Genomic DNA, 288,358 nt, shown 5'->3' with positions numbered 1-288,358 from the left:
TTCAGTAATATCAGCTCTATTAAAGGAGCGTCTCTGTGCTCTACTGAGCATTAACATGAGCTTCATGGAGGAAAATATAAGGAGTCGTTGTCTAGAAGTTCTGTAAAGCTGCAGAAAGTCAAACTTCAGAGGCGTGTGATCAATAAGCTTTATTGGAATGTAAATGTGGGGCTCAGTCGGGACGTTTCACTGCAGGTCTCTTGAGTCTCTGCCACGGACACAGTCTTCATACTAGACTACAGACACAGTCTGCTGTGAGCTCGCTGGAGAGGGACGGGACGTGTGCAGATGTGATGGATCACTTACAAACCAATAGGGAGTCAGAATGGTGTCTGTTTATACTTCTCATCCAATCACGATCAGACTCTCACTTTCCGGATGGAGAGATTTATCCGGAGAGGGGTTTTATTGATGACGAGCCGGAATGAAAACAAAGGGGAATGAAATAGGAGGAACGAGGCTGTTTTCTGAAAGTTGAGAAAATTGGGTGAAAATGTGAGAAGTAGAAGTAAAAAGTCGTCTGAAAAATAAATAATTACTCCAGTTTAGATTTTCTACATAAGTAAGATAACAAAGTATTTGTGCTACACCTCTGCTAAAAGGATCTGTACTAAATATAGTTGGGCCGTCGTACATCTGCAGGAATTACTGCCACAGCCTAACGTACTTCACCTAAACCTCATTCTGACATTAACCTTAACCTAAACTTAAGCTCCTACACCTCAACCTAACCCTAATTCCAACCTTAACCCAACAGCTGCATTTATTTGCCGCGCCCTCCAGCATGGTCCAGTATGGGCAGATCGTGACAGCTCGGCTGATTAGTTTGTTGGAGGGAATCGGCGGAACCGCATAATCAAAGCCTGTTTCCCCTGCACGCTTCTCTGTCAGCAGACCCCCTCATTACTGGCGAACAGCACCACCAGTGGTGTCACTATTCCCTCATCTTCTCGGCCTGCTCCCTTTGACTGCTTCTCAGCAAAGGAGGGCCGAAGGATCCATGTGGTGACGAGTACTTGTGAGCGCTTGCTCATTGCTCCTTGCACCATTCGGCTGTAGTGGAAAATCTCCCATCCTGCCTCCCCACCGGTTCTGTCCTACCCTGTCTGTAATTGCATGGTTACACTAAGCTATTATTAGGCGTCCTCTTTGTTTACTTCGTCACTGTCTTTGTGTAGTTGTGTGTTTTTTGTTGTTTTGTTTTTTTTGCCTTTTTCAGTGCTTCATGGTTGGTTGCCCCATGAGCTGTAACATAACGCCACCATCGCAGGGCCGTAGGTCTCCCTGACAGTAATAGTAGGGTCAGTTCTCACAAAGCCTGCAGGGAGAATTATTAAGATATCTAGAAAAGTGCATTTCCTGAAGGAAACACAGAATGGTTGCGCAGCTTGAGGGGTTCCCACATCCTAGCGGTTGCTAGGCTGTTGCTACACTATATGACCAAATGTTTGTGGACACCTCTTCTAATGAATGCATTCAGCAGCTTTAAGTTTGTCAGCACCCATTGCTGACACATATGAGCAAATTTGCACACAGAGCTTGTAATGGCAAGAGAATAGGACTCTCTGGAGCAGATAAACATGAGCACTGTGCCTAATGCCAGGTGTGGGCTAGAGGAGTATAAAACCCCCCAACATTGAGCTGTGGAGCAGTGGAGGAACTGTGTTCTCTGGAAAGGATGGATGGTGGAGCTCCATCCAATACTTTTGGGATAAGTTAGGGATCAGTTGAGGAGTTGGAGATGAGGTAGTGGTGGTGGTGATCATCCAACATCCTAACCTCACTAACTGTCGTATCGCTGAATGCAATCTAGTAGAAAGCCTTGTTCTTCCCTGGACAGTAGAGACAGTTACTTGATCAAAAGCCGGATCAACTCTACTCTACCTTTGATTTCGTAGGAAACAATGAATGAATAGGTGTCCAAATACTTTTGTCCATAAAGTGTATGTGGTTGATATGGTTTAGTTAAGTGATGGCTAGGTGGTTACTATGGTGTTGCAAGGTGGTTGCTGTTGTATCGTTAGGTGGTTGTGATGGTGTTGCTAAGTGGTTGTTAGAGCATTGCAGGTGGTTGCTATTATATTAATAAAGCATTGCTAGGTGGCGGCTATGGTGTTGCAAAGTGGTTGCTGTGGTATCCCAGGTGGTCGCTATGATGTTGCTATGATGAAGTCTTTGCTAGATGGCTGCAAGGTGATTGCTATGGTAAATCAGCCAGTTGTTGCTATGCAACTCGTCCCAGATAGTTGCTATGGTGTCTCAGGTGATTGCTCAAGTGTTGTCAAGAGGTTGCTGTGGTACCCCATGTAGTTGAAGAAAACGCAGAATTGGGCAGCTTGAGGAGTTCCCACATCCAGGCAGTTGCTAGGTTGTTGCTACACTATATGACCAAATGTTTGTGGACACCTTACAATGAATGCATTCAGCTACTTTAAGTTGCACCCATTGCTGATACAGATGTGCAAATGCACACAGACACACACAGCTTGTCTAGTCCCTGTAAAGAAGCACTGCCACTATAAACATGTAAAATAATGGCATCATGCATTATGACAGGTGTGGGCTATAGGGGTATAAAGCCCCCAGTTCTTTGCTATGATGTTGTGTAATGATTGCTAGGGTGTTGCTAGGTGGATGCTAGGCTTTTGCTAGGTGTCCCAGATGATTTCTCAGGTGTTGTCAAGTGGTTGCTGTGGTACCCCATGTGGTTTGTTGAAGGAAACGCAAATCCCCCCTGTATAATGTGTAGTGATTGTTAGGGTGTTGCTAGGTGGCTGCTAGGCAGTTGCTATGGTGTCCCAGATGGTTTCTATGGTGTCTCAGGTGATGTTGCTGTGGTACCCCATGTGGTTGGTTGGGTGTTACTAGTGTGTTTGTATTGTCGTGACATAAGAAGGATGCACTGTTAAGTATAAGGTCCGAACATTTTGAGGTTCTGCGGTTTGAAACTGTTTGAGGAACCTTCAAGGAACCTTTTTCTTCTTCTCGAAGGTTTCTCAAAGTACCTTAGGAAGTTCCTCCACAGTTTCAAACTGACGAACCATGCGTCTGATCAAAGAGCTGTATACAAGTCTGAATACAAGCTGAGGATAAAATGCTTTGCAACTATAATTAAAACATATTACCTGGTCTTCAAAGGAAAAAAATGCCAAATTCACACTCAGTTATGATCCCCAAAATGAAAAGAAAGCTGATTAACTTGTGACAGCAGCTGTCGTTGTGCCTGATGATCAAATGCGTACGTCTGCTGCATTCAATCCAAATGATTCTTTCAATGCTTTTATTTGTGCGCTGAAATATCATTAAACATTCAGCAGGATTGACACTCAGGCCCAAAAGTAACCTGTCACGGCTCTATTCTATTATTGATTGATTATACAGTGAATTAATCAGGGGCTTTAATTATTTACATGCCGAATGGACAGATTCATCATCAGAGAGACAGTAAGTAAGTGCAGCAGTTACGTTATGATTGTGGTCGCGGCCCTGCGCTAATTAAAAAGAGTAGCCAAGAGGAGGAAAGGTATATCCATCTTTATTGACCGAGCAATATATGGGATGTATGTGTTTGCAGTGACCGCTCTAAACAAGGATCGTGTTCCACTTACAGGTGGACGCCCTCACTTATTACTGCCACAGCCACCCATCATGAAATGGTCCCAGCTGAATAAGAATATCGATAAAATTGGTCATGCGTGAGGGAAAATATTTGGGACCACTGGGTGAGCTTAATAACCACATCTCCAGTGCAATTTAATAATCGTGTACCTCCATTAGATTCCTGCACTCGGTCACCCTGAACCTCTGGATAAGCTCAGCAGTGTGTATTTATGTAAATGAGCCAGATATCCGTCCTTAAAGTTATTCAAGATCTTACCCAAGTAAGACGTTTGGGATTATTTGCATACTTACAATAATTTATGATGCAATGTGCATAAATTGAAAAATAAATAAGGCATGTACTGCCCCCTAGCCACCTGTCTGGAATTACACTTTACTTGATATTAATCATAGACTAATTAGATTAGATCTTGTGAGCTAGTCGGTCATTTCTCACATCAGAACAGATGCAAAAAGGAGAAACAAGAGCTCCTCATTCTGAGAAGAAAGAAAGTAGTGAGATCTTGTCGGTGAGCTAGTCTGAAGAACAGAGCTTGGTTCCTCCAGGTTTCTCCTGGACACCCCCCAGTCCAGCCAGCACAGAGTGGAGGATGTGTTCAACTCCATCATCATCATCATCAGCAGCAGCAGCAGCTCACCTGATTTACCACCAAACCAGGTGTTGATCTGAGGAGAACTCTAAATAATACTAGACTCCATGAGAGAGGAGAACTTTGGAGATGTTCTAATGATGAACACAGTGATGGAGAACCACCACCACCACTTTCTGTAGGAGTGTTATTATTAGTGTTTATTCTAATATCAGTGTTTTACTGACTAACTAAACACTTACTGCCCAAATAAGTAAATATTTTACCAATATCTAATATTTTACCACTATTTTACAACTATCACCAAAACCTATCACCATTATCTTGTGATCACAACTTTTCTTGTAAGAAGTTGATTTGTCAGGTTAAAAAATGTTGCTTTATCAAGAACACAGACATTGTTTTCTCAAAATCTCAATTTATTTTTGTTTTCTTAAGAAAAATATGTTACAGAGTAGGATTGTAGCAGTATACCATGGTATGAAAATTTATGATTATCATACAGTGTAATAATGCAAACAAAAGGAGAATTTTACTCATTTCTTTTCAGAATTTTAAAAATAAATTAATTAGAGCAAATAAATCAGCAGATTAATTCATAATAAAAATCATCATGGTCACAAAATAGATGAAAAAAGCTCCACCTAATTGGCAGCTTTCTTATTTATTAATTTGTTTACTTATTATTTCATATTTTCAAAAAGAAGATTTTACATTTTTCAAGTTTTAACTATAGTAAAGCTCTGATTCAACCAAAATAATGGTCATATTAACTGATGATAATAATAATAATAATAATAATAATAATAAGAAGAAGAAGAATTGTGAAATACTGTTATCATAATATATATATATTATATACATTATATATTATATTCTTTAATGTGGTCATACTGTGAAAATCTCATACCGATGCAATCCTATTACAGAGATGACTGAACTTGTGGCCTTCTAGACTTCCCTATCATCTCCACACTTTGCGACAAAAAATAAATAAAGCAAATAAATAAAGCAAGGTTTTCCAGTAAATTCCATTTTTTTGTCATACAAACATGAAGATGAGCAGAAATCTGCACTTCATGAACAGCTGTGGTTTATGCTTTTTTTTTTACGCTGCTGGCATAATGTTCATTAGCACCCCTATTTGGATTTCTTTGTGTTATGAAAGCATGAAGCGAACACTGCTGTTCATACTCATTCGCAAAGGGTTCAATGCTTCTCATAGCAGCTATAGATGTTGAAGCTTGTATGAGAATGTCTTACATCTTTAGTCAGTACTTACTCAAAAGGCGTACTCTGAAAATCAAGAACTTTACCTAAGCTTAGCTTAAAATGAGCTTTTAAGAAAAAAGCTCTTCATGCTGCTTGCCATCAGCAGCCGAGGCCCAGAGAGAGCACAATGGCCGTCAGAGGCGTCTGCAGACTGGTGCGTGGGAGCTGGGTATGCAGCACTTCCCTCCAGGTGCGTTGGTTGCCCAGCTATGTTGCTTCAACGGCACTTCGAAATATGAGGGGCTTTACTGCACACATGGAGGGGGTGTGTGCTAGTCTGCCTTCACAGCGCAGTGGTCTAAATTAGGGAGGATTTTTTTTTTTTTATAACATTTTCTTTCACGTTACGACAGCCTCACACTTGTCTTGGGCTGTAAGAGGTCAGAAGGTCAGCCTCTAAAATGATCAGTTTCAATGATTTTAATTCTGATTAAATTGGATTAACAGTTGAAATTGTTATAAAAGCACTGTTAGTGTTTACATCAGGAAACTTCACTTCTAGCTCTAGTTTACTGAAACTGTTTGGACACTTAGCTTGATCCTGTTTGGTCTTTGATGCACAAATTTAACCAAATACTGGAAAATTTAAAAAATGTATTTCTGATTGTTTATGATAAGCTGTAAAATTACAGCATTAATGGCTGTACAAATGACCTAAATAAGAACAAGAAATTTTTTTTTAAGAGAATATTTGAGAGCTTCTTAAGATTTGTGTAGAACTGCATTTAAGGCCATTCTCATGAACTTTATAGTGTTTATGTATTTATCTTAAGTTCCTCTGTGCGTTTTTTCTTAGGATAGTGTTTGTGAGTCCGGCCCCTTCTGCGCTTGTAAAGCAAAATAACATTCTTACATAGGCTTTGCTTTGTATGGTTTAAAGCCTTTCAATTAACCAAGCTCAGTCTGTGCTGGTGTTCTCCTCAGACTCGTACATGTAAAATTCAGGTTAGTTTGATGTTCAGAAGTCTGCTGGGGTTCACAAACACATAGTGTAATTACAGCGGGCTGACAAGGAAAAAAGAAAGCATAAACCCCCATTTTAATGTCATTAATGTCAAAGAAATTGCTGAAATATTTTGACAAATGAAAAAGCAGCTGAACTGAGTCTTTAAAGAACAATGCCCATGTTACAACCCTTTTCTCCAAGGACATTAAAAACGCATTTACTCATTCATCCCAAACAAGGAGGATTATAAGCTTTAAATCCTTTTGACCAGAATGAGTGACCAGAAAAGGCGCCTTGATGTTTTCCAAACTATGAGAACTTGTGTTGGCACTAACTAGCTTTAGTTTCAAGGTCCAGTGCTGTGAAAAAGTACAATTTCTTTTATTTTTGCATATTTATTACATTTAAATGTGTCAGATCATTCTGATTTTAAGATAAACTCAACATTGGTAAAACCAAAATGCAGCCTTTTAAATGGGTTTTAAATTAGTCCATAAGTCCAAAGTCCATTTACTGAAGATAAAGATTTATTTAAAATCTACATCAGTAATTGCCCCCAAATGTAATAGCTGGTAGTGGCACCCTTTGCAGTAACAACTGCAATCAAATGTTTGCAATGACATGTACAAAGTAGTTTTGATGAGATTAAAGTCAGGACTTTAACTTGGACACACTTGGAAACCTTATTTTTGTTTCTTTTGGGCAATTGTTAGGTGGGTTTTGGATCATTGTCCTGCTGCACAACCCAACTGCGCTTGAGCTTTAGGTCACAAATTGATGGGTGGACAATTATTAGTTCTAGCCATTGACTGTAAAAAGCATGGATAGTGCAACATCTCTCAAAAGTAAAGCAACCACAGGTCTAAATATCCCTGCTGTTTTAGGTTTTCTCCTTTTGTGCATAATTGACTGGTAAACTGGTAGATTTCAATGACTTTGCTTAGCATTTTTTAATCTCTTCAGAACGTGGCATCAAGTGCTGCTTTTTGAGACCTTCAAGCCTAGACCTTCATTTTGCCAGACAAGTTCTATTTAAGTAAAGATTAGATTCAACAGGTCTGGCAGTAATCATGCCTGGGTGGTGCTAGATAAACTGAACCCAACAGTCAATTTAATTTGATTAATTTAACTGTTACAAGTGATCAGAACGGATTTGCATATCCGCATATCACAAACATATCTGCATGGGTTGCTGTGGTAAAGGTGTAGGTGTCAGTAATTACCTGTGGTGCTGTTCCTGGATCCCCGCACTTCTGTCACTCAGTATCTGACGTGGTTTTTGTTTGCCACGTTATAAGTGATGCCATATGACATGCTGAAATCCAATATGAACCAAATCCAATGGCTCTGATTGCTCACCTCTAAATGTGGTTTGGATTCGATTTAATCCAATTTTGGATCTGGATTTCATGTGGCTTTTTGCTGTCCAGACTACCAAAAATCAACCTGGTTACAATCTAGATATGCCAAAAATCGGATTTGGGCTTTCAGTCCGAACATAGCCTTAGTAGCTGGGGGGCAATTGCCTTTTCACATGGGCAATATAGATTTTAAATAGATTTAAATATATACATCTTTATCTTTCCAGTATAAATCTTTATCTTGAATAAACTGAATGGTCATTAAAAACAGGGTTGGTGAACCTTTTTTCCCCCACTATGGGCAAGATTAGTATTTACATATTTGGTCATGGACCAGACATTACAATCGCCAACTAATATGAGCATAGTAAATATATGGTGATAGTACAAAAAGCAGTTAAAGGTGACCTCAGACCTTTTAATCGGGGGGAATCGGATAATATTTATAACAAAAAACAAACAAACAAACGTTTCACGTTATGACAGCCTCACAAGAGGTCAGAAGGTCAGCACCTAAAAAGATCAGTTTCAATGATTTTAATTCTAATTAGATTGGATTAACAGTGGTGTTGCTTTTTTAGTGTTTATATCAGGAAACTTCACTTCTAGCTCTAGTTTACTAAAACAGTTTGAACACTTGATCCTATTTGGTCTTTGCTGCACAAATTTAACTGAATACTGAAGTCACAATTTCAGAATAACTGTCAGCTAAAGGCCAGGCACAGCAACAAGGACCTGCTGGGATTTTAAAAACAAGACACGAGTGTCCATGAAATTCCACATTTGAGGAAAAATGACAAATTTTATTTCTCATTGTTTATGATAAGCTGGGAAATTACAGCATTAATGACTGTACAAATGACCTAAATAAGAATGAGAATATAATTAATATTTGAGAGCTTCTTTTATCTTTTCAATCACAATGTTAACATTGAGAATCTTTGGTCTTCACCAACTGTGGATGTTGTGTCAATAGCCAACTGGTTCTCCAGGTCGATGTCTGTTAGTCTTGAGCAAAGTTGGTTTTGTGCAAGCGACAGCTTTGAGAAGAACTGTTCACAGCAGTATGTAGTTTCAAACAGTGATGCCACCTTCAGTGCATTTTTCCTCAAATAAAATAAAATCCCAGAAGGTCCTTGTTGCTGTGCTTGGCCTTTAGCTGACAGTTATTCTGAAGTTGTGACTTCTAGCTGCAATGAAGTCTGGTACATTTATTGCATTGACATTGAAAAGTGTCTGTTCTTTTGCTTTTGCACTTGGAACTCAGGTGAAGGTGAAGAATAGGGAAATGCCCAGCGTTGCCTCTATTTTTGGCCTTAAATGACTTTACATGAGAAAGGAGTGAGACCAGAAGCTGGCTAGGCCCTTGCAGTTTAACACAGAGATCTGACAGCTAGCTTGTTATGTCCACCATGAAGCCAAATCACAGAGCCGCTTGACATCTTGAGTTCTTCCACACATTTCCCTTTATTTCCAAAAAACATTTCACAGCATCTCACAGAGTTCAGAAAATCGCTTCAGCATGTTTGCCCTGCTTAGCCATCACCAAATCTCCATAGTCTGTTCCCAGCCTTTTCAGAAATTATTTAAATAGTTTGTTAGTCCTCTGCTTTTAATGGAGTTCATGCAGGAAACAGTCGCCATCACATCGATCATATGCAGTGACTGACAGCAGAGACTTTCTTAATGAATGATACAGTAACAGGTAACTAAACTGCCCGTATTCAGACCAACGCATGTTATTTTCTTTTTCAGAAGTGCCACCAACCCTTTAATGTGTCCCCACCATAGCAGGTGCATCTTGTTGATTGATAAACCATAGGACTGCATTGCTATTATTAGCTTCTCAAAACCGTCCTCACCTCTTATTGTGTTATATTGTGCATGTCCACCAATGGATGCAAGTCTTCTCATCTCAAAATTCCCAACTACTATTTGAGCGTCAGCAACCATGCACTCCTTCGCAAACTCACCTTCAGAATAAGGCCTCAGTCGCTGTGCGATCAGTACACTCGCCACATAACTCGCCTCGGTCACACTGTCCAGCTCCTTTTTAGGTCGCGTGAAAGAAGCTTGCTATGCAGTCAAATTATTCATGAGCACCTTCATTTTCCCCCTCCGGACCGTCCTTTCAGAGTGGTATAATTTGCGTGTTTGGTGGTGGAATGTCTTTCAATACTGCTTTTCCGTAGATTGGCGAGGGCTTCTCCAAAAATTTAGCATACCGGCTCCCCTTTCACTTTAAAAGACATCTGTTTTCCTGTGTGTCACAATTTTTGAAAACTTAAACAGACCTACTTGATGCCAGAAGGACACAGCTAAATGTCATGAACCCACAATCACGGTTTTCGCAGCTTGGTGCGATTGGGAGGGTTGAGGCAGGATGCAAGCGCGAGTGTGTTACTGTTAGCAATTCTTTTAATATCGTCCCAGACAAAGTCACAGAGTCCAGAAAAACAGAAATAAATATATATAATATATTATACAAAATGAAGACAAAATAAGAAGAAGCCCAAAATGTTGTGGAGTGAACATACAACATCAACAGTGCCAGACAAGGAACAGTGCAAACACAGGGAGTATAAGAGCAAACATCTGGGGAGGATAAGGAGGAGAAGCCAAGGCTACGAAGGAAACACAGGTGGGAACACTAATGACTAGGCGGGGCCATGTGCTGAAGATTACATGGGGGAACCAAAACACAGCACGGACGCACCAGAGACCAGGAAGAGAAAACACAGGACAGAGACATATTACAGCAGGCAGTTGGCTCATTTCAAATACGCTTGATAAGGAGTGGCAAGGTACAAACAGCGATCACAAACGGCTTCAACATATAGGCAAGGAAATATTTATCGGGCCAAATATGGTTCAGTGAGGGGGCCATGTACAGCCTGTGGGCCGGAGTTTCCCCACCCCTGATTTAAAAGCTGCCATGTACGTTTACATGTATGTATGGCCTATAAAATGATCTGTCCCATGCAAGCATATTTACATTGTGTTGCTTCTTGAACGATCACACTGTTTAGAGATAGTTTAGAGCCAATACTGAAGAAAGTCCATGCTTGTCCAAGCTGATTACTTTTTTGTTATTGCTGCACATTTTCAGAAGTTATTTATTTCTTATTTCTTCAGGATTGGCTCTAAACTATCTTTAGACATGTCAGTTAAATCAGAAAAGTCTTCTTTGACTTCGGTAGGTATCAGACTCTCATCCTGATCTTATCATATGAGTCATCATATCTCTAGAACTGCAGAAACTCTGTCCTTTATTCACACCCGTTAAGGCTCCGACACATTTCTAGTGAAATAAACAACTGCAAAAGCACAGCGCTGCATGAATGTCTTCATGATTGTGAATTTCTGCAGCATTTCATAAGCAACGCCTTTGCCTGTTTTACCATTACAAAGTGAAACAGAGCCTTCTGGTCAATAAACATTTCTCTGTTAAGACACAGAAGGCTAAATGGGCCTTGACACATCAGCGAAATGTGCTCACCATGCGTCTGCAATGAATGTTGGTGTGCAGGAGTACCTACTAACTGTGAGTGGGGTTTAAAAGAGGCAGTGAAGGAGTGGAGCTGTCAACAGGCTCGAGATTCAACAAAAAAATGTAATGAAAGTGATGAATCGATACCGATACGAAATGTTGAGAAACGAAGTTACTTCCCACAAAGCATTGGTGTAATTCCAAATCATTGATTGTGACTGGCTTTAATTCCTGTTGGTTTACCTCATTATCTCAATCAGTCATCTCTACATTAAAATGGTAACACTTTATTCTGAGTGGTTCTTTATAGATGTTTAATAAGCTCTTAACAAAGGATCAGTAACACATCAACAGCAGACCAGTGCAGTAGCAGCAGTGAAGTATCTGGATACACTGAATGTTTTACTGACATTCAGTAGATTTACTGTTCATCTGTTACATCAAGTAGACTTAATATCCTAACCCAGCCTTACCCAAAAGCTAACTCTAAGCCTGGTCTTAATCCGGACCTTAACTTCAACCCAAAACCTGATCCTAACCCTCATCCTGGCTCTAATTCTAACCTTAACTTCAACCCAAAACCTAATTCAGGCCCAAACCTTAACATAAACCCAAACCCTAATCCTAACCTCCACCCTGACCATAACCCTAACCTTAATCTCAACCCAAAATCCAATCCTAACCCTCATCCTGGGCCCTTATTCTCAGTCTAATCCAGTAATCCAAGGTTCCAGTACCAGACTGGTGTTAACAGCAGGTCTATAGCAGCTGGTTGAGCTGGTTTGTATTCGAGCTGTTAGATGATCAGTGGTGAACATCTAATGATCTGAACTCTCCAAACAAAGTGAAGAACAGCTGAACTCTTCAGTAAAAGTCTCCTGATCATCTACTGAATGTTCAGATGCTGCTCCATCACCGAGATGGATGTTGAGGTGCTACTCTGATAAGTGAATATTTGATTCTTTAGACATGTAGATGTTTGATACTTTGGCATACCATTAAAACCATCACACACATTGCTAGTTCCTGTAATAGCAGCAATAATATGACTTATTGATTGATGAAACTATAATACCCGGAACATCCTGGTGATTTCTCTGGTTGTAATAACGTCCTCTGTCTTCCTTTGCAGCCTTCCTTGATTGTCAAGCCTAGCGAAACTGAATTAAGCTAAAAAGAAAGGTAACCTCCAAAAAGCTGAGGATCAGGTCTGTTAATGGTGCCTTGAGGGTGCCAGATGGCGCTAAGCAAACCTAAGGATCAGACCTTAAAAGCCAAATCCTTTAAAAATGCCTGGATTGGCTTCCAACCTTGAGACACTGGATCGGATCTGGAAATCGGTACTTCCATGTCAAACAAACCGAAAGAATTAAGTATGAAGATCATGCTTAGCCCGTAGTCAATTTCTTTATTAATTATTTTTGATTTGAGCACAAAATAAAAAGTATGTTAATTCAGTTTTAGGTATTAGATTCATAAACAATGCATAAAATAACCTTATTAACCTTATAATCTAATAAAATAATACAATTTTGGATTCTAAATCAAATATGAAAAGCAAGAATGACACATGGATTGTAAGGAAAAGTCATCTATACACTCGAAACTTTGAACTTGTGGTAATGAATGCTTTGCTTTAAGCACTCTGGAATTTATCCAACTGTATCCTTTATCCTCCAACAGTCTCACAGTCCCTTCGTTTCCTCAGGTGACCTGCCCATATATTACTCCATTCCTTATTAAATATATAATGACATTTAGTCATTTACCACACACTCTCTCCCAGAGCAACTTAAGAAAGCAAGCACAGGACTGTGGATTCCAAATCAATACAAAGTACCACAGCAGTCCATAGTTCAAGAGACAAGATCCCAACCACAGCTTGATCAAGTTAAAATATTGAATCCCTCAGATTGTACTGTAAAACACTACGATTTGAAACCAGTATTCCACAGAGAAGTTAGGAAGAACATAAGAAGACATGAAAACCAGACATGAAGACCCCCAGAGAGCAGACAAAGTTTCAAGTTTCAGATTTATTTGTCATTTGCACAACATGTCAGGACATTTATGCATTGAAATGCTTGTGGTGAGGCTCAGGTTGATGCTCTACAGGAGGACAAAACTATATACATACTAAACATGTTAAAATAAAGTTATATAAAAGTTATATATATAGTATTAATAATAAAGTGTCCGAGTGCAGTGGTGTTGGTGAAAGGTTCACAGCTTGTTCAGGAACCTGATGGCTTGTGGGTAGAAACTGTTCATTAGCCGGCTTGTTCTGGCCTGGATGCTGCGGTACCTCCTGCCTGATGGCAGTAAGGTGAACAGGCCATGTGCTGGGTGGCTACAGTCCAACCGGACAAAGACGACAGTGGCAAGGAGAAACTCCCTCAGAGCTGGAGGAAGAAACCTTGGGAGGAACAAAGACTCACAAGGGGGACCCGACCCGTCCTCCTCTGATCAGAACTATTTATAGATTATTAAAAAAAGTCACAAAACCACCAAAACTGTTGTACTGCTCAAGGTCATTAGGAGGGTGTGCAGCTGGTCTGGCATGGGTGGTGGGGGGAGCCTGGTGGTCGGACTGTTTGGTGGCAGCTGGTCTGACGCAGGTAGAGGGGACCTCAGCGGTCTTCCAGCAGATTGGGCTGGGTGACCATTTACTCAGAGAAGATAAAGAGACAGAATTAGTTCTGAATGGATTTATAGAGAACAGAGAATGTTGAGCAGTATCAGAGAGTGTCTGACGACTCTGGCAGGTCTGACTAGAACAGTCTAATTAAAAGGAGAGAGCCAGAAAAGGTACCAGGTTCCCATCTGATTTAACTCAGCTCCAGATTACCAGGCACACAGCAAATTTGCCAGTGTGAAATCAACAGTGTATGCTAAATTAACCCCTTAACACTCCAAGGCTCCAATCACTCACTAAGGTGTATTACTATTCTCTGGTAATATATTATTATATTATAAGAGTTACATTTACAGCATTTAGCTGACACTCTTATCCAGAGCAACTTACAAGGTTCCTCGTATTACAGAGGTGGGCCAATGTAGTGTTAGGAGTCTGGCCCAAGGACTCTTATTAGTGTAGCACAGCACAGTCACCCAGACCGGGAATCGAACCCCAGTTTCCCACATGGTGTGGTAGCTCACTGGCAGGTATTGGTGCTATCTGTTGCACCACACCAACCTGGCCCATCTGCGGTCCATTGGCTTTTTAAGGAGTGTTAAAATCTAATACTATCTGGCAAACTTGCTGTATAGATGTGTTTAAGCAGGGAGATCATCACGCCATGCAGGACAGGAGGCCCTCCAGGACCAGGGTTCGACACTCTAGACTTACTCTTACATTGGTGCTCTAGTTAGCATCAGATTTAAAGCTTGGGTTTAGGCCGACTTACACCCCCACGTTAGCGTGTATTGTGTTTGTGTTTGTCAGGAAATGTTTATTTTCTCAAGGAGAGCAGCTTCATTGGTGTCACAGGGAGTGTTAAAACTCAAGGCGAAGATGGTAAAACTCAGGATGAAGTGTATCTCGCTGTTCAGCACTCTCAAGGTGGCTACATTTTTAATGACTTTTGGTTTTTAATTGAATATGTTGAGACGTTCAGCAAGTCCCAGAGAAGCCAGGGCTTGAGGGGAATCCAAATACAGTGTGCCGCATAATCACTTTTATTCTCTCCGTTCACCAGAAATGAAAACAGACCCCCTAATTCCAATGAAGTTGTCACACACTTCCTTTGTCCCACCAAAATAAATCCACAAAAAACAAACCCCAAAATCCTGAAAATAAGGCTGAATATTTCACATGGCTTTTTATATTTCATGCCATATAGGAGATCAAAACAGACGTGAACAGAACATCCATATTTCAGAGGGCTCAGAGCTCAGTTATCCAAAGTCAGATACTGCTATTAAGTGGAATTCTGAATCTGATTACATTCCATGAAGAATGCATCTCATCAAGGCGCTGTTAGAGGGGCTGCAGCGCACACTTTAAGATTTGAATGCCGGAGAGGAAGCCGAAGCCGACACATGCGCCGGCCTAAATCAATCAATGAATAAAACAACACTGCTGCTTTCTTCTCTGGATGGACGCTTTTAATTCTCTCCCCCAATCCAGCCTCCGTGCTCTCTTCAATTTTTCAGCAGTCCCTCAAAATTCGCTGCTTAGCAGGAGCATCTCCTGAGAACGCCCGCTGTCTGTCTCACCCATCCCGGCGACCACTGGGAAGTGGCTGGAGGAGCTCTTCCAGAAGACGCCTGTGGAAAAAGAAGGGGCCTCTATTAATTACCGATGTGGTCTCAGAGCAGGGACATGACAGCAGGTAAATGAGATTCAAGAGGAACAGCTGCAGCTCCTCATCTCCTGCGTCTGCTATTCTTAGAAGACAAAGCGCGGGCTGGACGGCGGGCGGCCTCGGCGAATGGGACGGAGAAATTAGCAGTTTCGGAACGTGTATCCTTGATTAATGGATTTTTTCGCTCTGTGAAGTGGCTTTATCTCTGATCTTGTGTGTCATGGAGGGCTTAAATGAGAGGACTAGGTATAGAAGGACTTGATATTCCAGGATTCCTGGGAAAATCGACAATTCCAGAATACAGTCGTCCAATACAGTCGTACCACCTGAGAGCTCATTTGAAGATTTTCAAGTTTGCAGGTCTTTAGCAGTGGTTCCATCAATTATTCATAAACTTTCTCTGGTTCCCACTGGTTCCAGAAGTGGATTTGTGGCATATGCTGATTTATCAGATTGAGAGTAAAAAAATGTCAACAAAGAAAGAAATGTGGAAGCATAACCCTGAAACTAAGATCTCAGATCAGAGTCAACATCAACAGAATAACTGGACTAAAGTATTGGGACAGTGGGTTATTTATTGTTAAGGAGTTTCTCCTGCTATTGTTGGAGTAACTGTCTCTACTGTCCAGGTGAGAAGGCTTTCTACAATTTTTTTGGAGGAATGATGCTGTGAGGATTTGATTGCATTCAGCGATAAGAGTGTTTATGAGGGCAGGATGCTGGATGATGATCACCATCCCACCTCATCATCCCCAACTCTCCATCTCACTTCAAAAAAGTATTTGATGGAACAAGGTTCCACAGCTCCAAAGCTCTACGCTGGGGGGGGGGGGGGGGGGGGGGCTTCATACCCCTCTAGTCCACAGCTGACATTACATTACATTACATTACATTTATGGCATTTAGCAGACGCTCTTATCCAGAGCGACTTACAAAGTGCTTTGCTATTTACCCAAGAAAACCTCAGCTAGTTAGAATAGACTAATACAAAAGATACCTCCAAGCTTAGACATTACTAAACACAATACAATAAGGCAACCATAGAACTATTCGTCCAAGTACTCTCTGAAGAGGTGGGTCTTCAGTCTGCGTTTGAAGACAGCGAGCGACTCGGCCGTTCGGACATCCAGGGGCAGCTCGTTCCACCACTTTGGTGCCAGGACAGAAAAAAGCCTGGACGCTTGACTTCCGCGGATTTTGAGGGATGGTGGGTCGAGCCGAGCCGTACTTGAAGCTCGAAGGGCTCTTGGTGCGGATCGGCTTTTGACCATTGCCATCAGATACGGAGGGGCTGGTCCGTTCTTGGCTTTGTAGGCCAGCGTCAGGGTTTTAAATCTGATGCGGGCAGCTACAGGAAGCCAGTGGAGAGAACGCAGCAGTGGAGTGACATGGCTGAATTTAGGGACATTGAAGACGACCCGTGCCGCTGCATTCTGGATGAGTTGCAGGGGCCTGATGGTGCGCAGAGGGAGACCAGCCAGAAGAGAGTTGCAGTAGTCAAGTCTGGAAGTGACGAGAGACTGAACAAGCACCTGGGTGGCCTCTCTAGAGAGGAAGGGTCGAATTCTCCGGATGTTGTACAGAAGAAATCTGCAGGACCGAGTTACGTTTGCAACATGACTTGAGAACGATAACTGATCATCCATCACTACACCAAGGCTTCGGGCTTCAGTAGAGGGAGTGACCAGTGAGTTCTCGAAGGTGATGGCAAGATCGTTTCTTGGTCCAGCAGTTCCCGGGATGTACAGCAACTCCGTCTTGCTGACATTAGGTAGCATGGTGTCAATAGGTTCATGTTTATGGGTGCAACTTAAGGGTTGTCCACAAACATTTGGACACACAGTGTTTACTTCTGCTCATATTTGTGTGAAAGTAGAAGTAAACACTGTGTCCAAATGTTTCATGTATGCAAAATTATTATTATATATATATTTCACATAATTTCTTGAAATATGGCATTCTGGTCTTATAGGAGGTCATGTTGACAGAGGGCACTGCAATGCCAGATTTGCTCATTAAGCAGTCCTCCATCCATCAGCTGCACCTGATGAATCCAGTGGAATATCTTTCTTTTTGGTTTTCGAGGGGAGGAGGGGGATAATGGGCTTATTTGTGGCACCAGGTGATGTTTTTGTGGGCGGACTGAGCCGAATTTAGACATCAATCTCCCCCTCCCCTGCTGACGATTGGGTGATGCGGGCCGGCGCCGAACACAGGTAAACTGACAGGTCCTAGATTCTGCCGAGGCATTATTTACTGTGCCAGGAGACACACACATACATTACACACATCTGGGAAAAGGTCATAGAGAAAGATGGAGAGCTGCAGCAAATTGCCTCTCCATCACATTATTGGGCTTTCATGTAGCCAAGTCACTCATAGCGGTGCACCAAGGGCTGAGACCCTGACTGAGTATTCATCAGACTGTCTTTATTAATCTCCAGAGCTGGTGGATCTAATTGCTGGCAGATGTGTTGAATTAGACATCTTTTGGTGCATGCTGTGGATGATGTCACTGGGTGCAATTAATTTTACAGTATCAGTAGTCTGCTGTGAATGTTCAACCTATTACTGAACTTTAAAATTCAGGTAAATCATGAAGGACTTAGCTACTACTTAGTTCCCTAGATACGCAGATAGTGCAGCTGAAAATGCTGTGGTTGAAAGCGAACAGATGTTGGTGAGAAAGATTCGACATGTCCTCATTTCATATTGCTAATATTGGGCTGCATTGGAAACTTTAATTGGTTGCTTTTCCAGCTTTTCACAATTTCCGTCCAACTAGACTAAATGGCCAAATGTTTGTGGACACCCTTTCAAATGAATGCACTCAGCTACCTTCAGTTGCACTGATGTGCAAATGCACACACACAGCTTATCTGGTCTCAGTGGAGAAGTACTGCCAATAAAGTTAGACTCTCTGGAGCAGATAGACATGAACCTATTGGCACCATGCTGCCTAATGCCAGGCGTGGGCTTGAGGGGTATAATGCCCCCTAGCATTGAGGTGCTGTGGAGCAGTGGAAGAACAGTGTTCTCTGAAATGATGGATGGTTGATCTCCATCCAATACTTTTGAGTTGGGGTGTTAGGGATGATGAAGTGGGGTGGTGATCATCATAATCCAACATCCTGATCTCACTAATGCTCTCGTTGCAGAATGCAATCAAATCCTCACAGCAATGCTTCTCCAAAATCTAGTAGAAAGCCTTCTTTCCTGGATGGTAGAGACAGTTACTCCAACAAAAGCATTTTTAAAAAATATGTGAATAACCTTGATTTTGGACAGGTGTCCCAATACTTTTGTCAGTGATGTATTTCCCATTTGTGTCCTTTTTGCTGAAGGTTTTACAAACCCAATGACTCTTGCTGTAACATTTCCTAAAGGAACAGAAATTAAGATATTCCATGAAGCATTAGATTTCCAATAACTATATATATATATATATTGTTTTGTTCTGATGGTTTTATTCCAGCCTCAAACTCAAGAAACTTTAGGACAAGATGTGCAAAGAACATGTTATCAGGTTTTTGAGTCTCCATGGGAACAACTTAACTAGCTGCTGACTCTCAGTGGTACTCTGGTCCCAAGAAGCCTCCAATTGCTAAGGTGATGATTACTCTAATGCTCTCATACGAGCTCCTCTTGGTACTTAAGAAAAGGTAGGTGGTGAAAATACATCATCATGGATACTGAACCAGTTTTTTAAGGTTGCCGAAGTGGATAAGCTTGAAGATCTTGATATTATGACCTGACTACAACATTGCAGATTATTATCACACTTCTGAGCATTATACGGCTTCTGAATGTGTTGTAATCAATGGCTGAGGCTACCGGCCTTTCCTAAATACACCCATAATTCAACCGAACACACTTACCAGAGTTTCCATCTGGCGACCAATAAAACGAGAGTTAAACTGAAGAGGTGTGAACGCAGGGCTGAACAGTGGGACAGGTTTACTCATGCCTGTGATTTTAAATGCTAAACTTGAAGATCAACATTAATCGATTCAACCTTCAGAAAGTAGTTTAATGTAGAAATACGAGGCTGTGTCTCTTAGCTAGTTGTGGAGTTCAGTTGCTAATGTCACTAATGTTTACATGGACTGAGTGGGAGGAGTTGATTGGAGGATTGATTGATTGTTCCTCCTCCAGGATGAAGCTCAGTAAGCGCTGGTCTTTAGTCGGTCCAGTCAGAGATGAGGTGATGTGGGGTTAGCATAAAGAGACGCTCTGCTCCTTCTCTGCTTGGCTAAACTCCTCACAGGCTGATTCCTAGAGGATCCCGCTGTAAACGGAGCGCTGTGGCAGGCATGCAAGATCACACAGATGTTTTTGACTTTTGTACGCTGCACTTTGACAAAGACAACCTAGCGTTTCGTCCATGTTGAAGATCCGTCCAGACATGTTAACTGCCTTCCTGTTGGCTGTGCTGAAGCCCAATGAAGATTGTTGAGGGAGACTAAAAACGGGTGAGCTCTCTGTTGAACGGTGCAGCCGGAAGTTTGATAATGGTTTGTTACAAATGATACGGCATTGGCTGTTTGCTTACAGAGCCAAAACAGCCATGAAACACTGGTAGTAAATTCTGGCAAATATCTTGGGCCCTCTCTTACACCCTGCACAAGGTACGGGGCAATGCGATGCTATCTTACACCCCGCCAACAGTCTACTTTCACGCCTTCCGTCTGCGCCCATGGGCGCGGTGGTGTCAAAATGAGAGGTGTTCAGGTACATTATGGCATATTATAAGGGGCAGTGGTGGCTCAGCGGTTAGAGCGCCAGATTATTGATAACAGGGTTGTGGGTTTGATACATGGGCTCGGCAAGCTGCCACTGTTGGGCCCTTGAGCAAGGCCCTTTACCCTCTCTGCTCCCCGGGCACTGGAGTTGGCTGCCAACCACTCTGAGTGTGTGTGTGTGCTCACTGACCCTAGTTCACTAATGTGTGTGTGTGTGTGTGTGTGTTTACTACAACAGATGGGTTAAATGTTGAGGACACATTTCACTGTACATAGTACAGTGACAAATACATGCACCTTTACTGCTGTCTTGGTTCACAGGTGAACGCTGACTGAAAACAACCTAGTCAGACGTTCGTTGCAGTGAATCTTAGCAGTGAATTATCAACACGTTCACACAGACCGCACCTGGCTCTTAAAAGGAATGGTGAGTGACATGCTAATTAGTTACGCCCAAAACACAAGCATGATTAATTAAGAGACTTCGTACATGACCTTTGCTCGTTTCGGGCTGCGCAATGCAAACGTTTCCCGTCGTTACCATAACAAAGACACTCCAACACGCCCCCTAAATCAAGCTGCTCGGTGCACGGTTGACGGCTCGCCTAAAGATCGCTTAAATAAGACCCCTCGTCTCTCAGCATATATTCAGTCTCCTAATGGTATGCTGGTCATGCTTGGTTTCTCAACAACTTCCTTGAACTTTAAATTTTTACAACCTCAAGAAACTTTAGGCCAAGATGTGCTAAGAACATGTTCTCAGGTCTCGGAGTCTCCATGGAAACAACCTAACTAGCTGTTGACTTTCAGTGGTACTCTGGTCCCAAGAAGCCTCCGAAGATTGCTCTAATGCTCCGATGCTATCTCCTCCTGGTACTTGAGAAAAAGTAGGAGGTGAAAACACATCCTCCCTTGGTGTTGAACCAGTTTTTAAAGGCTGCTCCAAGTGGACAGGCGTTGTTATCTTATGGCCTGTCGGCATTGGTCTGCTTGCTTACAGACCCAAAACAGCCAGAAAAAACTGGTAACAAAATTCTGGGAAATATTGTGTCTCCCACTGTAAGCTGACTCTCTCAGGTGTGCTGGTCATGCTTGGTTTTCTTGACAGCTTTCTTCAACTCCACTCCTGCTCTCTGTTGTGAGTGAAGTAAATCCAGATGCATTCTTTGCTGTGACCCAGAAGAAGCTGTCAGGACAACCACTGTGGCATGTGGACAGAACAGACAGACGTTTCATTTCAATCAGTGTTTCAGTCCACACCTGCGGTGCTAGATGCCTGTCTTGCGTCCATCAGAATGTGAGCCTTTCTGACCTGCTGGGGTTTTTTTTGTGTGTGTATCTGACTTGCATGTGAGCAAAGTGCAGACTTGATACCATCTTCCAAAACCACATGCTGTCCCTTTGTATAGTGGTCTAAACTATCATTTAAATGGGAAGTTTCTTTTATTATGACCACGTTGGCAGTAATAGATGAAGAAGAGGTCATGGGTAATAGGTGCATGGAGGTTACTCTTTTACTCTGTTACCAACAGTGGTCATAATTTGGTTGTTAAAAAAAAAGTAATACTTATGCCTACTTTTAACTTGCATTTATCTAAATACCTGACTTTCATCATAACTTTTTAACAGTAACACTAAAAAAATACATTTGCGAAAAATATTTATTGGTAAATTTGTGTTCCTGGGTCCTCATTTAGCAACTTTTTAGGATTTTGATTTTCAGATGATGCATTTGGGAAGTGGATACACAAATCAACCGGCCGGTTGACTTGCCCAGTTAGGGTAATTCTAAGCATGAACTAACATTAGGTATTACAGAACTGTCACTGTAATATTCAAGAGTTTATTGCCATGTACACAGCAGAAACAAGCAGTTACACTGTACAATGAAATTCTTACTTTGCAGTTTCCTTCACTTACCGACATAATCTTATAAATATCAATATAAAAAGAGAGAAACAGAATATATATGTATACACTAAAGTACACTAATGTAAAGCTAAGTAAAACAAAAACATCAAGTCAACAAAGTTAAAGAATACAGGACAGTATGATCACACATGCAAGTTGTGTGAGTAGAGTTGCATGTACATGTGTAAAGTGTGTTGTGCAAGTACAAAATAAACAGTTTTGTAAACAGTAGCAGTGATATTTGTAGTGGGCTCATATTAATGGGTGCATGTCAAAGTTCAGCCAGTTCAGAGTGGAAGTGGGAGGAGGTGTTTAGAAGCTTGACGTCTTGTGGATAAAAACTGTTTGTCAGTCTGGCTGTCCTGGACTTCACACTCCTGTAGCGTCGACCCGATGGTAGGAGCGTGAAGAGGTGAAGAGATATGATATAACTAGAACAAAAGTAGAATATAAGGCTTGCAACAATATCCATATAACAATTTATTGTAAAAGATAAGGTCATTCTATTATAATATTATATTATTATATTTTTTTATGAACTAAGAAAACAAGAGATATGCCCATCTCTTCAATTATTAAAGCTTCACATAAATATTATATTTGTCAGAGTAAAATAAAGTGTTTATAGTCACTACCTATCCAGATAGCTATAACTTTAGCTATTTAATGCACAGTGTTCTTCAGTGAGGCCTAGGTGGGGTGGTTTTAGCAGACATACTGAGTTATGATTACTAGCTCATATCTAATCATTATCTAAACAGTAAATGGCTGTCTGAAGGTAAAACACATACATAAAACACATCTAGCAAGGAAACTGCTAAGATAAGCTAGTGCAGTGTTAATGATTGCATCCAATTTACCCTAACTGGGCAACTCAACCCAGCGGTCACACACGCTTTTTTCAGGGTAACATGGAGATACATTTTGTCACTTTTCTGCCATTTAAAAATATCAAAAATATAATTGTTAGCATTTTTCCTCCCTCAGCTTTCTGTGTAGATTGACGTTAACATCAGAAAAGAGCTGTGTAACACCAGTACAATTCCACCATACAGTACTGAAAGGTCTACCATGCGGTTACTACGCCTGTTAAAGGGTTAACATTCCTTAACCCTCACCCTAACCTTACCATTAATCTCAACCCAAAAACCTAACCTTTTACTCCTAGACGTAATTTTAACCCTAATACTGATCAGTCAACTGAGTTTTAAGGGATGTTTGTTGACAATGTGCACATGTGAAGATAATCTACAGGACACTATAATATCCACATAAAGTGACCCCCAATAAACAGGTCCTCTATTTGTACTGTCAAGTTTTTAATCTGCCATTAAACTGTTTAAACCCTTAATGCAGTAAGGTGTATTACTCAGTAACTACAGGTACTTCTGTGCAAACTGCTGGGGCTATTCTTTGGTAATAGAAGTTTGCAATAACACATTCGGGCCACCGGCGGGTCAGTAAGCTTTTCACAGAGTTAATTAGAAAAGAAAAGGAGAATATAGAGCTCAATCAGAGGCCGTGTGGATTGGGTACATGGTCACTGTGCTTATATGATGGGAACGTGCCACATTTGGTGAGAATCTGGGACTTTGTAATTGCAACACAGTAGATTGCATTCATTTCCTGCAAGCCCTCCTTTGTTGTTTGCACTGCCTAGCCAAGCTAACGCCGAAGCTAAGTTTGGCCTGAGTCATGTACAATAATTCAGCAGCCCTGAAGAGAAAGAACTCAAAGAAGTTCAGTTCTGTCACATTCTTTGGCTGTCATGCTTCCCCTCACAGCCTGGACCTGTTCCTCCACTGGGTGAAGGCATCAGCATTAATCTTGTAGCCCAAAGTGGACAACCTCACATGCTTGAAAAACACATTTGTCTTTCTCGAGACACATTCCCGCCTCTAAGAGTCTGAGCACTTCATCTGAATTCTTTGTGTTCTCCTTCATTTTAATGGCGAGCCGAGCTGAAATATGTGCAGGTAGCTGCCGTTGCTCGGGTCAATATTTGTGAAGGGCTCGCTCTCTGAAAGAGTACCGCACAAGCTTTGATCTTTTAATGGAATAGACACTATAGCTGCTACTCACTGTTCACTTTGCCTTCCGCAGCATAAGCAGAAATATAACATATTGACAGGATCGACTGCTTTAGCAGTTATTCTACTCAACTTACACCGCGGAACAGGTCACTGGGTTTGTCCAAAAATGTGCAGTGTATGATGGGAGTCGAACCTGGCATGTAGGAGCTCTGGCCAATTCCATTTCCATTTACGGCATTTAGCAGACGCTCTTATCCAGAGCGACTTACAAAAAGTGCTTTGCTATTTACCCAAGAAAAACCTCAACTAGTTAGAAGAGACTAATAGTTCAAAGATGCCTCTAAGCTTTAGACATTACTAAGCAGAAGTCAATGACCATAGTACTCTATTCACTATTCGTCCAAGTACTCTCAGAAGAGGTGGGTCTTCAGTCTGCATTTGAAGACAGCGAGCGACTCGGCCGTTCGGACACCCAGGGGAAGCTCGTTCCACTGTGCCAGGACAGAAAAGAGCCTGGGCGCTCGTTTTCCGGGGATTTTGAGGGATTGCGGGTCGAGCCGAGCCGTACTTGAAGCTCGAAGGGCTCTTGGTGCGGATCGGCATTTGACCATTGCCATCAAGTATGGAGGGGCTGGCTGGTCCGTTCTTGGCTTTGTAGGCCAACGTCAGGGTTCTGAATCTGATGCAGGCAGCAGCTACAGGAAGCCAGTGGAGAGAACGCAGCAGTGGAGTAACATGGCTGAATTTAGGGACATTGAAGACGACCTGTGCCGCTGCATTCTGGATGAGTTGCAGGGGCCTGATGGTGCACAGAGGGAGACCAGTGTTGACAGTGGGGCTGTTGTTTTTCCTCATGGTAACGGAAGCTTTTCCTGTTAGCTTTAGCATGTTAGTATGGAGAGAGCATTGTAGGTATTGTCAGACAGATCTAGTTAGGCCAGACACAGAGGGATGAACACTCGCAGAGATGGACTCTATGCAAGTAATTTAATAAACAAAATAAGACAAACAAAAGGGGGCAAACAGACCTAAGACCGGGGGTTTAGCTGGGGAACCAGCTACTTGGAGAGAGAGGCTAGGCCGACCCAACCTGGAACTGCTGCGTGGCAGAGGGTCGCCTAGCTGGAGCGAGAGTCGTGGGTATCGCTGAATACTCAAGCCTCCGGGTGGCTTGCTAGTAAACAACGGAGTCGAGCCGAAGCTGCCTTAAACACTACGTGGACACAGACGGGAACCTCTCGGGCTACCTCAAGGTTCCTTAACCATTTACATCCATATAACCATTTAATTCTCGGCGTGGAACAGAGCGTCGAAGCCCCACTGAAGATCCACTGGTGATTCTGAGGAGTTTAAGATCCTCTTCTTTGGAAGGTGGTGGATAGAAGTTATAAGGTGCCCCATAACACTGCTGTTGTTCAAGCGAAACTCTGTTCTTCCTCCAGTTGTTGTGACCTAGTGTGATCTTGTAATCCTGCCACAGATCACTGGCTTAGTAACACAAGACAAGACACCAAGACAACCGTATTCACCATTATTGTTGGACACAGACAGAATCTGGTGTCACACCTGTGCCTCTGTTTGGCCTGTGCCTCTATTCACACCTGTGTTACAGTGTGGTGTTTGGACTTTGGGGGTATTATTTTATGGTGAATGTCTTAAGTCAACACAAGATTGGTGCTTGGTGAGACTGCGGCAGGGCTCCAACTTCCAACTTCCAACCCTGGTACTGGGAGCCCAGTGCGTTTCCACTGCACCACCACAGCTGTGAGAGGTGGCAGTATATAAACTGTTTGAAAGCTATATAGAAAAAAGGGCGGGGAAACAAACAAAGGAGCGCCCTCTCATGGACACCTGTACACATGCATTTCTTGATGAGCTGAGAGATCCAGAAGCAGCATCTGAAGGTAGGTGGTAGAGTAATACTACAGGATTTACACTAATATGTCTCCATGGGTTATGCAGTGTTACACAGCAGTTCTATAGAGAGGTCTCTCTCGTGCAGCCAGTAAATTTCCACATAATGTTGCTTTAAAGCAAAATTGCTACATAATGTTGCTTTAAAGTGTGAATTTGTCATTCCTTTCTGAAGTAGTTCTTTGGAAAGTGCATGTTGATGACCAGTTGAGGGCCTGATTGCTCTGTGGAATAAATGATAAAAAGTGTTTGCTATCAGAATCCTCGTTAGACTTTAACAAGGCACTCTACATCATGACAGGCCTGCAGATGGCTGCTAAAAATTCAGCAGACACTCACTTCAAGTGGATTAAAAGAGCAAGATGCTGTTCATGCTGTATCAACAGCGCTAGCAAAATCCACAAATAACACACAAACACACACACACCTGTGTAAATGGCTCTGTTTTAAGGGTGGAGGTAAACACAGTGTCGAAAACGGTGAGGTCAAAGATGCAGCTTGGTTTTTGTGCATTAAGCAAGGGCATTCAGCCACACTGGTCATTGCAAGGCGGGACGACAAATGAACAGACACGAGAGGATGCATATGGCAGAGGAAGATAAGGAGGCGGAGACCATGTTTAACATGAGTGGCAAGCCTCAGGGAGCAAAAACAATTATAGTGGAACTCCTTGTCCAGAGAAAAAGGTAAACATTGAAGTTGATACAGGGGCTACATTATCATTAATCAATGAATCAGACTACAAGAAAACATTACCCCAAGGGCAGCCATCCTGATCTTATTGCATCAGATGTAGTAATGAGTACACACTAGAGCCGTAATGCAAAGCCAATCTCTCCTGAAACCTGCAACTCCTTTGGATGGGTTTCATTGTGCCCGTATGATTTAGGAATGATGTAAAACATGCGTGAGGAAGTTAAGTCAAGTCAATCTATATTTTAAACGTATTTATTTATTTATTGGAGACCCCGGGAGGGATCTGCTGCCTTGTGCACAGCCTATGGTCTGTGTGGGCTTTAGAAGCAGCAACATAGCTGAGAAGTGACAGGAGAACATTTTAAAAAAGTAAATATTCGACTGAAATCTCATTTCAGCTAGTAAATCTGTGAATACTAGCAAATTTCTAACATATCTTGTGCATTCAGGCTAGTTTGTTTACCCTCTGGAGTCTGGAAGGGCATTTTCTAACCTTAGTCTTCTTTACCCCCTAATTCAAGAAAGGCTTATAACACTAAGATGTGTTACTCAGTAACTACAGGGATGTCTGTACAAACCAGTGGAGCTGATCTCTGGTAATAGAAGTTTAGAGTAGCACCCTTGGCCTGCTAGCAGGCCATAAGCTTTTTAAGGGGTTAAATTTGCTTTTAAGACACTTGCATGTAAAATAATTCCCACATGTTTTATATCAAACTATTCAGAACAGTCTATTCAGAGCTCGCTCTGTAATGAAACCCCATGTGACCTAGAGCACAATGATCTTGCCATGTCCTTTGAGAACTCACTGGTCACTCCATCTACAGAAGCTTGAAGCCTTGGTGGAGTCATGGGTGATCAGTTATCATTCTCAAGTCATGTTGCGGTTCTAACTCGGTCATGCAGATTTTTCCTTTTCAGCATCCAGAGAATTCAACCCTTCCTCTCTCTCGAGAGTCGCCCAGGACTTCAGGACTTGACTACTGCAGCTCTCTTCTGGCTGGTTGCCCTTTGCGCACCATCAGGCCCCAACCAGAATGCAGCGGCACGGGTCGTCTTCAACGTTTCTAAATTCAGCCATGTTCAACTTCTCCTCTGCTGCGTTCGCTCTTCACTGGCTTCCTTTAGCTGCTGCCCACATCAGATTCAAACCCCTGACGCTGGCCTACAAAGCCAAGAACGGACCAGCCAGCCCCTCCGTACTTGATGGCGATGGTCAAAAGCTGATCTGTAGCAAGAGCCCTTCCAGCTTCAAGTACGGCTCAGCTCGACCCGCCATCCTTTAAGATCCACGGAAGACGAGCGTCCAGACTTTTTTCTGTCCTGGGACCGAAGTGGTGGAACGAACTTCCCCTGGGTGTCCAAACAGCAGAGTCCAACGCTCGCTGTCTTCAAACCCAGACTGAAGACCCACCTCTTCTGAGAGTACTTGGGTGAAGAGAAGAGTACCATGGTCTCCATATTGACTTGTGTTTAGTCTAAGAGTCTAAGGTATTTTCTGATCTATTCAAACTAGCTGAGGTTATTCTTGAGTAAACAGCGAAGCACTTTTGTAAGTCACTCTAGATAGCGTCTGCTAAATGCCATGAATGTAAATGTAAAATCTGATGAATATTCCGGTACATTGTAATATACAGAAGTCCCTGTTGATACTGAGTAATACGCCTTAGTGTATGATAAGCCTTGGAGTGTTAAGCTACCTAGACTACCACAGAGCTGTGCATAGGCCAAAACCTGAATAATACCCTAGAGACATGTAAAAAATCAGGACCTTTGACCTTTTGAGCATATTTAAAATCTGGAAATCTGATCTTCATATGATCAGTACTGAGAGACCGAGGTGATCTAACTAAACTCACACAACTGAAGAAATATCTTTAACACAAAGATGTATAGTAAGGAAGTAGAACAACTCCACTACTGTACTTAAGTACTAAAATACTGTATCTGTATCCGTATAATTCTTTCTCTTACTTCCACTTACTTTACTACATCTGAATGAGTTTAATACTTTTACTCGTTACATTGTTTGTTTATGTGCTGCATCGTTACTCGCTACAATTATAAAAACAGTACGAATCATTTCAGACCCACATTATCACCTCCAGAGCGCTAGATGGCGCTGTCACCAGGTTCGATAAAGCTGCCTTAACATTGATCAGAACAGGCGATCAAGCCGTGAGCGAGCATGCTGCCGTTCTTCCTCTCTCTCACTCCGCTGCTGCAGTGAGGACACTAACGCTAGAGCTCTGTTAGTTTATCTCCAGATGGAAGAAGAAGAACCACCAGAAGAAACATCTCCATCTTCACCTCCTGCAAATACTCGTATGTGTCCGAACGGCCTGAGCTCTTTCAGCTGTAGTTGAGTTACAGAGAGTGAAGCTCAGGGGTTTGAACTGCTCTCCTCACTGGTTTTACAGATGAAGCTCTTGTATGTGACGGGTCGAGTCAGGTCTGCTCAGCTCTCTCTCTCTCTTCTGGGCGAGTTTGTTTAGAGAGTGAACTGAAGACTCGTGAAGGTTCATGAACTCTGTCTTCTACAGTCCTGTCCTTCTACTACAGCCAGAGGAACTGAGACAGGCCTTAAGTCTGAGCATCTGAACTAATAGAAACACTGATACCCAAACTTTTGACTGCTTTCTGTAAGAACTACAGAACACAGTACTGTACTTTTACTTTCAGTACTTAAGTAGTACAGTTTAGAATGAACTACTTGCAGTACTTAAGTACAAAAATATTGAATACTTCAGTACTTCCACTTAAGAATGGAGCTTAAAGACACTTCTACTTCTACTCAAGTCATTTTTTTGATAGAGCATCTGTATGTTTACTGAGGTCTGGGTCTCTAGTACTTTATACATGTCTGCTTTAACATCATTTATTAAATGGAATTAATAGAACTGTAATTTTCCACATTTATTACTACTTCAAATGTGTAGAATCAGACTCAGGTGCAGAACATCAGCTGCAGATGATCCGAACATTGTTGGAGAGGATTATTCTGGAGGAGTCGGAGGTCTTATTTAAACCTCAGATGTTTAGTCTGGTCTGCTATTGATTGAGTTGAAGGGAGTGGTGAAGAAGATCACCATCATGACCAGATCCAAAGAGCTCTCTGAGGCCTTCAGAAAGAAGGTTGGAGATGCAGACGAGTCTGGGAAGGAGTTTCGAACAATCAGAAATCAGACATTCCACTGTCCACTAAATCATTTACCAGCGGAACAACTGCCAGCATGGCCAGATCAGACCGTCCAAGCAAGTCCAGCACAAGAGAAAGGTTTAATGGCGGTGTCCTGATTCTTTCACATGACTGTATGAGCAGCAGTAGTGAAGAATGCAAAAACGTTTTAATAAGCGATAGAAGAGTCACACTGAGCTCAGAGATAGTCCAGCGTCTTTATATCTAGTCTAATCTAAGTGCTAACCTCATTCAAACACACTACATGTCCGAATGTTTGTGGACACCCCTTCTAATGAATGTACTCAGCTACTTTAAGCTGCACCTATGGCTGATACAGATGTGCAAATGCGCACACACACACAACTTCTCTAGTCCCTGTAGATACATTTTGCCAATAGAATAGGACTCCCTGGAGCAGGTAAATAAACGTGAACCTAGACAGTTACTCCAACAAAAGCAGGATCAACTCTTTTTAAGACCCTTGATTTTGGAAAAGATAATGAATGATGTCCCAGATGTCCCAATACTTTTGTCAATATATCTAACCTCTCAGTCTTTGTTCGTATGTTGTTCAATTGTGACTTTTTTCTCAAGTCCAGCTCCAGCTCTGAGTAGAGGCCTGCTTCCCAGATATATTAACCAACAGCATTACCTTGTATATCAGTATGTAAACCCAACAGCCTGAGTTACGTAACACCTGATACATCCGGTGTTTGGCATATTCTGGATACATGTGTGCCGAATGTTGATGACAGCATTAATTGAAACTTTGATGGAGTAAGTGCCTTAACTGGGCAGGGGGCGGGGTGTATTTATGGGGGGGGGGGGGGGGGGGGTATGTAACATAGCCAAATGGACGATTTTTCAGCCGTCGCTTTTATGATGTATTGTTTACAGCGGTTGAGTTCTGTTTGAAATAAAGTGCTGAGAATGTTTTTCCAAGACATGTAATTTCAGAGACGAATGACTCTGTCCTCATTTGCAGCCACAGGTTAGTGATCTATAGCACACCTAAAGGCATGTAGCAAACTGTGCATAACTTTATATGAGCTGCTATTAGACATGAATGTTTATTAGCAACTCTCTGTTCCAACAAGTAGGACTGTTAATGTTGCGTTGAACTTTTAGTCGGGTGCACGATACATGGGCGATAATCACCACTGAAAAATGACTGTCCTATTTTCTATAGGCTGGATTTGTGTCTGATAACTTGCAGGGTTTTTGTCTCTATTTTGGATCGCCAGTTACCCAACACATACATATTCGGGAGGGTTAAAGCCAACACTGCCGACGCTGTGGTGAGAAAGTACCATCAACCCACCCTTAAGCTCTCTCTGGGACCCAGTGGCTGATGGCTAGCAGCATGACCAAGATTTGAACTAGCGATCCTCTGGTCATGGTGACAGCACCTTATTCCACTGGAGCACTCCGGGTCTCTAATGTGCAGTTTTTAAGATACTGAGATTTTGAGAAATGAATGGGGTGCAATGGTTTGTGGACCCTTCTAATATCACCCCACCAACCACCTGGGGAAGAAGAGCTACCCCTTGGCAACACCATGAGATACAACATCTTGAGATACCACAGTAACCACCATTGCAACCATCTGGAACACCCTAGCAGACACCTGAAATACAATTGCAACCACCCTAGCAATCATAGCAATTGCATTGCAACAAACTAGTAACTGCATAGCAACCATAGCATAGCAACTGCATAGCTACAACCTAGCAACCAATTTTGACACTATTGCAAGCACTTATCAAAAACCGTTTCCCCTATTGGCAACCGCTCTAATAACCATAGCAACTGCATAGCAACTACCTAGCAACCAATTCAGATGCCCTAGCAACCACTTTGCAAACACAGTTTCCCCCTAGTGACCACGTATCAACCATCTGGATCACTTTAGCAACCACCTAAAATACCATAGCAACCACTCTAGTAACCATAGCAACTGCATAGCAACAACCTAGCAACCAATTTAGATGCCCTAGCAACCACTTTGCAAACACAGTTTCCCCCTAGTGACCACGTATCAACTATCTGGATCACTTTAGCAACCACCTGAAGTACCATAGCAACCACCCTAGCAACTGCACAGCAACCATGGCATAGCAACTGCATTGCAACAACCTAGAAGCACAATTCAGATACCATGGCAACCACTTAGCCAAAATAGTTTTATCCTACTGACCACATATCAACAGGTTGGCAACTCCCTGGAAGTGTTAACCCAGTGTGTGCGTTTTTCAGGAAAAGCACTGTCCCAGTTTTAATCTTTTCCCCTACAGTTAATGCTCTTATTCTTGACCCTCTCCCAAATCAGTCATCTGTCATTTGATGAGGACATATATCTTGTGTTGTTGTTTTTTTTTTTGCCCTCCACAAATGTTAACCCAACTGTAATTCATAAGGCTTACGGTTAAGGCTTAATTTCAAAGCCATTTCACAGATGTAGATGTTTAGAGCACAAATCCATGTGCGGAGATGAGTTATGAGCCCTGGCAAATGATGTAAGGTTGGTTGAAATTCCTGGAGGGATTGCAGTGACTGTTACACTGACATCCATGGAATCTTTAGATTAAATCTGAGTAAAGTTATTTGTGTGCCATTTTGCATTACAACCCTCAGATTTAACCCAAATATAATTTCCTCTAACAGCATCTTTCCCATCACTTTAACGGCAAAGGAATTCACACATCCACTCCCAGTCAGCGTTTATCTACAGAGATGGCGTCACGTTGCTGAATGACCCTCTGGATTTGCTTGGCCCCTCTTTATCTAATGGTGAATTATTTACACTCAAGTGCACTGAAATCCCACATTCCAGATATAGCTGGGCAGCTTTTCCATACACGGGCTCCTTGAATGAGCTCTATCTTCCCCACTGGGATGTTATGGATTTGTGTTACTCAGCAAATCGACCTCCTCGCAAGCCTGATTTTAATTTTCCTGTGGCGCTCCGGAAAATTAGCAACAGCAGTTTGGAATGGGAGTCACAAAGGCATCAGGCCATCAGTGGTTCCAAGTGTGTGTGTGTGTGTGTGTGTGTGTTTGTGTGTGTGTGTGTGTGTGTGAGTGATGTACTGTTGCTCTGGGATCTCTGCGGCAGTCCATTTGCCGTGTTTGCTTTAGTCCCGGGTCTGTTTTGAAAAGATTCTCTGCTAAGCTAAACACGGAAAGTTGTGATTTTCTCAAGTGTACTTAGTGTCCAGGCCATGTCTGACAGAAGGAGGAGAAATCTGCCGGTTTAATGTGCTCACTGAACAGGAACATCATGTTTGATTTCACCTGTTTGTAGCAGCACTAAAGGGCCATTATGATTGTCCATGCTGTAATTGATACTCTCCTAAAATTCCTCCAACCTAGCAACTGCAGGCGTTTTTCTGTCCTGGGACCGAAGTGTGGGAACGAATTTCCCCTGGGTGTCCGAACGGCAGAGTATAACGCTTACTGTCTTCAAACCCAGACTGAAGACCCTCTTCTGAGAGTACTCAGGTAAAGAGAAGAGTACTATGGTCTCCTTATTGACTTGTGTTTAGTAGAGTCTAAGATTAGAGGATCTTTGAATTCTAGTCTATTTAAACTAGCTGAGGTTTTTCTTGAGTAAATAGTGAAGCACTTTTGTAAGTCGCTCTGGAGAAGAGCGTCTGCTAAATGTCTTAAATGTAAATGTATAAAATTCCAGTATATATCACACACATACATATATACATACATACATACACACACATATATATATATATATATATATATATATATATATATATATATATATATATATATATATATATATATGTGTGTGTGTATGTATGTATATGCCTAACCATGCCTAAACAAAGCCTAAACAGTGTAGATGTGTAGATGTATATAAGTGTAGTGCTGAGTATTGTGGCCTCCTTACTGACTTTTGTTAGTTTTTTTAAACCATAACAACAACTTGAATTTTTCCCATAGAAATTAATGGGATGTACTAGTTTGTAAACCCTTTTTTAGTCACTATGATACAAATACACTAGACACCCAACCAACAACCTGTGGTACCACAGCAACCACTCGAGATACCACAGTAACCGCCACCTTAGCAGCCACCTGAAGTACGATAGCAACCATATCAACAGCCTAGTAACTTAGCAACCATAGCATAGCAACAACCTAGCAACCAATTCAGATACCATAGCAACCACTTAACAAAAACTGTTTCACCTTAGTAGTATCTAAGCTTAGATGTTTCTTTGGATCCTAGAGTAAACAACAAAGAGCTTTTGTCACTCTGGATAAGAGTGTCTACTAAATACCTTAAATGTAAATTCATAGCAACCATAGCATAGCAACTGTACAGCATCAATGGGACAGCCGATTCAGATACCATAGGAACCACATCTTTTTCCCATAGAAATGAATGGGGTGCAGTAGTCTGTGCACCCTTCTTATGTCACTATGATACAAATACACTAGCCAACCACAGCGGTGGTACCACAGCAATCACTTGTCAACACCAGAGCAACCACATGAGATACCCCAGTAACCACCAACCTCCTAAAATGACACTAGCTTCATTAAATTACCAAAGTGAACCAAACTACAGAAGACTGGTACTAAATATTGATATAAAAGATTAAAGTTTACTCTTGGACTAGAGACTTTTTGGGCATTTGTGAAATGTAACGACTCTTTTAGAGCAAGAATATTTTGTATCAAAATTTTATGATGAATGGACCAATAGAAATGCTCCAAAATTACTTATTATCCATTCAAGTCCATTGAAGGTTAACCCTTGTGTAGTCCTAATATTCTGCATACTCATCTTGTCCTACTGGCCCTACAAGAATGACCCAAAGACAATCTATGTACCCTGGTAGTGAACAGCTTTTATGGACATGTAAACACCGTCTTTAATGTTGGGGGTCACTCAAAGCCATGTTTACAGACAGCCTGAGTTCCCCTGAACTGAATACCCCTGAGTATAAATACACAGAGACTATCAAGACACATCTGAGACGAGTTAACAAGTGGGCAGGGCTAAGCTAGAGAACACCTGTGAGATAAATGACAAGGCGGGGCAAAGGCGGAGACTAGGAGCAAACACAAACAGAGCCATGTGCTTAGGAGAAAAAACTGTGACAGCCAGCAGTTCAGTAGCCCCACCTGTGCTGGTAAAAGTATTAGATCTTTGAGAAGGTTTTGAACTTTCAGAGGTTCTTCTGTTTGGAACTGTGGAGGAATCTTTAAAGGAACCTTCAAGGAACCTTTTTCTTTTGAAAACCTTTTCTTGGAGGTCCTTAAGAGGTGAAGAACATCTAAAAGTATCAAGGATCTAATTCTTATTTATACTGAAACTGAAAAGGCTGTGTTTCATGTCTGGGAGTGACTTGATGATGAATTCTGAATTCTTCGGAAAAGCACAAGAGCAGGGCTGCAGTAGAGTCAGAATGGTTTTAATAAAAATATCCCAAAGTCAGCAAAACATTAAGGCAGAAAAAAAGAACAAAGCAGATCCAAAAACAAGGGAAGGTCAAGATCTGACCAATAATTCAAGTCTGAGCCAAGCTTTTAAAGTCCTGGCCAAAGCGCCCCAAGTCCAAAGTCAGAGCGATTGGCTGGGAGGACCCTTTCACAGGCCCTGAGTAGTTGCTCCCTCTGGTGGAGGTGCAGGGAGTGGCAGATAAGACTGTAGTCATGTCTGTAGGCCTTGAATTTATGTGGTTGCAAGCTAGCAAACAAATGGCCTTGACTTTGATTTATCATTAGTGACCTCAGTGGCTGCTCTGAGCAAACAACAAACGATCCCACTGGCTCAATTTTTCTAAGTATACAGATGATGTTCCCACATGCTGTTAGCAGTGCGTATACATTTAAACAAAGATCTCCAGACGAACACGGAGAGTTCGCAGAGGCCCCATGCTCGTATTTGCCGGTGATAAATTAGGAGATGGCATAGTGCAGACTTGCATCTCTCATGTGCTGTTCATCAGGGCTCTTATGAGCCAGCAAGCTCAGGGGCTGTACCTAATTTGTCATAACTACTGCAGCAGGATTTAGTCAGTGCTGTTTCATCCCAACATGGAAAACATCTCAAGCATTTCACATAGGCTACAGATATAGATTTCAGTGCTGTGTGTGCTCGATGCTTTAATGGGACACTAAGAAAATAAGGAAAAACTTCAATAGCTTTGGGGTGGATCTTTGAGAGCAGATTATTTGAAATAATAAAGCTGGCTTGGTTGTATATATTACCCTATAGATCAGTTGGCTAGGCTAGCAGTCGGGAGGTTGCTGCGCTAGGCCAACATTCTCTTAAAACGTCCATAAAACTGTGGTCAGACAGCAAATCTGTTACCATTTCATGCAGTTTTTAGTGGCAATAAATTCTTCTTATTATTTGTGAAGTGAAGAACTAAACACCACTCTGCTGCTGGGAGGCAGTATTGTCCATTATGCTACACCAACGTTATCATTTAAAGCATTAAAGTTAAAAATGGATATAATCTGCCTTTAGGTTTATTGAACTTGATGTAAGAAATTAATACAATATTGTTAATTTATACAGATTATACAGATCAATTAATACAGATTATTAATCTAATACTTTATTATTTGTTAAACCCCTTGGTTTGTCTTACCAGACAGGGATTACGCCTAGTCCTGGACTACACAGAATGCTAAGAGAGGATTCCCCATTGACAGGACAAGGTACAGTAAATTACTCAGCACCCACTATGAATTGATCAGTATCTAATATGAATTATTTTGGATCTACTATTAATATTCAGTATATTTTATGAATTAGTCAGTGCCCACTATGAATTAAGATAGTCCTTTATTAGTCCCACAGTGGGGAAATTCTTATCCTTATTTGGCACTGAATGACCACTGTGGACAATGAATACTTTACTACAGATTATTCAGTAACCATTATGAATTATTCAGTGTCCACTATGGATTAGTCAGTATGCACTACCACTTATTCAGTAACCACTATGAATTAATCCTTGTTTGGCACCAAATGGACATGGTTGGCAATGAATAATTCATAGTGGTGACTGAATACTATGGATTAAGGAGTATCCACTAAAAAGTATTTAGTATCTACAATGGATTATACAGTAACCACTATGAAATAATCCTTGTTGACACTGTATACACTGAATAATGCATAGCGGTTACTAAATACTATGGATTATGGAGTATCCACTATGAAATATTAATGATCTACTATAGATTATGGAGTATCCACTATGATTTATTCAGTAATCACTATGAATTAATCCTTGTTGACACTGAAGGAACATTATAGACTCTGAATAATTCATAGTGGTGACTAAATACCATGGATTAAGGAGTTATCCACTATAATTAATATATATTTATTCAGTATCCACAATGGATTATGCAGCGTCCACTATGAATTATTTTGTAATCGCTATTAATTAATCCTTATTTGACACTAAAGGAACTATAGAAACTAAATAATTCATAGTGGTTATTGAATACTATGGATTAGTCAATAACTACTGTGAATTATTCAGAATCCACTGCAAACTAGTATATCAGTATATACTATGAACTATCCTAAAGTTACCATAAAGCCCATATGTAATTTATGACATATGAAGAGTTAAAACCATGGAACCACACACAGGCAATTAGGGTTTAAAGGGTTAATGAAAGCAGCCCGGTCACTTACCTTTTAGTTAAAGGCACCTATTTTTGCAGTGCACCTGTGTGTAATTAAGCATGCGGTTTGATTCTGCTGCTGACTGGCCTGTGCATAAAGCTCCAACCTAACTTTTAATGACAGAGTCAACATGATCAAGCTATTGTCATTAATAATTCCCTCACAGCAACCTTCTCATCTGCATGGGAAGAGACAGCATGGCTGAGTGGAGAACATCAGTAATGTTTATTATATTTAGCAGTCTCCCTGTATCACCTTACAGCTCCCCTGCCCTGGAAAAAACCTGTCTATTGGTAATGAAAGACTACCCTGCCTGGAAGGCTCAGGAGACTAATGCATTAGCATGAAGTGACTTGTCAGTACAAATCAAGTGGACAGGTTGAAACTTGTGTACTGAGTGGATTTTCTTTTTTCCAATCATGCACCCCACTTCACTTCATACACTCGTATACTCACCCAACCCCAAACGTACAGCCATGCACGACTGTCTTTAGAACACCGGGACTCATTCAGCAACCGTTCTTAAGAGGAACGACTTGTTAAAATCCACTTACACCGATTCTGATCTTTTAAAGTCACAGAAGATTAATACCCAGATTTAAACCCATAAATTACCCAGGAGTTTTAGTGTCTTTACAGAGCTCTCTTTTGCTCACTAAATGACTAGTGATCAGACACAACACAACTTCAACCTGTTGATAAACCGAACCAAAAACACCCCCAAAACACCCATGCCCTGCGTTACCTAGGAAATGCAAATTTGTGCCTCTAAATGACCTAAAACGAAAGAAACGTGAAATCGGCTATAGGTGAGGTCATGAGTGGAAGAATGGAGTCAGCATGTTCTGTACACACCGCAGAGGGAGTTGGAGGTGGGTAGCACAAGTCAAGTCAAGTCAGATTTATTTGTATAGCTTTTTCCAACTGTCGTTACAAAGCAGCTTTACATAATTAGCAATTAATTAAAAACAGAGACAAAAAAGAAAAAACGTAAGACATGATGGATCAAAACCCTCCAGTGAGCAGCCAACGGCGACAGTGGCAAGGAAAAAACTCCCTCAGAGCTGGAGGAAGAAACCTTGGGAGGAACCAAGACTCACAAGGGGGACCGACCCGTCCTCCTCTGATCAGAAATATTTATAAATTATTGATAAAAATGACCAAACCAGGTATAACAGATAGTTAATAGTGGTGATATTAATAGTGCAGATAGTTACGACTCCATTTAGGTTTTAACATGGTCATTGAACAGGTAGCAGTGGTAGGCGGGTGTGCCGCTGGTCTGCTATGGGTGGTGGTGGGTGGGATGATGGTGGGTCTGATGGTCGGACCGGTAGGTGGCAGCTGGTCTGACGCAGGTAGAGGGGACCTCAGCGGGCAGTTTTCCAGCATGTCGGGCTGGGTGGCCATTTACTCTGAGAAGGTAAAAAGAGTTAGTACTGAGAGGATTTTATGGAGAGCAGAGAACAACACATATTGGAGGCTACCCTACGTACAAGGCAGATGTTGGCCATTCCACCTTAAATGGTGCTGCACCAGACAAATATTACTGCCAGAATGTAGCTGGTGGAACATAAATTGGAAACTGCACTTTTCATCCTCGGTTTTCATTGGCTGTGGACAGGACCTGTTTAGATTGAGTCACTGACCAGTATACACAACTACATTACGCTCAGAGTTGGGTCCCACTGTTCTGAAATGGTCTGAAATGCAAAAATTGGAGTCTACGCCTCTCACACACTACTCGATTCTCTCTCCAACTGTAGAGTCTGACTGAGGATAAACTCTGCAGACTAGAGCCAACCAGTGCAGACATGGCTAGACTGACAATCAGGGCTAAAATCAGGGTAAACATCACATATGGTGTGGTTGGTGTGTCACAACAGATAACACCACTGCCTGCCAGTGAGCTACTATGCCCAGTCTGGGTGACAATGCTGCGCTACACCAATAAGAGTCCTTGGGCAAGACTCCTAACACTACATTGGCCCACCTCTGTAATATGAGTAACCTTTTAAGTCACTCTGGATAAGAGTGTCAGCTAAATGTAATGAGGACAGTGGGGCCTATAGTTATAAGAGCTGAGCTGTGAATAATTCTGCTCTTTAAAAACACTCTGAGAATCTGATTTTTACTTCAGACTTTTCTGAAGAACAAATTCATGAAAATTCTTAGGCTGTGATTATGAATGAGGCCCATTGACCGGAGCGATGTTCCTTTTGAGAAAGAACTGCTTAATAGACCTCTCAGGATGGTGAGCTGATTCTGTAAATCAACAGCAAATGAGATACTTGCCTCTGCAGAGTGGGACCGCTGTGTTGAAAGCCATAATATGGCCATAATAAGGCTAATTAATTGCTTGTAATGAATTGCATGTATTTAGGACTTCACTTGTTAAACAGTTTGTATTTAGCCACGGCCTGGTAATGCACATTGTCAGCACTGAGTTATTTCCATTAGGCAAATGCATCGCGCTAAATACCTAAGCATGTAAATATCGCTGGCCAGCTCAAACGAGTCCAATTAGTCCGGGCGATTCTTGTCATGGTCCTCTTTATTAAACAGAAAGCAGGCTCTTCATATGTAGCCTCTTAAAAGAAATAAGGCATCTGTCAACAAAGATGATGGCAAGTTCCACCGGTACGCCTGGGCTTTTTAATATCTGCTTTTTTTCCAAAGACCTGACCTCTGTCTAATAGATACCTGTGGCTGGGATTCAGTAATTGTCTTTGTCATCAGCGGATCGTGTGGCTAACAAAGCTGGACGCTGACAGCTCCACTTCCTCTGGTGATACAAAGCCTGTATGCAATATTCATCAAACCCCTCAATATTCAGTTTTTGTATTTGCATAAAGCCGAGGTTACCTTGATACCTTATTTATTAAGTGATTCATTTGCTTGCCAAAAAGAACTATGACAATGAGAAGTATGACAAATACATAATTAAATATGCATTTATTATTGAAAAAAATATAAAATATAAAAAAGAAAGTCACTCTCATCTGCTAAATAGGGGTATCTTGGCTTGCATCAAGCAGGGCTTCCAAAAGATGCTCAGGCATTGATCGACATTGACTGACTGATTCTGCTTTCAGACAGTAAACAATCCCAGAGAGGCTGAAGAAGTACTGGAAGACACCTAGATCTAAAATAAAGACCAATTCAAAGACCAGTTTATTCAAATTCTACCTCCTGATATGATGTAAATGCATCCATCCATCGTCCCGGTCAGGGTTAGAGTGGACCCAGAGCCTACCCGGAATGACAGGGCACCAGTCCATTGTAGGGTACCACACACACACATTCACTCACTCACTCACTACACTCATAAAATGATGGTTCGTAGAGAGGGTTCCTCCTTTAAGAACCATGCTTTTAGTAGAGGTGTGTACACTGAAGAACCTTTACATTATGGGCCATAGGCTGCTTAAGGGGTTAAAAGGTTCTCCACACTCACACATACATCTCTATTACAAACATGGTTCCTAAAAGCCCCTGGAAACACATTCTGATATATGGAATTTTTTGGTATAACACTACATTACCATGACAACACACAAAAAAGCCGTAAGACAAAGAAATTGTGGTCCTTTAGCTCTTTGCTTTGAACTTGCCGTTGTGATGTCATAGATCATTTACTGAGGTTCTGATATCTGGAACCAAATTAAGAGGCCTTTTCCTGTAAGGCAGGGTAAGAGTGTGCGGTGGGCGGTGGTTCTCCCCGGCTACGGTGCTGTGTCAGGACCACCTGTCTGCCTCAGCACTCAGCTGCTAAATTGCGCGGTAAAGCGGACAGGCGACGGGCGCCACAGGTGAGAGACGACTTGAAGAGAGGGCGGAGCTAAGTTAGCAATTGTGATTGGTCAGGGGTATGCTGACGTAAACCACATTGGGAAGAGAGCAATACTGGTGAAATACAGCAGACATTTATTAGATTTATTTGGGAAGATGTTCATAAGCCATACATTTACAGTGAGGGCCCTGAGGAGACATTAATTTTAGTAGAAAAAACGGTCTCAGGGGCTTTAAGGAACCAAAAGTGGTTCTCCAATGGCATCACTCAAAGCATCCTTTGATGCACCTTTATTTTTAAGAGCATAGGGGGCAATTTAGCATAGCCAGTCCACCTACCATGTGTGTTTTGGGGATGTGGGTGAAAAGCAGTCCCCAGAGAAAACCCACACAGACACTGGGACACCCAAAACTCCTCACAGTGAGAACTGAACCCGCAACCCCGGGCTCCTGGAGCTGTGGGGCACATACACTACCTGCTGCACCACTGCGCCACCTGATATGAACGCCATGGATGTATTTAGCAGGAATGCTCTACAGTGCACTGCAGCGCACACTAAAATGCATTTGCATTCTTTAAGAGGGTGAAGAAAGCATTAATCACCCACTTAAATCCACCATAAATGTCTGCTTCTCAAGGCGCAAGTGCTTTGAGCAAAAACAGCGACGGCAGCAGCAGCAGCAGGCAGGCAGGCTGCAGCATAACAACACCTCCACTCGGGCGAAGTGTACGTCCCTCAACAACAGGCATATGGTGCAAGGTTTCATTAAAGCAGTGGATACATTTCCCTGGAAAGGAGCCACGCTTTTGTTGGCCAGACACCTGTTAAAGTGCTTTTTCATGATTTATTCTGTACTGGAGTTTGTAAATAACAGCCGCATATTTATTTGCAAACAATGCGGGTGCACTCTCAAATGAGTTGCAAACTGAGCTTTTAGACGAGGAGAAAGGCTGAAGGAGACGCTCTAAATCCATTTACAGACGAGATGCTCTGTGATGCCGAACATTTTTCCCTCTGGCAAATGTTTTTCTTTCAAGGTAAGGCCTGTGATCTGGGCTAAAAGCTAGCCAGCTGTTCCTTCAGTGATTATTACAAACTTCACCATCGCCACATATGAACGTCAGTAACCTGAAGCCTGATTTAGGAATGGGCCTCTAGGGAACCGTCAAGAGGGGCATCCTGCAAGGGGGTGGAATGGCAGCTCAGCGGTCAAAGCACTGGGCTGTTGATTACAGGATTGGGGGTTCAATACCTGGGCTCGCTCGGCAAGCTGCCACTGTCGGGTCCTTCAGCAAGGCCCTTCACCCTGCTTCCTGTGTGCCGCAGCAATGGCTGCCCACTGCTCTGGGCATGTGTGCTCACTGTCACTGTGTGTGCTTGATCACTAGTGTGCATGTATGGATGGGTTAAAGACGTAGGGCGAATTCCATTCCAGTTTAATTGATAACAGGGTTGTGGGTTTGATACCCAGGTTTGGGCAAGGTTCTTAACCCTATCTTCTTCAGGTTGTGCTGTAGCATTGCTGACTCTGGCTTTTTTTAGCTAGGATATGTGGAAATGTTTGAGGGCAGCTGTGGCCTGAAGGTTAGAGCAGCAGCCTTGTGACTGGAAGGTTCTCGGTTTGATCCCCTGAACCGACAGGTTCTGACTGAAGTGCCCCTGACCAGGCTGACCAAGGCATTCAAGCTCCAATTGTTCACCTAAAAACTGCAGCTAGGACTGCAGCCCACCATTCCAGGCACGTGGGTACCCAGTAGAGTGTTTGTGTATGGATGGGTTAAAGACAGAAGCCGAGTACATGTTGCACTCACAACCAGACTCCCCACCAATCCATGATAGCTCTGGTGGAGAGCCCCCGCTGAATATGGGGTTCGCCCACGGCACCAAACAAGCCAGAACTGCCACTGTATCTCTAAATTTACTCACTGACTATAAGGTTACCTTCCAGCTCTATAGGCCGTGGACTCCTGTTGTTTGCGCTATTTGTGAGATGGATGTCGTCCATGTAAATCTAGCAACACTCAAAATGATTAGCTGTTGCATAACTTTAGTGATGCTAAATGTCTGAAGCGGAAGGAACCTAGCTCATGCATTAATGGGCTTCCGAGGGTTTTTTTTGGGCCCTAATCCAACAGAACAATTTAAGAGAATTATTGGAAGCACATTAAGTTGTCAACATTTTCATTCCCTGGCTGAAAGGCTGAAGTAACATGTTATTAAAATGAGGAGAAGATCAGCGCTTTGAGAGAGGGGTAGACGAGGGCAGCGTTTCAGCCGGCCTCTTTTTGCTCTAAATAGATTCATGGACGCCTCATTGTGGTTCCCCATTTGACAGCCACTCATCTGCAGAACCTGGCCATCTCCTCTTTATTCCACTGGAACGGTTTGTAAATGCTGTCAATGTGTAAGTTAATGATATGGAGAACACACATCACAGAGTAGCCAATGATGCACGCTCCTACCTGATGGAATCATCTAGAAAGCACACGAGGGAACGCTTGGATAAAAACGGCTCACTGGTTCAGATGCGGTCTGATCAAAGTGGTTGTTGGTCTGAATCAAAGTGGAGAATGTTTGGAATGCGCTTTTATGGCTTGTGAAATTCCAAAAAAACAGGAAAAATAAAACATGAAAGCCCTGCAGTTAGAGTTAGAGTATCCTCTATTAATGACGAGCAGCGATCTAAGAAATGGTGCAATTAATATGCTTTGACTAATGAACAACACAAATCCCACCGAGACGTGTTAGCGCAGTACAAATGTCAGTGCCAAAGGTTCAAAACCACGTTCCGTTCATGATTTGAATGGGTAATATAGCATTAAGCAGGCTTATGGAAAAATCTAGAAGAGTGCTTTGCCCACCAACTGTGTCTGGTCATGTGACCCACTTCTACGAACATCACTTCAGATGTCAGATGGTCAAGCATCTCAGCAACAACTGTCTAACCCCTTAAACCCGAAAGGCTAATGTGTATGTAGGCACACGCTTTAGTTGCTCACTCTCATAACTAGACTCCAAAATGAACAAAGTTCCTAACTGGTTCTGGGCTCGGATGTACGATTCTTGGAAAATCTTTCAACTGTTAAAAAAATTGGTGTAAAAAAATGTAAAAAAGAGGTAATTACAAGGAAGTTGCTGATTTTTTACAGATATTAGTCAAAAAAATACTGTTAGATTAAGAAGTCCATATTTAAATTATATAACAGAAAATAAAAACTATATGAATAAATTGTCTCCACATGAAGCTTAACTGTTCGTTAAAAAAGGAAATGGCAAAAACAGACCATCCATTTTAAATTAGGTTGCCAACATAATTCTATAATCTCATAAAGACCTTTGCTCAATCACAAACGATCATAACAGTGACAAATTTCCTTGCATCTATAGACTGTATTTAGCAAGCCATTGCCCATCTTTTTTTAGTTTTGGGAGGATGTAGCCCCCCTTATTTAGTCTTATTTAGGCTTTTTAAAATAATTACGATGCTTCATTGGTGTTGCCTTTAGCTTAGAAAATTACAGCCACCAGTAAAAATCACTGCATAAAATACATACAACTTTTTTCTGTCATTATAAAGGCTTTATGCTGACTGTCCTGCACTTGACGTAAGGTAATCGATGCTGGTGTGCAAAAACCTCTTATCTCCAGTTTTTCAGTTTTGTTGAAAAAATGAAAATCTGACTGTTTTTCTTTACATTATTTTGACATTTATGATGACTGGACCAAAATGGAATATGGAAAAAATGGAATTTCTGGAATAGAAATGCTCCATAAGAATTCTCCATTTGAGAAATTTCCCCACTGTGGGACTAATAAAGGATTATCTTATCTCATCTTATCTTATAATTACTTGGAATCAAATAGTTTTACATCGACTTCCATTGAAAGTTGTTTTTTTTTGCTCAACAGCAACAATATACTGTTTTTTTTATTATTGAAAGGTAATGCTCTAGCAAGTTTCAATTTATATTAATAGCAAATGGCATTAATCTAACCTGGGGTTATTTCTACAGTTCAGAATCAGAATCAGAATCAGAATCTCTTTATTTCACCAAGTATGTTACCCATACAAGGAATTTGTCTTGGTGAGAGCAACACGTATGACAAGTAACAAAGAAACACAGAACACAGTCTTAAACTAAAGGAAAATTACACTAAACAATAAATAGGGTAGGGGATAAATTAAAAAAAGTAGAAAGTACTAAAGGTAATAAAGGTAATAAAGAGCTGAAAGATGTATTTACAGAAAAGAAAAGAACATCTGTACAGGTGTGCAAATAGTCATAGTGCAAAATAGGCAGAGTGCAAATAACTGTTCAGTCCGGTTTGGTACAGTTCAGTTGTAAGTTTAGAGGTTTACAGTGGGAGGTGACCACTGTGATTGAGGAGCGCTACAGCTCTGGGGAAGAAGCTGTTAGCATGACGTGTTGTGCTGGTTTTGATGGACCGCAGTCTTCTACCCGAGGGGAGTGCCTGGAAGAGGAGGTGTCCAGGATGTGAGGGGTCAGATGTAATCTTGCCAGCCCGCTTCCTCATCCTGCTGGAGTAGATCTGCTGAAGTGATGGCAGGTTACATCCTATGATCCTCTCTGCTGTCCTGATGATGCGCTGGAGTTTGGTTCTTTCTTGTGAGGTGGAGGAACCAAACCAGATAGTTATGGAGGCTGTGATAATGGACTCGATGATCGCTGTGTAGAACTGGATCATCAGGGTCTGTGGCAGGTTGAATTTCTTGAGCTGTCTCAAGAAGTACATTCTTTGTTGAGCTTTCTTGATGATGGAGATGGTGTTTTTCTCCCATTTCAAGTCTCTGGAAATGGTGGTGCCCAGGAACTTGAGTGACTCCACCATTGATACTGCAGTGTTGTTGATGTGGAGGGGGGGAAGGGTGGGTGGATTGCGTCGGAAGTCCACCACCATCTCTACAGTCTTTCCTGTGTTTAGCAGCAGGTGGTTGTTGCTGCACCAGGACACCAGCTGCTCAATTTCCTTTCTGTAAGCAGACTCATCACCGTTGGCTATGAGGCCCACCAGAGTGGAGTCATCTGCAAATTTCAGGATCTTTACAGCTGGATCTTTGGAGTTTGTTTAATAGATACAAGTAAAATTACTTTTTTTCTCACAGTACGTAAAATTACTGAGATGCTCTAACAACAACAGTAATAGTAGCGGTTGGTGAAGTGTAGTGGGTATGAAACCACTTTCCCTGTGATAGATTAAGGTTTGATTCCAAGGCCAGACATATTAGCACATTACAGTACATTTACATTTAAGGTATTTTGCAGATGCTCTTACCCAGAGCAACTTGCAGAAGTGCTTCACTGTTTACTCAGAAGATATCCTTAGCTAGTTTGTATTGGCGAGAGTCCAAACGATCCGTCTAAGCTTCGATTCTACTAAACAGAAAAGTCAGTCTGGAGACCTGGATACACAATACTCAGCATACACTGCACTTCACCTGAACATCAAACAAGTCAAGTAAGACGTGAGTACAATCGAAAGCCTAAGTGTAAGATAAGTGCTGATGTAAGTGCTTTTGAAAGTGGTGGGTCTTCAGTTGCCGTTTGAAGACAGAGAGCGACTCTGCTGTTCCCAGGGGAAGTTCGTTCCACCACTTTGGTGCAGGACAGAAAAAAGTGTGGACGCTCGTCTTCCGTGGATCTTAAAGGATGGCGGGTCGAGCCGAGCCGTACTTGAAGCTCAAAGAACTCTTAGTACAGACCGGCTTTTGACCATCAGCATCAAGTACGGAGGGGCTGGTCCTCTCTTGGTTTTGTAGGCCAGCGTCAGGGTTTCGTGATGTGATGCAGGCAGCAGTTACAGGAAGCCGGCGAAGAGAACGCAGCAGAGGAGTAGGAGTTCATGGCTGAACTTAGAAGCACTGAAGACAAGTCCTGCTGCTGTCTTCTGGATCTGTTGCAAGGGCCTGATGGTACACATAGAAATACCAGCCAGAAGGGAGTTGCAGTGGTCAAGTCTTGAAATCACGAGAGACAGAACAAGCATCTGGGTGGCCTCTCTAGAAAGGAAAGGTCGACTTCTCTGGATATTGTAAAGTAGAAATCTGCAAGACTGATGAACACAACTTAGCTAAAAGATGTGTAACAATACCTGTGTACGAACTTGTCTGCAAACTTTTACGATTAGCCATCCTATTAACGATGTGAACAGATGATGCTCTGGAAGCAATGCCAGTTGCAGTTTCGTTGGCAATTCATTGTGATTCTTTGTTTATTGCCAGGCATGGAAGAGCTACACTGTATCCCTTCAAAGCCTCCTCCATCAAAACTCTGGCTGAAAAGTTGAAGACTCGCATAGTTGAAAGGAGCAGTGTGGTGGGTGTTTCCTTTAATAGATTTTTTCCCCCCGTTGCTCCCACGCACCTGCTATAATCGCCACATGTATGCAAATGCAGTCTGCATTCTCCCCAACAAATCAGCGATAGATGGAGGCATCTGTGCCTTTGAAGTGAGTGTGGAGGAGCTGTGCAACTCCCCTGGAGATGCTCTCGCTGGTGGAGAGGGACAGCGCTAGAAAATTGTCCTTGCAGGGCAAACTGATCTAAACGAAAAGTGTCACTGAGCGCGGCTCTTTGGTTTACGGAGAGAATTGGATAGCATGAGCCATCTACTGATGAGGGAGGACGCTAGGTACAATGGCTACTTAAAAAACATGAAAGTGTCCCCCCCGATGGAGCCAGGCGCGTCACTGCTGCTTCAGTCAAGGACCCTGCATATAGCCTTGGTATTGCCCCTTCCATATCTGGTTGTGGATGAATGGTGCGGGTTAGTTAGGAGGACTGTTATGGTCTGATCTGCGCTGGTCCTGCATGGCTATATTGCAGTGATCATCGCCTGTAGAATTAGAGGATGCGATGCTGCTTTGACGTCCGAAATAAAACTTCTGCTGGAAAATGAAACCATCACGAACCCCTTCTCAACAGCCAGTGAGCTCAATGGCACATTTGCTATTTGCCACTTTTTGACCCAAGTCTCGATACCATTAAGATGCTAAATGAAGCACTCGATGGATGTTAAAAATGTAACAGTAAAAAAAAGCCATTATTTTCATTTTATCCTCTGCCTGCACACACATACACACTTACACACACACCAGGCCTGTGCTGGGCCATTTTAAAGGGAAAGGGCTCAAGGGAAAGAAAAGGCCAACAGCATGTGAATGAATGTGAATTAAACCTAATTTAATCCACAGCATATTGCAACCACTCGTATCAAGAGAGACAGTGTAATCACAGAGGAAACCAAACAACGTGTTAAGCCTTTTTTTTCTTTAAGGCAGCTAAAATGACCCCTCCAGGCATTTGAAGCCCAGTCTGTATCATACAAGGTTATATCTTTACCATCTAACCCTGTTAAATTACAAACAAGTGAGTTATAACTGTATAAGGGCTCCAAGTAACTACACATAATCTCTTCATACTGCTGCCATCGTTTGGTTATTGTATAAAATAATCCCATCATTCAATAAAAATTAAGAAAAACAACATGGTGGAATTTTAAAGCAGCATTATGCGAGAATTAGTATATTTTGCTCCCGGGCTCCCCCTGCAGGTGGGAAGTGTTAATCACTATAATTCACAGTAAAACAGCAATACATGTTTTGCTGCACACATGCATTTCTGGACAAGCTGAGAGCTCCAGAAGCAGGTAAATGTAGAGAAGCATGTGGACTGAGGTGGTAGAGTAATACTACAGGACTACACTAGTATGACTCGATGGGTTATGCTGTGTTACACAGCAGTTCTGGAGAGAGGTTCTCCTCCTGCAGCTCCACCACCAAAGCTCCACAGTGCAGTAGCAGCAGCGTTCCGGTCAGTCTGTGTTAGAGGACGCCATATGGGAGGGGTTGGGACGATTCTAAGGGCCTGTGACTGACAGGAGCCCTAGCAAATGTGTTAATGAAGTATTTTGGTCAGTCATTGTTAGAGTTAGAGCAGGGCTCAGCGTAATATCTTTTCATGGGGCCCAGAATCCCTGGCAGTTCCCCTAGTTGTATCTACAAGATGTCAAGTGACTTGGTGATGCATCCCAGCTACCATGTTGATGCGACCCAATCCCGGGTTGCATCCGGCCCAAATTCAATTGCAGAAAGTAAAGAAATTCCTCTACATGTTTTTGTTCAGACAAGCTGGGCAAAGATATCCAAGCAGTATCCACATCTGGCCCCCATACAGCAATGAGTGACTGCCCAGAAGAGGACAAGATATTGTTGCCAGGATCTTGTTTTTGCATGTCTGCCTATTTTAATATTTAATAATATTTGATGGTTAATATTACACATAATAATAAAAAATCTGCTGTAGCACCTTTCTTTTTATGAGTGCACTAGTTTCGACACTGCCCCAGCCAACATTCTCATGTGGGGCTCACATAAGTGGAACGTGGGCTAGGTGGGTTCCAAGTGTGCAGGGGCTCTGAGTGGGTTTGTATATGTGTTGTTACTGGGACCCAGTTGGGCTTCCCAAATGGGCTACATTATTAGAGCCCACCCTAGTCTCACATGGGCCCCATCTAGGCCCCATGTGCAGTGTACAACTCAGATGGGGCCAATGTTTAATCCCTCCTGGTCCTATCACTGACCATGGTGGGCACCAATATGTGGGGACAACAAGGAATCCACAGACAAACAATTCTGTTTCTCAGTTGGGCTACCCATGGAGACCCCCATTTATTCTGGAAAATCTATTTACAAATAAGGCACACCCAAATTTGGCCCACATCTGGGCAGTCATGTTTCGGATGTGCCAGATGTGGCCTGCAACTGGGCTGAATCACTGTTGCTAGTTGGGATGCATCCATGACCAGCACCCAGGTTGGAGTTGGAGGTGAACTCACTACAGACAGTGGTACAGCTTCGATGGGAGTGCTGGGACGTAACTCGAGGAACCTGACGTGACCCACTGGCTCCATTCCTAGAGCCAAACAACAGCACACTTGAATAGTCTAAGGGGCTAAAGTACAAGGGTCAAGCCCACCCCTGGGGTCTATCTGTACATGTGCCAGACATGCAAATACTGATCACATTGTCCACCTGTTGTCCACTGCTTTGTCAGATTGCTAGGAATATTGAGCCGTTTCACAGCATTATCATCCTCATCTGGACTCCTTGATTTGCATAAAGAAGTGGTCTTGATTGTAAGTGCTTAAAACATGTCTTTCATGTATGCATGAAAGCGCTGTTTCCAGTTCTTCAGTCATCAAACAGCAAGCAAATAAAATGTTCAGGTCATGAGTTGCATTGCGCTCAGTGTTTCTGACCCACTCTGCTTATGGTGGTAGATCCTAAGCTCAGGCATTCCCACTAATTAGCCTCGAGTGGAAAAAATACTTTAATTACACTTTCAAACAAACCCTCCATTCATTACAAGTCGGTAAATATTGACAAGCGCGATGTCATCTCACCACTCTCAGGAGTGGAGAAACGAGTCTAACGAAGCTCAGGACCAGTGGAGGAGCCCCCCGTCATGGTTGAGGAGGCGGTTGATGCATCTGTGTGGCATCAGGGCGTTTTGATCACGCTCATCGAGCGAACGCCGGGTAGGGACGGCTCACGCCATGCTGTGTTGCTCTGTCACTCGTTAATTGGGATTGATGCTGCACCAAACCGAGGAGGATGTTATAGATCCGTCTGCAAAGTAGAGATGACAAGATTTACGGAGGGCCAATCTTGCATTTCCTCACAAGATTTCTTTTGTGACGGATGATCGGCTGGACGAAATTGGCCGCAGGGGAGATGTAAAGAGTGAGTGGGTGTTGATGTGTAGCATGGTAAACTAACCCTGAAAAAGAAGCTGGTATTATTGTTTTGGCTGATCTGCTTATAGAGAAGGTGGTTGGTTTATTTTCCTCCAAAAATTACCAAAATTTTAACATTTCACTTTAGAGGAGATGTGGGAGTGTGAAGAACCTTTGGAACCCTTGAAGAAGGGGTGTGGAACTTCAGGCCTGGAGGGTCAGATTTCTACAGTGTCAACAGATTTAGTTGGTGTGCTACACTCCTAAAAATAAAGGCGCTACAAGGGCTTTGGTGACACTTTATTTAGTATTTATTTAGAGTGGTTCTTTTTAAGATGAAATAAACACTCCTCAGACTCTCAGTAACAACTCAACACCATCTCAGTGGTGGAGCAGCATCTGAACATTCAGTAGATCATCAAAAGACTTTTACTGAAGACGTCTACTGAATTCAGCTGTTCTTCACTTCATTTGGAGAGTAGAAGAACCAAATTTGATTCCATATAGGAAAAGAGATTTATAGTGTTTAAGGTTGAAAAGGTGAAGGTTTAAAATAGTGAAGAACCTTTTGATCAAGTGAAGGTTCTTTAAACATTTAAAAGGTTCCTCGCATCTCTTTTACAAATGGTCCTAAAATTAGTTCTTTCTCACAAATAGAGTGACATCACTTAAAGAACCTTATGTAGCTCCTTGTCAGAGTGCACTCTTAAAAACAAAGGTGCTGCAAAGGGTTCTTTAAGTGATACCACACAAGAACCAATTTTGTTTTAATAAAAAAAAAAAAAATTTTGGTTCCATGAAGAACCACGTTTGAAAAGGAAAAGGAGACGTGGTTGTGTAAATCTTTGAATTACAGAAGAACCTTTGAACTAAGTAAAGTTTCTTAAAACCTTTACAAGGTTCTTCACAATCACTTGCTCTTATCCAAGCATGGGCCTTTAAGGAACCAATAATTGGTTCTTCTGTTCTTCATCACTCAAAGAACTGTATGTAGCACCTTTATTTTTCAGAGTGCACTCTTAGAAAGGGTTCTTTGAGTGAAGCCACAGAAGAACCAATTTTGTTTTCATGAAGAACCATGTTTGTAAAGGAGATGTGGTTTTTGTGGCCTTTGAACCAAGTGAAGTTTCTTAAAACCTTAACAAGGTTCTTCACAATCATACACTCTTATCCAAGCATGGGCCTTTAAGGAACCAATAATTGGTTCTTCTGTGGCACGTTATAAGTACCTTATGTAGCACCTTTATTTTTTTAGAGTGCTCATAGAAATGGTTCTTGAGTGAAGCCACAGAAGAACCAATTTTGTTTTCATGAAAAAGCAAGTATGGAAAAAAGAACCAATTATGGTTCCACGAAGAACCATGTTTGAAAAGGCAAAGGAGATGTGGTTGTGTGAATCTTTGAATTACAGAAGAACCTTTGAACTAAGTAAAGTTTCTTAAAACCTTTACAAGGTTCTTCATAATCACACACTCTTATCCAAGCATGGGTCTTTAAGGAACCAATATTTCGTTCTTCTGTAGCATCACTCAAAGAACCGTATGTAGCACCTTTATTTGTCAGAGTGCACTCTTAGAAAGGGTTCTTTGAGTGAAGCCACAGAAGAACCAATTTTGTTTTCATGAAGAAACATGTTTGAAAAGGAAAAGGAGATGTGGTTGTGTAATTCTTTGAAATACTGAAGAACCTTTAAATTAAGTGAAGTTTCTTAAAACCTTTACATGGGTCTGTATGGAACCAATAATTTGGACCCTTTGTATTTGTAGAGTGCTCTTTAAAGGGTTCTTTCAGCATGAATCCTTTCATGTCATAGAAGAACCATGCTTGGTAAAATTATGTGGTTGTGTGAAGAATATTTAAATTAGTGAAGAACCTTTTTTTTACTTTCTGAACCTAAATTTTTTATCTCCATAAACAACCTTTTGAAGCTTCTTTTTTACTCTACAGGGTAGGCCATTTATATGGATACACCTAAATAAAATGGGAATGGTTGGTGATATTAACTTCCTGTTTGTGGCACATTAGTATATGGGAGAGGGAAAACTTTTCAAGATGAAGTTGGCCATTTTGGATCCAATTTTAGTTTTTTCAATGGGAAGAGGGTCATGTGACACGTCAAATAATTGAGAATTTAATAGCAGGGAAATCCGCAACCAGCTGCTCTCGGTTCCTCACCCCTAAACTAAGGATTTTATCTAGAACTGCCTACAGTAACTGTTGAGGTGTTCTTTGACTTCTTCTTGAAAGGAGACCCGTGACCACTGTCTTTCAGTTGCAATAATGAAACATTTTATTCCAATCAAAAGTACAGTGTGGAGAGAGAGAGCCCGCCAATTCTCAGGCCCTTCTGCTCTCTCTCTAGACAGAGGAACACCTCACATGTTATACCCTTCTGCAGGTCATGTGTTGTTGCACTGTTTCCATATATAGGATGTCACTGTCTAACTCCACGAGGGGTGTTAATCAACCGTCACATACTATATTTGTTCAGTTCATGTATGGCTTTACCAAGTTAGACCTGGGAATGGATCACACTCTTCTTTTTTCAAGTCTAACCCGTGGACCATATTATTCCTCAACTCCATACCATTTCTTCAGATCTATGAACACCCGCAGAGCCAGTGTATATACACACTACACTGTCCATAGCAAAAACCAGTCAGTTTTGAGAGTGTTGTCCAAACCCACCTCCAGCCCCATTTGTTGAAGACACATTTTAAGCATGCTGTCTCAGTGCTCCATGAAGTTTCTGCGTTGGCGTTATCAACCCTTGACTTTTTGATGCTCACTGCCAACAGCCCTGTGTCCTCAGTGGTCTGTGGATGACATCAAGCGTGAATCACATCCACTGGCAAGCATGCCCCCAAAATCCCTTGCAACTGAAACCAAATCAAATTTTAAGGCTGGTTACAGTAGGCTCTAAACCAGCTTAGCTCTTCACTTGACGGTCATTGAACATAATCAGAGGCAAAAGTACACAGCTTTTTTTGTTTTCACGATAGTCGCTTGCTCAAGAAGTGGAAAAAAAGGAAAAAACAGTGAAAATAAGGTCCCCTAATCTCAAAGCAGCATGTGGTTCAAAGTGAGGATTTAATGCTTACAGGTAGAAATTAAATTAACTGAAGTGGAAGCCTGAATCAAAGCTGCCAAAATGTCTGTTCTTACATGTTTTCAGTTTTCTGATTTGTGCTCTTCTGTCTCTGATGTTCTGGGTATGTGTGTGTGTGTGTGTGATTTTCTGAATGGTGTGGGTTTATGGGTTGGCAGAGAGAGAGGGAGAGACAGAGAAAGAGGGAGAAAAGACTACTAAAGTTGTCCAGCTCAATTTGGACTTATGGAAAATGGACTCATAACACAATACTGTGTCTCCAAAATTCTAACTTCATAGTAAAAAATAACCAACAAAAAAAATCTGGACCGATATTTATCACATATGGCCGGCACTCTTGTCCAGGTCAGCGTGGAACAAAATCCCAGTTGGCCAATTGGAAGCTTGGAAGTGATATATCCTGCTATGCTGTAGTTGGGGAGTTGATAATGGGGGGGATGAAAAGGTGGGGTGTCGATTATCCAACATCCTGGCCTTTCTAATGCTCTTATTGCTGAATTCAATCAAATTCTCACAGAAATGCTTCTCCAAAATCTAGTAGAAAGCACTGCCTGGACAGTTGAGATAGAGATAGTTACTCCAACATTTCTTCTTAATATGTTTGATTTTTTAATAAAGGATGAATGAGCCGGTGTCCCAATACTTTTGTCCTTGTAGCGTATATAGCATTCTACCTAGATCCTTACCCAGAAAACGTGTCCACTCAGAAGAGAACATCATGTCAGTTCCATTAGGAATTCATGCTGAGTATGTCACTAAAGTCACCCAGTCCTTATATTAACCTACGCATCTTATCGGGCAGTAGATCTAAACTTAGCCAGAGAAGCAGATGCATGAGATATGAATCCTATCATACAGTCGGCCGTTCGCTTGCGCCTGTGCCGCAGACTCCTGGAATGTTCATCAAGGGCAGATGTGATTATTTGCGACCCCTGAGGACATTGTGAGATTTGATTCAGTCTGCATTTTCCATGCTTGTGTTCTGCCTGTTCCGCCTGCTGGAATATTGTAAGTGCAAATAGGGAACATCGTTGCCGGGTGTGTAGGATATTGATGTGTCTATCTGCCTCATCATCAGGTTAGATGCGCTACGGCATAACAGATTTCAGACTCAATAAACACGAGGATTATCTAAGAAGAAAAATGGCTGTCAACACGATTTCTCCACTCATCTGATTGTCAGGGAGAGTAGTAGAAGTTGAGATGTTCAAAAGACCTTAAAACTTTTTAACTGAATGACTTTCTATGAATACAAGACAAGATGTGTCCCCTGGCCTTTCTGTGGTCTGCCGCAGTGACTCAGAAGGAGATAAGCTACATGAAAACACTTTGCTATCTTCTAATGTGCTTCTCCCGCTTTGTGGGCCTCAATTATTGTAATGTTCCGAGTGCTAGACAGCTGCTTAGAGGAGCCCATGGCTGCTGATTGATGGGACACTGGTTTAAAATTGACTTACTAATGATACCTGTAAACAGCAGAGTCACAGCACTAGCCACATGTTCTTCGTTACGGACATTCTACACAAACTACTATGGCTATGTTTAGGCTTAGAGTTTGGTAAAATTTAGGTTAGGATATGTTCAGGTTTGGGTTGAGGGTAGAATTAGATTTAGGTGTAGTAGGTTAAGTTTAGGTTGAGGTTTTGGTGTAGTAGGTTAAGTTTAGGTTAAGTTTAGGTTTAGGTTAAAATTAGGTTTAGGTGTAGTAGGTTAAGTTTTGGTAGAGGTTTTGGTGTAGTAGGTTAGGGTTATGGTTAGAATTAGATTTAGGTGTAGTAGGTTATGTTTAGGTTGAGGTTTTGGTGTAGTAGGTTAAGTTTAGGTTAAGTTTAGGTTTAGGTTAAAATTAGGTTTAGGTGTAGTAGGTTAAGTTTTGGTAGAGGTTTTGGTGTAGTAGGTTAGGGCTATGGTTAGAATTAGGTTTAGGTGTAGTAGGTTAAGTTTTGGTAGAGGTTTTGGTGTAGTAGGTTAGGGCTATGGTTAGAATTAGGTTTAGGTGTAGTAGGTTAAGTTTTGGTAGAAGTTTTTTTTGTGTAGTAGGTTAGGGCTATGGTTAGAATTAGATTTAGGTGTAGTAGGTTACGTTTAGGTTGAGGTAATAAAGTGATTGAGTTGCTTCAGTAATTCATGCAGATGTACGACGGTATATTTAGTGCAGATTAAACAAATCCAAACTGTCTTTTAGTCACATATGTATGAATTCCTCTTTACACTAAGCTTCCCCCCTTTTTTCCAAAGTAAAAGTAATTTTATGCCTTTTGGAGATCCGTTCATCTTTCACTCTTAACAATTTCTCCACCCAGAATAAAAGAGGCTCATTTTAAGTTTTAGTTGACTTTTAACTGTCTGACTGACTTTTCATTAATACGGAACAAGATGAAAAATGCCATATGTAATTTAAAGTGTCCTCTGGTCTTCCTGCGGTCTGCCACAGCAACCCAAAGTAAATGCTATCAGGACAAGCTTATCGTGTCCATAAATTTAAATGACAAAATCAGTATTTTTCTCATAAAATTATCATTTGAAATGCCTTGCTATTCACTGGAAGCTAACCTCTGTGACCTTCTCAACAGGGTATAAATGTCCATGGAATTTTAAAGCGGCAATAATTAGATCTTTTCTGTGAAAAGGTTACAAGGTCTTAATCTTCATTTGGCCATTAGAGCAGCCAACAGCGAGCGCAGATTGCCATCATCAAAAGCAACAGAACTTCATGCCATCACGTGTCTATTATTGTGTGTGATAGCAATCGGGCCAGTGTTTGCACGTTGGAGCCTAGATTCATGCTGTCAGTGCGCTGACGTATAAATACACACTTATCCATCTTCGCATGACGTGATTTTTTTTCCTTTTCAGGAGTAAATGAAAAATGTCTTACAGTTGATAACACTGTTCCTATACAATGCTGATGAAATCAAGAGAGAAATGGCCTTCTGACACTGAAGTGACAACAATAAAATCCAGAAGTTAATTTCAAATGAGTTTTCTATCTTTGTGCTTGCTGCAAAGTGTTTTCTTTGTCTGGGAACAACAGACTGTGCCAAGAAGCCCTGTTCCATTTTAATGCACTACAACATGGCTTTCATCTGAACAGGCTGCTTAGTGTTCCCTCTCGCAGAAAGAATGGAAAACAGCAAAGAAACAACAATGGCATTTCTGATATATGCAGTATTTTTGGGCATCGATCACCTCAGTTCTAAAAAAGAATTACAGGATGGATAAAACCGCTGAACTTTCCATTCAAATAGTAATGAGTTAAACCCTTAAATCACTCAAATGTTCAACATTCCTTGTGTGATGCCATAGAAGAATCACTTTTGGTTGCATAAGTAACCAGTTTCATTAAAAAAAAAAAGTATTCGGACACCTGCTTATTCATTGTTTCTTTCAAAAATCTGAGGTGTTTAAATGGAGCTTTTCCTGCTTTTGTTGGAGCAACTGTCTCTACCGTCCAGGGAGGAAGGCTTTCTACTAGATTTTGGAGGAGCATTGCTGTGAGGATTTGATTGTAGTCAGTGCCAAAAGTTATATTAGTGAGGTCAGAATGTTGGATGATTCCCACCCCACTTCATACACTACTCCATAACCCATTCCAAAAGTATTAGATGGAGCCAGAGACTGCTCCACAGCTCTTCCACTCTCCACAGCTCAATGCTGGGGGGCTTTATACCCGTCTAGCCCACGCCTGGCATTGGGCATGGGGCCAAGGGGTACATGTTTATCTGCTCTGGTGAGTCCTATTCTATTGGGACTTCTTCTCTACAGGGACTAGACAAGCTGAGTTGTGGGTGCAACTCAAAGTAGCTGAATGCATTCATTAGAAAGGGGTGTCCACAAACATTTGGACATTAAGTGTATGTACCTTTAAAAGGCTTAAAGGAATCAATGTAAAGGGTGGCATTACTCAAGGAACCCTCCGTAGCTACCCATTTTAAAGAGTATGGGTAGCATTTAGACGTATCATTGTGCAAAGAAGCACACTTAGGAGATTTTGATGATGGACATACTGGAGGCCGTCCTAAGTTTGCAGTTTGCGTTTCGTCTGTGTGCATTATTTACTATGTAGACACATGTATTCAGTGGTAGTGCTAATATGCAGAGAACTGTTGCTTTAGCAGCATGGCAGGGAGCAGCCAAGCTCCAAATGGATGTGCCTGATTATTTAGGTATCCTCGGAGGAACGGCGTCTGTTGCGGAGGAACCATTCGGCGGGAGAGGAAGAGCATGTTCCAGGATGCTGGTTGTGTCGCCTCTCATTAAGGCAGAGCTGTGTGAACACTGCGCCTCTCTGCCCAGTTTACTCATCACAGCTAATGAGGAGGAAGGAGCGGGGCTTTTCCTGAATATGGAACGAGAGGATGTGTATGAACCAATGATGCAACCCAAGAGCACTTCTGTAATCGTGGGCACACGTCACGTCCGTTTAGCATACACTGAAGACAGTGATGCGTTGAATTAGCTGCATTCAAATGTGAGCAGCATGCCAACACAATGTCAACAACATGGTCCTTCACTTCACTTCACTTACTTTGGCCAGGCATTGTTGTGTAGTTGAATTCTTTCATGGAGAAATTATGGAGGTATATTTAAATTAACTTCATTTATAAATATATATGGATTTGCTTATATTGATTCATGATTATATTTGAACAGTTTACATAACTAAATAACAAATACCCTCTAAATAGGCCAAAAAGAGAGGAGGTACCTTCCACTACACTCTTAATAATGAAGGTGCTGCAAAAGGTACTTTGACAGCCTGGCCTCAGGAAAACATCGTACACATATGACTAAAAGTCCAGTTCAGGATTCATAAGATCTGTACTAAATATATAGTTGGACCGTCGTACATCTGCACAAATTACTGAAGCAACTCAAACACACAAAAACCAAACAGAGAACTACAAAGCAGCCAGCAGAATTTTATTACCTAAACCTAATTCTAACCTAAACCTAACCTACTACACCTAAACCTAATTCTAACCTTAACCTATTACACCTAAACCTAATTCTAACCTTAACCTACTACACCTAAACCTAATTCTAACCTTAACCTAACCTAAACTTAACCTACTACACCTAAACCTAATTCTAACCTTAACCTAACCTAAACTTAACCTACTACACCTAAACCTAATTCTAACCTTGATCTAACCTAAACTTAACCTACTACACCTAAACCTAATTCTATTCTTAACCTAAATTTAACCTACTACACCTAAACCTAATTCTAACCTTAACCTACTACACCTAAACCTAATTCTAACCTTAATCTAACCTAAACTTAACCTACTACACCTAAACCTAATTCTAACCTTGATCTAACCTAAACTTAACCTACTACACCTAAACCTAATTCTAACCTTGATCTAACCTAAACTTAACCTACTACACCTAAACCTAAACTTAACCTACTACACCTAAACCTAATTTTAACCCAAACCTAAACCTAACCTACTACACCTAGTAGGGCAGTGGTGGCTCAGCGGTTAAAGCGCCGGGATATCGATAACAGGGTTGTGGGTTCAATTCCCGGGCTTGAGCAAGGCCCTTTACCCTCTCTGCTCCCCGGGTGCTGGAGTTGGCTGCCCACTGCTCTGGGTGTGTGTGTGTACTCACTGCCCCTAACACATGTGTGCGTGTGAGTGTGTGTTCACTACCAACCTTTTATTTATACATTATTTTTTTGGATGTTCTTATACTAAGAATCCAGATTACATCATGCCAGGGCAGCCACGGTTCAACTGTGGTCGAAGGCTATAAACTTTGTTAGGGATTTGTCTAATCAGACATGAAGCTTTGTGTGGTGTAAACTTGTATTATGTATTTATATATTTATTTATTACTTTATAGTTTCTATTATAAACATTTTTAAATAAGTTTAAATAAGTGTAAACGTGTTTATTAAAAACAATAAAAAAGATTCTTGTTTTTTTTAGGAAGAAAAAAGGTTCCAAGGTTGAAGGTTCCTCAAAGCACCTTAAGAGGTTTTAACCTGAAGAACCTCCAAAGGTTCCTCAATGATCTTACCCTTTTATCAGTGTAGGTGAGGCTGGGGCTCTATTTTCTTCAGCACAAATTTCCTACACTTTTATTTTCATGGTTGGACAGATTATTTACGCTGCACTGCTCACATTCCCAACCAGAAAGGCACAGAACAACAAGACTCTACCATTAGAATTAAGGAAGAGCAATTAAGGAAAGTCAGTAACTGGAGTTTGGTTACACTTATTTACTCTTATTTTTAAAAGGTAAAAGTAGCTTTGAGTATCGTACACTGTGTTAATGTGAACTTGGTGGGGATTCTTTGGCAGTTACATTTTGGACCTATTCTCCACTTGGAAGCCTAGAAGTGACTAGCACCTGATCTCTGGAATTGCATTTCCATAAATGTTACATTATGTTTTATTCAGCAACCTTTATTGCTGATTAAATCAGCAATACTGGAGTAATCTGCTGACCATTAAATAATAATACACTCTTGACATTGACCCGTCCTTTTAACAAATATTATATACAATTTTGTGATTCTGTACTGCTAAGACACCACTAGCATGCTAAACTCGAAGATCAACCTTTAAACCATTCAATCTTCATTCAAACTGTTTCAGCAAGGTTTGGTTAAAACCCTTCAGATACAGACCCCTCAGTACAGGGTCAGACCCCTCAGCGCCCGTCTTGAATGTGGAGTTTAATGTAGAAATACGACGCTGTGTCTATTTGCTGGTTGTGGCATCAGGGAGCTTTTAAAATTTCTATTTTGTATTTCTATGTGTTAATGCCATCAACAAACTCAACAAATCCTAACTAAGAAAACACTGATGAACGCCAGACTCTTTGTGAATACTGCACCAATTACAGTGGCAAAAATGTCTTTAGCAAAGAACCCTTGAAGAACTTCCTTTTAAAAGGATGTAGATGGACTGTTTTTCTCATTATTTACTGGGTCAATTAATCTCCACGACCCATTACTTTACTTCTAAATCTAAAACTAAATAAATAAATAAAAATAAATTAAAAAAGTATTTTTGAGGCTTTTCTTTATTTAGACAGAAATAGCTAATCACAGTCAACATCCTTTAAAAGGCTTTTCACTCTCCCTGAATTTACTCCAACACACAACCAGTCAATTTCACTGATGAACATCTGCTGTTGCTGAACAACCCTAGAAACTAGCCAGTAAAAACCGCAGCTTTGAAACAAACGCTTTATGGATCAAATGTAAAGTGTACTGAGATGTTCCTTAGTTCAGGTATCTGTTTACACTGTTAATACAAGAATAAGATCCTTATGGCTGCTAGTGCTACTCCCACATCAGGGAGCTTTTAAAATTTCTATTTTTGCCAATGTGTTAATGCCTTCCTGTAGATGACTAGCTTATCTAAAAACTTGCCAACCTATGCTTTTATTACATATTTTAAGTAACATATAGAGATATAAAGATTAAGATATACACACATACCGTACATATATATATATATATACACACACACACACACACACACACACATATATATATATATATATATATATATATATATATATATATATATACACATATATATAATGTTTTAGATATTATATTGTGAGTATATATATATATTTTAAGAAAACCTATGATATATGTTAAGAAAGCTGCTAAACTATGCTTTTATTCCATATTTTAAGTTAACTACGATATATTTTTATATGTATATAAGTTAACTTAAAATATGGAATAAAAACATAGTTTGGCAGCTTTCTTAACATATATCATAGGTTTTGGAAAAATATAGCATAGGTTGTCTTCAAATGTAGTTGTTTAAATAAATCCTGTACATATGTCTTTATATATCTCTATGTATAACTTTAAATACGAAATAAAAGCATACTTGCCAGCTTTTAAGACAAGCTAATCATCTACAGGGGGGCATCAAAACATTGGCAAAAATAAAAAAATCCTTAAAATATATACTTCTATTTTAGCCAATGTTTTGATGCCCCCTTTTAGATGATTAGCTTGTCTTAAAAGCTGCCAAACTATGCTTTTATTCTGTATTTTAAGTTACATATAGAGATATAAAGATTAAGATATATATACTGGATTATATCTATATCTAGATATCTAGATATATGTACTAGATTTTTATTTTATTTTATTTTATTTTAAGACAACCCATGCTATATTTTCACAAAACATTGGAAAAACAGTAAATTTAAAAGAGTTTATTTTTAAGGAATTCTCAGTTTTTGCCACTGTTTTAATGCCCCCTGTAGATTATTATATATTCTATGTTTTATTTATATATATATATATATATATATATATATATATATATATATATATATACTTAACTATATATATATAAACTTTCAATATGGAATAAAAGCATAGCTTGGTCGCTTTCAAGGCAAGCTAATCATCTACGGGGGTCTTTAAAACATGGGCAGAAAATCAAATTTTCAGTAAATAGCAGGACTTCACAACATCAGACAGCTCTAAAGGCTTTAAATGATATTCACCTAATTTTATTCAGAACCGCTGCTTATTTTAAGATGTCATTTTGGTAAAATCCTGCGTGTCCTCATGTATTAAGATCCTCAGAACTAAAGCTACCTCCTACATCTGTGGAATGAATCCTGAACAGAGACACTGATATGTCCTACAGCCTCAGTGTGACGTATTGAACCGACACTGACGTTTAACAACTAGGTTAACACATTTGAGTAGCATTCCTGTCTTTAGCTCTTAAATAACTTGACATGAGGCCGAACAGAGCCGTATTATTTTATTTTTTCAGTCTGTTAGCTTTAGAGTCAGTTCTAAAACGCCACATCTATTCCACGGTTCAAAGCAAACGTGGTTCCACCTTTCCAGTTCTGTTTGCGAAGATCTTCTCATAGTAGTGACTCAGTGCCCCTGTGTGTTCAAGGAATGTGCTGTAGATTCAATAAGCTGTGGAGGTGCAGTGAAGGGCAGCCTTAAACGAGAGTACCCCCACCCCCACCTCCCCATTCTCTTGATTAGGACATATGGCTGACTCCAGCGAGAAGGGGAGGATATGAATGGAGCGCAGTGTGTGGCGAGCACATCTCTTGCTGAGTGGCAAAAAGACGATGCGCCGTTAGAGCTTGTACACCAGCCAGCAGCAGATCTCAATTACTAATAATGTAAATTCTCCGCCTAATTGGCGGCACACCATCTGTTTCCAGCTAAAATAATGAGTACGATTGTACTGGCTGTTCAAAGGAGGATATTTCTAGGACGACTTGATATTTGCTTATCATACATGTATTGCTCAGTGACACTCCAGGGAACCTGAGAAAGAGATGGTTTCCAATCATCTCCTCATTTTATAGCTGTGGTTGAGATTTATATATAATTAAAATAAATACAAATGAACATAAACACAGTGGAAAGTAAGATGAATTTCATGATATCTTGCTAAGAAGAATACAGCCAGAGAAAAAGGTTTATTTGTACTAGCTGTACTATTTCTTATGACAAATAAACACTTCTATGACCAGATAGATGGTTTTAAAAACACTATATGTCCAAATGTTTGTGGACACCCCTTCTAATGAATGCATTCGGCTACTTTAAGTTGCAAACTTACACAACCTGTCCAGTCCCTCTAGAGAAATATCACCAATTGCATAGGCCTCACTGGAGCAGAGAAACATGAACCTAAAGGCACCATGCCTACTAATGCTAGCGTGGCCTAGAGGGGTATAAAGCCCCCCAGCATTGAGCTATGGAGCAGTGGAACTAACTGTGTTCTCTGGAATATTTTTGGGATGAGGTGGGGAATTGTAGTCGAGGTGGGGTGGCGATCATCATCCAACATCCTGACCCCACTAACGCTCTTGTCACTGAATGCAATCAAATCCTCACAGCAATGCTCCTTCAAAATCTAGTAGAAAGCTTTCCTCCCTGGGCAGTAGAGACAGTTACTCCAACAAAAGCAGGAGACACTCTTTTGTTAATACCCTTGATTTTGGCAGAAACACTGCATGAGCAAGTGTCCCAATACTTTTGTCAATAATGTGTATCATTGAGACAGGGGAGAAGGGACCAAAGCACGAATGAGGAAGCTGCCTTAAAGATGCAATGAGCTGCTACAGGATGAGCTGGTGAAGGAGCATGAAGAGATTGGAGTAGAAGGCAGAGAAGAAGGTGCAGAAGGTTAGACAAGCTCCTCTCCAAAAATCTGGATGTAAATAGCAAGTACAAGGACATGATAAAGCAGAAGATGGAGGAGGTGGAGGGGGTAAGGGAGATGCTGCGAGAACTACTAGAGAGAGACACTATAGGATACTACAGTCTGTCCAGATAAACGACTCATACATAGCATTTTCAGTTCTTACACAGATCTGCCTATTATTATTATATATATCTTATTCTGAAGTAAGGGTGCACATATCTGTCACTGTACAGCAAAATGTGTCCTCCACTAGTGAACTAGGGGCAGTGAGCACACACATCACCCAGAGCGGTGGGAAGCCAACTCCAGCGCCCGGGGAGCAGACAGGGTGGAGGGCCTTGCTCAATGGCCCAACAGTGGCAGCTTGCCGAGCCCAGGTATCGAACCCACAACCCTGTCATCAATAGCCCGGAGCTCTAACAGCTGAGGCACCGCTGCCCCCAACTATACAATCACCTCAACGCTTTATCTTCAAAAATAGGCCATAAATGGAATGACCCCATATGACGAGGGGGGTGTTAGGCCAAAGAGGGAGAGATGGTGGCTCAATAACATAAATAATTTCAGACATCCAGTGCCCTAGAGGACACACCAAGCATAAGCCTGTCACCATAACCATTTCTTTTGGCCGATATATTGCCCCACAAATAATTGCAATAAACAATGTTATTGTCATTTCAAGACTCTTTTATGACTTTGATATATTGATAATTTAATAGCATTATAATGCAAATTCATCCTTTTAAGAAACAACAAACGTTTAATTAATAATTATTTGGGCTATTAGCCTCGAGTAAAGCGTCCTCACCTGTTGCAGCCCACCCTGTGTGCATTGGTCACGATGTGCACTGTGTGCACTAGTTTATTACCTTTACATTAAAGGCAATTAGCAGACGATCTTCTCCAGACTGACTTACAAAAGTGCTTCACAGTTTCTTTAGAAAATACCCTTTAGTAGTTTGTATTGGCTAGAATCCAGAAGATCCCTCTAAGCTTAGATACTACTAAATACAGAAGTCAGTCTGGAGACGCATTACTCCACACACTCTACACTCTGCCTTCTAAATGCTCCTGGAAGAGGAGGGTCTTCAGTCTGCGTTTTGGACATTCAGTGGAAGTTCATTCCTCCATTTGGTGCCAAGACAGAAAAAAGCCTGGATGCTTGAATTTCCAAGGATCTTAAAGGATGGTGGGTCAAGCCGAGGGGCCCGCCACTTGAAGCTCGAAGGGCTCTTGGTACAGATCTGCTTTTGATAGCGTAATTATCGTGACAGGCCTACGTGAAACCATATAAAGACCACCATGCATACAGTCATCTTTCTCGATCCCTGCATTGCTAATGCAAAGTAATGCCTTAAGATTCACAGTGTCTCCTTAAAATTCCATTTCACCCTTGACTACATTATGAATAGCACAAAGAGGACACACCTTTACTGGGTTACACAGTCGACAGAAAGCCTAGTCTTGATTCTAGAGGAGCTTTGGAGTCTGCTTTTGCTGTTGGTTAATATGAGACAAAAAAATGGACAAAAATGGAGATACATGTTTTTCATTGGACAAGAGAGATATACTGCCCAACTCTACTGATTTCTGTACATCTGTAGAATTGAATATGATCGTTCTGATGTGGGATTTTGAGGATGACTGGTGTGATCTCTGCCTGTTCACACCAGTGTGTTGACATTATGTATATCAGCACTGCTGGAGCCGAGAGCCGAGCAGATTTCTGTACGTTTCCTCAGTCGCCCGGCAGTGGCAAGTGGACAGCGGTGTGGTTCTTTCTGCTTTGCTGACTGACTGATTAATTTCTCGCCGTCAGTTCTGCGGCTCATCCTGCCCCCTCCACCCCCCCTCCCTCCATGTCTTAATGGCTGGCTGCACAGTTTGATTGTATGCAGATGAGGGGACCTGATGAAGTCATTACGTGCACACACATAACTGCAGGCTTTCTGAGCTGCCACTCGACTTCCACTTATTAATGATGTGCGGGGGAGAGGAGTCCTTACCTAACGCACAGAGAGATAGCAAGCCTAATAGAAAGCCCTGAAAGGGAAAAAATAAAGATGTGTTGGACGATGGATCAGCACTGAGATTCCTTCTTACTTGCTTGTTTCGGCTCTGCCAACTTTATAAAAAAAAAAAATCCTGGGAATAAATTAGTCGTAATTAAATATAATTATTTATGTGCCGCTAATCAAAAGTGCGGATATCCAGGCTCACATTAAACCTGTGCTTATACTTAATAATATGCAATCATAATATTATGAGCGAAACTTAATGAAGAGACGGTTCACAGACTCTTGGATGTCTCTCAGATGCCGTGCATCTCCGTAGAAATTTCACCAGAAAAATAGGGCCGCATTGGAATTCAGATTCTGTCCTTTATGCATATTAATCAGCATATCTGATAAAAATGAAATAAGAATTCCTCAGTATAGCTTAAGGGCTATGGACATAAAGAAAAAGAATGTATCCCAGGGCTTCCTAAATCCTGATTTGGCCTTTAAATCTGCAAATAAAGGAAGCCTGAGTTTCCCCTTATGTTAAAGCAAGCGCATTCATGGCACGACACAAGAGTGCTCATTGTTTTAAGCATGTAAAAACAATAAGTCTGAAGTTTTATGTGAATCGAGGGAGATCTTCATCACTGTTCAACACAGCAGAACATCAGCTGCAGCACCAGAGGCGAACAGCTCCAGCCATGAGGCGCCCTGGCTGGTACACATGCAAGCTTGCTGTGGTAAAGGATTTCAGGTCTGTGCTAATGAAGGCTTATGCTTTATGGCATTATGCGCCGTGTTTTAGGCATCGTACATCTTTGAAATAGATAGCGCCTGTGCGTTTGCAGCCCCGCCATATGGCCTTTAATCACAGAGAATGGCTTTTGCAGTGACCGGGGTGTAAAAATAATGAAAGGCAGAATCCCCGTGCATAACGATGCCTTAATTCATTTGAACTTATTGTCTCAGATTGTTCCTGCTGCTGGTGAGCTCAGATCGTGGCACGCTGACTTATTATTATGGTCTATGCATAAAATAAATGCATGGCAAATGTATAGACATTCACACACAATAACAGCTATAGGGCCTTTTTTAATGCCTTCCATCTCCCACATGCTCACTCCAACATATGAAGCATCTGGCTTGAACGGAACTGAGGTTGAAATAATTAAGGTTATTTTCAGACTTGCTGGAGGAAGCAGGACATATTTATTCCCTCCTAAAAGTAACAAAAGTACTCAGTTTACAAATGACTAATATCTACCCACCAGGACCCCAGCCCTTTCAAGCACTGAACGCAAAAAAGGCCAAACAGTGGCTGAGAGGAAGGCGTAATTATTCCTAACTGTTCCAGAACAGAGCAGAGTTTTGAGGTATATATTCAACTACCTTAAGGTATACACTATATACACTAAAAAAAAGTTTGTGGACACCTGCTCCTCCAGAGCTGCTTTTGAAATCGAGGGTAATCAAGGGTTTTCCCTTTACTGCAGTAACAGCCTCTACTCTTCTGGAAAAGACCTTACATTAGAGTGTGGAACATTGCTGTGAGGATTTGATGGCATTCAGTAATCAGAGCTTCAGGTGAGGTGAGGTACGGATGATGAACTGCCACTCAAACTTATCCCAGAGGAATTGTCTGGAGCTCCAGCACTCTAGAGAAGTCAGTTTCACTGCTCCACAGCCCAGTGCTCCCAGTGCTACGGAGCTTTATACCCCTCTATATACTGGATGACACTGGGCATGGTGACTTTAGACTCATGCCTGGCTGCTCCGTGTATGTATAGTGTAGCATGCAGGATTACACAAGTGTTTTAGAGTCATATTTGCGTTATTGTGTGGTTGAAGAGATTGTACTTGAGTTTCTTTATTTTATTTACATATATCCCAGCAGCCTTTTGCACTAAAATCTATGATATATTTACATTTAAGGCATTTAGCAGACGCTCTTCTCCAGAGTGACTTACACAAGTGCTTTGCTATTTACCCAAGAAAAACCTCAGCTAGTTTGAAAAGTCAAAAATTTCCGAGATACCTCTAAGTTTAGACTCTACTAAACACAAGTCAGTAAGGAGACCACTCTGCTATTCGCCCAAGAGGTGGGTTTTCAGTCTGGGTTTGAAGACAGCGAGCGCTGGACTCTGCTGTTCGGACACCCAGGGGAAGTTCGTTCCACCACTTTGGTGCAGGACAGAAAAAAGCCTGGACGCTCGTCTTGTGTTGATTTTGAGGGATGGCGGGTCGAGCCGAGCCGTACTTGAAGCAGGAAGGGCTCTAGGTGCGGATCGGCTTTTGACCATCGCCATCAAGTACGGAGGGGCTGGTCTGTTCTTGGCTTTGTAGGCCAGTGTCAGGGTTTTGAATCTGATACAGGCAGCAGCTACAGCCAGTGAAGAGAAGCCAGTGAAGAGAGAACGCAGCAGAGGATGGACATGGCTGAATTTAGGAACGTTGAAGATGCCCCATGCCGCTGTGTTCTGGATAAGTTGCACGGGTCTGATGGTGCGCAGAGGGAGACCAGCCAGAAGAGAGTTGCAGTATAATCTCTACAAGTGGATGTAGTTTATTGTGTCTATTTTTTGACTTCAATATCAGCCACTTTGATGAGGGTCAGACTGTGATGTTCTAGACGATTGGGTCGAAACATCAGGCTTGTGAGGTTTTTTTTGGTATGCAGTGGTCTGTCCCTTCCAAAAGTGGTTGAAGAAAGGAACCACTAGTGAACCGGTGACAGGGTCGTGGGCACCTGATGCTCAACTCAAGGTTTTCATTGGAGTCAATGACCTCAAATGGTCAGATTAGTTATCTATAAGTAATCAGATTAGGCACAAGGAGACCTACACAATATTAGACAGGTAGTAGGAAGGACCACATCTTAACCCCTCCTTTGGACTTTCTTCAGACAACCACTTTCTAAAGAGCTTGATGAATTCCAGCTGGCTTGTTGTTGCGCCTTGCACGCTGGAATTCAGCAAGCTCTTTAGAAGGTGGTGGTCCAAAGAAGAAGGAGGTGGGCATGAAGTCTGTTCGAACAGGGATAGACTGTGAGTGGTATTATTATTATTGGACAGTGGAAGCGTTTAGGAGGAACCACAGAGAGCAGCTGAGCCACTGAGTGTCAGATCACGTAAAGTTACAGAGCGGGGTCAGGGCCGAGTGCTGAGCTCAGAGCATAGTGCAGTAAAGCAGTAAACACTCTGCTGACTCAATAATCTGCTGTTAGAGCTACAAAGAGGGACCAGCTCCATATTTGAGCTCCATTGAGTTTAAAATGGAATGTCACAACTGCTCCTGTAAGTGTAATGAGTAGGTGTCCAATTACTTTTGTCTATATGGTCCACAAACATGCATTAATAGACTAGTTAATTACATTAGTCCTATTTACAACTATATATATCTTTTATTTGTTCTAAATATATTAATGTGCAATAATAAAGATGCTACAGTATTGGTTCTGCTCAAAGGGACAAAAATATTTGTTTTCCATTCTGTTTTTCTTATTGAGCCTTTATACCAGCCAACATTTAATTAGGTGTGGAACAACCTGCAGACTGCAGAAGAAACCTAAAACGCACAGAGGAACATCGGCGGCTTGCCCTCGAACTCATGCAGTATTCAGTGGGAGGGTGAACACATGCCTAGCTGGCAGGCCTTATTGGGGAGAGCATGCAGGTCGAACCGTAACGAGGAGCCTTAGACATTATACATGCTCATCTCTTAAGATGAGGGCAAAGGGTCAGTACTGTTTTGCTCTGACCTCCTTCTAACTGTGGGCAGAACTAAACAGGCGTCGATGACCCTCTGGCTTTGGGCCTCCATCAGAGAAAGCATCTTGTGTGTTGCAGTGATACTGGATGTCTTATTGGGTCTGATTCACCAACAGAAATTACATTCATGCCACTGCAGGCCAGTTACATTGTAGGACCTAAAAGAAAAAAAGAAGACCTCCTGGTGAATCTGTGCCAAATAGAGCAACTGTTGTGGATGGACCAGGGCAGAAATTCCCTCAGTTAAAAAAACACATAATCAATAAATACTTAATAGTGTCTCAGAGTCTGATGGAGTCTGACAAACATTAACCTTTGCATGTGCAGCGATAACAAAAGTACGATGATAAGGAGTCAGAAATGGGCCATCTCTGCTGATAGGGACTGCCTCCTTTCTGCTCGCCTTCAATCTCAGCTTGTATGAAACCTTCCTTCTACACTGCCGTGCAGCTTGAGGGATTAGCGCAGCCGGAAGCGGCCTGCATCCGTACTGACTTTTCAAGATCTTTCCTGGCTGACTGCTTCTCATCCTCTCTATTATCACTTGACGAGATAGGTGCAGAGCGCTTCTCTGCAAACTGGATACAGCAGGCCGACGGGATGCTTCCCTCAGGTGGTTCCAGTCTGTTCGGATAGCAGCCTCAACACTGAGCAGATATCCTGCACTGCTGACTGTAACTGAAGTGGTGCCAGATTACAATTACCAGACAAATTCAACAAAGAAGAAGACAATGAGTCGGCCATTACCATGTCATACTATTTCTTTTTTAATTATATGAACAATTTGGGTAACTTACAAGTAGAATTCTACCAATTCTACCAGTGGACAGGTGGTAGTGATATTACAACTGTGAGTTATGTAGACAGAAACAGCAGTACAGCTCTACACAGGTCCGGACCTGCTAGGCTATCTTGTGGTGAAGTTAACAGTGCTACTATGGTGTCAACAACAAAATGATAGTAGAGCTGCCACTATCGATTATATATGCAGTCCACTGAGCCATGCTGAGCCCTTTAATAACTCCCAAATACTGTCATAGATAAAATAAATAAATAAACCTGGAAGTCTGTAAAAATACTCAGCAACTCAGCAAAAACAGCAACTTTAAAGGAGGAGGAAAAACCTTCTTAACTTTCAATGGAAGTAAATGTAAAAATATTATTTTATATTCTATTTTGGAGCATTACTAATAATTCTGTTGGGTTGTGACACCATATAAAGATTCAAATGATGAATAAATGATGCATTATCTACTATAAATGATTTAATGTTTAGTATAATTGATTCAGTATAAACTATAAATGATGCATTATCAACTGTAAATGATTCACTATTTAAACAATTCAGTATCTACTATACTTGATTTGGTGTCTACTATAAATTATTAATTATTTACTATAAATGGTTCAGTATCTACTATACTTGATTTGGTATCTACCATAAATGATTAATTATCTACTGTTACTGATTCACTTCTTAAAATAAATGATTGAGTATTTACTATACTTGATTTGGTATCTACAATAAATGATACAGTATCTACCATAAATGGTTCAGTATCTATTATAATTCATTCAGTATCTATTATAATTAATTCAGTATTCACTATAAATGTTTTTTTTTGTACTATAAATGATGCTTTATCTACTTTAAATGATTCACTATTTAAAATAAACGATTCAGTATCTACTATACCTGATTTGGTGTCTCCTATAAATTTTGAATACATTTTTACAATAAATGATTCACTATTTAATAAATGATTCACTATTTAATAAATTATTTAATCTAATACTCTAATAAGTGATTCATTTACTGCCATGAGACTAAAATGTAATTTATGGAGTTTGGGGTGAGGAATTGAAGTATGGGCCCACATACAGACCTTAAGAGTTTAAAAAGCTAAAAACCCATCAGGCTGCTCCGACCCTCTCAGCACCTTTAGTCCATGATGGGAACCAAAGAAGATGACAGCAACTATTTTTATAAAATAATCTTTGCTTGGTTGCCTTTCATCCATTAAATGTGTTGAAAATAACTTCAGCACGTCATTTCTGTTATGCTTTCCTATTAATATCTATACGGACGGAGGAGAATGACGCAAGCCAAGGCAGAATCAGTCCAGACAGCCATCAAAGAAAGATGAGGAGCGCTGGAGTAGCATGTTAGCAAAACACAAAACACAGTTGTGCTCGATATGTCCCCTCCGCTCAGGCCGCCAGTCGCCTTTTCAGTCCACTGCCTCCATACGCTGCGTTCTTCACACATGAGAGCTGCACAGCCACAGACAGGACAGGAGCCGCTCTCCTGAGGACCCGTCCCCACGCTGCCTCTGTCTCTCCGGGCTGCTTTTGGCACATGTAGGGGGCTGCCATCCCTCTCTTCAGCTCCAAATGCCACACGGTTTGACTCCTCAGCGTGTACAGTACACAGGAATGTAGTGTGTGAAGCAGAAGTGTGAAATTGTAGACAGGGTACATGATGAAAGCTGTATTTTACAGTAGATGCTGGAGACTGCAGCACAGCGTGAGTCAATGGGCGCAGTCATGCATGAGAGGCAGCCTCGGTCGATGGTGCGGTGAGAGAATGTGGGGGCTTATTGTTTCCCTCGATGTGGTGTTTAAGAAATAAATCCTGCAGAAATCAAATCAGAGAGAGAAAGAAGGACGGAAGGAAGACAATACAGTACATACACAAAATCGACAAAAGTATTGGGACACCTGTTCATTCATTATTTTTTCTCAAATCAAGGGTATTAAATAAGAGTGAATCCTGCTTTTGTTGGAAATACTGTCTCTACAGTCCAGGGAAGAAGACTTTCTATTAGATTTTGGAAGAGCATTGCTGTGAGAATTTGATTGCATTCAGCACAAAGAAGGTTAGTGAGGTCACTATATTGGATGATCTCCACCTCACCTCATCCCAAAAGTATTGGATGGAGCTCCACCATCCATCAATCCAGAGAACACAGTTCTACCACTGCTCCACAGCTCAATGCTGGGGGGCTTTATACTCCTGTAGCCCATGCCGGCATTAGACAGCATGGTGCCAGTAGGTTCATATCCATCTGCTCCAGAGAGTCCTATTCTATTGGCCCTAATTCTCTAAAGAGACTTTTAAAATGTTTTATTAATGGTATGCAGACAGAACAAGGAACGAGAGCACCAGGGCCTTTTTTTAAACATGGGCCTAAAAACATTCACTAGTCAATCCCTGTAAAAATCCATATTTGGTCTTGACTTGAAAACAATAGGCAGAGTTGCTTAACATACCTATAAGTCTACTGGGGTAAACAAAGGCTCTGTGTTCAACAACTATTTGTAGAAGGGTATAAAGCCCCCCAGCATTGAGCTGTGCAGCAGTGGAAGAACTGTGAGGCATATCTTCGCTTGCAAAACATGCAAACTCAATGCTACTCCCACAGCCGGGAGTAAGGAGGTCGAGTTAGCAGGTAAGGGCAGCAACACCACCACCCCAAACTCAGCAGTAGGTGCACCTGGCTCTGCTTTTTAAAAACACGAGGAAGAAATGGGTAGTAACGTTGTCAGCTCTTAGTAGTCGGTTATATTGTGAGGCTTGTATACCCTCCTCTGATAGCCTTAGCTAAGCCGGGTAGCTTTGGATAATAGTGACTAACAGCTGGGCTTATTGTATTGTGCAGTAGCAAGTACCCTGCACATCTCAGAAGATGTCCTCCATCCTCGTGTTCTTGCATGTTGGTACTGCGTGTTATTGGTATTAAGAAACTGTTTGGGTTGTGTGTATTTGGTAAAACAGCACCGCCAGTGGACGGGAGTTGGCCGAATTTCTTGGGCCACACTTTCAGTCGTATATGTACATATTTTATGAGATCTTGTTGTCATGAGCACTTATTTTTAGGAGTCTTAGATGCCTATGCATATATTCATTTTTCTCTGTAGCTACTAAACCTTTTTGCTGCATTGGTCATTTCCCATCCATTAGAGGTTTTGTTTGAGCTTTTAAATGAATAGTAAGTGGTGGAAAGGGACAGTTTGAACCTGCGCCCCTGACAGATTCTTGACACTGTTGCATCCCCGGCCCACTTCATTTTGTGCTTCACTATCACTGCAAGGCAATTTGTGCAATATCTTCTCGCAGCCTGAGACACATGCTGTTTTTTCTGTCAACAGGAATATTCATCCATAGCAAAGTCATTTTAAACAGTGTGGGGGGGGGGGGGGGATGCAAGTGCATTATGTGGCTGGTTTGTAATAGAACCCATTACAAATCAACTCTATGGTAGCGGTCGGCCTGTAACCCTATCTGCCTCTTGTGTTGCAAAATACGTTTTCCCCAGTAAAAAAAAAACATCTCCCCCCTTCACGTTAATCATTGGCATTGTCTGATGATGCAAATGTTTGCTGAAGGCCAGAACATTTCTCCAGCAGCCCACTGAAGGTGATTCGTGTCAAAGCGCAAGGCTCCATTACTGTGCAAATGAAATGCAGAGAAATCAAAGATACAATCATGTTCCCAGGCCTGAAAAAAAGCCACTGCCTCGACTTGGCGTGACATTAGACAGTCAAGCCTGGCAGTAGAGTTTGTCCTGAACAATTAAAACCAAAGCATCTCCAAGCAGGCGTATGTTTGCTAGCTGCTCTTGCAAAAGGCCAGATCAGTCGGTGAAATGACATGAAACCCGACTGATACACATCTAATTAGCGCATGGCTGTGGTTCTGCTGGTTGAACATCTGCCCCTGGGCACCGCGACCCGTGCCGCAGGGAGAATCACATGGACATCATGCTTGATCATGTGCACAGCTTTGAAAGTTTAGGAAGTAAATACCAAAGATAAGGGCACCATGCACTGACCAGAACCAGCAGTCCCACAGCCTGGAGCATTAAAAAAATCCTCCCATAGTTTTTGCATGCAGTGTTGTCTCCTTATGCAATTGGGCCGCCAGAAAAGTTAACCTTTCAAAGACAAGTGCATCACAATTTATTATCTCATTTTTCAGTCTAATTCCAACAGTTCATTTTTACTGTGCTAATATTGACACATATTTAATTTTTCACCAGAAATCAGTTTTTAAACCCATATTCTGCTAAATTGGAGGACAGGAATGTGGGGTTAATTTTTTTTTTAATTTGTTGGTCAAATTCGTACTTTTTTCTCTTAATTTGATACTGCCAATTAACCCCTAGCATTAGCAATGTCCTTGCCGTCCTAGTGTCGGGACCATTAGCGATGTACAAAAGTGCCTCGTCCCCCAGCTCCACCACACCAGCTAAGTAATGAGGGGAGAGAGCGCCATCTACCCACCCGGAGAGTGCACAGGCAATTCTGCTCTTTCTGATTCAGGCCGGAGATGGCAAAGCGGCATTGGCTCGAACTTGAGAAAGCAGGATTACACTTAGGAATGAAGAGATTAACAGCCTTGGCTTGGTTGTAGTCAAGCTATCTGGCAACTAGCTAGTTATGACTAATCATGTCATGTCGTGTTGTGCTGGTAGTTGCAGTAACAGAAATTCAGTACGTGATCTAATTAGACAGCTAACATTAGCAGTTGTTAAACATGCTGTACTGGGTAGTATTTGTACTTGGTCTCTACCAGGACATTTATTTTCTCACCTATTTTTTAAAAATTGGATAAATTCCTCATGAATCTAATATATGATAAAAGTAATTTTTTAAAATAAAAGTCCATTTGTAAAGTGTTATTTAACCCCTTAACACTACAAGGCTTATTACACACTATGACATATTACTCAGTGGTGGGCTGTTCTCTGGTAATAGAGGTTTGTAATAACACTTTCGGACCACAGGGCTTCTAAGGGGTTAATTTCGTAAAATAGGTCAAATAAACACTGTGGTAAAGAATTAGACATTTCTGGCAATTATCTGATGGTTCAAGCTTTAAACAGCCAACTTTGCTGTAATCCACTCCAGGCACAATTACTGGAGCATTTGCATCATTTGAATGCTTGAAGATACAGCGATTGTTATACAGCTGAGGAGAAAAGGGTAAAAGCAGAGGTAACTAGACCATGCTAATGATTTAAATCTGAGGCAGATTTGCTGTTGATAAGAAACACCTATGGCTTCATGCTACGTGAGCAAGAACTAGACTGCATGTCTAAAAAAGAAGAAGCTGAAATGGTACTACATCATTTTCTTAGGCTGCACTAGAGCGAAACTCCATTTGAAAATACCAGCTGCTCTTTACATTGTGTGAACATTTCATGACCTATAAAAATAGTCCAACATGACTTGGGATAAAATCCTATTAAATACAGTATGGTGTTTTCCATCCTTCGTATATTTAACTCTGCCACTCTGTCACTTTTTTATTACAGTTGCACTCCAAATTATTTAACTCCCAAATTGAGTGCAAACAAGACCAATTTAAATATCTCAACATAACTTATAGAGCAAGTGTTTTCTTCAAATACAGCACAAAATACCACTTTTAATGCCGACTGCAGTCTCAGAATTATTCAACCCCTTCATGACAAGCGTCTTTAGTACTTAGTAAAGCTCCGTTCTGCTGTTCTGACCTGCTGTAAATGTGTAGCATTGCCAGACACCAGCTTCTGGCAGTATTCCTGAGAAATCTTAGTCCATTCCTCATAGGCAGTGGCCTCCAATTTGCTAATATTCAACCAGCTTCTTCAAATCCCACCAAAGATATTTTATGGGTTCCAGTCAGGCAACTGTGATGGCCACTTCAGAATCATCTAGGACTTCTTCTGAAACCAAGCCTTGGTGGACTTTGACGCATGCTTGGGATCTTTGACCTGTTGGAAGGTCCAATGAAGCTCAGTCTTTAGCTTCCATACTTGACTGAATCCATCATGCTGCTGGTGTCCAGTGCCAGAGAAATGTTATTGCCTTACAGAAGTTTTGGGATTCTATTCTGTGGCACGATGAAACAAAAATATTTGGGTCTTATGGATCAGTGGTAGCTCTGGAGAAGGATGAATGAAGGATGAATGAAGCATGAACGAATGAACGAACAAACGTGGAAACGAACACCCTGCCTACAGTTAAGCATGGTAGTGGCTATATATATGTTTTCCTTCAGATTGTTTTAATTTTTTTATTTGTTTCATTTGTATTTATTTAAATATTACACTTATTTCTTAAAGAAGGTTTCCTGAACTATTTTAATCATAGTAGAGATGTTTAGAATGATAAAAAGATAATGATGATGATTAATGATGGTAATAGTGATAATAGTAGCGAATAGTTCAAGTCCATGTTAACATGAGTTATAGTTTACATATAGCCGGTAATAGAGGTACCGTAATGTGGGTAACTGGCAGTCAGTCTCCCATTGATGTCAGGATAGGCAGACTGTCATTAATTGAAAAAAGGTACAGAAATAGAATTAGTTCTGTTTGAATTTGTGGAGAACAGAGAATGTGAACTGTATCAGAGTGTGGCTGACGACTCCAGCAGATCTGATGGTAACAGCCTAATTAAAAGAGAGCCAGAAGGTAACACAGACATGGGAGCAACCTGAAACACTGTAATTGATTTGCTCCACCATCCACAAGTGTTCATGTGTAAGTGGCAGGATAACTGCTCCAGTATATCAGTTTACTACAATTCCCTCTGTCCATGAAGCCCTGGATCTGCAATCTTTTTCTAAAGGAAAACATGAATTACTAAAGTCTAAACTAAATCATGCACCTGAAAAGATTCCTACGCAGTTAGAGAATCTCCAGTTGAAAAATCTCTAAAAGCTCCTGAAGGAATGTGTCCTTATTTGTTATCTTTTTTATATAGTCAGCATTATTATGTATGTTTTGCATATTTCATTTAATTATTTGTGTATGTTAGTGCTATCCTGCTGTAGAGTATTTATCTGAGCATTACCACAAGCATTTTAATATATGTCCAGATTTGTTGTGCAAATGATAAATAAACCCTGAATTGAATTCAAATGAGGTTTTAATCTGACAGATGCAGTAATGTCTACACTATATACCAAATAAAATCCACTAAATCTTCTGTTATAATAAAAACAAGTTCTGCATATGTCCCATGTCCAAATCATTTGCCCTCTATGTACTCACCTCTCTGTGCAGACAATCTGTTTTCCTAACCTGTATACCATATCTTTCTATAAAGGTGCTGAGCTCAGAAAAAGGTGAAATTTTGAAGGTACATAGAGACTACTTCACTTCATCTCCTCAGGCCGTTGAGAACTTATTAAGAGTCAATGGAAGTACATCTATCCTTGAATTTATCTCCTAGCAGAGACTGAATCTTGTGTTATGGAATATAAATGGCCAAAGTCGCTCTAAGCTGTAAAACCTGGCTATCAAAACACCACAGCAATATTTTGAACACAATGTTGCTTTTGTAGCACAGTGGTTCTACAGACTTCATCTGGTACTGTTTATGTTCATGAAACATGTGGTATAATAAGTTTGCTATATTTAGTATCCATAAGAACATATTAAATAATAATATTGCTGAGGATTTTTACATTTATGGCATTTAGCTGACACTCTTATCCAGAACAACTTACAGGGTTACTCATATTACAGAGATGGGCCAATGTAGTGTTAGGAGTCTTGCCCAAGGACTCTTATTGGTGTAGCGCAGCATAGTCACAGGCAGGTAGAGGTGTTACCTGTTGCGCCACACCAAACACACTGCATTTTAACAATGATAACATCTATAGAATGATGAATCACTCTTTAGATAAATATAGCTTTAAACAGTAAACTGTAAACGCATCATTTATTTCATTCATTTTAATTTTAACAGTGCATTACCACACTCTACACTGTGCCCACGTTTACTGGCCATTATTGGGGACATATGGGTGCACTTTGTAGTAAAAGATAGTCAATGACTGTAGTCCATCTGTTATTGCATAATTCAGCAGCTCTCTACCACATCCCTCATCCTTCAGTGGAAAGGGACCACAATAGGCCCAAACACCCATGATATTATTATTGTCTACCCATAATATTATCTGGTCACCAGTGGTCCTGTGGTGGTCCCATTGTACTGATGGAATGCGTAGTGGGAAAGCTGATATACTGTGTCTCATGCAACACTAAACAACGCAAGAGAATGAATGGACAGTATTGGAAACACCACATTATATACAAGTAGACCATTTTATGAGCTACATCCACCACATACATTCACATAAAAAAATAGAATCAGCTGCAGATGATCAGAACATGGTTAGAGAGGATTATTCTGGAGGAGTCTGTCTTATTTAAACCCCTTAGACATTTAGTCTGGTCTGCTATTGATGGTTGAAGTGAGTGGTGAATAAGATCACTATGGCCAGATCCACAGAGCTCTCTGAGGCCTTCAGAAAGAAGGTTGTAGATGCAGAAGAGTCTGGGAAGGGATTTAAAAAGAGCCATTCCACTGTCCGCTAAATCATTTACTGCCAACATGGCCAGGTCAGGCCGTTCTAGCATGTTCAAGTCTAAAGCAGACCATAAATGTCTTCATGGGACCGACAGGGGGCTCTTACCACAGTTTATGTCAAAGTACAGCATCTACCATTAGAAAGAGATTCTCATTCTCATTGGAGGTGTGCAAAGAGGAAACCCTTTTGCGCAAGACCAGGACTTCTGGAACAATGTGCTTTAGACAGAATAAGGACCACCACAGGACCACCACTGACCAGATTCCAATTGGGTGGTGGACCATTGAAAGCACAGCAGTGACACCAACATGGAAGTGGTGCTGATGGGGTATATGAGGTTGTCAGACACAGTGAAGATACCCTGCCAACAGTGGTGTTGTGGTCATAAACTGACCAGTGATGAAGGGTTAGATAATGACCAACACTAAAAAACACTAAATTCTCTTTCCACAGCCATGCTGGAATCCCTCCTGTGCTGAGAAAGGCCTAACAGTCAAACAGTGTCTGGTCAGTGGTGCTTCTGTGGTAGTCCCTTTCCATTGATTGGTGGGGTAGCAGGGGGCTGATAAACTCTGCAGTAACAGATGGGCTATAGTCAGTAATCCTAAATCTACAAAGTGCAGCTTTAGGGTAGTCATAGCTGATAAAATGGCCTGTGGGCACAAAGCTTTTTTATGTGGCGATTGTTATTTTGCAATAACTTTAACCTTCTGGGGTCTACAAACTCGCTGGCGCGTCACATTTGATGCTTCTCTATGTTTCTATTAATATCTTTGTGATAATACAGGGCAGAAATATGGTTGAAATGTTTGCTGAATCTTTAGAGTCTGCCCTTTCCATTGCATCTCATTCTCAATTCCATCGCAAGATCGTATGTGACTCCCATCCAGAGTTACGAAGCTATGAAGAAGAGTTGAGAAACCAACGTTCTACCTCTCGCTGTGTCTAACTGGTGGATTTGTACATTCGTCTGTGTTTTGTGTGAACCTGAGACCAATGGACACTCAGGTAAACCGTGAGGACTTCAGTTCTTCAGGTTTAGGACCAGATTATCTTTTCGCACAGTGCTCTAGACCACATGGAGTCTCATTATAAAGAAAGCTGAGATTGTTCTGAACATTTTGATATATAACATCTTATACACAATAAGTGCAAACATCAAGAAAATGCCATTAGACCCCAGAGTGTCAAAGTAATCCAGCTCACTACAAATAAAGCTAAAGTTATTATTAGTAGTGGTATTATTATTATTATTGGGTTATTTTCTAAAGTAAATGAACAAATCACCATAGAAATGATTTGTAATTATTTGTAAAAGTTCAAGATCAAAATGTACATTGTAAAATCACTAAACTTACATCTATTTTTTATATATAAATATATATTGTAAAAGTTCAGTAATGTAAAAGTAATGTAAATTATATTACATGTACATTACATTATTGTAAAAGTCATTTGTAAAAGTTCAGGATCAAAATGTACATTGTACAATTACTAAACCTATTTATATATATATATATGTATATATATATATATATATATATATATATATATATATATATATATATATATGTATATATATATATATATATATATAACTGTCCAGTGTTGGTGTGCCTGTGCTGCAGCCTCAGCTTTCTGTTCTTAGCTGACAAAGGTGAAACCCAGCACAAGCATTTGCTCAAGGTTGGAAGTGTTGTGCACTCTGAGTGACTGTAGCCTTTCTGTCAGCTCCAACCAGTCTAGCTATTCCTTGCTGACCTCTCTGATCAACTCTCGTCTGCAGAACTGCCACTCACTGGATGTGGTTTCTTTATTACACCATTCTGAGCAACTCTAGCGACTGTTGTGCTGAAAATCCCAGGAGATCAGCGGTTTTAGAAATGCTCAAACCAGCCCTTCTGACACCAACAATCATGCCATGCTTAAAATTCTGCATGGTTTTATGCATTACACTGCTGCCACATTATTGGTACAGGTGTTCCTAATGAATTGCTTGATGAGTGTAATTTCATTCATAAATGTCAAATTGACTTAGAAATGGTATTTAATGGTTTAATAAAGTTCTGGAACTGGACAGCTCACCAGCTCCGCCCCTTTCTATAATTGGATTTTACTGTAGAGAGTCAGGATTTATCAGCTGCAAAGGAGGAATCAAGTCTTGTTAGGCAGTGACTGACAAGGTGATTTCAGCGAGTGAGTCACTGTATTCCTGTGTGGTCAGGCTCTTCAAAGCAGAGAAGCTTGAAAAGCCCGAGCTGAGGAGGAAAAAGGAAAAAAAAAATACACACTGGCCGTGACGCAGGCATGTAATCATTTCTGCCTTGGAGACGACGGCGAGGAAAACAATGGAGCTGAAACATGACGGCCGTACACAGCTAGCATATCTCCAGAAAGCGGCCTTATCCGTAGCTTGATAAGGCATGCGACCGTGTTACGCAGCAGAGCTGCTGAAGTCTCTATCAGCCTCTATGTAACCATGTGGCTGTCTAAGAACACTGGCCTCCGTTAACGTATAATGAAGACTGTGGCTAATGAGAGAAGAACAGTGAAGCTTCACCGTCAATACGTTTATATACAGTATTGTCTCAGGAGGAGTGAAATTTTACAGGGAACAGGAGAAAAGGAAACCCACGAGGCACAGACGTCTGTCTGTCTGTCTGTCTGTCTGTCTGCCACAGCACACTCTGGAAAAGCGCATTTTATAATGCCACAAAGAATTCACCGCAGTTCAATCACTCAGCTCTTTGAAAGCCACGTTGTAAATATTGCATTTACATCCGAGTAATATTTTAAGTACGGTTGAGGAGCAAAGGTTTTTTCTTTTTTTCTGGGTCATGATGCAGTGAAATATTTTATAGGGTTGAGGAGTAGACCTGCGCTCCAAGAATTTCCAGCTTTAACCGATCTTTACCGTAATCTTTACTACATGACCTCAGACATTCCTGCAGTAAGCGATTAATACATTAATGTGTTTATGCATCTTTGTAAGAGCTCGGAGTAAACAGTATGGAGCGGTGCTCGTGAGGTCGCCTACAGCTGCTATTTCCATGATCATGAGATTGTAAGAGTCTTCATGCTTCTGGCTTCTTTAAAGCTGTTGCCTATTTTTAGCCCTTTAAAAGGAGCGGCGAGTTTCTCTTCTCTCCAAGTCGGAAGGTTAACTCTATGCTGTAGCTGGAGGGTTCATTTTAAACATTTATTATATTTATTACATGTTGTAGGTCATGTCCAGCGATGTACTACACTCCTTCAAGGGTTCTTTAGTAAACATGGAGGTTCTCTATAGAACTATGGCAGCTCAAAAATGTAAGAAATGGATACGTAAAGCATTCTTTGTAGTGATAGAAAGCCTTTTGTAGATAGTTCTGTGTGACCCCATCTACAATAGACAAGACCCCTGGGGTTGCTTTTATGGAACAGAGACTTTCTAATAAATTCCAAGAGGTTGGCCTTGGCATTGGTAAGCAGCTCCTGTAGTATCCCAGTTTGCTAGATGGTTTATATGATATTGCAGGTGGTTGCTAGAGTATGGCTCGGAGGTTTCTGTGAGATCCCACATGGTTGTAAGGGAGTTGCTTGTGTACTAACAACTAAGGAGTTGGTCCACAAAGTCCTATAAGAGAAAATTACACATGAAAACAAACAAACAAACAAATATATAAATAAAAGAATAATCTGGGTTCTGGAGGGTGGTCTCTGGCTGGGAACCCCTGCTATGTATCACCCCAAAAAAGGTTCTACTATTGAATAAAAAAAGTCTGGAAATAAATGGAAAATAATGGGCAGCGATGATTCACATAAATAATTCTCAATTCTTAATTCTGTTTTGTTATTATTAATGTCACTATTTACCAAAAACGTAAAATAAATAAATAAATTGCACCATATGATCGTGTGACGAAGTCAAGAGTGCAGTCTTTGCAGCACATTGTGCAGTGGCACATGATCCCCTTAGGCAGTGGCATGAACAGCTGTTATGCTAAATATATCATTTGATTTCACAGCAGGTACATCCTCAACAACATCTTCCTCTGTGTCACACCAGCGACTATTTTCCCCAGATATGTCGTGGTGGGTGCTGTAAGTACTCAGGATTCAGAGTCAGAGTATTGTTACTCCCACAACAAAAAAAAAGAAGAGAAAAACACTGAGTTTTGCAGGGGAATTAGTTCCCTTTACAGACAAACATCTGGTAGTGCATGCACAGAAACAGCAATCCTGAAATGCTTGTATAGAAGAAAACGCTCTGAGACAAACGCAGTCTGCTGAATGTCTCAGATTATTATTTTAAGAGATGAGTACACATGAAAAAACAGCGTTACCCAAAGATAGCCCACTACTACACCGAAAAAAGACAACTGCGCTAAATTTATAAGACTAAAATGTGTCTTATACAGAAATACAGTAAATCAGGGCCAACTGTCATAGAAAGTTATTACACCGATCAGCCATAACATTAGCACCACTCACAGGTGAAGAGGAAAAATCCTCATCAGAATGTGTAAGTGTACTTAATATGAAGCAGGCAGTATTAATGTTATGGCTGATCTCAGTTTGAGTGAAAAAAGTGATGTTTTTTATGGTTTTATGAGCCTATTAAATTAAATATTAAATAAAATTGGTTGGTTTGGCACCACGACGGTCCAAAGATACATAGCATAGCTCAGCCTAGCCAAGCCTAGCATTGCTTTTAGTGCTATACCAATATTTTAATAATTGTTTGATATTATAGTGTTGCTGTCCTCTCAGTATCCTCTCAGCACAGTGTGAGGTTAGCTAACTGAAAAAATCAATATAGCTAGTCAGCTGGGTTAGCTTTTAGCCTAGCTCCCAGCTAGCACCTGCTCGCTTCACTGAGCCCTCACGGCTCTCTAGCTGCAGACAGCTGCCGCGGCGCCTCCTGTGGTTGTCTCTTCTCCACCTCTTGTGCTTTATTTGGTTCACTAGCATTAGCTTTTCGTCTTTCTAGCCCTGCGTACATTTACTCCCGAGGTAGCCCTTGCTAAAAAAGGCCTTGGCTTCGCTATATTTTTGCAGATATTATTATTAGTATATTTCACGATACAAAATTCCATTCAGGCATGGAAATTCAAGTAGGTTCTATATAAAGATACATGAAAAAGAAGAAATTTTTAAGAGCAAATCTCTGCCTGTCTTAACCAATCTACCTTCCATCCCTTCTCACAGTATCTACAAATAATTTCCAACTACAGATGGCTCAAATTCCAGGTGGGTAAACATCGAAATGTCAACCCATGCAGGAAACACTTGCGAGGCCAGTTCATCCGTACACAGCGAGGCTCTCTTTGCCCCTGACCGGAGCCTACTCTCAGAGGGATGTCAGAGTGTATCATGGGGGTTAAAATAACCCTTAAGCTCGGCACGCTTCCCAGTCATAAGAGCTAGCCATAAGGAACATGAAGGGCCTGACAAGCCTGCTATGGACAAGAATACAAAAGCCTCCCAGCGAGCACTCCCCTCCTCGAAGCCTGACGTATGGGATGTGTAGGGTTGGGGAACGCCGTGAGACGTGAAAGAGACACGGCAGTGGAATTAGCTCATGCATCTCTGAGTGGACTTGGCTGTGACTACTGAGGCGCTAGTGCCACTTCACATCTCTCTTAGACATCCGTCCTGGACCGGGGCCTGGGCATTACGACTCAGGAATTCCAATTTTCGAAGGCGGGAAGGATTTGCCTAGGCACTCTTCAGCTCTCCCTTCGTGGTGGGGGTTGAAATTCCGCCACCTCGTCTTGAGGTGAGGTTGCTCGACAGAGAGGCCACTTACTGACTCATAGAGAGAGAGAGAGTGTGTATGAGAGTGGGAGGGTGAGAGAGGGGTTGTGGGGGCAGGTGAAGATGACCATGAGCCGCCTGAACTGCTCAGCATTCTGACAGGCCAGATGTGATGAGAGAAGGCCTGTCATGAAACGCCCTCCAGCCCTTTCCAGACAGCGCCAGTCATCTCTCGCTGCATCACTTGGGAGACTATCAAAAATCACCGCCTTTGTAAGACTCTTCCTCCTTTTGCAAAGACTGCTAATAAGACCCAGCCTCTACAGCCATTCCTGGGGCGATCCGAGATGAAACGGTCTCTTCCCACTTACAGTACAGCCTCGCATGTACTTCCCCTCTGTAATGTCCCTGACATCCCTGCTTAAGAGAAGCCAGTAGATGTTCTGCATTAAGGAAGAGTCATTAATGGGTGCGGGCTGCGGTTTATGCATGCATATTATTTGTAAAACAATGTGATTTTGCGCCCTTATTATGTAAAAGAGGGACCGTTCCATTAATTCTAATTCATGCAGTCATTGCCAGCCTTTTGGCACCAAACAAATCTACAGAGAGGGAATTCACAAAAGAGAGTTTTAATTTCAGCACATACATAATGGCTCCGACTTATTAGCATTCTCACCATTTCCAAATGAGTGCAAACAATTATTGTTATTATTATTATTTCTTTTCTTTTTTTTTTTTAAACCCAGTGCCCAACAGGCTCCTGTGAATCAATTTGTTCTTTAATGAAGCGCGGTTAGCGTGTCAGGCTAATCTGCTTAGGAGGAATTCGCAGATCAAGGTTAATGGACACGTCCCATCTTGATTAAACTCTTAGCTCAGTTCAGAGGCAGGAGCCCTGCTATAATCGCCTGCCCCCTCAACAAAAGCCTCGCTCCATTCCGGGGTTTCCACCATGACGCTTGCTTGTGTACAGGCACTTGTGTGTTTAGCGCGTAGGCGTGTGTACGGCCTGGCTAATGGCAGTGCTGGAAATGGCTCGGGATGAGGGAAAGGGGGGGTTGCTGCAGGTAGCTGGACAGGGGAGCTGTAATTATGCGGCTAGCGCTCAGGCATTCACCTCCGTAGGTGTAGTCGAGAGTGAGCGGCAGTCTGGCCAATTTGAGTACATAAGCCGGCCGCTCGGCGTGAACCTGGACCATGAACTCGCAACCTGCCATTTCAGCCTCTGCAGAAGTGCCAAAGTTACTCAGAGGTGAGCCGTTCACACTGGCTGCACAATCCTGTTATTTAAAACGGGGGGAGGTGTTCAAGGTCCGTGGAATGCAATTAGGTATCATCAAGCCAGCACGAATCGTCCCGAGCACCCAGCCTTCCACCCAAAACAATTATTGCGCTGCAAGAGCCGGGAATTATTTTTAGGAGGTTCATCATTGGCGGGGGGACTAAACAGCTCTCATAAAACCCACCTTCTGCAACGGCATGCAAAACTGCTTCGGATGAACTGGCCAAACTCCAAAAGTAGTATGCTGGGTGTCCTTCTTGGGCTCTATCTCTCGCTGTGAGGCATGTCTAATTGGAAGAGGAGAAAAAGCAGCAGAGGAGAGAATGAGTCAGGTATTTTTTAATCTTTTTTTTCCCCCTCCTTTATGCTCCTCCCCCTCCCCCCTCTTCTTCCACACGCATGCAGTTTTCAATCTGTTTTTCGCCTCTGCGCCGCGAGCCGCGAAGCACTTTGACGCCGGGGCTGTGGGCGGTTTTGTGGCTGTGCCTGCGCCATGTCATGGAAGGTTCCGGAACCTGCCTTGTCGCTGGGGGGATGAGGAAGAGAATCAGGGGGCGGTGGTGTAAAGAATGGAGAGTGTTGGTGGGTTTCGGGTGGGGTGGTGGAGGGGGGTACTGGCAGGCTGTATACAGACAGCTGCGGGCTAGTGTGTGTCCTGATGGGAAGGGGCGTAAAACCATGCCAGCGCACACGGCACAGGCCCGCTGGAGATGAAGTGGAAGAGATTTGGAAACCGTTCCTCCATCCTCTCGATCTCTCTTTCTCTAGCTCTCTCGATCTCTCTTTCTCTAGCTCTCTCGCTCTCTTTCTCTAGCTCTCTCGCCCTCTCTTTCTCTAGCTCTCTCGATCTCTCTTTATCTAGCTCTCTCGCTCTCTTTCTCTAGCTCTCTCGCTCTCTCTTTTTATAACTCTCTCGATCTCTCTTTCTCTAGCTCTCTCGCTCTCTCATTTTATAACTCTCTCAATCTCTCTTTCTCTAGCTCTCTCGCTTTCTCTTTTTATAACTCTCTCAATCTCTCTTTCTTTAGCTCTCTCGATCTCTCTTTCTCTAGCTCTCTCGCTCTCTCTTTTTATAACTCTCTCGATCTCTCTTTCTCTAGCTCTCTCGCTCTCTCTTTCTCTAGCTCTCTCGCTCTCTCTTTTTATAACTCTCTCGATCTCTCTTTCTGTAGCTCTCTTGCTCTCTCTTTTTATAACTCTCTCGCTCTCTCTTTTTATAACTCTCTCGATCTCTCTTTTTATAACTCTCTCGATCTCTCTTTCTGTAGCTCTCTCGCTCTCTCTTTTTATAACTCTCTCGCTCTCTCTTTCTCTAGCTCTCTCGCTCTCTTTCTCTAGCTCTCTCGCTCTCTCTTTTTATAACTCTCTCGATCTCTCGCTCTCTCTTTTTATAACTCTCTCAATCTCTCTTTCTCTAGCTCTCTCGCTCTCTTTCTCTAGCTCTCTCGCTCTCTCTTTTTATAACTCTCTCAATCTCTCTTTCTCTAGCTCTCTCGCTCTCTCTTTTTATAACTCTCTCAATCTCTCTTTCTCTAGCTCTCTCGATCTCTCTTTTTATAACTCTCTCGATCTCTCTTTCTCTAGCTCTCGCTCTCTCTTTCTCTAGCTCTCTCGCTCTCTCTTTTTATAACTCTCTCGATCTCTCTTTCTCTAGCTCTCTCGCTCTCTCTTTCTCTAGCTCTCTCGCTCTCTTTTTATAACTCTCTCGCTCTCTCTTTTTATAACTCTCTCGATCTCTCTTTAGCTCTCTCGATCTCTCTTTCTTTAGCTCTCTCAATCTCTCTTTCTCTAGCTCTCTCGCTCTCTCTTTTTATAACTCTCTCGCTCTCTCTTTCTCTAGCTCTCTCCCACATGTCTTCTAATAGTCCGCTGCTCTGGAGGGCATTAAAGAATAACATGCGATGTGAAAGTGCACATGAATGTTTCATATCTGTGCTCATTTGAATGGCGATGTACATCACTCTCGTGCTCTTCGGCCTCCCTACACCTTCGCCCATGTAAACACGCACACACACATATACAATATATACAGACACTCCCCCCACCATAGCCCTCTGTCTTTGGCTGAGTGGAACACAGCAAATACCTAATGAACAGTGAAATCAGTTCATTAAGGCTCTGTCTCTGGACATGACTGTGATATAGAGGGTTCCTTATCAGCATTAGCTCCACAGTTTGCCCTAATCGCAGGCAGTTACTACACTTTTGCCATTTGCTAACACAGAAACGAGCAGAAAAAAGGTGGAAGTTCAAAGAGAGAGAGAGTGTAAATCTAAGGTAAATTTTATTCCTTATATAACTGGTTGATTCTCTTCAATTAGGGGAACTTGCATGCCCTCAGGTTATAAATTCATGTTAGAAATACTTCACTACAAAATTAAATATATTATTTATTGCACCAGCAAAACTGGGCCTTAACCTTTGGCCTTGTCTCCAACCCAGACTTTCAAATGTCTCTGTTCCCAAACATAAATAAATACATAAATAGGTAAATAAATGTATACATAAATAAATAAATGAATAAATAAATAAATATATTCCTCTAAAATAATCTAAATGTGTGTTCTTATAATAAGTAAAAACATAAAAATACTGGATGTATAATAATAGATATATTATTTACGTTCATATTAAAGGTTTGCTCTTTAATATTACATTAAGAATTAAATACATTGAGACATCATTAACACAACAGCCTGTAATTTCTGTACAAGATTTTTTTTACGGTAGCACTTCTTTATGTCGTAGCCATGGAGACAAAGACTGACAGAGGAACACACGACTGCCATGAGAGAAGAGAGAGATTTTGTTGTCTGGAAAAAGTAAACTGTGAATTGTATATTCATCCTGATCATGGACTAAATTTATTGAACACCATTCATACTGTTACAGCAATATTTCATAAAAGAAAATTTCTTTACATTAACTGTAAATATTTAAAGTGCATCACATACTCACTGTTGAGTTGTGTTAGAAAATACATGACCTAGAGTCTTTTGTTCCTGAAGAAAATGATAGTAGTCATTACCGCAACACCAACCAGTAATGACACCTGGTGATGGTAATGATATATTTTCAGTTTCACCATCAGAATATTTTAACTTCTTAGAAATGAAAGTTAAATAAAGGAAAAATTAAAGGAAGAAAACCTTTAGGAATTAGGATTACTGTGTTATATGAAAATTATATATATATATAGACACACACACATTTATGTATGTGTATATACAGCTCTGTAAAAAAAAATAAGAGACCATTTCTTAAATTTGCATCTCTACGTGTACAGCTGCCATTTAATTCCAGGCATTTCATCAAACAAAGCTGAGTTAGCTGAATTTGCAGACTATGACTGGCATAAAGTCCCAACAGCAATGTGAAGGACTAGTGGAGAGCCTGCCAAGACGTGAGAGCTGTGATTGGCAGTCAAGGTTATTTCACCACAGTGATTTCTGAATACTCTCAGAGTTCAGATATTAGTACTGTGTTTAAATCTGAATAATAACTTCTTACATTATAATTATTATCATAATTTCTTTGCATTATTTGATCAGATGTTCTTGAGTAGTTAGTTTTGCAGAGTCATTTCTGCAAATAAATAAATGCTCTAAATAATAATATTTTATTCTGAATTTGGGGGGAATCTTGACCATGGTTTATGAAATACAACGCAAATGTTAATTTCCCTAAACACACTACCTATAAATAATAAAACCAGAGAAACTGATCATGTAGGGTGGTCTCTTCATTTTTTCCGGAGCTGTATGTAACATGGGAGGGGGTGCGCAATTGCAAAATATCAGCACAGCTGTGATGAAGCAGATTCAAGCTGAAGGCAACCTCCAGTGTTCTCTTGCTTTAATACAGCAGTTCTGAAAATGAATAAAGTAAGAAATAAATCAATAAAGGTGTGAATAAACCATTTAATATGTGTTAATGTTAGCCTAGTTTCCTAACGCCAAATTATAGTTCCTCGACAAGCAGCCTGTTGCTATGTCACATAAACAAACTTCACTCACTCACTGAACAGCCTGCAGTTCCTTCTCCAGCTCCTTACACAGACCAACTAATTACATTTAGTTATTGTGTATTATTGTCTTCATCCGTTTTTGATGAAATGCCTGGAATAAGGGGTATCTTGTTTTCCAGAGCTGTATATACACACATACATATGTGTATATTGTCATGACTGGTTAGGCCAGACACAGGGGGATGGACTCAAAGCAAGTAATGTATTAAACAAAACAAGGCAAAGAAAAGGGGGCACAAGTGAGACAAAAGGCCTGCTGCATAAAGGGCATAAACATGAACACAGTGATCAACACAACCAGAACATGGCAAACAAGAGGGTGAAAACAAACAGACCTGAGACCGGGGGTTTAGCTGGGGAACCAGCTACTTGGCAAGAGCGGCTAGGGCAACCCAACCTGGAACTGCCGTGTGGCAGAGGGTCGCCTAGCTGGAGTGAGAGTCGTGGGTATAACGTAGCAGATAGCGAGCAAACCTCGCTGAGTACTTGAACCGCCGGGTGGCTTGCTCGAACACGAGGAAGTCGAGCCGAAGCTGGCCTAAACACACCGTGGTCAGAGACGGGAACCTCTCAAGCTACTTCAAGGTTCCAAACCATTTAACCAATTCTCGGCAAGGACCTCTGTAGCCGAGCTCCTTAAGTACCCCCCAACTCAGTTGAAACACATCAACTAAACAAGACATGATAAACCTGAACCAAAACATGAACCAAACACTCAACTGATACATTGAATTAATTATGATATATATATTTATTTTAGAGAGCTTTACTCACATCTTGCCGAGCTCTACTGATGTCTATAAAAGAACGGTCAGCACCCTTCTCAACCAATCAACTGTTGGCCATCATTGAGTCTTTTGCTTTGAAGCATGTAAACATTGTTTTGACATAATTCAAACTAAATTATTGCTAATGTTATTTTTCAAACCTTAAGCTGGTAAAAAGAGCCCTGATTAAAGGTCCACCCATATGTACTAATGTACTAATTCTGAATTTGCACAACAGCAATTAAACTGTGTGGGAAAACAGCAACAATAGCTTCTTTACTGGTTAACATTCCTCACTAATGCAACTGACTTAGTGTAGCAGCCGTAATGAATGAACTCTTCAGCTGTGGCATGCTCATGGTCTCTATTCTCGGTCTCCTGCAGGTAAGTAGTGTGCCAGCAGACAGGTGAGCGGATTGTTGACTGTATAAACGAGGACTCTGGCAGTGTGTCAGGAGCTCCCATGGTTTAGCAGGCCTTCTGCCAGTCTGGCAAATGAATGTCTCCCCCCTCCCCCCGCCACCCTCCACCTCCCCCAAGCATTCAAATGCATCCTGCCCTCACACACACCTGATCACAATCCAAGCCTTCTACTCTTGCCCACTTCACGGACTGTCCCTTGACAGACCCTCTGATTTGCCATTGTGAAGGGCAGAATGACGCCAAACCCTGACCAAATAGTGGGAGTGAGCCCAAGCACGCCATCAGGATGCAACGCCATCATAAGCTGCTTGAGTGGAAAGGAGCCAGCCTGCAGATCATTGATGAGGCTAACCGTGGGCTCACAAGCATCGCTGGAGTGGCTATTATGGTGCAGAATTGAAAATGATGTACCTTTCTGTGGTTTTCTGCCTTGAAGAAAGATTATGGCAGCAATAACACGGTGCTGAGAGCAAAACAGATAACCATGTTGTGATTTGCAAGTCCTAGTACCCTCTGAAGATAAAGATTCCTAAGTGGTTGCTGATGGCTAATCTCTCAAAAATAAAAGTATAAAAAGAGCCACCTAAAGACTCTTTTAAAAAAGAAGTAATTCTCATAATTGGGTTAGGTTATAGGTTAGGTGAAGTTAGACCTAGGTTCAATTAGTGCTAGGGCTGGGATTAGGTTAAGGTTTAGGGCTAGGTTAGGGTTAGATTAGGGTCTGGGTTATGTGAGATTGGGTTAGAATAGGGTTAGGTTATTTTAGGTTAGTTTAGGGTTAGGTTAGGCAAGCTAGGTTAGGTTGGATTAAGGTTAGGGTTAGATTAAATTGGGTTATATTAGGGCTAGGTTAGGTTGGATTAGGGTTAGATTAAATTGGGTTATATTAGGGCTAGGTTAGGTTGGATTAGGGTTAGATTAAATTGGGTTATATTAGGGCTAGGTTAGGTTGGATTAGGGTTAGATTAAATTGGGTTATATTAAGGTTAGGTTAGGTTGGATTAGGGTTAGATTAAATTGGGTTATATTAGGGCTAGGTTAGGTTGGATTAAGGTTAGGGTTAGATTAAATTGGATTATATTAGGACTAGGTTAGGTTGGATTAGGGTTAGATTAAATTGGGTTATATTAGGGCTAGGTTAGGTTGGATTAAGGTTAGATTAAATTGGGTTATATTAGGGTTAGGTTAGGTTGGATTAAGGTTAGATTAAATTGGGTTATATTAGGGTTAGGTTAGATTAGGATTAGATTAAATTATGTTAGGTTGTATTAGAGTTATGTAAGGTTGGATGAGGGCTTAGTTAGGTTAGATTGGTTTAGGTTTAGGTTAAATTGGATTAGAACTAAGATTTTACTAAGCTTTTATTCATTATAAAAAGATGTATTAATCCCTGAATGCAGAAAGGTTTATTACACTCTATTCTTTAGTAATACAAGTTTGTTTAGTTATTTTTTAAACATTACAGTGGTAAAAAGAGCCTCCATTTTAAGGGTTAAGTCATTTTGGAGCATTTCTATTGGCCTATTTATTACGTAAATGGGCCAATGGGCCCCAGTCAGTTATTTCCTAGTCACAGAAAACCAGGCTCTGATCTCTCCCAAAATACATGATGATTGGTTAGGATTAGGGTTAGGGTCAGGGCTTGAGCAGATAATAGATGGTGAAGGGCAGGACTTTATCTGTAACAACCACCATGTTGAGCATTACAAGAACTCCCGGTCATACTGTAACCAGTGGCCGCTCTCGTCATTTATAACATCTCTGTTTTGACTCCCAGATGGGGATGAGGCAAGCGCTCAGTAAGAAGCCGAACAGGTCTGGTTCTCAGCAACTTTGCCAATTTTAATTGAGTCTGCCCAGCACCTGCTGTCAAAATAACCTCTCCTGTGCCTGCCACTGGTCAGGGTACCAATCTGAGGTGAACACTAATCCTGCCTGCCTGGGACCGCCCACTCCATGTCTAGCCAGTGGAGAACTACAGCGGGAAGAAAAGCACATCAGACTCCTTTCAGTCACCCTCAGAAGGAGCGGGCACAAAGGGCTTTCATGAAGTAGCCCAGGGGAAGCCGGCCCATGTCACTCTTTTGTAGAGCTGTAGCGGAGCTGCTGTGTTTATCCCGACGGCCAGGCATGTTGCACCTGCACCCTTGACTGAGGCTGTCATCTTCCTTCCCTGCTGAGTTACGGCTCTCCCAGCTACTTCTCCAAAGTGAGGGAGTGAAAATCATTTACTCTCAATAATGGCGAGAACATCACCCACACACGCCCACTCAAGGCGGTACTCACAGGGATTCCAGATGTGTGAAAAGCATGGATTTGTGCGGTGTGATTGTACACGGGTGCCGTGACTAATGTGCGGTGAAAATGCCAGCAACATGACATTAAACACAGGCGTTATTAACCATACCATGTGTATATGCCAGCTTTTTTAATAACTTTGATGGATGGCTTGGAAGTCTGTAGGCCCATTAGTTCCCTTCAATGTACTTATCCATGCTCCACCATCAAACCCATTCCTTTACAGTTCTACAGGTCTCTACTGTTGCAGTTAGACAGCTGTGCCACTCTAGAGCTGTGAAGCTATGTGCATTTTTGTGTCCATAAAAAATGGAAAAGGCAAATTTATGTCGTTTTCCTGCTCTGGAGTGGCACAACTGTATGACTGCCTACTTGACAAAGCCTCTGTTTTTTTTTTTAAACCCAGTCATAAAGTCACAACCAAGTCTCAAAGGATGTGTTACTGAGAGACGTCCTTTAATACGTAAGCAGACACAGTGGCTAGACTGAGGCACAAGCTTCTCTTACAGTGTTATATTCAGCTGACTGAGAAACTGTAGCAATCTTTGTTTAGAGAGGCTACCATACATAACAGAGGGCCAGATGTTCGAATGAGTACAGGCACAGCGCAAAATGTACCCTGATGCAACTTTAATATGCACGTCTGTCAAGAGGTGGAAACATTAGGCAGCAAGTGACCAGGCAGTTCTTGATGGTGATGATGGTGTAAAGCATAAGAATCAGATTTTTTTTTGACAAAGAACCAAACTGTGATGGCTAGACAACTGGGGACCAGCTACTGAACAAAAACTGCTTGGCCGACCAAACCTGGAACCGCATGCGAGACTTCTTAAATACCCCCAGTCTCCGGTGAAACACATGAACCCAATCAACATGAATCATGAACCGATACCCATGAAAAGAACCAAACACATGAACCAAACAAGGTGGAAGTCCTTATTTGGGCCTGTGGGCAGTGGCTCAGAATCGTCCCGGGGAGGGCACGATACCGAGGGGCTGACACTGGTATGCAGTGAATTATTAATAATAATAACAAAATAATACAATTATAATTATTTGCACTAATAACTTTACTACCTCACTGGACTCTATTTATTGCACATTGCTCAACTTGCACACTACCGTCATTATTTATTATCCTCTGTCTGTACTGTGTTGTGTTGTCTGTCCGCACTTGTTTGTTTGTGTTGCACTTGTGTCTTGTATGCACTGTCTATGTTGCACCATGGTCCTGGAGGAACGTTGTTTCGTTTCACTGTGTACTCTGTATGTAGTTGAAATGACAATAAACCCACTTGACTTGACTTGACTTGACTAAAATAGTTAATATTCATGGTATTCAGTACATACCAAAAGAACCACCTATAAACTGGCGACAGGGTCATGGGCACCTAGACCATTGATGTGATCCATGGAGGCCCCACCTCACAACTTACAGGACTTAAAGGATCTGCTGCTAACGTTAGTCTTGGTGCCCGATACCACAGGATGCATTCAGAGGTCTTGTGGAGTCCATGCCTTGGATGCTCAGGCAACATTTCTGCCACTGCTGGTAGACCCGTATGACCGTATGCTTCCATACACCTGCAGATTCGGCTACTTCCTTCACACTACAATGCAATCAATCCTTTTGGCCAATCATTAACTGTATCTGCTTTGCAACCCATTTTCTACACATCCAATTACACACTCACAGCTTTGTACCATCTCCTCTCAATCTATGAATCCCGTCGCACACACACCCCACAGGTATTTATAGCCTCATCATCCTTGTCCAGCACTATATTGCAGGAGCCTGACGTTTTTCGTCTGGGGAGCTTACATGGCTGATTCATCCTTAAAGGTTGACCTTTTACATAGACATAAAAAATATCAATAAATATTAAGAATGCTTCCATAATTGACTGTTTTTGAGCTGAGCTGAGCAGCAGATTCTCATTAGGTTTGAATGGGATTTCTGGAAAGGTTTAGAAAAGCTTGCCCAATCAGGCAACATTCGCTGTGAAGGAACACATTGACACATGGATGTGACAATCAATTAGAAAAAGATCAGATCACAGTTTTAGGTACAAAGAAGAGGCATATTGCAATCAGACGTCATTAAAATGGCAGAAATATCAGACATAGTGAGAATATTCTGCACGCTCAAATAAGTACGCCATTCATGTTCATGCTCGGCCTCAGCGATTCATTAAAGAGATGTATGTGATTCAGCCTGCCAGCGGAAGTAATGCCGGCCAACCTCAGACAGCGGTCCTACATATTCAAAACTATGCAAACGAGCCTCCTACGTAATGAACTGCTGCCTCTCAGATGGTGAACCCGGTCTGGCGCTGCTCACAACCAAACATGTGTTTATGTAAATTATTGAATCTCTCATACCTCAAAAGACCACTTTGGAAAGTTTGCTTCACCCGTGTTCGCTGAGGAGAGGGAAAAAAGAGAAAACGCTCTTGTTTAAAGTGCAAACTCTTTGTCTGTTCTGCCGTTTGCTGGAGGCAAATCTCAGGCTTCAGCTATTTTTTTTTTAGCATTGCATTGCATCGCATTGCATCCACAGTGGTGGTAGCCCAGTCCAGCCTTTCTCAGCAGAGATGATCTACATGAGGCTTTTAGTAAAAGCCTTAACCCTTTCAGCTACACCCTCCTCTCTCTCTGAGGCTGTCTGATTGTCAGGCAATAGCGTGGCGCTTAAATGCCTGCGGAGAATTAGTCGTGCTCACCCTCAACACTTACGCAAGCTGTCCTGAGGTGACCTATTTTTTATAAATCCAGGGAAGAAGATGTTATAAAACATTTATCTCTGACAATACATCTATTCTGACATGCTTACTTACCAAGAAATGGCTGTTGTGTGATTTGACGGTAACATACGAGAAGCAGCCAGTCACACACTCACACACTCACACATAAATATGTATATAAATATATATATATATAAGCACACACACACACACACACACACACACACACACAGGCATTCAAAAATGCTTCAGGATTTGGTGGCAGGATTCTGTTTTTCAGACCATGAAACCAATCCAATGAACTTTCCATTCCTGGAATGTAATTTTGGGTCCCAGGGCTTAAGCACTGCAATCCTCTAAACATGGATTTGCATAATCCAATTTTGACCATAATACCATGAAAATAGTAATAAATAATAATAATAATAATGATAATAATTACAGCCGCCGTCGTGCTTTCACATTAAAGGCCACAAGTAATTTTTTTTTATTGCCGACACGACTTTGAGTCATAGTGAGAGGGAATGTCGCCTCATGTAGAGAAGAGAGAGAGAGAGAGAGAGAGAGAGAGAGCATCAGGATGTGTACCTCCCCCCCTCCTCCCCCTTGTCCATGACACACGCAAAACAAGGAAAGCTCTGTAAATACTGTGGAGTGTTATCAAAGACAAAGCCACCTGTTGTGCCGAATAAATGCTGAGGTACCCAACAGCCGGGCTCCTGATGGAATGGGACCATCTCCTCCTGACGCGGGCCCGTCGGCAGGATGCAGGCCGTAGGCGTCTAACCCACAGCCCAGATGTTAAGATGGATCTGCCGCTCTCAGAGGTGGCAGATGCTCCATTATATCAACTGTCACTTAGTGTGTCCTTTGGAATTATAACCAGCCTCCACTACCACCACCTCCTCCTCCTCCTCTTCTTCTCCACCTAATAGGCTTACACAAATAATAAATGGAGGTATTAAATAAATCACAATCAGCGTTTCACCTCAGGGCCTGTTTTTGCCTTTCTCCCCAAACCCCCCATTCACAGACATAAGAGCTCATTTCTTCCAGCTATCGACAACTGCTTAAATTATTTAACTCAGGCTTAGACAGCTTAGGGCAAATATTGTCAAATCCCATATTCCCTCCTGGCTCCGAGACACTGAATAGAGGCAAACGGACAGTGTGCTGAGTGCTGGGGCTAATATTCATACAGGCTTTATACATATAATTTATGCAGCGATGGTAAATAACACAGAGCCTTCCTGCCTAAAGCAACACTGAAAGAAAATTACACACCTCATGTACCTTGGAGATGCAGCATGCCGCTTAATTTATGTCTAGTGTCTCCCTTCTAAATAACCCCATTTGCCAGTATCAGAAAACCATCCCATAGCGTTCTGCAACAGGGCCAATGGAAAATAGAAAATCAATGAGGGCACTATTTTAATTTGCCAAATGCTGCTGTTTTTGAAGTAGACCCATATTTCAGGCAAAGACAAAAACTAAAATTACAACACATGGCTTAATCCAACAGCAGTGGACACATCCTCTCCTGCTGAACTGGCAGGAGTATATCAACATAAACATTCATCACTCGATTCTGTTGCTCTTCATAATTCTAACAGTAAGTCACAAGACCATAAAGAACTCCTTAAACATTAAGGGTATTATTAATAAAGGTTTGGAGATGTTCTGACCCAGTCATCCAGCCATCACAGTTGGGTTCCTGTCAAAGTAGCTCAGATTCTTAGGCTTGCCCATTTTTCCACCTTTTAACCCAATCACCTTCAAGAACTGTCTGTTCACTTGCTGCCTAGTATGTAGATCCAACCTCTTGACAGGAGCCACTGTATGATGTTTTAATGTCTATGATGAGATAAGCAGTGGTTCACCTGTCAGTGGTTTTAATGTTCAGTGTGGATATTGTGGTACTGTAGGCCATTTCTAGACAGCGTTTATAAAATAAATGTATGTAGCATAAATAAATATGTATGACCTCAAACATACATAAATATACAATTTATTTGTATATCACTTTTTACAACTAGCATCACAAAGCAGCTTTACAGGAACCAGTAACAGGACAGGAGATCAACTAAACATAAAACATAATGTCACTGTCCGGTGCAAAACTATAGATAAATAAGAGTTAGATAAATAAGAGTTTATTCCAAGTAATTTAAGGCATTTTATTGGCCCATTCACCCAAAAGTATTTACACAGTGTACAGAGCAGCTACAGGGTTCAAGCGATGGAGACAGCCAGGAGGTAACACAGACATGGAGCACCTTGTTACACCGGCATCCATCCAGTCCACCGTCCACAAACAACAACTCCCACATCTCAGGGTACCACAGTTCCCTGCATCCATGAACCCCCTGGATCTGCAACCTTCACCTAAAGGGAAACATTAACTCCCAAAAGCTAAGCTAAAACTTCTTCAGAAAGAAATGACCACAAAATCTACACAAGCTGGTTTAAAAGATACTTATAAAGAAGTATAAAGAAGAGTGAAGAGTTTCTTATATAATTAGGGTTTCATAACTGAAGGGCACACAAAAAAGATTAAAATCTCCCCTTTAGCACCTTTATTTATAATAGTGTTTGGCATAAAAAAGACTAAAAACTTCTGCTGTGTGCTATATGACTTTGTATACATACGAGTAAACAGCCACAAGACACAGATTAAAAATATCAAATGTGCTCAATAAAGACATGAACAGTGCAAGATTTTGTTATTAGTTTAGTTAGATTGTGTTTGTCCATATTTATGACTTGGATATGTCACGGTTTGTGGAGTCTGGAGGCGGAGGTGGATGAACAAAATGAACAAAAACAAAAATGAACAACAGAAAAACAGACAAGAACCAAACAAGCTAAGCTAACCGAAGAAACAAGCCATGACCTGCCATGAAAACAAAATCACCACAAAAAAACAAAACACTGGAGGAAAAAAGGGACTACTTATACACAGACCAACAAGAAACACCTGAGACTAACGAGAAGGCAGGGCTACAAAGGAGGCACAGGTGGGAGCACTAATGACAAGGCGGGGCTAAAGAAACAAACATAAACAGAGCCATTAGCTGACGTGCACATGGTAGGGCAAAACAGAGACACAGACCAGGAAGGGAAAAACACCTGTTACATTATAACGGTCAATAACATATAATTAATAATCAGTTCAGAAATCCAGGGAATTCCAAAGGGTTGTTCTTACAGCTGTATCAGAGCAGTTAAAGGTTAGATTAAAAAGGCTGATGTTTCTCTTTTAGAGGATCCATATTGTGGATAGCCATGTTATCAGCTACTTTTTTAATGAGGCTTAATGCTGGGCAGCCAAGAAGCTAAAAGATACAAGCTGCGTCAGAAACTGTGCCCTATTCACGATTCACTAGTGCTCTACTTTGGGGTTCCACCATTGTGTGGTGTTGAATTTTCAGTGCATTGTAACAATCCCACAATGCACTGTGATATATATTGTACAAGCGATGGACACAAAACACTATGGAATACCCATAATCCACCTTGGGTTGTTTGGCTTGAATATTCATGTGCAGCTTCTCTGAGGAAGGCCGACGTTCAGACTGTTTATGGATCAGTGCCAGATTGGGCGGCTTCCCAACAAATTGGGCGGCTTCTCAAAAAACACTGACATCAGGGCCCTTTACCAGGACTTGAAAGATCACTGTGCAGCAAGCAAACACAAGTATCGCTGCTTAAGTATCAGGACTTTGATGTGTCTAAAGTTGCAGGAGAGATTTGACTCCTACGTTGGCAGAGAGTACACAGTTCTGCTGCTGGAAAGGAGAAGGAGCAGTGGTGTTGCATTGCTTATAAAGGTAAACTAGTATCTTTATGTATTTCTTTTATTGCTTGCAGCCGTTTCTGATTGCTTTTGGTCATGTGACCTATCATAAAAAGTACATTAAAAACATACGTTGAAAATACAAAATCTATTAATGATTTAATTCATATTCACATGCAAATAAAATAAGTCCTTATTAAATAAATGTCCTTCTTAACTTATAACTGATTTGTACAATTTTAAGATATCAGCAGTTTATCATCAGGCCATGCTGGTTTGGTTTACAGGTTATTGAAATGCCGAACATCAGCTGCTTTTGATATTTACGTTTGGGTGGTTTTTCATGCATTTTGATGGATTTTGAAACCACCATAGCAATATGGCAACCCTCTATATGCAGCACAGTAAGCTGCCACACAGCAGGGAGCTCACACTCTGTTGAATATAATAGTGCTCTATACAATGATCTGGATTTCCACCTGTAGGGGTAGTGTTTCATGCTCCTGGGCTCCCCCTACAGTTCAGAAGTGTAATTTGAGCTTCAAGCCACCCTTATAGGATACATGCATTTCTGGACAAGTTGAGCGTATGGTCCCTTTAAAGAACTATCCATTCACAGGTTCCTTAGGGAACCAAAGTTAGTTCTTCCAGGCTGTCGCCCCAAAGAACCCTCTGCTTTTAATGGGGTATGTCAAATGAGCTTTTCCACACTAAGAAAAGAGTGAGCAGTAGCCTGTCCACTCAAGCTCTGTGGACCACCGCAGGCCCCAGCACGCCTCCTGCTATCTTTCAAAGGGAAGCACAGCCTGTGGTTAATGCAGCAGAGCTCTGATGTCCAGCTCCAGACCACTGCCCACTCTGCTTGCCTGCCCACAGTGAGCCAGAACTCCGCAGCATGACTCCATGTCAGATGCAGCTGCTGCTGCTGCTGCTTCCGCCATTGCTTCTGCTGCTGCTGGCTCTCGGCCGCCTGGTTGGCATCGTAGGGGAAAGTGAGCGGTCATAAATCAGCCCTGGAGAAGGACCGGGCAGTTCTGGGTATGAGGAGAGCCAGCACACAAGACACCCCACAACAACGCCTACACAGATTACCAACCTGAAATGTGACCTGTTGCTTTGAGCTGCTCTTTAAAAAGTGCATTTGGACAAAAGTATTTGGACAGCTATTCATACATTGGATATTAAAAAATAGTTTATTCGGTTTTCGTTGGAGATTTTGGAGGATTGCAATGAGGATTTGATTGCATTCAGCAACATGAGCGTTACTGTGGTCACAATGTTGGATGATCACCACCCCCAACTCCATCCAAAAGTATTGGATGGAGCATCATGCATCATTTCAAAGAACACAGTTCCACTGCTCTACAGCTCAATGCATATTAGCTCATGTGTATCAGCTCTAGACAAGCTGTGTGTGTGTGCATTTGCACATCTGTGTCAGCAATGGGTGCAACTTAAAGTAGCTGAATGCATTTATTAGAAGGGGTGTCCACAAACATTTGGACATACAGTGTAGGTGTGTAAGCGTAGTGTAGAAATGTATGTAGAACCTTCCTTGACTGAAATGAGGTATGAGGAGAACAAAAGAATAGCTGCCAGGACACCCACCCAACAACTCCTACACAGTTTATCAACCTGAAACGGTGATAGATGCAGAGGGTGGGGTGGGTTGTCCTGTTGCTTTGAGCTGTACATAATAAACATAGAGATTCTCTGATGGTTCTTAGACACACATGGTTGTAGGAAACCTCTTTAACTTGTGTAGAACATTAGCATTTTTAAGTGCTACAACAGTTCTTCACACCTGCACGGCTCTTTCACAAAAAATGTTATTTAAAGAGCCAAATACTGAAAGATTCTTGGGTAAATTTGGGGTTGAGGAGAGCATAAGGATGACTGCCAGCACACAGGCAACTGCAACATTCAGTTTACCCATCTGAGATCGAGCAGAGGTGGAGGATGGGCTTGGGTGGGGGATGGGTGGGGTTTGGGGATTATCCTGTTGCATTGAGCTGCACTATAAAAATAAAGATAGTTGTTTGAGACATGGTGTAGGAAACCTTTGTAGAAAAGTATGTCAAATCTTCTGTTATTGTTTATCATCTTAAAAAACATGCATAGCTCTTTCACAAAAATGTTTCTTGAAGAACCAAGCACTAGAAGGTTCTTTAGGGAATAAAAAGTGTCTCTTTTGAGAAGCACTGGGTAGATTTGGTTGGGGGTTGGGTGGGTTTGTGGGTTTTGTCCTGTTGCTTTAAGCTGCTAAGATGTTTTTTTGACACATGTTGTAGGACATCGCTGTAGAAACGTATGTAGAACCTTCATTTATTTACATTTTACATTTGTGGCATTTAGCTGTCTCTCTTATCCAGAGCGACTTACAAAGTTACCTGTATTACAGAGGTGGGTCAGTGTAGTGTTAGGAGTCTTGCCCAAGGACTCTTATTGGTGTAGCACAGCACCCAGTCACCCAGACCGGGAATTGAACCCCAGTCTCCCACATGATGTGGTAGCTCAGTGGCAGGTAGTGGTGTTATCTATTGCACCACACCAACCATTTATCATTTATAATACTTGAACACTTGCACAGCTCTTTCACAAGAATGGTTCCTTAAAGAACCACCCATTAAAAGATTCTCTGTGGAACAAAAAGTGGGTCTTTTGAGAAGGACAGCACAGTATTGGGTATGAGGAGGGCAAAGGGACAGTGCCAACAACCCCTACATAACAACTTCTACACAATTTACCAGCCTGAATCTTGGTGATAGAGTAAGGGTGGGGTTGGGTGAGTTGGTGGGCTTGCCTAATGCTATCAGTGCCAATTATTAAAATGAAGATGAAGATAGTTCTTAGACACTTCCTACAGTTCTGTAGGAAACTAAATTTTAACATTTTCAAAAACACTTACAACACTTTTACACTTTTTTTTAAAGAAAACATCCACTTAAAGATTTTGTAGGGAACAAAAGGTGATTTCTGAGGAGGTCTGGGTAGTTTTATGTATGATGAGAGCAGTAGAATTGCAGAATTGCTGCCAACACCCCCAGCAACTCCTACACAGTGAACCAACCTGAAACTATGATGGAGTGAAGACAGTGTGGAGTGTGGGGTTAGGTTGGGGTGAGGAGGTTTTCCTGTTGCTTCGAGCTACACTTTTAAAAATAAAGATGCTCAAATGGTACACAGAATTGTAGGAAACTTATATAGAAAATGATGTACTATGTTGGTTGACACAACTGGACAGAAAGAGTGAGATAATGAAGAGCTATTGCGAATGTGAGAGCAAGTCGTGAGTTGTGAGAATGTGAGTGAGTGTAGGAGACATGCTCAGTGATAATCCTCCTCCGGTCAACACCAGAGAGAAACTGGTGAAACAGTCATATGCACAACTATGTAGTGTCTAGAGTGCTGTGAATGAATCAATGCCAGAATCCAGCAGGGTGGTGAAGAGCTGGGTTGGGCAGCACCGGGACAAAACAACTCGGAACAAGGCATCTCAAAATTTGGGGAAAGAGATAAAAAGAAAAGAGAAAGGATGGGAAAGTAAAGGAGTTAGGAGGGTTGTTACAAATATTGGTGAGTAAACACAGCAGGAGAGCCTGAACCAGGGGGTAGGCAGGCACCAGCACTCAACTACGAGCAGACGAGTACCAGCATCAAACAGACAGCAGGGGGCAGCTCAGGAAACTGAAACCATTCACCGAAAGTTTTTATAGGGGATCAAAAGTGTCTCCTTTGAGAAAGACTGGGTAGTTTTAGACATTTTAGTACTTATGTAGAACCTTCTTTTATTATTTTTCTTCATAATTGAACCAGGACAGGACAGAATTAGTCCTTCCTTAGCCCCTTGAAACCTAGGCATATTATTCAGCATTATTTGTTTGCATTATTAAGTAAGTACTATGGCATCAATACAATGGTTATGCAAGTTATGAGAATGAGGAACTGAAGGCTGAACTCACAAAAGGAACCTTAGAGTTTAAAGGGTTAAAGAACCTTATACTGAACGGTTCTTTAGGGAATAAAAAGAGGCTCTTTTGTGGCATTGTTGCAAAGTATTCAGCTGCAAAGTGATTCCAAAGACCACCCATATGAAACAGACAGTCTCATTCTGGTCGTTGCGCTCTCAGTTGGACGTCTGACCAAATGTGTTTTTGAAAGCTCTGGAAATTGCCAAATCCTTCATATGCAGCAGAAACAAGATCATCAGATGACATGTGCCCAGTGGCTAGCAAAAGTACTGTCTATATATCTATGGATGCTTCATGCACCAGTGGCTTGGAAGCATTATCACCTTTTACAATTCAAGTCAACGTTTGTCAGAAGATCCATTGTGATTTCCTAATTTTGGTAGACTTTATAAGACCTTTTTCTGTCAATGTCTTCCACCTGTGCACTGTAAAAAACAATAACGGTAGAATTTACAGTAAATTACTGGCAATAAATTAGCCAACGGTCCACCGTAAAGCCTGTTGTTAATTACTGCACATTTAGAGTACTGTATCCCACGCTACATTTCCTCTTTCCCCAATAACTACTCATTATACATCCAGCATTTTATTATAATACACTATATGGACAAAAGTATTGGGACACTGGCACTTCAATGTTTTTTTTTTTTTTCTAAAATCAAGGGTATTCAAAATAGTTTGTGCTGCTTTTGTTGGAGTAACTGTCTCTACTGTCCATGGAAGAGGGCTTTCAACTAGATTTTGGAAGAGCACAGCTGTGAGGATTTGATTGAATTCAGCAACAAGGATGTTCAATGATGATCACCACCCCGTATCACCACCCCGTGGTGGTGACCACTCTCCAACTCATGCAGAAGTACCTATTATATTATACAACAGTGTGTCTATATAGGGACTAGACAAGCTGTGTGTATAACTGAATGCATTCATTATATATATATATATATATATATATATATATATATATATATATATATAGTTATTTATTTATTTATTTATTTATTTATTTATTACTGGCAACTATATTAGCCAGTGAAACATTATTATTATTATTATTATTATTATTATTATTGTTATTACCATGGACAACCAGTCATTTACACTTCCTAGCAATATCCTGTTAATCACTGCTTACCAACAAATCAGTGTCCAAACACAACTCGTTAGAATATCCCCACAAATCTAGAGCCAAAGTCAGCCTGCTGCTCTAAACACTCGTGTGCATGGAGGAAGTGTTAAATGCGTTTTACAAGGTAAAGAGTGCACACGTGCCACACTGTAACAGAGGGATTTGCAATTACCCTCTAGCCCTCTGTGTTGAACCCACACCATTTATAGCCTTGCGGTGACAAACAATCTTATTATGAGATTTAACTTCGCCCCAAGTGGACTTCTGGATCAGTGTGCTTTCTCAGAGCAGTCCTCCAGCCCGCGCCGTTTCTCCAAAGTAACCAACCTTTGAAAGAGAGGGAAATAACTGCTATGCCAGCCCAAACTGCCCTGTAGAGGCGTAATGGCAAACCCAGGCTCGTGCTCTGCTCGGAATACATAAAGGACGAGGAGGGAACGCGCTTCCAATAAGAGCTCTCTCTCTCTCTGCCTTGAATTAATCACTCACTGTTTAATGGATCTTTGAGGTTCGCGCTTGACGCAGTAAGGAACTGCAGCTCTTTGTGCCTTTCTGAGGCCAAGAGAGAGAGAGAGAGAGAGAGAGAGCGCGAGAGAGACAGACACACACTGAGAGAGAGAGAGAGAGAGGGAGAGAGAGAGCAAGAGAGAGAGAGAACCCAGGATTTTGAGCTCGCTGTCTTCTGCATCCTTGAAAACGTCTTGGGGTTCATGGTGACATAGGGACCCCAGTTTCGGTTCCGGTGAGAGACTCCGAGGGCTCTCCTGCCGCTCCGCTCAGCTTGGTGTGGAAGGTGAGTGGAGATGTTGAGGAATGCAGCGGGGAATGAGCTACAGCTGACGCAATAGGAAAGCATTTTATTGGGCTTTTGGTAATGTTGCAGGAGGACCGGGTGCTTTGGTGGAGAGGTCCAGGCTGTGTGAGTTGTCCTGGTGGGCTTTTGCAGGCTGTGCAGTGTGTGTGTGTGAGCTACTCGCAGTACCAGCAACTGTTCTGACTGTCTTGCCTGTTTGATATGTGTGGATGTTAAGTGGTCCTCAAACTGCTATCCCCCTATGATACTACAGGCTGTGCTTGGGAGATGCGCGAGGAGCAGGCAGGCAGGCTGACGCGTAAAACTGTAGAATCGCTGTGGACTTTTGCCCCAGCATAGCCTGCATTTACTAAACCTCCACTTGTAGGGGAAGGCTGTGCTGTGAGCAGGGGTCGTCACAGCCTTAAACGCCCCCCTCTTCCTCCTCCTCCTCCTCCTCCTCCTCCTCTGAGTGAGGTGTGTATGTGTGTATACGTGTGTGTGTGTGTGTGTGTATGTGTTAAAGGCTTGTCTGTTCACTTCGTGCTCGTTGTTTTCCCCCGTATTCATCACGAAAGACCAGCGCGAACATGTAGACAACGCGTCCAGAAGGTTTCAGCACCCTGGACAGCAGCCCGCTCCGCTAACCGCTAGAGTTCGCCTTCAACCATTACAAGCAAACTGTGACAGCGCGTAGACCGCCTCGCGTTGTGCTCCATCTCCGGGATCTTGCTGAGCAGCTGCGTGAGTGCCGTGAGTACCGTGTTTCTCATTTATGCATGGCAAATCATCTCGGCGACCGTGCGTCTGAAGTTTTCCAGTTCTCCGTGCGCCCTGTGCGTTCTCCTGCGCCAGCACTTCAAACGCGATCGCTGTTAGGGGTGCTGCTCTACACGCTGCCGGTGGACCTGCGGTGTGATTGCTTATCGTGCCTAGATCAGTTGGCTTTAGGTTCGAATCAGGCTGGCCACCCTTCGCCAAATGCGTGAAGCAGTCTGGCACGACGTGTAACGCAGACCGTCAGAGCTGTGCCCAAAAACTGTGGCATCTCGCTCGTCTAATTCTCAGCCAAGTAGACTCAGGGCTGGATGAACGTACTCTGGATGCTCTTCTCTTGGTTCACTTTAAAGCTGAGAGTTCACTCAACTGCATATTTTATTGCGCATTAAAGAGGGCAGAATCTGCCCTTATGTAAACTTTGGTATCAAGGAAATGAAATCAGCTGGACGCAGATGGATTTAGGCTACCACAATCTAAGCCATATTGATGGGATTAGGAAAGGTGAACATGGTCGATGTGTATGTGGATAAAGACCGTAAAGGATGAACTTTCCCATCGGATTCTTTCATGACTTTGCCCAAGGTTCACATACGTAGAGAGCTTGGAGTGGGTGGATGCATGGCACTGGTCAGAGAAGTCCAGGGTTTCAATTGCTGTACCATTATTGAATTGGGCCGTATATTGTCAGTCATCTGCGTTTTTGACGTTTCTGACTTTTTCACATAATATTAATCTGGCAGTTGGTCATTACACGGTGTCCAAATTTCATGATGATTGGACCCACAGAAATGCTCTGAAATGACTTGGAATAAAATCATTTTACATCGACTTGCATTGAAAGTTAAGAAGGTTTTTTCCTTCTCCTGTAAAGTTGATATTTTGGTGACAAGCGCACATATATATATACAGTTTATGGAAACGCAACACTTGAACTGTACCATCACTGTATCACTGCTGCTGCTGCTTCGTCTGTGCTTTATTCGAGGCTCTATGCACCCTTATGTAATAAGCAGTAAGCGAATGGCACCTCTTAGCTCGTGTGTTAACTGCTCCCTTTCTAAACCCTCAGAATAAAGCAGCTATTCATCCTTGGGCAACGAGACTAAATGGTGTTGGAGCTCAGGCGCTTCTGCTTGCCCCCTCGCATTGGGATTCAGACTGTGGCTACTGGCTATCTAAGCACTGCCTCGTATAGTCTATAAGGAGAGTTGTGTTGTTTTTTGAAACACTCCCATCATTTGTTAGCCGCTTGTGCACGAAGCCACTCGCCTTTTTAGTGCGTGCCTCTTTCTGTCTCTTATCTTGATTATGCAGCTTGAAGATTGAGTCAGCTGTTTTGTATGCAAGTTGCCTGAGCCAGGCTCTTTGTGGAGGGAAGTGCAATCGTGCCGCGTATACTGAGAGCGAGAGAGAGAGCGAGAGAGAGAGAGAAAGAGAGAGAGAGAAAGAGTGTTCCAGGCTCACAAGATGGGCGAGAGCAGAAGATGTGAAGTTATTCTGATTTCCAGTGCCTACTTGGACCTGATAGATCGTAACAGCAGAGCAGTGCGATGTTCACATTAACATTTACTCCCTTAATGGAAAAAAAGAGAAAAGACAGGAACAAAATCTGTAAGCCTGGATACTTTTCAGCGTCTGCTTAATACAGAAATCCTCTGTACATAAAAGTACAAGCAGTCGTCAGGGTGAGGTTGAGGCTGCAGACTGGCTGGTGGAGATTGTGACGCCCACGCTGTCGAGAGCAAGACACCCAGCTCCACACAGAACCATGAGGAAAGTGTTAGAAGAAGCAGATGACTGCCTCGCCGTCCTTAAACTGTGAGACTGAGAAAGAGTGATGACGGTGATGACTACAGCCTCTTTAAAATGAAGGCTTGTGAAGGGCTCTTGATTTGGCCTTTAATTTGTATAGGAGCAATTAAAAAAGCCTCAATCAAAATTATGAGAATGTTTTTTGAATGAAGAGTCATTCATCGACAGGTTCTTCAGGGTGTCAAAAGTGGTGTAGTTCATTTTGAAGAGGGTAGTATCACTCTTTAAAACTGTGGTTGCGTCCCAATTGCATATTACGTACTAATGCTACCTAGTTTTTGAGTATGAAATATGTCATTTTGAGTGTTACAATTTTGTATAAATATAAATGTATAAAATTTATACTCCAAACCGAACCAAACTATCAAATCAAATCAAATCAAATTTAATTGTTTACTGCTTTTTTTTTTTACTGGTGTCGTCACAAAGCAGCTTTACACAATCAGTAATCAGTAAAAAAGCAAGAAATCAACAACATAAGACCTAAGACATGAAAATCTAAGACCCCCAGTGAGCAGCCAAAGACCACAGTGGCAAGCAAAAACTCCCTCAGAGCTGGAGGAAGAAACCTTGGGAGGAACCAAAACTCACAAGGGGGACCCGACCCGTCCTCCTCTGATCAGAACTATTTATAAATTATTGATTTATAAAAGTCACCGAACCATCAAGACTGTTGTTCTGCTCAGGTGTGCAATATAATCACACCTATGGGGTCACACACACACTATTATCCCACAATGCAGTGCAAAACAGAAAGGGAGGAGCTACTCGAAAAAATTAAGGATTGCGATGCAGCTGGAGAACTTGCAGTGACATATGTTGGCATAGCAACGCTTCATCACTTCCTGCTAGTAGAAAATGGGTTTGTATGTTAGTATGTTGTGTACTAACCTGCCTAACCTACCTTACAGTTTTAGTGTGTAGTGTGCAATTGGGACGCAGCCTGTCTCTTGAATACAGAGGGTTATCACACAATTTACAAAGAGGGTTGTTCAAGGTTTGCTGTATTTACACAGCACTGTGTGAAAGACAACAGTAATGATGTCACTGTATCAGTGGTCTGTGCATTCATGAGAATTTAGCATTATCCAGTTAGCTTTACAGGCCTAGCGCACACTGCAAGACAAAACCACGTAGTTGATCTACAGTGAGGTCGAAAGGTGTGATAAAGATGCCCTGTGGTCCACGATACAGCCAAATGTTTGTGGACACCCCTTCTAATGAATGCATTCAGCTGCTTCGAGTTGCACCCAGTGCTGACACAGATGTGCAAATGCACACACACAGCTTGTCCAGTCCCTGTTTAGAAGTATTGGCAATAGAATAAACTGGACTCTGGAGTAGGTTATCATTAACATTCATTTATTGGCACCATGCTGCCTAATCCCAGGTGTGGGCTAGAGGGGTATAAAGCCCCCCATCATTGCGCTGGTATGATGAATGGGGATGATGAGGTGGGGTGGTGATTGTCCAACATCCTGACCTCACAAAGGCTGTTGTCACTGAATGCAATCAAATCCTCACAGCAATGCTCCTCTAAAATCTAGTAGAAAGCCTTCTTCCCTGGACAGTAGAGATAGTAACTCCAACATAAAGCAGGATAAACCGTGTTTTAGTACCCTTGATTTCAGGAGAAACAGGGAATGAACAGGTGTCCCAGTACTTATGTCCATATAGTGTATCTGGCACCAAAGCCTGTCAGTTGTGAGGTTGATTCGCTGCAGATCTGATGTGGACCCAACGCATCTCACACATAAATGGTGCACTCCCACTTGGCTATCCAAGTGATGTAATCGAAAAACAGGACTCACCAAACCTGGTGACCATCTGTGTGTTCCTATTGGAAGCACTTGTGATGGTGGACAGGGGTTAGCATGGGCGCTCTGACTGGTCTGCAGCTATGTAGGCTGCAGAGTGAGGCCTGACTGTGTATAGTGAGGAATTCCTCTCATTATCACTTGTACCATAGTAGCCCTTCTGTCGGTTCTGTCAGGCCCAGATAAGATAGCCTCCATTGCCCTTACACATTGATGAGCCTTGGGAGGATCCAATACCCTGTTGACAGTTTTTGATTTGTCCATCCAAGGACCACTGTCGGTAGTGACCCACCACAGCTGATCAGTAGCACTCCACATTGGAGGATTGAAGATTTGGAGATGCTTTGACCCAGTCATCTGGCCATGACAGTCTGGCCATTATCAGAGTGGCTCAGGGTGGTCACACCTGACCATTTCTCCTGCATCCCTCCGTTTAGTTACCATCTAGCTCACATCCCAGACCTTGACATGTGCTGCTGCTATGGGGCAATTAGTGTTATTCACTCCCATTTTATGGGTGGTCTTAATGTTTTGGCTCATCACTGTGTACACAGTTTCTCTTGTGGATAGTATTAGTTTAAGACAGCCAAGTGTAACATGATCAGACCATTCCACTTGTGCATGAATTGAATTATCTGAGTATAAATGGCTTTTCAGCTGAGAAGGCCAGGCTTCGATTTATGGACATTAGACAATATTATGCCATGATTAGAGTGGATGAAGATATGCCAGTAGTGTGTTTAGTAAGGACAGAGAATGCTTAGTAGAATTAAGAATAAGGGTATGTGTGTGTATGTGTGTGTGTGGAGAGGTTGGGGGGGGGGGCTGTCCATAGTGCTGAAAAGCCTTGAAGCATCTATTGTGTTGAAGTGGCATATGGGCTTTGATTCCTCTGGCTCCTTGGGGATAGGAAGCATGTGCTTTTGATAGATGCCTCTTGTTTACACACTCAGAGGGCTGTCTTTTAAAACGGAATTAATGGAGAATGTAGCAGGCCACTGATTTGCATTGTCTTAATGTCCCAAATATTGCAACACACTGCTGTAATCAGAGCATTAGTCCCCTATCAACTTACAAGGGTCTTTACTAAAACGGAGCTCAGAAAGCCTTGAATATGGACTCTCGGCGCAAGCCTTTGATGTTTCCAAAGCACAGTTCTTCACAGGGGAAAGTGCGCCGCCGTCCTCAGAATATACATCTACCCCCGCAGATGGAGGGCACCATCATCATTCATCCTACAGCGAGTGCTGTGCCTCAGGACTGTGTGCAAATGGGCAGACGAGCCATTGACAGTCCCCAGAATGCGTTTGGAGAGGAAGGGGGAAAATAAGGCTCTGGCGTGCATTGCGACGGCCCTCGTTCTGCATTTAAAAAGGTGCTGGCACTTGTAGATAAGTTTGAAATTACAAAGCTGACACCCTTGAAGCCTTTGCCTTTCAAAGTTGTTTTATTTCAATTTAGCAAAGTAAAGATGCCACAATTGCTGAGATGGTATCTCCTCAAAAGCATACAGATGGCATTAGCAGCATTCCCCCTTGAACCAACAGCTCATGTGAGTCATTTAAGTGTGCAGACTGAGATTACTTGACTGTGGACTGCTCTGGCCAGGTGAATGGTGAGGTCACGTTTACTTTGGAGCAAATTCAACTGATGAATCTGTCAATCCAAGGAGCTTTTAAAGAAATCCTACAAGCCCTTCACCTAAGCTTGGGCATCCGGTGTTCAAAAATCCTTTATTGGTGTAGAACGTCTCATTTATGCACCTTGTCAAAGATTCTTTAGGCTCATTTCTCATTTACAAACTGAGATATTTAAGGAACTATTCACTGTAATGGCTTTTCCCTGGCCTCTCTCTCTATAAAGAACCTTGTTGGCACTTTGTGGTCCTCACAGAACCTGGAGGTGGGGTCTATAGAAGTGTATATGTGTAAAATACAGTGACAACAACAGTCTTATCTTTTATAAAGCACATCCCAGCCAACATGCTCATGTGGGGCTCACATGGGTGGAACGTGGGCTAGACAGGTTCAATTTTACTGGGACCCAGTTGGGCTTCCCAAATGGGCGCCATTGTTAAAGCCCACCTAATCTCACATGGGTCCCATCTAGGCCTCATGTGCAGCATACAACCCAGATGATGCTCATGTTTAACCATCCCCTCTTGGAGGGCCCTGGTGGGCATCCATGTGTGGAGCCAACATGGAGCTTTAGGACAAAACTTTCTGGTTCCCAGTCGGGCTACCCATACAGGCACCACATGGGCATGTTATCTGGGACTGTTTCTGTTGTCTGTACTCATTAAATGTAAAGGTGTCTAAAAAATCTTTGGAGTGACATCATATAAAACCTTCTCTCTTTTAAAGGACAGTTCTTTTAGAGCCAGATTCTGAAAAAGGGATGCAGGGGTGCATGTAAGGTTTTTGAAGTAAAAAACCTACATATAAGTTTTGTACATTGCCAGAACAAAAGGATACTGAACAGGTACATTTTTGTTCCCTAAGGTACAAATAATGTAAATGCACCAGCAAAGGTAAAACAGGGCCATTAAGGTCCAATAGTGCACCTTCACTTTACCTGGAAGAAGGGCCATGTTTTTACGTTTTCATTACTGTTTTTAAATGGAAAAATAACTGGGTGTGTGGGGGACAATGCAGCTACGACAACAGGAAAATGGTACAATTATGTTCTCCAACTAAAGACACTGAAGATACACCCTTGAGGGGTCCTCCCCAAATGACTGTTTGGCAGCATTCTCGTCGAGTGTATAAATGAAAGTTTTCTAAACTCTATATTCACTCCAAGACTCATTTAAGAACCTTCCTTTTTTTAGGAAAGTATACTGCCTGAAGTAAGAACTAGCTGATTCTTGAATTTCAGCACTGGCCACTTGTCCTGCGATCACTTGTTTGGGTGGGAAATTACTCCATGTAGGCCAGGGAGCTGCTGGCGGGTCTTTTATGGATTAAACCCCCTGTAAACAGGTGGACAACATGTGAAAGAACATATTAAACCCTCCCTACCTCTAGCCAATACCTGAGTAAAGTAATTAGAGACTTGGTGACTAGGTTACAGAACAGCATGGCTTTGTACCTGCAGGCCTGATGCCTGGCTTGATGAATACGCTGTGCATGAGAACCCATTAAAGCTGGTGACACATAACGGGTTTGTCAATGCTCACTTCAGAGCCTCTTTCATTGATTGGGTTTTTGAGTGAGTGCATGAGCAGAAGGGCCAACTCCCCCAAAGCAAAATGGCACATGCTCTTTCTCGCTCTCGCTCTCTCTCTCTCTCTCGCTCTCTCTCTCTTGCTCCCTCTCTGATTCTGTGAATATGGATGCTACACAGAGGCTGCAGCACTTTCGAGTTTAGAAGGTCAGCAGCAGTGTACAGTGTAATAAGCCACCGTACACACAGCACACACTCCGGCATACAATTCTTTGTTTCACAGCCATGATGAAGAAGAGCCACTTTTGGCTCCCCACAGAACTTTTCAGTAGAGGATACTTTAAAAGAGTATGTGCATATGAAGAACCATCCTAAAATTTTAAAGAACCTCCAAATAATAATTTTAGGTCTTTCACCAATTACCATCTTTTGTGGGACCAACATGCTCAAGCCAAGATGCATTTGGGAACCTTCGTTTCTACCTTCAGCAGTGTCTTTGGCATAGGCAGTGTTATGATTTTAAGCATTTTTAATGCATTAAAAAACTGATGGTATGTTAAACAGTCAGATCCATAAGTATTCGGACAGTGAACATGTAATAATTTGTAATTTGCCTCTGCACACCACTTCATTGGATTTGAAATTAAGCAGGTGTTGAATTTCAGCTTTAATTCCAAGCATTTATAAAAATACTACTTTACATAGTCCCTTTACTTTCACAGGCTCAAAAATAATTGGACATAATGAACGACAAATGAAAATATATTTTTGCCATATTTTCCCTTTTTGTCAAAGTTGGTGGCAGTTAACTCACAAGTTTGTAGCTCCCCCTAGCACTAGCAATGCTCCTGACACTAGGAGGTGTAAGGACTAAACCCATGTCTCCTGCTATACATGCAAAGCCAGCCACCGCCTCTTTTCAAACTGCCACAGATGCAGCATTGCCAAGTAGCCACCACACTGAGAGGAATGCACTGGATCCCCAGCTCCATTGCACCGACTAACAGATGCCTGTGCCAGCCAACACTGCTTAAGAGTAAAGAGAGCAATGAGCACCATCTACCCACCCAGAGATAGCGCTGCCAGTTGTGCTCCCTCAGATTCCGGCCATTGATGGCAAAGGGACACAGCTGAGGATTCTGTGGACCCTATATATGGGCATCCTATCTATCTGTCAGCAAATGCTGAGTTTCTGAGTTTCCTCCTTTGTGAGCTTTACTGTAGCCGCCTCCTGCTTATTTACTTGAAAGTGAAAAGCTGCTCAGCCGGGTTGAGGTCAGGAGACTAACGCAGTTTTTTAGGAACATTTGATTTCTTTGCTTTAAGAAGCTCTTTGGTTGCTTTTATGTTTTTATGTTTTTTTGATACACTTCAGAGTTAATATCACTACTTCTATCAGCAGTCACATCATCAATAAACACCAGTGTCCCAGGTTCCATTGGCAGCCATACATGCCCATGCTTTAACAGTGCATCCGCCATGTTTGACAGATGATGTGGTATTCTTTGGATGATGAACTCTTTCTTTTGTCTTTATTCCATCTGTTAAGAGAAACAACCCTTCTGACCAGGACAGACTTATTTTTTTATGCTTTCCATCAGGCTAATCTGGCTTTTCTATTCTTCAGTGTTACCACAGGTTGCCATCATAAAGACCCCCTCTGTATTTACACTGTTGAAGGCTACAATCTTGATTGTATGCTTTGATAATCATACACCTACCTCCTCAACTTGATGTTGTGAAGCATTGTTTCTTCACCAGGGAAAAAAACCCTACTACTTTAGTTGATTCCATGCTTTTCCAGGCCTTTTGGAGGTGTTCAGTTTGCCATTGCATTTCTTCCTTAAACAAAATAACAGATTTGGCACACAGTGTTTTTTTGTCAGTCTAGTGATGGCCTCCTTCACTTGCATCAACACCTCTTGGACCTCATGTTGAGAGTCTCCATGAACAGCTACCAACTTTGAATTCAACACTTGGAATCGCATCCAGGCTCTTTATGTCCCTAATTTGTCATGAAATAACGAGGCAACAGATCACACCTGCCCATGAAACTGCTTATCAGTTAATTGTACAATTACTTTCTAGCCTGTGAAAATGGAGGGATATGTAATAGATGGCTGTAATTTCTAGACGGTGAATTGCAGGAGTTTTGTTAAACCCCTGAATCAGAGACCAAATTACAGACAACGTTACTGAAAATGTCACTGCACAACTACACACTGACCTAGCTGTATATCTACCATGATAATGTGCCATAAGACTGAGAGACAGATGTTATAATGGGCTGGAAACACTCTGATAAAGTGAGCATACTTCTGAATAGCCAGGTGCTTGCATGGGATTTGCCACAATGAAAGTGCAGTAGGCTACTTTTTCAATTTGACTCAACAGAGAAGCCCTTTTCAAATCTAGATCACTACCAGGTGCCTGTTTGAGTGCCCATAATAATAGGAGCAGGGACGTGCTGGACTTTCTGGCACTGTGCTTTTTTCCCATAAAGGCAGCAATGTTTGGAAGGTAATGAGATTTGTGCTCACTGCTCATATTAAAATTTGTTTTTAGCGGTTATGCCCATGATTAACATCTTCAGACTAGAGTACACAGCTAGGGCAGCGTCAAATATTGGCTTCCATAAAATAGCACACTGGGGAAAAACAGAATAGACTGGCAGAAGCCAGTGAGATCATTGCATGCCTCTATTCGCTGTATGTTGAAAATTGCCTTTTATTTCTGGTTCCTCCTGTACACATATTTACTTCTATTAATTTACATTGCTATTTTTATCTGGATTTTCTTATATTAATAGCACATTTGTCTTAATTTTAGGGATAATTAAAGTGATTATCCGGATGTACCTGAAAAAACATGATTGAACATCTTTGTCATTTTAACTTTTTATTAATTTTAAGTGACAAAGTCGAGCCTTGGATTGAGTTAGATTGTTCATAGTTGGTTTTCATTTGTGTTTATTTCCCAATGCGAAAATAGTCCTTGGCTGTGCTAAATCTCTGGCTTTCCACCTGCATGCCTCAGTAAATGTATAATAAATAATAAATTGATGTAAATGCATTCATAAATTGATGGTTGTTGATTTGCATCTTCCAAACATCTCCCAGTAGAGATGGAATCCCATTTCACGTTTCCGAATTGTTACTTCTGTTGATCTCTGAAAGCACGGCATAACGGCATTTCTGGTTCAGTCAAAACTAATGGCGCAGTCAGACTCAAAAGCTTTTTGTTTTGTCCTTCAGAGTCATACCTCTAAACCAAAACTACCACATATGGGGCTTCATCACTCTTGGTGGAGCACTTAATGCCCAAACTGGAGTCAGCGATTTGAAAAGCAGAGGGTTAATCTTACTTAAAATAATAAAGATTATGGGCCTTTTTTTCTTTAACACCAAGTAAAATTCTTTCGGACAATTTGTAACGTAGTGGAACCTTCGCTCCAAGTCTAATGCATTTTTGCTAGAAGCTCCATAGACTCCATAGATCATAAATTATAAATTTCCACTCCTTCTTTTTCTCTGTTGTCTGTCCGCTTACTTTGTGGACATGAACAGACTAGGGCATGTTCATCTGTTGACAAGCTGAGAGGTTGGTCTACAGCATTTTACACAAATATGACTCGGGGAACACAGCGCTACACAGTTCTGGTGTGAGTGGTCTCATGGAGCTTCATACTCCATAGTGGTGTAGCGGCGTTCCTGCCTGCAGATCTTCTCCCAATTTGGTACTGCTGATTAACCCACCTGTTCCCCCCCTCCCCCGACACTAAGAAAGTAAGGACTTAACACATGTCTACTCCAATACATGGGAAGCCACCCACCACCTCTTTTCGAACTGCCGCCGATGTAACATCGCATCAGCTAACAGATGCCGACTCAGGGTTAGAGCTCAGGGCTATTGATGACAGGGTTGCGGGTTCGATACCCGGGCTTTAGCAAGGCCCCTTACCCTCTCTGCTCCCTGGGTGCCACAAAAATGTCATAAATGGTGAATATGGTTGTCTTTAAAAGTGCCATCTACACTGTTAAAATGATTGAGATCCTTGAGAAACTTCTGAAGGTCTGGCAGTTTAAAAACTGTGGAGGAACCTGTAATGGTTCACAGCTTCAAACTGAAGAACCTCCAAAAGTTCCTCAAGGCCAACTGTGCTCTCCTAGACTCCAGATGCTGATGGCAAAGCGGCATGGCTCAGGATTTGAACTTGCCAGCCCCAGGCTATAGTGGTAGCGCATTACACAGCTGAGCCACTCAGAGCCCCTCTGAAGCTGCTATTTTAAGGTCAAATTGCCACATAATGTTGTTTTAAGTCATATGTTAAGGGTGACTCATCCTCCACACCAGATCTTTTCTCCTCAGTTAACTCAGCGCTAGCATGTTGGCTTATTGAGATATCATTGAGGGCCATTAATTTTTATCTCTGCAAATATTAAATTTGCCGCACTCTACAGCCCCACTGACTGCGGCCTTTGTTATGCCTAGACCGGAAACGTAATTACCGGCTTCATAGCGCGGATAAAACCGATAGTGGCAGGGTGGCCATGTGAACAGGGCCCATAAAACACTAAAGCAGCTTCAATCGTGGGGCTGAATATTGCCAGTCATGATGACATTACATTTGATGCAGTCTTAAAAATAATGGTGCTTCCAAAGGTTCTTTGAGCAGTGCCATAGTAGGAGCACTTTTGGTTCTTCTATGGTATCCCTCAAAGAACCATTTGAAGCACCCTTATTTTTAAGAGTGTGTTATTTTATCTAAACCAATACAGTTACCAGACATACACACACACACACATATACAGACACACACAATAAATGTATGCTGCTCAATCAAACATGCATGTACCAATCGCTGTAATTAGTCCCAATGGGAAATACAAAACCTAAGGAGTGAAGATGCAATTGCAAACAAATTCCACTCCTTTCTGCAGTTCAGATTTCATGAATGCATTCATATTAATTCTGCCAGTGCTGGTAATATATTTTAGAAATTATAATATCTCTCATAAATACAAATTTAGTTTTGTTGCTAAAACTTGTGCGTTAAGCTCTGCATGCATGTTCTAATATGATTACACTCAAATAATGAACATATTTGATCCTCTAATGAGAGCCTGGTGAGTTGAAGCCCAAAAATTACCCAGCATAATATTAATATTACATAAGCAGCCCTTTTTAGGAAGTCAGTCATGATTATTATTTTCTGTAGAGGTTATTTTCTTCTATAAAAATCCCCAAAACATTGCAACCTAACATCTCTAACTAAAGTCCACTTTCAATTCAGCCCGCTTGATGACCCCCCAAACTGCCCTTTAAGCACCTCTGGCCAGCTCGTACGCATGTTTGTCCTATTCCAGCTCCTGACCACAGCCTATGCCAAATGGGATTAGGCTGGGGGTGCTTGAAGCCCATGCAGGAGGCCTCTGCAGAGAGATACCAAGGTTGACTATGGGATTTAGAATGCATTAGATTTGTGGATGAAGAGGGAGGCTTTTCGCCCAAAGTTGGGCTCAAACTGGGAGAGTAAGTATTCAGACGCTAATCCCCCCTAACCATGATCAATACTTTATCTTAATCTGCATGTCAAGTGACTGACCACAGTCCCTCTACCACCACCCACTCCTGCCCACACACGCACACACACTGTATGGTAATTCGATGCCCCTAGGGTGTGCTCAGTCATAATTCCTATTTAGAAAAGCCTATGAAAAGACATTCATGATTTTATGGATCTATGCCTGAATTTATGTTTTAATACAAGCATACAAGTCATAAAAACAGAACAATCAAGCATTCAAGAGTGATTTAAAAATAGAAGAATCACAATTGGTTCTGGAAAGAACCTTTAAATACATTTTTCTGTTGTTTTTTTTAAGAACCATCAGTCAAATGAACAACCACACAATGCAAATGTTCTATATGAAATATTTTATTTCTTAGAACCATAAAATCCATGCAGGAAGACAAAAAACATGCAGGAATCTTTATTTTTAGGTGTAGTAGCAGTGAATTTAGGGCACTTACATACAATATACTGCACATTATGTATCTGTACTGTACTGGTTCTGTTCCATGTTGCACCATGATGGTCCTGGAGGAACGTCATTTCGCTCCACTGTGTACTTGGACTTGGACACCCTAGTTTTAGCAACGCTCCCAACACTAGGATGGAAAAACTATGAGGGTGAGGACTTAACACACGTCTCATCTGATACATGTGAAGCCAGCCACTGCCTCTTTTCAACCTGCTGCCAATGCGACAAAGCAATGGGCCCCACCTCCGCCCGACCAGCTAATAGTGCCGACCAACATTGCTTGAGAGTAATGAGGGGAGAGAGCACCATATACCATCTACCCACCATAAGAAAGCACGGCCAATTGTGCTCTCTTGTACTCCAGCCACTGATGGCAAAGTGACATGGCTTGGGAGTTGAACTGAGTTTTTTTCCCCTCTCTTTTTCGTGTTGGATATACAGTTTTTTTTTTTTTTTGGCTAAAAGTGATCATGTAATGTTAATGTTAAAGCTGGAGTAGGTGATTTTGAAGAAACCAGTACATGTGAGCTAGTTTTTTGTCATTTTAATAAATCACATCCCTTACTTTCAGTCTTCTTCCAAAGCCAATCCCCAAAACACAGAATGATCACAGGCTGATCATCATCTTAAAAAAACATATTGCCATGGTCCTACTTAGGCCTACTTGAAATGGCATCCTAACTATGGTGGTTTTTTTTAATACAATATGGTCATCCTCGCATTTGGATCAGATGATATATATATATATTATAAATATAACAAATTACATCCCCACCCAGCTTTAACACACTTAAATACCACCAGTCTTAGAAGAAGAAAACTAAACTAACAGAGAAGGACATTTACTGTAAGATGCTTTACTGTTTACTGTTAGAAGCATAATGACAATAAAAGCCCATAAACAAAAGGACACATCATTGCAGTGATATCTCTCTTAAACTGTGCACATTTTAGCATTCCCCTCATGCTGTCTGCAAGAGGGAAAGAGCTTCTGGTTTAGAAACCATAATTCTCAGAGAAATTTGGAGCGTGCCGGCCGCTGGAGCCAAAGCGCTGAGAGGCTGTGTGAGGAGAAACGTGCCCAACTGAAGTGTGAGGAACAGGTGCGGTTTGATGAAGGCAGCCAAACAGCCATCTGCTGTAGAATGCTTCTAGCCCCTGGAAAGAAGCTGTCTCATACTTGCAGATCTGATTAATGTCTTTGTCTGCTCACCAAAAGACGAATCTGACAGATGCGAGTTAGGGAGATTCTGCAGCGTCGATGCAAATCATACAATTCCACTGGAAGAAATGAAGTCAATATTAAAGGAGCAGAATCGTTTGCCAGCCTTTGTTGTATGTATGACTCCACATCAGCGAAAAAGCTTGGAGGAAAATAAGTGCATATTGTCAGTCTTTGTATCAAAGGCTTTAAAAATACAGGTTTCTGAATGTTTCTAGGATTGGAAACATGGTTCTAGGAAAATGTCTTTGACTGGGTAGAACTTCAAAAACTTCAAAAGCCTCTCCACACTCAAATATATTTTAGTTTGAATTCAATTTATTATAATTTACACAAAAACTATAGCAAACACATGCAAGTGAGAAGAGAAAGAAAATGAAAGAATGTGCAGGGAAAGTGAAATAGCCCAAAAAATGTTCTTAAAGAAAGAAAAAAATAATAAATTAAATCATTAACAGACAATATCACAGAAACCAAAATTCAAACCAGTCACATCTTTTGAGTTTTAATGGGTTTGATTGAGAGTAGATGAGTTTTAGTCTGTTTTTGAAGCTGATAAGACTAGCACAGTTTTTTTTAGATGAGGTGGAGATTTGAAGGACCTCGATGAGAAAGCGTAAACTGTCCAATTGACATCCTAAGGAGAGCAGCATGGAGGTTATTAGACAATCTTGTGGAGTAGTGGTGAGTCAGGAAGAAGATTATGAGTAAAAGGGGAAATAAACTGTAGTTCACTCAAGACACCTTGAGTATCTGAAGGTTTTGGACAAGTGGACGGGAGGTTGTGCGATAATTAGCTGAAGTAACTATTAGAGTTGGGCGGTTTCCACTTTTTTATACTGTTATACCATCTCTTTTAGACTGGTATACCACAGTATACAGTATTGTCATGGGTGATCTTACGTTTCCTGACGTCCATACAATCTCATTCTTCCTTATTTTAAAACCAAAATTTGACCAAATACAACGTTCAGTATGCTCCCAGGGCGACAAAGTGACCACTGCACAGTTTTAAATCCCTCATTTAACAAATGTTAAAGCGTCAATCTGACCATTACAAATGTTACCCCAAATGAAACCCCACCTATAAACGTATAAAAGCCTAGTTCAGCTGCTGTTGACTAACTGCTGAGCCCCCGACATAACTAAGTGTTAACGATGAAAACTCATGTCTGAGAGAGTGAAGTCCAGCAACTGGTGTTGGGAGAAACAGCAAGGCGAAATGAAAGGCCGGTTCTGCTGTGTTTGGACTCGTAGCCGACTATCTAGGCTTAGATAAGTTAGCTGGCCATAACGTGCTAAACACCAGAGCACAGGCTGTGTTGCAGCTAACTGAGGTTCGAATCACACCTGTTTAGAGGACATTCCAGTGAATGGTCTTAGGAGTTTTTTTAGGCACATTTAGTAGACTGGCTCATCCAGGTTTGCTTGCTATGTATTTCAGTTAAACTCAGTGTTGTTAAACTCCCAACTATGGTGGTTTTTGTTTTACCTCCTGTTCTCAAATTGGACATCACCAATCAGTGAGCACCAACAGAACCAATGTGGCTCTCCTAAATGTAGCTGGAGGGGAATAATAAGCTTATTTGGCCGAGGACTAAACAGACCCAGAACCCAAATCTGGCATATCGGACACGCCAAGATACCGTCAACGTTTTTAAATGCTGCTGTATTTGGTATTACGGTTATACCGCCCGAGCCTAGTAATCATTCGAAGAAAGCACTTCTGAAGAGTATGTAAACATCTGTACAGCTCAATTCTATGTTACTCGTTACTAAGAAGCAGTTTTATAGGGAACCAAAATCAAATCAAATGCACATGTGTAGTGCTTTTTATAACTGCCGTTGTCACAAAGCAGCTTTACTGGAGTCCAGTAACAGGACAAAAGAACATAAAGACCCCCAGAGAGCAGGACAAAGGCAACAGTGGCAAGGAAAAACTCCCTTAGAGCTGGGGGAAGAAACCTTGGGAGGAACCAAGACTCCAAGACACGGAGGGATCCATTCTCCTCTGGTCAGACTACTTATAAAGGATTGATACAAGTCACCATACCACCAAATAGGACTGTTCTACTGCTCAGATGTGCTGATCTAATCGTAATGTCATATAACTACATTTACAGCATTTAGCAGACGCTCTTATCCAGAGCAACTTACAAAGGTGCTTTGCTATTTACCCAAGAAAAACCTCAGCTAGTTTGAATAGACTAATAATTCAAAGATACCTTTAAGCTTTAGACATTACTAAACACAAGTCAATAAGGTGACCATAGCACTCTGCTAATCGTCCAAGTATTCTCTAAAGAGGTGGCTTCCTGTAGCTGCCCGCATCAGATTTAAAACCCTGACGCTGGCCTACAAAGCCAAGAACGGACCTGCCCCTCCGTATCTGATGGCAATGGTCAAAAGCCGATCCGCACCAAGAGCCCTTCGAGCTTCAAGTACAGCTCGGCTCGACCCGCCATCCCTCAAAATCCGCGGAAGACAAGCGTCCAGGCTTTTTTCTGTCCTGGCACCAAAGTGGTGGAACGAGCTTCCCCTGGGTGTCCGAACAGCCGAGTCGCTCGCTGTCTTCAAACGCAGACTGAAGACCCACCTCTTCAGAGAGTACTTGGACGAATAGTTCTATGGTCGCCTTATTGTATTGTGTTTAGCAATGTCTAAGCTTAGAGGTATCTTTTGAATTATTAGTCTATTTAAACTAGCTAAGGCTTTTCTTGGGTAAATAGCAAAGCACTTTGTAAGTCGCTCTGGATAAGAGCATCTGCTAAATGCCGTAAATGTAAATGTAAATGTCTTCAGTCTGCGTTTGAAGACAGCGAGCGTTGGACTCAGCCGTTCGGACACCCAGGGGAAGCTCGTACCTTCACTTTGGTGCCAGAACAGAAAAGAGCCTGGACGCTTGTCTTCCGCGGATTTTGAGGGATGGCGGGTTGAGCCGAGCCGTACTTGAAGCTCGAAGGGCTCTAGGTGCGGATCGGCTTTTGACCATTGCCATCAAGTATGGAGGGGCTGGTCCGTTCTTGGCTTTGTAGGCCAGAACGGTAGTAGTGATGGTCAGAATAATGAGGGTGTACTGATGATGGTTAATGATGGTAACAATAGTAGCAAAAGAGCTTCTCTCTATGGCACCTTTCATTTTGAACAGTGCAGCCGTAGAGCTGTATTCCCACAGTTTGAGATAAGCTTCAAGCTTCATTTACAATATCAACACCCCTCGGTCAGGTTGCTGCAGTGTGTGATGCATGACAAATCACAGTCAAGTCTTTCAGTTTGCCTCTGTGCTTTCCCTACAGAGTCTGCAGACATCTTGGTCAGGTAATCTTGTGATTTAACACGGGGACTGAATGCTCCCTCTTTTGATTCCTTGATAGATTTATCTTGTCCACGACTGCAGGTATAAAAGCGAATGTTTTGTTCAGACAGGACCGCAGTGTAAAGATTAGGTCAGCTCACTTGCCCTTTCATTCAACTACACAAGTGTGTCTCTCGAAAAAAGGTCGGTTAATAGTAGATATCAAATATTTCCTGACCCTTTGAGACAGCCCACACACTCAATCACTTTTTTATCTATAGACGTCACACAGATCTTACATTTAAGATTGATATCCTACGATTTTGTGGCATTTGACTTTTTTCTTTAAGATCCACTCCCGACATACAGAACAGAAGGTTTTAGTTTTAGTCCCTGTCAAAATTAGAATGAAGAGCTGCTTATCTGGGCAGTAAGTGTTGATTTCCTCAGTAAAACTCTAATATTAGAATAAATACATTAATAAACATTCCTACAGAAAGTGGTGGTGGTTCTCCATCACTATGTTCATTAGAACATCTCCAAAGTTCTCCTCATGGAGTCTAGTATTATTTAGAGTAGTATTTAGAGTTCTCCTCAGATCAACACCTGGTTTGGTGGTAAATCAGGGCTTAATGATGGTGAATGAGTTCCTGCTGCTGCTGCTGCTTATGGAGGTGAACACATCCTCCATGCTGTGCTGGCTGGACTGGGGGGAGTCCAGGAGAAACCTGGAGGAACCGAGCGAGCTCTGTTCTTCAGACTAGCTCACCGACAAGATCTCACTACTTTCTTCAGAATGAGAAGTTCTTGTTTCTCCTCTTTACTGGATTTATGTTCACCTGCATCTGTTCTGATAAGATCTGGAGCATCTACAGTAAAAACTCTCTTATTGCTGAAATTAATGATTTTAAATGATGTGCTTAGGTTCTTAAACCCCAGTGCTGTACATCCCCAACTACAGATTTTCACTAATTTTTTGTTTCATTTTAACTTGAAGTTTGAGACTCAGCATCTCAAACCAACAACACTCAATGACTTGGAGAAATCCACACTTGACTTACATTGATGTCTAAATACACAAACACAGTAAAACCAACCAGCAAAACATCTCTGATACCCCAGGTCTTTTACTGTCTTCCCATCAGCATAGAGGAAGTTACACCAATTAGTCAAGCAATAGGCAGTTTACACATCTAAAATGAATAACTTTGGTTCTTTTATATTATTTATAAGGATATTTATAAGAAAGTAAGAGTTATATAAGACCACCTATGAGAGAAGTCTATAAAAAAGGGTCTCTTCAGTGTTTTTGGTCTATGTCCTTGGTTTGTTTATGTCCCTTTTAGTATTATTTTATTTGTTTTTCTTATTTTAATATTTGTAAGTTGGAAGATAAAGTAAAGGCATGGGTGCTGCAGCCATTTCATTGGTTGTTTTCAAAATGAACTTCCTGTTCTGTGTGTATTTAAACAATGCAATCAGTATTACGTTCGACCTTGATCAGGGCTCCTGATTTGCTCTTTTCTACAGTTTTTGGTTTAAGCAATCAACTTATAGGACAGATCATCCTCTCTGTCAAGGGACATTGTCACAAAGCTTTATAGACATCCAAGTTTGAGCCCAAATGAACAAAGACAGCAACAAGAATATATATAGTATACATGTTGATGAGTTTGAACGGAAGTCAAAGGAAAATAAGAGTTATTTATGTAGTTATTTAGAGCATTTCTATTGGTCTATTTGTCCAGAATTATTTACACAGTGTACCGAACAGCAACAGGATTCAAACCATAGAGAAAACTAAAAACAGATAAAAATGGAGTTACATGTTTTTCATTGGACATCAGCGATGTATGTATATAAATATATATATATATATATATATATATATATATATATATATATATATATATATATATATATATATATATATATATGCGCCTGTTTCATTTTCTGTTATATGGGCTTTTTAAACTCCAACACATCTGCCCGCCTGTAGGAGGTTAACTCATAACATCAGATGAATGTAATATTCGTAGCTGTTGGGAGTCAAACATTAATGGCAGAAGAAGAGAGTGGATAATGGAGCGCTCTGCTCTACAGGTGTAAGCACTTGTGCAAGCTGGGTTATTCCCTGTAATGGAGAACTACTAAATCTGTTACTGGGCCGCAGTGGGGCTCTTAAAATGACAGACAGTAGTACGGCCTCACAGGTTAAACTACTGGTACCTGCTTTATGAGGAGAAGCTATAGGGTTAACTGCAGCATCTGCCGAGACCACGGGGGTCCAGCATTTGTCAGCTGTTTGATCTTCTCACGTACAGTATTTCCAGAAGAGCAGTCTTTCAGGTTCTGGCTGAAGGTAGAGGAGGTAATCATACACTGAAAAGGATACAGTATTTATTCTTTATATTTTTGCACTTGCTTGTTTTATTATATTGTTTTATTACTTTGCTTTGATTTAATTAAAAATACATTTGGAATATAATTTTTATTCTCCTATAAAGTTACTGAGTCATTCTCAGGAGTGGGTGCCCTACGGGAAGGCCCCTATACCTTTAACTAGCACTATACCTTCAACCCCTTCACGTTCAACCCCGTAACAATTTTGAACACAACAGGGTTGAAGGTATAGTGCTAAAAATGGCTAATGCCCTTCTGTGTTCCCACATCAGATATTTCTGGACTTGGCACTAAGCCAAATATTTTATTAAGCTGTAACAAGGTTCAAGCATTGAGCTCGACAAGCTTGATCTGAAAATAAACATTAATATTTAGAGAAGAGGGACGATAACCTTACTTCTGTTTGAACCAGGCGGTCAGAGAGACTTTGATGATGTCACATCCTGAAAATGATGTCAGAAAGATCAAATCACTACATTTGCAGGGGAGGGGTAATGTGTAATACAGTGTAATGGAGTTAAATAAGGGTCAAATATTTCCAGACAATTTTAGAGTTAAGGAAATGTCATAAATATAGTGAATTTAAAAATTGTTGCACTTTTATTAGTCAATTTATATGTGATGTCAATCAATGACAACATGCCCAAATGCTGATATTTGTCAGGAAACATGAGCGTTAAATGGTAATTTTATTTAAATGATTTTTTTCTTTAGCATGTAACATTAATTTGTTATATAATATGAGTAAGTTACATTTTAGTTGATCATTTAATTTAATTAAATTTCTTTCTTAGGGACCTAAAGGGCCCCAAAACTCCTAAAAATCGCCTTACTGTACTATTATGTTCTGATCGAACGTCTTGTCTTCAATTAAAAAGAAGCCTTCTATAAGCCTTCTATATTAAAATAAGATCAATGAACTATAATTTGATGGAACACAAACTGAAAACTTTAGAACTTTAGAGCATCAAGCCTATGGATTGGCATTGTCAAGAGACCAGAGCTTCTATGAGCAATATCTTTGTTCTGGACCGCTAATGTGCAACATTGATCCTTGTTTCCGGGGTACCATTAAGGACCCCAAGCATTCTTAAAGTTCAGCAGATAATTAAGCAAAATGTCTTTTAAATTCTATTGACTGCAGATTGCACCAGCTGCCAAGATGGCTTTAATGCATCTTAAGATTTTAAAGGCCTCTAAGCATTTCTGTCATGATGGGGCATAAATTTTCGTTTTGGCAGGCAGAGGCGTTGTACTTACCTAAGTGAACGCATCAGACCATAATTAAAGGCTGGGGATTGTTTTAAATAATTCATCCAGTGTCTGTTTAAGAGGTCCTATGATTAAAAAGCATTGCATGTATTAGCAGTCCTGGGGAAATCAACTGATACTCAGTGACAGAGTGCAGAGAAAGCATTGTTACCATAGAAACTGCCTCCAAACTTGGAGAAAATATACTAGCATCTATTTATCAAAAATGTGCCAATATTCACACAGTTTGTTGGCCACTATGTGTGCTATCCGTCTAATTAGACAATTTCCAGGCATGCTGATTGGGTTCGTTCTTGCATTACAGAATGGATGAAAGAGAATATTAACATTATTTTTTTTTCTTGCATTAATTTCAGATAACAATGTGCTATGCCATACATTACTTAGATGTAGCCTATATTGAACATACTTATATTTAAAAGCATAAAGTGAATTACAGTTCCTTTTGAAAGAAAGTGAGCATGACTGCATAATATAGTAGCCTGTAACTAGCATATATAAACCCCGAACATGAAAAAATGCATAATTATGAATGCACACAAAGCCCTTAAGAAAACTGTACAAATATGTTGAGCTCCAGAAAGGCAAGAAAATTATTACTGATCAAAGCAATTTCAGAGCAAATGAGAAAAAAACATATGGGACATAGTCAGCTGTGTGAAAAAGAGCAGAGATGCAGCAGATATACTTTTTATATAATGTAATACACGTTTTACAGCTGCCCAAATGCAGTGTTTAAAGAGAAAAATAGGACATAGGACTCCCTGTGTGAAATTGTGTGCCAGTGCCTCACTACAGGATAATACAGGCCAATTTTGGGGCAAATTCACCCCTCCCCACAATTGCTGGTCTTGGTTACCTTCCTATATTATCCTGTGACATTTTGTTCATTTTGCTGAAGTGTAAATAAGTCAAATCTTAAATTTCTATACATTTTAAATACAATTTTTATTTTACAAATGTAAGATATTTTAAAAATATTATTTTCCATATTTAATGTGCCATTACTTTTCATACAGCATATTTTAAAAGATTAGAATCCTTTCGCAATATGTTAAAATGAGCAAATAAACAGTACTTAATAAGAGACCTGGGGTGCTCAAACCTTTGCACTGACTGTATAATCCAATTTTTACCTCCCTGATGCACTCACAGCCTTGTCGTATCTGTGAACCAGGGTAAATGTAACACGTTTAAACTTACCTAGTGATCAAGCTGCTTAATGAAACAGCCTAGCTAATTATCTAATAGCCTGTTAGTTAACCTAGCATTTATTTATTATATTTATTTTACATTTTATTTATATTTATATATACATTTTGATCAAATTTTCAACCATTTCTCCCCCTTAATTTTGACTGCCAATTACCCAATCCATACTTAATCTCCCCCCATTGCACGCAAAGCCCCGACACCAGTAAGGGTGCTGCTAATTTTTAAAAATGCTGCCAGGCAACCAACACATCTGGATGGAAGTGCCGCACACCCGGCTCCAACGCACCAGTCTGCAGACGCCAGAGATAGCCAGCTGCGCAGCAAAGCGATGTAGAGGTAAAGCGTCATCTACCCACCCTGGAGAGAGCAAGGCCAACTGTGCTCTCTCTGGGCCTCGGCTGCCGATGGCTAGCAGCATGACCATGCCTCAGTCCGCTGGACCACCCGGGGCCCCACTTCAATCCTAAATACTTAATACCAGATTTTGAATAATCACAGCCCCTAAACTCTTGCTTAACACGTTTGAAGCTTGTAAGACATCTGAGTAATGTTTGTATTTTCTATATCACAGTTTCTCTGTGAATCCTTTAGTTAATACCTTATTTTCACCACTGTGTTTTTCATTGAACAACAGTGGGGGGGGGGGGGGGGGGGGTCTTTATTTATCTTGCAGCTCCAATGATATAGATCACAACCACAGTGATGATAAACAGTAATATGCTCAGTTAGAGTGTCACAGTAACAGTAGGAGAATTTTGCTTGAACAACAGCAGAGTTACAAACACAACACAAAAAGATCAGAGTGTTGAAGAGCACCATCTACCTTAGATCCACCACCTTCCCAAGATGAAAAGGGCCTACGTCTGTGGCGGAAGGTGCTCAATTTAAACATCCACCCAGTCCAAGTCCAGACGTCAGGTCTTTCCATTTTGTGGAGGGGAAACCAACACCAGAACATCCTTACCCATCCTTAAAGGCTCGGTTATGAGGCTCTGGGGAAGAGGGCGCTTCGGGACCCGACACGTCCACTTCACTGAAGTCTCATAAGGATAGGATGGCCTTTAAGGTCACAAAATGGTAAAAGCAGACATCTGGACGGTTGGGTGGAGGTTTTAAATTTAGCACTTTAACCACAGACGCAGAACCTCTTTATTTCTTTTTAGCTCTGAATAACGTTAACTAGCCTGTTGGAATGTCGTGTTAGCATAGCTAGCTACATAATGAGCCTACTTCAGACTGCACTCACTTTTAACACGATACAACCATAAACCATTAGAGTCAAGTCAAGTCAAGTCAAGTGGGTTTTGTCATTTCAACTACATACAGAGTACACAGTGAAACGAAACAACGTTCCTCCAGGACCATGGTGCAACATAGACACAGTGCAGACAGAACACAAGTGCAACACAATACAGTACAGACAGAGAATAATAAATAATTGGCAGTAGTGTGTAAATTATGCAGTGTGTAATAAATATTGAGTCCAGTGAGGTAGTAAGGTTATTACTGCAAATGCTTTGTGCAAAAAATGCTTCCCATTTTATCTGGGGTAAATGGTTGGAGAGAGAGAGAGAGAGAGAGAGAGAGAGAGAGTGCATGTAGCAGAAAAGACATCAGTTCAGAAGATGAGTTGGGTTGAGAAGTCTGATGGCTTGGGGGAAGAAGCTATTGCAGAGTCTGGTCATGTTGGGCCGCATGCTGCAGTACCTTCTTCCTGATGGCAGGAGGGAGAACAGTCTGTGTGAAGGGTGGGTGGGATACAAATGACTGGAAATTCTTGATAAAGTTGAAGAAACAAACTTTTCAAAGTTTGCCGTGGTGGAATAAGATACGGGATAGTACGTTTAATGTAAACAATATAAAAGGAGCTTAGCCCATTATTAGTTATTTCAAAGTTAGCTTGCTAGTTACCGTATTAAAGTTAGCACATTAGCCTTTTTACAGCTAATATGCTAACAGATATTTTAGAATAAATGGTTGTATTTTTAATAGCTGAAATTAATTATATTTTGCTTTAATAAACAAAAACTATGACATGTATTTTATGTACTTTTGCCTCTTTAAAATTGAATGTGCATTTAAAATCAATAATCACAAAACGATGCTGCTTATATTGGCTTACAAACTTACAAAAATACAATTTTAGACTATTACACAGCATTTTCTAAAATACAGTACATGTCATTACGCTAAACCAACATGACCGCATACGTGCTGTAAATATTCATCACAGAAAATGAGTGATGTACCTGGCAACTCCAGAAATTTGGGCTTGGTTCTGGGGGGCTTCGAGCTGCTGGGACCCAAAGCCATACCCTCTTGCCGGGCAGAGGATGGCCAAAATTGGACCCTCGGGAGGAGCAGGGGCGGTGGAGGGGTGCGAATTTTCATCACAAGAAGGAGAGGGGAGAGGAGCAACCATATAGCATGTAGTAATGAAGAGGAAGAGTTAGGGCGTGGTCCTTCTCCCAAACTTTTAGTTATTACATTACTCCATTACATACAGTACTCTTTCACAATGTGGGCAAATCTGGAGGCTTTGATGACTGAAGGACAGCTAGGAACAAAAAAAAAATAAATCAATGAAATCTGTCACAAATTGTAAACAACGGTTGGGATTTCTGAAATGTTGTAGTGTGAGACGGGCGTTAGGTGAATGATTAAAGAGCATAATAAATGAATAAATTCATGTGTACTGATAGATAAAGTGTTGTTTTCTGGCCTCTGCTGCTGCTCTGCCAAAGATGTCGGATCAGAGGCTTTGAAGATTTGATAATTGGATAAAAAAGGAATAGAAATTGGTGCAAAGAACCAGTGGGTGCATCTTCTGCGTCGACAGCAGATTTCACTTTGTTCCCTTTGCAGCGTTTATATGAGTGTATATTCCAAAAGTGTTTGGATATGGCCACAGTCATGTAAAGCAGAGCCCAGTCATTTCCAGCGAAAGGGCCTCTCCGATCATGATCGATTGCAGCGTTATGAAGGTAGACGTCGTGTTGGGGCTTGCAGGGGCAACAACTTCACAGAGCAGCACTGACTGAATTAAATCAATTTAACTCACTATATTTGTGTGCCCTTAGGAATAAAGCCCATCTCGCTCAGCGCCAAGTTTGGAGATAGCTTTTCACGGAGCACATCACAATACAGATTACATTCCAGCCCTCCTTCACTCACTTTTCCCTCTCTGCTGGTTTTATTCTCAAACGGCAGAAGCACATTTTGGATCTTTATCTGTGCCAAGTGTAATCCTACTAAAGTCGGAAATCCTGAAATCCAGAGAAAAGAAAAAAAAACAATTTCTTCCTTTATGGTTCCTGGAGAAATGAAGTGGATGGGTGTTGGTGGAAGAGTACTCTCGGTACAAGACATCCTGCGTGTCAGAAGAATGTCTAGTAAAGATAAATTTGGATGTAGGAAAGGAATAGAGTGGTATGTGACTGGGCATGGTGGCCTAAACCTCAGCCGAGAGAGCCTGCTACTCAATCAAGGCCTGTACCAGGTGACATTAGCTTTATTATTATTATTATTATTATTATTATTATAGTTGTAGTAATTGTTGTTGCCATCAAGTTGGTTATGACTCCTGGTAGCTATGGATACTGATCTCCAGTGTCTGATCTTCTTCTGTTTGGGTCTATCAGGCTTCTGAATGTCTAGTTCATATCTCTCAGGGGCGTGACTAGGTCCAGGCTATCTTTTTTAATAGCCCCAGATCTTTCTGGGGGATATAAACATATTTAGGACACCTTACATTCCTAAAAATAAAGGAGCTACAAAGATCTATTTGAGTGATGGCATAGAAGAACCACTTTTGGTCCCATAAAGAACCATTTTTAGAGAGATATGAGTGTGAAGAACCTTTAGATTGGTAAAGACTCCGTACATCTACTTATTTAAAGCTTTAAAATGTTCTTCACACCAATAATGGTTCTTCTATTGCATTGCTTAAATAATCCACTGTAGCCTCTTAATTTTTAAAAGTGTATATATGTATGTATATATGTATGTATGTATATATACACACGATCAGCCATACTAGTAATACCACCTGCCTAATACTGAGTAGGTCCCCCTTATACCGCCACAACAGATCTGACCAATCGAGGCATGGACTCCACAAGACCTCTGAAGGTGTCCTGTGGTATCTGCACCAGAACTTTGGCAGCAGATTACTGAAGTCCTGTGAGATGTGAGTAAGGCCAACATGGATTGCAATCATGTCCCTGTTGCCGGTTCATCTGTGGTTCCCCACAACATCTGGTTGGTGTCGTCTTGCCATCATATTTTGGTCCTTGTCAAAGTGGCACATGATTTCCCATTTTATCTGCGTTTACCTTCAAAAATGAACTGTTCACTTGCAGGTGCCACTGTAGAGTGTAAAATTCAAAGGAGAAGAAGTATAGGAATGTCTGCTTCTTTTTAGGCTTGAAGTGGGATAGCTAGTTTACTTACTACGGTGTATCCTTTAATTATAGGTGGCGGTGCTTTGGCTGTCCATTGTTATCAGTAGAAAGGCTGTCTGTTGCCAGAAACTGTATTTATCTCAGCCTGATGCACATGTGACTAAAATACCAGTTCAGGATTCGTACAATCGGCACTAAATATAGTTGGGCCGTCGTACATCTGCAACATTTCTGAAGCAAACCAAACACACAGAAATCAATTGCTCTGAACAGAGAACGGTCCAAAGCAACCAGTGAAATGTTATTACCTAAACCAAAACCTAAACCTAAACCTAAACTATTACACCTAATTCTAACCCAAACCTAACCTAAACTTAACACACTACATCTAAACCTAAGCCTAACCTAAACTTAACACACTACATCTAAACCTAAGCCTAACCTAAACCTATTACACCTAAACCTAAACCTACTACACCTAAAATGGAACCTACCCTAAACTTAACCTACTACACCTAAACCTAATTCTAATCCAAACCTAACCTAAACTTAACACACTACACCTAAACCTAACCTAAACTTAACTTAACCTACTACACCTAAACCTAACGTAACCTAAACGTAACTTACTACACTTAGAACTAAAGTTAATCCACTACACCTAAACTTACCCTTAACCTAACTTAAACTTAACCTTAACCTTAACCTAACCTAAAATTAATGTAATACACCTAAACCTAACTCTAACCTTAACCTTACCTAAACATAACCTACTAACCCAAACTTAACCTACTACACCTAAAGCTAAACTTAACCTACTACACCTAAACTTAACATAACCTAAACGTAACTTACTACACCTAGAACTAAACTTAACCCACTACAGCTAAAGCTAATTCTAACCCTAACCTAAATTTAAATGTAACCTACTAGACCCAAACCTGAAGTTTTTAACGCTTCTGCAGGAATTTCCATCCATCAAACCCTTGTTTAGAAGCTCCACAATGGAGAAAAGCAGAAAGCTGTGGCGATTTTCTCAATTCCTGTTTGAGTAAACGACCGGCTGGGTTGTGTGTATTTGGCAGAACAGTGCCACCAGTGGACAGGAGCTCCTTGTGAATCGAAATATATATACAAAATATGCTTATGAAAATGTTGCGATTATCTCAGGGTGTACTTTAGTGGTGTCTGTACGAACAGGAAAATGTCTTGTTGTTTATCGAGTCGCAGCGTTCTGATTACGAGCCACTGGCAGCACATGGGAGACTGGGCTGTTTTCATAGAGCCCCTGAAGCACATGGGAGAAAAAATGACACAGGTTTTTCTATAATGGGTCAGAAAAACCTCCTGCCTGTGAAATGACCTACGAATGAGATCTAGGCTGTTGAGGCTGCAGTTGGCTTCGTATTCACGTTTCTCATTTGAACTTCCACCTAAAATGGTGGAGCAGTTACATTCTGGCAGGAGAGGCTAACCACAGCACTTTTTAAGGTGGAATATAAAAATTCAAAGGATGAATAAGAACTTCATACAGCTTCATACCAGGCTTGAGGTGAGTCAGCCCTCACTCAGAGTGTATCTTTTGGTTATAGGCAGCGGAGCCTCTGCTGTACATTATTATCGTCAGAGGCGGCCTGTTACCAGTAGCGGTATTTATCCAGTCCTAATGTTCTGATTCAGAGCCACTGACGGCACATCGGAGACTGCGGAAAGACACGTTCAGCTCACTGTTTTGCACACAAAGCACCTTAGGTTTTCTGTCCTTGGCTTGGCCCCCGTTTCACCCTTCTCTGAGTTTTTAGCAGATGAATCTGAAGGCAGGGCTTTAGGTTCCGTTTGTAAACATGGCTGAGAGAGTAGCTTCAGGCTGTTTGATTCAGAGCATCAAATTGACCATGATATATCCACCTGACAGTTACCTAGCTATAACGGACAACACTGATCAGCGGTGTTTGCAGTATCCTCAACGAGAGTAAAGCCTGCAGAATTCCATTCAAATTTCACTCCTGTTCCATTCATTTCTATTTTATTTACAGATCACACCACATGCTGGACGAATTCAGCCAAGCCCCTTATACACTATATGTCCAAATGTTTGTGGACACCCCTTGTAATGAATGCATTTAGGTACTTTAAGTGACAGTTACTACAAAAAAGCGGGATACAAATTGCAGATGTGTCTATTTTTTGCAGATGTGTCTATTGCAGATGTGTCTATGATATATGTAATTTTAATGTAATGGGATGGATAAAAATGATGCTTGAGATAAAAGTTAAGATAAATAAAAAAAAAAAAATTCTTAACGTTTAACTTTTCACTTTCAATTCTAAGAACAATTAGTATTCTCCTGTACACAAAATGTCAAAGTATTTTCTTAACCGTGCGATAACCTCACCCTACAGTAGCCTCACTCTATGATAGCCTCACCCTACAGTAACCTCACTCTATGATAGCCTCACTCTATGATAGCCTCACCCTACGATAACCTCACCCTACAGTAGCCTCACTCTACAATAGTCTCATCCTACGATAGCCTCACTCTACAATAGCCTCATCCTATGATAGCCTTATCCTATGATAGTCTCACCCTACGATAGCCTCACCCTACAGTAGCCTCATCCTACGATAGCCTCATCCTACGATAGCCTCACTCTACAATAGCCTCATCCTATGATAGCCTTACCCAATGATACCCTCACCCTACGATAGCCTCACCCTACAGTAGCCTCACTCTATAATAGCCTCACCGTACAATAGCCTCACCCTACGATAGCCTCACCCTACAGTAGCCTCACTCTATAATAGCCTCACCCTACGATAGCCTTATCCTATGATAGCGTCACCCTATGATAGCTTTACACTACGATAGCCTCACCCTATGATAGCCTCACTTTACGATAGCCTCACTCTACGATAGCCTCACCCTGCAGTAGCCTCACTCTATAATAGCCTCACCGTACAATAGCCTCAGCCTACGATAGCCTTACCCCACGATAGCCTTACCCCACGATAGCCTCACCCTACGATAGCCTCACCCTACAATACCACAGCAGCTCATACAGATAGGTTTGTGAAGATCACTTGAGAAAAAGGGTGTGAATTTGTGTCTCAAATCAAATCTGGTGAGATGATGGTCCACACCCTTTTTCTCAAGTGATCTTCACAAACCTATCTGTATGGGCTGTTGTGGTAACGACATAGGCGCTAATGAGCTGCTTTCATACGTAGAAGCAGGAGAGATCGAGGTCGCTCTGGATTTGAAGTCGTCGCTGTCTCCTGTTGTGTTGTGAGCGATGCAAAAGAAATCTTGAAATCTCATTGGAGCGTCCAGAGCGTCCAGACTGGGATGCATCTGTACCAATCTGATCATGATCGCATTTCAAACCACCTCAAAAAAAGTGGTTTGGGTCTGATTAGCAGAGATTGGATTTCACAAGGCTTTTGGCTGTCCAGACTATCAAAAATCAATCTGGATGAGCCACAAGATACCATGGATTTGGGCAGGTCTGAACATAGCCTAAGAGTTTACTGAAAATGTTTGAACGCTTAGTTTGATTCTGTTTTTCCTCCATTTCGCCTCCACTGCACGGATTTAACTGAATACTGGAACTTTTAAAATGCTGTTTCTCATTGTTTATGATAAGCTGTGAAAAACAGCATAAACATAAATCATGTTACAAACGGCCCAAATAAGAAAACAACAAAGAGTGTCTTAAGAAGATCTTAAGACTTTTTAAAGAGAATATTTGAGAAGATTTTTTTTGGAGAATTGCATTAATTCTTATGAGCTTCATAGTGTTTATCTTAAGTAGTTTTTTCTTAGGAAGGCTTTTGTGAAGCTAGCCCCTGGTCCTCATTCAAAATGTATGAAGGTATAGACACAGAGGACATACTCAAACAAAAACACTACTTTTTTTTCATTCATTTCAACCTCGTTTCGTATTTGCTGAGTTTACCTTTGACAAATATGCAAAAATGAAAGACATCAGAAGGGTGAAAATACTTTTTATTCATTGGTACTTGTCTTTAACCATGAATTGGGTCTTAGAATATGTCCATAATACCAAGCGTCAGCTTAGTTAGTGATTCAGTGATTTGGTCAAGTATCTTTTTGTTAATCCTTTTCTGTCCAGTCTTCATCTTCATCTTCATCCAAAGTTTAAATGCATCACTGTTTCTGCTGTCCTGTTTTTTGATCGTCCAACATTTGTACCTAGAACCACATGAGAATCTATATTCTGGACGTTTCTGGTGTGTGTTTATGGCTTATTACATTCAAACACCTTTTCAAGACCCTTCATTCTTGCCAATCTGGGCCGTATTCCTTGACAAATATCTGATCTAAGTGCCCTCCAAAGCTGTCCATCACATCTTCAGCACACAGCATCAATGATGTAAGTGGTACATTAGCTTTAGCTAAGACTTATACTTCACTGGCTTGCTCAGTTTCTTGGATATACAATGGGATCTTACAGGAAACAGGAAACTCGTTAGCAAATGGCAGGAATATCCAATGTCCATTCCCACCTTTTTTCCCCCTGTATATGGAATTCGTAGCTAGACGGGAAGTGATTTGCAGGGTGAGGTGTTTTAATGACTATTAGACAGTCCTGACAGCTGGCAGGAACAGAGGTCCTTCCCCAGCTGTGGTGCATCAGTATCGTCGCTCCACCTGTTGTCTCCTTGTTCGCACGCTCTCTGCTGCTCGTTACACAGGCCCGCCTTTCAGGACCAATCAGAGTGGCCTGCTGATCACACAAGGCGAGAGACCACATAGCAGGAGAGAAAAGAGGGATTGGAAGGATAGAAGGACAGACATAGAGAGAGAGAGAGAGAGCGAGACAGAGAAAGCGCTCGCTCACTGCGGGGTGGCAGATTGCAAGCAGTGTAAGGTGTTATCCTTCAGACAAATATGGATATCCATGTAAACCCTGTGTGTCAATTACAGCATCTCACCTTAATGCTGGACCACTGAGCTCCTGAGCGCGCTTGTCTCTTAAAGAGCATTTTCACTCCTCTCCTGTCTGCAGGGAAAAGCCCACTGTTTGATCAGGCTGCACTCCGGCTGCTCACCTCCACGGCTTTACTGTACTCTCCCGAAGCTTCAGTAGGGTTTAACCCGTCATCGGAAGGACTTAAACATGAGGGGAGAGGGCCACTCTAATGATGTGGGGCTTTATGAGGTTGTAGACCGAAGTGAAACTGACAGCCTAGTCCCAGCAGACCTCACGCCATTAATTTGCTAAGAGTGCATTCGTAAGCATTCTGTGCCATAGTGTTCCACAAGGGAACTCCAGACACCTGATGCCATTTACCACCACCGTGAACCGCTCTGGCTTGGTAAGGCCCTCTGTATAAAACCACTCCCAATGACTTTGTTTACAATTATGGAAAAAAATATGGAATTCCCATTTCGCTAAATACCTTCCTAGCAATCTGAACCTTTGTAGATGTTCTACTAATAGAACCATCCCAACAACGCCTTCCTGACCTAAGTGCTTTAGGCCACAATTGGTTAATAATTTGGAAGTTAATCGTTCCAGAGGACCATAGTAAGCACGCCCCAGCACTGTATGATCGATAGGGCTGCTAGAGTAACATTAAATCAGCCTCAAGAGGGTGATCGGCAGTGCTTTCGCAGAGCTACTGCAGCTGGCGCATGAACTTAATCACTCGTCCTTATAGCCCCGTGGGTGGTTGAGGAATTACTGAAAGAAGTAGCCCTAAAGACACAAAGGTATTTATTGATTTCGGAGGCTTTCAATATATATCCGAGGAAGTGAAGAGGCCAGGGAAACATGAATGACACAAAATGACCAGCTTTCTGCTCTCTCTTTGAGGGTGATCAGTGGGTTCACATGGCAGGGCCAGAGCGCCAATGGAGCTTTCAGTGTAATAGGTTTTTGAGCAAGCTGATTGGTCTCAAGGCCGCCGTGCTGGATGAGCAGGGTTTGCGCAAGGTTGTGATAGCACTCCTCATCCTGGCTTTCGATGTGGGCCTGTAGATGTTGGTCAACATCCTTTGGATTGGATCCAGATCAGATTAAAGTGATCTGATTGGTCCTTATTCAGCTCTGTTGTATGAAGGTGGCTCAGAAGGAGAGCATAGTGAGGCTGTTATACTGTATGCAGTGTATGCTCCATGTATATATATTTATGTGTGTGTACGTACGTATCTATGTGGGCGTGTGTATCTATGTAAATGATATTGCTGTTCCTAAGGTGATAGATGTACAATTTAGGTGTGGTTACTACTATCATTATTGTGTTAAAGTAACCCTTATACACAGATGAGCTAGTTGATGTTGTTAACCCTTAAAGGCTGGACAAAAAAACTATGCTACAATCCAGCACAATCAAATTTCACAATGAGCATGTGACAGTTCTCTCTCAGATTAGTTGTAACTTCTGACCTTTGCTTTAATCAACCCTCTTGTTTTTCATAGCTGATTTGAGAATGGCTTTCATTGCTGGACTTTTGCTGCAAGACCAAATTGCAGCGCACTGGTGGACAGAGTACAGTGGAGAACATGAGCCTTTAAAACAGCTGCATGAAAAGATGAGGCTGGACACATTAATCACGCCATAAAAAAGGCAGAAAATCCAATTAATTCTCTTTGATATTCCAATAAGATCTGGGACTGATTAAAAACTCTAATCCCTTCTGACCACCATGTAAATCGACATTACCCAGATTCTAAACAGCGAGACCTGACACAGCCATGAAAGCGAGAGAGGCTTATTTGTATGTGCCTCCTTATTTTTACTAAGTCCAGCCAAATAAGTGTATCCTTCGCTGTCTGGTTGGATTTTCACGCTTAAGTGCTTATTTCTGGTGGTTCGTGTGCTTTTAATTAGAGCAGTTTGGTCTTTCGCCTCTCATTACTCACTGCTTGAGGAACCTTCTGCATCTTGAGCTGGAGGCCGAGCAAATGCTGAATAACCGTGCAAAGACGTTAAGAAACAGGCTGGTTTGACCTGGATTGCTTTTAGTATATCAGCGCTGGCACAAAAAACACCTTGTAATTCCAAAATTTCAACTTTACTACAAACATTTTTCACTCTTAATTAAAGTAATTAAAAAAATTATGAATCTGGTGATTTTGGAGCATTTCTACTGGTCCATTGATCACGAAATTCTGACACAGTTTAAGATTCATGTGCCACATTCGCATTATGTCAAAAAAGGCACAATTTGAGAAGGTATTTGAAGGAGAGTGACGATATACTATAATATACATATCAATTAAAAAAAAAAAAACACCAGCAACTGAATAAACCCTTCAGGCACGTAAAGAGACCCTAGACTCTTAACATCACACAGATTTTGGTTTCTAAGCTGACAACAAAAATCAGGCTGACAGCAAAACCCAACGTTTTCCATGAATAATCAGTGCTAGTCATCCTCAAGCTCTTCATCAGCCGTCAGGTTCTGATCACAGCTCCACTGTTGGCTAGACATTTTTGGTTGGTGGAGTTTTGCAGTGAAATTGAAGTGCCTGTTTACACCTAGCATTAGCATGTGTTTTGTATCCTGATATTTTCTGGATTCTGTTTACACTTGTCATTAAAATGCGCCTCCAGTGTCACCTGATGGTATACCACTTTACCTCCCCATGTTAAAATCCATGCTAACACGTCCATTATTCAGTTTTGCCATGTAAACAACTGTCCTGCTCCGAGAAAGCAATGGTGGGGGTTCTTCTACAACTCAGTGGAACAATAGATGGTTCTCGCAGTCTCACAACGGATCTATTTAAACTGCAAGAGAACGAACTCTGTACTGCTCCTCTCTTATCTACCGGGAAATAAGTGCAAGCAAGGATGAACACACACCCACACACAATGCAAGAGAGTGAGGGAAATGGAGATAGCAAGCGGGAGAGAGAAGCCAAGATCCACAGTAATTATTACTCGTATTAACGTTATTTTTGACTGCTGTATTTCCGCTTGCCTGACAGAATCCGAATCATGGAAAATGCATTCCGTTAACACTAGTATTAAATGTGGACCACCTCCTTATGTGGCTTGAGTGATCCAATCACAATCCAATCACAATGCAGAATTAAGATGAAACCCAAACGTTATCCGATTACGAAAATCACTGTTAATGGCAGGTGTAAGCAGGCTCTGAGGTGCCTGGTACAACCATACCAGCGCTACTGCCAGGAAGGTATCACGGCCAGCAGGCATTGGACATCAATTTGACACTGGAAAGATATTGGACTAATGTTTTTAATTGAAAATAGAGTTGACGGAAAATCCAACATTGTATGGATGTTAACGTTCGGTTGGAAATGGAAGCCACATATGCGTCAAAAACCAGCATTGGGTTCCAGTCAAGAATCAGGTGTATGTGTGAACGCTAACATTACGAAATTAGAAAGTTTAGCTATTAGATATTTGCTAATATAATAATGCTAATATGGTTAAGTTAGTATGACGTTACATTGTGACGTGTGTTTGGAAGACATTGGATTTTGGTTAATTAACATTACTTAATTAATTTAAAAGCAACAAAATATCAGCATTACGTCATCAATTAAACGGCAGCATTAGACGTTAGCTGTCCTGACACTGAAGTTTAGTCATTTTTGGTCACAACCTATGAGGATAACACCGTCTATCGAGGTCGGGGGCCAGCTGGGAAGATCTTGCTAGCAGTTTTTTTTTTTTTTTTTTTTTTTTTTTCTTGTCTTGTGACGGTCTCCTTTAGGAGATATCCTTTAGGAGAAGGTACATACAAGGCTTTATCACTACATTAGTGACGTCTTGCTCAGAATAACATAGTTACAAATACTGAATATAGATTTATTGAGAGCCAAGAAGAGTGTATGCCTACTCTACTGGGGATGGTAAAGGCATGGGCTATTTTGCCAGTGGAGCACACTCCTGGTTAAATATGTAAGAGGCTCTGCTTCAAGAAATTCCCCAGAGTACGCAGACCTCTGATTCCTTATGCAGCCCCCTCCTTTCTTCCCCTCTGTCTCCCTTTCTCCTGCTCTCCCTCTGCGAGATAGAGCCAGCTCCAAACACACCCAGCTTAGTGCCAGTCCTCTCTCGTCATGGGTCATGCCACCTGTGTTTACAGGAAGAAACCGACGGACACAAATTAGAAGCCATGTAATGTGACACATGAAAGTTTTATCACATCTCTTGCTGCGTGAGGCACTCAAGCAATCTCTCTCTCTCTCTTTCTCACTGTCTGTATGTCTCTCTCCCTCCCATCAGACTGTCATCATTCCAGCGGATAATAATAAATTCATCTAAAGCAGATTATTCCTTCTGTTATTACTCTCTCTGACACATGCTTCTTTTCCAACCAGTAAAAAGTCCTAAGGAATTTAGGACAAAAGAAACCAGGCTGTTCTTGCTTTGGATATGGATTGAGTGATTTAGCCAGAAAGGTTTATAAAACAATGTCTTGTCGATCAAGCGTCTATGATACTTTTACAAAGCGCATTGAAGCTCCACACTTTTGCAATATGTCAATATCTCAACTACGCAGGAAATGGCGATCAATACTGTCATTTAGGGCCTGGATGCACTAAGCCAGTTTTAACAAGACAACCATTTTAGAGCCATCTCTGATGCATTTAATGAGGGGTGGTCTGCTCATACAATGAGTCGTGACAGTGGTTCTCGGTCCCAGTTCAATATGCCCTGAATATTTTTGGTGCATGTTTTCCCTGCTGAGACACACCTGACTGAACTCTGGATAACGATCAAGTTCAGAATTAGTCGCGTTGGGAGAGGCAAACAAAAAGACGGGGAGTGGATTTGGGGCCTTTCATTAAACACTTCTATCTTTTAAACTTTTATACTCTCAGGATTAAAGGTTCCTGAACGGTTCTTGGTTCTTCTAAGAAAACCTTTAATTGGTGTAGAAGGGTGTGGGAGGTGTGTGAAAGTTCACACATGCACATCTCAATGACAAAAACTGAAGGATCAGCCTCTGAAGCCTTTTCTAAAGATCGAAAAGTCACAATCAGGGCTCAGAGGGGCTCAGTGATCTAATGCACTGCCGCTATGGCCCAGGGGGGCGCTTTGCCATCAGCAGCCGGGAGTCAGAGAGAGCACATTCGGCCGTGCTTTCTCCAGGTGGGTAGATATAAATATGTATGTTTACGTATAGACATAAACATACATATTTCAGACTATAACTGTCTCGTAAATGTACATATCAAGGAATTTCTACAAATCCCTCCTGTCTTTGTATATTCTGTATTTTTTGTGTATTTTGTATTTATTTAAATACTGTAGAGCATCAACCTGAGCCTCACCACAAGCATTTCAATGCATAAATGTCCAGACAAATAAACTTGAAACCTGAAACTTGAAACTTGAGATGGCGCTCTGGCCCCCAGCCTGGCCCGGTGCTTTCCTCAGAGCATGCTGGCTGCCTGGCAGTGCCACATCGGCTTTGCTAGCAATCGGCGGAGTTCACATGAACTGGGATTGGGTAATTGGGTAATTAAGTACAATTAGAAATAAATTCTAGAAATGTCAGGCTGTGTGTGTAACTCAGTTGTTGATGAAATAGAGAGGATTTTCTGTTTCTCTATTGCATAGCGGTGGGCAGCGACCATCCGGATAACGACTCTCCCACTGGTAGCTTCTAATTGGCTGCTTTTTACCTTGCATGCTCCTTACTAAGCCCAGCCTCTGCATGCATGTGCTGAGCCAAAACATATTTAGGAAAATTAGACAAAATAAAAATAACATTTTGTTTAAAGAGTTAACTATAGTATTAAAGAAATAAGAACTTTAATAATTTTAATAAGATGTTTTTCATCTTTTTTGTGCTTTTAACAGTCTACCCAAATGTGATGTCAATCAGTGACACATGACACATTGCTGATATTTGTCAGGAAACAAAAGCTTTTAATGTTTATTTATTTATTTATTTATTATTATTTGTTATTATATAGGACTCACATGGTATCAATCCCTGGAAACTGCTCTTCTTTTATATCTAATAGCATGTTTAATGTACTTATCAGTGGTGTGATGCACAGACAAAGGGGATATGAGGGCCAGGTTTGATGGGGAGGGAGAGAGAGGACTGTTCAGGTGTGCTTTTGGTTTGTAATACAGTGATAATTGCTGTTTTAGAAACTTTTTGATGATTCAGTAAAATCTTTAAAAAAGGAATCAAAAGTAGGTCTTCTAAGCAGCACTCCAAAGAACCCTTCAGTAGCTTGATTTCAGACGCCATACTAAAGGCCCTCTTTGCAATTAAATTGCTTGTGCCATCTCTCAAAAAGCAGTGTATCCGGGTCTTGACTGTCTCTAGTCTCTGAGCTATGAAGCTTTTGAAAATCTCACTCTGAGTGTTAATTCATACATACAGTCCTGGCATTGACAAGGTGATGAACAGGCCTGATTCTGTGCAAAAGATGGTAAAACAGCTTCAGCAAAGTTGAATGCCAGACGTATCACCCTGTTACTGTGCTGTTTGTTGTTGAAAGCACTATTGTGGTGGTGCTACATGGCCTGTTTGTGTTTGTGTGTGAGTTTGTGTGTGTGTGTGTGTGTGTGTGTGTGTGTGTGTGGAGAAAGCATGTCTTGGCAGCAGTTCTGACCGTGGTGAGGAGCTCTGGCTGTGGTCCCTCATGCTGCGGCGCTCTTGTCTGAGCTAGGCTGCATCTGCTTCTCTGTTCATTTTCTCCAGTTGTAGTTCTAGTCCAGGGTTGCCAGGTCCAGAAAAATATTCAGCCCAAAGAGGTAAAACACCACCCACAAGATTATGAGATAGGTATGCAATATTGTACACATCTATACAGGCCTCTAATTTTGAGACGTTCTTCTGACAAGCACAGCTTGTCACAAGTCTATTCAGACCTGTTCTATGATACATGTGTTAGAGGACTGTGAAGGCTGTTCTCCTAATGGACGGCAGTGGTAGATTTGGAGTAATATTTTAGGTGTTTATTCTGTTGTAGAAGCTTTTTAACAGATGGTTTCACATCAGAGGTTGCTGATATATTGTACAATCCATTCTACCATGCAATATTGCCAGTGTCACTGGCTGCAACACAACCTCAAAGCATGATAGAGCCATCCCCCATGCTTCTCAGTTGGCAAGGTGTTCTTTTCATGAAATTAGGTGACTCTTTTCCTCATTCCAGGGTTGGGTTTTGTGACACGGTCTCAGGGAAGGTTTCCTTCTGAAACTTCTTAAACTCCTACTATGTTTGTGCAAGCCGTGCTGCACAGTAGAGTAGTGCACCACTGTCAGTGCAGTGGTGCCCTACCCATCAAACTACACCATTCACACCATCCACACCATCCACGCTCATTACCTTTAACCTGAAACTGTCCCTTCCAGCTGTTGTCTACCGTATCTGTCCGTATCAATGCTAAGCTACTGGATTCCAGATAAATAAATACACACCCACAATGCAGTCTGTTTGTAGTCTACTTTGGTGTTAACGGTTTATCTAACAGATCTGGCTCGTGACTGCCTTTTGAAACTAGCCCAATTTTGTGGAAACACTCAAACCTGGTGACTCAGGTTACCTTCCCTTCTCCTTTTGATTGGTCAGTGCTAACCTCAACCTCAGTCCTCTGCATGTTGAATCGCTACGTGCTTTGCTACGCTGCGCAGACTAGTTCCTTTTATTTAGCCCATGCGGACCATGAAAGGAAACCATCCGTGAGATCTGAATGAAAGCAATCTGTTTGGACACAGTGGCTGGGGGCCAGGCTGTCTTCCTGCAGAAGTGAAATATGAAAGAACAGAAATATGAAAGTGGAGTTGAGGCACATGAAGAAAACTCAGAGCTAGAAATGTTGCTGCGAGATTTCCACTTGATGGGGGGGGGGTGGTTGGGAGAGGGAGGGACGGGCTGGATTGAGACCATTACGCCAGTGGACCACAATGGCATTGTGACCCTTGATTAGAAGTCACTCTGAGAATTGGTTTTGGGGCTGTACTATTCCTGCAGGCCATGCCTACAGCCATCAATATGTTACCGTCCCTCAGTTCATGTAGCTTTGTTGAGCTTGGAAAGAATCGCAAGCTGTGACTTGCATCCGTAAAACAGAACTCTGTCTTAGATCTCGGAATTCTGTTGCGTTTGTAGACGCTTATAAATTTATTTATCTATTTTTTTTTGTTGCCCGTGAGATTTAAACTTAGCAGAAAGTGCCTTTTTGAAAGCCGTTTAAGAATTCATGATATTGAATTGCCTGCTATGTTCCATGAGAGGCGAGTGGGTGTTCCCCAGCTATGCTCGCTATGTGGCAACGTGTGTTGTGGCATATTCTGACCTGCCTCCGCTTCACTTCGACTAAGAAAGCTTGAACACCCTTGCGTAAAAAGAAGAGTTTGCGAGGAAGCTTTTTTTTTATTTGTATTTTTTATTTTTTCCTTATCCAGGGAACATTCTGGTATGCACATCGCAATGACTGACCAAGACAGTGAGAGGGCGAGAGTGGAATTACATAAGAGGGTGTCTCAGAGGAGGTTGGAGGCGAGCCAGCAGCAGGCGTGAAAGCCTGGGCCAGACGGGGGCCTAGTGTATCGCGGAACGCCCGGAATGCTCTGCAGCTACCATCAGCCAGCCACTCGCCTCACTGCTGATGGCCCTAATTGTACACGGGTGACTCAGCCAATAACATTACAGGCTGCCGGCTCTCAATACCCAGAGCCAAAAAGAGGCCGTCTCATTTTGAGGAGGGAACTCGGTTATGATCCTTTTTCGGGAAACCTTCTGGGTTCCCTATTCTCGGGAGTCGCTCCGAGACCTCTCGCTGACACGCTGAGGTAATGCGCTGCTGGCTGAGGGGATTCTTCGGCAGCGACTGCTGGGGTGGATTGATTTGAGAGTAAATATGGGGCATTTAAATGGGGTCTGGCTCATCACTACATATTATTAGTAATCTCAGCATTGCCTCTTGTGGGTCATTATCCGTTACATAATACCTGTTGTTATTGCCTGCTCAGAGTGCCTTTGATTAAATTGCTGCAGGCGTAGTTGAGCAGAATGTGTGTGTGAGTGTGTCATGGTTGCCATGATGGAGTTCAGGGCTGCAGGCGGTAAGCTCTCCCCGGCTCTCGTCTGAATTACCTGTCCACATCGATTAGAAGCAGTCTGTGTGGATGGGATCTCAGATTTCCTTGCCTTCAGAATTAAGATAAGCTCCCGTCCGGCTGTGTGCTCTACCCCCTGTTGACCTTCCTAGCGTGTGCATAACGAAGGAAGGAGGCGGGCGCTTGCCGTGGGGGCCACTCCTCATGCCTTCACCCCTTTGTTAACTCTTGGCCCACTTTTCTGATCCCCCCCTCTCTCCCTGCAGTTGTGAAAAACTTCCAGCACTTCCAGTTTGAGAACTGCTTTGAGAAAAAAGTAGCCCAATAATTGACTAAGGAAATTGGTCACCGGGTAAAAAAAAAAAAAAAAGGTCAAATAGAATTGAAAATGGTCAATTAGCATTTAAGTGCATAATCTAATTTGCCACTGAGTCAAAAAAGTAATCCAGTTTTACAGTTCCTTTCGATTCTAGGCCTGAGAGCCAGCATTAAATGCATCGTTAATGCGAGCTGACACTTCCCCTGCCCATTGTGCAGGTTCCTCCACAGCTTCCTTAATCAGGGTAATCCGCATTCAAACGGGCCACTATTGGAGTGTCAAATTTGCATTGTGATACAAAGCCAGCTAGCGTCAGATGAGCCGGAGAGTCCGTGTGTGTGAGCACGGCCACTCGGCGTAGGCCGCAGGAAGCTCCGTGTCATTTTAATTCACTGCCAGGCAGGAGACGGGCAGACAGAAGTGCTATTGTCCTTCCCCTTCCTCTCTCCCCCCGCTAATCAGCCGCCCGCAGTGGTCACTCACGGCGCCATTATTCTCTGCCTGCCAGCGGCTCGTTCCCAGGGGCTTGCTCAGACCGCCTTCACCGGCCCGCTTTGAAGAACGGTGCGTTGTCGAAATTAAAGTGGCCTCGTCCAGTGATTTCGTTACCTCTCTTATCATTTCCTAATCCCAGAGTAATCCTGCCAATCCCGCAGGCTCAGACGTTCTCCGACGGACATGGCTGGCAAGGACCGCTCTGTCTGACAACCACCTATCCCACGCTGTCGTTCCACTTCCCTAGAATGTGTATCTCGCTTCTGAGGACACGCAGGTCCACTACTCTCTGGGAGGGCCGGTCAACAAGTCTCCTTGCTTCCCTGAGAAAGCAACCCAGAGGAATACCCGAGGTCGGAGAGAAAAACAGCACCCTAATTGGATTCATTTGGCGACGAACATTGTCTTCATTAGCATCATTTGTGCGCAGCGATGTAGACTCATTCTTTTATTTGCCTTTCATTGCCTCCGCGCATGACTTCGCAAATGCACAATTGTCTTTCGGAAATGAATTCCAGTGGAGGCGGCTGGCCAATCGAGGGAAAAGGGCCGCCCTCAAAAAATATAAATAAAACAGAAAAAGAAATACAGATGGAATTAATAGACAGATTTAAAAACACTCATAAACACATTTTATACACTCGCTCTACCTTGTAAACAGAAAATCTCCATTGCTAATGTGAAACTGTGGTTAATGTGGGCATTGTCTAAGCCAGCTGTGCTGCTTGTAGTTCAGCGGAGCAGTGGAGCTCCATTTATTCTCATTATATTCCAAATCTTTGCTCCTTCAGTGCTAAGACATGGCAAAAATGATGTTTTATCAAGGATCTTTGTCCTCTACTGATCACCTGTCCTGAAAAAAATATGTTGTCCTGTACATCCAGTAATGAAGCACAGTTCTGTAATTGACACACTATTGAGTATACCATCAACAGCCCCATTTAAATTCCTATTTCAGTTGATTCCTATTTCACTGTGATACTAGCAGGTGTTCAATTGGAATTTCACAGATGGGGGGAGCCCTATTTTTACCATAGGTGACAACAATGTGGAAACGATGTTCAGTGTATGTGATTTTCCACGGCATTCTCAGCAGAGACATCATGAAATTTGATTAAACCTAATAGCCTGTTTCTGTCAGAATTGCTTAATTAAGTCAGTTATTCATTTATTTGACTGTTGTAGTGATACTTTTTGTGAGATCTGGTATAAATATATGGACAAAAGTATTGGGACACCTGTTCGTTCATTGTTTCTTCCAAAATCAAGGGTATTAGTTTACCCTGCCTTTGTTGAAGTAACTGTCTCTACTGTCCAGGGAAGATTCTGGAGGAGCATTGAGCTGTGATGATTTGATTGCATTCAGCAACAACAGTGAGGTCATGGATGTTGAATGATCACCACCTCACCTCATCCCCAACTCATCCATCCATCCATCCAGCCATCCATCATTCCAGAGAACACAGTTCTACTGCTCAATTCACAGCTCATGGGCTTTATACCCCTCTAGGCAATCTCCATCGAGATATAACTTATATAGAAAAATTATTAATCTAGACAAAATCTATGAAATGATTCACCAGGCTTGCAACACTGCACTGCCAAGTATGCAATGCTACTGAAAACCACTGCAAAACCCAGGCCTTGTACTCAAAGAACCAATTATTGAACTAGCTGGGTGCAAATGTGTTCCCTGGAGCATCATTAGCAGCAGTCAGTTGACCAAACAGTAGGCTAAACTTCATAGTTAAGCTCAACTGTATTTAGTTAAATGCAATTTACGGAACAGGCCTCAGTTGTGACTGTCTGTTTCTGGTTATGCTAACTCGGTTAGCTACCTCTGCTACAGAATCCTCATACGTCAGAATTCATAATCAGAATCAGAATCAGAATCTCTTTATTTCACCAAGTATGTTACACATACAAGGAATCTGTCTTGGTGAGAGCGACACGTATGACAAGTAACAAAAACACAGAACACAGATTATTTACAGTATTAAACTAAAGGAAAATTACACTAAACAATAAATAGGGTAGGGTATAAATTAAAAAAAGTAAAAAGTACTACAGGTAATAAAGAGCTGAAGAAGCTGAGAGATGTGAAACAGATTTGGTTGAAAAATATATATAGAAGGTTACAGATGACCTGAATATTTACAGAAAGAGAACATCTGTACAGGTGTGCAAATAGTCATAGTGCAAATAGGCAGAGTGCAAAATAACTGTTCAGTCCGGTTTGGTACAGTTCAGTTGTATGTTTTGAGGTTTACAATGGGAGGTGTCCACTGTGGTTGAGGAGCGCTACAGCTCTGGGGAAGAAGCTGTTAGCATTAGCATCTCATAATTAGCCTCTGAAATGTGCATGTTCGTGCACTTCTAGCTAACTGGTTAGGTTGGCTAGCTTGCTACCTACCTGGCTGGCAGCTATTGCAGAAGGAAGCTGTCAGGAAGGAAATGCAGTCTTTTGAGTGTACTGAGGGGAGTCACTTAATTCTGAACTTATGAAACTGTTCTGTAATTTACTTTGACATTTGTGCTTTTCCTGATCACAAAAAAAAATCTAAAAGAAAAAAATGAGCACTTTGGATCCAGCCTGCGAAGCGAAATGTACTTTTTGTAATTCAGCTGTTATTTACTATAATTTACCTCCCGTCCCTTCCACATTTCCGAGTCACCAGCTGCCCCTGAATTCCAAGCACATGCCCAATCCCAGATGCATGCATGCACATGGAGCCAGGTGACACACCGTCCCTCTCCCTTACTGCACACCCGTGCATGTGCGTGCCCCTTTATCTCCCCTTTGCATGCGCATACATCTAGGTCAGGAGGAGGTTGAAACATATGGCTCTTTTCATGTTTGCCTGCCTCTAATCCCCATAATCCATTATTTGTCATGCTCAGAGTGCAGCGTAAGTATTTGAAGTTTAGAAGGAAAAGAGGATCAGGCCAGGACTGAGAGCAGGACCAGGGCCTTCTGCAGCTGACATTATTGGATTGCAGGAGTTGCGACTATTGCCGTAAGGCTTCTATTGATCTGCTGTCCTGTCCATGCCTGGCATGTGTTCAGCTGGACCTGACACTCCATCAGATACGGCTGTGCACGCCAGGCTGTGGTCTGTATGATGTTATGAGGTGGTCAGGCGCATTGGCCCTGTTTCAGTGCTTAATGTCACTCCTCGGCTGCCTTTTCTTGGGGGGTGCAGATCGTAAAGCATCCCTCAGAGGTGAACAGACAGGAAATTAGTCAAGTGCCCGCACCAGTCTTTTTAAATTAGATATTGATTCGGGCATTTAAAATACACTGCTGAAAAGGTTCAGAGTATGTTATAAATGATTGTCTGAGGGCATGCCCTGAACCCTGCCTGAGCTTTGATAGATGTACATGATAGATTTACATGACGAAAGGGTGAAATGGCTACAGACCTGTACGGTTCCCCAAGTCCGAGGGCTCTGTGTGTTGCCTGGCGCACATCGTCTCTTGTCCCCTAAGGCACTTTTAGCAGTGGTTGGTCTAAGTGTCTTAGGTGCGGTTGTCACAACAGAAATTTCCTAGAGTGCTTGTATGGGACAGGGGTTTTTGAACCAAACTGGACAGATAACACCGTTACTCACGCACCTCCCGGCCTACACGCCTTCCCTGACTTCCCTTGCTTCCCTCGCTTCCCTCAGGAGTCCACACAGGCTTTCTTTCTGAGCAAGAGCTTTAGTCAATCATAATTCAGCTCTAGGCACCCGATCTCTCCACTTCTCTTTGAGCCTATTGCACTGACGGACACGTGTCAGGACGCGCCCATCAGCGGCGTGACATACGAAGCTAATTTACTGTCTTACATCTTGGCTGCTTGATAGGTTCAACAGACAGGAGGCGCCCAAAGTCTCCCAGCCTAGACTACCTTCCAGGCACAGTCCTTATCCTTAAGCACTGTGCAGGAGCGCATTACCTTACCCTGTTCCATCGTCAACCTTCTACCTACAGTGCAGAGTTAGGGAATCGCTTGCATGCTGAGTGTTTACAAAATTGTCTGTCAATACTTGCAGGGTCGATGGGGAAGTGTGTTAAAAAAGAAGCTGCAGCCGTTGACTTTGCAGAGTTTCCGTGACTTTGTTTTGGGGGGGAAAAAAGGAAAAGGCTGAGGCGGCAAATCTTTACTTCATTCAAAGTGTGATGTCGCCTCAGGACTTATCAGTTGAAAAGAGAGATGTCCTTTGTTGTTCCTGAAAGACTCCCCCTGCGTTACAGCATCCCTCACAAACAGGTGTACTAAAGGCAAGTTGTTCCTCCTCTATGGAGGCCAGCGCGAGAAAGGAAAACATACGCATTAACCCGCCCTGCAGGAAATGGGCTTGGGTTTATTCTTTTCCTGCAAGAAAACCGGGACACAATTTGCTATTTGTTTGAAATGACATCATTCAGCAACCGAAGGACAACCACTGCTGAGGAAGGTTTGAGTTCTTATGTTGTCTCACGTCCCTCATGCAATGTCTGAGAAGGTAACGCAACACTGTATGATATGGCCATGTGCTCTGCTATTAAGGTTGCAGCGGTATACCAGTGTTATTGTAATTATTGCCCAATTATATCATCCTATTTTAAATTTAATCTAATTTCTTCATTTTTCATTGTAATGGTTTACAATTCCATGTTTATTTGTATCCTGATTACGTAACACTGTAACATGTATACGTTACTTACTATATATATATATATATATATTTGTATTTGTATATTTGTATAAATATATATATTTGTGTGTGTATACACACTATACACTACAGGAATATATACTGTATGGTGAGTAGAGCATGGCATTGGACAGAGCATTCTCTTTTCTAGCCCAGTGGTTTTAACTGATCAAAAGCTTGACAGTTCAATTCAGATTTCTAAATAATTAAATGGCTAAGAGTGGTTTGACATGGAAAGCAACCAAGTCTGAATAGTTCATAGTGGTGGTGAATGGAACCAGACATCTGAAGCTTTTAATGGCTCTAAGCTGCGTCCCAGAAATGCATTGCAAGAAAATATTACAAATACAGCTTAATGTATTAAGCCTCATACATCACTTTTACAAGGCTCTTTAAAAAGGGTTCTTCAAGGTTTCTGCAGTAAAGTCAATGGTTCTATACAGAACACCTCAAAGAATAATTTGGACGGTTCTTTGCCTGGTTAAAAGGTTCTTCCAGTTGGTGGAAATCATTTTGTAGATTGTCCTATAAAGCACAGATTAAAAAGGTTCTATATAGCACCAGACAAGAAATATTATAATGAGTCAATGAACCCCCTTTTCAGTGCTGTGTAGAACCATATTTGTTGTAGTTTTGGTCTAAAAGGTACTGGTGGAAAGGCAAGAGTAGGGTCTTTTGTCAGATTTATTACAAATTTACTAATATCAACATTTAAAACTCAGGAGACAGGTGTATGGTCACTGGTCATATTGGACAGTATATTAAATAACTGTATCTACATTACATCATTTTCATTCATGGCATTTGTTCTTATCATTACGGCTCATTTTAGCTGATGCTCTTATACAGAGCCACTTACATGTGAATCATCTTACACAGGAACATAGTGGTAGGAGTGGTAGGAATGCCCCAATACCACTGAAATTCTATGGTTCCCAATATTAATTTAGATACCATGACAAATAACAAACCAATGAACCCCTTAACACTACAAGGCTTATTAGACACTAAGGTGTATTACTCTGTAACCTCAGGGTCGTCCGTACAAACTGGTGGGGCTTAATATAATAAGTGTTCTTGTCTTCAAGTAATAAAAAATACATTACTGTAATTTTAAACACAACAATATTGTGGCAAAACATTGTGTTCAAACTAATCAACTTTATGGTGTCTGTTGTATAGCATTCCTATTGTAGTGCCCAGTGACCTGGGATAGAAAATACCAATTGGCCTGGAAGTAATAAGTAACAAGAAAGAAAATATTATTATTACAAAAACAGGCATTTAGCCTTAAATTGTTTAAAATGAACAGTACTGTGTTCTGAAAGGCACAACATGTTAAGAGTGGCGTCCAGCCTGGCCATTAAAATCAAACAGGTAAACTTGTTGACTTTGTGGAACAGGTAGAGCCCTGACCCGGTTCCTAGTATCAAGCTCAGCATTGCCATATAACTATAAAACACCATCTAATGATCGTTATGTCAGTAACAGTTTCCTTGTATAAACACTCTAGCAGGAAGTCACAGCAGTCAGATGACCGGAGCTCAGGCGTTTCTAGGTATAAGTAGGTCAGAGTAATGTAGAACTTTTTTTTTTTTAGAAAACCTCAATGGGTGCTAATATCACTGGTTAAAATGTTAAAAAGCTGCACACACTTTTTTTTTTAACGCAATTCACAAGCAGTGACTCAGCTCCTGACACCATTTCATTAGTTGTTGTTAGGGTTTCCTTTCTAATTCGTACACATACAGGCATATTATGCTGCCCCCTTCAGTTCTGGAGAAATCTTGTGTAGTTTCGGGTTCCTTTTATAACCCTATAAAACAAGTAGGGGTCTTTCCGAAGGACTCTCATTGGGTGTAGCATTGGTGGAACTTCATTGGCAGGCCCAGGGCATTGGACCTTAGTCTACCACAGGGAAGGTGGTATTGTGACCCACTACGCTACCCCAATTTTCATGGTAAATGTTTGACACTGACAGGGGAACACCTGCTTGCTGTCACCACTACTGTACAGAAAGCTGAGAATAAGCTTCTTTACAATGAACATTTCACATCAGATCCCTCTGAAAAACTCAGCTACTGAATTATGCATTTTGATGGGATTCCCCTTTAAACAGAGCATCAGTTGCAGTCTTCCAAAGCTAGAATTGCTCATCCTCGCCCAATCTGCTAAAAGCTGGTCTCGGTTTGACCTGTAAGATTTGGAGAAAGGAAAAAAAAAGACTAAGTGGAAGGAAACATCAGTTTTTGCACGCTGAAAGGTCAGAAGAAGTCATTAGAAGAGCATTGGATTGCTGACAACCAAGTAGAGAAATATCTTCAAAGGGATAATTTGAGCTTCATTAGTTGGGTGGGTACATTTCAGGCTTACTTACTGATTGCAGGCATGGGGGAAATAATTAAATAAAATGTACCAAACGGGCATTCATTAAGCGATCCAGGCATTTGTGTGTCTGTGAGAGAGAGAGTGAGAGTGAGAGAGCATCCTGCTGGCTCCTACAGGAATAGCACGCTTGTGGATTCATTGTTCTAATGAAGTTGGCACAGGCCTTTCGGTGTCAGTGTAGTGACAAATCACTGTCAAGCTTTCACTTAGTGAAGCATTTTTTAGGCAAACAATAAAAATCGAGGCAAATTCATTACCAAGCAGATCTACTAGACATGAGCGCTCCTTCCAGTTCGCTCTAAAAGAAGAGGGCAAGAGTCCAGTACTACTGGGCAAATCATTTCCAGGTCTCATCTACTGAGGAGAAAGCATGCACAATAGCCTTTTACGCTGTGTGCAACCTACAGAAGCATAATCCTTCCAATGGGCACTGCTGCAGTGATTAACGACAGTGGAACCCAATTATTGGGATTAAAACCATGTGACCTGGTGACATTTGAAGTGGATAGAAAGGGTGGAACCTGATATTAGAAGTTCCTTCAGTTCTGTATTACATGAGTCAGTGTTTCCTAAGTGTACCACTACCTACGAGTGAGCTACCACACTATGTGTGAGACTGGGGTTCGATCCCAGTCTGGGTGCTGCGCTACACCAATAAGAGTCCTTGGGCAAGACTCCTAACACTACATTGGCCCCCTCTGTAATAACCTTGTAAGTCACCCTGGATAAGAGTGTCAGCTAAATACTGTAAATGTAAATGAAAATGTTTGTGGACACCCCTTCTAATGAATGCTACTTTAAGTTGCACCCATTGCTGTTAGGCCCCATCATCATAGGCTACCACTATGGCCCTTTGGTCACATGTTTGAATCCTGAGCCATGCTCTCTGGGTAAGTACATGGCTCTCACCTTCAACATCACTGTGATGTGCAGTGGAGCTGGGGACCTGGTGCTTTCCTCCTAGTGTGTCGGCTGACTGGCGGCAGTTTGCAAAGAGGTGGTGGCTGCTTACACTCCAAGTGCTGGGTGCATTGATAGCGCCAATAGAATAGGACTCTCCGGAGCAGATAAACATGACCATGCTGCCTAATGCCGGCGTGGGCTGGAGGGGTTTAAAGCCCCCCAGCATTGAAGTGTGGAGCAGTGGAAGAACTGTGTTCTCTGGAATGATGGTGATGGTGGTCCATCCAGTTCTTCTGGGATGAGTTTGTGTTGATCATCATTCCAGCATCCTAACTGCACTAGCACTCTTGTAGCTGAATGCATTTAAATCCTCACAGCAATGCTCCTCCAAAATCTAGTAGGAAGCCTTTTACCCTTGACAGCAGAGACAGTTACTCCAACAAAAGCAGGATAAGCTCTTTTTTTCTTTTAATTTCCTTGGCTCAGGAAGAAATAATGAATGAGCAGTTGTCCCAATACTTTTGTCCGTCATATGTCATATCTATACACCATTGAAAGCTTCCAGGTACTCAAAAGCACATCTTTCACTCAGAGACACAGATTCCATGTCACTTCTGGGTCCTAAAGATGAGCTGTACTGGTTGACCCGTCGCTGCAAATGAGCAGAAAAGCCCCCTTTCTTCCACCTTCGTCTACATTATTAATATGTTTAGCTTTTAGGGTTTAGCTCCTGTATTATGCAGACAGGTTCTGCAATGTGTTTTTCCAACTGAATATAATTTCACAAGGATTGCTTCCCCTTCACTTCACCACGTTCAGAAGAGCTCCAACCAACATCTCTGACTTTACATGTACTGATGCCATTTGGACGCCTCTCTTTTCCAAAGGGAGAAATCAATAGGAGGATTAAATTTTGGACCGTGGTTGTTGAAGGAGAAGAACGACGGAGCGAGACTAGCTCCACTTTCACATTCCTGCGCCTGGAGAAACCTGGCAGATCTTCTCAGGCTTTATCTAAATCCACGGTGCAGCAGATGTGTCCTCCTCATCACGTTTCTCCAAGCGGCTCTTACTAGCAACGGTGGGTCTGAAATGAGTCCAGCCGCATGGAAATGTTGTGGAGTGGCGGAGCGATGAGAAATCTCTCAGCCGAGGTATTGAGGTGCGATGTTGGCACTGCGGCCTTGGTGCTCTGGGAGCAGGGTGAATGTGAATGCTCTGAATCACACGCAGGTGGACACAATCTCTGCCACGACTTTCAAAGGTTCCATGAATAATACAATTGTTGCAAAGGCAAACATTTGGGCTACCCAAGAGCAAAGACAAATACCTTTTAAGTTCCATTTCATATTACTTACTTTGTTCAATTATTCATTGTCTGAAGAGCAGCTTTCGTGACAATAGTGGCAACTGTTAGACTGCACTTTCATGCCTGGTATTACCTCGAGGATATCTGCTCTCTAAAAAAAAATTGTTTTCAATAAATCCTGAAAAAAATACGCCAGGTACCCAGAATACTACAAACTAATCAAGCACAGTGTTTCCAAATCGCAATTAATAAACTCATGCAGAGGACTTTCCATTACAAACAACAGATAAAGCGGCGGGCAGCCAACTCCAGCGCCCAGAGAGGGTGAAGGGCCTTGCTCAAGGGCCCAACAGTGGCAGCTTGCCGAGCCCGGGTATCGAACCCACAACCCTGAGCTGCTGAAACTGCTGAGCCACCACTGCCCTGGTACTTTTTCTTTGCGTAATGCTCCCGTCACTTTTTGAGTGAAAACAGTGGCTCTAATTTGATGGGCGGTAAATACAGATTTCCAGGTCTTTGGGAATTTAGTGGCATAAATAAGAATTCCCTGCTGATTTCCAGCAATTAGGAGACCAAAACCTCGCTCTACAGCCAGCCAGGCAAACCATTATTCATGTTGTTTCTGGTCAACGATTGGCGTCGTTCTATAGAAATAATTAAAGAAATAGGTCCTGATAAGTGTCCTTTCAGTAATATGCCTCTGTCAAAGTGGACGAACGACCCTACCCAGTGTGCTGTACTGAACATTTACATTTATTGATTAATTCAATCAATGACGATTCCGTTCCCTATAGTTTTATTTTCATGGCATTAATGCAGCATTTAGACCCAGTCTGAATTTGGATTATTATGAAGATAATCATGACATAAAATCCATACAGACAAATCCAGATGGCTGCCTTAAACCTTTAGTTACAGGCTGTGGCTTTGCACTAGGCTCCATGTTTAGCATCAACATTCAGTCCTCTGACTTTTATACATTAGAACGGTTGACTTTAGCATCATTAACCTGTGATTGACCCGTGATGAAGCGTTTGCCACAGATGTACACGTATTGACAGGCCGGGTCCCACTGTTCATCATTGTCATTCTCGTTATGGATGGCCTGAAGCCACATATCTCTCTTTTTGCAGTTTTTCGCTCTTAGGGGAAGTAAAAAAAACTCGTAAACTATTGTCTTTTTAACTGTTGGACGAGCAAAATGCCACGCAGCAGCTTTTAAGCATGGTGACGCTATTATTTCTAGCTTGGCAGCAGCCATACGACTGGATTTCTTGTCACTCAAAACAGGGCAGGGTCGTCATGATGACATGGAAGTGACACGTGATTGCTCTCATCCATCTCTATGCACCCGACAAGAGGGAGTGAGAGGTGAAGAGGTAGATTAAACTATCTAATGTTAAGTTAGAGAGGTTTCACAGTTGGAAAGAACATTTATTCGCAATGTAATCTAAAGCCCGTCACACACCGGACGAGCTTCATGATTCCGAGCCACATCGAGGCCACAGAAAGCCACGATAGATCACATGTGACTTGAAATTTACACAGAGAAAGGCAGCCGGTGTTTAGGTAAAGAAGCAAATGCTAAGGCCAGGTTACCTCAGCTAGCGTTACTATCCTTGCCCTGTACAGCTTGTATCTTTCAGCCAGTTAACAGTGTAGGAAAGACATCATATGTGTGAATGAATCCATATAAATCATTTATTGTGCATTCTAGTTTCACTGTATGTCAACTTTTGTGTCATATTTTGTGCGGATGGTGTCGGCCTGATGCCGCTGCTGAAAAAAATCCTTGAGAAAACACTGATGATGATGTCTGAAAAGGAGCAGCAAGCATGTACATGACTATATACACCTTTCTGAGTCGCACCAATGGTGGCGTGAGATGTAGCAGGGAGGTACAAAATGGCATGGTGTGTGTACGCATACAAGAGAGAGTGAGAGAGAGAGGGAGAGCGAAAGCAAATGAGAAGAAGACAGGGAGGGAGAATGAAACCGAGAGAGTGCGAGAGAGATGTGTAGAAACACCTCAGCTCTTGATGCCTGTGTAACTGCCAATGGATGACAAATGGCAGCGAGGAGATAAGAATGGCTAATGAGATGTAAATGGGCAAATGCCTTTTTGATAAGTAGGGAATGGGGGAGGGGTGCTCTGGAAGAGTATTACACATATGTCTCTGTATAACAGTTGTCTGACCAGCTTTGGAAGGAAGTACAATTTGCTGGAGAATCTGGTCTTAATCATAAAGGCGTCAAAAAGGGACGGTTTGGAGAAGTTCCATACAACAGTGCTGCGCAGTCAGGGCTGGTCTAGTCAAGTCAAGTCAGATTTATTTGTATAGCTTTTTACAACTGGTGTCGTCACAAAGCAGCTTTACATAATTAGTAATTAGTAAAAGACAGAAAAAAGAAATACCGTAAGACCCACAGTGAGCAGCCAACGGCGACAATGGCAAGGAGAAACTCCCTCAGAGCTGGAGGAAGAAACCTTGGGAGGAACCAAGACTCACAAGGGGGACCCGACCCATCCTCCTCTGATCAGAACTATTTATAGATTATTGATAAAAATGACCAAATAGTCTACCTAACGCTAACCGCACAAAAGACGGCTTGAAATGATGCTAGAATACTTTAAAAGACCAAAGTCTGACACTCACTGAGGATTTTGCAAAAAAGAAAGCATTTGGCCTAAGGTCCGCGAAATTTAGCTCTATGTAATTTGCACGCATCAAAAGTAGCAACAGCTCTAGCGCTTAGCATTGCGTTGCTACCGACAGGTTAGGTTAGCACACAGACGCTCCTATGGGAGTCCTGTTAGGAGTCCTAAAGAAGATCTTGGGGAGAGGTCGTCAACCAGCGGATTGACAACCTCTCTGATTAACCTTTCTCTCTCTCTCTGTCCACACACACTCACACATACTTGTAGGGGGCCAAGCACTTTCTGAACACGCTACAGTAATGTTGAGAAATTAAAGGCTTTTTGAGGTAAAACTAAATTCCCAACACGTTTGTTTACTTTTTGATGTTCAGTTCATAAACTTTCCTAAATATTACAGGTTTCTCTGTCTATCTATTATTTAGTTCTGTTTTGTACACTGAAAAATATCTGATCCACAAAAATGTGCATTAGTAGTTGAGTAAGCCACTGTTAACCTATATAGACAGGCCTTCTTTTGGTGGTTGGTGTGGCGCAACAGATAACACCACTACCTTCCAGTGAGCTACCACACCATGAGGGAGACTGGGGTTTGATTCCAGGTCTGGGTGACTGTGCTGAGCTACACCAATAAGAGTCCTTGGGCAAGACTCCGTAACACTACATTGGACCACCTCTGTAATATGTGTAACCTTGTAAGTCGCTCTGGATAAGAGCGTCAGCTTAAAGCCATAAATGTCTTTTTTTCTAATATGATTGTAGTTTAAAAAGAAGGCTTTCATTATTTGATTAGTCCATTTTCAGTCAATTTTAAAAGGAGTAGAACCGACAGCAGCTAAAGCCGAAAGAGGCTTCAAAATGTGGACATGACCCTGGTTAAATGAATGGAGACAGCAAGGTCTGTCCATTTTGCTGCTCCCCATGTTTGGTGCTGGAGAGTTAAGGCAGATATCCTGATCACCTTACACCAAAGGGTCAAGATGACAGGAGCACGCTGCAACTCTTTCAACAACTTTAGCACAGGATTTAATTCCAACATTGGAAATCAGCTCAAAACGTGCATTGGTGCAAGACTGGCATCAGAGTCTAGTTCCAGTCCTAATCATTTGACCACATTTGACCCTAATTAACCTGGTCAATGAGGTCAGGAACCTGTGAACATCAGAATGTCAGATCTTTTAAGTTAGGGTTAGAGAGGGTTGATCCACAGGAGTGAGCTGTAGAAGAACCAGGCATGGTTCCCTAAAATCCCTTCAATGGATGGTTGTTTATTAAAGAATCGTTTTTCTAATTGAGATGAGTATGAAGATCCCTTGAAGACTCCTCACATGGTAATTCTTCAATGATTAATTAATGATCCTCCATATGTATATATCTGTATGTATGGTTCTGGGAGTAGCCTTTATAGAACCAGAATTATTCATCAGGTTCTGATCCAGGAGGATTGCTGTGCTGTCCAGCATAGTTTGATGGTTCCTTTGTTTCTAACTCATCTATTGAACTTTATTAGCTAATGAATTCAATCAGGCATGAGTGAGAATGAGTGAACCACCAAACTCTGCTTGGTTCTGGCCAACCAGGACTAGAACTGATGAACCATTCATTACATTATGTAGGTTGTACACAATTGTGTACACCATCATGTACACAATGTAGATTGTTATAAGGATTTTCACACTCACACATTTTATGGATAATAATTCTTAATTAACCCCTTTAATTCCTGGGTTTACTCCTAATACTCCTAATGCTAAAACTATTGTGAATTATTAGGAAACGTATAGGAAGTGTATCTTGTGGAGTGCCACAGGGTTCAATTTTAGGGCCTTTGAAACTGATGTTTAATTAAATTCTGACAGTGGCAGTGAAGTGTGGGCATACATACAATGGCTTAAAGAACCATCCACTGTAAGGTTCTTTAGGGAGCCGAAAGTAGGTTTCACACCTTAGACACCATTTAGTAACCTTCGTTTTTAAGAGCGTTTGCTGTAGTTATTGGGGCCACACCTTCACACTCCTCTTATCATCATATCAGAGCTCTGAAGTGATTTCAACAGATGACCGCTCCTTCAGGTCAGGCAGGGCCATTCTCAAAAAACAGGGGCGGGCCCACAGTGACTTGGCAGTGTGTGCACCTCATTTAGTGAATGCATCTGGATTCCTCCCTCCCCACTACATCTAGCCATTCAACTTGCAACCACCCCAGGCCTTAAAGACATTGCTAGCGGGGAGACCAGCTCATCAATCTCTGGCAGGTCATTGATTGGCATTTCATTGGGCTAAGGCAGTGGAGCACCAGCTCTGATTGACACGGCGGGAGTCCCTGTCTGGGCACCGCCTCCACCGGCACAGTGGCCGCTCGGCTAATGAGGAGGGCCCCGTGCACTCACACGCAGACAATCCAACGGGTGGAGAGAGACGGAGCAGGGGGGTCGGGGAGCTGTGTTGTCAACAAGCAAACAAAGAATTGTGTGATTTGTAGGGTGACATGCCATGCTGCTTTGTGGCATCTTTGAAACAAGTATGGTAGATTCACATCAATAGCGAGGCTGCTGTCTCTAGTGTCATCTTGTGCCTCGTTCCCAAGAGAATACTTCAGTTTTTTTAACCAAAGGTATTGAGACTGTTTTAGCATTTTAGTCTCCTGCGCTGTGTACAGGGGAACTTTTGGAGCTGTTGATTGCACAGTAGTCGCTTTTATAGCCAAACGCACAAAATATGCTCCAATCTTCCACTCAGGAAAATTTAATTGATCTAGCCTAACGATGTCAGGTTATTACTGCAGTGTATTACTTCAAAGGGCGCACTTTCATATCATTCCAGTATGCCTTGATATGCATTCAGCGAGGCACGGGCTTAATTGACGGCTGCTAATTGCATATCCTCCTTTTGAATGGCTGAAAAATCATATTCATTGTGAGATAATCCATTTCAAGTGATTTGAACGATTTGAAAGAGCGGAAGTAGCATAATGGACTGACTGACTGCTGCCAGCAATCATGGTTTATTAAGTGAGCTGATGAAAAACGCACTGATAAGGACGACTGCGCCAGGAATACATAAGGTACAGTATCTGTGAATCCTCTCCATTATATTTGGACTATCTATACCCCATTAATCTCGATCATTTTAGTGATTGCCCCTAAAATCTATCTCAAAATGGACAGTATAATAACAATATTTCAGTGTGTAGTTGACAAACACACTTCAGAGATGGTCTACACACACACACACACACAAAATATTTGTGTGTGTGTGTGACATTTTTAAGTGAAACACAGTCTTGAATAAACCTTTTGTCCGGGCTAATAGAAAATGCATCAGCTTTTTGTTGGCTTCTATTACCAGTTGTCTGTGTCGCTTCTGTTACCAGTTGGCAGGTCTCTGTGATGTCAGGTGTGGTGCGCTACCCTCTCTGGAGCTGGAGGTTTGGCCTCCCGTCAACACTGTGGCTCTATCTGAGCCACAAGTGCATTACTAGTTCCTCTAGGTCTTCTTAATGAATCAACTGTGGCACGACCCATCAATACAAAGACGTTGACTAATGCGACGAGTGCAAACAAGCAGCTAGTGAATCTTTCCATTATTGAGTGTTCCCCCTAAGTAAACAAGCGAAACCGACGGCATGAGAGCCGCATGCAATTACTCCCTCATTGATTCAGGAATTCCATCGCGCTCTGGTGTTTTTCTGCATTTTAAGAGAAATACCATTGTTTAGTGCAGGGACATGATTTCACGTTACGGCTCACTTGCTAGTGAGAGCTAAGACAGCAACCTAAAGCAACCGCTTTTCCTGTGACATGCTACACTAATGATAGAATTGCCCAGCAGCAGATTTAGATATAGGTGACATGGGCAGTTGCCCAGTTCCAAAAATGTTGGATCAGCAATATTCATTATTCATGTCAATCATGTTGTTGAAGTGAGCGATTGGAGACAAAGGCTGCATGAGACCCCAAAACACTCAACCAACCACACCAGGAATGTTCTTAGGATGTACAGGAACACATTGGAAACAATGGCTGCATCCCAACTGTGTACCACATACCATATCCTACACTACATGTCCAAATGTTTGTAGACACCCCTTCTAATGAATGCATTCAGCTACTTTAAGTTGCACCCACTGCTGACACATGTCTAGTCCCTGTAGTGAAGTACTGCCAATAGAGTAGGACTCTCTGGAGCAGATAAACATATTGGAACCATGACTAATGCCATGCATAGGCTAGAGGGCTATTAAGCTCCCCCAGCATTGAGCTGTGGAGCAGTGGAAGATCTATGTCCTCTGGAATGATGGATGGTGGAGCTCCATCCAATACCTTTGGAATGAGTTGCGGAGTTGGGGTGGTGATCATCATCATCCAACATTCTGACCTTACTAACGGTCTTGTTGCTGGATGCAGCAATCAAATCCTCACCTCAATGTGCCTCCAAAATCTAATAAGAAACAAGTGAGCGAGTGAATGAGCAGGTGTCCCAATACTTTTGTCCATATAGCATATTCAGACTACATTTACAAGGATTTCACCTGCTAAGATGTCCTTTTTTGTGCAGTGTGTTGTTTCCAATCAGACCGTCGACCACACCTCAGCCTGTCGCAGACTTGGCTTTTTGCCATGTAAAATTCGAAAGCCCTTCGTTCTGAAACATTTTGTCGAATGACCCTGACACTAGTGTGCGATTATCATTTCAAAAGCACCTTTCAGACTGGCCTCTGACTCCTAGGAGCACGCCTCATGAATGCGAATGCTTTTGGTAGCACGTCTTGCTGAATAACATGCCCGGGAGGAATACAAAGACAGAGAGAGCGAGAAGTGCTAAAGGAAGCAGAACTGAATGACTTCTCCTCGCGAGCTGCGGGTGTGTGGCCGTGTGCGATTACCGGAGCTCCAGTCAGCCGTTTAGCCGCCTGGGCCCAGCGCGCTCTGACTGCTTCACACTCGTGGAGGAGGGAGGTGGCTTAATGAGCGCACGCCGGATGAGAATCAGCACCGGCAAATTGATTTTCCACCTTTATTAACGAGGGAATATTTAAACGTCTGAGAGTCAAGCCATGCTGCTCCTCGCTCTCATGGTGGAACGCAAAGAGCAAGCATGCGGTTGCGTTTAGCTTGCAGGCCAGGCGCAGTTTCCTGTGTGTTACTGGCGTCGGAGTGAGAGGAGGCTTGTTAGGAACACCAGGCAACACTCCTGAACACCTTGCTCTGCAGTTTTGTGGAGCGTCATGCCTCCTGCAGTGCAGAGTAAAGCACTCTGCTTGAACATAAGTCTGATCACAGGTTTCAGAAACGATTCTTTAGAGTGATGCCATGCTCTATAAGCAAAAAAGGGTCTGTATAGGACAGAAAAAAGGGTTCTTTGACTTGGGATTGTTGCAGAACCCTGCTATATAGGGCCATATTTTTAGATCGAACCACATTCGAGAGGTTTTACATCATTAAAGACTCAAAGAACTTCTATTTATGCATTTAAATGTTTCTTTGAGTTTCTGTGGGGGCCATGTCCACTCTCTACAGACAAGCCTCATCCTTATTTAGTCAATTTAACATGACAACATGTGTATTTACATTTAATAAACTATATTATATAAATAAGTTATATTTGCTCTTCAACATAGACACCACAGCTGACATCCTCTTCCTCCTTACACTGCTCCTGGCAGGCCTCTTTTCCATGGAAACAGGCAATGCATTTGAAGAGCCTATAACCATATGCCAGCTGATGCCAAGATAATGGTGATATGGATAGGTAGCATTTAATAAACAGATAGAAGGAGAGTAACCCGAGTCATATTAGTGTAAAATCCTGTAGTTTTGTATCCTGCAGTTTGTATTTATGGCAGTGGGGTAAAAGCGAAATACTCTCTGCACCTGTAGGGGGATCCCAGGAGGGACTGCTCATAGCAGAATGAGCGAGCAGGTGCTTAGCAGGGTGCGCTAACCCAGTCACATCTGTTGGTTAGCTGGGAGCAAGAAACCTAGACAAAAATCAGGTGAATGCAATATTGAGAAAATTAGCTAGCTAACCGAGCACAACGCTCCACAACCTGCATTATTATTATTATTATTGCATAATAGCTCAGCTACCTTTCACTGGTGTCCTTAAAACACCCTAAGAGGTTCCTTCAGTTTCGAAGAACTTAAGGTTATTTAACAGTGTATGCTTTCTGGGAAGGCTTTGCACTAGATACATGCTACCACATGAGGTAAACCGCATTAAGGTAAAGTCAGACACTGATATTAGATGCTAAGTTCTGGATCAGAACACATCCCAAAGGGTATTCGATAGTGCTCCACGATGCCAGAGAACATAATTCTACAGCAGTTCTAATGAACACCATACTGTGGGGATTTCACACTTTCCTTCAAGACATCTGGCGTTGAGCACGGTGTTCTTAAGCTCATGTGCGACTTCTCCAGAGTGTCGCATTTTATTTACCAGCGCTTTTGTATGGAGATTATACAAGATGTGTGTACAACTGCATGCTGGTGTTAACACTGTGTGTGTGTAGCTGAAATAACTGATTAGTTGAAGTGATACTTCTTTCGTACACATATTGTATTATTCTTTCTGAAAGAACAGTAAAACACCAATCAGCTCTTTAAAGAGAAAAATACTGTTGTCTTCCTTTAATGTTTACATCGACTCTTTGTTTGACTGAAGACAGTGGGGTGAGTGCCGGCTAAACGTATCGGCTCATTTCGCTCGGCTTCGGATCAATCGCGCTGATAATCTCAAGCTGGGAATGACATGAAGGCCTGCAGTGTGCGTTATGAGCCAACGAGCCGGGCCAGGAATAGATAGGGATAAGTGTTGTCATCATGGCCATTAGTGGAGCTGGACTCTAATTCAGCTGAGGTAATTCAGCAGACAATCAGCCTTGACCACTGGAGCTCTGCTGAATAACACCGCACTGCTGAGTCCTGCAATTCATTCGATAAGATCTTAACACTTCTACATATGCTGTTCAACTGCAGAGAACCAGAAAGTGGCTTCCTATAGCCAGGAAGGAATATCGCTGACTACTCATATTATATGCTTCAGACTAAAATGATTGGTTGTTGGGAGGTCAAACCGAGGTCAAATATATGACATAAATCTACAGTACTTTTTTAAATTGTTTAAAGCAGCATTATGCAAGAACTTGTATTTCTTGCTCCTGGGCTGCCCCTACAGCAAGGAAGTGGAATTTATGCTTTAAAGCATCCATTAAAAAGGACACATTTACATGCCTTTCTGGACAAGCTGAGGGATACAGAACTGTCACTGAAAGTGAAAGCCGTATGTGGACTAAGGTGGTAGGGTGGTATTCTTGCTAGGGTTGTGAGGGGTATTTCTGCTTCACCCGAATTCCATAGTGCAGTTAGCAGCGAGTCGAGCCCAGAATAGCAATGATATAGATTATTTTGAGATAAAACCTCTACATAATGTTGTTTTAAGACAGGACACTAAAACACAAATAATAAAGTGTGTGTGGCCGGCTTCTAACAAGCTCTCCGACCGCTAAATGTGATGCATCCATTAGGGCCAGCTGCACATCGCGCATAGAGGCCATGGTCCTGAAAGGGGCAAAGCTCATGTCTCTGAGCCCCAGTTTGCATGCTGATGCCCTCTGAATGTTTTCCACGGCTGTCAGACATTCAGAGAGCCGGCAGGACGCTTTCCAAATCTGTAAACAAAACAAATGCTGAGCGCAAATTAAGTGCATTAATCGGGCGGCCTGCAGCATGACGGCAAGCTTTCTCAGCTCGGAATAACCTCTCACAGTCACCGAGAGTGCTTTAAAAAGAGCCATTTTTAAAACAATACCAAAGTCATCTTCACAAGCCTAACAGTCTCGTGGTTAGTGATAGTCTGTAGGATACTGTAAACTCTAAATGTCTCTAATACAATGAAACCGTTCCTGTTCCAAACCTGGCTGGTGCGCCCTCAAGAGGTTGAGAATTCAGTTCTGCTGCGTCTGTAACCCTGCCTCAATTAATGATTACCTAGAGAGAAGTTTTCCTTTATAATGCAGCAGTTTGTGATGACCTTTCCAAATGTTGATGACCTGGTCACCGTTGTGACGTATGATGCAGAAAAGCCTCCCATTGGCTACTTTTCTAACCTGCCAGTTCCCCACTAAGCCCTGCCTTGTTGCCGACCCCCAAATGTGTATTTTTCAAATGGGCAGAGAGGGCGGGAAACCCACTAAAATTGGTGTGGATATATTCTTTAAAAATTCCTAAGTGGTTCATGGCTTGGACCAGAGGCAGGATATGCATTTTTAAGGAACCTTCGATTGAAGGTTATTAGAGGACCCATTCTTAAGGACGAAAGCCTTGAGAGCCAAAGAGCCAAAGTTCATTCCAGTGAAATAAATTCATAGTTAGATCCTAATATAGTAGCCTAAAGATCCTCTAGGAACCAACGCAAATGGGTTCTGTGAGGAACCACATTTCAGGTTCTCACAGTTTGACTTCTTGGAAGAGTCCCTAGGTTCAAGGAACTGCACATTTTTTACCACTTCAACAAGGAGTGGGGGGGGGGGGGGGTACTTTGGACTACTTTATTTTATTGTACAAGCTGATAATTATGCGACTGTAAAAATGTAACGCTAGCTATCATAACATTAACAATGTTGATTTTTATGCTAACGTTAATGCTATATAATTAATTCAATGAAAAATATGTTAATAATCACTTACATTACAGTTACTCTGTGATGCTTACACATTTTTGTGCATGCGGTTCTACAACCATCTTTGTAGCCAAGTGAAGCAATGCTAAAGCTCTATTGCTTTTGTCCAGCCTTTCAAACCTCAGCAACAAAGACAAAGAAGTCCTCAGCGGAGATGCAAGACACACCAGCAGTGCTAGCTATTCCTCCAAGCTACACACACTCAAGACCAGTGTGGAGAAATCTTGTACTAGCTCACATCCACTGCATCAACGGCGTGAACTGCGAAGAGGCCCGGCAGTAATTGATATTAATAGCGGAAGCATCATTATCCCCGCATTCACACACGTGTGTCTAGTTAGGGGGCTGCTTCTGTTGCACGCGTGGTCGCAGGCTATTTGAGCTAGAAGGAATCTAAACTCTCGGAGCAGGCCGAGCCCCCGTGAGGAGAGGGGATAATTAGCTTCACTTTTGTTTTCTGTTTCCTGATTAGACTCCAAAGTGCTGCTCTTCTCACTTTTGGAACTGTAGGGGGACTTGGGAGGAAATTAATCTTCCACATCGCAGGGTAAATACAGAACGATCATCTGAACCCGTGTTTAATTAATAGCAAAGCGAACATCAAGGGTAGTTAGGGACTAAAAATAGATGTTACGTTGTGTGCTCGCCTTGGAATTAAACATTAAATAGAAACTGTTGATCTTTTGATCACAATTTGTTATTATGATTTTCTTGCTGTTGCTGTTTCAAAAAAGGTGATATAGCCATATCATTACAACCACAGGGGTTTTTAGTTTAAGGGGGAAAGGCATATTGGGCCTTTGATGTCTTTGAGCTCAAAGGTTAATCGATTTACCAGTGAATGCTTTCTATTTATGTGCTGTTGCCAATGGCCTTATTGCTTATCATGTTGCATAAAAGCACAACACCGTCATGGCCTCTGTATGAAGCACATCATGTCAACAAGTCATGTCTCTTACTTTGCCACTCCTTGGACCTCCTCCACGCCTGGCAGCGTGCTCCGCCACGATTTGCTGAAAGTGCACACGGGCATGCTGACCTAATCCTCTCCGCTCCTAAAAGAAGTCCATTAGCTGCAGCGAGGCGGCTTCTCTTTTCAGATCTCCAAGAAAAACAATGATTACCTATTTGCCAGTGAATCCAGTGCCCCCTTTTTGCAGTTCTGCAGGGCCTGGAGTGTTCCTGGGAGCAGTAACTGCAGCCATGTTGAAGACAGTGCCCCTCCTACCGTATATGAGCCCATCTTTCCACCCTACATGTTCAGTACAATAACTAATTACTGTCTGTGTCACTCAAGAAATCCTACACTGATTAAGGACAAAAGTCATTACAAGCCTTCAGAAAGCTCCGTAAGAGCCCTGTTGTGACAACGATCCTTGAGAGAGAGATGGGACAGAATGGTGGTGCATTAATCTCATTGTCATGTCGAGGGATTGGAGGGGCATTCTTTGGAATACATTACCATTCAAACACGGAACTCGCCCACAAAGCGACAGAGAGCAACTGATAAATGAATGATTTCCCCCAAGCAAAGTGCGCCACAAAACCCAGAGAGTCGCATAATAGCTTTTTCCTGCGTTCCACAACACCGTGCTCACTCTTTTCCTAAGCCACCCGTGGTCGCCGCCCGCCTCGTGCTCCATTAAAGAGTCTGTAACAAAAGATTGTGCGAAAGACGGCCGGCTGCAGAACAGCAGTGCGTGCTTTTATGGGTTAAAAGTTAAGTGTGCTGCTTTTAGACGCGGTAACGCTCATGGTGACATTTGTAACAGTGACGTGAAAGAAGGCATTAAGTCCACATAATGAAGTGTGGTATTAGAACCGCCTCGTATTAGAGCCTTGCGAAAGCTAAAATATAGGTAAAAAAGATGTTAGTAGGCACCGCATGCACGTTAATGCCATTTCAGTGGCGTGTTGCAATGGCAACATAACGTGGGCGATTGCATACACATTCAAAGCTGGGTGGAAAAGGCTTCTGGCAGGCTGGATTTCTGCTGCACACCAGCCGTTTCACATGCATTGTGGTGAATTTCCAATTCCAATCAAATTCAAAAAACAGCTATTCTTAATCCACACTTCTCTTTTAATAATGTAATGTCTTAGTGGGATGTACCGTTTACATTTCTATATGTATATAACATAATCTAACAGTGCTGTAGATTTATATATCTTTATTTGGCCTGTGTGACAAGCTGTTTTTTAACTCCTTAAAAAGCCTCAGTGGCTCGTCGGTGGGCCAAAAGTGTTACTACAAACTTCTATTACCAGAGAATAGCTCCACCAGTTCGTACAGACGTCCCTGTAGTTACTGAGTAATATTTACTGTGTAATAAGCCTTGGAGTGTAAAGGGGTTAAACAAACTAGAACTAGACACTAGACAAGATTACTAGATTTTCACACTGTAGTTTACAAAAAAGCTCCAATTCCACTAGCTGATACATTGAACTTGGCCAGTGAAGCATCTGTCAGTGAAGCTAGTGGAATCTGAACAAGTTTAAGGGGACTTGAGCTCTGTTTGGGTTGGGTTAGATTATCAGGGGGGTGTAAAGACTCAGAACAGGATGAGTTAAAGATTGTCATTTAGTGATTAAAAATATATAGTTATATTAAGGTAATATATAATTTATACATTATATTAAGGTTCTCTTATAACTATGTGATTATTATATATTATTATTATTATTATTATTGTCATATACATTAGCTACTGGTGTGTATATACTGTTACAGATGGGTTTCAGCAAACCAGCACGTGTAGCAACTTCAGTTTGGACTCTTGTAATTGTAAAGTCTATCTCAGTAGCTAATCAACAGCCAATCCTTTCTTACGTGGGTATACGTGTGTAATGAGGGTAATTGTGTTTCTATGGCCTGCTCCTGATTTTCCTGTTACAGCTGTTGAGATACACTTGTGTAATTAATTACAGGAGTCAAAACTGAAGCTAAACACACGTGTAATTACACAAGCTGTACTACTGTAATCCACCTGTAACAGCGAGGACAGTGAGTAGGTACACTGTTGTTACATGGGTTGTAATTTTTTTGTAAGTAAATTACAGAGAAGCTCTTGTTAAGAGAGAGTTATGCTAGGGCCTCATATACATTCAGTCTCATCCGAACATGATTCTGAATCAGAATCAGAATCAGATTTATTGGCTAAGTATGTTTACACACGAGGGATTGCTGAAAAGCTGTTAGTGTCTCTCTAGTGTTAACAATATACAGCTACTATACATGGAATTTACAGACAATACACAATATACAGAGAACAGTAGTACACACAGTATATATAGACTACACCAGGACATTTCTATACAGTGTGCTTTACAGTGTTATTCACAGAACAGCAGTATGCAACACTATACAAATTAAATATTGTGTGCAGTAACTGTAGGGTATGAGTGATAAGAGTGTATCAGTAATATCTGTGGCCTGTAGCTGATGGTGGTGATCAGCTGTTGAGGAAGGTGATGGTCTGAGGGTAAAAACTGTTCTTGTGTCTTAGTGAACAGTCTTAGTGGAAATAGTTCTGTAAAGCTAAAAGCTTTCAAGTTCAAGGATGTCAAACCAAGGATAACGTTAAAAGACTTCTCTCTTGAACATTTGGAGATGAGTCTCTATATCCAATAGTAAACAACCTACTATTGTATTTAAACATAGAAGTATCTGCAAGTATAAGCTTATATATAGATTATAGCTTGGTTTTCTATGAATACTCTGTTACTATAGGTCATAATGGATTATAATAGCTGTATTTGGAAAACAGAGGGTCTGCAGGCTGGTATTGCCAGTTTTCAGTCGGATTCAACAGAGTAATCAATCAGTGCTTTCAATCTGTCAGCAACTGTGCTGGCAATTCAGTCACAAACATAAACAGAATATAATTGCAGAAATATATATATATATATATATATATATATATATATATATATATATATATACAAGGACGAAAGTATGGGGACACCTGCTCATTAATTAAGTAAATGTCTCTACTGTCCAGGGATGAAGGCAAGAGTGTTACTGAGGCTCAGGACATTGGAGAATCACCACCCTACTTCATTCCTAACTCCCCAACTTATCCAATTGAAAAGAGCACTCTCATTCCAGAGAACACAGTTCCTCCACTGCTCCACACACAGCTCAATGCTTGGCTTTATACCCCTCTAGCCAACACCTAGCATTAGGCATGGTGCCATTTTATGTCTATCTGCTCCACAGAGTCCTATTCTTTTGGTAGCACTTCTCCCACTAAAGAGACTACACAAGCCGTGTGTATGCATGCATTCATTAGACATTAAATGTATATATGTGGCATCAATAGGAATTGCATTGAAAATGCATTAAATAGCAGAATGTTTAATAATTCCCTGTGGTTTATTATTGTAATTAGCAGCAATAATATCAGCAATAATTAAAACCATCCCAGTGATGCCAGAGATATGTGACTTGAGCATTAACCAAAGATTTTTGGCATTTGTTGGCTAATTTAGACTGGCTCATAAATAATGCAGAAAGAACTTAATTTACTTGCCCACTCTGCCCCGCAGAATCCGACATCCAGTGACAGTAATGGGAGAGACGGAACAGCTCTATCAACAAGCTGCTTCCCAAAGCCCAGTCTCCACAGCTCAGTGCTGTGGAAGACACATTATTATTAAAGGGGCTGTCAGCTTCATTTGTTAAGCTGTTCATGATTTTTAGCTTTAGCTACAGACAGTGTCTTTACGAAAGTAGTGCTTTTTCTACTGAAATACGTCTGTGTTTGTATTTGAGATCGGCGGGACCTCACTGGAAGACGCTAATGCCAACCCCGCCAGAATGAGGCCTGATTTACCTACCCCCTCACGTACCAACCTCTGTTTAGTTGCGGCTGGCTGAAAATGTGTACTTTGTGTACTCACGAAAGGTCAGTTCCACAATTTCACACTAGCGAAACTGGGATTTGGTAACAGTTTGTTGATCAAGCTGTTCCTTCTGTCTCTCTCTCTCTCGCTCTGCTGGGATTGGACGTCTGAGGATGCCGGATGGGATGTGCAAAGTAAATACGGTTCTTTCTGCATAATTATTTGACTAGTCCGACTGAACCACACAACGCTGAGTTTGCTTTAAGGATTTGGTATCCACTTAGCTACAGCGCTATAGCAGATGCTGCAGATAACAGTGGACACCTACACTCACCAAAATGGTTAGTGTGGTAGCCTGCTGTTGTGGGGTTGTTTCTGTTGCCATGGCTACAACACTGCCAATCACTGTGTGGAGAGAGACAACCGATTAGCCATAGCATTAATACTACTGACAGGTGAAGTGAAAAACAATGATTATCTTCATCTTCAGTGGTGTCATCTGTCAAGGGGTGGATATAATAGGCAGCAAGTGAACAGTCAGATGATGTTGGTGTTAAAAGCAGGGCAAATGGGCAAGCATAAGGATCTGAGACACTTTGACAAGAACCAAACTAGACGACTGGGTCAGAACATCTCCAAAACATCAGATATGTCTTGTGGGGTTGTTTATGTAGTGGTCAGTACCTTCTAAAAGTGCTCCAAGGAAGGACAACTGTTCAAAATGCAACAGGGTCATGGGTGCCTGAGGCTAATTGATGCAGCATGAAGGCCCCACTTCTCAACTTATAGATCTTAAAGGATCTGCTGCTAACTTCTTGGTGCCAGATACCACAGCAGGACACCTTTAGAGGTCTTTAGAGTCCATACCCCTGGTCAGCTCTGTTATTGCAGCACAAGAGGAACCTACTTAATAGTGGCTGATTGTGTCATGTGTTGCTGTGTTTCCTGAGGTTAAGAAGTGCTATTAGGTATAACTCTGAACAGTTGTGGGTCAGGTACTAGATGACCCAACTGGGCGCTTTTTTAAATCCGAAGACGAGGACACATCTAGGGAAAAATAGGCTTAATGATTTCCTATGGAAAATCTAATGTGTGGGACAACCTAATTGTCTGTTATCCAACAGAGGAACCACCGAAGTGCAACATCTCCAACACTGTTGTTTCCTTCACAGTTCTGGAACCTCTTAACGCTTAAAGCATAAACAGATTAAACGAAATAAGTCTGCGGCTCCTTTAAACATGGGGACACAAAACCAATGCATGACTGAATCAAAGTCATTAGGGAATGCGGTCAGGCCAACACTGGAGGTTACATGCTGCTTCTGTGTCATGACGAGCCATGTGGTCAACCATCTGACGAGCTGCAAGAGTGTGTTACACTTAGCATAGCTGCGACTGGACTATTGGATGATATTCCTCTGCACCTTCAGATTGATAGGAAATTACAGGAAGGCCAGAGGCGGGTTTACTGTTAATATTGAGTGTGGTGTGTGGCAAAGGAAGCATGCAGTCACTGCAGGTGCTGGCAAGGCTGCTCTTTTTAGTCACATTTATTCTCATGTGAACTGAAGGCTGTTTTAATCTCTTATAACAACAATAAACCTCAATACAAATTTCCTAGCTCTCTCCCTCTCCCTCCCCACCCTCTCTCTCCCTTTTTCTCTAATTGTAATCAAATGAAAGCAATTAAGAAAAGCACTGGAAACCATTTTCTAAATGTTTTCTTCAGGTCAGTCATGCGTTTATACATCGCTGAACACCAAATGGCTTCGCAGCAGTGGCAATATTGACCCAAAAGTCATTGGAACTGTTCAAGGTTTCACACACCATCCATACACCAATAAATACTGAACACTAGGATGACCGTATTTAGTTTTTTAGAAAAGAGGATGTGGAGAACACTCTGTCATCTAACGGGGTTGGGATGGTCTAGCCATAGGGCCATGGCAACGCGTAGGACCACGGCAACGTGTGTGTGTGTGTGAGGGTGGGATGAAGTTAAATAGATCTAAAATAATGCAATGAATAAATAAATACACAGTACGGACAAAAGTATTGGGACACCTGCTCATTTTTAAAGAGCTTATCCTGCTTTTGTTGGAGTAACTGTTTCTTCTGTCCTGGAAAAGGCTTTCTCTTGTAGCATTGCTGAGATGATTTGATTGCAGTCAGTGTCTAGAACGCTACTGAGGTTAGGGTGTTTGATGAGGATCAGCTCCCACCTCATCCCCAACTCTCCAAACCTAAAAGTACTGGATGGAGCTCCACCATCCATCATTCCAGAGAACACAGCTCTTCCACTGCTCCACAGCTCAATGCTAGGGGGCTTTATACCCCTCTAGCCCATGATTGGCATTAGGCATGGTGCCAGTAGGTTCATGTCTAATTATCTACAATGGAGAGCCCTATTCTATTGGCATTATGTCTCTACAGGGACTAGACAAGCTGTGTGTGTGTAAATTTGCACATCTGTGCCAGTAATGGGTGCAACTTTAGTAGCTTCATTAGAAGGAGAGTCCACATACATTTGGACGTATAGTGTAGCCTTAGTAGCCTACATGATTATGTAGACATCTTATTGAGACAGAGACAGAGTTTTGGAAAGGGATAACTTAAAAGGTTAAAACTTAAAGGGCCTTTTAATCTTGATTTGATCTATGTTTGTTTACATTTCCTGTTTTCATAGTTTATGGTCATATAGGAAATTAATATGAAATCCTGGATGTTTGGGGACATTTTAGAAATCCCAGCCAGACCCAATTTTTCAGATCCTAAAAAAGGTTGTTGCTGTCCTGCAAAAAACATGTTAATATATCCGTTTGCTATTTTCAATTTATGACATAATGTGAATGTGACAGTTGTTCTTTACATTTTGTCAGAAATTCATGATGAATGGACCAATAGAAATGCTCTAAAATGACCCACTAACCTCCATTTGAAGTTAAGAAAGTTTTTTCTTTCTTCTGTAAATTTGGAGATACAAGGTTTTTTGTCTGACAGCGATGATATGATCACCCTATTGAGCACCTAGGGAGTAAACGTGGAAATGTGCTTTCCATTAGACAATGTTATTTTTCCTCAATATGAAGTGGATGCACGTCTAATGAAACAGAACATGCCGCTCGAGGTTTCGGAGGTGGCGAACTGCAAAAAGCCAAGTGAAGCAATCAATTTTAACATATGGTGATATATCCTCTATAATGCATCACCATTACGCTGATGCGACAACCCCCCGAAGACCAATTAGGCCACACAGAGCCTGGTGCCAAACCTTATCGGTATTTGTGAAGCCGATTACCCTCCCATGAAACATTGCTCATCTTACTTACTGGAGCCGGCTATTAGAACGTACAACTATCATGCAGAAACAATGTCAGCTCTCATTTCCAATAATAATCCCTCACCTCTAACAGATGGACGTAAACGACTGTGAGCCAGGGCGCAGGGCTTAATGAACTGAGCTATGTGTCCATAATGTAGCATTTCATATTGATCATACTCGCTGCATTTTCACTAATAACTGACAGCTAATAACTGATGTTGTTGTCCAATTATAACAGGAGCCTCAAACCTTATGTTTCAAATCAAATACTGATTGACTGGACGTGGGGGATGTCATAGTGGCATATTGTGAGTGTTATGTCAGGCCATAATCCTATTAGATATCCCTCTTCTTGCAAATACCCGACGCTAGTGCACACATTGCTTGTTATATAAAACTGACACTGTATATAACAAACCACAAACATGGACTCTTCCCAGTCCCCTGTTCTGTAATCAGCAGATTTGCATATCATTACTACAAAATTTGAATCTGGCTGTTGTTCAGTTTCTTGATAAATGGACCAATGGAAATGTTCCAGAAGGACAAGATTTTTACAATAACAGTAACAATATACAGTATATGTAATAAGCTTCCCAGACAAAATATATTAGCCACCTTGCATGTTTAAGATGGTAGCAATTTCAGACTCCTGCAGATGGTGCTGCACAAGGATAATCGGGCTATAAATATCTGCGGGGGGTGAGTGACGGGACTCATAGATTGAGAAGAGGTGGTACAGTGCAGTGAGTGTCTCAATGGAGGTGTGGAAAATGGGTTGTAAGCAGATGTTAATGATTGGTTAAAAGAAGTGATTGCATTTGGGTGTGTCCAAAGGCCACAGTGTGAAGGAAGTAGCTGAATCTGCAGGTGTATGGAAGCTTACGGTCATACGGGTCTACCAGCAGTGGCAGAAATCCCACCAGTCTACAGTCTACTTCTCATAATTCTCGTCATTCTTTAGCAGAAGTGAGCAAAGGCCTCCTGTGTGCCGCTTTGCTCCATGTGCTGATGATCTGCAGTTCCCTGAGGAGTGTTTTTTTTTCAGAACTTGGTGGTGAAGAACCTGAGCTGACTTCTAGAAGCACTTCTTGCCTGGAAGCGATGCGATTTCTATATACAAGCTGTGAAATGCCGGTTGTTCTTGTCTGTCAGTTAGACTAGATTTCTGCCACTGCTGGTAGACCCGTATGACCATACACTTCCATGCACCTGCAAATTCAGCTACTTCCTTCACACTATGGACGCCCAAATACAATCACTCCTTTTAGCCAATCATTTAGCCAACATATGCTTTGTGACCCATTTCCCACACATCCAACGAGACACTCACTGCACTGTACTGTACCTTCTGTACCACTGTATCTTCTCAATCTAGGAATCCTTTCACACATCCCACAGGTATTTATAGCCCCATCATCCTGATGTAGCGCCATTTGCAGGAGCTTGAAGTTAATATCACCTTAAATTGAGCTTATATTTATTTAGAATAATTTGATATAATGTAACATGTACACAATACACTGGCAGTCATATACTGATGTCTGGGTGCGTTTGAAGGGCTCCTGGTAGATAACTACCAAAATGACTTAATATGACAACAAGAAAATTCAGAATGCCACACCGCTCATCATTCAGGTGATGCCATGGTCAATATAATCACTAGCAGAAAAATCCAACCACTATCGGAGGACTCTGGACAGCTGTGAAGAATGTGTGGGATGTGCTTTTCTTTTTTTCAGCCATGTTAATGCCATTGTTTAAAAAGGTCAGATGTTTTTTGAATCTTATCTCTTCCAGTGAAGCTCGTGTTCAGACAAATCTTGAGTGGATTTGATGTAGCCATCTGAGGCTTGTACAAAAGCTCATGGAGTCTGTGCTGCTCATATGCGAGCTGTCGTTAAGGCAAAGGGGAGGGCGAAAAGAATCTACTGTTTATCATTTTTAATGAAAAGCTTTGAATGCTCTCAGACTGCTGAAGCTCACTGTATTCATACAGAGCTTTCACGTCAATACAGGGGAGCTGTGCATAATACCCATGGCACATCTTTAATATTAGATATAAGCTCTGATTGACCAGTTTAGCTTTTGACCAGCATAACATGTGTTTTGGTTTTAATCCTGATGCTTTAGGTGGTCTACCAGCATGATTAATTTCACTAAGATCACCATGCTGGTTAAACAGCATGACCAGCTCGATAACCAGCTTGGTCATTTTGGTCATGCTGATGGACCTGCTAATCTATCAAACCTAAGCAAAAACATATGCAATTCTGGCCAAGAGCTATGCTGGTCAGCCATCTTAACCAGCTTGCATTGGTCGATTAGCATGGCTAGCTAGTCAACCATATGCCAAGCTAGACCAGCTGGTCGAGAGCTGGTTGACAAGCTGAATTGCTTACCAGCAAAGGGTGCATTTTCACATGGATAACAAGCTTCTTAACCACCCTGACCATCTGAAACCAGCTAGAAACCTGCAATAGCTGGCCTTGAGCTGGAATTTTCTTAGTAGGGCTGTGTAGTTGGTATGCGGTAAGGGCCAGAAATCGTAGGCTCCTGGGAAAATGATTAAATTATTGAATTTAAAAGGCAGTTTAATTAGGCAGTAAGGGTTAGTTTCCCAGACAGGGATTAAGGCTAGTCCTGGACTACACAGCATGGTGAATGAAGATTCCCCATTGAAAGGGCAAGGTAGTCCAGGAGTAGGCTTAATCCCTGTCTGGGAAACTGACCATATGTGTTCATTTGCTCATACAAACACTAATATTAGAATCTATGCAAAGAATACTCATAGAATGATTAATGAAAATGTTCCAATCTCTACTTAGGGAAGCCATTATTAACTCTAGTTATTATTTTATACCTGGTTTGGTTAATCAGCGCTTTATTAAGTTAACCCCTTAATGCAGAAAGGCTTATTACACACTAAGGTGTATTACTCAGTACCTACAAGGATTTCTGTATAACCTGGTGGGGCTATTCTTTGATAATAGAAGTTTCTAATAACACTTTCGGCCCACCAGCGAACCATAGGTGTTTTAAGGAGTGGAATTCAGAAGTCTGGAATCAAACCTGAGTTCTTCTAACCAGCTCAAAACATATCAAATACATTTTATTGAAATGTGACCTTTTACTGTATTCATGCCTGTATTTTCTAATTGTATTCTTATTGTCAAAAACACACTTTGGCTACATTCCCATTCCCAGACTCAAAGCTGATTTTTAGCCTCATTGTGATGCAGATCCAATTTTTTAAGGCTGTGTGGACATGTCAAATCCGATCCTTTCAGATAAGATTTGGGTCACTTTCATACGTGGTTTTGATACGCATGCATCACATACATCAATGTGAATGGTCAGATTAGATTTCATGCATCTTATGGCCTGTATGCATGCGCTTAGTGCTGTCGTCGTCAGCCAGCACCAGCAGGACTGTAAAACAGAGTAGTTATAAATGAGAAGAGCAGCAACTGGTTAGAATATGAATAGGAGTTCTCGTAGTCCTGAACACAGCGTCTGTTTACAGATAAAGTTCCGCCCTACAGCAAAATGCTGTGAATGAAGGCGGGTCAACGTGCTAGTAGGGAACAAACCCAGTAGCCAAATCATTAAAGTATATTATATTCCCGTTTATCTCAAAGCAGGAATCTGACCCTTAGTTTCCAGTGTTTTGGTCTCTCCCCACTCATAGAAACAGGAGCCTGGAAACAACTGCACAGCAGCCTGGCAAAGATGGCCACAGAGTGAACAGACTTGCCTATAAGGAGAGGAACAGCAACGTGCATGCGTGTTGTTTCAGGGACAGATTCGTTCACATTCCAGAAAGATACAGCTCACTTACATTTACCAACGTCAACCACCAAATCTGATCTGAGCAAAAAATGAGGCTTGCCTTGTGAATGAAACGTGTATAAGTGTTTTTAAAAGTGAATTTAACATGAAAAGTAGATACTTTTGGCATTAAAATGTGTGGCAACTTATATATATATATATATATATATATATATATATATATATATATATATATATATATTTGCATTGTAATTATGCAAAATATGTTTAAATACAAGTTAAATGCATTAAGTTGTGTGTTGATATGCTTTTTTAGACAACTTAAGCAAACATAATAAGATTTAATTATGGATTTTTGAAAAAATATTGTTAGTACATTATAATAATATAAAAAAAGTATATTATAAACATACATATTGCATACACTTCCATGACACTTTATTTAAGCTATCTTCCAACTAAACTACTACTAAACTAAATGTGCTTTAAATTGTATTTTATCTCCTCTAGCACCCTTTTTAATAACTGACATAAATAATTACTATCTCCATTAAAGCTGATGGCATTACTGTGCATTAGTGCATAAGCAGTAATTGCAGAATTCAGGTCCTTAAAACTGCTCTCAGCAGCAGAGAAAGTGGTAACTTGCTCTTATAGCCTTTGACATTGAGGCCAGACAGCTACAAATCATTACTTATTTTACTTTAAACTTTCAGAAATGAAAATTATTATAAATGAAAATAACACTTTTTAAAGAATACACTTCAGTTGACATTGGCAATATTTTAGCGTGTTTAGTGGTGCATGTATTCTTGCTGAACTGAACTAAGCATAATTGAAACTGTAGTATTTTTTAATAGAAATTTTATAGAAATATTTTGAATTTTTAATTGTATTTTAAGATTTGAGAATAAGGTTTGAGTCACTTTCATATGTGGTTCTGATACGTGTGCATCACATACATCAATGTGAATGGTCAGATTGGATTACTTATGGCTTTATGGAAATTTTATGGAAATATTTTGAATTTTTTATTGTATTTTAATAAAGTATATAAATATATAATGTACTTTTTTTCCTAGTTTGAATATATTTTTGTTTACAGAGGGGTTGGAATGTAAATGAAGACTTTCTGCTGGGATAAATGGTTTAAACTATTTATACAGAGCTCTATACCAAGACGTAAATTGCTTGTACATCATGAAGGCAACAATAATTAATATATATAATAATAACAATAAAAACAACAATAAAAAAATATATATATATATTCAGATTTTCTGATTTTAATAATAAAAACAAAGACCGTTTATGTAAAATGAAAATGCATCATGCCTAAATTGGTTCAATTCAGGGTTTTTTTTTTTTGTACGGAACAAATCTGAGCCGCTCCGTCAGCCCTTGCCGACAAAATCAGGCATGGGGCGCAGAGCTTCTCACGGCTGATGGTAGATTTCATGCTTTGCTATTTTTAGACTAAGCGTTGTTTGGGGGTTGTTGTGTTTTTCTCAGGTTTGTCTGTTTTGCAGGACCGGCAGTGTGAGCTCTCTCTCTCTGTCTCTCTCTGTGCCTGTGTCTCTCTCTGGGGGGAAACTAGCAGTGTGGCTCCTTGCTTCTGTACCTTCAGGTCAAACAGAGAGACTGACTCACTCAGTTGTGAAATCAAGTTTACGGAGATCTCCTCAGTTTTAGCCCTCCGCCTCCTATCTCAGCCAGGCCGCCACGTTGGAAAAAATAAATAAAGGAAAAGTGACGGCGCTGAAGTCGACCCTGGCTTCCGCCGTAATCTCCGAACCATCTTCCGCTGAGCTGATCCCCACAGCGCCGGGGCTACATTATCTTACCCGAGCGACAGCACTGTGTCACTCTCGCTGTTCCTGCACCTCCTCTCTTGTTAAAGTCAGGTTAATTATGTCATCTAAATATTTTCTGAGGTACTTTGTGCGCTGAGCCATGTACAAACTGTCTCCTTTAGCCCCTGTCACTGTGAGTGGTGTGGGTGGGCTGTGCAGAACCCTCCCCGCGGTGCTGTCTGAAAGGGGTCATATCCTGAGGTGAGTTCGCACGTCTGAGTGCGCCTACCTACAGCATTATAGAGCTCTTCATAAATGTGCAGGAGTGGAGCAGCCAGAGGCAGCCACTGGAGACAAGACTGTCAGTTCTCTCAGAAGCCAGATTTTATCCTTCAGGGCCCACAATAACTCACACACTTGTGGCATTCAGTGCTCTGACCCCTTTTGTTTGACTCCCACGGCAAGGAATTCAAGGTTCTTGCTGTTTGACGTGCAAAACTTATGTTCCTGGTAGACGTGTGCCGATATTCAATGATGCGGACCATGATATGAATACCGTGGACGCCTCCGAAGACTGTATTTTAGTCGAACTTTGCTTTATGAGATGTTTGTACAGCTGTTTTAGTGTGCTGTTGCTCTGAACACCTTTACAGCTCCCGGTAAAGGTCGCAGTGCTGTCCTTTCACACTCTGTGTGCTCTCTAGAGTAGTGAGGGTCTAACACCTGGCCAGAAAACAAACTAACAAACAAAAAATTGAGGGGAAACCAAAGTCATGATGGCCATTAAGTACCCTCCTGGTGCTGTTGTATATAAAGAGCCATCAGGAAAAAAAAATCAACACATATTGCTGCTAAAAATTCACACCATCTTTATATTATAATGTAAGAGGAGACTGGAGGAGAGGAGGAGAACTGTACGATGGGCTTTGGGTGGCTTCTGCTTTGAGCTAGATCAGAAGACCCCCTCTAAAAACTGGAGCTAGAACTAAAAGATATGGCAGAGCTCACTGGATGAACAATGCAGAGATGGAATTCATGCTCACATGGGTGGAACATGGGTTAGGCAGGTTCCAGGTGGGCATGTACATGTGTTGTTCCTGGGGCCCAGTTGGTCTTCTTAAGTGTGCTCCACCATTACAGCCCATCCTAACCCCACATGGGTTGCACCTAGGCCCAATGTGCAGTGTGCAACCCAAATGGGGCCCATGTTTAACCCCTCCTGGTCAAATCACTGACCATGGTGGGTATCCACATATGGGGCCAACATGGTACTTGTTGACATAACTTTCTGGCTCCCAGTTGTGCTACCCATACAGGCCCCACGTGGGCATTTAATCTGGGTGAGAAGAGGAGGGGCTAGAGAGCAGATAAACATGATAAACATGAACCTATTGGCACCATGCCTAATGCCAGGCGTTGGCTAGAGGGTTATTAAGCCCATCAGCATTGAGCTGTGGAGCAGAGGAAGAACTGTGTTCTCTGGAATGATGGACGGTGGAGCTCCGTCCAGTACTTTTGGGATGAGTTGGAGAGTTAGGGATGATGTGGTGATAGAGCAGGATAAACTCTTTTTTAATGCCCTTGATTTTAGAAGAGACAATGAATGAGCAGGTGTCCCAATACTTTTGTCCACATAGTGAGACTAGACACATGCCTAGTTTAAGATCATGCATCTAAGATAATGTTTTTTTCTTCAGAAGCCATACATTTATACAAAATGGGCATGTTTCTCCACATTCACTAATAGTTTTTGTTAAGCTGCATATTTCGAAAGATCCTCACATTACCAAATGAATAAATGGTGTCTATACATTTATCTGTTTTCTGAGCTTCCAGCATTGCATGACGCAGGAAACTATTGTCTTGGTAGCAATTGCTCAGCAACGATGTAAAATAATTAGTATCCTCCCTTTGTTGTCTACGGCTTTGATGTTTCTCATATAAAAAGGCCCATATTGTACATTGTATAATAGCGGCATGCTGGATTTCCATGTCAGCAGATGAGTAGCTCACTGGAGAAGTCAGTAGAGCTTCATTGGCGTTGTTTTTGCTCTCCATTGTTGGGTCTTGTCAAGACTTCCTGGTGTACAAATAGATGGGCGCAGAGTAACAGTAACAGACAGTGGAAACTGATTGTCGGTTAACTCTGAGCAAACAGTCTCTTTCAAGTCCTCCTCGTCTGGAACGAGGCTTTATTTATTCAGTGGAAATGAGCGGAATTGTTGAAATGCAAATGCCTGACCAGAGCAATTAGATGCCTAAGATACAGCGTGTTGGCAGCACAGATGCTGAAAATGATGGAGATGGTGAACCAGTTTAGATTCAGTGTTAGATTCAGCAAATCTTTGGAATTACAGCTGATATTTAGCATTTTTGGGTGGTTTGCCTGGACACTGCTCCTGAAGCTGTGTTGTTCTAACCAGCTCAAAAATAATATTATGCACTGGTCAGCAGATAAAGTGAAAAACATTTATTATCTCCATCTACAGTGGCTTCATCTGTCAAGGGGTAAGTACATTAGGCAGCAAGTGAACAGTCAGTTTTTGAAGGTTTGAAAGGAGCAAGAAAAATGATCAAGCTGGTCAATCTGAGACACTTTGACAAGAGTCAATGGATGATGCTCAAGGCCACTGGGTCAGAACATCTCCAAAACATCAGGTAGGTCTTGTGGGGTTTTCGCCGGTATGCAGTGGTCAGTACCTACAAAACAAGTCCAAGAAAGGACAACCAGTGAACCAGCGACAGGGTCAAGGACACATAAAGCTCATTGATGTAGTCCATGTAGGCCCCACCTCACAACTTACAGGACTTGTGGAGTCCATGCCTTGAATCTGTCTTGTCAGATCTGTTGTGGTTTCACAAAGGGGTCCTATTCAATTTCAGATAGGTGGTATTAATGTTATGGCTGATTGGTGTATCTTGGTGTTCTTATTCTGCTTTTTATGAATGTAAAAATAAGTTGGCAGGTGATAAATAATGATAGTGGCAGTGGGTGCTGTGGGAAACTGCTTGTCGGTTAACTCTGCTTGTCTATTAACTGTTAATGGTCTCTTTCAAGTCCTCCTCGTCTGGAACGAGGCTTTATTTATTCAGTGGAAATGAGCAGAATTGTTGAAATGCAAATGCCTGACCAGAGCAATTAGAAGCCTAAGATACAGCGTGTGGACAGCACAGATGCTGAAAATGATGGAGATGGTGAACCATTGGAGGAGGAGGATTTCAGTAAATCTTTGGAATTACAGTTATTTATCACATCACAGTGGTTTGCCTGGACCTGCTTGTTCCACAGAAGCAAGCTGATTTCATCAGCAGTGATCAGTGGTAAGCTACAGATGGCTTGGTGGCAAGAGAGGACCTCCCACAACCCATATCTCATTTCTAAACATTTTCTTTTTGCTTTTTTATAAACAAAAATATTTCTAAGAGGCTCTGAATGGTCCATAGGTGATACCATAATGAGCTGAGAATCGGAGGTCATGCTGCTTGCCATCAGCAGCCGGAGTCAGAGAGAGCACAATTGGCTTTGCTCTCTTATGGGTGATGGGTTGATGGCACTTCTTTCCCATATCCCTCATAGTAATATGTTGGTCAGCATAGGTGTCAGTTAGCTGTTGTATCTGAGCTGGGGAGCCGTGCTGCCTGCATCAGCGGCAGTTGGAAAAGAGGCGATGGCTGGCTTTGCATGTGTCAGAGGAGATATGTGCTAGCCCTCACCCTTCTTGTTTTGGGGCACTGCTAGTGATAGTGAACTCTCACATGTTGGTTGGGTAATCGGCCTTCCAATTTGGGTAGAAAATGTGGTAAAAAAAGAACGTAGACATCTAGGCTTTTCTTATCTGTTGGAGCAAACTGTAAACACATCAAAGTTGTATGATACATAATGCATGAACTCCATCGATAGAGCAAGATGTGAAAGGCTGTAGGGATGCAGAGCTCTATGCTCTTCTATACAATCTTAAATTCTGACGTAGGAACCGAGTCAAGTGCATGGAAGTTTGCGGTATATATAACCAGCTACACATGGGTGTTGACCTGCTTCGTACTGCAAAACAGTTGAAGCAGCATTCCTAACTTTGCTGTAATTAATCATTGAGGTCTATATCATTCTTAGGGGAGGTCTGTTGTTAACAGACTGTTGTTTATATGTAGGACAAGCCACACTGCCAATTAACATTTTCCTTATCAATATTGATGAATGGGGATCGATGCGAGCTGTCTGTGCAGCACACATCCCAGTAAATCCCCCCTATACACCCACCACCCCCTATTGAAGGAGCAAGGCAAGACTCAGATTGGAGATAAGAGAACTCTGGATATACTCAGAGCTTCAATAGAGACATGTCTCTGAAGACATGCGCTGGCAAGCAAAGTCTCTTTTTTGTCCTTTTTGGGGAATTTTTTTTTTTAGTAGTCATGTCAAAAGCAAAGTGGACCACAGCAGAGCTATTTTGGTCCCTGGTTGCCACGTGGGCCCCTGTGCACTTGTCAGCAGCTGAGCGGACGCCGTCAAAGAGCGGAGTAGAGGCAGGGAGGAAGGCAGGGAGAGGCAGGAGGAGGCAGTGTTCGTGGTCAGTGCGCTGGTGAGTGAAGCGCTCCTCAGGACCATATGGGGCCTGCAGCTTCTCATGGGCCTGCTCACCCTCCTCCTGACAGGCTTACATCACATGTAGGTCAGAGGCTTGAGATGAGTGTCTGAGTGAGAGAGAGATATAGAGATAGAGAGAGAATGAGAGACAGATAAGGCTTGGGCAAGATGCTTTATTTATGAGCCTTATTTGACACTATCTATATTTTCACTGTACTGATCGGAACCTAAGATTATTATTTAAAGCCATGTCTCTCAGCAAGAAGAGAGTTTTTACTGCAGAAGCTCCAGATCCCATTAGAACAGATGCAGGTTAACATAAATACAGTAAAAAAAAGAGCAAGAGCTTCTCATTTTGAGGAAAGTAGTTGAGATCTTGTGAGCTAGTCTGAAGAACAATGCTTTCAGGGTCCAGGTTTCACCTGGACGCCCACAGCCAGAGCATGGATGTGTTCAATTCCATCACCAGCTCACCTGATTTACCACCAAACCAGGTGTTGGATGATCCTTTGAATGTTGGATTTACCAGCAGGTATGGTCCAAATGACATATGAGGCTCATTATGACTGATATATATATATCACTATATTATATAGCCTATCCCATGCTTTCATTACCCGTGTCTTTAAAGCAGCTCACTAGGGCTTAATTGTTTTTATTTGCTACCCGCAGGGGCTGGTTCCTTAATTAATTAAACTCTGATCCGCAACATGCTTTACTCCCTACGAAGGAAAGCGATATGAAAGCTAGCCATGTGCTTCGGATACCCATTTAGCGTCGGTCTTGTGTTTACAGGACACAGTCGGAGGCCTCCTCGCTCCCCTCAAGGCCTGGTGGTGCAGGAGAGGGGGGCCAGAGGTAGCGTAGGCCAGGGCAGCTGCGAGATCGACCCTGCCAAGGACGCTGCGCTTCCCAGGCCTGCTCGGTGCCATTAAATGGGTCATTGAACAGCTAAATGGAATCATTATAACGAGTAATTAAAAGAATAGCGCCCAAGAACTGCGAAAGCGCTCCTCTGGCCGCCTCTGGGTTCCGCCGCCTTTGGGGCCTCGTAGGCTCTCTCTGGTCGCATGACAGCTGCTGTAGGCACTTTCACTATCACTTCTTTCACTGGCATGCAAATCGCATCTTTACCAGCTAATTAACCAGCATTATTGAGGCTGTTCGCGTTAGTTGAAATTCTGATGGAGCTTCAGATTTGCCTTGGGGAAACTAATTTGTTGTGCAAGTCGAACTTCTGAAGGCACTTGTTGGTTTTTCTTCTCGGATGTGGCTCTCGGAAGAACTGGGGATGAGTGGAGCTGAACAGTAGCTTTCAGAGAGGTGACACTCATGCTGGATGAGAAGATTAGAGGTCTTTTGCAGAATAATCTAGAATCTCAGGTTCTACTTGGACGCCGTACAGGCTCTTCTAATCTGAAGTAGATCATATTCATAGACCTGCAAAGATCTGCCTGCAAGAAGTTGTTTTCTTCATAAAAATCACCTCTCTAGTGGAGCAATGCAAGCATGTAGAGTTTGTTTGACACACGCTGCTGACCTAATAATCTTTTAGGAACAGTTCCTATCCTCCAAATCCCTTTCTTATCTTCCAGAACTGATCTTAGCACAGCTTATAAGAGCAACTTCCACATACAACCAACAAGATATCCATCAACGTGAAAGGCATTAAGATGATAGATGATAAGTGGGTGACAACACTGAGATTCTCTGATCTGCATACTGATAGCTTCATATTTCCACAAGGGCATATTTGTGTGTGTTTGTGTACTCTGTTTTGATTGGATGTTCCATTCCTCAGGACGCCTTTATGGACCATTTCACACAGACCTAGTCACTCCAAATGTGATTTAACATATTTACTGCATGTGAAATAAGGTGACATTTACCGTAATAACAGAGCTGTCTTTATGATCTGGGAGAGAATGGATGTGTGTTCATTTTAGGACTGTTCTGAATGCTCTGAAGGCCTTTTATTGTTTTCATAGTGGATCGTTTAAATGTATTGCATACTGTCGCTGTCATAAAGATATGTATCTCCATTTTTGACGTTGGGAAAATTGTTTCATTATTGTATTTCATTGCTGTCATACAAAAACCTTATTGTTGTTCGTTATTGTGTTAAAAGTTCATGATGATTGGACCAATAGAAATGCTTCGAAATGTCTTGCAATATTTGTATTAATTTTCAATAATAATCATATTATAAACAATCATCTTTTTACATTGACTTCCATTGAAAGTGAAGAAGTGACTCCAAGTGGCTTTGCAGTCTAATGAGCTACCACTATTACCTGGGGTTCAGATCTTGAGCCATGTCGCTTTGCCATCAACAGCCGGAGTCTGAGATAGCACAATTGGCCGTGCTCTCTCTGGGTGGGTAGATAGCGCTCTCTCACCATCATCACTCTTAAGCAATGTTGGCCGGCACAGGTTGTGGTTAGCTCCTGCCTCCTAGTGCTAGGGGTAGGAGCTGATGAGTTAATAAGCCATAAAAAAATAGAGAAACAGTTGACAAAAATTTAATTTTCCTGTTAAGACTTAATATTGGAGATTTTTGAGGTTTTTGTATGTCAGTGATAACAGCATATGCTCAACCAAGAGTTTAACCTTTATCATAACCCGAAGAGTCAGTGGTTAGCATCAGACTTCATTGCCTCGTCTCTACGGTGCAATCAGGGGGGGAAATATTTTAGGCGAGGGCTGATAATATGTGCAATGTGAGATTCTAGCAGTCGTTTAAATTGGGCGGCGCAGAAAGTTATGTAGGGCTTAATTAGTTGGCCTGGCTTGCTGATCACAAGCACTGCCTACTCTTGCTAATTGAAGTACGGTCTAAATTTGCATTTGGATCAATGGCCAGAGGGAAAAGAAAGCCTCATGCGTCAGAGTGGCCAGGCCCTGACAGCAGAAGCTTGCAGGGCCACCCATCTCCGAACGGGCCGTATCGATCTCCTGTCACACGGTGAGCTAAAGATACAGGATCAGCATGCAGACAGGCATAATTACCCTACGGTGTGTGGGATGAAAGGAAGAAAAAGAGGGAGAGGGAGAGGGAGAGCTTTGCTTGGAGTGTTTTCAACCTTTTATCCATGTACAGTAGGAACCACTTAGAGGCCTTGGCTCTTCATTAGGACCTGTGTGGTGGAGCTGTGCATGTAAGGGGTGCAGACAGGAGTGTCCTCTTGTAAAACTGCGACAGGCTTGAAGTGTTTTGCTCAAGGACACAACAGCACTGGATGGAGGGTTACACAGATATGGCAGTCATTCTCTCAATAATTAGGGGTTTTGGTGATTGTTCTCGCACTTCCCGAGAACAAACGAGGCTTTTTCTTTCGTTATCAGTGCTGGAAAAATGGGCATGGAGTTTGCGCAGAAACTTCCACACAATGAATAGAGTGTTAATAATTAGCTTGTTAGTGTTGACTCATTTCCACAGGCTATAATTACATCTTTAGAGCAATGAATATTCATTTTTAGTGACACCAGGACCTGCAAGATATTAATAGGATAGCTATTCATGGACTATTTATGGACGGTTCATCAATACTATACAAGCCTTTGTTTTCAAACTAGATCCTCTACTCAATATGGACGTGTCTACCATGGTAATTCGTGAAGAATTCAGCAGGTTCTCTATGAAAGCCCTTTTAGTTTCTAGTCAAATAACGAGAGACTTCCTTTTGTTGTCTTTTGGATTACTCTTGAAATTAAAATGAAAAAAAAAAAAGAAAACACCAACTGGGTCGAAGGCAGATTGCACTAATGAATAGTGGTAATGAATAGCCATTTGTCTTCTCTTTTCAAAGCCTTAAATCTAACCCACTGGGTCTTTGTGTTTCTCCAGAGAGGGAGAGGAGCCAGCTGCTGATGAAGGAGCTCAGAGATGCGTGTTCTCACTGGAGAGTTTAACCTGAGCAGCCGGGGTAAGTCCTGCCTGGCGCCGCTCCATGACCCTAGCTGTGGCACACTGGGACACTGCCCCAAAACCTCTCTTGGTCACACACTCAGGATTTTGTTGTGCATGGAAGTCCATCAGCTTGCAAGTGCAGTTTTCAGACAAACGGGCTTGAAATGGGTGAAGGGTTGAATTTATGTTATGTTACGGTTCTTCTTCATCACACTCGCACCTCATTGAGCACTAAACGTCCAGAATATTGGATTTCTAATCATGGGGTTTGTGCACAAATATTCAACCTATTTCTAGGTCTTTTACTTGTGTTGATTAGTGCTGTTCTTAGACCGTTAGACCTAAGATCGAGTCAAGAGTGAGTCCGGAGTACATTGAGGCCGAATCAAGTAGAAGTCAAGTTCAGACCAAGATCAGACTGGTTTAAAGGGATAGTAGTGCTGAATAATACAGGAGCAACGGTACATGGAAGAAGGAATGGAAATAAAGGAGCTCTTCAGACAAGATTAAATAATATAGAGACTGAGGCAAGGTCAAGACCATTCATTTACACTCTTGAGGCCTAGATCAGACTGGACTACTACAATAACACTACCACTGATAATTTAGCTTCTTTCAGGAAATAATGCAGATAATATTGCTTGTTGCAGATCATTGGGGCTCATTCAGCAGAATCTTCCTAATTCTTTTCTAAATCTGTTCTTGAGAAAAGTCCTAACAGAAAGTCTAGGTCAGATTCATGGCCTGCTTTTAAAGTGTAGAATTGGACACAGAGCTGCTCTTATATGATGGAATCCACTGCCCTCCTAAACTCAACAATATCCCAAATATGATAACGCTGATGAACGTCAGAATCTTCGTAAAAAAAACTTATATTATATAATATATATATATATTTTTTAATAAGACATTTCTTCTTAAGAACATTTGATGATTAAGGCCCAGTGTCTTTATAATATCCTCACAACTGTGTCTTAATAAGAAATGAAGTATGTATTGATTAGATACAGTATATTACCTACTGACTATATTATTGCACTGAAGGTACAGGTCTGTTATCACAGGTACAGGTATCACATGACATTGTGCTGCTATTCTGACCAAACGGCTCTCAGCGGCCTTTCTTTCTTCAATGTTTTTAAATAATATATTACATAGATAGACAGGCATGGACTTGGGTTAAATAATGGGGAGATGACAACAACAAAAATTGTGCTAAAAATGACAGACTTGATTTTGGTAAAAGAGATGTTAACATAAAAGAGCAGGAATAATGCGGGAAAATATAATATAAATTTAATAATAATGAATTTTGTTTGGTGTTGGCGTCCAAGCCAGGCCTGTGTAACTTCAGATTCAGCTTCTAAACAGTCTAAACAGTGACATTTTAAGTTTACTTCCCCTAAATAAAGCTCATAAACCATCAGAAAAGTAAAGAGATCAAGGAAGCCTGATCACTCTGCACTGCTGTCGTCTCTGTAATATTATGAGCAGAAAATGCAGAAGAAAAATAGGGAAGGTGATTAAATTAGCAGTGTGTCTTTAGAAATACAATATTTTATTGTATTTAAAATGCTTCCTGCTTAAGTAAGAAGACCGACATGACCGAATGGTCTAGTGACTGAATGGGCACGATTGAGTGGCTGCCTTACGTTAGCAGAAACTAGTCCAAAATGCCCAAACTTGAACATTTAAAAGAGAGTTTAAAAACCTACTTAATATTTTAAAATAATCTCACTACATAATAAATTGAATCGAGCTTCTCAATCTAAGCTCATATCACTCATAAATACTTATATTAATCTTGTGAAAACAGTATTTTAAGACCATTCAGGACCACATTTCGAGTAGTCAGAATATGACCTAATGCTGGCTATCAGCTATATCTCATCAAGCCTGCCATCCTGTCCTTCTCTCACTGCTCAGTGCTTAGTTTGCCAAATATCCAATGCCAGAAGCAATATTCTCCCAGACCAAGACCATTCATTTTATTTTTCTGTCTGAAATCAAAGTGGCAAATCTTTTTTTCGCTGCCATAGCACATTTAGACCGTACCTCACCCAAATCGCACCCCATAAATTCATCATCATCATCATCATTCCCACCAGCCGCTGCGATTCGAAAAGACCTCAATTTGGAAGGAAAGTTGTGAATCTGGCAACCCTGCAAGAGAAAGAACCACTACGTGTTCCTGGTTGCCGTGGCGACCCTGCGGCCTATTTCCCAACAATTTCATACAAATCTCAAAACCATGACTGTTTACAATCCTACCTTTTGTCATGCCTGGTGCTCAGCTATTGTCTTTATTTATTTATTTATTTATTTATTTATTTATTTGGTGGGGGGGGGGTGCAAATGATCCAACGCCCCCCCCCCCCCCCAACCACACAGAGCCAAAGCTTCAGGTTTTCCCTAAGCTAGAAGAGACGAGGTGCAGCACTGCCTTCCCTCATCAGCTTCTGAGAACTATACAGCCTAAGAGGAGCATGTAGGCGTGTAAGCAGCCAGTCAGCTCTGATTTCCTTTTTCACAAATCCACTACCTATCTGATCCGCTCTTTTGTGTCTTAGCGCATGAAATTTTACCGACCCTGATTCGGAGCACATCTTGTGCTTTTCAGCAAGGGAAGATCATGTAATCACAAGCAAGGCTCTTGTATAAGCACACAAATTTTCACCAGGTTGGAAAAAACAGACCTTGGAAAAGAAAAGGAGCATCACAGGAGTGCTGCCTGGATGTGTCCACTGTGGTATTGACCTGTAACAGGAAAAGAAAGAAATACCAGAAGCAGCTAATTATTCAATATAATAGATTATTTATTTATTTGTATGTATATATAGTTTTTTTTTTGTGGCTCCAAAATGGCAACTTTACAAGAAGAGGCAGAAGAAGAGGTATTTCCAATAAAGTCATTTTGGAGCATTTCTATTGGTCCATTCATCCTAAAACCTGAACAGAATATAAGCAAACAATTGCCAGATTGACAGTATGTCAAAAAATGTAAAGCGGCAAAAATGGTGGGTATCACTTTACTTGGAAGGTCCATTGCAGAGGCTTTGTAGATCCTCACCTGACATTTAACTAACCTTCAACTGAACTTTCAGTTGAATGCATATGACTATTGTCTACTGTCTATTGAATGCAACCCTACATCTAACCCTAACCTTAACCTTAACCTTAGATTTAAGGTTTACGTAAGGGTTAGTCTTTAGTCTTTAGCCCAAAATGCCCAAACTTGAACATTTAAAAGAGAGTTTTCAAAACCTACTTAATATTTTAAAATAATCTCACTAAATAATACATCAAATCAAGCTCCTATCAGCTCTATGAAACTTAATCTAAGCTCATATCACTCATAAATACTTATATTAACCTTGTGAAAACAGTATTTTAAGACCATTCAAAACCACGTTTAGAGCAGTCAGAATATGACCTTATGCTGGCTATCAGCTATGTCTCATCAAACCTGCCATCCTGTCCTTCTCTCACTGTTCAGTCCTTAGTTTGGCAAATTTTTCAATGCCAGAAACATTGAATATTAAAGGTTGATTCAAGGGACTGTCAATGGACTGTCAACCTCAGCTTACAGTTCAGTTGCATTTAATACCAGTTCAGTCGAAGGTTAGTTGAATGTCAGGTGAGAGTCTACAAGGCATCTTCAATGGACCAAGTGATACCAAGTGAGCATACAAGGTTTTTGCATGGACTGTTCTTTTTCTGGGGCAGAATAAGTTACAACATGTGATATTATGAAGTAACAAATATTTGGGAGGACAAAACATGCCTGAAGCTTCTCCCCACAAGCGTACGTCCTATAAATACCATCTCTACCTTGTTCACCTGTCATTCACAAGTCTTCGCAACCCTCCTCCACCCCGTCTCCCCCCTAAGTTCTAAGTTCCCCCCTAAGTTCTTGGCTCCAATAAGGGGTCAGAGACTGGCTTCCTACCACAAGCAGACGCCCCCTGAACTCCAAAGTTCTCCTTTCCTTCTCTTTAATCTCCTCCCAGATCATCATATGCTGATGGCATACTATGATCCGTCAATTTCTGTGTTTCCTGGCTTGGTTTCATCAGATTTTTAAGCACAGTCCATGTATTTTCAATATGGTTAAGGTCAGTACTTTGGGAAGGCTACTCCATAAACTTATTGTAAGCCTGCTTCTGCCATGTACCTGTGCCTTGGGGGTTCCTGGGTTGATCCTGACCATCCAAAACCAAAACCTCATATAAAAAACCTCCCAATAACATAATAACTCTCAAGAGATGTTCTAAACCTGTGGAAATCTACCATCATCCTTCTCAGATTTTGCGCGGTGCTCCTTGGACTTTCCAATTGCAGCTCCTGTGTGTTGGTCAATCTGCTGTCAAACTAACCCTTTTTGTGTGGGCACAGAGATGCCAATTGGCTACACCAGCTGTAGCCAATTATGATCACTCACAGCAAGTTATAAGCAGGCCTTCGCAACATTTTGAAACGTTCAGCACCACTGAATTAATAATCTAAATGGATGCATGTATATTTTTTAATGGTGTGTATAATATTGAGCCTTTGTTGATTTCAGAAACCCCCCTGCTGCACCAAATTCTCATTGTTTTCTATTAAAAATGCATGTTGTAACTTAGTCTGGCCCAGAAAATGAGCAGTTTAAAGAAATCAAAGAGAGCCCAATATTGCCATTGCCATGTGTATGTACACTTGACCACAATTGTATGCTATTATCTCTGCTATTAATGATCATATTCACATGGCCATACATAGAGATGTGGGGTTCGGCCTGCTTAATACCAGCTAGAACTAGAAGCAGGCACTTCACAGAGCTTAGATGTTCCAGTAATTGACTTGGAGTCCAGATGAAATATTGGAGATGCTGGTGACCCAAATAGAAGACAGGACGAGCACTCTTAGATCTACTTACTTTCATGTTTTAATCACCTCCATACGTCACACTTTAATTAGAGCTTCAAATTTGAGCCAAAACCTGACATTTGTTGGTCCCTTGATGTCCAGAACTGGACAATGTTTATGTCTATGGAAGCCATTATGGTTGCTTAATTTAAGCAAGAGCCCAACTGGTGCTTTGATGTGTGCTGATAAATCATGTGTAAGTGGCATATAGGGGAGCGCTTTAATATTTGATGATGCTGAATAGCCTGGGCAGTTTGATTTGCTTAGTTATTATAGATATGCCAGACACTACGCGCTGGCAGTCTTTTGCCTTTGAGCCCACTTGTGGGTCGACTGCTTGCCCACATCTGTCTTTAAGTCTCAGTGCCTTCATTCTATCTCCCACTAGCTGATGCAACTTCGCCTATCTGTGGGGCAACTGCACAAAGATTAGATGCAGCTTCAGTTTACTGATTTTCACAGAGAGAGAACTTACAGGGGTGCAACTCTCAAAAGATGCAATTACTTTCAGTGATGGAAGCATAATAATAATAATTATAAGCAATGTAAAAGGTGAATTTATTTATTTATTTAGTAGAAATTAGAAATTAACAATTTCAGATTTTATCTAAAAAAAAGGTGGCCATATCATTAAAACCACCTTTCAAATATTGTGTAGGCCCTCCTTATGCCACTAAAACAATGCTGACCTACCAAGGCATGGACTCAAGACACAAGAGCTCTGAAGGTGTCTTGTGGGATCTTGCACAAGCAACCAAGACGTTAGCAGCAGATCCTTTACGTCCTGTCGTTGTGAAGTTGAGGTAGGGCCTCATTGGTACCCATGACTCACTGGTTCACTGATTGTCTAGTCTTGGACCACTTTTGGCCAGTGGCCACGGTAAGTGGTTTTAATGTTAGTTACAAAACATGTAAATAAATGTATTTACAGTGTGTCCAAACTGAAAATGTTAGCTGTTATATTAGGGTTCATATTGCAGCAATGAATGTTGAATAGGCTGGAAATTAATGTGCATTGAGCATTCAAATATCTGCATATTTCACATTCAAATATCTGCATATTTCACATTCAAATATCTGCATATTTCACAACCAAACCTCAACCTCTGAATAAAACAAGTGCCACTGTACAGCTGCGTACCGTGTCTGTGGTGTCAAATTAGAATATCATATTCTTTATTAATAAAAGGCAAACTTTGAGGTCCGTGATACCAAGCATTCTAGTCATACAAACTGGAGTATTGACACGATTTAGTTTTTTTTTATTCTGCAAATACACATGGAAATTAAATGATCGGACATGAATCTGACATGGAAATGAATGAATGGACCTCACTAAAATGGAATTTTCTCAGGCAGCCAGTCTTGGAAGCTACAAGTGAGGCTCTGTATAACCAAGAAAAAGCACACATTCCTCATAAAACATGAACAGATAAACTAATAGTTGCAAATAAGACAGATTGATGACTTTTGACATTAATTTTCAAATGGTTTGATAAGAGAATATTGGATCCTAAGATCCGAATCCATCAAAATGTTCATTAGATGCATTCTGATTGCAATGCTAGTAAAGAAAATAATGGGTTTTCTCTGCCAACATGTCTATAAACAGCTCATGAGCATATGGCTTTATTGGCAACTATAGCTATAAAGCCCTAAAGCTGAGCCTATCCATGGGGAGAGGAAGGCTTAAGACATAAAGCAATTAATAAACACAAATTTGATGAACAGTTGCCCTCGTGCAAAGCTTTCGATATCCATGTCTGGTCTTGTTGTGGAGAACCGAAAACCCAGGCAACCATCTGGGATCTTGTTTGGTCTATGCATTTGACCTTGCCTTGTGCCTGAAGGAATAGAAGTTCCAGATTTAGTACAGTCACAACGTATCTGCGTCCAGCCCTTTATAGGTGAGAAGAACATTCTTCCAATAGAACAACAGTATTGCAACAGTGGTCAGATTAGTCTTGTGACAAGCGTGCTTAGAGCTTGGCAACAGGCAACTAGGTTACTAGGCTAATTAATATAAGCCTAGTCACATACTTGACAAGGATTGGAGAAGGCGATCAGAAACACTGACTCATAACTCTTAATCCTCACTGGTTTCAGGCTGTTCGGAACTTCGCTTTCACAGTAGAAGAGCAGCATCCTTCCAACAATGTCTGGGCCTGTGCTTTGAGGAAAACACGCTGAGTTACAGTTTGTCCAGAAGGAATTTATGACCAAGAAGTAATAAAACAATATACTAGCATCTTTAAACCCATGGCAGATTGACATCCTAGCAGGGAATCTGTTGTTGCTCTGTCATCAAAGCCTCAAAGTGCTTCTACACACTGTGTAGTAGCTCACGACCAAGCTGCGAGACACACCTTTAAACATGATGCACCCTAGTCACTTTAACAGGCTTTCTCTCTTACTCAAAGCCTGTTAGACACCACTGAATTCATCGCAGCAGGGGCTGCCTTCATTGCAAAGCACCCAAAGTGAAACCTAGGACCTTGCGGTGACAGACAAGAAGTTGAGGTTGCAATTCAAGCAGGAACCACTTGGTGCCGTGCTGCGATTCTGCCCACACTTCACGTCACAGCTTTTTCTTTTCAGTCGTTAGGAATACACTGAACACAGTAGTATTCCTGAGCGGGGAGGAGGCCAGAAATTGTAATGAATGGTATCAGTGTGCTTGTGTGAACATCTCTGCAACGTCTGGGTGGTCTGGTACGTTTTCATGGGTGTTTTTCTGGCCATGTCACATGTCTTTACATACTTGTGTCACAGGCACAACCTCTGAAAGAGGATCCGTCACAGTTGGTGGTTAGCTACGCAACAGCAGCACTGCTAATGCCATCGATACAAGGGCTATTGCGAACATGGAGATATCAGAACGGCGTACTCAGTCAGCTCGTTCACCCATTGTCAAACCAAAGAAACGCAGAATTAGAACTAAAGAGAGCTGACGAGCTGAAATAAAGCCTGGCAGAGACCTTGCTAAAACTAGGATAAACACTGGCTCTACTTTTGGAAGGAGGCGAGAGCTCAGAGCTCTCTGGGCTGAAGGGATCAAAGGTGATGCTGAGTTGGCCTTTTTCTTGCTGAACAGGTAGAATATTTAGTGACTAGCTACTAAAACAGGCTGCCGGGCAAGCATTGCTGTAGATTTTGACGGACCTACATTACAGTTTAGTACAGTACTGTCGTATTAGCTAGCTACCTGTGTAGCAACTTAGCCGGTTAGCTTGCTAAAGCTGTTTTTTGCCTCTGTTGTTTGAAAAATCTGGCAATTTCAGGTGCTATCCTTGCTGGTGTTTTGTAAAACATAGCTTAAACGATTGTCTAAATCGAGACCTGACTGAGTGGAGCTTTATAAAGCTAACCTGCTGTATGTTTATAGCCAGGGTTTTATCTGTATCAATAAATGCAATAGACTTTATTTCAACTCAATTTTTATTATTTCATTATTTTTTTAGTTTTCTATGGTTATTGGACATAATTGCTCTCTACATTAAAATGAGTCCTTCATATGCTCAGTGCAATTACACATTCTCACCAGAGGGGTCTCCAAATCTTCAAATCACCAAAACATTTACTGACTATCTAAACATAGTATTGCATTAATTTGGTTAGGACAGAAATAGCGCAGGGTTTGTGTCTCTAAATGTCTTTGAGGGTGGCCCAGACTTTGTGCCTTGAGTATGCTAAGAGAAATCTTATCTGTCTGTCAAACAAAAGACCCTGTCATCGGCAGTCTGGTGTGGAATTCAAGAGCCGTCTCACGACACGAGTGGAATCCAGACAGGCTTACCTTTATATTCTGCATGGAGTTCTGAATATTTTTATCCTCCAGGGTCTGAGTTATTCTTTCTTAGCGAGCTACGTGCTTCTTTTCTGGACTAGATCATTCAAAAGGTACCTGTTGAGACGAGTGGACATCTTCTTTCTCTCTCAGTCCTATAGTACAGATTTTGTGAGCATCCCTCAACCTTTGGAAGTCCCTGATGCCCAGGTTTCCTCAGGGAACCTGTCTTTCTTCAGTTGGTATATGAATCTGGGGCTTTAATATAACATGTAATTGAAGTCTCATCTGATCTCTCATCACTCTTTTTCCTCCCAAGGGATTCAGAAAAGCTCAGAGCAGCATTCATCAGTGTTCTCTCACCCAGGTGTCTCTTATACTCTCTCTCTCTCTCTCTCTCTCTCTCTCTCTTGAATGCTTGTACCAGCTGCAGCAGCCCTCATATGCTAAAGGGGGGGGGGGGGGTCCTGTATTATTTGCTGCACATTATTGCTTCTTTTACGTGCTCAACAGTTTTTGGTATGAAGCTCTGCAGAGCATAAGAGATCATCAGGGCCCACGCAGTGGGCGATTTTTTTTTCCCCAAGGTTCCCGAAGCCGTGCGTTTCCTCCTGAATAGGTAAATATATTTCCGCCGCGGAGCTAATGTTTTTCTCTCCCTCTGCAAATCAGCCCGCCACATTAGCTAAATGCCATCATTTCTATTTCCAGCTGAGGAGCGGCATCCCTCCCACCGCCATGGCCATTAGCTCTCCTGTACAATCATCTTATCTATATGGGGCATGAAAAAGAGGTACAACATGCTGTATCAGCTTAAAGCGATTGTTCATCTCTAATGACTTACATTTAGAAAGTGAGCTGCCGCACTCACTGAAAGCGGAGGGGATTAATAAAAGCCAATTGCATCTCCAAAATTGGTGGAAGCTGCGATAGCTTATCAGCCCACATGTAATTTCAACTTTCCTTAGCGCGGGGGAACGTATCAGACACAGGTTCGCTGATTAAGCATGACGATACCGGCCTGGACCATGCACAACACTGATAAGACTAATAGTTCGTAGATCAAATTGCTGTTTTTTTCCCCCGTCGCCTGTTAGAATCACCTCGCTCTTCTTTCCTCGTCTTTCCACGTTCACGTTGAAGTGCACGTAATTCATGCAGGCGTGCGTCATCATTTTCTCGAAGGCAGCAGGACTGTTCTATTAGTGGGGAGGAATTGTATATTTACAGGGGGTCACTCAGGCACTTCGATGACCTTGTGATTTATTTGAAGTGCCTTTATCACTTGCAGTAGAGCAAATATCGCTACCCTTTACTTAGCGGAGTCCTTTTCACCTGGTGCCGGCTGCAAAGAGAGCAGAAGAGAGAGCGAGAGTGAAAGAGAGAGAGAGACTGGGGAGGTGGATGAGGTGGGGGGGGGGGTTGTTGGGTTCCAGGTTAATCAACAAACAGCACCGTGGAGATTCAATCAATTCAGTTCATTTCAAAAAGCCAGGCTTTTTATATCCCACTCGGATTCCAAGAAAAGCACCTTTTTTAATATTCATATGAAAAACATCCACGAATGCCACTGGCCAAGGTCTGGTGTTTAATTAAAAGGATTGATTCTGCTCCTTTATAAACTGTAGGCTATTAGACTCTGACACTAAAATCTCCCCAAAAACTTGTATCCTGCATTTAATTAACGCGGCGGTGCCGAGCCTGCTGCAGACAGGGCAGAACTTCTGCGCTCCCGCAGTGCCTTTTTTTAAAGAAACCAGCATTCTTTCCCTCTGGACTCCTAATTAATTGAATCTAAGAGTTATTTGAATGGATTTGCTTAAGCATGCAACTCGGATTAGCCCGTAACCCACAGCTTGGTAAACTGCATTATACATTTCTCCAGCCACAGGTACCTTTACATCTCAAACTACCATTTAGCCTTCATTCATCCACACTCAGGATTCAATAACACACTTTAGCTGAGGTGGGAGAAGCTCACTGTAGATCCCCCTCCCCAGCAGTCATGTGGCCCCCCGTTCCCCAGCAACAGCCATTTCCAAATAACATGCACAACACGCTGCGGAGAGTGCTGGAGGCATGGCTGAGCACACACTCCTGTGCGCCGCGACCAGCGCTAATGATAATGTTGGCGAACTACCACTGTGCTAATGGTCAGAACGCACTGCAACATCATTTACCCAGAGCTGCTTATTGTTGTTCTCTTTATTCTGCCTGACAAGATGGATGAAGGTCTCTTTTGTAGCCGCGTGTGAGGGACCAGCACAAAAAAAGGCCACATGCCTGGAGTCCTCTATATGATTAATAATGGGGAGAGATTAGTGTTATGGTGGCAAGCTTGCTTGTTAAGATGCAGACAGGCTTGGAAGCACAGCATTACACAAGAGAAACATGAGAAATACACTATATGTCCAAATATTTGTGGACTCCTGACAAACAAATGCTTCAGCTACTTTAAGTTGTAACCATTGATGATGGTGCTCCATCCAATACTATTGGAATGAGTTGGGGAGTTGGGATGAGGAGTGGTCATCCACTGCAAAATCTAGTAGAAAGCTATCAGAGAGATAGTTACACCAACAAGAGCAGGATCAACTCTTTTTTAATACCTTTGATTTCAGAAGAAACAATGAATGAGCAGGTGTCCCAATACTTTTGTCCGTTTAGTGTATGTACCGTGTATGTGTAATGATAAGAAATGTGTACCGAGAAAGACTATTCCACTACAGGGTAGGGCCTCCCTTTGCTCTGAACAGCCTCAGATCTTCATGACATGGATTCCACAATATGTTGGAAACAGGTCTTTGAAATTCTGGTCCATGTTGATACGATTGCATCATGCAATTCTTGCAGATTTTCCAGAAACCCTCTTTGCTGCAATTTGTCTGTTCTACCACATACCAAAGATCTTCTACTGGATTGAGACAAAACTTAAACAAGCTAAGTGGACTGTCAGTGAATTCAAGCTGTTGGTGCCAAACTCTGACCCTACCATCTGACCCTACGTGAGCCTTTGCTGAGCCACTGCAGCCTCAGCTTTCTGTTCCTGGCTGACAGAAGTGGAACCCGACGTGGTCTTCTGCTGTTGTAGCCCATCCTCCTCAAGGTTGGACGTGCTGTTGTTCATTCTGAGAGGCTTTTCTGAGTGGTTATCAGAGTTACTATAGCCTTTCTGTCACCTCTCTCATCAACAAGGTGTTTTTCCATCTGCAGAACTGCAAGCTACCGCTCACTGGATGTGGTTTCTTTATTACACCATTGTGAGAATCTCTACAGATGGTTGTGCTGAAAATCCCAGGAGATTCACAATTCTAGAAACAGTCAAACCAGACCTTCTGACACCAACGATCAAACTACACTAATACGATCACTGAGATCACATTTATCCATCGTTCTGATGGTTGATGTGAGCATTACCTGAAGCTGCTTCCCTGTATCTGTATGAGTGTATGCACTGCACTGCTGATAACTGCATGAATACATAGGCGTATCTGAATATGTAGTTGTATATAATTTCTGGGCATCCTTGGTGAAATGACATTTATTTGCATGTGACAATACGTTTGAAAAAAAAATCATAATTATACATTATTATCAATATACACATTTTAGACACCATTTATATATATATATATATATATATATATATATATATATATATATATATATATATATATATATATATATAACATAATGAAACACCATGACCCATTTATTATTTAAAATAATAATTTCTATTTTATTTTCATATTTTTTTCATTTTTGAAAGATATGTTTTTATATGTGCATTTTTTATTGTATTGAGCATTACTGTAATTGTAATGTGTGTAAAGTCTTATGCAAACTAAATGTATTATTATTATTAGTAGTAGTAACAGTATTATTATTATTATTATTATTATTACTATTATGGTTATTATTTATTTGAAATGAAATGTAATTAGTTAGTTAGTTAGTTAGTTAGTTAGTTGTTATTACAGTCAGAGACAGCTGTCAAAGTGAGCGCAGTGTTGACCCCTGTCATTGGCTGTTATGAACAGTAGGACCCTCCCATTAACCATGAACCCTTTCATTGAATCTTTCAGCCTTTCTTTCCTGGGTCCACTCTCTCACTCCAGCTTCAGCTTCTAAAAAAAAGCAACTCAGCTATTGACTGTTTTTTTTTTGTTAAAGATTAATTCTTTCAAAAATGCTAATGTGCCCAATAGTGAGCGAAGTGAGCAGAAACTATTCGGTATGGCTTCATTTGCATATTGCTAACTGTGCATGTAAGCAACGGCAGCGATTTCCGTCAGCATCAACATGCGAAGAAGAATCCAATATGCAAATACATAGTAAATATGTTCTTGAAGACAGTGGGTCAAAGGCTGCCGGTGAACACCCTGTCTTTAGTTTCATAAGCTGACAAGGACTACAGCACAACAAAGGCTTAGACTTGAGGGCATTCACCTCTAAAGAGGGATGTCTCGCCATCTGCTATCGCGCTGCTCTAGATTTCAAACGCCCACGTTAGTTTCGGACGTTCTCGTCGACTCTGCTGACGAGACAAGGCCGACCCGGGCTCGCTGTATTTTAGGAATCGATATCTACGCTCCCTGTCGCAATGACCAAACTAGAATACGCCTCTGCACTCTGGGACTTGAGTACAAACAGTACGAGGCAAATTAGACAGACTTAAACCGTTCACACCATAATCTCCTGTAATCCATAAAGTGGCAGGTAACTCCTCTGGCACACGTACATAGAATTTACCCTGTTGTCTAAAACCCATGCTAGCCAATGTAAGAAGGAAATAGGAAGTATGGCTGTAGTATGTGGACTAAACAACTAAAAGGTAATGCCCAGCTGAGTAAACATGCAAAGAGCGTATCCCGGATTAGAAGCGTGAAGGTTTAAGTGTGGAAGTTTCACTTCTGCAATCGGATTCGTGTTATATAATGATGTAACAGTCTCGGCCAATCTTTTATTTATTCATGTACCGCGCTTTTTCTTCTTTTTTTTGTGCTCTCTTGAAAGAGTGTGGAGCTCAGACACAGATTGGAGCTGACTGCTTCTGTAATAGCCTCCGTGTGCTATTTTCTGTTCAGTTGCATGGGTATTGATCAGAGTGCAGAATGTATTACAGCTTTTCTGTCTCGGGAGCACTCTCTTCCAGACAGAAGCAGGGGTGGTAATAGCGGCATGATGCGTCCAGTGATCTCAGAGATAAAATGAAGGAGAAAGGTGTGAGAGAGGTAGCGTGTGAAGTGAGGAAAGTGCCATCTAGTGGCATTGTGGGATTGCTCTTCCAGCAACTTCCAGCAGTCCTGCTTGGGCTCTCCTACTTTGAGAGAACTTGAGAGAACTGCGATTCTCTCACGCTTTCGTTCCAAGTGCCTTCTGGCTTACGGCATTACGGGTTTCTTGGCTGGTCTTGTGGCAGAAAAAAGGGTGGTATCTACTGGAGGTGCACATTATTTCATTTGCTAATCACTGAATGATTGAAATTAGAAAATTTACTAATACTGATATATGTGATATATATATGCGCTTCTCTGGGAGGTGCAGGTGAGCATCTAATCAATCGCTGAAGACTTCTTCGCTTGCTGTGAGCTTCTTGATTAGTCACAGATGGCCTAAAACCACCTCAGTTCCAAAGCCAATCAGTACCAGACGTCTCCTGGTGGTCTAGCAATTATTTCTATGCCTATAAGGAAGCTCCAGGTTTGGGTTTTTTTTTGTGGGTTTCGGTTTTTCCTCCCCTCCAGAGCAAGGGTGAGAGACTGAATTTACTCTACCTTCGGTGATCCCAATAAGAGCAAAGCAAAGTCCATTTATTGGGTCTAATTGAAGACTTAATTGATTTGGGAGCATGCCACATCTGCTTGGACAGTTTAAAGAAAGACAAAGCCGATAGCCCGTGGTAGGGCTAATGTACTGTGTTGCTTTAGAGGTGGAAACAGTGCCAAGTGTGATTAGATGATGCCTTTTGATATATGAGTTCCTTACTATTCCCCAAGAGGCTTTGACTTTGTTTCATAGAGGAGTGATTTGCAGGGTTCCTCACTTCACTGGGACTCAGACGAGTCACTGAGACAAAGCGAATCACTCAGAGACACTTTACACATCATCTCACAAGCTTCACAGAGCAGTCTCGATATAGTGTCAATATAAACTGCACCCACGGGATTTAAAGCTCAGCTATTTTTAAAAAGAACTCCAAATATAAAAGTCACGATCCCCCCCCCACCCCCAAAGGTTAAAAATCTGACATTTAAAAAGCTTAAAAAGTCATCCATCACGTATGTAGACTCAAACCACTTTCCTGTGGGTATCAAACAAAGCCTCTTGGCTAAAACACCAAGCCAGACCTTTTCTCCGTCATCTCTACCGAACAGTTCTTGTTCAATGCTTTTAGTGTTACATCATTCACTGTTAAATTCTGAGATAAACATATACAATAATCTGCACACATTGCTAATATGCATATCTATCTATGTATCGCTATAGACAAATGTATTGGGACACCTGCTCATTCATAGTTTCTTCTACAATCAAGGGCTTTAAAAGAGTTTATCCTTTTTTTATAGGAGTAACTGTCTCCACTGTCCAGGAAAGATTTTCTACTAGATTCCCAAAGCATGCCTGTGAGGATTTGATTGCAACAAGAGCAACAAGAGCAAGGTCTTGTTAGTGAGCTTGGGATTTTGGATGATCGCCACCCCATCTCATCCTCAACTGACAGGAATAACACAGCCTCTGTAGATGACCAAGCATAAAAAACTGTACTTACAGCAAATCTGAATGCACAGCTAGTCTGGACTAGAGTCTGGACAATCAATACTACTTAATAATTGTGATTGCGAAAGCAACACTGCACACCACACTTGACTCAGTTCAGATTTAATGCAGGTTCATGAACGTCATTAGGGCTTTTTTCTGTCTTCTCAACATATGAGCAGCTCTTACTAAGGGTCAATTCTACCAGTCTTCCAGATCTGAACTGGGCCTCCACACTTCCCCTGAGCTGCCATTTCTTTAGAACGTTCCTTTAGAACGTTCTTCCCTGCAGAAACCACAGATTTAAATATTTGGCCTTTTCCTGTTGTATCTTCTTACGGTCTCCCTTGGGGCTTACTCTTCTTTTCAGATCTTCAGGTACTCGCTTAGCCTTCAGAACCTAAAGCCCACATTTTGCAGCTTGTCCTGGCACCGTAACGAACTTTCCCTGGGTGTCCCAATGGCACAGTCGCTCGCTGTCTTCAAACGCAGACTGAAAACCCAGCTCTTCCAAGAGTACTTGTGGTCTCCATATTGACTTTTGGATTTATCACTATCTAAGCTTAGAGGGATCTTTTGGATTCTAGCTGATACAAAATAGCTGAGGGTAAACAGTGAAGCTCTTTTGTAGGTTCCTCTGGAGAAGAGCGTCTGCTAAACAGCTTCAATTTAAATGTCAATTAATTTCAGAAACCATAACTCATATCTCCATACCTGACACAAACCACAACAAACAGCAGGACCTTGGGTACTACCTGATGACAGGTCAGTGCTACTATAGTTAGAGAGGGTTCTCTAACTATAGTAGCACTGACCTGTCATCAGGTAGTACCCAACGTTTCGTAAGGTTAAATCAGGTGTTCTGCAGGTGGATCTGAACAAATCCAGGTCATGGCTGTTGGCACTGAGGAGAAATATGAAACTGAATCTGTGTTGCACCTCCAAGAAGATCAATAACATGACATTTATTTTACTTTTGAAGGCTTTTTCATGTCATTCCAACAGGATATCATTATTTTCTACACATTTAAAAGTTAAAAGTTATGTTTTTCCTTCCCATATTTCAGAGCTTGAATAGCTTTGCGGTGACAGTGAAGATTTCTAAAGATCTAAATGCATTTAGCATAGTCTAGCAGTGTTGTTCACCCCTACCTTTCCTCTCTCAAGAGGTATGGTAAATAGCGAGGGCTTCGTGCAGTGGTTTGTTACTTTGTGTGAGCATACGTAGCGCCTGTGGACGTAATAGTGTGAGCTTGGCTGGGCAGGAATGTGGGCTGAGGTCTCCTGGGGAAGCATGGAGGCAGTGGAACAGCTGCAGTCTTTGGAGGGGGTGTGTTGGCTGACTCATGCCTCTGCTGGAGGATGGAACCTGGGGATGGCTGTAGGGGGGTGAAGTGGGTCCAGGGCACAGATGAAGTGGATCCTGTCAGTAGAAACTAACAAGAGTGATGTTGGCAGGTATTCCAACACAGGGGAAAAAAAAGAACGAGAACAACATAATGGCAGCTGTAATGTTAGAGGACTGCATTGTGCTGAGTGAATAGATGGGCCGTTACATGTTTTAGATTGAGCACTTTGTTGATTTTCAAGATCCTGTCAGAGATGCTTTGTGTGTCGTCTGATCTTTAGAAGCATTTTCTTTTAAGGTGGCGTCTCTCTTTCAGGGGAAGCTTGCGACCTAAAAAATGGCAATAAAAATGCTAATGCTTAAGTTTTCTGGACAATCGGGAGATGTATAGCCTGCTAGCGTTTTCTTCTCCTTGTGGTTAGTATTCCATAGGGGCTGAACAGCCTCTGAAGTTCTACTGCCTGACCAGTATACACAATCTGTCCAAATGTTTGTGGACACCCCTTTAAATGAAGGCACTTGTCTACGTTAGGTTGGAGCCATTGCTGACATAGATGTGCAAATGTAGACACGTGGTTGTCTAGTCCTGATGGAGACATACTGCCAATAGAATAGGACTCTCTGGAGCAGATAAACATGAACCTATTGGCATCATGCTGTCTAATGCCAGGCGTGGGCTAGAGGGTATATAGCCCATATTGTTTATTTCAACATAATTAAGCTCCCGGTGGAGACATACTGCCAATAGAATAAGACTCTCTGGAGCAGATAAACATGAACCTATTGGCACCATGCTGCCTAATGCCAGGTGTGGGCTAGAGGGATATATAGCCATATTGTTTATTTCAACATAATTAAACTTTACATTACATAAGTTAAAAGTTAAAGAGGCCCTAGAACGTCAAACTGTAAGTTCAAAATAATCTTGGCATGGAAGGAGCAAGGATCTGTGACCCTCAAACACTGCTGTTCCTCCTTCAAATGAAAATCTGTTAGAATTAAACAGAGCCGATTGAAAACCCCCAAAACTGTTTCCTAACAACCTTGATTAAAATATTAAAATATTGTATTTACACCCCCCATAATTTACACACACACCCAGCCCACTAGCGAAAGTCCTAGTCAATATGGTGATGTTACTACTGGAGAGCAGTTCATCACTCCCTGACTCTGCTAGTTATGGGAATACTGGTTACTACTTGAACCAGGCCTCGTGATCATGCCTTTTCCTGTGCCAGTGTCCGCAGAAGTGGAATTTCTCGAAAGCTGAGGGGAGCAAACAGACATCTGTGTTAAGCCAAATACTAATGCTATTATGTCTAATATTGCATCTCCTCTCTCCTTCGTCCACTCCCTCGAACACAAAACTGGACTACCTCATCTGAACCACTCATCAGAAAGGAAAGCACTGGCTTAGTGTTTTTTACCAGTACGATTAGAGAAAATCAAACCCGGGCGAACCCGGTGAGGGCAAGGCTAAAAGCTAACCGGCTACTTCAGCTTGCTAACAGCACATTGCACTGAGAGGACACAATAAATGTTTTTTTTACAGTGTTAAAACTATGCTATTATATGTGCGATCTGTGAGCTGTCACCGGTGCCATAAGCCTGCCAATAAAACAGAGCTTGGCCCTCTGTAAAAGGAAAAACAGCATATTGCAGTCAGAGGAAATATAACAGGGTTGTAAATAGGCTTGTAACCAACCCCAACCAAAGTCACACACTTACTATTTAAACATCTTAACAACTTAATAACAACTTAAAATCCTCTGAAAATTCGTTTTATGAAACCTTTACAGATTATTTTGCAACAGCTTCATTTTCCAAAGATCTAAACTGGCTACATTTAGCATTGTCCTGCACCACAGTCTACTCCTACCTTACCTTACCTTACCTTATCATCTCAAATTGAAGCACCGCACTTGGGATGAGCATCTACGAGTAGGCTATCATGTACAAACTACTCAAACACTCTTACTACCCCACAGGAAGAAATAGACAGCTAACAGCATGACATCAGCCAGCGTGAGTGTGCGCTATTTCAGGCTTGATTTGTTACAGGACTGGATCAAATGTGTTCTTTTTTCCCCCTCTGGTATTCCATCCAGCGTTTTCTGCTGATATCGACATGGTACTGACATCCACCAATGTGCTGTCTCAAATAAACTAGAACTAAACTTGAACTAAAACTGAACTCGAAAACAAAATAAAACCATTGAAATTCACAATATAGATTTATAGCAGTGCTATAAAATGTGGCCAATGCGTCTAACCCATAGTCCTCAATACATGTTAGTGACTATAAGGGCAGTGAGCACACATCATTCCAGAGAACACAGTTCTTCCACTGATCCACAGCTCCTCAATGCTGGGGGGCTTTAAACCCCTCTAGCCTATGGCTGGTATTAGGCAGCATGGTGCCAATAGGTTCATGTTCATCCACTCCAGAGAGTAAGTCCTATTCTACGGACAGTCCTTCTCCTCTACAGGGGCTAGACATCTGTGTCAGCAATGGGTGCAACTTAAAGTAGCTGATGCATTCAAGTAGAAAGGGTGTCCACATACGTACATTTGGACATATAGTATAGTTTGTCTCCTGAAGAGGTCCTGATTGGTTCACCTGTTTTGACCTTAAACGTCATGAGGGATGTCCAAACTGTAGCGGAGATCATCAGTTATTGGAAAGTCTTAAAGATAAAGGTCCTACTAAAGGTTGCCACTGAAGAAAAACGGTTGGTTCCAGAAGGAACCATAGGCCTCATTCAACAGCATCTTCAGTGCTCAGTGTTCCTGTAATGCTCTTATAATGATGGATCCCATTTTTCTCATAAACAGAAGAAATCCCAAATAAGAAAACAGTGGTGAATGGGGCAGTGGTGGCTAAGCGGGAAGAGCTCCAGGCAATTGATGACAGGGTTGCGGGTTTGATACCTGGGCTCGGCAAACTGCCACTGTTGGACCCTTGAGCAAGGCCCTTTACCCTCTCTGCTCCCCGGGTGCTGGAGTTACATTTACATTTACATTTATGGCATTTAGCTGACGCTCTTATCCAGAGCGACTTACAAGGTTACTGGTATTACAGAGGTGGGCCAATGTAGTGTTAGGAGTCTTGCCCAAGGACTTTTATTGGTGTAGCGCAGCATAGTCACCCAGACCGGGAATCGAACCCTGGTCTCCCACATGGTGTGGTAGCTCACTGGCAGGTAGTGGTGTTAACTGTTGCACCACCACCAACCACAGTTGACTGGCCACCACCAACCACCCAGAGTTGGCTGGCCACCGCTCTGGGTGGGGTTGTGCTCACTGCCCCTAGTTCACTAGTGTGTGTGTGTGTGTGTGTGTGTGTTCACTACCACAGATGGACACATTTCGCTGTACATAGTATAATGACAAATACGTGCACCTTTACCATAGAAACTTCGAAAATACTATGGAAGTGGGAGGGGAAGTCTTCTCGAGAATGGTTGGTGAATAAGGCCCCATGTTTATAGAGTGTAAAAAATCTTTTAAAGGCTTGGTTTGATGCAAAGGTTGAAATGTACTTCTCACACGTTCTTCCATGGCCTTTTGTAGCACCTTTATTTTTGTGCAGTGCAGCTTCATAAAATCTGTATCTGTGGCAACACTTTCATGAGGGTCGAGCCCTAACCTTCACAGCTACAGCAGAAAGACAGGCAGGTCTAACCTGTCTTTAGCCCGGGCCTCTTCATCTACGCCGTTCATTACAATAAACAAAGGCACTCGCTGTGCTGTTCTCTTTTCCATCTGGACCTTCTGTATATAACTCATAACCTTCAGTCCCTGCGCATTCTCTCCTCCATTCCGTGCCCTCAGGAATATGCCATGTCAAATGATTTCATCTCGGAAAAGGGAAGAAAAAACAATCTTATTTCCCAAACCGGCCGTCTGGCAGGACAGCTCTCAACGTTTCCATTCGCCCTCCGTCCAATTCGCCGCCTGCGTCCGCACTCCGCAGCCGCCGTCGCCGCGGATAGATCACGCGGTGGGGGGAGGACGGAAGATTCTGACAGGCCCAATGTCCTCGCTGCCACGGCTTTCTCTGCGTGATTGATTCCATTTCTCCCTCCAACATCCACTCCCCAAGCCTCCACCTCCTTCCTTTTCCTCACAGCCATCATTTGCTATTCATACAGTATTCCACCGTGCTTTGGGGGAAATGGTCCCTCACCCCTCCACACACGAATATTTAAGTGAAACAGATCACACGTGGTGGTAGTGTTCAGTGCGGGGAGAGGAAATACGGCCCCCCAAAAAAGAGAGAAATTCAATAGAACAATGAACAGGAGAGCTTTTTCGTTGCGTCTTTTGGCTGCCGTCTCAAAGCCTCCAGCGTACAGTGAATTATTTTCCGCCTTGATGGAAGAAGCACGCTTGCCAAGAACAGGCTCAGAGAGCACAAGCTCAAAGAATCGTTTAAGAGCGGATTGAATGTAAACACTGCGAGAAGAAGAAGAAGACGAAGAAGATGCTGCAGAATTCCAAACGAAAGCCAAGATTCAGTTTACCTTGAGGGCTCCATGTTAATGCGAACACAACTTCTCAACGTCTGAGCTTTCTGATCATCATCTCTCTTTATCCTTGACATGGCTTGCTGGGGGGAAGAGGGCAAGGGAACGGTGCTCTGACGCCACGTTCAAAACAAGGCGGCACGCTTCCAGCCAGTCATCACACTGCATTACTTCGAGGGAGATTAAAGAGGGTTGCTTAAAAGTGATCCAGGCAGCCCGGCTAAACTTCCCTCTATCGCATGCTGCTCAAAACTCAGAACATCTGTTGCGCTTATATTCGGAGCCTAATAACCGAATGCTGAGAATTTATCCTGCTTCTAATATGAGTGACCCCCCCCAGATCATTTTCGTTGAAGAACATTTCTCACCCCATTATTCCATTTCATAATGAATGTCACGGCCACGTAATTGTAAATGGAGGGCCAGGCGCATACGTCTCTCCAAAAAGGAGCGATCAAACAGTTTGTATAATGAAGTGCCTGTTCTTCGTAACAAGGTTATGAGCTAGACGACGGAACAGGATGGAACCTTCATAACGCTGCCACTTTCAGTGACAGAAATCTGAACCCCATTACTGAATGTCAGCTCGTCCTCTCCCGCCGCCTTTTTTTGGTCCCGAAAAGTTCTAATTTCACATTTTATATAGAACACCCTCAGAGCTTGATCTGTCTTGAATTATTCATTTTACAGAAAATTGTTTATTCGTATTCAGTGAAACAAAATTAACCAAGCCCAGAAGGGAACTTGATTATACTTCTTCTTTTTAATGTGACATTTTCTTCTAGCCGTGCCTTTACACTCCAAATAGCCTCGGCCATGGAGCATATCATTAAACACGGCAAATTTGTTTGGGGGGAAAAAAAAGAGGGGGAAATATCCAAAATATTAGACCCACAGTAGCGCATCACGCAATTCTCAAATCCTTCTAGGCTTGCCGAAGTGTGTATACAGCCATGATTTATGGAACCTAACTGATTTTGACTTTTAACTAATCTGCCTTGTGCTCAAGAGACTGGTAACTATATAATGCGGGGCCCCTGAATACAGGCTTTGTGCCCAGAGCCTATTTAAAGATCACTAGCGGATACACTGAGCTACACTGAGGCCTGTAAGTAGTGCTGGGCGATATGACCTTAAATTTAGACCTAGATTACAATTAATGAGTGATTATGGAAGCTGTTCGAGTTGCTCAGCTGGATCTGTGTTGGGGTTTTCCTCCATGTTGCTTCCATGGTGCAGATTGGATGGGGCGTAGTTGCGTAAAAACACACGGTAGTATGGTTTGAAGGAGAGGGTACATCAACACACAGTGGTAAAAGTACTTGAACAGTAAAAAATGGGCCAGATTACGTCGATTAGAGGTTCTGAATGGCAGTTTCAACTAGATTTCGAATACCTGGCCAGCCCAATCTGTAAGAGGTTTTTACAGTGGTCCTTCACTGCCCTCACATTATTATTTTCTACTGTGTCATGTTTGCACGCTCTTATAATTTACTAAGGTACTGCAAAAAGTTCTTTGAGCTGTACCATAGAGAAGCCACATTTGGTTCCATAAAGAACCATTTATGCAATAGAGTTAATGTTGTGTGTGTGTGTGTTTTTTTTATGAAACCAAAAGTGGTTCTACTAAGCACCTTTATTTTTGGGAGTGCACATTGGAGAATCCTTACATACACAGTTGATTAGGTCAATGCCCTTTACTGTCCATTTAGGATCGTTGTATTCAGGTGGTCCTGTGCAGAGAGTACATTACGCAGAGCACATTTTCCAGGATGAGCTGTTGGTTGTCTATTTTTAGTTCAGTCTGGCTGATTGGTTGAATGCACATTTGCTCTGAAATATACATGTAGCAGCACTTCATGTGAATTCATGATGTGCTTGTGTACCTTAGAACCGCGATATGGAATCAATGAATCTTGTCTAATCTAATCTAATCTAATCTAATCTATAATACATAACAATCATTTATCAGTTTTGGGAAAATCCAGTTTACACAAATGTACTCATTTAAAAGCACTGATCAGGCCCAACGTTAATACCACTGACAGGTGAAGTGAAAAACAATGATTATCTTCATATAAGACAACAAGTGAACAGTCAGTTCTTGAAGGTGATGTGTACGAAGAGTAAGGATGTGAGATACTTTCAGAGGTCTTGTGGAATCCATGCCTCAAATGGTCAGATCTGTAGTGAAAGGTAAGGGGGGGCTACTCGATATTAGGCATTATTGGTATTAATGTTATGTCTATGCTATACAGCTTCCTTTGAATCTGTGAGTCTAAATAACTTAAGAAGGTCGAGACACGTGTGTGATTCAGCTTCTACTATATGTGTATGTGATTCCAGTTGGTGGTCTCTGAAACTTTTTTGCAGCAGTGCAAAGCTACAGAGACACCAAACATGTTTTGGCTGATTTACTACATTTTAGAAAGGAGAAAAATATGATTGCATTACATATGACGATGCAGAACATCAGCTTTACATATGATGATTAGAACATGGTTAGAGAGGATTCTTGAGGAGTCTGTCTTATTTAAACCTCAGATACTAATCCGATACCACTGTTGAATTATTAAATCATATACCTGACCACCTGAGAGAGACTTAAGGCATCAGGATTGACATAATCATAACTTTATTAACTTCATAAAATAAACTATAACAAATGAACACAGATAAATGAACACGATTTTTGTTTATTGGTCACTAAAATGAATAACTGTGCTGGATCTCGGAACAGTGTTATTTGGGCTCAGGACTTTTATTCTAAAATTTGAAGTCTGTGAGACTAAAGAGGTGCAAGCAGCCCCTCCCTTCTCGGTTCTCCTTATATGGAAGACGAGCTGAATTACTTGCTAATGGTTGATGACGGGTCGAGGCACCATGCTGGTTATATAGGGGGAGTCTTGCTGTTTGCTATGTTATGTGTATGATGGGTTATCCTGGGTTATGAAGCCTAGAATACCGGTGGTGCGAGAATCGGGTTCCATGACTTGATTGATCCTTTGGATCAGAGTAATTAATCGATACACGATCCAGCCAACCTTGTTAGTATTGGGACCGATATCCATTCCTAGTATCGGATCAGTGCGTCCCTAGTAAAGATCACCATGGCAGGTCCAAAGAGCTCCAACACCTGGTTCCTATCACCACTACGAACAATTCTGACTCTGGAATGTTTACATCTTAACCATGAATTTATGCAAAAAGCCTGAAACACTGATGGAATCCCCGCGTTAGGTCAGAAATCAACAATCTGAGGCTTTTCTGTTGTTTTATTTTTTTCAAATAGAACCAGAAGCATAGAAAGCTCTGAAATGACAACCTAGTATAAGCCAAGCTCCGCTCAGCCGAACTCCGCTAGTAAACATCCAGGAGCAGCAGGCTAGTGAAAGGTTGGCACAGGTCCATCTGAGGGAGCACGTGGGCCTGAGAGTTCGGGGTGGGGCTGATGGAGCAGAACGGTGTGTGAATGTGTGTGTGCTGCCATGTCCTGAGTCAGCAGAGGAAGAGGCACCGATGCTACTTACTCCACCTCCCCCAGCTCCCCCCAACCCCCCCCCCCCACAGCAGCTAACACAGGACCAGAGCGCAGAGTGCTGGGTAGATGAGCTGGAAAATTGCATTAAAACCTGCAGGTCTCTTTCTTGCCTCTGTTCTTGCTTACATGTGCCGAATTGGATTAAGGCAGTTACTGACAGACACTGGTTTGAAGATAAAACAGGTGCACCGCAGACTTAGACTCAAGTCTAGTGGAATCACACATACGCTTTATGATGGTATGTAGGCCTATGTAAAAGCTTCTATGAAGGCCTTGCACTCATAGATGTACAAATACATAATTATGAAGTCCCCTGAACTGATTGTTTCTATTCAAAGAGGGTTTTCTATATAAATGACCACCACGTTTTGCCAGTTCATTAGGTACCTACCTTTAACCATTTGTATCGACACCATACACATTTACTTTATAGGCTGACAATTGCTGACTGCAGCTCATTTGTTGTTCCACCGTTTCTGGCCACCCTTTTCCCCACCAGTCAATGTAAAAGGATCGTCACTGGACCACCACTGACCACATATTATTTGTGTGGTGGTCTTGGAGTTGACCAACTGGTCATTAACATTGGTAAACATTGTTATCTGTTGAATGACCAAACATTGAGTGTCAGGACAACGTCTAATGCCAACATCACTTTGATGTACAATAGAAATGTCAGCTGACGTTGATATTTTGTTGGTTTTAAGCTGTGATGTTGTGTAACCAAATTCAAACGTCTTCCAAACTTCTCACTGACGTAAACTACCAACCCTTAGTTGGGTTTCTGAGGTATGGTGCCCTAAACCCAACATTTCCTAAACCTCAGAATGTTAACATCCACACAACGTTAAATGTTAATAAGATGTTGATGGTGCTAAGAAACCAAAATTCAACATCTTCCAGACGTCACATGCCAACGTCATACTGCTGTAAAATACCAAATTTTAGTTGGGCTTATGAGGAACAGTGACCAAAACCCAACGTCTGCCAAACTTCATAGCATTAACGTCCACACAGTGTGAGATTCTAACCTTGTTAGACATCTTGACATGTTGTTGATTTGAAGTTGATGTCAAAATTCAACCTCTGTACAACATCATAACTTGTGAACATGATCTTTATTTGTAAACAAATCTCAACATTTGGCCGACGTTAAGAGTCCAGTGTCCTTCTGGTGTCATATTGACGTCAAAGCCTGCTGGGACTGATACCTTCCTGGTAGTGTCATTGGCATGAGTGTACCAGGCACCTCATTGTCACTGTAGAAAGACTGATAACAGTCCGCCAACCAAAAATGTCCAGCCAACAGTGGAGCTGTGGTCAGAAACTGACAGCTGATGAAGAGCTTAAGGACGACTAACACTGGTTATTCCTGGACAAATGAGCTACAGTCTCTTACTGTACAACTACAAGGGGTAACAACATAATATTATGAACAAACTCCAACAATGCCATTGTGCTACGTGTATACAGCCTACCTGGGCAACACACGTGCTAACACATGCTCAGTGGTGATCCTATGAGGACTACCACCTGTGGCGACCCTATGGGGGACCATCTTTCCATTCATGGATGGCGTGAGAGCTGCCTCGTTCTGCAGCCATAAATAATACGATGTGATGTAATTGTAAAATGTAGAGTACAATGATTTTTTTCTGGGTCAGAACACAGGGTCAGGCATACTATTGTACCCCTGGAGCAAAGAGAGTACTGCCCAACAGATGGCAAAATAGAGGACCTGGGTCTCAAATATCCACAGCCCTGTGATCAGTAACCATGTGCTCTCTCCACTGCTGCGTAGTAAGATGGTTCAGTGTATGTGCTGTATGATTAGATTTCTGTACTTTACTGTTACAGCATGTACACATGGGGGATTAGTTTGCATTGAGGGACTCATTTATGCACTACCTAAAAACTACTTAGATAATTGATTGAGTAAAACGGAGTAGGCTGTTCGAATCTACTTGCTGATGTGTGGTCTTTCCAGCTGCTCAGAAGCATGCTGTTTGTTCCATTAATTGTGTTTACACTGAGAACCACATGTTAGTCACAAACCATGAACATGTGCCAGCCGCACGTCTTTACATGCAATATTTAATGCTAAAATTAAATGGATTATAAAAACCCATTCCCGTATAGCAATTTAAGATACTTGATGGAAAGGATTCCTGCATAGTTTGGGACTGTATGGTCCACAGGGGATTAAAAAACGTTCAACTTTACTGCTGATTAAATTGTACCTAGTATTTTTTTTTCCTTTCGATCTCTGGCCTGTATCCATTGGACCCAACACCAAGCACCCACCCCCCCGGCGCATCCCGCTTTCTGAGGCCAATAACTTCTGCTTTGTATTTATTTATCATTTTTTCCCTTTGCAGATCAAATACAAATTGATTTAAGGCAGTCACTGACACAGATAGAGCTGTGCTTCTTGCCCAGCCACAGCCAGCCCATCCATAGCCAGCCACAGCCACCCCAGCCCAGCCACAGCCACCCCAGCCCAGCCGCAGCCACCATTAAAGCTGTTACCCGTTAACTGTTTTCCATTAAAGCAGCAATATGCAGAAATTGCTCTTGTTCTTTCCAGCTGCTCAGAAGCATGCTGTTTGTTCCATTAATTTTGTTTACACTGAGAACCACATGTTAGTCACGAACCATGAACATGTGCCAGCCGCACGTCTTTACATGCAATATTTAATGCTAGAACATAACAAACAAAACCTTAAAAAAAGCCTTGCGAATAGCAATTTTATACAATTGTCATCATTTCTATGTGCTCCTATGGGCTACACTAACCTTCATGCTCCACCTGGAATGTGCTGTCCTGATTGGCCCCTGGTGCACAGCATTAGGGCGGTGCACATAGTACTGTAGGGCCTGGCCCACGGAACCCCTGCCTCCTCAACGCTGCAATATATGTGTTAAACTGAATAAATTCCCATCAGCAGCCTCTGCGTTGCTATTTCAATAAAATTCTCTCTCTGAATATTACCGGGGGAGTGTGTTAGCCTGTTAGCTATTGGCCGAGCTGGTCAGGCTAATTCTGATGAGGGCAGATTATTCTCCAGTGTCAGGGAACTCTGAGCGCAGAGTGTAGCTTCTGAGAAGCCCTTTTGGGAAATCTGCATTCAAAATATGTATGTGATTGGGAAATAATTAAAAACTACAACACAGAAGGGAGCCTATTACCATGAATCACATCACAGAGTTGGTCTTGTGTTGTAGATTATCACACAGAGCTAATATGACAAATTATGATAATCAAGGGATTTGCACAGAATAAATATTATGTGCTACAATTACCCCATATTGTTATTAATAATAAAGATTCATGTATGTATTACGTTTTAGCTGTAGCCCCCCTCTGCCCATTCATACATTTTCCCACATGGATTATAAAAACCCATTTCCATATAGCAATTTAAGATACTTGATGAAAAGGATTCCTGCATAGTTTGGGACTGTATGGTCCACAGGGGATTAAAAAACGTTCAACTTTACTGCTGATTAAATTGTACCTAGTATTTTTTTTTTCCTTTCGATCCCTGGCCTGTATCCATTGAACCCAACACCAAGCGCATCAACGCCACCCCCCCACCCCCGTGCATCCCGCTTTCTGAGGCCAATAACTTTTGCTTTGTATTTATTTATCATTTTTTCCCTTTGCATAGCAAATACACATTGAGTAAAGGCAGTCACTGGCAGAGGTAGAGCTGTGCTCCTTGCCCAGCCACAGCCAGCCCAGCCACAGCCAACCCAGCCATAGCCACAGCCAACCCAGCCCAGCCGCAGCCCCCCAGCTCAGCCACAGCCAGCCCAGCCCAGCCGCAGCCACCATTAAAGCCGTTAACCCTTAACTGTATTCCGTTAAAGCAGCAATATGCAAAAACTGCTCTTGGGCTCTCCCTACAGTTTGGAAGTGTAATTGACGCTTTGAGCTCCCTCTAAAGGACAGGCTTTACACATGCATTTCTGGACAAGCTTAATGATACAAAACCATCACTGAAAGTAAACTGGCCTGGTGGATTTGACACAATTATGACTGCAATATGATTGGATAGTGCAGTAGCAGCATTCTGGCCCAGAGTGGCAACGATAGAGATGCTATTCTTACTTTTCAGTCAGTCAGTGAGTCATTACTCTGGTTTTGAAGCTGCTATTTTAAGGCAAAAAAATTTAATAATGTTGCTTTAAAGGATAAAATTAAACCCATACACATGATAATGTATGTCTATACCAGGCCTTAAGCACTCAGTGCTGTAGTAGTGATACACTCTTAAAAATTAAGGTGCTACAAAGAGTTATTTGAGCGGTGCCATAAAGGAATCGCATTTGGATCTATCAAATATTTCATTTTAAACGAGATATTTGAGTGTGAGGAAATATCCTGTAAATTGATAAAGAAATTTTACATCCACTTACTTAAACCTTTAAAAGGTTCTTCACACCAAACATGGTTCTTCTGTGGCATTGCCCCTTTATTTCTAAGAGGGTGTAAAAACCTAATGTCTCATCTTTTCCATATTTAATGTGGAATTAGAACGATCTGCACAGTCTTGCATCATCTACAGCGAGCAGTGTGGGCTTGTTTTAGGACAGGGCATGTGTGCCATGCTTTATGTGTTTTTTTAATGAGCATAATCCTCCCTAAAACTCCGTTCATGCTCTTAAACTGCTGAATAATTAACTGTCTGACATTTACGTTTTTGCCCTGTTAAAATGTTCAACCACAGGAACACGACTTTGGTAACCCGTCTGGAAACAGCTTTAACACTGTGCCAAGACAAGCTCATCAGCCACAGAGAACAACAAGGTCTAATGAGACGGCAACAAAGACACGGTACATAGCAAATTGCTCATCTTCCGTTTGCTCTGTATTATTTTTAGAAGCTTGATTACTTACCAAAATGAGACATTTCTCAGGAACAGTCCAACATTAAAATTGGCGTTTGTTTTAGGCTTAGGAAATTTGAAACCCAGGAGGTAAAGACTAAAGTGAAACCTGCTCTTTTAGTTTTTTTTTTATATAAATGGATACACAAGATAAGCCTGAAAGCTTACTAAAAGTACATATTCATGAGATTTATTAATAGCACTTCCAGCAGACGCTACAGTTAAGTCTTTTAAGCCCATCAGTTGGAGTCTAACAACCCACGTCCTTGACTGGTACTTGAACACCTAAATATATCCTCCATATATATATATATATATATATTTTTTTTTTTTTCCCCAGAAGATACCATAAACTATTTTCAAATGATCAGATAGACACGCCAGTCAGCTGCTCACTCCATTTCGTTCCTGAACCGGTCCTCTCAAGGGCCAAAGCATGACGCCGATGTTGACCACTCCACTGAATTGATATGGCCTCTGCAAGGTCACTTTGAAACACGCCACAGGGAACGAGGTGTCTGCTCGAGCTTCCATTGCTGTGTGCAGTCGGCGGCGGTTCGTGAGGATATAAAAGGTTTTGTCTGATAAACAAATGAATTCAAAGCACAGCCAGGCAATCACAATACCTTTCACTTATCAGAGAGCTAAAGTTAGATAAAGATAATTAGTGCAGCCTGCCCCGTGGCTGTCTGTGCTCTTGACTGAAGTGTCAAAATAAAACCTGGCCAGGCTGGAGGAAAAAAAAAAAAAAAAAAGTGTTTCTGATGACATAAGCAGCAGCGCAAAAGTGCTGCCACTCACTTTCGGCCTGCGCCTCTCACATAATTAATGTACTGTAAATGCTAATGCTGTCCATGACAGACCAAACACGTTTCCTATTGCTTTCTAATTCCTGCTCACTGCAGATGAATTCAGGGGAAGGTTTGGCTTGACCAGCATGCCCCCTTCTCCCAGGCAAACCGCCGGCTTCATAACAACTCAATTGTTCTGGCTTTCTCTGCAGAAATTAGCTTTTCCAGCACTGCACAAACACACACACACATACACACACACTTTCCAATGAGTTCTTGTAAATAGAGTGGACATCATGGTAACACAGACTTCCTGCAAAATTCTGCAGGGATGTTCAGCAGAATGGGAGCGAGGAGCACGAATACAGTGGAATAAAGGCCTGGAGGCTAAAATAGGACAGAATAGCATCCTGTAACCCGTAGAATTCACTTTTTAAAATAAAAAAGGCCTAGAGAAGGTTAAAGAAGCAGGCTTGGGACCAGAAGGTTGCTGGTTCCATCCTCAGGTGCCCTTAGCCGTGCCTCCTAACCCTCCATTGCTCTCCGGGTGCCTTGGAAACTGCCCACCGTGTGGGTGAGTGTTGGTGTGTTCACTGCCATGGAAGGGTTAAGTCCAAGTTAAGTCCTGAGGATTGTGCTGCCACTATGAGCAGAAGGTCGCTGGTTTGAAACCCAGTTCATGCTGCCTGCCATCAGCAGCCAGAGCCTGAGGGAGCACTTGCCATCAGCAGCCAGAGCCTTGCCTTGCCTGACTTGCTCCCTCCCCACATCACTTCAGTGTGATGCTGGCCAGTATGAGTGTCTGCTAGCTGATGCATCAGAGCTGGGAGCTTTCCTCCAAGAGCGCTGGTTGCCTGGTGATGTTGCATAATTTAAAAAGAGGTGCATTTATGTCAGAGGAGGCATGTTTCTGTCCTCACCCTCCCAGGTTTTGGGAGCATTACAGGTGATAGAGGATGGGTTGTGTAATTGGGTAATCTAAAATTGGGGAAGAAAATTAAATATAATTTCATTATAAATTAAATGTTTTTTAGATGTGCAGCCCCTGCAGGCCACAGTTTGGGCAGCCGTGGCATAGACGACAGTCTTGTAGTTGCATTAGGAAGCTTTCAATTGATATAACTAACATGTAGCAGTAAGATGAACCTTTTTTAAAGAAACTCAGCATTAAGTAAAGGTTAATGTTTATTACTAGAGCTGTACATCCAAGCCAATGGTGGCTAAAGAACCTTTTTTAAGTACAGTTGTTTAAATATAATTACATGGTTACATAAAGAATTACATTTTAGTTATGTAATAAATTGCATTTAGTTTCTGTAGCAACAACTGTGAGTTTGGATATGCAGGATTGGCAAACAATGACAAAACCACTCCCAGAAAAAAAGGATTCGTTTTTTCCACCAGAAAAGAAAAAAAAACGAGGAAGGTTTCATGCTGTACGTGCCCCGAGGGAGCTAGCAGGGTTGATGTAATTGGTAGGGCGGATAGAGAGGGAAGATGAGGCCTGCCGCACCCTGCTGGATGGGAGTGTGTGAGAGTGTGTGTGGGAGGGGTAGTTCCAGTAGTGAGTGGATCTGTTTCATCCAGCAGGCTTAGAGGAGCTTGTGTCTGCTCTTTGCTCCGAGCGTCGGCTCTCATCAGAGAGGAGTGAGCCCCCGAGGCTAGAGTGCACAGAGGAGCTCAGCGGCCTGCCTGCTCCACTCTTACTGGGGCCTGAGCCGAAGTCCACTGCCTCTGAAAGCGCTTCCTCCCGGTCAACTCTGTAGCACACAGGCCCGGCCCAGCAGGGCTCCCCCACTGAAACAGCAGCATGGCTGCCTCTGCTCTCTGGTCGCTGTTTGATTCGGTTCATGTGCTGCCAAAGCCAGCCAGAGCGAGCATATTAAAGCTAGAGTTTGACAACAGATCCAAGTTTACATAGCTTTCGTCTCAGTCAGTCAGCCAGGAGGCATCTACAGCTTTACACTGGAGAGACAAGGCTGAAACACACACCTTAATCAACATACTTCACCTTGAAATGGTGGTATAATTGTTTTCTGTAAAAATGCTATATGGACAAAAGTATTGGGACACCTGCTCATTCATTGTTTCTCCTGAAATCAAAGGTATTAAAAAGAGTTTCTCCTGCTTTTGTTGGAGTAACTGTCTCTACTGTCCAGGGAAGAAGGCTTTGGAGGAGCACTGTTGTGAGGATTTGATTGCATTGGATTTCAGTTAGGCTGCTTTGTGACAACATCAGTGTACAAACAAATTTGATTGACTGGCGGTCTGGAGTGGTCTAGAGTTTGGGAAAGGCACATTTTCAGCCAAAACTGTTCCTGTTGTCATGCCTTTCCTCCAGCTTCTCTCCGACCCCTGTCTCAGCTGTACTCATTTATTCCAGTTCTCTGTCCTGTTGTGAACCCGTGCACAGCATGTAGGCACAGAACACTGCGGACACCACAACGACGCACATGCTCGGAGTGGAGAGGTCGGGCTGCCATGTGGAGAATGTGTTGTTATGACAACGATTCCTTCCAACACTGGTATTTCTATCGCCAAGCACATTCTCAAGCTCACTTGAGAATGTGATGGTATTAAGGGCTCATATTTAGCACAAGTGCGAACGAGAGATGTTAGCCGGGTCATGGTTACGTCATCAGTAAAGTCTAGCGAGGGTGTGCGGTTTACCTGCAGACTGCAGGAACTTCAAATGAATGAATAATCCCTCACCAACTACATACATACATACATGGGCCTGACAATACACTATATGTCCAAATGTTTGTGGACACCCCTTTTAATGAATGCATTCAGCTACTTTGAGTTGCAGTCATTGCTGACACAGATGTGCAAATGCACACACACACACACACACACACACATACAGCTTATCTTGTCCCTGTAGAGATGGATTGTCAACTGAATAGGATAAACATGAAGCTATTGGCCCCATGCAGCCTAATACTAGGTGTGGGCTAGAGGGGTATAACACCCCCCCCCTTTTTTTTAGAAGGAAGAAACAAGGATGCATGCAGCATGCATGAGCATGCATTCCAATACTTTTGTCCACACAGTGTATTTAAAAGCTGTAAGCTCGAGGCTTTCCCCGGCTTCTTTATGTGCGCTGGAGGGTTTGTCTTTAAAGGCAGGCTCTCATTAGCTTGTCCACAGAGGTGGAGAGAAAACGCCATCACTGCTCCACACGCAGCCTGGCCAAAATGTCACCTAGGCTGGGCAGCAGCTGCACGCTGACCATAGGAGCTGAGCCTGGCTCCGGAGACGCTGGCTGCTTCTGCCCGCGGACCACACAGCCTCCACTGGACCGTGGAGATGGAGGCTATTAGCGAAGAACAGCCTGGAGACTTGAAAAGACCTTAAACAGTCAGGAAGTGCAAAGAGTCCTAGCGAAAGACCATCCCCACAGGTCCCCTACATTCATTTATGGGAGAAAGTAAGACTTTCTGCGTGCTCTGAATATGCATGGTTTGTGTTGTTGATGGTATCATTGATATTAATACTCGCAGTAGATGCAGTATATCCAGGGAGAGCTTGGGGCAAAGCCGAGCAGCATCGTAAAGGACAGAGCTTGAATACAAATGATGGCTTATGCAGATGATTGTTTCCCCCCATCCGCCGCAAACACGCAAACGGCATCTCCACTAACAAGGCAGCAAGTGCTAGCAGTAATTTATACCGGGCCTTTGTGATAAAATCAGGGCCTAGCTCACCAGAATGAGTCAGGGTGGCCAAATAACAGGCCGATGTAATATTAATGAGCGTGCTCTCAGGTTTAACTCTGACTTCTTCCAGTTAACACCTTCAAGTCACCTGGCCTTTATGCCGTGCCAAGAAAAGTTTAGGTGGGGTTAAAGACCCCTCTTAGCCTCTGCCATTCCGTTTGCTTTAAAGGTCACCGACCGAGGGATGCAGAAGACAGTCGTGTTTGGGTTTTTTTTTTTTTTTTTTAACCTTCTTAAAGTCATCCGCCGCTTCAGTGCATATTCTCCAGAGCACGATTCTCTCTGAATTTCTCGTATTCATTTCATGGGCGTTAGAGTTGCTGAGTTTGTTTTTTTTTTGTAAAGGACAGAGGTGAGTGTCGGAGGAATCCACATTCTCTTTCTCTCTATATTTTCATGCTCAGTTGGAAGCTAAGCCACCTGAGAAACCTGTTCGCTTTGACCGACTGAACAGTACAGTATTTCAAGGTGAACCCGCTGCATGTCTCGCCTCTGTTTTCAGACTTCTGAGATTTGTGGTTTGTCTTGTTGTCTTAAATAAAGATCATCTTAGTGTAGGAAATTGTGAGGACTCTCTGTGGAGTGGTTTGTTGGTAATTAGCCCCATTGGTATCACAGCTTTGGGGTTTAGTTAAGTAAATGTCATCCTCTCTGAGGCCATCACATGGACATCAGATAGCTTCCATAATAGTGCCTTTGGCATTTGAGGCTCATGGTTGGCCTGCTCGGGTGGAATTTAAAGCTGTTCTTTCATTTCACGCTAATGGTGTTTTTCATCTTCATTCCTCCCCTTCATGAAATGATCAAATCGGTCAGGAATGCTGGCTGGTTGTCCAGTGTAATCCTCCAGTGTGATCATGCTGACTATTGGATTAAACTGTACTAATAATAAAACATGGGTGCATGAAAAAAGAGTCAAGTCAAGTCAAGTCAAATTTATTTGTATAGCTTTTTACAACTGTTGTCGTCACAAAGCAGCTTTACATAATTAGTAATTAGTAAAAGACATGAAGGATCAAAGACCCCAAGTGAGCAGCCAATGGCGTCAGTGGCAAGGAAAATCTCCCTCAGAGCTGGAGGAAGAAATCTTGGGAGGAACCAAGACTCACAAGTGGGACCCGACCTATCCTCCTTTGATCAGAACTATTTAAACATTGATAAAAATGACCAAACTAGATACAACAGATAGTTAATAGTGGTGATATTAATAGTGGCAGATAGTTACGAGTCCATTTAGGTTTTACCTTGGTCATTAAACAGGTAGCAGTGGTAGGAGGGTGTGCCACTGGTCTGGTATAGGTGGTGGTGGGTGGGGGGGCCTGATGGTTGGACTTGTAGGTGGCAGGTGGTCTGACACAGGTAGCAGCTCACTATGGCCAGGGGGTTGTGAGTTCGAATCCCTGAGCTATGCCACTTTGCCATCAGTGGCCGGAGTCTGTGAGAGCACAATTGGCCGTGCTCTCCCAGATGGGTGGATGGCACTCTTTTTCTTTGTCAAGCAGTTTTTTTTTGTCTTAAGCAGTGTAGGCCGGCACAGGCGTCTGTTAGCTGATGTGGTGGGGAAATTTGTTTTGTGTCTAAAACTGCCTGAAAAGGCTTATTAAATTGTCCAAAGACCTGGCAACAAACTGTATTTAATCAGTGGTTTTTAAAGCAATTCATCAAATGTAATCAATTGGTTACTCTTGGACACTCTTATTATCCAATTTAGAAAAGTGCTTTTTTATTCACTTGGGAAATGTCCCGTAGCTAGTGTAAACAAATGTGAATCTAAAAGTGCCTCTGAGCGTAAATATTGTCAAATTCAAAGGTCAGTACTGATACCGAGATGCACAACACCCCACAACTAAATACAGTACAAACACTACACTGTTCCTGAATGTCAGAGAAATCAAATTAAGACATTAGTGCAATCACAAGCCTTTAATACATGCAACATTAGTGCTGATTTAAGAGCTCTTGAAACTTTACAGTTCAGACACCCAGGGGACGTTTGTTCCACCACCTCGTCTTCAGGACAGAAAAGGCCTAGATGCCTGTTGTCCATGCATTTTCAAGGATGGTGGTTCAAGCTGAGTCATACTTGAAGCTTGAAGTGCTCTTGGTACAGATTGGGACCGTTGTGACTATTACCTTCAGGTAGGGAGGTGCTGGTCCAATTTTGGTTTTGTAGGCATCTTCAAGATTTTGAATATGTTGGGTAGCTACAGGAAGCCATTGAAGAGAATGTAATAAAAGACTGAAGATCGAGTCCTGATGGTCCTGATGGAAGACCAGTCAGGAGAAAGCTGCAATGACAAGGTACTGAATGAACACCTGGGAGGCCTCCCTAGAGAGGAAGGGTTACATTCTCCAGATGTTGTAGAGGTTAACGTGCACATGTGCACAGTTTTACTGTAAACCAAACTCCTCAGATGCTCGAGCTTCAGAGTGTTTGCCTAGAGAGCAGTGCTTGAGATAGACAGACATCAAAGCCATTGGCCTGTCCCAGAGCACTGGGATTACTGATGAGAAAGCCACACTGGCCTGTGGGCCTGAGCCATCCATCCTCCACACTGTGCCAAGCAGCTCCCAGCATATGACTGCCTATACTCCTTCCTCAGGCGGTGTGGAAACAAAGTTCGTTTCTGTAGACCTGCCTGATGGCTGCCATAGAAACAGCCCCTTCTGAGAGAAATGATTATGGACTGGCTCAGATCTTGCGAGATGCTTGAGTGAGGGCAGATACGAATGTGAGGAGCGCCAGTCTCAGAGTTTAGTGTAGAGATGTCGAGGGTTTCTCATTTATATATAATGCAGGAACAACTTGACAATGCCCAGATAGCAGTTAGCAGTCTGGTTATCTCTCCCTCAGGCCTTGTTCAGCTCCTAGCGAAAGCAAGCTGTGCTATAGAGTGTGCTTCTCTACGAACTCCGTTCTACTGCTCTGGGCTTGTGAAGAACAGACAAGATAGCACTGAAATGCAAGAATGTGCTGATGGCAGATAGTTAAAGCGACAGTATGTTGAATTTTTGTCTTAAAATTACAGCTTCCAAATCATTTGGATGCTCCACTGATGTGTAATAAGGTGAATAGTGCCTCCTTTGTTGCTTCTCCAGGCTCGGCATGCTGCTAATGCCACTATGTACATTTAGTGAAGCTGGCTGGACAATGCTTGCGGCGTAACTCGAGCCATATTTGTGTAAAATATTGTGTAATATTACTCAACTGAGTCCACATGATTCTTTTACTTTCAGATGCCAGTTCTGTGTCTCTCAGCTTGTCCAGAAATGCATGTGTAAATCTACCCTTAAGGGTGGCTCAAAGTGAGAACTCCACTTCCTGACTGTAGGGGGAGTCCAGGAGCAGGAAATACCAATTCTTGCACAATGCTGCTTTAATGTTTATCGTTGATCAGTCCCCACAAGTTCCACGATAAGAGCATTGTTTTAGTTCTCTGCTCTGGATAATGGCTGATGCTGTGCTGTAGTTAGTTAGTAATGGCATTAAAAATGAGTGTGTCATAAAGGCTTTGGGCCCTCAACTCTCATTTCAGCTATATTCCATGACCGTTTAATGACTCTTGGAGTGTATTTAATATTTCATGTTGAATCTTAGAAGCACTGGACATTCATAGTTAAAGCCTTATCCATAATCCTACCAACTCCTCATGCCTTTGACTAATATTTCTGGCAGTACTTTCTCTGTATAAAAGAAACGGTGAGCAAACATACTGCATGTAAAAAAAAAAAAGATCAAAGACCAAATGATCATTATTTTGTTTGTTTGTTTGTTTGTTTGTTTTAACTGAAAAATAAGACTTCGATTTGGTACACAGGTTGTCTCTCAGTCTTTGCCTAAGGCTAATTCTATTAATGTACGCCTTTTATCTCATTACAGCTTCCATGTTCTCTCATGTTGACCTCTTCACCTCCATCTGCTCGGTGTGAAAAAAAAAACGCAGAAGAAAAATAGGATACATGCTTGCGGTGCGTACGACAGGCCATGTAAAAAAAAAAAGCCAAGGTCAGCGAATACGATGACGACCCCTGATCTGTTCGTTACGATATTACTGCCACTCCGATTGGAGCCATAATTGCCCTGACCATGTGTAGGCTCTGTGATGTTTTTTTTTTCACTGGTCCAGGGGGCGAGACCTTTACAGGCCTGTCCAACGCTTGTCCTCTAGAGACTTTCCTTTATCCTCCGGAAAACGAAGCATGCCACTTAAAAAAGGAATGATAATGAAATAAAGATGCAAATAAATGAATGAATAGATAGATAAATAAACAATTAAGCATCAAAGACCCTAAATAAACAAACAAACATATATATATATATATATATATATATATATATATATATATATATATATATTATATATATATATTTATATATATATATTAAATTAATTGGATACAAAAAATAAATAATTAATTAATTAAATTACATTAAAATAAAAATGTATAAGCTCAGTATAAGTATCTAAAGTGGTGTGTTTAAGAACACTGGCCGTATTCACACTACATTCACAGGCTCTGCTTCATTTTTAAAGCATGCTTTGTCCTCCATACAGAAAGACATTCATCTTAGGAGGGACACTTTACTGTTGAAAAACTGCTGAAAACATCGCCCAGGCTGATTAACATGCCCGTCAGTTTTCAGCCAGCCCACCTTGTCCCTTTCCCCTCTAATCACAACAGATGATTAGTCAGGACCAGGGCGTCACATGCTTCTGTCGCCGCCACTAAAATGCAGGACTGTTATATATCCAGAACACAGCGCTCCAGCATTTCCCACCAAATACCTCATGTTTATGATGTTCCAGAACACCACAGCATGAACAGCGAGTGAGCGACAGCAGCAGAACCACAGCATACTCATTAGAATCACAATGACGCGATGTGCCACGCCCTTTTGCCTGACGCACTGTTTCTATTTTTGATGTGCCATGCTGATGTTCCACCTCGACAAAATGGATGAGGAGAACATTTTCATTTAGTCTTGCTTGGTTTGGAATAATGAACAGCCTTTACGTTGTGCATCTACCTCACACTCATGTAAATTCATATTAAGCTATTCGTACTTTCCCTTTACCCTAAATCTGACCCTAACCCTAAATCTAGCCTCAACTCAAAACCTAACACTGACCATAACCCTGTTTTTACCTCTGCTGAAGATCAGCTGAGATTGAACAGATTTTCATTCTTAACAAAATGAATATCTAAGACTGAATTAAGTGTGACAATAAACACCAACAGCTGGAAATAACACTAATAATATATTTAGCTGCAATTCTAGCCAAGTTAGTCTCGTCATCAATGCATGCAACTGTATGTCATTAATGCTGCCCATGAAAATAATTTGATGAATGAAATTAATGGAATTTACTGGTGTTAATGCATAAGTGTTATTAGACTGTGCTTGGATGGTCCATTGTAGATGCCTCATAGCTCACTTGACATTCAACTAACCTTCAACTAACCTGCATCTGAATGTATATAATGATCTATTGATTGTAACCCTTCACCCAACCATAACCCTAACCTTTTAGTGTAAAGTTTAGGGTTAGATTTATGGTTTAGGTTAAGGTTAGGAGTATATCTTAGGGTTGATCTAAGGTTTAGGTTGGAGTTAGGATGTAGGATGTATTCAAGGATAAGATTAGGATTAGGATTTAGGGTTGATTTAAGGTTGGGGTTAGGATTTAGGGTTGATTCAGGGGTAAGGTTACGGTTAGGGTTAGGATTTAGGGTTGATTTAGGGGTAAGGTTAGGGTCAGGGTTAGGATTTAGGGTTGATTGAAGGTTACGGTTAGGGTTAGGATTTAGGTTTAATTCAAGGATAAGGTTAGGGTTAGGCTTTAGGGTTGATTCAAGGATAAGATTAAGATTAGGGTTGGGATTTAGGATTGATTTAGGGTAATGTATAGGTTGGGGTTAGGGGTAGGATTTAGGCTTAATTCAAGGTTGAGGTTAGGGTTAGGATTTAGGGTTGATTCAAGGATAAGATTAAGATTAGGGTTGGGATTTAGGATTGATTTAGGGTAATGTATAGGTTGGGGTTAGGGGTAGGATTTAGGCTTAATTCAAGGTTAAGGTTAGGATTAGGATTTAGGGTTGATTCAAGGATAAGATTAAGATTAGGGTTTAGGATTGATTTAGGGTAATGTTAGGGGTAGGTTTTGGGGTGATTCAAGGATAAGGTTAGGGTTAGGATTTAGGTTTAATTCAAGGTTAAGGTTAGGGTTAGGATTTAGGTTTAATTCAAAGTTAAGGTTAGGGGTAGGTTTTGGGGTGATTCAAGGATACGGTTAGGGTAAGGATTTAGGCTTAATTCAAGTTTAAGGTTAGGGGTGGGTTTAGGGTTGATTCAAGGATAAGGTGTGGGTTAAGAATTAGGGTTGATTCAAGGATAAGGTTAGTATTTAGGGTTGATTCAATAGACCGTCATTTACATTCACCTTAAAGTTCAGTTGCATTTAATACATATTCAGTTGAATGTGAGTTGAATGTCAGGTGAGCGTCTACGAGGAATCTATAATGGACCATCCGAGTACAGTGAGACCTAACATGATCACAAATAATAGACATGATATGTTTAGCTGTAACCTATTAATCATTAGAACACCTGTGTATCTGTTCAATCAGCCAATCATGCATCAGCAGTGTAATACATGGAATCATGCTGATACAGGCCAACAACTTTAGATACTGTACTCAGTGATTGATGGTGCCAGATGGGCTGGTTTGAGTTTTTCTAGAACTGCTGATCTTCTGGATTTTTTTCAGCACAACAGTCTCAAAGTTTACTCAGAATAATGTAATAAAGAAAACACATCCAGTGTGCGGCAGTTCTACAGTCCTGCAGATGGAAAAGGAGAGTAGACAGGCTGGTTGGAGCTGATGGAAAGACTACAGTGACTCAGATAACAACTCTGTACAGTTGTGGTGAAGCAGAAAAGCATCTAAGAATGCACAACACCTCCAGCCTTCAGGTGGATGGGCTACAACAGCAGAACTCCCACAGTCAGCCAAGAACAGAAAGCTGAGGCTGCAGTGGCTCAACAGTCCAGGCTGGTGGCCATAGTTCCCTTCATCTCCTCCTGACCACAGTTCTTCTGCTGGCTACTTTCAGCATGAGGATGCACCTTGCCACAAAGCAGAAGTCATCTCTAGCTGGTTTCATGTTAAACAACTGTAAAATATGGAGCAAAAATATAAATCTAAAATAAAAGATGAAAGAGATGAAACATTAACATCAACATACAGTGTGGTGGGATCGGCCAGTGTGAGAGAGGGCAACGTTTCTGAAATGATGACACATGCACGGCTGATATCTCAATTCAGCTCAGGTTCAAGGCGAAATCACCTGCAGCATTACAGCAGAGACAGTTTTGCTCAGCCGGCATAAAAGGAAGAGCAAAGCTGTTGTACAAAAGAGCAACATTTCAGTCACCTCCACCAAAAAATCTTTTCACATTCTTGAGCAGGGTGGCATAACTTCACACATTCATGAAGGCCAAGGTGTAAACACACCTGTATTACAAAGAGAATATTTACAGATTTCTTCCTGGTGGAATTGCAGGACGTTGGGGTTTCAAATGCAGAACGAAAGCAATGGGCTGTCTAGAAAGTCACTGGCTATATAGTTTACAGTGTGTATGGAACTGACATTAGAGTATAATGCCAGGCAATATACCCCCCCCCCCCCCAGCATTGAGCTGTGGAATAACTGTGTTTTCTGGAATCATGGATGGGGCTCTATCCAATACTTTTGGAATGAGTGTGGGAGTTGGGGATGATGAGGTGGGGTGGTGATCATTCAATATCCTGACCTCACTGACAATTGCAATTAAATCCTATTAAAGAAAGCGTTCCTCAAACAAAAGCAAGATAAATAATTTTTTATATAGGAACAGGCGTCCCATTACTTTTGTCCATATAGTCTTTGTCGAAGTAAACAATATTTTATTCCAAAAATCTTTTTCATTTACGATTTGTTTACAATTGTTTACACACAGTAAAGGACAGCTGGCATTTTTTTTTATTGCAGGCGTTAGGGCTTCACAGTATGCTATTAGTTATTTGCGATACTGCAGTATTTGACACTTGGCCCTCTGACCTTTTTTTTTGCTGTAAGCATCTTGATCTATCACAGTTCTTGATCACTGTAGGAATCAATGCCTTCATCCAATTCTAAAGTAAAGTATTTTGGCCAAAAATAGCGCAGGGTATTGTCGTACCATGTTAAGGATTTACCAACATGCTTTTAACATATCGCTGGGCATATCATGAAATTCTAGCATCATAATCACAGCACTAGTATACCTCACTTCACGTCTTTCTATTTTTTCACAGGTTTCGCCTTCCACTTACCCCCTAGCCGCAGCCACCAGATCTATAAAAAGGCAGACTTGCTGTGTAATTGATATTTTCTAAATCCTCAGCAGAAGCTGGGGGATACAACGTGCTACAGTGATAGAGCACAATAAAGTACCATGTGATTCTTTGGATCCAAACATGTCATTTGTTGTTTAAAGCAGAGAGTGGGGCACTTTAATCCTTCCATTTCCCAGCCCTCAGCCCAGCGAGGGAGCATCTAATCCTTACAGCAGAGTAAATATAATGCTTGTCTAACATATAGATCTTCCAGTGCTTGGGAAGTGAAACCCCAGCCTTGATCCACTGCCTGCCTTATAGAGATTTAAGAACTGCAGGTATCGGGCACACTTATGAAATGCTTTTCGGCCTCCTCTGAAAGCGCGCCTCGCTGTATAATTCACTTCTGGATGGCTTGTGTGAAATGTAAATCACCCTCACACTGATGGCAGGGAGTGTTCTTTCCCCCTCTCTCTCTTTCTTCCTCTGTCTCTCTGATTTCCACAGGGCTAAGAGCAGCAGCTAAGTTATGTGAGACCATGGCTTATGGAGGGCCATTCAAAAAAGTGCAATTAGAGCTCCTTGGAAATCACTGTCAACAAATCAATGTTTGGGGAAGGGGGGAGAGGAGGGCGGGGGGTCTTGGCTCATAAATCCAAGTTTAGGCATTTCGAGGCCTCGCAACCCACTTGGAGAACGCATTATGTAGTAATGAATGCATTTCTCATAACGCCTCGGTTTGCTCTCTTAACTGAGATCTCTTTGATGTGATGTCATGGCTTTACTTCGTCTTCTTCGCAGAGTTCACTCGAGATTGCATCAGGGACTAAAAAAAAAGAGATCACAACGGGCCAGGCCGAGATATCTCTGCTTTTACTTCCAAGACCCAATCACACAGCAGTAAAGTTTGGAGTCCTACGACAACTGACGCTCTCGCATTACACACCAACTACCATAAAATGCAATTGCTATGCTGAGCATGCATAAGCTTTAAAATAGTTTCTGAAGAAAAGCCACGTCTTGGGAAATGTTCTCCACTTACTGCAGCGATTAAGAAACTTTCAGGTTTGGAGCAATTACGCACAGACTGTATAAAAGTAATAATTAAAAAGACTAGCTGCAAAGCTGAAGCCTTATAATGCCACCCAGTCTCTATCTCTCTCTCTCTCTCTGCCATGCTACACAATTTACAGATATACACAGAGGTTGAACGACATATTCAGTATCTTTTAAAAGCTGACAATATAGTCTAATATAGCCAATTTATACTAATGTACTGTATAATATACTGTAATTACCTGCAAGGAGAAACTCTGACGCTGAATGATAATCGAAATCCGAGTCCAGGCAGGCAACTTTTAGTCTCACACTTTTAAGATGCTCTCATATTTATAAACAAGCTAGCTTAGCTATTGCTGCTGCTAACAGCTGAAGGGCTTTGCTATATAGTTGCGTAGCATATCCTGCAGAGAGGATCCCATGATTTTATTGAACCTGAATGCAACGGCACAAGATTAAGATCCTAGCAAGTTTAGCTTGTGCGTATTTTATTGATTTATTGGTGCCACTAATTTCCACAATCAATCAAATTGATCTGTATAGTGCATTTTACAACCTGATGTCACAAAGCAGCTTCAATGAAATACAAATATAAGCCAGAAAAGCAAAAAAACATAAAACCTGTTATCCCAAGTGAGCAAACCAAAGATGACAATGGCAAGAATCTAAAATCTTCGAAGGAGCCCATCCTCCCCTGGTACAAACCACTTAATAATTACTAATAAATGGTATAATAAAATTGGTATAAAGTATTTTGATGGTCCACAATAGATGCTTTGTAGATGATCAACTTATATAGACCTAAATATCTATAATCTTCTCTTAAACCGAACCCTAACCTTCAACAAGTCATTTGTTTACATTTAGAGGGTCTGTAGATAATCTATACTGAAACACACAATCAAAATAATGACTAACTAGTTTTTCTTTTTTTTAATTATTAATATTATTTCGTGAATTTTGTAATTTTTTTCACTTTTCTCCTAATCTGGTACTGCCAATCAATCCACCCATTTGTAACTCCCCTAGAACTAGCAATGCTCCCGACACTAGGAGGGTAAGGACTGATACATGTGAAGCCAGTTTTCGCAGATCTCCACCTTGAGTGGGGTTTTCTCCACTAGCACATCAACCCTCCTCCACTTGTGGCGTAACCAGCAAGCTGACTGCCTCTTTTCCCTAAAGGGAGGGACTTTATCCATAAACAGACGCCACATTGAGCGTTATGAGATCTCACGTTCATATTTCAACCAGTGGCAGCTCTGGCTGAACTTGATACTCAGAGGAATTCTATCTGTACCACAAAAGATCAAGTCAAAAGGCAAGGAATCAACAACATAAGATGAGCCTTATAGTATCAGCAGTTATCTTGGACTGCGTACAGGACCCAACAGGTACCTTAACCAACCTCCACTGGATCAGCCATGGTGTCTTGTAATTGGTACCGTTTCAGAGAATTAACACAGTTGTTGTGGAACTACTTTTTGGTGGGAAGAATTGACAGTATAGAGGAGTAATCAATATGAAATTCGGCTTCTCAGATTTTTTTTAATTCAACTTATTTATTAATTTTGTAAAACATGTTCTATAAAAGTAACAGAACACTCAAAGTTGTGTGTTATTGCGAATAACATCACTGCAGCACTCGCCTGATGTTATTCACGATAACACACTCCTTCTCATGTTCTGTTGTCTAACTGGATTTAATGAAAAGCTTTGGTAATCCATACTGTCCTGCACTGCAGGAAGAAACATATCCTCTGCATTTATGCCACATTTTCAGTGTTTGGCATCAATACAAATGCAAAGCAGTCAGATATGCAGTTTACTAAACCTGTGATACAGACTGTAAATCAAATGTAAATGTTAACATGTGTTAATATATGTAAATATATTTACATGGCTCTTATGTGATAACTTTTGGTTTTATAAAGAACCCTGTTTGTATTCTAAATATGAAGAACCTTTTAGAGGTTTTATGAATCTTCACTTGATGTAGGGTTTCTTTACTAATTTAAAGGTTCTTCATACTTGTGGATCTTGAGGATAAATATAAAGATTTATAAAGTTTTAAAGATAGTTCTTTATTACACCAAAAGTGGTCCTTTAATGAACCATTTGAAGCATCTTTATTTTTAAGAGTGTATAATCATTAAATTAAAGCAGTCATATACCCAAATTAGCTTTTCATGTTCCTGGGCTCCCCCTACAGTCAGGAAGGAATTCACAATTGTGAGCTACCACTAGAGGACATGCTTTACACATGCATTTCTAGGCAGGCTGAGATATGCAGAACGACCCTAACTACTGTAAATGGAGGGTCAAATTACTGTTTCAAAAACAGATTTTAAATCACTGATACAATCTGGTAAAACCTCATCAATAGTTTGTAGCGTTCACCTCGTTCTGGCTACTGCACTTGTGCAGATCTTTACACTGAGTAGGGCTTTCCCCACTAGAATGTCAACCCTCCTATCCAACAAGCTGAATAGCAACAATAGAGATGCTACTCTCTCTATTAAATTCATAATTTATTTATATAACGCGTTTTTTTTTAAACAAATGTTGTCACAAAGCAGCTTTACAGACATGAGGCGAGAATTAATCAATGTGAGGACCCAGAGCAGAGCAGCATCTCAGTGGGCAGCAGGGTAGTGGAGAGAGCCAGGTCTGGCAGTATTGGGATAGAATAGTCTGAACAGGGTATCACAATACATAGAAAAGAGAACAAAAGGGTTGGGAGGATCGCAGCAATATTAGAAGCTTTATACAGTGGGAAAAGCCAATCCAGAGGGTAGACAGGCACCAGCACTCAAGAACGAATGTAGAGCAGGGGACAGCATGGGGAGATATAAGAAAGGGTTAGGAAAATAGAAAAGTGTAGGAATAAGAGGAAGTTTAGAAAGAAAACAATAATCAGAAACCATGTAATCAGAACAGTGTTAGTATGTAAGCAGGCTACATCAGCAAGAAACAGTACGGTACACTGGTGGAACTGAAAGGCATGTTTGAAGCATCACACTGATTTTAAAGCTGCTAATTTGAGGTAAAATGCTACATAATGTTGCTTTAAATGAAAACATGTTTGTCATGTTAATCAAATGTGTAACAAAGTGGCAGTAATAAGCACCATCCTTCATTCCAGAGAACACAGTTTTTCCACTTTATACCCCTCTAGCCCATGCCTGGCATTAGGCAGCATGGTGCCGATATGTTTATGTCTATCTGCTCCAGAGAGTCCTATTCTATTATAACAAAGTGGCAGTAATAACATCTAGGGGTTAAGAATAAATATACCACTTATACAGTATGTACCTACAACCCACTGTATACAGTAGGTGCCTTTGCAGGCAATTTTGTAAGCCATTCTTTGCTTTTAGATGTAATATTAGCTATAATGCAGAGACTGCAAAGAGTCCATCCACAATATTTACTAGACCAGTTTTATTCCACACTGAGAGAGCATGTGAGTGGGTGAAGCAGGTGAAGCATGTGATTTTCTCTGGTCGTAGGTCATCTCTCTCGAATCGCACATGCTAACACTTCTTATGAGCAAGAAAAAAATTGTTGGTCTAGTGTCAATTAAAAAAAAGTAAAACAGTCAGACACAGTCCACACACAGACAAACACACAAAGACAGACGATCCCTCTCCCACACACTCTCCCAACACTAACACTAACACACAGGGAATCGCTTGTGCATCGAGAAGAATGGAAACCTTTGGGTTTGCTTTCATAGCAATGCTCTTCCTCACTGAACTTGGAAAATGGTTTGCACTACAGCCAGTGGAGCTCACAGCTGCCTCAATGTGGCATCAAAGCCTGCCAGCGATGTGTGTGTGCTGAACCGTACTTTCCCTCTTGTGTCTGCTGCTCTGGGAGGCCTACCTGCGTTTCTGTGGGGGCATGAAGTGTTTTCCTTCATGCTGAAATGGTTTTACCCCTTATTTTCTTTCCTGTTCATTTATTGCGCAGTGAAGTCTGCGGTTCGCAAGAGTCAAACATGCAGCAGGGCCCAAGCCGACGAATGTCTGTGAAGTGGTGTGGTGCACTAAGAATCCATTCAATTATTTGATCCTTTCTTGCAGTTTTTATTATTATAGTTGGGGTTGTTTTGGGGCGTATGCTTGCTAGTCGTGTCGGATATCACAGTAAATCGCATCTTGTAAAATCCAGATATGACGATCACATGCGTGAACTAGAAATTGATTAACTCGTTTTTAGAAGCCTTTGGCTGTTTCCAGGGAGCTATTTTACAAGGCGCAGTGTAATTGATCTGATGCAGCACCTAAACGTTGGTTCGTCTCAGTCTGACAGTCGCACAGTTAATGGGGTGAAAACAGGGACGCTCTGTTTTCCCTAACCTGTCAAGTGGTAATTGGCCAATGGTTTCCTATAATAGCAAAATGCCACTGGGACTGCACCTCTTAAATTGCGTGCAAAATAATTGGATGGCCATGCGACAAAAAAACGAGCTGTTTGTGCACGTAATGTGATCAAATAAACAGTAAATGTTAGAATATTAAAATTGCAGATCAACTGTCCAAAGCAGCAGGTGAAGCAAACATACACACACACACACACACACACACACACTATATAAAGTATAGGGACACTTGCTCGTTCATTCATTCATTGTTTCTTCCAAAATCAAGGCTGTTAAAAAGGGTTTCTCAGGCTTTTGTTAAAGTAACTGTCGAAAGCTTTTTCGGAGCTTTGCTGTGCAGACTGGCTATTGCATTCAGTGATAAGAGCGTTAGTGAGTTCAGGATGTTGGAAAATCACCACCCCACATTTACATTACATTTAAGGCATTTAGCAGACGCTCTTCTCCAGAGCGACTTACAAAAGTGCTTTGCTATTTACCCAAGAAAAACCTCAGCTAGTTTGAATAGACTAAAATCTCTCTCTAAGTTTAGACACTACTCAACACTAGTCAATAGGGTGACCACTCTGCTATTCGCCCAAGTATTCTCTGAAGAGGAGGGTCTTCAGTCTGCGTTTGGAGACAGCGATTGACTCTGCCGTTCAGACACCCAGGGGAAGTTCGTTCCACCACTTTGGTGCCAGGACAGAAAAAAGTCTGGACGCTCGTCTTCCGTGGATTTTGAGGGATGGCGGGTCGAGCCGAGCCGTACTTGAAGCTCGAAGGGCTATTGGTTCAGATCGGCTTTTGACCATTGCCATCAAGTACGGCACCTCATCCCTAATTCCCCACCATCATTCCACTGCTCCACAGTTTTTCGGATTGCATTCAGCAACAAGCACATTAGTCACATTAGGGTGTTGGATGATGAGGTGGGGTGATCAACCCAACTCCCCAACTCATCCCAAAAGTATTGGACACAGTTCTTCCACTGCTCCACAGCTCAAGTGTGGGGGGGCTTTATACCCCTCCAGCCCACGCCTGGCATTAGGCAGCATGGTGCCGATATGTTCATGTTTATCTGCTCCAGAGAGTCCTAGGCAGTACTTCTCTAAAGGGACTAGACAAGCTGTGTCTGCATGTGTGTGTGTGCAATGGGTGCAACTTGAAGTAGCAAAATGCATTGATTAGAAGTGGTGTCCACAAACATTTGGACATATAGTGTATATCTGGTGGTGTATCACTACATATTTGCCAGAATCCAAAATATGTATGGCTACTGACCATCATGTTCTTCTTTCCTCACAGGGTGTGCCTCTGGATACATAAATGAGACTAAAGCGATGGGAGAAAGGAAAATACAAGGGGATAAGGGCCATCAAGAATGTTATCTCCAGAGAAAATAAGCACAAGCTAGTCTGAAGTGGTGAACGACTGCAACTCCGACACTTCTCTACAGGAAATTCCTCTACGAGTGCATATGCTGTGGCCGGAATGGAATGACCAGTGGTTGGAGTGAAACCTCAAGCTGATGTGAAAAAGAGAGAGAGAGGAAAAAAAACTGGGTTCTGGGTTAGACCGTGGACATCTACTGCACCTTGTCTACACGCTCGAAACAGCTGACTATCCTGCCAGAATACTGTGAGGCTCAGTCCAGCCTAGTGGAAACTAAACGTGACATCCCAAGCTGATAGCTACTCGCTTTGTTCATGGCTTCCAGGAAGGCATCCATGGCTTGTAGTGGTGGCGTGGTGATGAGTGCCTTCTTCTGGTCTGTGGCCATAATCTATCTGACTCACATAAGTGGAGTAAGGGGGGACTGCTGGCTCATCGAAGGGGAAAAGGGCTTTGTGTGGCTGGCCATTTGCAGCCAAAACCAGCCACCTTACGAGGCCATCCCCCAGCATATCAACAGCACCATTGTGGACCTTCGCTTGAATGAAAACAAAATAAAAAGTATCCATTACTCTGCCCTGAGCCGCTTTGCCAACCTGACATACCTGAATCTAACAAAAAATGAGATTAGCTTTATAGAGGACGGGGCCTTTTCAGCCCAATTCAACCTACAGGTACTCCAGCTGGGTTTCAATAAACTGCGCAACTTAACCGAAGGGATTCTCAGGGGGTTGGGCAAGCTGCAGTACCTCTACCTCCAGGCCAACCTGATTGAGACTGTGACACCCAATGCCTTTTGGGAGTGCCCAAACTTAGAAAACATAGACCTCTCCATGAATCGCATTCAGGTGCTAGACGGGTCCACCTTCACCAGCCTGACTAAGCTGACCACATGTGAGCTCTACACAAACCCCTTCAACTGCTCCTGCGAGCTACTGGGCTTTGTCAAGTGGCTCTCGGTCTTCCCCAACAGAACAAATGAACGGATGGTGTGCGATTCCCCAGCAGGCGTTTCTGGTTACAGCCTCCTGAGCCAGAATCCAAACAATCCTACTCAGCGCAATGCACTGCATATGCTGTCCACTGTGTGCACAGAGGACTATGTGACTCTGTATATCCCTGTGCCTGAGACCACAACTTACCCTCCAGATGCTACCCCGTGCGGGCTGGAGGACTGTCCGTCTGGAACCGAGCCAGGGGAGTTGAGTATCAGCCCGACCTACCCGGATGTGGATATGAAGCCAGTCATGAAGCTCAAGCAAGTCTCCCACACGAACGCAGTCATCACCATTCAGATACCCCACCCGTACAAGAAGATGTACATTCTTGTCCTGTACAACAACAGCTTCTTCACAGACATTCAGAATTTGAAACGGCAGAAGGAGGACATCGAACTGAAAAACCTGAAACCCCACACCTTCTACACGTACTGTGTGGTTTCCATACGCAACTCGTTGCGTTTCAACCATACCTGTCTGACACTGTCCACGAGTTCCAGAAATGGGAAAGGCAGAGAGACCAATAATGCCACAGCCACTCACTACATCATGACCATCCTGGGATGCCTTTTCAGCATGATCATTGTCTTAGGAGTGGTCTACTATTGCTTACGAAAGAAGAGGCAGCAAGACGAAAAGCACAAAAAGGCAGGCGGTATGAAAAAGAACATAATAGAGCTCAAATACGGCGGGGAATTGGAAGGAGGGACTATATCCAGGATGTCTCAAAAGCAAATGATGGCTGGAGAGAGTATGTCTCGCATGCCATATTTGCCTTCTGGGAGCGAGATGGACCAGTACAAACTTCAGGACATAAGTGATACGCCTAAAATGGCAAAGGGCAATTACATGGAGGTAAGAACTGGAGAACACCCCGACCGCCGAGAGTGCGAGATGGCCATGCCGAGCAATAGCCAGGGCTCTGTTGCTGAGATCTCCACGATTGCGAAAGAGGTGGACAAAGTCAACCAGATCATTAACAACTGCATAGATGCCCTGAAGTCAGAGTCGACCTCTTTCCAAGGCGTGAAATCTGGAGCTATTTCAACAGCAGAGCCTCAGTTAGTTTTGATCTCGGAGCAGCCCCAGAGCAAGTCTGGCTTCTTGTCCCCCGTCTACAAGGATAGCTACCACCACTCGTTGCAGAGACACCATTCCTCAGACACCTCCCCAAAGCGACCCAGCACAGCTACTGGTGGTCCCATGCGGAGTCCGAGGCCTTACCGTTCCGAGGGGGCGTACAAGTCAGAGTCGAAGTACATAGAGAAGACTTCCCCAACGGGCGAGACCATCATGACCATCACTCCAGCGGCTGCGATACTGAGGGCAGAGGCGGAGAAGATCCGGCAGTACAGCGAGCATCGGCACTCCTACCCTGATGCCCAAATTGAGGAGCTGGAGGGGCCAGAGAGCCACAAAACCTCCATCCTGGAGCCCCTGACGCGGCCTCGGCCCAGAGACTTGGCTTACTCCCAGCTCTCCCCCCAGTACCACAACCTCAGCTATTCCTCCAGCCCTGAGTACTACTGTAAACCAACGCATAGCATCTGGGAGCGTTTCAAGCTCCATCGCAAACGCCACAAAGACGAGGAATACATGGCGGCAGGCCACGCCTTGCGTAAAAAAGTGCAGTTTGCGAAAGATGAGGACCTACATGACATTCTAGATTATTGGAAAGGTGTGTCCGCCCAACATAAATCTTAATCTACCCAAGTGTTTGTTCAAGTCCTTTCTTTTTGTTGTTTGCCCACAAGAACCGACAGAGAGTGATACAAACTAGTGACGTTTTAATGAAGAACTACAACCACACAGCCAACTTTGACTAAAGGGGTGGGGTGGGGTGGCGGGGCGGGGCAATAGGGAATACAAAGTTAGTTTTGTGAGTTTACCAAAATTAAAGGACATTACTTTAATCAACAAGAAGAGAACACACATCAAATTAAAATATCTATGTTCAAGTGGATTACAAGTATTTGGTTCCGCATGGCCAAGTCCTGTGACACTGGATTTGCTACTGTGTACGGTGAGGAAAAAAAAAGAAAAAAGAAAAAATGAAAAAAAAAGAATACTACAATGACAGACATCTTCTAAAACTTTATATTTCTTCTCACTGTACACTAATTAATGAACAGTTCTCTCTATATATTTGAGTTATAAATACAAAGGGACTAATGTACAGACAGTGTTTCTATATTTGCAAGGTTTGCTGGTTAAAAGAAGAGAGAGATATATATATGACATGTATGATTCAGGTTTAGATCATGGATTTTGGAGTCAGCTCCTGCGATATTATTTGTTCTAAATGAATGTTTGAGTGTCATGATGGGTACAAATTGCACTGGTTTCTGGAACGTTATACTTCCCCCTCAAATTGACCTTCACTCAAGCCTGCTTCGTTATTTTCGCTATTTACGTCACCAAACGAAATGCACAATATTACAAACCCAGCTAACATGCTAACCTGTGTTGCCTGTACGGGTAGCCTGTCCCAGCTGGGAACCAGAGCGTTTTTTTGTCCCCGGGTTCCACATTGGCCCCACATATGGATTCACACCAGGGTCAGTGATGGGACCAGGAGGGGTTAAATATGCACATTGCATACAGGGCCTAGATGGGACCTGTGTGAGATGAAGGTGGGCTGTAACAAAGAGGGCCCATTTGGGAAGCCCAGCTGGGTCCCAGTAAGAGCCCATGCCCACCTGAAAAGCCCATGTGCCACCCATGTGAGCCCCACATGTTGAGCATGTTGGCTGGGAATTTGGCTGGTAAAGTTGTATAAAGCATAACTACACAGTGGGACGGTCTATCTGAAACATCTGCACGATGCAGTTTACAAGTGGGAAGTATTGAAATCAACAAAATAACTGGGGGAGAGAGACATTACCAAATGATAACATTGATAAAAATAACACCTTCTCAGTGAAATTCATTTCCATAAATTTTACAATCGTACAATTTGCAGATTAGTCATTTTCCCCTCGGGCACTTTTTGTTTTGTTTTTTTCCTTTAATGCCTACTGTAATACAGGTGTACAGTATCACACAGTATCTGGTGGTCAACCAAAGGGTGGCAGCTCATCACATTTTCCTGCAGATGTTTCTTCTCCTGTCCTCCAGCCCTGAGGATGAATGTATTACATACAGTACATGAAGGTATAACGCAGCCCTTTTCACAGCTGCATGTTTTGTTATTCATACGTCTTTTCAATTGCTTTCCAGTTCTCTTTCAACAGTACTGAAACCAACCAGTTCGAAAAGTAATAGACATTTATAAATCTATAGGAATCATTTAGGTGTTTTCTACTGTTTTACTGTTTGGCAAACACAATTGCTTTTGTAAATGTTGAAAACGGCTCCATGGAAAAGGTGTTGCAGCCACGGTACTGATCTACTCATCAGCTGGAGCATCAGCCGTGCGAGAGGAGAGAGAAAGAGCGTGAGAGAGAGTGAGAGAGAGAAAGTGAGAGAGAGAGAGAGAGGGAGAGACTGATTTCCTCCTGCCCTGACCTGACCTGTCACCACTGGATTTGTACATCACCTGAACAGTGTTACAGGAAGTGACTGGGACATCCTATTTCTTATTTCAACCGCCTTAAAATTCTGAAATATATGTATAACTGTATTTTTTCTTTTTCTTTCAGTGTTGATGTTTTTTGAAGAAGAAAAAAAAGTCTTCATTTGTTGTCATTTTTTTTAAAAAGAGCATTTCAATAGATTCCAAGAGCTGTCCGATTTATAGGCAATCTAGCGAGTAACCTACATGTTTTATAATGCATATTGTAGCACTCCTATATCTCATAAAAAAAAGTTAGAAATGTTTGGACAATGTGAACGAAAGCAGCTGTCGCTGACATAACATCAAGAGACAACCAAGAGCACAATAAAGTGTTTTTTTTTATTTCTTATTACTATGTTATCTGCTTTCAGACAACTACTGTGAAATAAAGGAAAGGGAACACCCGTACATCCAAGACCTTCAGGATAGCATTATTGTGTGGTGTGGGGTGTCGACGAAACCGTCCTATACGATGTGAACTTGAACTGTGGTGATTTACTAAATGAACCAATCAAGGCAAGCAAAATGAGCTCAATGTTTGCGGCTGCTCCTTTTCAATTAGTTTTTAAATGAACTCATTAGTCAGTTTTTGAAGCTCTAGAACGAGTCAAATGACATATTTTTATGCAGTCAACACAGTGTACAGGTTGTCATTTGTGGCGATCTAGACACACTATGAATGTTCAAGGACACCACTGAGGAGATCTGTGCTCAGCTCGAGATGAACTGAGATGAGAACAGAGCATCAGCTTTAGTATAATAAGGTGAATCTGGAGATTTTAAAGAATCCATTCATCTTCTTGGCCTCTTTTTCCTGGACAGAGTCATGGTGTCATCTGGAATTGTTGGGCACAAGGCAAGAATACTCCTTGGACAGGGTGCCAGGCCATCTCAGGATACCAGACACACACGTTCCCTCACACATTAGGGCAATTAAACCAGGTACCTTTGATTTTGGAAGGTGGGAGGAAGCCCAAGCACCTTGAGGAAACCCATGCATGGCGTGTTTTGCTTTTCCATCAGGCAAATTTGGTACCTGGCGCTATGCAGACATTTGTAAAATATCCAGAATCCAATATCGTGAATGCCTCTCTTACGAGGTAAAAGCATGTTTTATTAAAACAGACCTGACTTAACAATCACAAATAGCACAAAGCTAACCTGATTAGCTTAATGCTAACATTGCTAGCAACCAAAAACACTTTATTTACCGCAAAGTCTTTATCTTCTGGACCCTTTAGCAAGTAAGATCACACCAGTAGAAAATGCCGTGGCTGGCAAGCTCCATGCTCTATTAAGATCGGTGCTCGACACACACTCAACTGATGTGTTTCCCTCATTATTTGCCAGAACAGCGTGGAAGAGACTTCGCTTTGCCAGACATGCCTCCTCATCACAAACCCCAGTATAATATTTTTGACAAATTTAGAACGTTCTAATTTTGATCACTGTAAGCAAACATGGCTGGAGTTATTCCTTAGCTTCTTACTGGGATTTTTCATTCCACCTTAAATTGTGCAGAAGCTACAGGCACAAGAATGTAACTGTGGCGCTGTGGGGCAGGATAAGCACATGTGATATCTAAAAGGGGGGATACAGGGGATACATGACTCCCACTCAGACCATCACAGACAGCCAGAACTTACTTGCAAAAGGGTTAATGCGACATCACCAGCTACATTTCAGGGGGAGCTGTGGTAGTGGAAAACGAACCAGGTGCCAACCCAGATAACACGCCCATGTGGGGCCGGTATGGGTAGATCAACTGGGAAACAGAAAGTTTTGTTCATGGGTTTCATGTTGGTCCTACATATGGATACCCACCAGGTTTAGTGATGCAACCAGGAGGGGTTACACATGGGCCCTGTCTGGGTTGTACACTGCACATGGGACCTAGATGTGATATAAGAGAGGTGTAACGATAGGTGCCCAACCGGGTCCTAGTAACAACACATGTCCACCTGGAACCCACCTAGCCCACGTTTCACCCATGAGCCCCTTGAGTATTTTGGCTTGGAGGTACCGAAAAGCAAGTCGAGTCAAGTCGTGTAGCTACCATACAGCGGAAAAGCGCCAGGAGACACAGGAAGAACACACCAAATTCCACACAGACAGACTGGAGCAAGGATCAAACCCACAACCCCAGACCCCTGGAGCTGTACGACACACACACACACACACACACACTACCGACTGTGCCACAACACCTCTCCTTCCGAAAGAATCTCCTTTACAACAGAATCAGTGTCAGCCGTGTTGCACTTACTGAATTTGCTGAAGCATCATGACACTTGACAGCATGTCTGCTTTTCCTCTCAACCACTCCTGGCATTCTGATTTCAGTGCAAGGATGTCATACCTCAGACCTCACATTCTCAGTGATACAGCATGTTTTCCTTTGGGAGATTAAACCTGAAGATGAAATGAACCAGCTTTAAATTATAAATCAGAAATTATAAAAATGATGCAAATAAACACACAAACAAATCACACCATCCTAGCACCCGTCTGTAATGACAGACAGACACTGAGTTTAAAACCCAACGTTTTATAGACTTTGAATTTTAGTTGGAAATCAAATTCCAGTAGTGAGTTGAGATCAAACTCCAACATTAGACAGATGTTCATTTTGGTTCATGTGCATCACATCGTCGTCTAATAATGTTAGAACTTCATGTTGTGTGGAGGTTAACATGACGTTTAGCAGACGTTGGGTTTTGGTCCCCATACCTCATACACAAAATGTTAGTATTTGATGAAGTAAATGATGATGCAGTCTTGGTCATCATTGCGTCTCTGACATTTCTCTGTGAGCACTGAGAAATGTCAGTACACTGCCACCAGTGAAAACCTGATACGGTAGAGACGTCACAGGCCTTCACTCCTAATTTTGTTACTACTGACAAACATCTGTAAGAAGTGTAACCTTAAACCCTAACCATTTCACCAAATGCTCCCCTGTCAATGGTTCACATTATTGCACATGATCTCTGTGACCGATGGAAGAGTTCAGTCTAACAAACTGGGAAATTCCAGGCAGCTATCTGGAAACCATCAAGCCTCTTCCATTCGAGATCATGTGTATAACAGTGAGTTTAAGAAGCTGAATAGAAAAGCAAGTGATATATGGCTTAACTTTAAAGCATGTAAACATTTTCTTGTCATATTTAAACAAAATGATTTATTTATTTTTTGGAAGATGGTAAAGTATGGAAGTAACATTAAGCTCAGTCAATGAGAATCTAGCAAACACAAGGTACCTTCAAGTTCAAATATTAAAAACAAACATAAGGTTTAGGCCATGCCCACCTCAGTTTTTATTTATATTCACAACATTTGTCTGATGATCTTATCCAGAGTGACATTTGCATCATGTTACACAGGTAGGAGAAAGCAGAGTTAGGAGTCTTGCTGAAGGACTGTATGTATGGTGTGGTGTGTTAGTCTGTTAGTCTACTGGGAAGGCAGTGTTATTATCTACCTCATTACACCAACCACATTTTAAATCAGAATACAGATGCAGACATCTGGAGCACTAAACAGATACAGAATCAGATTCAGATAGTGGCACATTGCGTTACACCACCACTGTGTACCATGCAGAAGGAAACGCTACAGGTCACTGGCTAAAATGCAAAAGGATATGGTATAAATGAAAAATTTTAACATTTACCAATGTGAGATCACAACAGATCAGCAAATAAATCACCATAAATACATAAATATGTCCTTAAAGAAAACCGTGAGGGAACCTGCAGCACGGTCGTCCCATTTCCTCCTTAATTGTACAGCACAGAGAAATGTCAGTACACTGCCACCAGTGAAAACCTGACATGGTGGAGACGTCACAGGCCTTCACTTCTAATTTTATTACTATTGACAAACAACTATAAGAAAAATAACCTTAAGCGTGACCTTAATCCCTGACCATTTCACCAAATGCTCCCCTGTCGATGGTTCCCATTATTGCACATGATCTTCATTTAATTCCCAAGAGAAATTTCCTTTCTTTGGCCAATGGGAGAGTTCAGCCTCAGAAACTGGGAAATTCCCAGGCAGCTATCTGGAAACCATCAAGCTTGTTCCGTTCAAGATGACGTGCAACTTGTGTTTCAGGTCTGAGTTTCTCTCTCTCTCATCTGCTTAATCTGGGCAGGCTTGCACAGGGGAGGTGCAGCCAGCTTAAGATAGCAGCAGAGAGCAGAGGGGATAGATGCAAATGAAGCTATGAGTTTTAAGATTCATGGTTTTCCCTTTTCCACCCAGAGAGATAAGCAAACATCCATCCATCTTGTCACAAGCCTCAGGAGTATTTGGCTTAGGATGAGCTGTTTTCCTTCCACTTTACCGACAGAATCAAATGGCTTCTGATGTCTTCAGGAGTGTGGGCCTTGACAGAGATGAAAAAGCAGCCTTATCGATACAGATATCATTACCTAATAAAGAAATTAAATATATAAAAGAGAACAACTGGATTAAGAAAGATTAACATGGTCAAAAAGAAAATAGAACACATATGTCGGGGAAGGAAATCCATCTGTAGTGTAGATCAGGGTGAACCTGAGTGTGACTAAGTGGGAGATATTCAGAAGGTAAGAAAGCAGATTGTCAATGAACATGAAATGCAGCTATACCCGAGAACCCACTGGGATAAATGTTAATATATAGCATCACATCACATCACATCACATCATGAACAAGAAACAAATCTATTGATTACCTAAACAAATGAGTTTAGCATGAATCCGCATGTTACCTAGAAGAGGCAATTTCATTTACTGACTGGCTGAGTGCCTGACTGAGAGACTGACTGACGAACCTTGTTGAAACACTTGCAAACATGTGCAAGAACTGCCTCGTTTGCCTAGGAAAGACATTCTCTCACACTGACGGTCTGAGGACTACATTTTGCCACAAAGCTAACAAGTATCTGTGCTGCTGAGAGGCGACGTAATCTTAGTTGTGCTGGGCTCAAGTCTCCCTCCTTGAAATGTTGTTTTAAAGGAAAGTGGTGCAAATACATACTGGGTCATTATTGTGTGCATGCATGTAGGCTCAACAACCACACCGGCCACCGCTACATCACCCAGCATCACTAACGTGGTGTTAGCATCCCTACCACAGTATTCAAATTGCTATTGTGCTGACCACCGGCCTTGTCCAGCATTATTACTTTGCCGTTAGCATTGCTACCGCTCTGGCCACCGGCCTTGCGCAGTATTAGTACTGTGGTGTCAGCAACCCTACTACAGTGTTAGCATTGCTATCGTACCAACCGCTGGTCTTGGTCAGCATTTTTACCGTGTCATGAGCTTCGCTTCCGTAGTGTTAGCACTTCTACCACACTGGCTACTAGGCCTCGCCCAGTACTGCTGCTGTGACGTTAGTCACAAGCCATTTATGCTATATGAAAAACTGGTAAATATGTGGTCTACATCTTTAGGCTCTGAGGGCAAAGCCTGAGTGCTTTACCAGGCAGATTCACATGAAATGCTACAGGAAACATAATAGAGGTCATTTTATATCACAGAATATCTATCACCTATATCACCTATATCACCTTTTTCAGCATGAAATGCATATTTTGATCCCAAACTCACCATTGTTGAAATGGCATTGATGATTCTATGCAGCCAAAGGTGGTCCTTTTTTATTATGTCAGCCTGCTGCTGTTATTATTATTATTATTATTATTATTATTATTATTGTCCACCTACACAAGTGATACACAAAGTTTCCTGCTAAAAAAGATAAATACTATACTATCAGACAATCCGTTAAGCCATTAATTAACCAGAAACTGCTGGCAGGTCCAAACATATAACACAAATATTTTATATAGGATTTTTCTGTTTGTGACAAATGAACCTTGAACGTAATGAACGTAACTGTTGCTCATGTATTTACTACATTATAAGAATAATTGCACACATTCTGAATTCTCAGAACCTTCAAAGACAGACTTACATGACATATTTGAATAAGGAGAGTTCAGTACATGGAAGTGAAAAGCCGTCGACTTCAAACAATTGTGTAAAAGCAAAAGCCATATAAGCAGGACAGAACTGTAAAATGGGCTTAAAAGGTAACCCTACTAAACCCTACTACAATTTCTTCAGCTAGCTAACCACACACTGTGCCGACAGGACCAAGAGGATGGACAGCAACACTAGTAATTAAGATTAAGATTGGGGAATAATTCATTTCTAAGAGAAAACATCTCTAAAACTGTAGGTTAACAGGAAAATGAAACAATATTCATTTTATTTATAATTTCATGTAAAGTTTTATTTTATTTTATTCAATGTTATTTTGGTTATTTTCGACCTTTTCTATCAGTCTATACATCATTAAATCTTCCTACAGTGATGTACAATAAATAAGACAACTTTAGCAGCTGCATGGTTTTTGATATTAGTGAAAACAGGAAAATGTAGTTTCTAAATAACATACATCTACATTTTATTCTACAAATAATGTAAGATGACTTAGAGATATCACTAAAAATTCTAATGCATTTTCCTACTCACATGTGGTACCGAGGCCTGTGGTGCTGCTAGCTTTATAAGAAAAGGACAAACACAAGCAATTACTGTGAAAGATCAAAATCCACCCAGTATATTACATATCATCGAGGCATGTTGTGGAGAGGAATGCAAGTGGATTTTTGATTGTTTGGTGCATTTGTGGGGCACTTCTTAATATTCCAGCCATTTTTATTTGAATTGTACATAGAGACACAGTACTGAGAATCTGACTGAAAGCCCTAGGACTAACCAAAGGGTCTAATTTCTACAGTCCATGGGAATCTCTTAATATTACAGATTTTGGAAGTGGAGCTCATCCTGGCGTTTCCTATTTCCCTAGCTGCTTTAATTGAATGTGCTTCATGCATGCTCAAACACTGACTTCCATGTTAATGAATCTGCAAAGCGACTGATTTCAGAGAGCACAGCGCAACAGAATAGTAATCATTTCATCAGGCAAGGCTCTTCCTGTTGGGAGGTGTAGGGCATGTAGGATGGTGTCTCTGTGTTTTATGGCTGGGGATGTGCTTTTCATCCGAGTATCACAAAAGCAACATACGTTTCTTTATTCACAAGCTGCCACATGTCTGACTTTGTGATTTGAAGAGCTTTAGCAATGCACACTATGTAAGTGCAAAAACCTTGGGCAGCCATGACAGTAGTTAAGTAAAACTTAAATGGCATGCAAAACTTTGGACACCCCCCTCCTCAAAATGTCTGTTATTGTGAACAGAATACTGTGAGCAGAAGATGAGCTAAAAGGTCTAAATCTCAAGGTATAAAATTAAAGATAAAAGCTTCTTTTCAACATTTTAAGCAAAACCAGTGTAACATTTTAAGGCCTATTCGGACAGGATTAGCTTTACATGGGACGGTGAAGGAATGTATTTTTTACAACAAGACATATTTAAAGTTTTTGACTGATTCACATGGGATAAGAAATCTCAACATAAATGACTACTGCATTTACATGCTGCCGTCCCATGAACACTGATAGAGTATTATTGGATGATAACCAGTATTATAACCTACTTACAGTAATAATGAAATTGCAGTGTGAAAATTAGCAGCTACATGTTCATAACCATATGTGGACTATAAGCTAGACTACACAGAAGCGCTGCACCTCTGAGGAGTCCTTTGGCTCGTCTTCTGGATTTAGCTTCTTGCCACTGTGCCATGCACGCCAAAACTAATTGCCTCCTTAAACGCCTCCATATTTGAAGAACATCGCAAAAAATAACTCCTTTTCCACAGGATATTAAGGAATATTTACCTGCATGTAGATTCACACACAATTAATATAACCTGAGGTTATTTTATGGCTATTTCTACACAAGGTAAAAGGTGCTGGAATCTTTACTCGCGCGGGAGGCAACTCAAGACACTTGAGCTCTCAAATGTTTACCAAGGTCTCAGACCTTATTTAACTTGTTATGGCTATGGCTTTGTTAGAAAAGACCGTTATAAAGCTTTATAAACACTCTGACTCCTCAAGTGCCCCAACAATCAGCAGCCATGGACTCCTCTAAGGAGCTGTTTAGCTTTCCAAAAAAAAAAAAGTGGTTGCTGCTCGTAAAGCAGGAAAAGGCTATAAGGAGAGCAAACAAACGTTTTTCTAGGTAGCCATTTCCAAAGTTTATTGTTTAATTAAGAAATGGCAGTTAACAGGAAATGTAGAGGTCAGGTTGAGTTCTGTAAGATTGGGAAAACTCCTCGACACTCGACTGCAAAAAGCCTTCAGGACGACTTAGCAGACTCTGGAGTGGAGGTCAGTGTTAAAAGTAAAAGTCTCTTGAGGAACTTTTGGAGGTTCTTCAATTTGAAACTGTGAAGGAATCTCTTAAGGTGCTTTGAGGAACTTTCAAGAAAAGGTTTTTAGAAGAAAATGGTTCCTTGAAATGTTCCTCAAAGCACTGTTCTCCATAGTTTAAAATAGAAGAACCGCCAAAAGTTCCTTAAGGAATGTGTACTGTGCAGCAACACCTGCACAAATTATGACCTTCATGGAAGAGTCATCAGAAAGATCTATCCTACATCCTCACCTCAAATTCAGCATTGTGCGTTCACGTTTCCCTTGTGTAAAGTTAGTAAAGTAAAGTAGTAAAGTAGTCTTGTTTAAACTTTGACTTTTAATTTGGGCCTGGACACCTGCACAGTCCTGCAGTATTGGAAATGAAATCAACTGTAAATATCTTCTTGTGTTAATTACGGTGAGGATTAAAGGAGAGATTTGACGACACTCGTGCAATCGCAATGCTCTTTTTCTCTTCTTCGACCAGCACTTAGTAGTTGCAATTGGCCAATTAATTAGAAGCAAATTGTATTAGAAATGTGAAGACAACACAATGATGGGCTATGATCGCTCAATCAAGGGCTAATTAGGCTGAGCCGATAAACAGACTGTAGCCGGAAGCGTGGGAGATGAAGTGTAGATGAAAATAGCTCCAATATGGTGGAAGAGCAAAAGTCTCCTGTGTGTGGCCCGGGATAATAGATGTCTCTCACTTTCGGCGCGACAGTCGCCGCGCATCCCCAGTCAATACGCCTCTAAAAACATGCCGACTTCAATACATCCACTGACATACTGTATATTTCTTTTAAGTCCAAAGAAATAAAAGGATGTGTAGTGCCACTGCAGATTATTCAGGAAAGAATTGATAAGGGTGTGAAAGTCTGCTCTAGGGCTTTATGGAAAATAAGATAAACCAGAACCCCCCTTTGAAAGCATCCAAGCATCAGTTTCACGCTGTCTTTAATCTAGGCTGGCTCTGGGTCGTCTGAAGGAATATGAGAAGAGAGAGAGAGAGGGAGTGGGAGTGGGGAGTGAGCCCAGGGCGAGCCTTGGGTTTCTGCAAAAGGGGGGAAAAAATCAGCCTACGCTCCAGCAGCCTTTTTACAGGCAGCAGAGGCACCAAGCAAGCAAGTTGTAGGGAGGGTAATGGGAAGTGTATGATTACGTTTCAGAAGTGCTATGATACAGTCATGAGGCTGCCGTTGGTTAGCGACCATGTGCGAGAGCTTTGCTGATGGGTGATTGCTCTCCCCATTCATTTGTGTTGAGCTATAATAATCGTCTCTCCTCCGGTTCGCTCGAGGGAAGTTGAAGTCGGAGACGAGTACGGCCACGGAGGCACAATTTTCTTGTTATTCAAATCACTGATGCACTTAAAAAAACTGAGATACACTCAAATCTCAGATGTGCTCAAATCCCAGATGACTGTATGAATTACATTTTCATGCACGGCCTAGAAAAAAAAAAATGCATATTCACTGCCTCATTGACATCAACCAACCGGTTTGTGGGTGAGCGTCCATAATATTTAGCTTCAAGTGCCTCAAAATCTGTGCTGCTAGAGAATACAGCCTACCAGAAATAGCACGGCTACTTTATGTGTGTCACCCAACTAAGACCTATTATTAATACAGCAAAAGAGGATATGATGAGCTCAAGATGAATCAATCAACTCAACAGGCTTTTCTCTTGCAAAAGCAGAATTTGGCTAAACACTCTTCTTGGTGTCTGCCAGCAGGCCTGCCCTAGATCACTGAAAAGCTGCACTAGGCTTTTAGAAAAACTCAGACAGATGCTCTGCTGACTTCTCGAGCCAGATATCCACACATCTCACAACCAGGCATAAATCTGACCTACAGGAATCTGATGTATGCTAATTTAGCATTGCTGTCACGCAAAATCCTTGTATCTCTATTTTTTTTTCATTTTTCCCTTTTTGGCATCTTTTGAATCTTGGCAGTTGTTCTTTACATTGTCTCCAAATGTCCTGATGAATAGACCAATTGAAATTGAAATGCAGAGTCACCTTTTGTTAGCCAATCACCAGCCTCCACCTGGGTTAAAAGCTTTCAGAAGCGACCTTCTTCCACACCATCACCAGTTTGGTCCAGACGGCTGCCCGGGGGTAGGCCCCATCTCCTGCCTCAGCAGGGGTTCAGTAGGATCTGTGAGAAACCCGATGTAAGACTAGAGGCTGATGACGGGGCCTCTGCCATAGACAATCAACAGTTCAACTGGCTAACATGGTTCCCATCTTATTATCTCATTGTTCCCAGATTAACCCTATATTACACTATACTGCTCTCATGACTCCAGAGTCTTCTGGTAAAAATGTATTACATTGACTGCCACTGAAAGTTTGCCAATTTGGAGATACAAGATTTTTACCTGATAAGGTAAGGTCTTAGCATACATTTCATGTACATGTACATACATATATGTGAGTATCATATTGTTACTGTCACACCAATTTCAAATAAGTTGGCTTATATATTGCATATAGTTCAATATGTGATAAAAATATTGTAGCGTATATCGTAAAAAATCTCGAAAATGGACTTAACTTTCAATGGAAGTCAGTGTAAGAAAAAAGAATATTCTGACACAATGTAAAGAACAGCTGTTAGATTCACATGCTAGATAGACACAGTAGATACAAGGTTTTTGTCCGACAGCGATGATATGTTGTAAAATAACGGAATTTCATATATTCTAATATACACTATATACACACACAGCAATTGTCTAGTCTCTGTAGAGAACTTTTGGCACTATGCCTAATGCCAGGGGTAGGCTAGAGTTGTATAAAGCCCCCCAGCATTAAGCTGTGGAGCAGTGGCACAGACTCCAATTGAAACTTGAACTTTTTTTTAATACCTTTGATTTCAGAAGAAACAGAGAATGAGCAGTACTTCTGTCTATATAATGTACATCATATTTCACATATTGCCATATATCAGATTTACCTATATGGAGCCAGGCTGGAGTAGTACCAAGATTCCATCTTTGAGTGGAATTTCATATTTAATATGGTGAATTATATATATATATATATATATATATATATATATATATATATATATATATATATATAAAGAATGGACATGCTTATAAGCCTGAAACACATTTGAATGTTACATTTCCTTTTCTTCTCTTGAATCAATCATTACTGATTAAGTCGATCAGCTGCCTAAGTCAATCATTATTTTTACATAATCTCCAATTAAACATTCTGCATTGTAATTTTTGTTTTTTGTAATATAGCCGCAAACACTGATTTCCGGGTTCCAAGATTGTCTTAGACCAATAAGATGCAAAAGCGTCAGTATGAGAGCATTCCTAAGCCAGAAGCCACATTGTGTAGCTTCTGTACATGCAGCATTTACAACTTTGGTCCTGGTATTCCTAAGCAGTCAGTGTGGATTCAGAGGAGGAGCAGGTGGTAGTTGCTTCAGGGCTGCAGAAATGTGAAGTTGCGTTGGGATGGGTGGAGCTTTAGACGATGAGCCAGAAGTACACTACATGTCCAAATAGTTGTGGACACTCCTTCTAATGAATACATTCAGCTGCTTTAAGTTGCACTGATAGCTGACATAGCTTGTCTAGTCCCTGTAAAGCATTGCCACTAAAATAGGACTCTCTGGAGCAGATAATCATAAACCCATTGGCACCATGATGCCTAATGCCTGGTGTGGGCTTGAGGGGTATAAAGTCTCCCCAGCATTGAGCTGTGGAGCAGTGAAATGAAGGTCCTCTGTTCAATACCATTGGGATGACTTAGTGATGACTTAGTGATCACCTTCCTTGACAGCCTGACCATCTCCATAGAGTGTCTGGGTGTGTGTTTGTCTGATTGTCTGATTCAGGATGCATTGAATATTGGTGTATGCATAAATAATTTGCTCTAATCAAACTATTAGTTTAGTATTTAGATTTGCGTATTTGTAGACCAATATTCTAGAGCGTTACCCAAACAGACAGTACATGCAAGAAAATAAGCATTGAAACTCCCTATTTTTGCATGCTGGTTTGTGCTGTACTTGAGTCGATTTGTGTAGTGCAAACCTTGGTTAACAATGTTTAGCAAAGGCTGATTTGCAGCACTGTTTGTTTTCGCGGGGAAGATCTGCCAGAGAATCTGTTTGGGTATTGGTAAAACAGAATAATGGGTGCCTGTGAGAAGTGGGGGTACACAAGAAAAGTCACGGTATGCCTCCTCCACAGAGAAGTGCCCGTGCTGCTTATTGATGACTACCAGCCAGCCTGAAGCACTAGCAGTACTGACACACTTTACTGCAAATGGGCTGACGTCAACCTGCAGAATAGCAAGCAAGGGAAAGAAGGGAAGAAGAATTGTGCTGTTTTAATGAAAACAGTGTATTAAACATTTCATCGGGAACATTTGCTGTCTAGTCTGTTTACACTGCTGTCATGGTGCTTGGATGCTGCTTTGGTTTTACACTGTTCGTCTGTCATCTTTCAGAAATGTTCACAATGGCCAGTCATCAATAAGGCGAAAATGTAAAAAGCTGCTATTTCTTTCACACATTTTCACTCTAGCTGACTGGGATGACTGTTTGGGTGGGTGATTAAACAAAAATGTGGTTTATTTCATATTAACTCTTTAAATGCTAACTCAAAACAAGATAAACGGTAGTTAGTTCTAACCACACAGCCTGAGAAAGGTTCCCAAAATGTTCTTGACCTGGAGGAATTTTTATATTCTTTACATCTCATTGATATGTGTGTAAGGGGCCTGCCCTAGGTCCCTAAAATCCATAACAGGCCTTGAGTGGTACAGCAGCTTGGTGGTTAGCACATTTGCCATATTCCCTATCTGGGTGGAGTTTCCATCGTCTCCCTCCCACACTCCAAAAACATGAAGATCAGGTGAATTGGTTACTCAAAAGATTGCCCTGGTGTAAGTGTTAGTGTTTAGCAATGTTCAGACTGACAGCCCAAATGCTATTTCCATATATCTAGATGTCCGTATATCTAGCTTGGATAGTCAAAAACATAATGAAATCGGATTTTTGCCAATCAGATCCAAAATGGTTTGAAATGCGATTAAAATTGGATACAAATGGTACAAATGGGCCCAATCTGGACACTCTGGGCGTTTCCAATGTGACAAACAACAACCAAACCCCATCAAGTCCGGAGTGATCTCCATCTCTAGTGACCAGCCACTAGTTGGAATAACTAATGAATTAAGTCCTGCCCTTCAACAAATAGAGCCAATCAGCGTGCAGGTTACACAGTGGATCAGAACAAGCCTAAAAATGATGTTAGTTTTTCTGCATTATTGAGCTGAACGCAATAAACGGTAAAATATTGTTGTTTTTTTTTGTCTGGTTTTAACCTATGTTTCTAAAATGGTAATCTGGCTTTCATTTTCAGTATTTTGGGTGTTTCTATTTTCATAAAAATAGGAGCTGCAGGTCTTTTGTGACTGGAAGTAACTGCCCTGGCATCGCTGCAAAGTTGGCCACCTTGTAAACTGACTAGTCTATAAGAACTTGAATGATGAATGCTCCTACATCGTTATCACAACAACCCATGCAGATAGTTTTGTGATGTCCAGATACACAAATCCGATCTGGTCACTTGCAAAAAACAGTGTGGACGGTCGTCTCACCAGATCTGATTTAAGAAACAAATCAGACTTGCATGCAGTCTGAACACAGCCTACCACATGTAACTCCCCGCCAGTGCTCAATGCAGTCCTCCAGGTGGATGCTCATTTCTGGTTGAGAGTACGCTGTGTTCAATCAGCTGCCGCTTCTCATCAGGGTGTGTTGGTTGAATACAGAGGGTGAACGATTGTGAGGAGCGTTAATTGTAAACTGTCCTTGGGTATTAGAAAGGCCCATTTATTTAGGAAAAGCTCAGACAGCTGCTCTGCTGGCTTCTCTAGCCAGATATGTTTTCTCAAGCCTTTAAAGTTTCTAAAGGTTCTTAACTGCTTTCCTTATAAAATAGGTATTTTTTTTTAGAATTCACTATAACACTTGGTGACATGGCTCCAAAGAACCCTTTCAGGCCAACATTCAGATAATGTCTTTTTTTAACAGCAGTACAAAGTCAGCACAAGGTCAGCACACACAGTCACTGAAAAGAACTAATTTTTGCTTTTTTTCCAGTTGAAAAACGCAAAATCCTTTTATCTCTATTTTTCCATTTTTCACTTTTTGGCATCTTTTGAATCTGGCAGTTGTTCTTTACATTGTCTCCAAATGTCCTGATTAATGGGCCAATAGAAATGCTCCAAAATGACTCAAAATTGATTAAAATGAAAGCTCTAATGCAGCGTCAGCCAATCACCTGCCTCCACCTGTGTTAAAGGACACACGTTTTTTGCTGCTTTCAGAACTAACCTTCTTCCCCACAGCCACCAGTTTGGTCCAGACGACTGACGGTAGGCTCCGCCCCCTGCCTCAGCAGGGGTTCAGTAGGATCTGCGAGAAACACAATTTAAGACTAGGGGCTGATGAAGACAATCAACAGTTCAACTGGCTAACATTGTTCCCATCTGATTATCTGTCCAGACGAAAATTTACATGAATAAAGTCCTGCCCTTCAACAAATAGAGCCAATCAACTTGCTGGTTACACAATGGATCAGAACAAGCTTAAGAACCATGTTTGTTTGTTTTTTCTGCATTATTGAGCTGAACAAAATAAACTGTAAAATATCATTGTTTTTTTGTCAGAAAAACGGCAAACTTTCTCTCTGAGCACTCACGAAAGAGCACCGAGCATCAGGGTTCAGGGTTCAGGGGGTACTAATTCATAGGTGACTAAAAGACCACTTCTATATTCCTGCAATGTGGACTAAATATAGGTCGACCCTCACACATCTGCACCCATTACTGACGCAACCCAGACACACAGAAATCAAACATCCTGAACAGAGAATGATACTAGTGATGGCTACCTCGTAGCCCAGATTCGAACCTGAATAGATTCATTTGAATTGCTGTGTTTCAACGCATTGCTTCAAAGTATTAAAGTATCGAAATGAAAAAGTCACATGACTGTCCTGAAAAAGGATTCATTGGGTCGCACTGTTTCGAAAAGTTTCAAACTTTTTACATATCATGTTTTAACCCATAATGCTTCCAAATGAGAGTCAATAAATATCTCTGATCCTAGAACTGTGACACATGACTACATTGCCACACGCTCACAAACATTAAAAGATATATAAATCAATGTAACTACTTAATTGTTATTTGTGTATTTATTTGCAAATCATGGCATCTGTGAAATAGAAGGATCTCGAAAAGACCTATGTCTGCAGTTTGGGATCATTTCACTTCAATGTAAAACACATTTTTTTTCAGTTGCCTATAAGATGGATGTTGTCGTTTGGACCACTTATTGGCCATCAGATGTCACTGTGGTGCGATGATTCAACCGCCTCATAAGATCGAATCTTTTTCCGAATCATTTATTTAATTTGCTTCGATATCTCTCAAAAACTAACCCTACCATCACTAAATGTGACAAAGCAACCAGTATAATTCTATTACCTGAACCTAAACCTCGACCTTAACCTAAACTTAACCTAACATACACCTCAACCTAAACTACTATACCCAAACCTAATCCTAACCTCAACCTAAACCTAACCTAACCTTAACCAAACATACACGTCAACCTAAACTTACACATAAACCACTACACCTAAACCTAATCCTAACCTAACCTATATTTAACCTAACATACACCTCAACCTAAACCAGTACACCTAAACCTAATCATAACCTAAACCTAACCTATATTTAACCTAACATACACCTCAACCTAAACCTAAACTAGTACACCTAAACCTAATCCTAACCTAAACTTAACCAACACCTCAACTTAACCCTAAACCTAAACTATTATACCTTATTCTAACCTAAACGTAACTTCACCATTACACAAACCTAAATATATCCATAGTAGATTGTGAAATCTTGCTGTTTCTGCAGGAGTTTCTTCTGTTCATTAATTCCTTGTTCTTTAAGCTCCATAACCAAGAAAAGCTGGGTGCTGTGACTGTGCTGTTTTCTCGGTTCTTCTTCAAGTACACGACTACACGACTTCAAGTACACGGCTGGGTTGTGCGCATTTGGCAAAAAAGCGCCACCAGATGATGGGAGCTCTATTTAAATACATGTATATGTATGTATTTTGTAAGATCTTGTTGACAGCTGGCCAATCATGGTTGAGCCTTCCCTCTAGTCATTAATCCAGTATTCTTTTCACTCTATATTCAATCAAATGCGTTAGCACTTGGCTTTGTTTTAGGCACATATGCTGCACTTTACCTTTAAAAAGGAGTTGTCTGAACGTCCCTACACAATCTTAACCCTTCTTTCTGACCATTCTGAAAACCATGAAGTGTGTAAATGGCATTGTTAAGATTTTACCTTTTGTAGTTATTGGTTGTTTTGTGATGGCTGGTCTTTCTCCTGTAGCGGAAATGAAAAACATTGCATTATGCCTCTGGGTGACCATTGTTGGGTTGGGTTTTCCAGAGTAGGGGTGTACAGGAATAAAAAAGGTCATTCTGCTGATCTTTGCTAAAGGCTACTGGAACTACTTTTTTTCCGAAATATGAACATCATAGGTAATATTAAAAACATACATTCAAAAAAGAGCCTTTTTTAAACTTTTTAAAGGGTCTAGATCACATAACCCAATGACATTACACATATTTTTGTGCATTTTAACAGGGTTTGGTGTTTCAACACTATGAAGTTTGAAAGAAACTTCCAATTCAGCCAATCACAGAAGCACAATTCCCTCCAGAATGATCACTTATCATATACAGTATGTAAGATAAGTAAGAATTACATGCAGTTCAGATTAATACTGGTTTAACATCACATATACTGTTGGTAAATCACCTACATTACAGTTCCTCTCCAGTTAGACAAGAGTGATAGCGGTTACCAAATAATTAATACTAATTACTGAGTAATAAGCCTAGGGTTCAATCAGTTCAGGCCTAGACGAGCCTCTTATCTTACTTTGAACGAAGTAAACAAGTATTAAAAATAGATCCAACCTCTATTCTTTCTTGTTTTCAAGGCAATAATGCTGGCGCCCTGCCATCACACACAGCCAATGGAAACCTAGTGAATTGTGCTTTCACTCAGGCGGTAAACAGCGTATGGTGCTGCTGTGACTCAAACTCAGGTCACAACAATAGAGCCCACCTGTGCACTGTAGAACAGGAAGCTGGGTGGCATATGGAGGAAATGGCCCATCCATTCCACTCCGTACTCTGCACACCACTGCATACTTATTCACACTGTATCGTTACATAAGCCTACGACAATTAATGGGTTGTTTCTGGCAAAACTTTCAAAGGTCATTAAAATCATATGGGGTAGGTCCATGAGGAATTATGAGTCACATCAATTAAGCAACACTAACTACCGCAGCCAATTAGACTGAAGGATCAACATGCATGCTTCATGTGCACAAATGGAAGTCTAAGTGTGTGTGTGTGTTCGTGTGTGTTGCAAATGAGGCAGGAAGTCAAGACAGATGACATTTAAAAGTGAGTTATAACAAGTTATGGATGGCGTGCAGTAAAAATACCATTCTGATGAATGAATCATGTCACTCAGACGTCTACATGGATTAGTGGTTTTTCATCGTCACTTACGCAGTAAATACAAGACCACCGCCCACATACACCTAAAGTGGGGTTATGAAACACTACTGTAATTTTAGCAAATTCGTCATATGCAAATCAGTTCCGTTGTTTTATGCCCTAAAATAAATGTAATTTCTAATTAAAACCCTCGACCTTTTGTTAAACTCATCTCCAAATGTACTCCAACGAGCTTTCTCCAAAGCCCTGTAGTACAGTCATCATATGTCCTTTTTTTCCAGGACTCTGTTTGAGAGATAAAACATGCGTCTGAATTGTGTAAAATGTCCATGATTGCATTTAACACTGATTTCACGAAAATGTTCACTTCTACTGGCACCACACACTCTGTGTACCGGTGTTTACATCTATAAACACATTGCATTTAAGCCCCGCCTTCTCACCACCACACCTGAGCTGTGTGTGCCTTCATCTACATCAATCATTGATTAAACTGCTTAACAGAAAGAGAGAGAGAGAGAGAGAGAGAGAGAGAAAGAGAGGCAAGAGTAACCCCCGGCCCAAAATGCCTAAACACAAATTAATTGTAGATTAAAAAAAACAAAAACAAAAAAACTTGTCCAGGGGCGTCATTAGACCCAATTTATTTAAAGTAAAGTGTTACAGTGCTCCACTAAAATCATGGAGCTAAAATGACTTTATCCTGGATTGCTGAGCAAAACTACAGGACATTCTTTGCTAATTTACTACAGGAACTACATTTCCCATAACGCCTCAGTATCCTTCCAATAGATGTTAATGCTTTCAGTCAGAGATTTAATTTTTTTGCAGTAACAGAGGACACTTTATAGACAAGTTGTTGAGAGCTCATAGCTGTGTGTTTTGGTTAAGGCCACTTATACCTGTATAACCCACCAACAACACACATTAGACCACTAAAGCAAAGGCATTGAAATTTATTTATGCCTTTATTTATGCCTGAAATTTATTTATTGGAATGACGCTTTTTACAGCTGCTGTTGTCACAAAGCAGCTTTACACAATCAGTAATCAGTAATTAAACAAGAAATCAACAACATAAGAAGACATGAAAAATCTAAGACCCCCAGTGAGCAGCCAAAGGCGACAGTGGCAAGAAGAAAACTTCCTCAGAGCTGGAGGAAGAAACCTTGGGAGGAACCAAGACTCACAAAAGGGACCCGACCCATCCTCCTCTGATCAGAACTATTTATTGATTATTGATAGAAGTATCAGAATCAGTTTCCGGCTGTTAGTTTCTCTCTAGTATTAACAATATACAGCTACTCTACATAGAACTTACAGACAATACACAATAAACAATATACAGAGAACAATAGTATACACAGTATACATAAAAATAACCATCCACCATCAAGACTGTTGAACTGCTCAGGTGTGTAACATATTCTTAACCATAATATAATAATCATGGTGTAGTATAACTTAATATAGTCGTGGCAGTGATGCTCAGAGTAATGAGAGTAATGATGGGTAATAGTGATGATATTAATAGTGGCCGAGAGTTAAGAGTCCATTTAGGTTTGAACATGGTCATTAGACAGGGAGCAGTGGTAAATTAGCAATTGATATAAAATAAATATTTAACCCCTTCAACAGCCTATGGACTGTGGGTGGGCTGTACCCCTCCAAATTATGTGTGTGCCCTAGTGCAAGTAGTGTACATTTACATTTACATTTACGGCATTTAGCAGACGCTCTTATCCACATACAAAGTGCTTTGCTATTTACCCAAGAAAAGCCTTAGCTAGTTTAAATAGACTAATAATTCAAAAGATACCTCTAAGCTTTAGACATTGCTAAACACAATACAATAAGGCGACCATAGAACTATTCGTCCAAGTACTCTCCGAAGAGGTGGGTCTTCAGTCTGCGTTTGAAGACAGTGAGTGACTCGGCCGTTCGGACACCCAGGGGCAGCTCGTTCCACCACTTCGGTGCAGGACAGAAAAAAGCCTGGACGCTCGTCTTCCGTGGATTTTGAGGGATGGTGGGTCGAGCCGAGCCGTACTTGAAGCTCGAAGGGCTCTTGGAGCGGATTGGCTTTTGACCATTGCCATCAGATACGGAGGGACTGGTCCGTTCTTGGCTTTGTAGGCCAGCGTCAGGGTTTTAAATCTGATGCGGGCAGCTTCAGGAAGCCAGTGGAGAGAACGCAGCAGTGGAGTGACATGGCTAAATTTTGGGACATTGAAGACGACCCGTGCCGCTGCATTCTGGATGAGTTGCAGGGGCCTGATGGTGCGCAGAGGGAGACCAGCCAGAAGAGAGTTGCAGTAGTGTAGAAACGCCCCTGCATCCACCCATCTTCTTAACTGCTGATTCCTGGTCAGGGTGGGCCCAGAGCCTACACAGTATCTTCAGTCATTCACCCACACACTTACACTTAGGGCCAATTCATCTACCATGTGCATTTTTGGGAGGCAGGAGAACCCGGAGGAAACCTGTGTCGGACACGGGGAGAAGACTGTGGAGACCAAACTCCACACAGACAGCAACCAGAGCGAGGATCGAACCCACAACCCCAGGCTGCCGTAGCTGTGCACCACACCCCAGGCCCCTGGAGCTGTGTGACACACGCACTACCTGCGGCGGTACCGTGGCTGCCCACCAAGGGTACTAAGTATTCTGAAAGATTTAAAAGCTCTGAGTTTCAGATCAATAATCAAATCAATCACACACACAGTTACAGCCTGTCGGACACACCAGCAGGCCTGAACAGTGTCCAGTGAACTAGAGGATTTTCTATGGTAACAGAATTTATTTTTATCATTAATTATTTAATATATTTTACACTGATATGAAAAAAAGGTTGTGTAACAGGGTGGTAAAAATATAACTTTTTTGTAGTTTAGTGTCCATATCTGGACTGTAAGGATGACAGTAAGTGGTAACAATGTTAATATACAGCACCAGTCAAATGTTTGGACACACCTGGTTGAAAGTGTGCTGATCTTGAAAACATCCAAATCCAAATGCTAGGATCACCCAAAGAGGACACTGGGAACACGGTAAGATCCCGGGTATCCATCGTAGTTAGGATGTCATGGTGATGGGGAGGTTTCTTGATTAACTTTGTCTCAGATGATTTATGTATTGATTAGACTTCTTACTGATTGTGTTTTAAGGTGACTGTGATGAAATAAGTTCAGTAAAATTAAATGTTTCTGGCCTTTAGGCTCAGGCCTTCAGGCCTTCCTTCTCTCTCAGTCTGTGTGTGAAATGAAACCATCTGGTGTGCCCAAACCTGGACTCTGATAAGGATGAGGCAAACAGGCATAACTGTTGATTTTGCACGAGCAGAGGGAGAGAGACAAAGGCCTAGTGATCTAGGCTTGAGAAAACCAAGTATGAGTTTTATATAGCATGGGGTAAAGCTGAAGATCATACTAGAAGAGTTCAGGTCATGTAAAGTCATGTGATGACTCCGCCTTTGCCCTGAAAGCTATAAAGAAGACAACTTGTGTGTAACTTGTGTAATTTGCGGTTGATTTGACTGCCATGTGGGATCATCTCCAGGTTAACCCCTTAAACAGCCTACAGTCCGCCGACGGGCTGAAAGTGGTATTACAAACTCCTATTACCAAGAAATAGCTCCACCAGTGTGTGATGAGCTTTGGGGTATTAAGGGGTTAACTTTTAAATAAAGATGTGCCCCAGCTTTTTCTCTCCTAACCTCAAAACTGGAGTCTGGATCATTTATTTATCTTGATTTCAGAAGTATGTTTATATTTTATATATATGCCATAGTTAATCATTTAGTCCCGACAGTGGCTGGTGGGAGGTTTCAATGTAGGACAGTGGCAGAGTGTGTATGTGTGAGGGTGAAAATACCTCCTAAACCCTTAGTACACACACAGAGACCAATTAATAACCTTAATAGCCTATATGACCAAATCAACTCCTTTCCATTCAACTTACAACTTAAGTTCAATGAGTTTATTGTCATATGCATAGCAGAAACAAGCAGAAACTATGCAGTTCCTCTGTTTACTAACATAATTCTTATAAAAATCAATGTAAAAAGAGAGAAACTATAATAAATGTAATTATATATATATATATATCTTTATATATGTAAAGTAAAGCTAAGTAAAAGAAAAACAAGAAAGTAAAGAAAGTTGAAGAGTACAGGACAGTATGATCGCACATGCAAGTTGTGTGAGTAGAGTTGCATGTACATGTGTAAAGTGTGTTGTGCAAGTACAAAAGTAAACAGTAGCAGTGTTATTTGTAGTGGACTCGTATTAATGGCTGCATGTCAAAGTTCAGCTAGTTCAGAGTGGAAGGGGGGAGGAGGTGTTCACAAGCCTGATGGCTTATGGATATAAACTGTTCCTAAGCCTCCTAGAAACCCCCCAGCCACGACATCCCAACTACGGTGGATATCCTTGTGTCCCCAGGGTCCAATTTTTTTTTTTTTTAAAAACAAACATATGGCTGGCATTCGGATCAAATATTTGTGAGATGATGCTTGCTCTCACTCATTGAACCAGAACCATTCCAAACTTTTGACTGGCACTGTACATCCAAAAGAGTTAAGAAAATTCAGTGTTCCATGATATAGGCTTTTTAGAAGCATTCCATATTTTTGTTCACACTGGAGCTCCGATTAACACTTTCACCTCAGTGTTTTGTCATACCTGAAATTCCCCACAAAAAGTATTGATCCCTTATTCCAGCCAGCAATGCTACTGTGTGTGTGTGTCCGTGTCTTTTAAGTCATCCGAGCTGCTCTCGGTCTCTCTCTCCCGCCGCGTGGGAGGAAAATACACATGTAATACAAAAGCATTTCCAGTTTGGCTGCAAGCAAACGCACAAGAGTGCGCTGGGTATTCGGCAGAATCTACAAATCAATAAATTCCAATTTCAGATGGAAATAAGGGGCACTGCATGACTGAGCATGGCTGGCGTTGGAGTAGAGTGTGGATTTAACTAGTTAAGATTGGGTACACCATGATTCGAGTTAAAAAAAAAAAAAAAAGCAAGCTTCCGTCTGGCCACGTATATCCCAGCATCCCCTCAGCCCTTCTCTCTCTCCCATCTTAAGCCTCTCTGGTCTTCACGCAGTACTGTTTGGAGGTGGAGTCCAATGAGCTTTGCTCTGTACATGGTGTGGAGAGCATTAATCAGCTGTCTACAGAGCGTGACTACAGCTCGGAGAAGCAGGCTGACAAAGTGCCAGAAAGAGAGAGAGAGAGAGAGAGAGAGAGAGAGAGACAGGGACAGACAGAGAAAGAGAGAGAGAGAGAGATATGGTGGGTGAAAAGTTTGCTGGACTTTTCTGAGACATATCGTTTAATTGGATATGGGTGATTGGACTGGGATGGTAGCCGTGTCTGTGGCACCAAACTGACTTTGTCAAAAAATGAAATGGGACTGATGTCAGTTCCCTGCATTAATTATGAGATTCCTGTACAAGCAATCTGAATAGCCACGAAATGATGAGCGGGTAAAACAGATTGATTCAATTGTTAAGATGTTTTTCTGATGCAAGATCTGTTAAACACAAAGTGCTGTTAATTATTCTAATGCAATTTCATTTTCTAAGTCAGTTCTGTCCAATCACACCTTAGTTTATTTGTCTGAGGGTATGATTAATAATTTGACTGGTCGCTGTATTTCCTGAAGTAGGGAGCAGCCGCACAGAGGTTGCATCAGAGATGTTCACAAGCCGCTTCATGTGAATCAGAGACTAGTCTTGAGTCAAGTGTTGAGTCTCAGGAGTGAGAGTCTGAGATGGGACTTGACTTTCTGGGGTGAGAGTTTGAATTAAGTCTCTGGGATGAGAGTCTGAGGCGAGTCTTGAGTCTCTGGAGTGAGTGTCTGCGACAAGTCTTCAGTCTCTGGGGTGAGAGTCTTAGTCAAGTCTTCAGTCTCTGGGGTGAGAGTCTGGGACATGTCTTGTGTCTTTGGTGTGAGAGACTTAGTTAAGTCTTGAATCTCTGGGGTGAGACTCTGAGTCAAGTATTAAATATCTAAGGTGAGAGTCTAAGACAAGTCTTCAGTCTCTGGGATGAGAGTCTTAGTCAAATCTTGAGTCTCTGGGTGAAGAGTCTGAGACAAGTCTTGAGTTTCTGTGGTGAGAGTCTGAGTTGAGTTTTCAGTCTCTGTGGTGAGAGTCTGGGACACGTCTTGAGTCTTTAGTGTGAGAGACTTAGTTAAGTCTTGAATCTCTGGGTGGAGAGTCTGAGTCAAGTCCTAAAACTCTGCAGCAAGAGTCTGATTCAAGTGTTGAGTCTCTGGAGTGAGAGTTTGAGTTGAGTCTTGAGTCTCTAGGGTGAGAGTCTGGAGATTATTTATGACCATTAGGACAAGAGGAGTTAACAGAATGGTAAGACTACACAAGGGTCCCAGATTTATGTACAGAACAAAAGTAGCTGGAAATGGTTCTGACTTTTATATAAAACATCAAAACACTATTAGTCACTAGCAGAGTAATCACAATATCACAATAAATCAATTTTTGAAATGCAGAAATATTGCCTGTCAGTGACTGTTGCCTGTGTATGATCCGAGAGCAGTGCCTGTACTCGGCATGACAGCTCATAACTGCCATGAGACCAGACTTGTGAAGGAAGGTAATGAATATAAGTGATGCGGTGTGATTTTATCAGACGCTGTCAGTTTCCTGACCTCGGTTAACCTGCAGTTTCCGAAGATTGAGTTGAATACAGTGAATAATTTACAGCAATGTGAGAGATTTCTGGTAAAGCGTCATAAGAAAGAGGTGTCATTGACCTTTCCAAGGCAGTCCATGTAAAAACAGACACCCCGGTATAGCGTTGTTGGTTACACAAAACCACTCGATAATGGAAGTGTCAGGATGATAAATCAGTGATGTATTAAGAGGATGCAGTTCAGGAAAGACATGTGCAAATACTAGCCAGGGTGGAGGTAAATGAGTAAACAGCTTGTTTCAAACGTGAGTGATGTAGTGCTTGCGCCACACAAAAGAGTGGAGTGGATCTATGAATAATTCCATCACTATAAGAGGTGTAGGGGCCTGTGATGTATGAGATGAATGACTCTCGTTCAAAAAAAAAAGAAATCCTCCACCCTAGTTAGGCAGGATAAGTATGGATGGAGAGCTGGGAAGTGCCGGAGGAGCTGAGGCCGGCTCGTTAAGCCCAGAAAACCTGCAAGCGAGGAAGGTCCCAGCTGAGGAACAGACAGAACAAACGATGCCTTCCCTCTGGCGAAGGCTGGCGAAAAAGACGGGTCACGGGGAGCGCCGGCGACACAAAGCGGCAAGATGGAGGCGTAGGGGAACTGCTGAGCCTGTCCCGGTGCTGGAGCCGGATTAAACCACATCGCTCATTATGATATGAAAGGAGCGTGCATATCAAAGAGCCAGCCTTCACGCAAGCTGACGGAGGGGGAAAAGAGGGAAAAAAAAGGAGCCTTGCCCACACAGGTCACATGACTTTTTGTTCCCGGAACTTTTTGCTGCCGGTGATAATGAGTGCGGCTGTCGCTGTTCCTCTTCATGCCACCCCCCCCCCTTTTTATTTTTCTCCCCGCCAAACAAAGGCTCGTCTGATCACAGTGAAGAACAAACGTAGAAGATAGGAGAGAGAGAGAGAGAGTGGGAGAAAAAAAAAAATCAATGGCGCCATTCTTCCAAAAGATAAAAAGCTTTTACACTTTAATTATGTCCTCCTTGTAGCTTTATGAGTTTGCTTACCACCGAATACAGAGGTGAGAGCTTCCTAATGGCTGCTTGGGATAGATAAAATGCTTCCCCTCTTAACATTTCTGAAATAAAATGCTAATTTGCAAAGACATGAAACGATAGAGGATGTGTCTGAGCATGTGGGCCCTTGCCATTGAAGTGCACTCATGTGGGGTAATATTTTCTTGTCACTCACACACTCGTGCCCTTCTGTTCAAACACACACTGCTCGGCTGTTGGAGAACAGGTGCTTCATCGACACTACCACCATCTTTCCGTTTATTACCTCTTGAAAACAAAGGGAGCATCAGACTTTGATTTGACGTGTAATCAGCTTGGGAAAGATCTTGAAAGTTCTCCTGGCAATATGCTAACGGCCTGCCAGTTCCACCCTGTCCATGCTGGTAGGCAACGTTCTAATTGAGCCAACATGGCTGAGATGATTATCCTGATGCCGCGAGAATCAAAGAACAGATGCAAACGTCCTCGTGTTATTGATTTAATTACCTTATCAGGCCAAACCAATGGCTGTAGTGCACACAATCCTCAAAAGCCTAATGAGCAGACATGGACATCTCATGGCTCTGGCGTGTTTGTGATAATATATCAAAACTTGCCATCGCTTGATTTTGCCGAAGGGGGAGCCGTATGGTGATTGCTGTGGTGTTTAATTCGGCCTCAGTTGGGCAGCTCTCTGATGTGTGACCGAGAGACTCCTCTTATGATCTGCTCCACAATCCCGCTACCACAGAGGCCCAGGCTGCCTGTGATTGCCACCGCCTGTGATTACAGCAGCTTCAGGCCTGTAGGCTTTCTAGGTAGGGCTGCTTCCCATGACTGAAAAGAGACAGTTTATGAAAGAAACTAGCAATTTCCAATACAACGCAATCATGAAGGAGCCTGCTCAATCATTCAGGGGTCCGTTTTAGATGCCATCACATTATCAGGTTGTCAGATGTCTTAACTAGATGCATTTATTAATAGAAAAATATGATACTTTGATATTAGTGGTGCACAATCAGATGTAGTTTATGTAGGTCATTTGATTTGAGTTGTGCCTAATGTGCAACAAGATCATAAAATTCATAAATATACTACTAAAGTGCTCCCCAGGAAATTCACAAAGACATTTGTACATATGTTAGGATCCACAAGGAGCTCCCATCCACTCGTGGCGCTGTTTTGCCGAATACACACAACCCAGCCTGGCATGTGCTCGAAGAAGAATTGGGAAAACAGCAGAGAGTATGGTTATGTTTCGTGTGAGGTGAGGTTAGTTTGGGTTATGATTATAGTTAGTGTTAGGGTTATGGTTAAGTTTTGGTTTTGGTTTAATAGGTTAGGTTTAGGTTTAAGTGTGGGTAAGATTAAGTGTAGGTTAAGTTAAGGTTTAGGTGAAGTAGGTTCAGTTTAAGTTGAGATGTAAGTTATGTTTAGGTTAGAATTAGTAGGTATGTAGTAGGTTAAGTTTAGTTTAGGTTTACAGTAGGTTAGAATTAGGTTGCGGTGTAGTTTAGGATAATTTTAGGTTAAGCTTAAAATTAGGTTTAGGTATAGTTGTTTAAGTTTAGGTTTAGGTGTAGTTGTAGTAGGTTAAGTTTATGTTAAGGTTAGAATTAAGTGTAGTAGGTTGAGTTTAGGTGAGGTTTGGGTTAGAATTTAGATTTAGGTGCAGTAGGTTAAATGTTTAGATTGTGGTGAAGGTTAGAATTAAGTTTAGGTATAGTAGGTTAATCTTAGGTTTAGGTCTAGTATGTTAAGTTTAGGTTTAGGTTAAGGATAGAATTAGGTTTAGGTGTAGTGGGTTAAATTTAGGTTAGGTTGAAGTTAGAATTAGGTTTAGGCTCTTGAGACCAGGCTGTAATGTGAAACATTTATTTGCACCAATTATGTTAATATTATGTTGATAACTACTTTGTCTGATTAAAAATAGAATTAAAAGAGGCATTGTGTTTAAGGCTTAAAACTTTGAATCAGTACTATTACCCCAATGACAAACTGGTTATTATTATATCATGTCATTTAAGTGAACCCCCACTCTTCCATAGTTTAGTCAATCCAAGTTTACTGAAATAGTGATTTCAACAACAATCATTGTCATAAAGCAGCTTTATAGAGATAGGTCCTGGATCTGAGCCCCTAGTGAGAAAGCCAGAGCAACGGTGGCAAGGAAAAAGTCCCTCAAAGGAAGAAGAAGAAAGCTGGAGAGAAAACAAGACTGAAAATAGAAGGCCATCCTGCTCTGGTCGACCCCGGATAGCAAAGCAAATAAACACAACAAAAACATGAAGAAATGGCTATGAAAAATGCTCCAGCTGGTTTAAAGAACATTTTGAAGCACATTTTATTTTGTAGATTGAATTTTCAGAAATAAAACATTAATAAAGAAACAGACGTGAGCCTAATATTATTCAGAAGTTCCCAGATTTTATATTTGTATGTTAGTGGTATACACACAGGCTGAAAATATGCCTGAAAGACATGTCTGAAACTGTGCAGTCATAAGAAAAGGTGTTTTTTATATACATTTTACAATTAATATTTATATATTGCATATTATGAGCCACAATTGTTATTTTCCATGTTTTAGACCTACCCCAGATTAACTGGTAGTACAGATATCTATAACAACCTGGCAACCACAGAGGAGAGCCTAAACAGTGACCAGACCAGAAGAAAAGGACCAGGGCATTACCACAGGGGTTTATGAATAGAGAAGCCCAGAAGGCCAAGGAAGGCATAGAAGGTAATAAAAAGTAATTTGTATTGAAAGCAGGGTAAGATATCAGAGTTACCAGTGAATTTGATGGAGAATCAAAGTGATGAGAACTGATCATTTGGTAAGACCCCTACTTGGCTAGGGTTCTTTTAGACAGATCAATGAAAAGGACATCACAGTAGACAAGACATGGTTGGGTATCTGCCATGTTGGAATACAGTGTTGTGAAGGGGCTGTGATGGACTTCTTGTGACAAATAACAGCAAGGTTATGGACAGGATAAGGGTTTTATAAGACCACCAGTGCCAATGCTCAGATGTAAATGTGGAGAGGTTTGTAGGGAATTAGAAAGACTCCTGATCAGATGTATATCAACCTGTGCCTTTAGACATTGCCATAAAATATGCATTTCTCTGAATATCCAAGCCCAGCTTCTTTATCCTTAATTCATTTGTGTAACACTTTTATTATAACTGAGGTCACAAAGCAGATACCTCAAATAATTGAGGTGAACTGCAAAGTAATTATGCAGGTAAATTGATTTCAACCAGGAATTTGTAAAACTGATATTGTCCACATGAAATCTGATGTATTTTCACTATGAAAATTAATTTGGAACCAAAACACTTGAGTTATCAGGCATAAACAACCCAGTCCCTGGTGGTTCTACATTCAGGATTCAGGGTTTTCTGTTTGGGAGAGAAACATACCCCAACCTCTTCTTCTAGTTCTGTAGAATATTAAGTGCCGGGGCTCCTGATTTGCTTGGGAATTGCTGTTTATGGCTTTAATGAAATTGTAATAAAATATAAAGTGAAGCCATAGGGCTGACCTTGTGGCTGAAATTGCTTGGGTGAAGGTGTATTAAAATAAGTAAGCCAACCAATCCGCCATCTGATTTTTCAGACCAACATTATGATTGAGATTTAAATGAGAATATTATTTATATATATATATATATATTCTTATTCTTATTTATATATTTGAGGCTTGAATGCTGAACATAGTTCACTAGCTCTAGGTCACATTTACCCACTTAAAACTAACCTAAAGCACCCTTAATCATTTACTATATGAATATAAAGCTGCCCTAGAATGTCACAGTGTATTTGTTTCTACCAGGAGACTCTAATCTCCCTCTTTCTTCCCCACCTCGACCAGTTTGGTCTCGGCGGCTGCCCGAGAGTAGGCTCCTCTCCCTGCCTCTAAGTTCGTCAGGATCTGCGGATCTGAGTCCCGATGGTGCAAGACCAGGGCTGATGACAGAGCTTACGCCAAAGACAATCAACTGGCTAACATTGTTCCCATCTCATTATCTGTCAAGATTACATTTTCGATTTACCACCCTCTTGTCTCCTGAGTCTTTTGGTTGAATAACAATTCAATACATGGAAGTGACAAACTGTGGACCTCAAACACGGTTGGCTCTTTAAGAAAATCCATCAGAACCAAAGCAGAGCTGTAAAACGGGCCAATTCCAAAACCCCCCAAACTGTTTCACAACAGTCTTGACACGTTACATTAACACCATAAAACTGACATAAACCAAGGTTAGAGAAATCTGCAGTCAAAGCTGGTGAAATTCGGGAGAATATGGTGTGAGAGTATGTTGTTGATACTGGAGAACAGCTCATCACCTCCAGACTCTGCTAATTATAGGAAAAGGGGATGCTACGGGAAGCAGTCCTCTTGACTGCGGCTTTTCCTGAGCCCACGTACACGGAAGGGGAGCTCAAACTCGGCACGCAAGGAAGCAAAAGCCATGGAAGCAAACAGTTTTCCGCTCTTGGCTAAAAGCTAACGCTAGCCAATGCAAGCTTTTAACATCTCTCAAAAACAAACTGGCCTACCTCAGCTGAACCAAACTGGAGATGAACTCAAATCAGATTTAGTTTTTTTTTATGAGTCTCAACAAAATACCAAACCCAGGAAATGAAGTGGGGGAAAGATTAAAAGCTTGCTAACAGCACATTGTGCCGAAAGGACACAGCGAAAGGGCAGCAGCATTATCCGGTAAGACTCAGAAATAATTACAGTCTTTGTGTTACAGTGTTAAGACTGTGCTGCTATTACATGTGGGTTCTGTGGGCCATTGCTAGTGCCATAAACCAGCCAATAAAAGCACAAGCCCTAAAAGGAATACCAGTGGGTTTCGTTCTAAGGCAAAAATAACAAGGTTGTAAATAGGCTTGTTAAATTACATCTGGGTATTTTGTGCCCCAATTAAAGCCACATACTTGCTGTTTATTCAGCAACATACTCAAAATACTCAATGATTTTTTTGTACCTTAAAATGTCAACTAATGCTTTGAAAACTACACCCTTTAAAAAAATAATTATAAAAATTATGAATCATTCAGGCCTATACATCTGGATAAACATAACCAATGCTGGACTGAAGAATTCTTTAGAACGCCAGATTTCTGAACATCAGCGTCATATCTTCTCCTTTTGTACATCACAGAAGAGACACCATTGCTTTTAAGCCTTAGTAGTGAGCCGTCTGCTCAGAGTGACCAGCTGGACCCTCTTGCTCAAGCCATTCGAGTTCTCTCTCTCTCTCCCTCTCTCTCTCTCCCTCTCTCTCTCTTTCTTTACACAACTATTTCTTAGCTGTAATTTAGCTTTCCTGTAAGTACAGATTGTGAGAAGATCCCATGTCTTCATACATTAGTCATCGTCCATGCTTTTAGTCAGGAGGTTACGGCTCGCCCAGACAGGCTTCATTAGTCATCCCTGCTCCAGCTTGAAGACCCTTTACATCTGCCTCCTGCTGCTGCCGCTGCTGCTGCCGCCGCTGCTGCTTCTGCTGGGTGACGTTCCAAAGATGCCACCTTCATTATCTCCCGCCACCATTACCTCCATTAGACCAGCAGCGCATTTCCAACTCTTTTGAAGTCTTGGGACTTTTCATTTTCTCTCCTCGAGACAGTGCAAATGACAGGCAGAGGATTGCAGTGCTGATGATCGGCATGAGGACGGCAAGAGAAGTATGTCGAAAGAGCCATGACAGGAGCACCGTCATTTCTTCGGCATAATTGAGTGCATACCAATGCAATAAGCCATGTTTCTGCTGAAAATTGCTATTAGCTGTTCTAAAATACCTGTAATCATCCAGGATAGAACAGTATAAGCTGTAAATCTGTAGCTAATGAATGATTCTTTGTGACACAATTAAATAATAAAACATTTATTTAGTGGGATATTTGACTTGTCAGAAAAAATGAGGGGTCATTAGTTGTCAATTCTTTTAAAACGATCAATTTAAAATATATATAGTTTTTACTTAACTGCATTGTAAATGTATCCTGTGGTTAGATATGAAAAATGCCAGGGGAAATATTAAACGGTATATATCATAAGTATAAAAGAGTGTCTTTCAGCTTTTTGTATGAATTACTGGCCATGCTATTGACAGCTAATCTGTTATTAGTGTTTAGCAGGACACATTTGCATAATTTTCTATAGCAATGTGGTTGAACACACCCTTTTTAGTTTAAATGTACAGTTCAGGAGTGTCACACTAAAGGACAACAAAACTTTACTATATACACATACACCGTACAAATATGACTAAAGTATTGGGACACCTGGTCGTTCGCAATTGTTTCTGAAATCAAGGCGTATTAAAAAGAGTTTCTCCTGCTTTTGTTGGAGTTAGCGTCTCTACTGTCCAGGGAAGAAGGTTTTCTGAGTTTTTTGAGGAGCATTGCTGTAGGGATTTGATTGCATTCAGCGACAACAGCGTTATTGAGGTCAGGATGTTGGATGATCATCACCCCACCCTCATCATCCCCAACTCCCAAACTCATTTCGAAAGTATTGGACAGAGCACCATCATCATTCCAGAGAACACAGTTCTTCCACTGCTCCACAGCTCACTGCTGGGGGGCTTTATACCCCTCTAGCCCACATCTGACATTAGGCAGCATGGTGCCAATATGTTCATGTCCTATTTTATTGGAAGTGGCATATTTATGTCAGCAATGGGTGCAACTTAAAGTAGCTGAATGCATATGTTAGAAGGGATGTCCACAAACATTTGGACATGTTGTATATCATGGGCTTTACAAGGCGATTCAGTAGTACGACCTTCAATCACACCAGAGGGCTGGGTTTTCAGTGACGGATGATGTTTGTAAGCTGTTAGAAATATATGGACAAGACAAATTATTGACAGTTACTGAAATAGACACGTATGCCTGATGTAAAATTATGCCTGATGTATTCCTTTTTTAAATATAATATATAAGTTTATTGAATTTTCAATTTTTTTTTATTAAATGAAGGCCACTGGCTTGTTTTCTCCTTCTTATGTTTTTGGCCTTGTCCTGCACAGGTCCTGTCCAGGTTTGACCTTTTTTTTTAATATTTTTAATTCCTGAAAGCCTTAAATTTGAGGCAGAAATACTCAGTACATTGGCAGTACAGGGCCCAGTCTATCAGCATCTTTTCCGATCTGGCTGAATGGTCATGATAAACACCCAAAGGAGCAATTAACCTATAGCATAAGAAACATCATGAACAGTGTCTATTTCCATTGGACTGAGATACGCTTTTCATTTTACTTGAGGAAAATCTCGTTCTTCACCACAAACCAGTCAAAATCAGCGGCGCTGTCGCTTTCTAGAGAACTCATTTAAGTGCGGAGCCAAAGCGCTGCCTGGGTCATGGGCATGACTAAGCACGAATTGCTGATTGCTGTATACTCACAGAGATGCATGGCCCTGAGCCATATTTCATTGTGGCTGCACTGAGCGTCGCTAATGAAATGCCTTTATCTTTAAGGAATTCAGCTCTGCAATGCTCATAGTACCCAGCCGTAATGGGTATACAGTATAAACACAAGGCAGGAGACAAGCCGCTCGCCTTGTTGACTGGCCTCAAAATAGTGGGGCAGAGCTCTCGCTATCAAAAAGCCTTGACATTTGATATAATGTTCAGAAGCGTTCCTCCGCAATTACCTTGGATCATAGCTGCAGGTGGCGGGGAAGTGTGCCTCCTAGCATCCGCAACAATGATATCAGTCAACATGCAATCAGTAATCAGGCCAGATTGTTCTACTAATCAATGCAATATGGAGACATGAAGGACTATGATTGCTTATGAGGGCCAAAACATATTGGGATTGAGTTTATAGTGTCTCTCGAGTTCCTGCTCATTCATCTTGAAACATCTGTTAACGTAAAACAACATAAATAGGCTTATGTGATATTGCCTCAGGATGAATGATACCACACAGCCCAGGCTGTTGGTGATATTTGATTCGAGAGTGCATGGAAAAGAAAATGCAATCACGCCGAGCAAAGGCAGAATAATAAAAGAAGAACTCAGCAACGTCTAATAAATACCATTCATATACATAATACATGATCGTTTCCAGATGATGACAAATTCCCTCACCACGGTAACTCACTGTGTTGTGAACGGCTTTACTTGCACACTCAGATTTAGGTTTACATGTACATAATGCAAAGACCTTGTATCTCAATTTTTGCCTGTTTTCACATTTTGACATTATGTGAGTTATTTTTATTGTACCAGAATTTAATGACGACTTATCCAATAGAAATTCTCAGAAGTGGAATAACATCTTTTTATTTTCACTTTCATAGAAAGTAGATACCTTTTTTTCATAATCATTTGTTTTTCCTAAATGAGTAAAACTCCAGATGATTGATTCATTTATTACTCCTGAAGCAGATTATTCAGTAATTACTATGAATTTTACAGTAACTACAGTAAATATGAATCATGAAGTAATTATACATTAAAGACAGTAATTTCTATGAGTTAGACACAAAATATACAGCAGCTACTATGACTGATAAAGTAACTACAGTACATGTTATGAATACAGTAACTACAGTGACAAATGCATTTTACAGTAACTACTATGAAATATACAGTAACTACAGTGAATCAGCCAGTAATTATACAATATCTACAGTCACAACTTTGAAATATCCAGAAATTAAACAGCATCTACAGTAACTACTATGAAAGATATGGAAATTACAGTAAACCTGAATCAATAATTATACATTAACATCAGCCATTTCTATGAATTATTATATACTACTATGACTGATACAGTAACTACAATAAATGTGAACCATATAGCAATTATGCAGTAACTAATATGAATGATACAGTAACTGCTATGACACACATTTCTTTTACAGTAATAAACATGCATTTTACAGTAACTGCTATGGAATATACAGCAACTACAGTAACTGCAATGAATTGTCCAGTAATAATACTTTATCTACAGTAACAACTTTGAATTATCCAGATATTATACAACAACTACAGTAACTGCTCTGAAATACACATAACATTTACAATAACTGCATTAACTGCTATGAATTATATACTGACTACAGTAAGTATATCATATACAGTGATTACAGAAACTGCTATGAATTATACAGTATGCATACCGTAACTACAGTCATAGCCAGAAATTATACAGTAAGTATACAGTGACAACAGTAACTGCTATTAAAAAGGAATTACAGTAACTACAGTAACATTTATGCACTATACAGAACCTACAGTAACTACTATGCATTATACAGTTATTCATTTGGAAGTAATGTAAGTTAAGTAGTTATTAAGTGAGTTATGGGAGGTTAAAGAGTTAAAGCACAATTTTCTACCTGCTGTGTACTCCTAAGCCATGGAAATGGTTCTACATGGTGGGTAATGTCCATAAACGATACCTTTTAAAGGCATTTCTTGGCCTAGTGCTCTGTATTCTCTTTGGAGTAGCGGCCCTGTTCTATTTTCTGCCACTGATTTGTCCCTTAAGCACAGATCGTATTGGGCAGTGCTGATGAATCTTAAACACCGGCCATGCCCTCAGGTCATCTCTTCATCTGCTCATCTTCGCAGTCAGCTGAATGAGTCAGGCAGACAGAGGGAGACGGCGCCCTTGCAGTGCCACTGTGTCCATCCCATCGCACTGCCGGAATGACGGTGGCCGTGCGGCCGGGGAGCTCTGGCACGCCGCGAGTCCCTCGAGCTTTGCTGTGGTTTTTTTTTGTTAGTTTTTTTTTTTTTTTTTTTTTTTTTTTTTTTTTTTTGCATGTGTGCCCAAGTCGCATTGATGAGTGCTGAGAGCAGCTCTCCCGGACAGATCTTGGAGCACTGCCACAGGCTGGTGACGCACAGCCAATTCATTAAAGCCTGGCTGCCTGTCCTACGCTCAGTGCATCGGGCGCACCTGTGTCACTCCGGAGAGGCCAGCGACTCACTCAGCTGGACAGGGAATGGAACCGCAGCCCTGCAGCCTTTTACAGCCGCGCTCTGGCCACTCTATCTGATGGTCTGAGAGGTCTGCAAGGGTGCTGGTTACTCGGCAGGTGCAACAGACCTCCGCAAAATAACTGCAAGATAATTGCAAGCATAGTGCAGTAACAGTCAACTTAAAGTAGCTATAGGCCAAAATGCTTTGCTCGTGGGCTCCCCCTTCAGGTGGAGGGTGTTAATCATTGCAATCATCACACTTCGAGCTCCACCCTCATGGCACAAGTAAAATTTTATATGCTAAGAGACACAGATCTGTCACTGAAAGGTAAAGAAGCATGTGGACTGAGACGGTAAGGACATTTTACTGGATTTTATAAAAATGTGACTGCAGTGTTTCACAGTTCTCATAAGGCTTGTCCTGCCTGCTTCACCAAAGTTACATAGTGCAGCCAGCAGTGTGCCGAGCCCAGTGCCGAGTAGCAATGACAGCGGTGCTATTCTCCTTATTACAGTCAGTGGAGCATCACATTTTTTTATGATTATTTATGATTTATTTTTTTATTTATGATTTTATTATTTATTTATGGTTTTTAAGGTAAAAATGTTACATAGTGTTGCTTTAATGGCAGGCTTTGTAAAACTGCATGACCTCGAAACAAACCGTCTAATGACAAATGCAACAAACCTACACAATGACGCAGAAACCTTGTATTTCCAATTGCCCGTTTCACACTTTTTGACGGAACTGGAATCGGGTCTTTTACACTGTTGCAAATTTTCATGATGAATGGACCAATAGAAATTCTCCATATTTTTTTTTTCCATTGACTTCTATTAAAATTTTAGGTTTAAGGTTTTTTATTCTGCTGTAAAGTTGCAATTTTGGAGGCTTATTACACACCAAGGTATATTACTCAGTAACTACAGGGCTTTCTATACAAACTGGTGAGGATTTATATAATAATAATAATATAACACTTTCGGCCCGCAGGGGGACATATGATGTTTACAGGGTTACGAGCATATTTTTGTAAGCCATACCAAGCTGCGTTTAGATTTAGATTTGTGCATTCAGAGATAGAGACTTGTTCAAATTATGGCTACAAGCAACACTGCCCACTGAATATAGCATTGATAATTATGTTGAAATAAGAGCATTTGCAGTGATCACTTTGTGGCAGTGGATTACCAGGGGTTGGCTAAAACCAGACATATTAGGGCCCATGTCAGCCAAAAAGCTCCACCTTTCCATTGTTTTCCAGTGTTTTTCTGATGGTTGAGTTGTGAACACTGACCTTTTCTGCAAAGCAAGAATTGCCTGCAGTTCTTTAGATGCTGTCCATGTCTTGGGTTCTTTGTCAGATGGTGGATGATTTTAGCCCCTTATGCTCTGTGACTTTTACTACACCCTAAGACTTAAGTAACTACATGTGAAGCAGTGCAACCTGGCCGAGCTAAGTTATAACAGTGGGGGGGGGGGGGGGGGGGGGAGCCAGGAACCACCAGACAGTTGATTCTGAGGAGTGTTAGAGGATAAACTCTATAGATTTTGATGTACACACTTCTGGAAATTTGACTACTATTTCTAACTTTCTTCTTTTGTACAGTTTGACCCTAAAGCCCTTAGGCAGTAGAAATGTCTTTGTAACCTTTTCCAGACTACGCCTCTTTAACCTATTGTCTTAGGTCCTCAGAAATCACTCCTCTCCATGGCAATAGACAACCTGTGTGCTGTCAAGTTCACTCTGATTTAAAGGCTCAAAGTTAGATTTAGATTGGACAAGGCTGGACCAAATCAAGGCTGGTTGTTAACTGAAGCACTGGCACTGGTTACTGATCATTGAGCCCAATACTGATTCTTCAGTTCGGTGGCATTATCTGGAGACAATTTTCCCGCCAGACTCTCAGAAATGTATACGAATACAAGTCAGTATTAAATCAGTAAATTTAATGAGAAAAATTCAGCACAAATTCAGATGGAGGCAAACACATTTTGGTACAGGACCCCCAACATATGTTCAGGGACTTTATTGTTTATTGGTTCTGTTTAATGTTGACAAAATATGGCACAAAGTGATTGATTATTAATGACCATCCTGAAGTTTCTAATGAAGTCATCAGAAGGAGAGGATGCAGTGTGAAACTCATCAGTGTGACATTGACGGTGTGATTTAGTTTTTTGTTTGTTTGTTTGTTAGTTTATTTATTTATGCATAATTGTCAGATTTTATTTATGTATTTTCATTTCCTTCGTCTCCTCTCACACCCTGTATCTTGTTTACGACTTGTTAGGCTGACAGTATTGTACGCTATTATACGCTATATGTCCAAATGTTTATGGACACCCCCTTCTAATGAATGCCTTCAGCTACTCTAAGTTGCACCATTGCTGTTACAGATGTGCAAATACATCTGATTGGCAATTGAATAGGACTGTCTGTTGTCTGTTGGCACCAGGCCTAATGCCAGGCGTGGGCTAGAGGGGTATAAAGGCCCCAGCATTGAGCTGTAACATAACCCATACCAACAATGTTGTCTTCTCTCTAGTGAGCACATTCCCAGTTATATAATGTTGTCCATGTAAAGTCAGAAGGCTTTTAAAGGCTGCATTTAGCTTTGATGCATTCGCACCGAGCCTATTTGATTGTGCTGAGTATATAAGTCCTCACCGGGGCCAAAGATTGAGACAGCGGTTCTGTCACTGGTAGGCCCCGTTCACTCTGAAGTTGTCAGGTTCTTCCACAGAATGGATGTGACCTGCACGGGGTCCTGTTGCCTGTAATTGCATTTCAGCATGAGTGATATTTACAGTGGAAGCTCTGACGTACTCAGCACCAAGGCAATGAACGTTACAGGGAACGATGATAGATACGAGCGCAAAGTGTATTTTATTCCCAGATCAATTACGAATCAATTATGAGGAAATACATTCTGCTTTGAAGACAGACAGTTCGGTCGGCTGTCCAAATTAAAGTTTGAACCGTGGGTGCTCCGTCTAAGTGCCGGGACAAATGATCATTGATTTACAAAGTTTTTGTTCCTCTTTTTTAATTTACAGGGTTTTCTTTCTCTCATAGTTTGGGTCTCTTTGAGAGTAACCTCAATTAACTGAACACAATTAACCGAACACAGTTAAAAAGGATTAAAAATTTGTAAAACAAATGTTTTCCCTGTAATTTATTCTGCATTATTCTCACTCATCTTTCCCCATTAATATTCCAGAAACTTCATAGGATTTTCTTTCTGACATTTTAATTAAGCTGGCTTCTCTCTAGTGTAACAGGGGTTTATAAACAAATGGTTTTTATTAAAGCTTTAAATGCTGCCCTCAGTAGGATTATGACTAGTTTTATGGGCATCAAACAGCATCTTAATCATTCACTGGTACAGCTTGTTTGTCACTGGCCTTGGCTGAACCCTACTGGAATTCTCAATTGCTTCATAATGGTGTGTATTCTCCAGTACAGTACTTTTACAGGAGGAGGCTGAAATTTGGAGAGTTGCAGTGAGCTACTAAAATCTTCTGCCCGTCACTTTTCATTGAGACAGTACTTCGGCCCTCTCGCTGGCTAATTGACAAGCGGGTGAGCAATGACTTACAGTGGAGACATTCACCGACAGTCCACCCAGGGGAAAATCAAAGAGAGCTAATCATTATCGATAGCTACCTCTCTAAATTAGAGGAGCTCACTAGATTGTTGCTTAACAGTCTGGGGCCGGAGACAGCTCTGGTGGGTTCATAGCAATGGGATTATTAAACTTTGGGTGGTCAGTGAGCGCTGCCTGCAAAACTCTGTTGAGTTTAGTTATTAATTGGGTACAAGCAGTGTTAAAGTGGCCTGTGCAGTGCTGTGGTAGATTGACTGCTTCTTTTTTAATCAAATTTATCTGCTTTGTCTAACCTCTCTGCAGTTTTTCTACAGGGATAAGACTCACTCTCTACTGGATCCTTTGGACTCATCATGAAATCATTATTCTTGTTGTTATATATATAAAAAAGGAATTGCCAATCTTTTATAAATGGGAATAATGGTGGGGACATTAGAACAAGATGATGCTGGGATTTATATTGTGGTGTCTGCCACTAGGTGGGCATGTTTATTCAGACCACAGGTGTGGAGAATTCTGGATAGCGGCTACCAGCTGAGTAGCGTTTTTCATGCTAAATTCTTGTATTGGACATGCCCTATGCTTCTATATATGTGTATACGTAGATTAGGGGATGTTTTGACATGTTAAACCCATGGATTTGGCAGTTGCTATGCAAGGGAAACCTTTTGTAAGCTCAGTGAGTTGTTGCCTAGTGAACCAAAGGTAGGCCTGATGCATGTACAGTCATTGCCACAAAAATAGCACGCCAAAAATGAGTTATTATAATCGAATGAAACTTTTTATGTGTCGACAGATTGATTGATAGACAGATACTTTATTGATCCCGAAGGAAATGTAGCAATTTAGCTGTGTGTGACAGTAATGATGATATATGAAAGTGATTACAATAATAGAGTGAATGGATAAGATTACTAGGCAAAGCAATTAAAAGAAGCCTCTAGTACCCTGTTGGTCCCGCCTCTAGCCTGGATGCAAGATGAGGTACAGTTGGGCATGGAGGCATACAGGTTCCATATGACATCCTGCAGCACATTTGCCCACAGATGTTGCAACAGGGCCCAGCTAGTCCCACAAATGCTCTATTGGCAATGAATCTGGCGACAGGACAGGCCATGTGGAGGACACATTCCTGGGAAACCCTTGCTGTGTGTGGGCGAGCATTATCCTGCTGAAAAATGCCAGTTGAAGGCCAAGCCATGAGAGACACATATTGTTGATCTGTCAGTGTGTCTTGTATCACTGGGGGTGACCGACTGCTGTATGCAATAACACTCCTCAGGTCATCATACCAGAGGTTGGGGCAGTGTGTCGCTCCACAGCGAAGGCAGGATTGAGGTGCTCACCATGAGGTGGGCCCTGACCGTTATTGAATCCCAAACAGGGCCGGCATTCATTGCTTAAGACGATGAGGTTCCAGTCCATAGCAGACTACGTTTCTTGTTCACGACACCACCGAATACGCAGGTCATGGTGAGCTTGGTCAGAACGGCCTAGATGGCGGGCAATTCGACTGATTCTTTTAGTTCAATGATGCTCCCCTTCTAAAAGTCTGGCAACCGGGCCAAATGGGTCTAAGCTTATTGTAGTGGCGTGTCTAGCATTCAGCAAAGCTCTCACCAAGATGTACATTCCCAAAAGAATGTGTCCTCTGCATTTTACCCATCTGTGGTAGTGAACTCACACACACTAGTGAACTAGGGGCAGTGAGTACACACACACCCAGAGCAGTGGGCAGCCAACTCCAGCGTCTGGGAAGCAGAGAGGGTGAAGGGCCTTGCTCAAGGGCCCAACAGTGGCAGCTTGCAAAACCCAGACAATTATATGTCTTCTTGTGGCAAGACCCAGAATCTAATCAAACCACACCTGTAATCAGAACTGCACGCTGAAATCTGACGTTTCTATCGGGGTGTTATTTTTTTGGTATTTTTTGAGTGTATTTTCTCAAGTGAGGCGTTCTGCTCAGCTTCCCAATAAACAAGCTTTTCGTTTTCCAAGCAAGATGTTTCCTGGTTGGTGTCAGAAGTGGGATACGGCTGCCTAATAAATGGTTCGTCAACAAACTCAGCCTGTCTTAATCAGTAATCAATATGAATGGGTGGGGCCAAACTGTGGTAGGATGAATAGGAGGAGATGGTTAGGTGTGACATCATTTGAATTGAATCTAGCATTTGAAACATATATATATATATATATATATATATATATATATATATATATATATATATATATATATATATATATGGACTGTGTGGACTTGGGGAGTGAACGGTGTGTTTTTACGTACTTTAGACACATACATAAATCATAACGGTTGTCAGGCCTCATGTCTGTTCAACACTCTTTAAAATGAAAATACCAAAAAACAATACTTTAGAGTAATCCCATGCCATGCCATAATAATATTGTTTTCTCTTTTTTATTATTATTATTGTTGTTATTCTATTCCTATTCCAATTCCAAACGATTAGTACATCCAAGCCTAGAACCATGAAAGACTCATCAGGGTTTAACATTAGCCCGTCTGATTGAGCAGCATGTGCAGTGGAAAAACATTTGTGATGAATGTTGAAGTAAATACACTGTATATTACAAATGTTTATTTCATAATTTTTTAGAGTTCTCAGCAGAGATATACTGCCCTGGGGTCTGTGTGGGGCCTGTGGGGGTTTAAGGCGCAGCAGTTTCACTGGGAAGTGATGGGGGATCTTTTTCATTTATCTAATAGATTTAATTTAATGTATAGCTAAGTAAAGCGAAGGGATGTCAGAAGAATAAAAGGTGCAGAATTTCTTGAAAGAACAACTGTTCTCTCCAATGGTTAGAACAGCTAAAGCTAAAAAGAAATTGGATAGCAGGTAATAATCCTAAGCAAACAAGGCTCAATAGGTTCAAGCTGAAGGTTATGCCATGGCCTCTTACAGTCCCTCATTCTAATATACATACACTTAATATCCAAATGTATTTGGACACTCCTTCTAATGAATGCATTTAGCTACTTTAAAGTTGTCTATAGACAGCTTGTCTAGTCCCTGTAGAGAAGTACTGTCAATAGATTAGGACATTCTGAAACAGATTAACATGAGCCTATTGTACCGTGCCTAATGCCTGTCGTGGGCTAGAGGGGTATAAAGCCACCCAGCATTGTTGAGCTGTGGAGCAGTGGAGGAACTGTGTTCTCTGGAATGATGGTTGGTGGTGCTCCATCCAATACTTTTGGGATGAGTTTAGGTGATGATCATCCAACATCTTAACCTCACTAACGC

The 288,358-nt window shown here is 41.7% G+C and overlaps 1 protein-coding gene across 5 annotated transcripts; it reads left to right on the top strand.

The window, feature by feature from the left end:
- Positions 1 to 106,322: 106,322 nt before the first annotated feature.
- elfn1a (extracellular leucine-rich repeat and fibronectin type III domain containing 1a) lies at positions 106,323 to 246,264 on the top strand. 5 transcript variants are annotated; one of them, XM_072676381.1, is made up of 4 exons: positions 106,323 to 106,693; positions 107,272 to 107,446; positions 191,781 to 191,859; positions 241,216 to 246,264. In XM_072676381.1, exon 4 carries the CDS (start codon positions 241,617 to 241,619, stop codon positions 244,002 to 244,004), a length of 2,388 nt encoding a protein of 795 aa, XP_072532482.1. In that variant the 5' UTR covers positions 106,323 to 106,693; positions 107,272 to 107,446; positions 191,781 to 191,859; positions 241,216 to 241,616; the 3' UTR covers positions 244,005 to 246,264. The 5 variants fall into 5 exon arrangements, with proteins under 5 accessions (XP_072532482.1, XP_072532481.1, XP_072532484.1 ...); XM_072676380.1 differs by lacking the exon at positions 107,272 to 107,446; XM_072676383.1 differs by lacking the exon at positions 191,781 to 191,859.
- The last annotated feature ends 42,094 nt before the right edge of the window (positions 246,265 to 288,358 follow it).

The sequence above is a fragment of the Salminus brasiliensis genome, chromosome 3 (genome assembly GCF_030463535.1).
Source record: "Salminus brasiliensis chromosome 3, fSalBra1.hap2, whole genome shotgun sequence".
Classification (NCBI taxonomy): domain Eukaryota; kingdom Metazoa; phylum Chordata; class Actinopteri; order Characiformes; family Bryconidae; genus Salminus; species Salminus brasiliensis.
Note: the sequence above shows the minus strand (reverse complement) of the source record. Positions and strands in the feature narration are given on the sequence as shown.

Coding starts and splice junctions, on each gene's coding strand:
- elfn1a (XM_072676384.1), top strand. CDS start 241,617: ATGGCTTCCAGGAAGGCATCCATGGCTTGTAGTGGTGGCGTGGTGATG.